This window comes from Macaca thibetana, chromosome 3 (assembly GCF_024542745.1).
Source record: "Macaca thibetana thibetana isolate TM-01 chromosome 3, ASM2454274v1, whole genome shotgun sequence".
Taxonomy (NCBI): Eukaryota; Metazoa; Chordata; class Mammalia; order Primates; family Cercopithecidae; genus Macaca; species Macaca thibetana.
In genome coordinates, this window is record NC_065580.1 from 108507870 (window position 1) to 108718447 (window position 210578).

The 210578-nt window shown below is 40.2% G+C and overlaps 2 protein-coding genes, 2 long non-coding RNA genes, 2 pseudogenes and 5 gene segments (V, D, J or C); 4 read left to right on the top strand and 7 right to left on the bottom strand.

The window, feature by feature from the left end:
* Positions 1–2164: 2164 nt before the first annotated feature.
* STARD3NL (STARD3 N-terminal like) lies at positions 2165–54903 on the top strand. The gene is made up of 9 exons (XM_050783335.1): positions 2165–2380; positions 31535–31817; positions 38444–38521; positions 39111–39188; positions 41082–41135; positions 41250–41367; positions 43640–43735; positions 53033–53105; positions 54150–54903. Exons 2-8 carry the CDS (start codon positions 31593–31595, stop codon positions 53086–53088), a joined length of 705 nt encoding a protein of 234 aa, XP_050639292.1. The 5' UTR covers positions 2165–2380; positions 31535–31592; the 3' UTR covers positions 53089–53105; positions 54150–54903.
* A 20342-nt stretch (positions 54904–75245) lies between these two features.
* On the bottom strand, positions 75246–111413 carry LOC126950144 (uncharacterized). Of its 4 annotated transcripts, none has more exons than XM_050783346.1 (2): positions 111351–111413; positions 75246–75508 (listed from the first exon to the last, which is right to left on the bottom strand). In XM_050783346.1, the coding sequence occupies exon 2, from the start codon at positions 75494–75496 to the stop codon at positions 75344–75346; it is 153 nt and encodes a 50-aa protein (XP_050639303.1). In that variant the 5' UTR covers positions 75497–75508; positions 111351–111413; the 3' UTR covers positions 75246–75343. The 4 variants fall into 4 exon arrangements, with proteins under 4 accessions (XP_050639303.1, XP_050639305.1, XP_050639302.1 ...); XM_050783348.1 differs by lacking the exon at positions 111351–111413 and adding an exon at positions 108669–108746; XM_050783345.1 differs by lacking the exon at positions 111351–111413 and adding an exon at positions 85723–86078.
* On the bottom strand, positions 98769–156393 carry LOC126950125 (T cell receptor gamma constant 1-like). The segment is given in 6 exon segments: positions 98769–99356; positions 101244–101291; positions 104476–104805; positions 108669–108734; positions 154988–155311; positions 155423–156393. Coding segments are annotated over 6 exon segments (957 nt in total).
* LOC126950141 (probable non-functional T cell receptor gamma variable 10) lies at positions 136675–138440 on the bottom strand. The segment is given in 2 exon segments: positions 136675–138165; positions 138277–138440. Coding segments are annotated over 2 exon segments (381 nt in total).
* On the top strand, positions 145818–149660 carry LOC126949768 (coiled-coil-helix-coiled-coil-helix domain-containing protein 10, mitochondrial-like; annotated as a pseudogene). Its single transcript, XR_007723963.1, has 2 exons — positions 145818–145911; positions 148981–149660. The product of XR_007723963.1 is annotated as a coiled-coil-helix-coiled-coil-helix domain-containing protein 10, mitochondrial-like (transcript).
* On the top strand, positions 149757–153581 carry LOC126950148 (uncharacterized). The gene is made up of 3 exons (XR_007724070.1): positions 149757–150031; positions 151543–151618; positions 153475–153581. It is a non-coding gene; the product is annotated as an uncharacterized LOC126950148 (long non-coding RNA).
* An 18729-nt stretch (positions 156394–175122) lies between the features above and the next one.
* LOC126950130 (T cell receptor gamma variable 4-like) lies at positions 175123–180571 on the bottom strand. The segment is given in 3 exon segments: positions 175123–176251; positions 176355–176493; positions 180499–180571. Coding segments are annotated over 2 exon segments (570 nt in total).
* LOC126950146 (uncharacterized) lies at positions 176746–189095 on the top strand. Of its 2 annotated transcripts, none has more exons than XR_007724068.1 (3): positions 176746–176841; positions 186497–186600; positions 188879–189095. It is a non-coding gene; the product is annotated as an uncharacterized LOC126950146 (long non-coding RNA). The 2 variants fall into 2 exon arrangements; XR_007724067.1 differs by lacking the exon at positions 176746–176841 and adding an exon at positions 181074–181166.
* Positions 185177–186399, bottom strand: LOC126950132 (T cell receptor gamma variable 5-like; annotated as a pseudogene). Its single transcript, XR_007724063.1, has 2 exons — positions 185932–186399; positions 185177–185816 (listed from the first exon to the last, which is right to left on the bottom strand). The product of XR_007724063.1 is annotated as a T cell receptor gamma variable 5-like (transcript).
* Positions 189096–189265: 170 nt separating the features above from the next.
* Positions 189266–190663, bottom strand: LOC126950133 (T cell receptor gamma variable 4-like). The segment is given in 2 exon segments: positions 189266–190185; positions 190289–190663. Coding segments are annotated over 2 exon segments (570 nt in total).
* A 3560-nt stretch (positions 190664–194223) lies between these two features.
* On the bottom strand, positions 194224–195422 carry LOC126950139 (probable non-functional T cell receptor gamma variable). The segment is given in 2 exon segments: positions 194224–194921; positions 195036–195422. Coding segments are annotated over 2 exon segments (486 nt in total).
* Positions 195423–210578: the final 15156 nt, after the last annotated feature.

Consider the following 210578-nt stretch of genomic DNA (forward strand, 5'->3'; position numbering starts at 1 on the left):
CAGAAGCCCAACTGGCTTCAACTCTCAGTTTCCTTTAGTTCTTTGAGCATATGTGAGACAGTTGACTTAAATCATTGTCTAGTAAGTCCAATATCTGAGCTTCCTCAGGAATGGTTTCCATCAATTTCTTTGAGACTTCAGAGGCTACACATGAGTAAATGCAATTAAATCCACAATGTGATGACCCTACCTATTCACCAGAATGTATAACATTTAAAAAGGAAAAGAAAAAGGAAGAACACAAAACACAAATGAGTACAGTAAGTGTTGGCAAAGATGCAGAGTAACTGAAATTTTCATTCAGGGCAAGGGCATGTATAAATTAGTAAAACCTAAAAACTATTGGGCAGTGTCTATTAATATTGAATATATTGAATATATACCCTCTGCATAGTAACACTACTTCTAGGGATCTTCCAAAATCAAATGTGTAACTATGTGCATCATAAGACAGGTACAAGAATATTCATAGCAGCGTCATTTGTAATTACCCCAAACTTTAAATGATCTACTGTCAGACAACAATAGAATAGACAAAAAATTTTGGAATTATATACAAAAATGAAAACGAAACTATTATATTCTTTAATATGGATTAATCTTACAAATATAGTATTAAGCAAAAAGAGCCACATAAGAGTACATATTATGTATGACTACTTATAAACATTCGAAAGCAGGCAAAACTAATTTGATGGTAGGATTCAGAATTGTGCCTGTGCATAGGGGTATAATGACTAAGACTGAGCATGAGGAAAGCTTCTATATTGCTGGTAAACATTTAAAATTTTGGTATGGGGTGGTAGTTACACAAGTTTGTTCACACTGTCACTAAGACAAGCACTTATGATTATTGTATTTTGTATATGTGTTATCCTTTAAAAGGTTTTCGCATCTACCAGTTTATAGAAGTTTTTAAAATTGTATTTTATCAATTTTGGCAAGGATACAGGGAAAAATTGCTCAAATACTAGGAGTGGGAATGTAAGTTAGAACAACTACTCAGGGGAGCAAATCAGTGAAATCTATTAAGGATTTACATCGTGCATACTCTATGATCCAGTACATTCTCATGTTGGTATCTGTACTCTAAAGAAATACCTGGACCTAAGTACAAAAAGACACCTACATAAATGTTTATGGAACCATTACTTCTCACAGTAATATTAATAAACAAATATAGGAGGGTGGGGGAATGGTACATTAATTATATATATGTGTATATATATACATATTGGTTCTGAGGACATGCAGCATTTTCAGAGAATGAGGTAGATTTATATACAGATATGGAAAGATTTCAATGCTGAGTGTAAAAAAACATCTACACCTGCAAATGCACAGGATCTAGGAGTCATCATCTACAGATTGGGTTTGTAATTAGGGCCTAAAAGGTATACAAACATAATTTGTAACGTTTAAGCTTTTTTTTTTTTGCATGGACATAGTCTTGTGTAATTTAAAATTAATATCGACACTTATAATGACTTTGGAAAAATATACAAATAATGAAACGGGGATCCAAAGAATGTTCACTGTATACCTCTGTACTTCTAAAAATGTGTATAACTGTAGCATCTATTGGGAGAAAAGTTTAATTAAATTTTAAATAAAACAATAAAAGGTGCCTAACTTCGTGTGAAAACAGACACAGAATCAAATGTGACTACCCCTTAGAGATGTTGGTTACGAACTAGGAGCGCAGAGAAAAGGTATCCTAAATAGGTCTGGGGGAGGTGAGAGTTAGAAGAGGTGACTCTTGAACTAAGTACCGGCATAGAAATGGTTTGCCCTGTTTTCATTCCTGGAGGGCTCAGCATGAGATGCCCAAGGGGCCCTGAAACCCATTTCCATGACATTTTCCCACGAGCTGGAGCATAAACCCCCATCGAATGACTGAAGGGAAGCGGAAGGCGCAGAAACGCGGACGAAAAGGAATCCGACGCTTGTTAAATCGTGTGATGCAAAATGCGGGAAAGTCCAACCAGCTCGGTGTTTCAAAGCTGGAGTCCAGATTTCCCACCCATTCCTACAGGCAGGCCGGCCCGCCCTCTCCCTCCTTTCCGCGTTGCTTACTGGTCAGTAGGAGATTGACAGGTCATTTGACCAATAGGTTGGCTCCTCTACGGAGGCGCTCGGGAGCCAGTCGGGTCTTTGGTCCCTCGAGCGAGATGCGAACTCTGTGCGTCGACGTCAGCGTGCTGACGTCACGGGCCGGAGGTCCCGGGGCTGCTGGGTGCGGGCGGTGGGCTGCACGTCGCCCGCCGGACTGTGTCCCGGGTCCCGCCCCGCCAAGCCCCGCCCCTCAGGCCGGGGCGCGACCGCTGAGCCGCAGTTCCCGGGCCAGCCTGGGGCGGCCGGCCAGGAACCACCCGTTGAGGTAGGCTGGGTTTCTCGTTCCCCTATTTGACAGGTTGGAAAACTGAGTCTCTTGGGTCAGATGACTTGCATGGGGGCGTACAGGGGACCCGCGGACGGAGGCCATAGCCCACTCCTGTTCTGTTTACTGAGTCCTGCGCGAGCCTCCGGGGGAGGAGGGGCGAGGCAGGCTGTGCTCATAATGGACACAAGAGTGAAGTTGCAGAATGCTGAGTCCCGCTGCTCCCACGGCTTGGGCAGGGATTCAGCGATGGATATAGGTAGCGGGAGTGTCCCCATTGCTGCAGCCTGCGGACCCTGAGGAATCCCCAATGGGGTCGTCCCCGTGCTGGCGCCATGGGCCCTCCAGAGGGACCAAGAATTTGTGACTGGGTGTAATGCGTGGGTTGTCCAGACACAGGCGGTTGTGAGTCTCTTCTATTCATTGAGAAAAGTCGTGTTCAAAAAAAAAAAAAAAATGAAAGCACGAATCATGAATGTTCTCGCTGTGGTTTCAGTTCACTGCTTCGCCTACTCATAGATATCTCGCCATTGTTTGAAATTTTAGTTGCTTGATTACTTTTTATTTAGGGTTAGGGATTTTTTCCCCCTCTCTTTTAGTTCAAACATGGGTCGACATTGTGGAACTTTTCTTTGTTCACTATGTCATTTGTCTTCTATTTCACAGATGGAATCACTGAATTCAACACTTGTACTAGTTTGGATAAGTTTAGCAAGGTAACAAAGTAACGGGTCTAACTAAATCTTTACTGGAATTAGTCCAGTTTGCTGCATTTCCTTGTTAGGTGGAGTTCTGAAAGGTAATTCCCATCTATATACCATCTACCCATACGCCTCTTTATAGAAGCAGGATCTCACAAAACAACTTATGGTATCCTTGTTTTATTTACGGATTCTGGTAATTAAAGTGGTGGATTATTCGTGTTCATAAAGTGAAAACGTGTACAATATGTTGTCATGCAGAAGTCACCCTCTTTAAAATCTAGCTGTCTCAAACATTGGTCTTTTAAAACAGCATTATTGCATTGCCTAAAACTGCATGAAAGAAATGAAATTAAACAGCCTCTGAGGGATATTACCTTACTTATGTTCACAGAAGGATGGTAATTAACATCATTTGGATTTATTCATTGGACAGTTTATCTGAGTGATTATCTATGCCATCCATTGTTTTAGGTGTTAGAGATTGAGTAGTGAGCAATTTAGATAAGGCCCCTACCCTCAAAGATTTTAACTTTTGATGGAGAATATAATACACATGTAAATCAAAAAGACAAGCTTAGATAGTAATTAATGTCAGAGAAGGTATTACTGGGTAGGGAGCTTGAGAGTGACTGGGTTGTGTGGAGAAATGGGGTGGTCAGGAAAGACCTCCATGAGGAGGTGACATTTTGGGTGATAGCTGAATGTTTAGCTGAGTCAGCCATGAGAAAATGGGCTGGAAGTTTCTAGGCAGATATAAACAGTGTAAAGGAGCTAAAGGAAGAGTGAACTTGGCATGTTGCAGGGACAAAGGGAACCTTTGAGTGAACCTAGGGAAGGGTGAGGTGAGGGGACAGTGGTCAGAGGTGGCACTGGAGAAGTGTACAGGGATTGGATCATCTTGTATCCCATGTGAGAATTACAGGCAAGCAAGGGAAAGATAATTTGTATATTGCAAAGTCTTGTTTTCTTTTAGTGATACTCATAAACTCTAACCAACTTTCTGCTTTGTTTTGGTTATGAAATCATTGCAGTAATTCATTGTGTATATATTTTTTCTCCAGAGGCCCTCTGAATGAAAAGATCTTGTTTCCTTCAGCACCTTATCTTATGTAGTTTGTGTCCTTTCCATTGTTATATGCAGAACTCAAAGTCTTTGCTTTTTCTTCAGCTCCCTTTTAATCCTTTCTACTTCCAAGCATGAATCCTCTTTCTTATTACCTGTACCTGCCTTCCACTTGGAAAGCAGTGGCAGTCTGTCTCTGCTCTTCTCCAAGCCAAATTCTAGGAAGCTGCATTGGCAAGTGGATTATTGTTCTTCATTAGAACTTGTATTACTGACCAGAAACGTAATGCTTGCCTTTATTTAGTACCTATGATATGCCAGGTATGTTATATACATTCTATTCCTTCCAACATGTTGCAAAGGAAAATATTAAGCTTTTTTGATAGTGAAGGAAACTTACACTTCAGCTACTGAGCTAGTACTGATGGAGCTTGGATTTGAACTCCCATTAGCTTTACTCCAAAGCCTAATTCATTCTACCCCACCTCCCATTAACCCCCAACCTCACAACCCTGAGCAGCAGCAAGTCTCTATTACTTAAAATTATGTTTTATGATGTGGCATTTTAGAGATCACGTGATTCACCCCCTTAATTTAGCGATCATGTGATTCACCCCTCTTAGTTTAGAGCTGGGGCTGTGGAGGCCCAGAGAAGGTCAGTGAGTTTTAAAATAATGCACCTAATGGCCAAACTGGTATCAAATTTTCGCCCTGCTCATTTTCAGGCTAGTGTTTTTTCTGCTATATTTCCTTCATGAAAGTCCCCTATCAATATATTTCTGTATATATAAAAATATAATATTTCAACAGCATGAATTTATTGTCCACAAACTTGTAAAAGTTAATTTTAAAAAGATGAGACGTTGCTTCTTCTTGGGCTACGATAATCCTTTGCCTTATTTTCCTTCCCTTTTCTGAAGAATGAACAGGTATAAACTTTCTGGATGAATCTGATTTCTGTTAATAGAAAGCTGTGGTTTAAAAATGACTTTTAACATTTTGTTTTAATTTTAGAAATGTTTGAAAAGGAGTTTAAAATGTGTTACTATTTTCCTAGCCTTAACTTTATGCTTAGAAGTATTGTCTAGAGTTTGCTGACTCATAGTTTCTCTTAGCAAGTAGAGTTTCTTCCTGTTATTGAGGAAGCCCTTAGGTCAGTGATATAACTTCTTTTTCTTAGTAATATGTTATGTTTAAAAATAAGTCAAAATCAGTTTATAAATTAATGTGATTGAGCATGCTGTTAACAGTGGTCTTAAAATTTAAAAATACGCATTATTTATTTCTAAGGTTTGCATATTTTAGTAATTATGAGTGGAATATGGTAGACAAATAACAACAGACTAATAAATAGCTTAATTTACTTTCTGTATGTCTTTTTGACTCTCCTGTAACTTAATAGAATTTATTTTTTTCTTTAGAATAATTTTAATGGAATTAGTATCTTCTTTTTTAAATATTGGAAGGTACTTAAGTTTAAGCAAAAGAGAGTTTTTGCTCTTTAGGCCAAAATATCAAAACTAGACATTCTGACTATCTCTGTTCTTTAAAATTGTTCATGCAATTGATGCCCATATTCTGAAGACCCAGGTCATCATGATTTGACCTCCATCTTTTGCCATGAGCCCAGTGCCCCAAATTGGACTCCTGGTCTTTGCCTCAGGCTTTCCAGCTTCAGTGCCATTACTTGTTCTGCTTGGAATGCCCTCTGGATAGACAAATCCAGCCAGCCAAAATTCTACCTGTCCCTCTAAGTCCACTCAAATGCTGCTTTATCAATAAAGCATTTCCTGTGTCTCTATAACAGAAGCCTTCTTTTCTCATAGCACTTTTGGGAGCATCTCTTTGACACCAGTTACCAGTCCTGATAGCATTGGTATTGCACTATTACATACACAGGTGTTAAAATATATGTTGACTTGAGCTTAAAAGACTTGACAATTTGTGTTATACATGCACAGTTTTTTGCAGATTGTAGAGCTCTGTTATTTTATTTACACTTTTATCATCTTATCTTTGAGAGACAAACTGTTAGGCTTTTCTCAGCTTTGATTCCACAGAACCTGTTTTCTGTTGTAGTTAAGGGTCTGCCTTCTGCAGTTATCAAGAGGTCCTTTGAGAGAACTCATGTCTTTGGGCTATAAATGCTGAAGGCACACGGTCACGAATAAAATCAGTGTTCGCTGTGTTTATGGTATTGGAAAATACTAACAATGATTTCCACTTTTTAATATTAGAGATGAGAAAACTGAGGCCCAGAGAGATTAGCCCTGTGTTACTTGCAGTGCTAGGCTAAGAAGCCTGGTCAGTACCCCTGGTTCATGGCTGCAAGGGCTTGTAGCAGGCCGTCATCAGTTCTGATGTCCTGTGTTGGAACTCCCGGCAGCCTCTTACACGATATATCAGTACAGCTCAGGCTTTTTCAGTTGTTTTGCTTGCTTTATTTGTGAGCTGACCTGGATCCGGAAGATACTTCTTGTGGTGAATCAAGATTAAAGCTTTAACTCTCACCAGGAATCCCTGACTCTGAGCTATTTAAGCCTGGAGGATCTTCCTGAACAAGCGGTATGGAATCAAGTTCAGTAGGCTCTTTAGTTTAAAACCCTTCTCTTCTTCCTCTCTAGTTACAGTTTTCAAAATAGTATTGTGAGACTAGCGAGCAGCCTCAGTGTATTCAGTCTGGAGTTTGGAGGAATTTGGCCCAGGACCTTCCAAGTTGCTGTAATCATAGGTTTCTATGTCCTATATTTTCCAGGACAGTATACTTTTCAAATACTGTGCATTATTGCTCACCAAAGTGTGTTCTTGTTTGCTGCTTGTTTCAGGAAAATATATTATCAGAATTATTTTTTAAAATTAAGCATTTATTAAATTAATGATGTGGAAACTGAATTTCAAGTACCTTTTGCTATTTTAATTGTATGTTAAATTCCTCAAAGGTAACACAGAGGGCATCAAACTTTTCTCTAGCTGAGGGGAGGAACACCAGCCAAGACTTGCCTTGGGCGTTGGTGGTAATAACTGATGCATACTGAGGACTTTCTTTGTGCCAGGAGTTGTTCTAAATGCTTTATGTCAGGGCTTCTGTGCCTCAGCGCTGTTGATATTTTGGGCTGGGTGATTCTTTGTTGGGGGCTGTTCTGTGCGTTGTAGGATATTTAGCAGCATCTCTGGCCCCTACCCACTAGATGCTAGTGGTACCTTCTCTAGTCATGACAACTAAGAATGCCTCCAGACATTGCCAAATGCTTCAGGTCTTGACGGGTGAGGGAGGGGGAGTACACAATCCTCCTCACCACACTGTTGAGAACCACTGTTTTTTATAAACTGATTGATTCCTTACAGCAACCCTCTAAGGTAAGTTGTAGTATAATTGTCCCTGGTTTACAGAAGAAGAAACGTAGGCATAGAGAGGTTAAGTAACTTGTCTAAGGTTATACAACTAGTAAGCAGCAGTACTGGAATGTGAAACGAGGAAATGCTCTTTCTGAGCGCTCACCCAACACAGCTGACTCAGACTGGCCACCAACTATTAGGGCTTCACAGACCCTGTAAGCCAGGAGGAATAATAAATGCTGGCAGGGACCAGGCAGAGCTGGGAGTGAGCAAGGTGGCTGGGTGGCAGACGGGTAAATGGGGGAGTATTGCCACGATTGCCTGTTTTTATAGAGGAACAAGAAATCTGGATTTTATTTATGTGAAAAGCTCACATCTTTAATATTGCAGTTAATTCAGTGTTTAAGAAACATTGTGTTCAAGATCAGCCTGGCCAATATGGTGAAACCTCGTCTCTACTAAAAATATAAAAATTAGCTGGGCATAGTGGCAGGCGCCTGTAATGCCAGCTACTTGGGAGGCTGAGGCAGGAGAATCACTTGAACCCAGGAGACGGAGGTTGCCATGAGCCAAGATTGTGCCACTGCACTCCAGCCTGGGTGACAGAGCAAGACTCTATCTCAAAAAAAAAAAAAAAAAAAAAAAAAAAAAAAGAGAAAGAAACATTGTGCAAGCCAACAAATACCATCACCTCTGTAGGGACAAGATTTGGTCCCAGGCTGTTAGCTTGTAGCCTTCTTTGTGTGGACTGCAGCAGTGTGACGCTAAAAGGAAGTGTGCATTCATTTGATTTAGGAAATGAGGTGGATTCTATGTGGAGGGCAAAAGATCCTCTTTGTTGAAGACTGGAAATGAAGGTGGGTGAGGTGGGGCTTCTGGACTAGAAGGGGCCATCCAGCCCACTCTGAAATTTGAATGCTCCGCAGACTCAGTTTGAAAGTTACGTACTCCTCCTAACTTTGAAAAGTGTTATTCATAACTATTTCTTTCATGACCTCCATTTGTCTGGGTGTTAAAATAGATATTTTATAGGACACTGAGAAAATGTCATTTCTGGAGTTGACCAGCTGTATCCTGGAGAAACCACAGCCACACCTTTTTGTTGACAGCCAGTAACCAGTGGAGTCCATGTTTGTTCTCTTTGAACGACGAGGCTCTCTGCCAGCTTTTTAGAAGCAATGGACTCTTGCTGGCCTTTGGAACATTTTCCTTGTCCTCAGGACCTAACCTCCTCAGTCAAGCCTGCATGCCCTTGGTGTAAAAGGCAGGCGCACACTCCCATGCTGACTTCCTGGCACTCTGTGCCATTCCAGCTTTCCATTCCGGCTGCACTTCCTATGACTCCCTCACATGGGGCCTCTCCAGATTGTCCAGCTCCTTGCTGTTCACAGACCTGCTTGTGCTTCTCTTTTTAATTTAGTCTACCCTTTCCTTGGAACATAAATTTTCGTTTCTTTGAAAGTCTCATTTTCTCTGAGGCCAGCCTTTTCATTAAGCCTTTCTGGTCATACACACCAGAAGTTCAGTCTTCTTTGTATTATAATTATCTTTGACTCTGATTTCTAATTATTTATGTAACTGTATTACCTCCTTTATCAGACTCATTCAAGCTTGATAAAGGAGGTAATACAGTTACATAAATAATTAGAAATCAGTTATTTAAGATTGAGGATCAGTACCATGTCTTCCATTTTATTTCCCGCATAGTATTTAGCATGGTGTTTTACTTATGGAAGATGCTCAATAAATATGTCCATTTGTTTGGGTTAGATGGGTTCCTACTCATGTAGTGATTTCTTTCTGTTTCTCTATAATTGTATTCATTTTTGTAGTGTGTTGTTAGAATGACTTCACTAAATAGCATTCAAAATATATTGGAAAGAAAGATTACCAATTTAGTTAATTTGGGAGAGTTGGGAACATTTTTATTAATTAAATAAAAATATTATTGGCTTATTTAATATACTGCTGACCCTTGAATAACACAGGTTTGAACTGCACAGGTCCAGTTGTATGTGAATTTTTTTCATAAATCAGGGACCTGACCTAAAATAGTTTTCACAGCATGCCCTGTATGCTGGTCGTCCTGGAACCAATTCCCTGTATATACCAAGGGAGGGCTGTACTATGTTGAAACTCCAACCATATATGTAAGTTTTTCTCACCTTAGTTAGCAAGTACGCAGATGACTTTGTACTTTCATACAGTGATAGTTGCAATTTTTAAACTAATTGAATGCCTAACACATGCCAAGCATATCTTTAGGTGCTTAGAATATAGAATGTTCTCTAGGAGTTTTCAGTATAGTGCTGAGAAGAAGATGTGAACAATATGTGAAACGTGAAAGACTGGAGGTGCTCTTAAAGAAAGGTATGTGGAATTTATATTATACATAGGTGGTCAGAGAAAGTTTCATTGAGGAAGTGATACCTAAGCTACCTTGAACAATGAATAGGCTTATTTTTGCTGTTAATATGATAGTTTGGTGTTCAAGGTAAAGGCATTCCAGGAGAGGGAGAACTGGGGCAAAGGCAGGATGGTGAAACTTCCTGTGTTAGTCCATATGTGTCGCTTCCGATAGGTACCTTAGGCTGGATAATTTTAATGAAGAAAAGAGGTTTAATTGGCTCACAGTTCTGCGGGCTATACAGGAAGCATGGCTCGGCTTTTGGTGAGTCCTCAGGAGGCTTACAATCATGGGAGAAGGAAAAGCTGGAGCAGCATACCACATGGCAAGAGCGGGAGCGAGAGAGAGAAGGGAGATGCCACACATTTTTAAACAAGCAGATCTCACACGAACTCAGAGTGAGAGCTCACTCATCACCAAGGGGATGGTGCTAAGCCATTCATGAGGGATCCACCCCCATGATCCGAACACCTCACCCCAGACTCCACCTCCAACACTTGGAATTACATTTCAACATGAAAATTGGAGGGGACAACCGTCCAAATTCTATAACGTCCTGTGCAGGGGAACTGAAAATGGTAAGCACTGGGTGAGGGAAATGGTATTTTGAGTAGAGGAATGAATGTTTTGGAGATGAATAAGACTGAATTGTTGGAGTAATGTGGGTGAGGGATGATTAGGAAATAGTGAAGGAAACTGATGAGAGATAGTAAAGGGATGGAGTTGGTCACCATTCTGACTCTTTGGAGGATAGAGTCAGCAGCAGAATCAAATTTAATACATTTTCATTAGACAAACTGTAAAGAACATTTTACTGATTATTATTGGTTATTCTTACCTTAAACATTTTAAAGTACTTATAGGCAGCATATCTACTATATATATGCATTATATCTACTATATATATGTATTATATATAGTATATATATGTATTATATATAGTAGATATGCTGCTTATATGTCTGTATCTCCATAGTCATAATTTATTGCTTGTTTTGTTGCATTATTTGAGAGCAAGTTTTTCAAGAATGGTGCTAGTTTCAAACCTTTGTTGAGAGCCTTATGAAATTAAAGAGATCCTACTACTTTTATTGTATTCTCTGCCTCTGTAATGTGCTCTGAGTCTGTTCTCATTATTAGACTGTAAGGCACACTTTATTTTCTGAGTATTTTAGCCTGTAGTTGAATTGAGTCTTGTGATTAGTTGCCTTTGTGTGATTCTATTTTCTGAAACATGAGTTAGGCTGATGGTAAAGGGGATCACGAGGTTACTTCTATTGCTGATCTTCTTGAGGGTCTGATTTTCTCTATGACTGCCTAAGAAGTCTTTTCTTTGTTTTTGTTTTGTTTTGTTTTGTTTTTTTGAGACAGGGTCTTGCTCTGTCGCCCAAGCTGGAGTGCAGTGGCACAGTCTTGGCTCACTGCAACCTCTGCCTCCCAGATTCAAGTGATTCTCTTGCCTCAGCCTCCTGAGTAGCTGGGATTATAGGTGCCCACCACCAAGCCCAGCTAATTTTTTTGTATTTTTAGTAGAGACAGGGTTACACTGAGTTGGCCAGATTGGTCTCGAACTCCTGACCTCATGATCTGCCCACCTTGGTCTCCCAAGGTGCTGGGATTACAAGTGAGCCACCACGCCGGGCCAGAAGTCTTTCAGAGAAAAGGATACTGGTGAATTTTAAAACTTAGGCATCAAGATTTTGAGATTGACTTTCCCTATCTGTCACATGTGCCAAGCTTTGGACTACAAACCTTTATCTGTGGTATGATTCATACTTTCTTTTTGGACTTATGTGCTGTTATTATATATCACATCGTGGGAGATAATGTGTGTAACTTCTGCCTGTTGGTGGATACCTCTGGCCATACATGTGAATGGCACACCTTTCATTAACCTGCTCTATTTTGTGACATAGGGTGTTGGTCTCAGCTGTCTCTGGGGGCAGTTGATGTTACATCTTCCCTAGCATTGCTGTTAGTGTGCCACTTCCACCAACTAAGAGCCACCAAAGGGACAGTGAGTAGAAGATGGCTCTGTCAACTGGAGTGACATTTTCAGGAACACTTATCTCCCACATTCTTGAGGAGTTTTATGTTGTTGAATGAAAAGAAACCTAGCTTGTCTATGAATAGCTGTGCTGGCTTTGCTGACTACTTACCAGCTGGCCCCTGGGAATTCAGCTTCTGTTTAGAAAGCTGAACAGAAAGATAGGTCTGGGGAGGCATTGAAGAATGTGTGATGAACACACATTCTTTGGGATGAAGGATAGTTACTAAAAGAAGAGTACACTTTTAGTCACTTGCCTATGATTCCTAGGAGAGCAGTGAGCTCACCGCCGTTGATACTATTGATTTTCAGATCTAGATTAATAAGATCTCAAGTCCTGTGCTGAAAGTTGACAGCATTTATTTGAAAATTGCTTGTAGTAAGTATTGAAGGAATGACATCATGTGATGCAGAGATGTCCTCATATGCATTGGAAAATATTTCAAGTTCCTTAATTGAGGGACCTTCACCTGTCTAGATAGTAATATGACTCTTGACTCCTTCATTGCCAAAGCTGGTGATACATCTCTAAGATGAAGTTTTAAATATTCATAGATAATATTTATATGTACACTGAGGAGCAACACAACTCCTCGGGTGCTGGTCTGCTGATGGTTGACAGAACTAATGAGTCAAAATTGGCAAAAATAGTGGTAACTTTGCACTAGCCATCAGGTATTTTATAACTGATGTATTGTGTGATTTTTTAGGAAAGCTAAAAGTAGATTTTGTTATGGGGGACCAAAGAAAAGTTCTGGAAAAAGACAGTCAACAATTAAAAAATCAGCAGTATTTTGTACTTGTGGAAGTGACCTTATTAGTCTCCTAAAGGAAAAATTGGGTTACAAATAGCTCTGTGACCTGGAAGATTAAAACAAAGGAGTTTCTAGGTGAGCTGTGGAGAAAATACAGCTATATACTGCATAACAACATTTAGGTCAACGACGGACTGCATATATGATGGTGGTCCCATAAAATTATAATACCATATTTTTACTGTATCATTTCTGTGTTTAGATATGCAAATACTACTTCTCGTTGTATTACAGTTGCTTACAGTATTCAGCACAGAAACATGCTGTACAGGTTTATAGCCTAGAAGCAATAGGCTGCACCATATAGCCTAGGTGTATAGTGGACTCTACCATCTAGGTTTGTGTCAGTTAACACTGTGATAATGAGGAAGCTACCTAATGACACATTTCTCAAAGTGTATCCCTGTCATTAAGTGACACATGGCTATATTTAAGTTTAGGAGTTAGAGCCAAAGCTGAGAAAGGCAGGGGGGAAAGGGCTGCAAAATCAATTTGAACACCAGGAGAAATCCACTATGAGGAGAATAAAAGGTTGGAGACAATAGAAGCTGGAGGAAGGTAGCTGTAGAGACCCCGTTTCAGTTACTTTGGGCTACCTTACAGCAGCTTCTAAAAAAAAAAGAGAGAAACAAATGAAAGAATATTCTTAATCCCCAGGGCCCATCTTGAGAGAGACTTGCACTAAACGAGTGATGAGATCCAGCTCCAACATGCCAGCTGGCTGACTCAGCCCATGCTAGTGAAATAACTGACTACCAAGTTGTTGACCCCTGCAGGGTTGATGAGCTAACAAGTGTTTCGTACCACCCAACATTACTGGGCAGCTGTATGGCATCTTCCCATTTTGCCAACCTGTAGTCTATGGAATGACCTATATACGTTGTCAAATGCCTTTCCTCTTTCTGGCTTGCTCTTCTTTCCCTGGACCAAGCAACAGTCCTAATGTCATGGTTATTGTCAATAATATATACTTGATTTTTTCCCCTCTCTTCAGTCATTCCCTTGTATTATTTATGTATCTTCCCTATTGGCTAGTTGTAGGTTCTGCTGAGAGCATGAGACCTTTTGTATTACCTTTGAACCATTTTAAATGCTTGTGTGGTGTTACATTTCTTTGGTTTTCAACGCTTACGGTTTGCTAAAATGGGAACTCTTAGTGAACTTACATAGGACCCACTTTATAATTGTTTTCTGTTCTATAAATAGATACCATTTATTAGTTTTTGTTTTTTTTTTTTTCATTTTTATGGCATAGAAGAATATTCTTATTTCTGCATATTTTATGTTTTAAAATTTCATCTCTATGCTCCCCTGAATTCCTGATTCATATCCAGCTGCTTACTTTATCTCGACTTGGATATTAATAAGCATCTCATGCTTTATGTCTAAACTGAACTGATATTCTTGCTCAAAACTGCCCCTTCTTTAGCTTACCACTTTCACTAAATAGCACATCCATCCTTCCAGTTCCTCAAGCTCTACATCTTGCGGTTCTGTTTTAGTCCTCGTTTTCTCCCATACCCCATGGCTAATCTGTCACCAAATGCTTTGGGCTCCTTATTTAGAACCAATCTATTCTCATCCCCTCTACTGCCCTCACCCTATTCTATGGAGTCAGTACATCATCTCTCTCCTGAATTATTGCCGCTGTCTCCTGCATAAACCTGCATAAACAGGTTTCCCCACGTCTATGCTTTTTTCAGCAGAGCAGCCAGAGAGCCTGTTAAAACTTAAGCTCATTATTTTTCTCTTCCACTGAAAATCTTCCAGTGTCTTCCCATCTCATTCAGAGTAAGACTTTACAGTGGCCCATACACAAGGCCCAGCCCTTTGTTAACTGATCTGTCATCATCTGATGTTCTTCCCCTCTCTCACTTGGCTCCAGCCTCGCTGGCCACCTGGCTGCACTCCTCTGTGACCATCTCCACCTCTCCTCAGAACTTTTGCCCCTGTTCTTCCCTCTATCTGAAGTGTCTTTCCTCATATCTACCTGGCATTTCTCCCTTATCTCCTGCTAGTTGTTGATCAGATGCCGCCTGCTCAATGAAATCATCTTGACCTCTCAGTTTAAAATGACAATATTTCCAGCCCTACTTTGTCTTCCATCCGCTTCCTCAAGAAGGTAAACTATGTGAGGATAGATGTTTTGTTAATCACCATGGGAGTGCTCAGAAGAAGACCTGACACAATTTTAGTGCTCAAACATATTTGTGGGTGAATGTAGTAGATGTGGTATATTCTTGGCAAACTTTGAATTTGCAAACATTATCAAGTGCAATTCTGAAACCATGTAGTTCACGTCCAGATTCAGCTTCTCAATGTCTATTTTAGGTTTGTCTCGTAAATTATGAAATCATTGATACGCGTTTACCCAGCCATCTTTAAATCTTAATATTTCTCTCTGCACTGTGTCAAATGAAAGTTTAGTAATATTTTTAATATTCCTATAGGAAATAGATCACACAGAAATTATGTTGCTTTAAAAGACAGTTGGAGTTCAGGAGATAGATTAATGTCTGCCAGAGGAGTGACTTAAAAGCACTATGACATGTGTTTTTCCCCTTTAAGTTTTCTAAGTCATTGATGTTAATTTCTAAATAAATCTGAGTCTTAAAGCAGATTGTTGAAAGGTTAAGTTCTGTTATGTGCACACAATTACTTTTATCTGCTGATGGTAACAGAAATCATTGAATGAGACAAGACTACAAAACAAAGACCAAACTTTAGCAGGCAGCCTTGGATGTGTGTGTGTGGGAAGAGGGCAGAACACAAAGCATTCACGAGTAAGCAGATTTATTAAGACGGAATGAAAGCATTAATTACATCCCAAAGGAAAGTAAATGACACTGGAAAATACGAGGCCTAGAAAATAAAGATTAAGAATAACACCATGGAGATAATATATAAAGATGTTACCATGGAGTTGGGCTGTCGAAATTCATATAGAAAAGTAAGGAGAGGAGCAGAAGGAAGTGCAGTTGAATTGTGCGTCCTAGTGTAATAAGTCAGCCATGTGAATTAAATAACACATGGTGTGTCCGAGCCTTGGTAGGTGGTGCTTTGTAAAAGATCTGTCTTTCCCCAGGGGTCCCTGAGTTCTAGTGCAGGGAACAAATGAAGTTTGTTCATTTGTTTGTTCATTTTGAAGCCAAGTTACAACAAACTTGGCTTGTAAAAGCTTGTGGTGTATGTTATACACATTTTTACTAAAGACCTGAGCAAACTTTAGACCCTGAACCATTGGATGATGTGACTCCACTCTCACATACATCTTATAACAGCAGCAATAATAAAAGACCATTTTCAGTTATATAAGTGACATTGGCTCAAAATGAAAATAGAATGACTTCTATCTATAGTCACGCACACTTTAGAAGCCTTTAAATATCTCCATTTGTGTTTCGGTAATTTGATGGTTGTATTAAGGGCAGAATGATTTGAGTGTCCGGAATTCTTATATGGGTTTTCCTTTAAGTCTATTAGTGCAACTCAAACTGTTGTGTAGGTAAGAATTGTTATACAAAGGTACGTGTACAAAATTCATATGCATTCTGTGTTATAGCATGATTTAAGAGGTTTTTGAGGATGTTTGGTTTCTCTTTGCCTGTAAGTGTAGCACATACTTAAGAGCAAAGTTGGTCTCATGATTTTTTTGCCATGAAAATTTGCCTTTGCTTTCTTTGCTATACAGTAGTTACCTCTTATCCATGTACAGTACATTTCAAGCCCCCCCAGGGGATGCCTGAAACCACACCCCTATAAACCAAAACCCTATAAACATTTTGATTTTACTTATGCAATAATGGGCGGATAACACATATGATGTGGCTATTCTGGACAAAGGGGTGATTCATGTTCTGGGTGGGATGGAGTGAAATAGTGGGAGATTTCATCACGCCACTCATAATGACACACAATTTAAAACTCATGAACGTTTATTTCTGGAATTTTCTATGTAGTATTTTTGTAGTTCAAGCAGTTGACCACAGGTAACTGAAACTGGAAAAGGAAACTGCAGATAAGGTTGGGGAGGGGGATTATGGCACATACATATGTTACATATGTATATGTATACTATATGCATCTTATGTTTAAATGTATTCATACTGTATGTATGTGTGTATATACTGTGTATAGATAGACAGGTACAGACACAGCAGTGCCATCTCAAAACAGCCTTATGTGTTTACGTTTTTCCAAATAAATCAGAAATAAGTTTTTTCCAAGTGAATCAGAAGTAAGTTGCATACATGATGACACTTATCCTTTAGTACTTCAGTGTGCATCTCCTAAGAATAAGGGCATTCTCCTAACTGTAATCAATTCTCCAATTGTCTTTTGTGGCTTTTGTTTTTTAATTCAAGATTCATTCTAGGCTTGTGCATTGCGTTCGATGCTCGTGTCTCTTTATGCTCTTTTCTATTTGAAGAGTATTCACACCACTATCCTTTTTATTTTTCTTTTTCACCACATTGACTTCTCTGAAGAGTCCAGGATAGTTGACTTGTAGAATGTCCCATATACTGTTTATTTATTTTTTTTAATGACTAAATTCAAGTAAAACTTCTGACAAGGATTTATCATAATTGATGTTATATAGTTCTTATTGCAACATATCAGAAGGCAGGTAATGCCAGCTTGCTTTAGTATCGATGCTGTTTGATTACTTGGTTCAGGTGGTGACTGCCAGATCTCTCCACTGTAAAAGCGTATCATCCCCAATGAAATTATTAAATAATCTGAGAGATGCTACTTTGAAACTATAATATCATATGCCCCAACAACCTTTTAATAATTGCTGGTGTCCATAATGGTCCTTGCCTGAATCTGTTACTACTCTGGGAGTTGCAAACCATTGATTTTTCTAATTTTATTATTCCTTTTACATTTTTATCTGACTTTTTTCTTTATAGAAGAACTCTTCCCATGCCATCTGTCTTTTATTTACAATATTACTGTGGACTCATGGAATTTTTAAATTCGTCCAATGTAAATTCCAACATTACTGTCATTATTCATTTTTATGTTCAAGTTGTCCCAAATGGACCAGGGGGAGTCCCTTCATGACAGCCTACACAATTTTTTTAAAGGTTATAACTTTTTGTGTCTTCTTTAAGAAATCTTTGCAAAAAAGATTGCAAAAAAATTGTCCTACACATTCTTCTAAAGCTTTGTGTTTTTAATTTTTATGTTTAGGTCTGTAAATCATCTTAAATTATTTTTTACCTGGTGTGAGTTAGGGTTTCAAGTTCCTTTCAGTTTTAATATCCGGTTGTTTTCTGCATTGTTTGCAGAAAACACACTTTATTTTCACCATTGGATTACTTTGACAGCTTTGTCAAAATTGAAGTGACCATATATGTCTGGACCTGTTTATATGTTATATGTTTATCTGTTTATATGTTATATGTTTATATGTTATATGTTTATATGTGTATCTGTTATGTTCTATTGACCTATTTGTTTATTCTTATGCTGGTACCATACTGTTTTGATTACTGAAGCTTTACGGAAAGTCTTTAAGCTAGGTAATGTGTCTTCTATTTTTGTTCTTCTTCCAGATTGCTTTGGACAGGCTTATTTCTTTGCATTTTATATACATTTTAGAATTAGCTTGTCAGTCAGTTTCTATTAAAAAAAAAAAGGCATGGTGGGATTATGATTGAAATTGAGTTGAATCTGTAGATCAGTTTGGGGAGAATTGATATCTTAACAATATGAATTCTTCCAATCCATGAACATGGTATATCTCACAATTTATTTTCAACTACTTCCATTTCTCTCAGCAGTATTATGTAGCTTTCAGTTTTACGATATTGCATATCTTTTATTAAATTTATTCCTTAGTGTTTTGTTTTTGATGCTATTTTAAATGGCTGCCCTTTCTTTTTTTTTCTTTCTCTCTCTCTTTCTGTGTCTAATTTCTTCTCCCACTCTCCCAGATTGAAGGAAGTGGTAAATATATGAATCACAAAGTCATAAAAGTGAGCTCTTGTTAACAAAGTTTTGTTGTTGTTGTTTGCTTGCTTGCTTTTTTAAATGGAAGAGCAAAAGTAATCTTGATGCAGCATGATAGATGTAATAATAGAGGTCTGTGTACACTTTTCTCTGATGGGGCAGAGAACTTTAGAAGAGTAAGAGGAAACAAAGGTTTCCCTGAGAAAATGGGCTTTGAATCAAGGCTTATCAAATGGGTCAGAACTTTAGAGATAAGGAGAGTGGCACTCGAGGTGCTTACTGGAGAGAAAAATGCAAGCAGAGGTTTGTGAGAACATAATGTCTTTAGGGAACTGCTTGTGATTTTTTTACCATGGTGAAGTGGTTGTGGAGACGTAGGCCAGTGTTAGGTTAGGCAAAATTAAAGAGTTTGAGCTCTACCTGAATGAAGGTCCCAAGAAACCATTTAATAAATGATCTCATAAATTTAATTGGCTTCTCTAAAAAATCTGCTGCTGTCGACTAAGTGCTTTTTTAAAAAATTGAACTAATGTTTAATATTCGGAAAATTTCATGTTACAATTCAGATTTCTGGCTTCCACTGATAAATAAAAGTCTGTGCTCTCTTTCCACACATATAGCCTCTGAAGATTGGGCACACACCCCTCTCCTGTTTGTTTCTCCTTGTCTCCTGAGGCCAACTGTTAGTTTCTACTTTTCTTTCAGCTTACATTGTTGTTGTTTTAATGTCAGGGATGTGTTTATCCATGGCTCTTCCCAAAATCCTTCTCTATGTGTTTCTCTATGTCTCTTTCAGAATAAGAGACTTAGCCACATTTTAAGAGAGTGAAACAGATATCTACTTGGAAATGAAGAGTTGTCCTACAAAGTTTGAAATTATGCAAGTTCCCCCCGCCACCTGCCTCCAATTTAAAACCAGTCAAAATGTACATAATTTCAAAGCTTTTGGCCCAAATGAATTGTAAGTTGTGTTGGTGCATGCTTTTGAAATGCAGTGAAATGTTTTAATGAGTAAACAGAAATGGTCTTTTCTCCTATTAGGATTAGTTTTGTTGTTGTTGTTTTTTTTTGTTTTGAGATGGAGTCTCGCTCTGTTGCCCAGGCTGGAGTGCGGTGGCACGATCTCAGCTCACTGCAAGCTCCACCGCCCGGGTTCACGCCATTCTCCTGCTTCAGCCTCCCAAGAAGCTGGGACTACAGGCGCCCGCCACCACGCCCGGCTAATTTTTTATATTTTTAGTAGAGACGGGATTTCACCGTGTTAGCCAGGATGGTCTTGATCTCCTGACCTCAGGATCCACCCTCCTCGGCCTCCCAAAGTACTGGGATTACAGGCGTGAGCCAGCATGCCCAGCCGGGATTAGTTTTTATCTATATGTGTTTTGAATTATGTGAGGTTTTAGGAATAAGCTGTGATATGTTTGTTCTACTTGTGGGAGCTGTTCTGAGGTTTAAATGACATAATGTATCTTAAGTACTCAGCATTGTGTCTAGACACAGTAAGTCCCGGTGTAAGGAAGCTCTATTCATTTTGTTATTATGTTAATATATGGTATATAATGTTATGTAATAGATAATTATGTTATATTAATATGTGGAGTTAGTTTATACTTTTGTCCTGTTGTATGTTACAGCCTTTCATATTCTTGTGTTGTTACATGTTCTTGTTCAGATAATGTCAGTATTATCCTAGCTTTATTTAATAATAGAATAACTTTCCTTTTTAACATTCTGAATCAATATGTAGGATTTTGTCTTTTATTTCAAATATTGAAATGCCTATAAAACTGTCTGACTCCAGTCCCTTTGCTAGATAATTATTTTTTGCTTTTTTCAATATTCTTTTTCTGGAATGGTTTATTCTATTCAGGTCATTTGCTTCTTCTTAGTGTAATTTATTTCCAGAGTATTGACTTTAGTTATGGTTTTCAATGGAATTAAAATATTACTTATACTTCGAAAGTGACCTCTTCTTTAGTGGTACTTGTATTCCTTTATGAGTACTCCCTGTATTAGTACTTTACATATGCCCTCTTAAAGGACTGATCACTGAGTTTATCTGTATATTTTAAATTTGTTTATGAAGTGTTCATCCAGTGCAAAAGTAGAGTTTTTGTTATAAAGAATCACGTTTTTCCCACTCCCCAGCTTGCAACAGTTATCATTCTCCTTTTGGATTTACTAATTGTATTCATTGTTTTTCTTTTTTATTTTCTATCCTTTTCCATATAGAATAGTTACAGCTTTCTAACTTTATTATTTACATGCCTAATTATTTTATTTTATTTTTTATTTTAAAAGTAATTAAATTACTTTAAGGTAATGATTTTGATAGTAAGCCCAAGTTTACAGCTTTCCACTGTTTTTACTGTCATTTTTTTTCCAATAGTTTGTTTTACTTTTTAAGTATTTTTACCCCAATGTTATTTTAGAAAATAGTACTATGTTATGGAAGTCTATTTTACGGCACTGCTCATTCTCTATAGAGTTCCTTATGGCAAGATTTATTACGTGTTTTTTGGTGGTCTAGTTTTGTTACCAATTTTATAAATATGGCTTACCTCCTCAACATAGTATATAGTCTATGACTGTGGAGTTAAAATAATTATCTGTTTTAAAAATTTAATTATAGTATTGAAATAATCTGTATTCATATCATTAAAATATCAAATAGGCTAAACAAGTAAATGTCAAAACCTTTCATTGTTATTATAATCTTCCATTTACATAGCATTTGCCTTTTTTTTTGTTTTAAGAACATTTTGTATCTCTGTTCTTTCACATAAAGCATACACTGATACTGAGTGGTGAATATTAAGCCTAATTTTATATATATATATTTGGAGTGAGCCTCACTTTGTCGACCAGGCTGGAGTGCAGTGGCGCAGTCTCGGCTCACTGCAACCTCCACCTCCCTGTTCAAGTGATTCTCCTGCCTCAGCCTCCTGAGTAACTGGGACTACAGGCGTGCATTAGGACGCCTGGCCAATTTTTATATTTTTAGTAGAAACGGGGTTTTACCATGTTGGCCAAGCTGGACTCACACTCCTGACCCCATGTGATCCACTTGCCTCGGCCTCTCAAAATGCTGGGATTACAGGTGTGAGCCACTGTGCCCGGTCACACTTCTCAGTTTTTAAAAATCCCAGTGTTAACGATACTTGCTGAGTTGAAAGAGTATATGTCAGAATTTTCAGAGCTTAATTATGCACCTTGAGTTATTGTGGACTTATTAAAAGCCTTTGTGTGAGCTGTGAACCTCCTCTGACTTTTACTGGGTATGAATTAGTAATCATACCCAAATACATGCAAGTCAGAATAAACAAGTGTAGTATTATTATTGTATAGTCAAGTTCAGTGATTCTAGCTTTGCTTTGAGCTTGCTAACTGTAGTCCACTTAATAATGCCAGTTATGGAAAATTATTGATAATTACCTGTAAGTTTATAAAGAGATACTGGGGGAATATCTGAGTGATGATACAACCTTTCTACAATTCTTTTTTGGAATTACTACTTGCATACCATGTACAGAATGTGTCAGTATTTTGTGATAGCTATCCATCATTTAGATTGTGTCTGAATAATCTCTCTAGAAGTTCCCAAAGAGCAGTTTGTAGCTGATGGTGCCAGTGTAGGTTATTAGAAACACATCTAGACTCCATCTCCCAAAAAACTACTCAGTGTTATCACACTGGTGACCTTATTCGTGTTTGAACCCAGACCTTCGCGTTGTTAACTGAGAAACTTGATTAGTCAGCAGCTTAAAGAACTCAGTTGCAAGTGGCTTTGCCTTGCATGAGTAGGCTCACGTCTCAGTGTCTGCAGTGAACACCTTAACTGCCATGTGGACTGAATGTTTGCTTCAACCTGACCAGCTTGTTGTTTCCTTACATAAAATATTACATCTTAATCAGAAACATGGAATTAGAAAAAGGATGTGGGAGGTATGCAGAAGATTATTAAATTAAATCGTTGTCAATTAATCATAGGAATTACTTGGCCAATGGATGGGAGATGCTTGATGGAGTGTCACATTGGATTGTGACACTCCTTTTCCTGTGTTTTCCTGGCTGACCTATCTTCTTTCTGATGGGCACATTGCCTCTTCTCCTCTTTAGACTTGAGCATGTGCCTGTCAGCTTGTTCTCATTGGTTGGCTTGTGAGCTATTTTGTTTCTTTAAGGATCCAGCACATCTATTTTGATTCATTATGTGTTGATTTAATAGGGTAACTCTCAGTATTACTTTGTTTCAAAATTTTTCCCCATTGTAGAACTGATCATGTGTATCTGTGGAATGCTTTGTAGAGTTTCATACATAAACCTCTTTTTTTCTATTTCTTTTTTAAACATTTCACTCATTTTCACTTGGCACATTAGGAATTTGATGACAAAATTTGATTATTTGACTCCAAAAATATTTTTTAATTTGAAGTAATACCAAATAATTGGCTGGGTGAGTTTATTTAAATGCTTTATAGAATTTTTCACATATTATTTTGGGATGACTGGTTTCTACCCATATTTCTCTATATAGTAGCTTTCTGTTGCCTCAGCTGTTAATTTGGATGTAATTTATGAGAATAAATTTTTAGAAAAAACATTTTTAAAATTGGGGCTACTAGATTTAATTTTTAAACACCTTTTTTTTTTTTTCTGGACATTGTATTTAATAGGGAGCATATATGGCACACAGGAAAACAAGGCTGCTTTGAAATGTCAATGTAAATGTAATGGGCAGTTTGCCAAAGAAAGATTTGTTTGCTTTTGGCTTTATGAAACTTTTCCTGTAGAGCTTCGTGGTGAAGGTTCTCAGATTCAGGAGGCTGGAGTGTCACACACATGCATCAACTCCCTAACCTTGCCCCCTGCCAGTCCCTTCCCTATGAATTTCTCATCCTGTGGGATAGCATTACGTTTTCTTTCTTCTCTTTCTCTCCTTCTCTCTCCCTTTCTCTCTCTCTTTCTCTCTTTCCATCTCTCTTTCTCTCTCTTTCTTTCTTTCTTTCTTTGCTTTCTTTCTTTCTTTCTTTCTTTCTTTCTTTCTTTCTTTCTTTCTTTCTTTCTTTCTTTCTTTCTTTCTTTCTTTCTTTCTTTCTTTCTTTCTTTCTTTTTTTTTTTTCTTTCAGCGTCTTGCTCTGTCTCCCAAGCTAGAGTACAGTGGCATAATCTTAAGCTCACTGCAGGCTAGAACTTCTGGGCTCGGGTGATCCTCTTGCCTCAGCCTCCCGAGTAGCTAAGATTACAAGTCTACACTGCCATGGCGAGCTAATTTTTAAATATTTTGAAGAGATGAGGACTCACTCTGTTGCCCAGGCTACTCTCAAACTACTCAGCCTCCCAAAGTGCCAGGATTATATTTGTGAGCCACTGTGCCCAGCCACTTGTTTCTTTTTTTAAGAATATCTTATCTACAAACCATTTTTGAAGTGTTTTCAAAATTTAGACAGGCTCATATAGGCAGACATTAAGCAGAACTTTTTATTTTACCAAATTTTGAATTACAGGTTAAATTTTACACATCAATTTTCCAGGTCTTGTTAGCATGCCATAATGTTCCTCATGTCACATGGGTGCCTTTAGAATATGAAGGTGACTCTGTCTTGCTATGTTTTTAGTATTCTGGATTAGCTTCTGCCCCACATCTCTCTCTTCTCTATGCATGCTTATTTTTAAAGCATCTGTGTTTTTTCAGGCCTCTTTCTCATACTAGCAAGGTAAGTATATAAATGTCAGGTTATTCACTCACTGTTCTCATATCCTACTTCTAGCTGCTTCACCTCGGAAGGGAAGGTGAGGACTCTAAACAGGACTTCTGTGTCATTAACCAGGTCTCATAACAGTGGGGGGCCTTGCAAGACAGCCAGCTCAGGCTGCTTCTTGCTTCCAGGGACACCCAGTCCCAGGATACAGTAGGCACAGCCATGGCAGTCTGTGCTTTGGGACTCTCAAATTGCATGACTGTATTTCGCACACCATGTGAACACTTCTTGATGTATCTCCCACTTCCTTCTATGAATCTGGGGTAAGGCAGGATGATGGAAAGGAAAGAACCAAGTTTGAATCATAACTATACACCACCTTGAAATATCTCTTAGATGGATCCATGTAGGCCCCACCGTTTTTGCCTGTAAGAAGAGTCAGAAAGATCAGGCTGGCAAAGTCAGTTGCCTCCATGCTAGGTGAAGATTGAGGCCAACTGGAGAGTGTGTGTCCCACTTAAAGTGGTCAGCAGCTTGGCTTTATCATCATGGTAAGAGAATGCAGGCCTGATGATTCTATACCTTTTGACTTTTCAAAGAAGCTAGAAGTGTGGGGAAAAAGTAATTAAAATGTTAGCAGTTAAGTCAGTATCTTAAGAAACACTGTACAAGACCAAGAAAACGTGTCTCTAAGCCAAATCATCTCCAAAGACTTTTGCTAAGATGATGACTAAAGCCTTTCTAAATTAAATATTTTTAATGTCTGTTATTCCAACATTCTTTGGAAGAAAACATACAGTGTCCTGGCTGCTGCCTTAAGTAGTGCTGAGAAGGCTGGGTGGTTGGGTTGAGAGACTTGGCTTCGGGCTGTCAACAGGAGGTGCACAGTCTCTCTCTTCTCCTAGGAAGGCTGAGAGATTGTGGGGCTCCTGTAAAATGCAAGCAGTGGTAGCTCGTTCTCCACGGCAGCTGCTGTCCACCGTCTGGGTAGTGTCACTTCTGTGTGGGAAGCAGATGGAGCTGATGTTTCGACCCGGCTCTGTACCCATCATGAGGTGCGGCCTAAATCAGGTGAAATTCAGGCAGCGTACAGACCTGTGAGCTTGAACATAAATGTGGGTTACTTTCAGCCATTGAGTTTTTAGTGATTTGTTAATGTAGCATAAATAGAAATAGCTGACTGATACTATAGTATAGAGGAGGATAATTACACATTGGTATAAAACAAGACATCAGTCTCTTTTTCAAAAAACAACCAAAGGGGATTCTCATCTTCTCACCCATATGTTTTTCTTTATTTTCTAATTCTTCACTCCCATACTTCCCACACAGTTGGGATAAATTCTGAATTGCAGATTTAGCTTCCTGTGTATACAGCTAATCAATACTTAGCACCCTCTTTAGAGAGGTATGGCTTTCCTTAAGCCAACCCCAGAGAGGATCTCAGTACTCCGGATTGAATATTTAATACTTCTGAAATGACATCTGGAAAAATACCCAAGCTCTTCCTCAGAAACAAAAACAAACAGTTGTAATCTCCTGAATTCAACAGAGATTGCTGATAGCCTACTCTCTGCTAATATCTGTGCTAGATGCTAGATAGAATTTATACAGTTGATATTTGTTCTGTTCCTGCTGTCTGTCATGTGCTGTGGTCATTTTCAGAGCCTTTAAGGAATATACTACTTAGTGGGAGAGGCAGCAAAGTGGATAATTAAGGCCTATTGTGGTAAGCAGTACCATTAAGTGTCACATCCACAGATTAGGGGAGCTTGGGGGAAATGTATCTGGTTGGAATATGGGGAGCATTCAGAAAAGTGTCTCTGAAGGAACTCACACTGTACTTCAGCTTTCTGAAGGGTATGGTTAGGATGAAATCCAATAATCAGACAGTGGAAAGCAGCTTTAAGGAATGATCATTCTCTTTACTCATTAAAAGGAAGCTCTCTTTCTCAATGAGTGTCAGAATCACATGGATCAGGTATTGAGGATTAACCAAGATCTACATGTGATATTGGTACATATGCACACCAAAAATTCAGAACTTTATTGCATGTGAAAATCCCATGACACGTTTTCTGCGCTTTCTCAGCCTCTTTTGGCATTGCCTCAAGAACCTGCAGCCACTGGCTTTGCTGGGCAAGCAGCTCTACTCTAGTCTGTGGGGTTCCAGCACCTAGGCTAGCCAGTCCCACACCCAGTTTTCGTGTCTTCCCTCAAGACTCGAATGAAATGTCATACCCAGGAATGTGTAATCTGGTTTTAAGAGAGACTGCTTTGGCCAGATGAAGCAACTAGAAGTGTAGTAGAGTTGGCTCACTGTCAGGAGGAGTTTGACAGGTGGAAATAGGCAACAAGAAGCAGCTGGGTAGATGTAGTCCTCCCCACTGTTCCCCTCAAAGCCCCCACCCGAGACTGCTCTGAGGCATGTTTTCTCCATTTCACCCATCTGGAAATGTATCACAGCCCTTAACCTGCTGTGTCGCTTCAAGGCTTGTGAAGAAGCTAGTGCAGTGCTTCTCGTTCTTCCCTGTTCCACTATTTGTTATACTCATTTAACCTATATATTTTTTAAGGAACTCAAGCTAAACATTCTATGTGTTAAGCCTGAGTTCCTTAAAAACATTTAGAAGTATATCTAGTATATTAACTCAAATACACTTGTATTTAGAATATCTTTAACTCAAGTTTATCCCAATGAAATGAGTCACAGAAAAAAAAAATTCAGTCTTATTATAAGGGCCAATAATGCAGAAACCAAGAGTTTCCTACAGAGCATAAATTAGCTGACATTTCCTTAGTATTTTTCACCAGTGCTTCCCAAATTTTCCAGTTTACAGTCTGCTTTGTAGGAGTAAGAAAGATTCTTGAGCTCTCTTTTCCCACCAGCCCACAGGCCCTTACCAATCCCCCAAATATATTATCAATCAGGAGTAATTGTTTTTTGGGGGCATGGGGAGAAGAAGCTGTCAAATTTGTTGACCTGCTGTTGTGTGCTGCAAGAGGCCATATGTGACTGTTAGTCAGTTTCACCAGCAGTAAGGGAGATAGAGGACAAAGATGGCCAAATGTTTCTGAGTTCGAATAGTATGTTTTTAACATGAGTCCCTCAAACTAAGCACCCTTCTTCTCTTATTTTTCTGTTTTTGAGTAAAAGCTTCACTCAAAAAATTAATTCTAGAAGTCTGAACTGTGTGTTTTCATAACCTAATGGAGATTAACCTTGTCATTGGTTTCATCTAGACCAGTTAATTCACTGGATTAAGTAGGTAAATCAGAAAGAAAAAGAAAAGCAAGCTCGCTTGCCTTTTTACAACTTCCCTCTTTCCCAGAGAAAGATCAGTTTGATTAGAGCCAGTCTGCTTAGAGATGTCTGTGCTTTGTGTAACTTTTTTTTTATTGAGGTGAAAGTATCTATAAATTCTTGCTAATTAGCAGTTACACATACACATATGAAAAATCGTGTAATGATTCTCATTTCCCAAGCCATATGTATTCCATTGTGTATTTAATATCATATTTTGTTTTGAAATGTATCTCAGATTTCTAGGGTTGTATGTTTCTTTATTAATCTTTTTTATCCACAAGAAGTGCGTTTGTGGAAGGAAAAAGGAGTGAAACTAAGAAAATGATTTAATTTCCTTGAAAATGCTCTTCCTCCTAAAATCGGTCCTCAGTTTGAATTTTGAATTTGTTCAATTTTCTGTTCACATATTAGTGAATTTAATAATTTAAATTGATTTTTAAATATAGCTGCTAATTATTAGACTGGCTTAGAATTATCTGAGTTGCTTTATCATAATGTAGGATATATTGTTGCAAAAATATGTCTGTATTCATTCATCCAGATTTCTTTTTTTTGTTTGTTTTGTTTTGAGACAGTCTCACTCTGTCGCCCAGGCTGGAGTGCAGTGGCACGATCTCAGCTCACTGCAGCCTCTGCCTCCAGGTTCAAGCAATTCTCCTGCCTCAGCCTCCCAAGTAGCTGGGACTACAGGTGTGCACCACCGCTCCCACTCCCTTTGATAGAGACGGGGTTTCGCCATGTTGACCAGGCTGGTCTTGAACTCCTGGCCTCAAGTGATCTGCCCGCCTCGGCCTCCCAAAGTGCTGGGATTATAGGTATGAGCCACTGCGCCCGGCCTCAGCTGTTTTCTTAAACTTAAAATGTGTGTTTCATCACAAAAGATGTATTAATTACATTCATATTTACTTATTGTTTCAGAATTAACTCCTAGAAGTCTGACAGGTGGTAGTGCCTTGCAAGCTTTGTGTTAAGAGCTGCTACTGGGGAATATGCCGTTGCTATGCCTTCCACTAGGGTGGCATTGATCTCATTAAGACAGAAATTATATAAGAATGCTTTCAATTTGGGAGCTTAATATTTTCTTTCCTTTTACTAAACACTTAAGTGGCTTCTTACTGAGTTTTTCAAAATGCTTTGCTGATTTGCTGACTCTGAGGAAACAAATTGAATGAGACACATTACCTAATGTTGCCTGGATCAGCAGAAAAGAAAGGGAAAGTCTGCTTAGGGTTCTGAGGACATCTGTCCAGAACCCCGACAGAGTGATGTTTGAATTTAGTGCCTCTCTTTGTAAACATATAACACGTGCAAAAAGTGTGAAAAAGGCCAAAGGAGGGGGAAAATATAATCTCATCAGTCAGAGAGAATCATTGGTAATATCTGATATATTTCATAGGTGCATTCCTATAAGAATTCGGTTTAGGTTTATTTTACAGAGTTCTGAACATACTATATGTGTGTGTATTCCATTTAGTATTCGATTTTTTTTTTTTTTTTTTTTTTGAGGCAGAGTCTTGCCCTGCCGCCCAGGCTGGAGTGCAGTGGCACGATCTCAGCTCACTGCAACCTCCACCTCCCGGGTTCATGCCATTCTCCTGCCTCAGACTCCCGAGTAGCTGGGACTATAGGTGCCTACCACCACGACTGGCTAATTTTTTGTATTTTTAGTAGAGACGGGGTTTCACCATATTAGCCAGGATGGTCTCGATCTCCTGACCTCGGGATCCGCCGCCTTGGCCTCCTAAAGTGCTGGGATTACGGGCATGAGCCACCCCACCGGGCCTAGTATTCGATTTTTAATTTAGTTATCATAACCCAGGCATTTTTAAGTCATTACAAATGCTTCATAAACATTTATTTTAGTGACTATACTGTGGCTATACTGTGATTTATCTAATTATTCTAATTAGTTATTTAGGTTGTTTTCTAATTGAGACTATTATAGATACCTTATGATAAAGTTTTTTAATAGGGATTTTTATTGAAAGATAATATACACTATTCAGTTGTGTGTACATGTATATACTATATAGCATTTTGAATTTTTCCTGAGCTAACACATGACTAAAACTACTGTGTACATCAATAAATTATCACTAAATGAACACAACCATGTTGTCACTACTCAAGTTAAGAAACAGAACTTTACCAAGTCCCCTAAATATGTCCTCTACCCTCTGCCTTCTAATCACTGCTTCTTCCCTCTTTCTTGAAGATAATCACTAACCTGACCTTTAAGGCCATAGATCAGTTTTTGCTTTGAATGTCTGTAGCTTGGTTAATCTCATTTAGATTTAGGGTTACAAGATCAAGAAGTATGGATGTTTTAAAGTAACTTATTTCATATAATCAAATTGCCTTCATAAATACTGTGCCATTTTACCACCACATTGTTAAAAAGTATGAGAAAGACTTTGATTCCTGAGTGTGGAATTAGGAATTAGAAAGGAAGAGAAATTAGGGTCAAGTGTAAAGAGAAAAAGTTCTGGACAGTGAATGATAGAACCAAATAGGATCATATTGCCTTAGGGAAATCTCAGCCATCTGTTTCTAAATTCTATTTTATGGCTTTGAAAGTCCTCTTCTTTACCTGGACATTGCCAGTCATTGTGGCAGAAAGAAACGAGAACGTAGTGAGCCACGTACTGGCTCTTCATGCACCAGCTCTGGACACAAGTGGCATATGAACTTCTGCCCACTTACATGTCACATTCATGACTAAAGAACAGATATGAGTTCAGTAGAGCCAGGAGTATATAATCCCACAGGGAGAGGTCCTACAGAAAAGGAAACTTGACTACTTGACAATCATACCATGCACCACACTTTGTTTAATATCCTTCTCCCATCTATAAGCAGATCAGATTATTTAGATTGCTCATCTTTTATTTTTATTATAAAAGTGCTCTCTGGTCTTGAGGGGCCTGCATCTCTGTATAGAACTATACCTTCTGTAATTATTGGTTGGGTGGTTTGCCTGGTGCTAAACTTTTTGAAGTGTGCACTTCTTTTCCAAGAAGAGGCCTGGAAACATCCTTGTTCATTGAGAGGATGGGGAAATGCTAACTTTAGGTTATAAGGTACTTTTGATGGAAAGAAATTCCTCCTTAGGAAGTAAGGATTTTTGTGTGATTTTTGTTTTGTTTTTGTTTTTTGTTTGAGGCAATGTCTTGCTCTGTTACCCACGTTGGAGTCCAGTGGTATGATCATAGCTCACTATAACCTCAACTCCTGGGCTCAAGCGATCCTCCCACGCCACTCCTGAGTAGTTAGGACTATAGGCTTGTGCTGCCATGCGCAGCTAATTTTTCTTTTTTGTACAAACAGGATCTTGCTGTATTGCCCAGCCTTGGAAATAAGCTTTTTTATAGCTAATTTACACATTCTGCTTACATGCTCCAGGAAAGCTTTCAGTAAATGATTTTCTAGCCTATGCATAATTATACTTACAGGACTGTGGAGGTTTTCTTCCTGGCACAGAAAGGTAACCGGCATGAGTTGTTCACCAAGAGGCTTGCTCCAGGTCATCAGGAACACTGCTTTCAATTGTAGCTAACATCCTGTTCTTCACCCTTTCCTAGTCAATTTGCTTCTTCTCTATTGCCATTCTTTGCTACAACAGCTGTTTTGTAGTATTGCTCTAAAACATTATGTTTTGCTCTCATTTCTCTTTCTTTTTATGTCTTCATGAAAGCATAAATCAGTCAAGGTACTCTGTTGTTCAGTTAGAGAAATAGTTGCACAGTGGAGAGGGTAACACAGTTATATTTGGTCAGCTTGGATTTAACATGGTGTCTCTATTTTATTTCCCAAAGGTGTCTTCTCTTTAGGGATGGTGAGGTTGGAAAAAGGCTCCTGTAACCCTCCTCCAGGATGAACCACCTGCCAGAAGACATGGAGAACGCTCTCACCGGGAGCCAGAGCTCCCATGCTTCTCTGCGCAACATCCATTCCATCAACCCCACACAACTCATGGCCAGGATTGAGTCCTATGAAGGAAGGGAAAAGAAAGGCATATCTGATGTCAGGAGGACTTTCTGTTTGTTTGTCACCTTTGACCTCTTATTTGTAACGTTACTGTGGATAATAGAGTTAAATGTAAGTTGGTGGTTCTTTCATGACTTTTTAAGAAGTGTTTCCAGAGACAACAGGGTTTTTTTTGTTCATTTTTCTTATCATTTGTCTCATTTAGTAATTTCCGTCTTTTTCCAAATGAAGCCATTGCTGTTCTTCTGCTGATTTGGACCTTTCTTGTTCTCTAGTATTATTGTTTAAGGCAAATGTGGTCAGTTTAAAACTCATGTTGTCTGGGATTTTGAAATTTGAATTGCTAGTATTTTGCTCTGTAACAGGAGTTGACAAACTATAGGCTGCAAGACAAATTCAGTAGACCTGTTTTAATAAAGTTTTATTGGAACACAGCCAGGCCTATCTGTTTACATATTGTTTATGGCTGGCCTTTGCACTGAGTAGTTGCAGTTGAATAGTTGTGACAGAGACCCTCTGACCCACAAAGGCAAAAATATTTATTCTCTAGTCTTTTTCAGAAAAAGTTTACCCATCCTTCCTCCAGAAAATGTAGGATGCTTTTGGAATATGTTTTAGATGTTTCGTGTACTTTTCTAGTTCCCAGATTTAAGATTTGGCATATGTTTGTTCTTTACTTTCTTGCAAAGAGATTACTTATTTATGTTTCACCAGAAAAGTTGTCCTGGAGACATTCGGAGGTTTATGCAGTTATTCTGTATTACCAACCAATTGTCTAGACCAGTACTGTCCAATAGAAATATAATGCAAACTATTAAATATGTAATTTTAAATTCTCTAGTTACCGCATTAATAAAAATCAGAATAAACAGATGAAACTCATTTAATATTTTTTATTTAACCCAGTATATGTGTTTTCGTCCCAAAGCCTTGGCTCTGATTGTTTACATTCCTTACCGACAAATAGGTGAGCTCCTCCAGAAGGTTTTCCTCACAGGCAGAAAGTCTCTGCTTTCCTGTTTTCAGCAGTTCATTTATTTCCAGGAAATGTTTGCTAAGACCTGGTTAGTACTAATTATTCCCTGTTGTTGTTTATTTTTAGGGGGTTACTCTTTGCTAGGCACAGTGCTAGATGCTTTATGAGAATTTGTTACAATACAGAAGTTGTGAAAAGATGCTGATTCCTGTTTGAAAATTATTTTAAATTTTGTCTTTTAACAGCAAGAAGGAACATCTTAACCTAATTTTTTATTAGTATTCTAATTCATAGCAGTAATTTCAATTCTAAACTCTAATTACTTAATAATTAGGGTCACTGAATCTCATTTAATTTCTTCATGAATCCTAACAGAGGACCTAAACTCATTATGAAAGCAGACAGTTACATGAGAAAATAATATTCATCCCATAATCACAGTGATGTGGAACATGAGTCCACTGTTAAGTTTCTGTTTACAGATTTTTCTTCTGTTAATTTTGCACTGTGGGAATGCCTAAGTTTTGTTTATAACCAGACAGGCCAGGGATATGACATAGTAATTTAGAGTTTCTTTTTACTATTTGTTCTATATATGCACATTAAAGAAAATATTTTAATGCATATTTTAAAGGAGTAATATGTTTTCAAAACTATAGCTATGTAATGAGAGATGAAAAGGAAATGCATCTCTTTTTTTTTTTTTTTTGAGATGGAGTCTTGCTGTGTCACCCAGGCTGGAGTGCAGTGGCATAATGTTGGCTCACTGCAACTGCTACCTCCCGGGTTCAAGCAGTTCTCTTGCCTCAGCCTCCAGAGTAGCTGGGACTGCAGGTGCACACCATCACGCTCTGCTAATTTTTTTGTATTTTCAGTAGAGACAGGGTTTCACTATGTTCTCCACACTGTTCTCTATCTCCTGACCTCATGATCCACCTGCCTCAGCCTCCCGAAGTGCTGAGATTATAGGCGTGAGCCACCGTGTCCGACCAGAAATGCACCAGGAAACACAGCAGTAATTTTAAGGGGGCACACTTAAAAATCATTTTAACGTCAACAGCAAGTCCAGGCATTCATTGCTTTGGCTGCTTATATCACTATGTGCCATTAAATGAGGAAAGTCATGGGGCAGAACTGTGGTGGGGTTCATGGGATCACACTTCTCATTTCCCTCCTTTCGGTTTTCTCCAGGGAAATAGAAATGAAGTAGGCTGCCCCCCATTCTTGTTCGCAGACAGGTTATCTATTTACATCTGTATGCAACATGTTCTAAATGAAAAATCACCAGGCCTAGCAATTTAGAAATGTGTTTTTATCCTCACTTTTTCACCAACTACTAGTTTCCCCAGTTGTAAAATTAAAAGATTGGAAAAGGGTATACGATCTTTAAGCAAGAACATCATGACTTTTTTTAGTATGATTGTTTTTCAGTGTCCACTTTCTAGTTCTACTGGTTTTGAATTGTCAATCTTGACCTGGCGTTTCGCTACACACAGTACCATTCATTTTGTTTTGTTGTCTCTCTGTAAAACTCTAATCATTCAAATCCATTATTATTATTTTTTGTGTCTTTACATTTACTGAGTGCCAGAGAACAGGTTTCTAAATCAGGTGTTGCAAGCTCTACCAAAAAAAACTACGTGAAATTTAGAGTTTAGCTGAATAAATATGGCACATAATCTTATGCTGCCTTGTGACGTAGTCTTAAAAGAAGAAAGAAAATGTCATAAAGAGTGCTTAGGCCTTTAGAATATGGGGAACCAGCTGTTCTCTGCAATTATAACAATAACCAAAGTACTTTGCCTCCATGTATGACTTCCACCTTAGCCACCTTCCCTCTGTGCTCCAGGGACCTGACTGGCACCATCCCAGCCTTGAGTGTAGGGCTCGGATGAGCCAGAGAAGCCTAACAGCACCTTAGTTCATTTTCCTTCTAGAAGATCTTAGGGTTCCTGATCTCTTTTCGGTCAGTTAAAAGGATGGTTTTGATTCTATCCAAGGCCTCTTGGTCCACCTTTGAGTAGACTGATTTCCCAAGTTGGATCTGGAATTAATTATGGCTTGGGTTCCCTGAGGACTCTGTTCCCTCTGCAGGCTCTCTCCTAGTCTCTGTAGACAGTATGAACAGGGATCAAAATAGTGACAGTCGAAAGGAATTTGGCTTTCTTTTTAGCTTTTGATGCTTGATTGAGATTATGGTTCAAAAAAAGCCTTTATCAGTGCTTAGTGACTTTTTTCTTGTTATTTTCTAACTGGTGTACTAGAAAATGTCATAACATTCCTAATTTGACTTAGAGCTTTCGTGACCAGGTCTTTGGCCTTAGGCAAGCTGTTTAATAAGTTCTCTGGGCCTTTTGATCAATTCAGCAAACTAATACTGGTCTTGCCTTCCTCATGGGTCCATGTGAAGATCAAATGGAAAGATGTATACAGCAGCCCCTTTGAAGATACAAAGGTCTGCACAATTACAGGTTGTGTAATTTATTAATAACTAAAACAGATTTGACCCAGAAAAAGGAAAAAAAAAATGCTGGTTACTGTTTTCTCACTATTGTTACATTTAAGTTTCAGGTACTTATTACCCTGCTAATTCTGATTCTATTACCTCATTCCTATTATGCTCTATAAACTGTGATGACCAAGTATAACAGAAATTCAGATGAGAGAGATCAGTGGCTTGGACTGTTTGAGGGAGTGAATGGAAGAGATGGACTGTGAATTGGATTTGGAAGGATAGGTGGCAGTTAAGATGGGAGGATGATCTGGGAAGGATGATCCTTCAGTGTGGAGCTTGGGGAGAGGGTTTGGAGATCAAGGTGCATGGAAGTACTGAAGCAGGAGTATGTGCTTATGTGTGGGGAGTGTGTGCTCAAGTGCTTGTATTTGGAGGGGACAGGGGCAGAGGCCGAGAAAATACTAACCTGACTAGAAAGTAAGGTGCCTATTGGAAATGAAATTGCATAGGTAGGCTGGTGCTAGATTATTCAAGTTATTAAAAGGTATATAGAAGGATTTATGTTTACTGCAATGAAGAGCTGTTACAGATTCTGGAGCAGAATGGACAACGTGATTTTGAGATTTTGCAGAAGTCAGTGACTCACAGTCTACATCACAGCCTCCTTGACCTGTCCAGTTGGATGTCTGACTTAACATGCTTCCCCCAACACGTACACACAGCTTCTTTCCCCCTTCTTCATCAGTAAGCAAACGCAGAGACTCAGACCAAAAGTGAAAACTCATTTTTGATTTGCTTGTTTGTTTTATATTTTTCATGCTTCATATCCAGTCTAAAAGTAAGTCCTGTCAAATCTGCCTCTAAAATACATTCAAAATGTGACCACTTCTCTTCTTTTCCACTGTTTCCAGCTTCAACCAAGCCACATTATCACTCATCCAAACTGCACTCCTGGCTGGTCACCTGCATCCGCTCACCATACAATCCATTCTTCTCACAGTAGCCAGGGTAACCTGGAAAAAACAAAAGTCACATCATGTCACTTTCTGTTACAACTCTTCACTGGCAGGCCAGGACATTTAGAGTAAAATCCAAATGTCGTACCTTGGCTTGCAGAGCCCCCAGAAGCCTCTCAGACTTCCTCCCCATCCTCTGTTCCTGGCTTATGGTAGATGAGCACACTTGCCTCCTCCTGTTCTCAGTCAGGAATAAGCTCCTTTCTATCTTGGGGCCCTTCTACTAGTCGTTTCTTCTATATGAAATGATTAATTTCTTTTATCTTTTTGTAGAATTCAACTTCTTATCTTGCTAGTATCAGTTTAAATGTCTTCATTGTTCTATCACACTGTCCTGCTTCTGTTGTCTGTGTAGCATTTATTTTCCTACTTGCCATCTCTCTCACCTTGCCTGAATATAATCTCCATGAAGACAGATATTATTTTGTTTACTGAAGTATTTCTTATATTTAGAACAGTGCCTGGTGCATAATAGATACTCAGCAACTATTTGGTGAATGGATAAAGATCATTGTGGCAGTGGTGTACAGGTGGGACAGATTGGCAGTAAGAACATGAATTCAGAAGCTGTTGCAGGAATGTCATTGAAGGTGGTGGGAACAGGAAGGAAAGAACTAACCTGAGAGTCACTAAAGGAAGGAGTGTGAGAAGACTTGTTGATAGGCTGATTTTATCATCCCCAGTATGCAAAGATGACTCTAAAGTTTCCAGTGATGAAACCTAGAAGAGTAGTACCAGAACTGACTGGGAAGGGATTTTGTGTGAAACTAATGATGGTTTATTTAAGACATCTTGAGCTAGAGATAAAAATTTTGAAAAGAGGATGTAGAGTGTAAGTTAGGGATAGAAATATAAATTTTAGATAATGTCTGTTTGAAGGCAACTCCAAATCAGAGTATTTTAAAGTATGCAGATACCAGTGAAAAGCTATGGGTTATTTATTGCAAAACTGTATTGGCAGCTTTGATTCCTGTTCTCCCAGGAATCAAGGGGAGGTCTCTAAGTGGTAGAGAACCCCTGTTTGCTATAGGCTGCTTGGAATATTCATTCTTTTAATATTCTGGATATTGGCAAGTTTCCTTAGTCTGGAGAGACACAGTATTGAGACTAAATGGTTGGGTGTTTTTCGATCATTATTCCTCCTTCCTCCCAGGTTTTCAATTCTATTCATTTGTAAAGGTCTATAGCCAAGCAGGTCTACAGAGGATCCAAGCTAATTACAAAGAAATGTAGACCTCCTTAAGGGATTTTAGGGCACAGGATAGTATTTATGGTATGCTTTCATTTGCATAACAAATACAAATATGTGAAATGACATCTAAGCTAAGAATACCCTTCCCTATGGCAACTTTCATTCGAATTTGAACCTGGCAAAGGTGTTCCTTATTGTTTTCCCTCTTATCCAGGTCTCTGGTTAACTGTCCTTCCTTTGGTCCTTTTTCAGGCTCTCTGCATTTGTTTGCCAGGCCCATGCTCTGCATTGGAAATTTGAATTTACTTTTGCATGTCCTGCTCCCTCTGATCAGGCTAATCCAGGGACTCTGACAGTTACCCTGCTTGGGTGCTGCATTAGCTGCCGACACATGTCCCCTTACTTGATTTTTAAAAAGTATTAAGCTCCATAGTTTAATTTGTCAAATTTTGAACTCGATGATATAAGATTTATTTTGACAGTAGAATTGGGAGAGGACAGAAAGTTGTATCAGGTTTGAGTCTAGTACTGTCCTTATTTTGTTATCCATGTTAAAAATATATTTAAATTGATAAAAGTGCAGAATGTTTAAATGCCAGGAGAAATAAAAATGAGAAACCGCCACAGAGAATGTTTACACTTCTATCCTGTGTCATGCTAATGGCCATTATTGACGTTTGCCAGGAGGTCAGGGGAGCCATGGCCTTCCAAGACCTAAGACTGTGGAGAGTGATCAGAAAGTGAGGGAGTCCTGGATAAAGGTGAATTGCCTTTAAAAGTATACTTTTGTATGATTGAAGACTTTATCTTAGAAGGGAAAAAATAATTTTCTTAACATTTTAATTTTCCCAAATATGAACTACAGAAGCTATTATTTTTCACTATACAGTTACATCTGTTGAATGAATGAATTCAGAATTGAGGAATCAGAAAGTGCTATCCAGCCCTTTTCTATTAAAATGAGAGTTCTTTTCTTCCGTACTTTAACATTTCTGGGTTCTAAGAAGATAGGCAGGAAAGTTGGATAGGAAATCTTACCCTTGTTTTAATTCCACACATAAACCTCTCCTTGTTTTTGCTTCTTACTCTCCTTGCTAGGTGAATGGAGGCATTGAGAACACATTAGAGAAGGAGGTGATGCAGTATGACTACTATTCTTCGTATTTTGATATATTTGTAAGTATTATGTTTCATTTCAGATGTGATAAAACTGACCCAAAAGGCAGATTTCCTCTAAATAAACTTCAAATTCCATGCCCTTTTTTCCTCTTTTGAACACTGACCATATTTTCCTTTTCTTTTAATTCCCCACCATTCAGTGCTCTCTCCCTCTAAATAAGGAATTGTCTGACCATCTCAAGGAAATAAAAGATTAATGACAGATAAGGGAGGGCAGCATAAGGAGCCGTTCCTATTTTCTTGTTGGAGAGCCTTTATTCTTTCAAATGACTGAAATAGAACCTATTGACATATCTAGTCACTGAAAGGAAAATTCACCTATTTATATAATAGGATGATAAAAATGCCATCTTTTTTTTTTTTCTTGCCTTGTTCTTTCTTTCATAAAGGGAGATTAATGTGAGACCTAATTTGCTATTACATTAAGTTCTAGAGCAGGGATTCCCAAATGCTGGTCTACAGACCAGTGCCAGTCCCTGGTAGTCTCCAGCTAAATCACAATAATGAAGACAGTCTGGTAAGTTCTTCATAAAGCTATGTCATTTTTGTGTATATTTTTTTAAAACATCTCTTTTCTTGCTTTCAGCTTTTGGCAGTTTTTCGATTTAAAGTGTTAATACTTGCATATGCTGTGTGCAGATTGCGCCACTGGTGGGCAATAGCGGTGAGTATGCCCTGCTTGAGTGGGTCATCGCCTCCAGTGCTGGTGGCCAGGTGCTGTTCTCTACAGGCCTGGGCTGGAGAAGATACAGTTCTAATGCAGGTGGAATCCCACTAGCTTTCCTGAGTCCCATTTCCTCCATACTTAAGTAGGTTTAATACTCCAGGGCTTCTTTCCAGTGTTAATGAGTAATGAGTAACTAGATTTGTCTCTTGGTGCTGAGCCAAATGAGGAATCTAGAAGCCCAACAGTGATTATTGGCCAAGCACCAAGCCACCCTCTACTTTATTTTGCAAATAAGAGATGGGAGTAATACATCTGTCACAGAGATATTTGGAAAATGTCTTATTTGGTTGAAACTGCTTAGTGATTGTTTTTCATGATATGGTCTGTACTTATTTAGATAATTGCCTTAGCCCCTTCTTTCTTCCCCACAACCCCCCATCTTGGAGGGAAAAGCTCTCAATCTTTCTGTTGTTGCCTTGGGCTTCTCAAGGACAAGGACTTTTTTACTCCTCTGTTTCCTTGCATCTAGCACAGAGAGCTTTGGTATTCTTAATAAATATTTAGAGATTGATAGAATTGCTAGCAATTCTGCCTGACAGTTGTCTGAATATTTGCCTTTTGTACAGCTTTAGTGAGTCAATTCTGTGGGAAGAAAATGTGGAGCTCCTCAGACTAGAGAGAACTGCTCAGAAATAACCTGCAGTTCTGCCATTAGAAGGCGAGACCTCAGGTCTGGGTGGCCCAGGCTGCCCTCCTGAGTCCACTAGGGGGCGATATCTGTCTGGGCCATCTGTTCTGAGCATTCTCAGAATCACGGGGCAGTGGTCAGACCATTTGTTAATCCAGAAGCTCTCATTTCATGGATATAGGCTGACAGTCTTGGCCAGACTTGACTCCCTTTCCTGAATACTCTTTTGCTGATATCGTCATAGCTTTTGATGATTGTACCCTCCCATTTTTCTGCATTTTCTACAACAGATCCCTTTGGGATGTTATATTCCTAAGTCCCCATATGTATGCTAGTATTTGTCAGACCATCCCTCTCAATGTTTGTTTTAGAAAAGTGTTTGACATGTATATTCAGTGAGAGCTGTAAGACGGTATCTTCAATATCTGCTTTCAGATTATCTGAAGAATAAGTCTAATTTAGCAAATCATTTTATTGCTTCTGATTCTTGCTTTAAAAAACATTTGCAGAGAAGGGTCCAGAAGCTGGAAGGAGGAGAAGTCAGCTGGTATCTAAAGAGCACTTAGTTTGAGCCTGTAAAGTTAATTAGTGTCAGAATATGAAATGCTAAACTGCCTCCTCTCCCAAGCAGCTTACAGTGTGTGTGTGTGTGTGTGTGTGTGTGTGTGTGTGTGTGTGTCTGCAACTTTGATAATACTTATTGAGCAAGATACTTGGTGTTCCCTGTCCTCCCTTCTGTTGATCAAGCTATTATTGGTATTCATTTTGGTCAGGTTTCACCATGCTAAAAATATTAGTTGACGGAGACAGTGACAAGGCTCAGGTATTACAGTATCTCTGGACTTCACAACCCCTGACGAAAGCCCTACCTATGCACTTTACCGGTCTGTTCATGTGCTTGAGAGGCTGTGGAATTGTACCTTCTGGTAGATAAATCTTAGTTACCTAGCACACCAGCCTGCTGACATGTGGGAGGAGAAACCACATGCAGTCATTTAGGGATCGTGTCACATATAGAAGCCCGTTTTGCTGCAGTGTGGGTCTAGGGGATAGAGACTGAGTGATATGGGAAGGAGCCAGGCTAGGCACAGGTTTTTCAGGCATTGCCTGCTCCTAGCTCAGATGGGTCTCTTGTGAAGAGGGAGGTACCTTCACAGTGTGAGATGCCTAATGTGAACAGTGCTGGATTATGTGTCTTGCAGTTGACAACGGCAGTGACCAGTGCCTTTTTACTAGCAAAAGTGATCCTTTCAAAGGTATGGCCTACCACTGTTTCTGTACAGTTACCATCTTCAGTGATGAAGCCTCGTTGTCCAGTGTGAGTTTGTGGTAACCGCATTTCCCTTTCCTGGTCCTATCTTTTCTTCCAGCTTTTCTCTCAAGGGGCTTTTGGCTATGTGCTGCCCATCATTTCATTCATCCTTGCCTGGATTGAGACATGGTTCCTGGATTTCAAAGTGTTACCTCAAGAAGCAGAAGAAGAAAACAGTAAGTTCCTCTCAGAGTCAGCCTCCTGAGACGGACTGGGTACCAAGCTGGGAGGAAGAGATATGGTGTCTTGGTGTGAATCGGGCTGCAAATGGGTAGAGTTAGGAAGTGGTGGGGTCTCCATTCTTTAGTGGCTACAGCAGAAATCGAGAGAAAGGTTGGGTGGATGAAAGGGTAAATAATAGAAAGCAGCTCCTCTCTCCAGCTATTGAGCCAGGCTTTCCCTGGAAGAAAATGTGAACACTGGTGTAAAGAGCATTCAAGCAATAACAAAAAATAGCCTGCACTTCTTTCTCCCCAGACAGCTTGTTCTTTTCTCCCTGTTAGCAATAGGCAGGACACAAAGCATTTTTTTTGCATACGAACAGAACTGTGCTGTTTAGGGGCAGAGAAAATAAAACCAATTTTAAGTGAGTAGAAGCAACTATTCTAAATACAAGCCAGTGATTCTCCAAAGTCTCCCATTGTGATCCATACAGCAGTTGGTGGCTTCAGATGGGCCACAGTTAGAACAGTTAAATGCCTAGGGCTGAGGACCATTGGTGGGTTTAGGATGAAGATTATTCACAGGAGGATGACAGCAATCCAGAACGAAGCTCAGCCTTTCAACGTCCTCTGAGTAGCTGAGTCATAGCTAACAGGGTGTACTCATGAGTCCTGCCAAAGCTGCTATAATCTCATCATGGCTTTGAGTATCCCAGAATATTCACTAGGAAGGCCAAATGATTGATTAAGCTTTATGGTCAATTACCAAGCTGGAATTCTTCTCCACATAATGTCCTTAATGGAAGCCCACCTGCCCCACCCACCCATCTTAAGGATGAAACAATCAAAGCTCGTTCCAGACACCCATGCAGTTTCAAGACATGCTGTTTTTACGCCTCTGCCAGTCATCTGGCTCAATTTGCCTTGCCTCATAGGAAAAAAAGTATCTTATAGAAAGGTAAGCATGATTATAACTTCAAAAAGCAGCAGGATGCAAAATAATCTTGCAAGTGATTTTACTTTGGAAAATCTCATTTACATAGAAGAAATATGTAAGAAAAGAATTACAATTCAAGAGTAGATTTTTAAAACCCATTAATCAGACTGAGGTGTACCTTCTATCCTGTGCCCTCTATTCCTTTGTGAAAGTGTATTGTGGAGAGGTTATGAGTAAAGCTAATTCAAGTCTTTTTTAATTGTATATAAATACGAAACTGAACTTTATTGAAAACCTATCAACTATAACTATGACTGAGGCTTGAATGGTTATGGGATTAAACCACACTCAAAGTGGCTAATAAAGCAGAACACACAATTAATGAAAATTTTTAAAATAGCACTTATTTTCATTGTCAGTAGCATGTATGACACACATACCTGGCATCTACTATTTGGCCTGGTGCTTCCTCCTACTCTATCCTAAGGTTAACTCAGCTTTCAGTCAAAAGAACTTAAGTGTTGATGGCCTTGCATGTGTTAGTGTTCCTCAGCTGTCCACGTCCTGCTTTCTTACCTTTTCTTTGTTTTTTTAAGACATCTTTTTTCTTTTGAAACCTTCTTGTTGCATAAATATTTCCTCGTTTGTCATCTTAATTGTTCTTTATATATTTATAAAAGGCCATCCCTGTATTGCACTTTACATCTGGCATCTCTCTAACGAGACATAGCCAGCAGACCATTTGTAGGAGCTGACTGTCTTTTTTATTTTACTTTGCGTTTTGGTTTTGAAATTGTGCTTTTTTTGTAGGAAGGCAGGTATTCACAAGGGAAAGATGTAAATACTCAGTTATTTATTCTGAGACAGGGTCTCACTTTGTGAAGTGCAGTGGCACAATCATGGCTCACTGCAGCCTCGACTTACGGGGCTCAAGCAATCCTCCCACCTCAGCCTCCCCAGTAGCTGGGACTACAGGCATGCGCTACCACACTCGGCTAATTTTTAAATGTTTTGTAGAGACAGGGTCTTGCTATGTTGCCCAGGCTGGTCTCAAACTCCTGGGCTCAAGCGATCCTCCATTCTTGGCCTCCCAGAATGCTGTAATGACAGGTGTGAGGCACCATGCTCAGCCCCATGAGGCACTTATTTAAACTGCTTAGTTATCTGTCCTTACAGTATTGTTTGTCGTTTGTTAATGAAACTTATTGTTTGGTTGAAAAATTTTTAAAGTACCTCTTTTTCTAAAGGTATTTCATTGTAATAATAATACCATTTTATTTTACTTAATCTTGCCAAAAAGCTACCAGAAAGGTGACCTCATTCCCAACATCTGAATTTCTTCTCTTCCAGGACTCCTGATAGTTCAGGATGCTTCAGAGAGGGCAGCACTTATACCTGGTGGTCTTTCTGATGGTCAGTTTTATTCCCCTCCTGAATCTGAAGCAGGTAAAAAACTTCATTATTATTTGTGCTTGTTTCTCTCATTCAAAAGCTCTGCTCTTCCTCCCTCTCCCTAACCCCTCTATTTCTCAATATACCTAGCTAACATTTAACATGCCAGGCATTAGGGATATGAAAATAGGTGAGACACAGTCTCACATGAGACCAGTGGTAAGACACAGAATTGTAAAAATAAATGTCATGGAGGAGTGATTAGACATCGTGGTTTGTGATATGTATCTTAGAAGACACACAGACAAGGGGAAGGGTCTCAGTGCTCTCATTATTCCAGTTCATCACCAAACCAACCTCCCTCTTGGACTCCCATGTCTGAGAATGGCAGCACTGTCCACCCAGTTGCCCAGATCAAACACCAGAGCCTCACTGTTGGCTCCACCCCGTTCTTATGGCTCACCTCTCATAATTCACAAAACTGTTTCCATCCTCTCTCCCTCATTTCTACCTCCATTTTCTCGTTCAAATCCTGCCACTTCTTATCAGCTCCAGCCTCATTTCAGCATTACTTTCTGCAGTTTCTGCAACAGCCTTTGTCTCCCTGCCTCTGGTTTTGTCTTTGCTAACCAGCAACCAGAGTGCTCTGTTAAAAATAATAATTACACTCAACAACAAAAATAAACAACCTGATTAAAAAAATATGCAAAGGTTTTGATAGACATTTCTCCAAAGAAGATATACAAATGGCCAATAAGCACATAAAAGATACTTAACATCACTAATCATTAGGAAAATGCAAATCAGAACCACAGCAAGATACCGCTTCATACACATTAGGATGACTATTACAGAAAGCAAAACCAAACAAAAAGGCAGAAAATAAATATTCGTGAGGATATGAAGAAATTGGACCCCTTGTGCATTATGGGTGAGAATGTAAAATGACATAGCCCCAGTAGAAAACAGTATGGTGTTTCCGTAAAAGATTAAACATAGAGTTACCATATGATTCAACAGTTCTACCCCTGGGTATGTACCCAAAGGAAATGAAAGCAGAGACTACAGCAGATATGTGTATACCCATGCTCATAGCAGCATTATTCACAGTAGCTAAATGGTGGAAACAACTCAGACAGCTGTCAGCAGATGAATGGATAAACAACATGTATGTATGTACAATGGAATATTATTCTGCATTAAAAAGTAATGGAAAGTTGGGCACAGTGGCTCATGCCTATAATCCCAGCACTTTGGGAGACCGAGCTAGGAGGATTGCTTGAGCCCAGGAGCTCAAGACCAACCTGGGCAACATAGTGAGACCTTGTCTCTACTAAAAAAGAAAAAAAAGAATAGAATTCTGACACATGCTATAACATGTATGAACTCTGAACACACTATGCTAAGTAAAATAAGCCAGACACAAAAGGGCTGTCATATGATTTCACTAGATGAGATACCTAGAGAAGTCAAATTCTCAGAATGGGATTGCCATTCTGAAGGTGGATGTTGGTGATGGCTGCACAACAGCGTAGATGAACTTAATGCACTGGACAGCACGCTTAAAAATGGTTAAAGTGGTAAATTTTATGTTAAATATATTTTTCTTTGGTAAACACTATTTTTAAAACTGCTAACACTTTTTTAAGTTGTCAGGTGCTGTTCTAAGCTTTATTAATATTCACTCATTTATTCCTCCCTTGTCTGCTTATCTTCTGAGATACAGATCACAAACCATAGTGTCTAATCCATTACATTCATTTTTACAACTCTGTGTCTTACCACTGTTCTCTTGTAAGATTGTGTCTAACCTATTTTCATATTTTTAATGCCTAGCATATTAGATGTTTGCTAAGTGGCTCCACTCTGTGATGTAAAACTCATATTATCCCTAATGTAGAGATGAGCAAATGAGGCACAGAGAATTGAAGAAATTTGCCCAACATCACACTAATAATAAGTGGTGTAGCTGGGATTTAATCTGGGGTCCAGTCCTAGAGTTCATGCTTATAACTGCTAGAGCATATTAGCCTCTTGGTGTTTATGAAAATATAGACTTGGTCATGCTAGTCCTCTGCTCAAAAGCCCTTCAGTAGCATAAAGGATCAAGAAATCAGTAGATCTTAGCCTGGCTGGAAGTGCCCCTGGGGGCACTGTCACCAGTTGTCTAGTTTCTCACCTTGCGACTGCCTTCTCGTGTGCTGTTCATAGCTCTTGTGAAAATGCTGTGCTCCAGAGCCCTCCAGCCATTGTCCACCTTGCTGTTTCCATTCTGAACATGATCTCCTCTGCAATCTTAGTGTCTGCTCACATGTTCCCAGGTTCTTCCCAGCCATGCCTACCCTTCCTGTCTCTCCCAGCAGTCTTAGAACATCCTCGGCATGTTCTTTGGAACCTCTTCCACAGCCCTGTCATCCTGTGTTGTCTGCACTGCCTTCAGCGCTGACCTGGTCTGTTTCTACTGCTGGGTTGTAAACTCAATTTAGGGACTACATTATTTTATCCCCTACATTAGGCCTAGTTAATATTTTCACACACACACACACACACACACACACACAGAGTGATAAAACAGATTCCAGACAGACAGAGCCGTGAATGATTGAAGGTGCAGCAGTGTGAAATATCAGTGTGCTGGAGGAACTCCAAGTAACTTGAGATTCCGGACTATTGGTGTTGGATCTGAAAGCAGCGTACCACACAGAAACATGGAGCCAGATGAGACACAGATATGGATTAGTAGAAAATCTGTTTCTATAACAGTAAGAACTAGAATTAAGTATTAAATTCTTTATTACCTCATAAGGATTATTTCATTGAGAAGTTTTGTGTCATAGGACTTTACTCTTTGAAAAAAGGAAATTCATATTAGAGTTCATGCATCTCTACTTCTTTTTCTAAGACTAATACAGGTTCCCAGTACTAATGTATTTTCTTAACTAGAGTTCAGAACATAGAACAGTAGTGACATGAGGAACACCACCTCAAGCAAGCCTCATCAAGCTTTCTAGTTCTGGGATCCATCCGCATTTCACCTTTATCATTTACCACCACCTAGTGGTATCCTGGAGCATTACCCTTTCCTTGAGTTAGGAAGGTAAACAGGAACAAAATATTTTCTTGGTGTTCCACTGTGTAGCTGCTTTGGTTGACAAAAGACAGGTTACTAATGGGCAGAGAAGGAGGGGTCAGAGTGGACTACCTTATTTTATTTGCATTGTCTGAATGTTCAATTTAGGAAAGAATTAAAAATGAAAACTCTTACTGGAATTAATATGCCTAGGAAAAAAAAAAGACTACTCTAGAGCAAAGCTTTTCCATTATGCCAATAGCTAAAAATTCAAGCCTTTCGGTAGCTGATGTTCTAAGCTGCTGTTGCCCTGCTACAGTGCTGACTTCCCTGGTACACATGAGGGCGTCTGAAAAAGGCCTGACGTGCCTTTTTGTTGTCTTTTTTTTTCTCCACCACCTAATACACTATCTGGCTTATATTAGACTTATAACTGTTGAAGAAAGGGATGAAAAGAAAAGGGAAAGAAATAGGAGGCACCATAAACAAAAATGTTAGCAGTTTTCCTTGTGAAGGAACAGCCTGAATTTTAGTGTCACAGTTTATTAGATACACTTGTAAAGGATATAAAAATAGTTTGTTTGCAGGCTTGCTTATTGATCAGACCACATCCTGCATCCCTGTGTATTAAGTGGAAAGACCGAGGAAGCATGATCCTCTATCAGATGACTGGGTTGAAATTATGTGTGGTCAGAGAGCTTAAATGAACCAGTTGTGAAGCTGAAGAAAGGGTAATTCTTCACCTCCTAGACCATGGAAAGACTAACTTAAAATGAGGAATTGCTCAATTGCATCATATAGCCTGTCCTGTGCAAGTCTAGATAAGGCATTCATTACAGTTCTAAGTTGCCACCTCCCCAGAGTAGCCATGCATCCTGGATTGCCTGCAGCAGCCCTGCCTTCTTCTGGTTGCCGCATGTAGTTATTATTAGAAACCCTGTATCTCTCAGCAGTGTTCTTGTTTAGATGATGATTTCTATGATCACCCTATGTGTAGTGAATAGATTTGAAACACAGTTTTTTCCACCTTTTAATTAAAATTTTGAAAATTACTGAAAAATCATTACCAGGGATACTGAATAATATTCACTTTTTTAAAAAGCTTGATTGAGGTGTAATTTGCATATAATAAAATTCATCCATTGTAAATGTATAATTGCATGATTTTTAGTAAAGTTATACATTTTTAACCAATATTACAATGTAATTTTGGAAAGGTTTCATCACTTGAAAAACTTCTTCCATACTTATTTGCAGTTAATCCCCACTTCTACCTCTGATCCTAAGTAACCACTCATCTTCTTTGTATCTTGACAAATTTACCTTTCCTGGGCATTTAATGTAAATGTAGTGATATGATACATGGTTTTGTTGCATCCAGCCTCTTTTGCTTAGCATAAGGTTTGAGGACTAACCATGTTGTAGCATATATCAGTGTTTTGCTCCTTTTTATGGCTGGATATTATTCCATTTTATGGATATACAACATTTTGTCTATATCCACAAGTTGATGGACATTTAGATTGTTTCCACCTTTTGGTTATCATAAGTAATCCAGCTATGAACATTCACATACATGTCTCTGTGTGGATGTTTGTTTTTATTATTCTTTTTTTTTTTTTTTTTTTTTTTTTTTTTTTGAGACGGAGTCTCTCGCTCTGTAGCCCGGGCTGGAGTGCAGTGGCCGGATCTCAGCTCACTGCAAGCTCCGCCTCCCGGGTTCACGCCATTCTCCGGCCTCAGCCTCCCGAGTAGCTGGGACTACAGGCGCCCGCCACCTCGCCCGGCTATTTTTTTTTGTATTTCTTAGTAGAGACGGGGTTTCACCGTTCTTGAACAGATTTCTAAGAGAAGATTTGCTGTGTCATATGGCAAGTTTAACTTTTTTTAAAATTGTGAAACTGTTCTTGATCTTGGCTGTTTTATTTTACATTCCCTCCAACAATGTACAGTAGTCCCTTCTTATCCACAGTTTCACTTACCTGAGGTCAACTGAGGTCTGAAAATATTAAATGGAAAATTCCAGAAATAAACAGTCCGTGAGTTTTTAATTGTGTGCCGTTCTGAGTAGCATGATGAAATCCCACACTCTCCTGCTTCGTCCTGCCTGGAATGTGAATCATCCCTCTGTCCAGATCCATACTGTGTGCACTGCCCACCTGGTAGTCACTTAGGAGCCATTCAGGTTATCAGATCGACCATCCCAGTATCACAGTGCTTGTGTTCAAGTAATCCTTATTTCACTTAACAATGGCAAAGTAGTACTTCTGGCAATTCATATATGCCAAAGAGAAACCATAAAGTGCTTCCTTTAAGTGAAAAAGTGACAGTTCTCACCTTAATAAGAAAAGAAAAAAAAAATCACATGCTGAACTTTGTCACGTTTGTCATACAGTAAACTTTTTCATAGTTATGTATGTATAAGAAAAAACAATATTGATAGGATACAGTACTGTCTGCGGTTTCCGGCATCCAGGGATAAGGGGGATTACTGTATATGCATTTCCGTTTCTCCATATATTCACCAATGCTTAGTATTGGGTCTTTTTCATTATAGCTAGGCTAGCAGGTTTAAGATGGTATCTCATTGTGGTTTTAATTTCTGTGTCTGTAGTGATACTATTTTTCATGTTTCTATTATATGTAATTCATAAGTCTTATTTAGAGAAAAATCTATCTCATGTCTTTTGCCATATCTTTAATTGTGTTGTCTTTTTATTATTGAGTTGTAAGAATTTTTTATACATTCTAGATAGAAGTGCTTTCATATATGATTTGCAAATCTTTTTCCTAGTCTATTGTTTGTCTTTTCATTGCTTCACAGAATCTTTTGAAGCACAAGTTTTAAATTTCGATTAAGTGTAGTTTATGAATTTGTTCTCTTATGGATAATGTATTTGTTGTGGTCATATCTAAAAAACTCTTTACCTTAACTCTATGACATGAAAATTTTCTCCTACATTTTCTTCTAAAAGGTTTTATAGTTTTACATCTTTCAATTAAGATTACAATACATTTGAATTAATTTTTAAATATGGAGGAGGTAAGGGATTATCATTCTCTTGCTTTTGGATATTCAGTTGAACAGCACCAGTTCTTGAAATGACAGCCTTTCCCCATTGAACTGATTTGACACATTTGCTAAAATCAGTTTACTATAAACTGATTTTGTGCCAAACCAATTTTTATTTTTTTAATTCTGCTTTCTTAAGGTGAATACTTATATGATTGATTTGATACTTTTTTTTCTTTTCTTATATAGCCATTTAAAGCCATAAATTTTCCTCTAGGAATTGCTTTAGTGACATCACATGAATTTTGATATGTTGTGTTTTCATTTGAATGCGTTCCCTGGCTTTCAGCAGGTTGACATGGATGTATCTGCATGTGGATCTCTTTGTATATATCCTAATCTGTGTTTATTCTCCTTATAAAATATGTGGATTAATATTTCTCAGCCAGTTTGAGAAATTTGCACCATTAAGTCTTCAAACTTTTTCTGACTTTTTCCTCCTTCTGGGATTCCCATTACATGGTTGATTGATATGCTTGATGTCTCTGAGCGCTTCAACCTTTCTTCAGTCTTTTTCTCTCACTCAGAGATAGTTTCTTTTGACTGTCATTTTTTCCTGGGAATGGTTACACTTTCTTGATTCTTTGCCTATCTTGTATTTTTTGATGAAAAGTATTTTGCTGAAAATAAAGTAACTCTAGGTTCTGACTTTTTTCCTAAAAGGTTACTGTTATTGCTCTTTATTAGTTTAGTAAATTGTCTGTGCTAAATCTGTGAAATCTGTACACCCTGGGATGTGTGGCTACTTCTTGTTTTATTGTCCATTAATTAATTCTTGCCTGTATTTTTAAGCCTAGCTTCCTAGGAGTTACCCGTGTCTAGAGCTTACTGATTAGGCAGAGCCTAGCTTGTGATTACACAGAGGATTGCACTGAAACACCTGGATTAAGGCTTCCATCCTCTGCCAGGTAGAAATGTACATGGGTTGGATAGCACCTTCAGAGTTCAGGCCATTTTCAAGTCCTCCCCAGCTTTTACTTTCTGCTAAGTCCTTTCCTGCTCTGTCTGCATATGCTTAGAGCTCAGGCTAATTGGCTGGCTTGGGCTCTCTTGGGTCTCCTCTGTGCAGGGAGACAACCCCAGCTGGGCATACGCTTGTCCCAGTGGTGACCATAACTCAGGCTCCCAGGGTAGTTGGCCCTTTCTGTTCACTTGCCTCTGAATTTGTCACTTCATTGTCAGTGCCACTGGGCATGAGCATGGCTCCCCACTCCAAATTAAGTGATCTCCCTTCAACTGAGTAGCTTTGCTGCCAGTCCCCATGGCCTGCCCCACCCTGGCAGAACCTCCATGGCCATTGAGCTGGGTATTGGGAGGTTGGAGAAGAACAGAAGCAGCTCCAGGCAAGACACGACTGCTATTCTCTGAATTCTGCAGTGTTTCAAACATAAACATTTCTCCAGTTGTCGTATGCTTTTGGTTATTTCTCCAGTGGTGAGATGGCTAGTTTTGCCCATTTTGCCACATTTTGGGGGTGCTTTTCAGGGAGAGGATTTATTGACTTCTTCACTTGGCTGTAGCCAGAAGTCCCTTTAAAAATATGTAAAGAAGACATATTGTTATGTTTTAATTAAGGGTTTAGCTTTATTTAGGACTCCCAAACAATTCCAAGACATGGCAACTCATTGTGGTTTCAGTGCCGCTGGCCTGGCAGGTTGAAGTGAGCCTGGGAACAGGAAGATCTGGTGTGACCATCTTCCTCAGCCTCCTTCCACAGTGAGGACAGGCAGTTCACCACCTCTTGTCTCTACGATGGACAGCATGTTAATAGGCTAGAAAGTAAAGCCTTCAACATTTAAGTCTTTACCTATTCATTTTACTACAAATTCAACCTAACCATGTGACATTTATGAGGTTAAAATGTTCTCTTTAGATTATCAGGCATTCTTTCCCTATACCAAATTTGTTATTGGCTATAATTCAGGTAGACATTCTTTTAAGGAAAAAAGAATGTCCTTTATAAAGTATGTTATCTAACAAGATTCAGGTGCAGTTGAGAGAGGCTGCGGCTTTTACATGTGAATTGGTGGCATCTCTCACCTACTACTTTGGTCTTCTCTCAGGGCCCCCTCCCCTTTTTTAAATTCCCCTTCCCTGAGTATGAAAGTCATGCATTTAAAAAAGTGGAAAGAACAAAAATTAGAAATCACGTATCCTTCAAACTATTTGGTAACATCAGTGTTGACAGTTTAATTTCCTTCTTGGTGGGTGGGGGTGTGTGTGTGTGTGTGTGTGTGTGTGTGTGTGTTTAATATCACATCATTGTGCCCATGCTGCCTATATTATTCATATTCTGCTTTTTAAAAATATAATTTAAAAGTAATAAAGACAATTCAGGTTTATTGTAGAAATGTTGAAATATCCAGAAAAATATATAAAAGTTACACGGTTATTTTCTTCTACTCTTTCTCATTTGCACACATATATTTGGTTTTTAATTTTATCAGATGTGATCTCATGGCATATAAAGTTTTATTTGCTATACATTTGCTTTTACCTTACAGCATATGCATTTTTCATGTTATAAATTCTATATAACCATAATTTTAAGTGGATGCAAGATATTTTATGGAACTATGGTATTAACCTTTCTTCTATTATCAGACACTTAGGTTTCTTTTCTAATTTTTAGAGAGAAAATCTACATAATGAATAATAAGCATTATTTCCTCAGGGATAGGTCTGTCCTAAGGAAAGAATTCCAGAGTGAAATGACCAGGTCAAATCTAGGAATATCCTGAAGCTTATGAGACATTGATCCAGAAGGTCCAGACGGTGGTCACTGCCACAGTGCTCTCTCACTGCTCTCTCACTCATCTGCCACAGCTATTGTTAGAAACACTTAGATTCGATTATTTGTACCAAGCTCAACATTTTTACATGTAAAAAATATATACAAGCTCATCAGCAAAGAGGTGGAGGAAGAATAGTGATTGATAATAATTATTGGTCTGCATGAATGTTCTTAGTACATAAGTGAAATCCATTTTGACAGATTAGTGTAAGTGGTAGATTATTGTTTAAAAGTTTTCATCTTACAAGAAATAAACTAAAACTTTCAAATAGCAGTTAACCTAAAATCTCTTGAGGATTAAACATGTTTAATGTTTTTGTGTGTATATGTTATAATTTTAAACATTTATTTAAAATAGTTTGTTAATATAATGGAATGAAATACTTTTTCTTCTTCCCTTTTTCCGCCATGTAGGATCTGAAGAAGCTGAAGAAAAACAGGACAGCGAGAAACCACTTTTAGAACTATGAGTACTACTTTTGTTAAAGTAAGTGTTTGAAATGAAACCGTAACAACAAAGTAGTTAAGTATGGAGATTTCCTTTGAGTAGAGTCCAAGTAGAATTCAAAGAATAAGAGTTTAAGTATAGCCAGATTTGGCTTACTTGCATGAATTTATCAGTCACATTTTATTAATATCAAGTGTCTTAACATTTTTTGTATAGGTATACATTTGTACGGTTTGAAAAATCCCTCAGATTTCTAAATTTCTAAAGAATACAGATGAATTTATGTTAGTTTACTTAGCCAGAATGTCTACATGCCAGTCGCATGTCATTGTTTTAATGATAAGTATGAACCTGTGTTAGAAGGGCAGCAGTCCTGTGAGATGTGAGTGCTGTTATCACCTCCATTTTACATTTGAAGCAGCAGAGACATAGAATGGGTCACTTATCCAAGGTTGCACAGCTAGACATGGCAGCACCGGGCTCAGGCCCACACTGTCTGGTACCAGGTCCACTGCTGCCCCTCACTGGGATATTTCTCAAGGATTTTGGAGCCTCTGAGATGAAAGCTGCTGTACATGCAAAGCAGTCATGCTTAATGGGCTCCAAAGTGGAACACATTGTTAAATCCCTTTAAGTCATCAAATCATTTCAACCTCATAAATACAAGGCAATTGAAGTACATTGTAGTAGCAGCAAATCTGCCTGACAGTTTAACAATAGAAGGAAAAAGCTCCCGGATTGTGAGTCATTGGGAAACCGGGACAGAGGGTGACTGGGTGGGAGAGGCAGCCAAGGTCATGTCGCGTGGAGCCCCTGTGCCTGCCTCCTCAGCCCCCAGCACACCTCAGCTGCATCTCTCCACCACAGTCATGTACACACGGAGCAAAAAGGTGGGCATGCTGGTAGTTGAGCCTTTTCTGAAATATTTTAACATGAATTCTAGTGTGACCACACCCATGGTCCTTCGTGTGTCTGTCACAGCCCCTCTTCAGCACACAGACTTTTATGTACATGTAAGCTGACCATGGCATTTTGCCTTTTAATGCTATTTCTCAAATACTTTGTCTTCTCTCTTTTTCGAAGTGTGAAAAACCCTCACAGAAAGTCATCGAGGCAAAAAGAGGCCGGCAATCGAGTCTCCCTGTTGACAGTAAAGTTGAAATGGTGACGTCCACTGCTGGCTTTATTGAACAGCTAATAAAGATTTATTTATTGTAATACCTCACAGACATTGTACCATATCCATGCACATTTAGTCACCTGCCTGTGGCCGGTAAGGTAATGTCATGATTCATCCTCTCTTCAGTGAGACTGAGTCTGATGTGTTAACGAATAGGTGAAGAAAGTCTTGTGCTGTATTCCTAATCAAAAGACTTAATATATTGAAATAACACTTTTTTAGTAAGCAAGATACCTTTTTATTTCAGTTCACAGAATGGAATTTTTTTGTTTCATGTCTCAGATTTATTTTGTATTTCTTTTTTAACACCCTACATTTCCCTTGTGTTTTTTAACTCATGCACATGTGCTCTTTGTACAGTTTTAAAAAGTGTAATAAAATCCAACGTGTCAATGTGGCTAGCTTTTTTCTTGTTTTGCATTATGTATGTGGCCTGAAGTGTTGGACCTGCAAAAGGGGAAGAAGGAGGGATTGGGAATACATGTAAAATGTCACCAGACATTTGTATTGTTTTTATCATGAAATCATGTTTTTCTCTGAGATATTGTTCTGAAATGTTCTAACTACTCTTATTTTGAATGCACAAAATGACTTGAACCATTCATATCATGTTTCCTTTGTGTTCAGCCAATTTCAATTAAAATGAACTAAATTATACTGTGCACTATTTTTTCAAACATGAATATTCCCCTTAATGATTCATGGGAAGTCAGGATGTCTGTTAGTTTTCTTTCATCATTCATTGTGTCATTCAAGAAGAACCTAATTGCCTGTAGTGGTGATGATGCTGGCTTGGGTAGAAACTGACATTTTGTGCATATCAAGTCACTTCTATCTGTGCTTGTTCTAAGAGTGGATCAGATCGCAACAGTGCAACAGGGAGGCTTGCTGGGAGGCTGGAGTCTAACCAGGATGAGTGTCTCATAGTGGAGAAGGGGTGAGGAAAATCTCTAATGTCTGGCCTTGAGACTAAAACCTTAGAACTCAATGGTGTTATGTGAGTGAGAATCTCCTGTTTCAGGATTGGAGTTGCATATACACCAACCCACAGATGATGCTTAAGCTGCCAATCAGGTTGTTCACTTAACCGGAGAAGGAGCTCTCACCCAGACATGTTGAGCGAACCAGTAGGATGTTGCCAGTCCTCAAAGGAAGCCAAGTCTGGCTCAGAAGTCACCTCTCTAAGCACAGACCAAGAAGAATGTGGTATAGTATTTGAATATGCTAGGAAGTCAGACTGTGGGAGCCTACAGTGATTATTTCAACGATTGAGTTACATACTCCCCTGGGACTGCATAGATTCAGCCCAGGATTGTGGGTACCCACTCTGCCATGTTTCGGTGGAGTAGGAGTGGAGCCGTTTGTCCTTTATGCTCACATTGCTGAGCAGTCCTCTTATGGACCCCTATCACTTATTTATCTGATGTTGATGTCCTCTAGTAATCCTTGCTCTGGTTGACGCCGAAGTCATTTTGTCTCTGTAGAGGGACTCGATATGATTCCATTTATGACATTGGTTACACAGTTGATCTCAGGGCTTCTATATCCCTGGTTTCCTGTGGAGAAAGAAGCACAGCATTGTTGCCCACATCTATGATCTACCTGTGCTAATACGTTCATGAGTCTTGTGTCACCCTGTTTACACTGAGGAAATGAAACCAAAGGTATTAGTGTCTCTGAATCAGGTGCCTCTGGAAGGTACAGATACTGGATGGAATGTTAGGATCATCTCCATGCCACAAGATGTCCTCTGCTCTTCAGAACAGTGTCATGGGAGTGGACCGAAGGTGCAGTGTCTGAACAGTCCTGAACAGACACTGATTCCCAACTCACCTAGTAGCTAATGAACCTTGAGTATCAAATGCAGGGAGCCCCACCTACCCACAGCGTGGAGAGTGTGTTTGATAGTAATCTTGTATGTGTGAAGATGGATATTCTATTTCCATTAGTTGTGGGCTCTTGAAAGTGAGCAAAGTTGGTTGTGGTTTAACTGTCCTCGTTTTGTCTTATAACACCCTAGCCACCTCATGCACAGGCCCAACCGGTAGGGGCCGGTTTGACTGAGCATTTTCCATGAATCAACCACATTTGACAGAGCACATAAACAAAAGAAGCCTGAGAAAATAAAACACCATCAGCCACATCAGCACCCTCCCACCACCCACTCTGCCTCCTCCACCACCACTGCGTTCTGTCTCTACATTGCTGAAGTTCAGGGCAGCCCAGCTTGCACTAGGGAAGGAAATCGCTAAGAAGTGTGAAACCACAGGAGACGTTGCCACATTGCCCAGTACCCCGACCAGTGATAGCCCCACAGAGCCCTTAGTGATCTGAAAGTTTCCTCTCCCAGTGCAGAAATCATTCCAGATTTCTCTATAGAGGCCAGGTATTTGCCCTAAAGAGATTCAATCGATTCATGAGAATCAAGGAGTAGATCTAAATTAAATTTGATCCTTCTTAAGTCTGGTTGTTCTTACTTTGTTTACAAATAGGATTCTCTACTTGGTTTCCAAAAGAACATGTTTCACAGAAACTGAAGCTGATTGTAGGCAAACCAGAAAACCTTCCCAATGTTCGGTAACACATTGTTTTAATTCTAATGTATAAAAATGTCTACTTTAAAAGGATTCACTGGAGAAAACAGAAAACACACAATCACTTATCATTTTTTCACCCACCTACTATACATGGAACATTTTGTTTTATCTTTGTCTGCAGAAATACACAGTCACACATATAAATGAGTGTCATGCCTATTTGTATTACTACTCAGAAAACACGGTCAAAGGACATGAACAACTACGGTACAGAATAATATAAAATAGACCTTAAACATAAAAAGATGTTTATCTTCACTCACAGTAAGAAAAAAACCAAAACCACAATGTGGTACTATTTTCACCTGTCAATTAGCAAAACCCCGACATTTAGCAGTACGCTCTCAGCTCTCACACACATTGTGGGAGAAGGGTTTAGGGCTATTTCTATGGAGGGCATGTGGGCGGTATCTATCAGAATTACCAGTGCACATGTCCAAATGACATAAAACACTATTATTCATTTCAGCATTTTTTATAATAGCAAAAGATTGGAACTAAACCAAGGCACTGATTAAAAGTATGTTCACCAGTGAAAAATACCGGTATTTAGCCGGGCACAGTGGCTCACGCTTGTAATTCCAGCACTTTGGAAGGCTGAGGTGGGTGAATCACTTGAGGTCAAAAATTTGGGACCAGCCTGACCAAACTGGTGAAACCCTATCTCTACTAAAAACACAAAAATTAGTTGGGCATGGTGGTCGGCGCCTGTAATCCCAGCTACTCGGGAGGCTGAGGCAGGAGAATTACTTAAACCCAGGAGGCGGAGGTTGCAGTGAGCCGAGATCAGCCACTGCACTCCAGCCTGGGCGACAGAGCAAGACTGTCTCAAAAACAAAAAAGAAAAATACCTGTAGTGAAGTGCCCCTGTATATAGACATAAAAAGAGCTTTAGGATTTATAAATGAAAAGAGATGTACAGAATAATATATGTTGTATACTCCCTGTGTAAGAAGGGGAAATGAGAATATATATACATGTACATGGATACTTATATATGTACATCCATATTTAAATAAAAATTGGAGTGTTTTTGAACCATGTAAGTGTTCAAATGTATTTATCTCACAATAGGATTAATAGGAATTTGCTATGAATATTATTTTTCAACACCACGTCTATTTATTTCCCAGTTTTTAACCCATTTCCTATTTGCCCCAAGAATACTCATCTCTAATCCTAACGCAACAGAAATGTATATGATGTTACATTAGGATTAGAGACAAGTTCTGTATAGAAACAACTCCAAGAACAGTTTTTGTTTTGTTCTGATTTTAAGAGAGTCTCGCTGGGTCGCCCAGGCTGGAGTGCAGTGGTGCTGTCTCGGCTCACTGCAACCTGCATCTCCCAAGTTCAAGTGATTCTCCTGCCTCAGCCTCCCAAGTAGCTGGGATTACAGGCGCACACCACCAAGCCCAGCTAATTTTTTGTATTTTAATAGAGATGGGGTTTCACTGTGTTGCCCAGGCTGGTCTCAAACTCCTAAGCTCAGGCAATCCACTCGCCTCAGCCTCCCAAAATGCTAGTATTACAGGTGTGAGCCACTGTGCCCGGACCAGGAACAGTTTTTATATTTTATTTTCACATGGAAAATCAGATTTGCTGCAGCCTCAAAACCATGTTTATGTAAAGACAGCAAGTTGCACTTTTTTCTAAATGAGAAATGGGTTAAAGAATCTATACTTTTTGGAAGATGCATATTGGTCTATTTATGAATTTCTGATTGTTCATCTGAGTTAATTTGGGGCTGTTTGAAATAGCACTATCGTGAATGAACATCCTTGCACATAAATCCTGGTACACACCTTTCGTTTCCTTGGGAAACAGATGGGTGCCATGATAAGAACACCTTCCAGGTGGTGTGTGTTGTTTCCTCACGGCTTGCGTGGAGCAGAGCTGGAGTTCAGGTGCTATTTCAGTCACTTGTTGACCTCCACCCTGGCTGCGCATTCGAATTACGAAAAGAGGATTTTCAAAGGCCTGATGGCTGGTCTGTGATAAAGGCTTCCAGAAGGAGAGCCCCTGGTAGGATGGATAAGGCAGCAGGTCTTAAGTCAGACAGTCCTGGAATCATGTGAACTCTGGGACTCACTCAATGGGTAATTGGGCGTATTTTTTAACCTCGAGACCTGGTTTTCTTATCAGTGAAAGGAGCATAATGGCTGTAAGGTGATGCAGTTGAGAGCATCGAGAGAGAGGACGCAAGCTGCCGAGCCAAATTTCTGGTGCTCAGTAAGTGGTTGGTACTCACTATTCCTCAAATACAACAGAAAAAGCCAACAAATGAAAAAGAACCTAACAAATCATGGTGCAAGCTACGCATCTACTCAAATAACTTTTCATGGCTAATGAAAATCTTGAGTTTCTAGCTGTTGGACTGAATTATATTGGTGTAATATCTCTGCTTATCTCTTATTACTCAGAATTCCTCACTGGCAGTTATATAAGACTTTGATTAGTATAATGGGGAAAACATTAATTGTGACCTTCTTGAAAGACCAAAAACCTTCAGAAATGAAATCTATGAGGAAAGGAATTCCAAAACAGTAGAAAGAATGCATAATTAGAAATATCTTGAGAACTGTTGAACTGAAGTTTTCCTTCTTTATAGTTGAGAAATATATGGAGTATATATATATATATTTTGTTTTGTTTTGTTTTGTTTTTCCTTTTTTGAGACAGAGTCTCGCTCTGTCGCCTAGGCTGGAATACAGTGGCACGATCTCGGCTCGCTGGAACCTCCGCCTCCTGGGTTCACGTGATTTTCCTGCCTCAGCCTCCCGGGTACCTGGGATTACAGGCACAAGCCACCACAAGTGGCTAATTTTTGTATTTTTAGTAAAGACAAGGTGTCACCATATTGGAGTTTTTTTCTTTTTTTATTTGACAAGCATATGGAGTATGCTAGCTCTGCAGTGATTATTGAGATATGTATTTTTATGTAGAACTGTATAAAACTTTGCCTAATTTTTCCATTGCATACCTGTGGGTGCTGCCTGTTCTGGTACTTATTTTGTCCAACCATGTGCTTCGGTCTTTAATCACAGAAGTCCTATTTGGTGGATGGGAACTCAGCATATAAAAGTCTTCCCAGCTTTGACAAATGGACAGGTTGGCTTATAACCCTCTAATGATCTGAACAGCATTGGAGCAAGGAGGAGAAATGTGAACAGCCAAAGAGGCAGATTCCTTCCTACTTCGTAGCCTAATAAGGAAGGACATTTTCCTGTTTTAATTGAAACTACAAGTAACCTGTTTTCATGTAAGATGAAATAACATAGAAGGTAAGAGCAGAGCTCCTGGAGCCAGGCTGCTTGAGTTCAAATTCCAGCCCTGTTTCTTAGTAGCTGTTTGGCTATGGGAAAGTTCTTTAGCCCCCCGCCTCAGTTTCCCCATCCGTAGAACAGAGATAATTGTACATATAGGATTTTTGTGAGAACTAAATGAGTGAACATGTCCTTAAGCTGGTACCGGGTACATGGTGAGCACTATATGAGTGATTGCTGTCATTACTTCTTCAAGGTGTTAATCACTGAATTTGCAACTTTAGGTAGAAATCTGAAATTATTTAATCTAAACACATTCTTCTGAAGACAGATGAACTTAGGCAATGTGGGATGGTTAAGAACAAATGGTGGCTGGGCGTGGTGGCTCAAACCTGTAATCCCAGCACTTTGGGAGGCTGAGTTGGGCAGATCACCTGAGGTCGGGACTAAGATTAGCTGAGTGTGGTGGCAGGCACTTGTAATCCCAACTACTTGGGAAGCTGAGGCAGGAGAATCGCTTGAACCTGGAGGAGGAGATTGCAGTGAGCCAAGATCGTGTCACTGCACTCCAGCCTAGGCAACTGAATGAGACTCCATCTCAAAAAAAAAAGGAAAAAGAAAAGAACAAATGGTACAGCTGTTTAGAGCCAGACCAAGTGGCCAGGGCTCTAACTAGCTATGAAGTGTGACTAGTATTCCTCCCACACTACGTGGCCTCCCTATATGTGGTAGCTGCGCCATGGTGGAAACGTACTGGACCAAGAACAATCCATAACCTTCTTCTACCTCCTATCTCAGAAACGCACCTGAGTGTTCCAGAATCTCCTCCAAGGTGATTCTGCAGAGCTCTGGGCCTCTTTAGTCTCTGGAAGGAGCTGGGGTGTCAGAATGCTATACATACCCAGAGAGCACCATGAACCGTCCTGCTGTGCCTGAAACTTACAGTCCATTAGCACCCCAAAAAAAGCAGCTGCAGATCTAAGACACACACTCGCAGAGGTAGAATTTCCATACTCTTTACAGCCAGGGAAGCAAGTATGGTAATTCCAGAGTATGTCAGTTTTACCCAAAGAGAAAAATCAAATGGGAAATTAGTGACAAACCAGTGGCCTGCAGTATAGATAAGGAGAAAACACAGGTGCGCCATTATTTCCTTAAGAAAATTCTCATTGACTCCGGGGAGGATAACTTTAGTAAAGAAACAATGCATGTTTTGTTTTTGTTTTCCCCAGTTGAAAGTCGGTGAAAGGAAAGACATGATGTTGGATAAATATGTGTATGTGTGTCTCTAAATATATGGGCTCTGGGTTCACAGAGACCTAGCTTTAAATTATGACTATTACTTTAAAAATAGTGACCTTGAGTAGGTAATTTAATCTTTCTAATCTATAAACTGTGAGCCTTAATTGTACTGACCTCAACGGGCTCATCAAGGATTTCTGGATGCCTAGTGCATAGTAGGCACTCACTGAGTCCCTATTCCCACCACCTAACCTCTATGCGGAGAGGTAAGACTAGAGATAACTGTTAGTGCTTTTGCATATGTATGGAATCTACTGTGTGAAAGGAAAATAAATACTCGGGACCCCAATTCACCATGCTATGTTTTAGAAAAAAATAAGCCAAAAGCTGGGTCATGCGAGAAGCTGCCTTTCCTTTTGTGCCTAAACAGAGTACTACAGATGAAAGGTCAAATAGCTCCAGAGGTAGCTACTCTATGTTCACCGTATCTTATGTAAAGTGCTGATTTACTGATCTCAACATGAACACATCAGTGGCAGTTCCCCTGCCTGCTCCCTTGCTCTTGCAACATGTGGATTGTTATACCCTCCCTCTTTTCCCTCCAGCCCACTTTCCTTTTTTAAATATTGAGGCCCTCAAATTCATCTTTGGAGAAAGGCGCAGACCATAGACAGTTTCTGTGACTCCGTGTTATTTTCTTCTGGGCGTGCCCTTCATCTAGGCAAAATAAACTTCTAAGTTGATTGATGCCTGCATCAGATACTTTTTGGCTTATTACTGTCTCTAGAGTAGAGTTACCAACGGTGCACGCTGATACTATGGAGGACTTGCATGTGCCAGGTGCTATTGACTCATCTAATCCACATAACTTCAGGAAACGGGGCATTATAACTTCATTTTACATGAGGAGATTATGGCACATAGAGTTCCTGGAACAGATCTGAGGTCACACAGATACTAAACACCATACCCAGGATTCCTGGGACCAGAGAGACTGTGCTGAGCTTCTCCATCACGCTGCCTCTTTGATGTTAGCTCTCCTGGGGGTATCGTGAGGATCAGGAAACACAGTGTCTGCGAAACACTCTAGAGCTGAGCTCGCATGGTACGCGTCACAGGAGATGGTGTCCTGTTGCCACTGGAATGTCCTAAACCAACTTAATCTGGTGACTCTGGTGACATTTAAAACAGAAGCCACATGGGCTCCTTCATTCGGTTATGATTCCTCTTAGAAGGTGTCATAGACACTAGCTCAGGGAAAGAAATAGAAATGGGATGTGGGACCATTCTTACAACCAACACAGAATTCCATAGCCCAATTGCCATGAGGTTTCTTACCTTGGATTTTCAATTCGATATCATCCAATTAAAATACACATGGACAAAAGTCAACTTTTCATTGTTTTAAGTTTATTTTGCCTATTAGGAAAAATACACCACGTAATTCAACTAGCAAAGAAGGCTGCTTCAGGACATGTAAAATGAAAGGCTTCCAGGCAGTTATCTGATTAAATAACACTAAGGGAGGGACAAGGCTAGAAGCTGCGGACTGTCTACACCATGGCAGTGGCTATTTGGGTTGGCTGGAGGAGCTGTGGAGACTATGGAGAGAGTGGTGCTGGGGACCGCCATGGCTGTTCCTCATTGTCATCACAGAGTGAGGTTTTCCGTGTGCCCACTGGTTTGAAAACCATTTTACAACAATGATAGAATAGTACACACATGAGAACTGAAATAGCCCAAACCCGGAAAGAAAGCCCAACTAGATCCTCAGAAGACACTTCTAGGCACAATAGCCGATGAGGAAAAGATGGCGTCCTTGTGCCACCGTCTGTTACGATCTCTCTCCATTGCAGCAGACAGCCGTTCTTCTAAGCAGACAGACGGCGATGATGGCAAAATAGACCTCACTCTTGACGAGCAGGAGGAGGTACATGTAATATGCAGAGGTGTTTGTGAGCTGCAGCAGTTGTGCATCTAAGAGAAATTTCACATGTTCTTTTTACAGAATAAGACATATTAATGGGAGAGGGGTTCACAAATACTTATTTCTGACGATTTACGTTGAAGTGATATTCTACCACCACCAAAACCTAAAAGTAAACATCTACTGCTATCACCACCACCAAGAGTCAGACAAGTCAGCATTCAGCTTTCAAGTTGATTAACAACCTCTGCTAAATTCACATAGAACATTCCAAGCTATTAAAAAGTAAGGTTGCTTTGTAGGAAAGCAAAGAAAGTGGTTAATCCAGATTCGCTGATGTGTTAGGTAGTTGTGGCACACCCACCTGTCTTTCCTAAATGTCTCTGATTATGGCTATGCTATTATTGGGTGATTGCATTTCATATCATTTGAAGCTTTGCAAGAGATATGTGCTGTCAAGGAATAAGTAAAGACAGTGATGGTGGACCACCAGTAGCTACTCAATGAGCTACAAGACTGAGTCTCTTCCTGCGGAAATTTCCATTTACATGTTTTGTCTTCATCAAGTGAGAACTCCAGAAACATCAGTCCTTGGTGTGGAAAAGGATCTCAAGAAGTGATGTGTTCGTAACTCCCTGCCCTTGGTCAAGTGAGATGTTACTGCCCCTCCTTGCCTGGTGTGGCAGCTTAAGTCAGAGCCCCTTGGTATTGGAAATAAAGGAAAGTTGAGCAGGGCTAGCGCCAATGCTTCTGGTCACATTCTTTGTGTATATGTAGAGAGAAAAGGCCAGAAACAAGTACTCATTCTGTGTCTGATAAATGAGATACCCTATGCCAGACATCTCACATTCATGTCCTTATCTCTTCAATAACTGTAAATCAGATGTAATTATTCGTAGTTAGGTGATGAGAAAAATGTTACTCACAAAATGTAGGTCACTTACATCTAATCATTAAAAGAGCTGGAGTGAAATTTCACTCTGCAAAGCCCATGTCCTTTTTGTTTCAGGTCCCTGGCTTTGTAATTTCTTGCTATCTGACTCTACTGTAGAAAAAGAATAGAAAACTTAGTAACTGCATGAACTCTTCGTTTGATGTCCTGATTTGAAATCCCAGGCCTAGCTGTGTGACATGTATAAGGGATTTTTATAATTATTTACTTTAAAGGGACTATAAAATGGGAGAAAAAAATATTGTACCACTTTATAGGAGTATTAAGAGGATTAAACTAGAAAATGCAGAACAAGCCCTTCTGTGTAAAAAGCACTTGATAAACACTAGTTTGTGTTATTAGCTACTAGCAAAGACAAAAGACTAAAACAAAACTACTGGAGAAGCAACATGGTATCATGTTTCCCCCAGTCATTAAAACAAAAGACACGAAGCCGGGCACAGTGGCTCACACCTGTAATCCCAGCACCTTGGGAGGGTCGAGGGGGCATATCACGAGGTCAGGAATTCGAGACCATCCTGGCCAACATGGTGAAAACCCGTCTCCATTAAAAATAAAAAATTAGCCAGGCATGGTGGTGTGCACCTGTAGTCCCATCTACTCGAGAAGCATGGCTGGAGAATTGCTTGAACCCAGAAGACAGAGGTTATGGTGAGCCGAGATCGTGCCACTGCACTCCAGCCTGGGCAACAGAGCAAGACCCCATCTCAATACAAACAAACAAACAAAAAGACACATGGATGAATAAAGTCTGTTTTTTTGAAATAACTTTTGAAATAACTGAAAGCGTATCACTCTAATTTATAGTCATCTCATACCTGAAGCAGTAGTTAGGTTTGTTAATACAACTCCTAGAAAAGGAGGGACTAATTTAAAATATCACTAGGTCCATTCTGCAGCATCCAACCTAGCAAAATCTATTCTCTGATTTTTGAAACTAGAGAAGTTCAAAGGTTAAAATGATCAGGAGGAAATAAAAAACACAAAAACTTACCATTTGCATCTTCTGAATAATTGTCTTTGGGATCCACTGTGGTGTCATCTAGAAGAATGAGAGCAAGTACTAGTCAATTGTTCATGCCCATTATTTGTCAAAGGGTGTGTGTGTATGTCTGTGTCCATGTGTAATTAAATGAATATTCATAAAATCTTTCAACAGAGAGGCAGGAAGACAGTTATTAAAAATATGAGCCCACAATCCCAGAAATAATTGGTCTGATTCTATGTAATTAGGTAGAGCTAATTCAAATATTATGTTTTTGCACATCAAGATGTTGAAGTTCATGAAGAATAGTGTTTTCTTTTTCCTTTTTTATCACAACTGGAGTGTAGTTTCCAAGAACATTTGGTCTTCCTTCTGTATTCATAGCTCCTAGCACAGTGCCTTTTTATTGATCAAAAAAGGTTTTTGATAAATACTTGTTCAATGGAAAAATAAACAGAACAAGTGGCTACTTTACAGCCTTCAGCACACACTGCTGACCTGAAATCAGCAAAAAAAAAATAGTTTTGGGTTTTTTGTTTGTTTGTTTTGAGGCAGGGTGTCACTGTTGCCCAGGCTGGAGTGGAATATAGTGTGGTGTCATCATGGCTCACTGAAGCCTCAAACTCCCCATGTTCAGGAGATCCTCCCATCCTAGCCTCCCGAGTATCTGGGAGTCCAGGCACACACCAACACACCCAGCTAATTTATGTACTTTTTGTAGAAACAGGGTTTTGCCATGTTGCCCAGGCTGGTTTCGAACTCCTGGGCTCAAGCAATCTTCCTGCCTTGTCCTCCCAAAATGCTGAGATTACAGGGATAAGACACCACACTGGGCCAAGAATTCTTTCAGTCCTAGAATCCACAACGGAATCTTATATGTTTGAAGGAGTCTGGCTTAGAAAAATTTCTCATCTAAGCAGGAAAAAGCAGTCATTCCTTTCCAAACCATGCATATCCCCCAAAGTCTCGAGCAAGTACCCACGATTTTCTGGAGGTATAGTGTTTCTAGACATAACAACAACAATGTTAACAAAAGCTAATATCTACTGAGTGCTCGTTATTGTCTCAAGCACTATGTTAAATGCTTCCCATGCATTTCTTTTTTTGTTTAATTTCCCCGTAACACTGAAGTGAGTTTTATTATGTATGGCCCCATGTTCTGAATGAGGAAATAAAGTTTTAAAAGTGCAGGCAACTTGCCAAGAGTTATATCAGTGAACAGCAGAGCCAGTATTCAGACAGTAGTCGTAGGGGAAGAAAAGAAATTGGACATTTGAAAAGTACTTAGTAGAAATAATCCACAGAAATAGATAGAAAGTAATTTATAAAGAGACAATATAATGTCACCATTGTGTACTCTAAGAAAATCTCTTTGAGTATGTTAATTACTCTCAGTAAAAGGTCTTTTTTATTATAGGAGCTCAGCATTTCAGTGCAATTCTTTCTGGGACTAGAAAGAGACAGGCCAAGCCACACTGATAGTTCTCTGAATAAAATCTGAGGTGAGACTTGAATTTATCTGTGATTTTTTTTTAAAAAAAGGAAGACGCAAACATGCATACAAAGATAACATATTTTAAAACAGAGGAAAACAGAGTCACATTGGTGTTTGGGTTTATTATTTTTCTAGTAGATGTGTTCTTGTCTATATGGATATGACTGGTGTGCAATTTTATGTACTCACTGAGATCTTTATTTCATGTATTCTAAAAAAATGGACTTGAGGTATGGGTTTTGGGTAAGTCTCGCAAAGGCAAATGTTAGTTATCATGTCTGCATGCCCAAATATCTTTAAGAACTGATTTTAATGGGTTTTCAAGGTCTTTTTATTTTCCTTAGGTGACTTTATTTATTAAAAGATAAATAAAAATGACTATCACTTATTTCCATGCATTGATTGAGGTAAAAAGAATAAAGCAACTATTCCCGGTAATAAAATCTCTAAGTGTATCCTGAGTTCTCTCTCTCTCAGTCAAGATTGGTTGCAAATGTGGACCAGATTAGTTTGATCTCCTTCAAAAGCAGTTCATTGATTATACAATATGATCACTTCCATGATATATTTTTAGCTTTTCTCAGAAAAACAAACTTCCAAGAAAGAGCATTAGAAATCTACTGTAGAATTTCATTAAGACAAGTGTCCTCCTTAATGTAGTTGCCTCAAGAAGTGCATGAAAGACAGTTTACTTTTAGACTGGGCGCAGTGACTCACGTCTGTAATCCCAGCACTTTCGGAGGCTGAGGGGGAAGATCACGAGGTCAGGAATTCTAGACCAGCCTGGCCAACGTGGTGAAACCCAGTCTCTGCTAAAACTACAAAGGTTACCCAGACAGGGTAGCATGTGCCTTTAGTCCCAGGTACTTGAGAAACTGAGGCAGGAGAATCGTTTGAACTCCAGAGGCAGAAGTTGTAGTGAGGTGAGATTGCGTCGCTACATTACAACCTGTTCAACAGAGTGAGACTCCGTCTCGAAAAAAAAGAAAGAAAGAAAAAAGACACATGGATGAATGGATGAATAAAGTCTGTTTTTTGAAATAACTAAAAGCATATCACTGTACCCTTCAATTTACAGTCATCTCATACCCAAAGCAGTAGTTAGATTTCTTAATACAACTCCTAGAAAAGGAGGGACTAATTTAAAATATCACGAGGTTCATTCTGCAGCATGCAACCTAGCAAAATCCTTTCCCTGATTTTTCAAGCCAGAGAAGTTCGGATCAGGAGGAAATAAAAAACACAAAAACTTACCATCTGCATCTTCTGAATAATTGCCTTTGGGATCCACTGTGGTGACATCTAGAAGAATTAGAGCAAGTACTAGTCAATTGTTCATGCCCATTATTTGTCAAGGGGTGTGTGTGTGTGTGTGTGTGTGTGTGTGTGTGTCTGTGTGTAATTAAATGAATATTTATAAAACCTGTCAAGTTTTTATAGGCAAGAGGCAAGAGGCCAGTTATTAAAAATATGAGCCCACAATCCTAGAAATAATCGGTCTGATGCTATGTAATTAGGTAGATCTAATTTATATATTATGTTTTGCACATCAAGGTGCTGAAGTTCGTGAAGAATACATTTTTCGTTTTTTATTCCAACTGGAGTGTAGTATCCAAGAACATTTGGTTTTCCTTCTGTATGCATAGCTCCTGGCACAGGGCCTGCCACAAAGTATGTTTTTGATCAATACTTGTTCAGTGGAAAAATAAACAGAACAAGTGGCTCCTTTACAGTCTTCAGCACACACTGCTTACCTGAAATCAGCAAAAAAAAAAAAAAAAAACAAAAAACAAAAAACAAACAAACAAACAAAAAAAACAAAAAAAAACCTAAATAATAATTTAATTTTTTTTTTTTTTTTTTTTTTTTTTGAGGCAGCATCTCACTGTCGCCCTGGCTGGAGTGGAGTATAGTGTGGTGTCATCATGGCTCACTGAAGCCTCAAACTGCCCAGGGTCAGGTGATCTTCCCATCTCAGCCTCCCGAGTATCTGGGAGTACAGGCACACACTGCCACGCCCAGCTAATTTATGTACTTTTTGTAGAGACAGGGTTTTGCCATGTTGCCCAGGCTGGTTTCGAACTCCTGGGCTCAAGCAATCTTCCTGCCTTGTCCTCCCAAAATGCTGGGATTACAGGGATAAGACACCACATCCGGCCAAGAATTCTTTCAGTCCTAGAATCCACCACGGAATCTTACAATGTTTGAAGGAGTTTAGTTTAGAAAAATTTCTCACCTAAGCAGAAAAAAGCAGTAATGCCTTTTGAAGTTATGCATATTCCCAATGTCCCCAGCAAGTACCCATGATTTTTCTGGAGGTACAGTGTTTCCGGACATAACGACAACAACATTAACAAAAGCTTATATCTACTGAGTGTTCATTATTGTCTCAGGCACTATGTTAAATGCTTCCCATGAATTTTTTGTTTAATTCCCCAATAACACTGAAACGAGTTGTATTATGTATGGCCCCATGTTCTGAATGAGGAAATAAAGTTTAAAAAGTGCAGGCAACTTGCCGAGAGTTGTATCAGTGAACAGCAGAGCCAGTATTCAGACAGTAGTCATAGGGGAAGAAAAGAAATTGGACATTTGAAAAGTACTTAGTAGAAACAATCCACAGAAATAGATAGAAAGTAATTTATAAAGAGACAATATAATGTCACTATTGTGTACTCTAAGAAAATCTCTTTGAGTATGTTAATTATTCTCAGCAAATGCTCGTTTTCATTATAGGAACTCAGTATTTCAGTGCAATTCTTTCTGGGACTAGAAAGAGATGGGCCAAGTCACATTGATAGTTCTCTGAATAAAACCTGAGGTGAGAGTTGAATTTATCTGTGATGTTAAAAAAAAAAAAAAAAAAAAGGAAGACGCAATCACGCAAACAAAGACAACATATTTTAAAACAGAAGAAAACAGAGTCACATTGGTGTTTGGGTTTATTATTTTTCTAGTAGATGTGTTCTTGTCTATACGGATATGACTCTGGTGTGCAATTTTATGCACTCACTGAGATCTTTATTTCATGTATTCTAAAATAATGGACTTGAGGTATGGGTTTTGGGTAAGTCTCACGAATGCAAATGTTAGTTATCATGTCCGCATGTCCAAATATCTTTAAGAGTTGACTTTAATGGGTTTTCAATGTCTTTTTATTTTCCTTAGGGTAACTTTATTTATTAAAAGATAAATGAAAATGACTATCACTTATTTCCATGCCTTGATTAATTGAGGTAAAAAGAATAAAGTAACTATTCCCGGTAATAAAATCTCTAAGTGTATCCTGAGTTCTCTCTCTTTTAATCAAGGTTGGTTGCAAATGTGAACCAGATTAGTTTTATGTCCTTCAAAAGCACTTCATTGATTATATAATATGATCACTTCCATGTTATATTTTTAGCTTTTCTCAGAAAAACAAACTTCCAAGAAAGAGCATTAGAAATCTACTGTAGAATGACATTAAGAGACGTGTCTTCCTTAACATAGTTGCCTTGAGAAGTGCATGAAAGACATTTTACTTTTAGACTGGGCGCAGTGACTCACATCTGTAATCCCAGCACTTCGGGAGGCTGAGGCGGGTGAATCACTTGAGGTCAGGAGTGCAAGACCAGCCTGGCCAACTTAGTGAAACCCAGTGTCTACTAAAAATACAAAGATGACCCAGACATGGTGGCGTGTGCCTGTAGTCCCAGCTACTTGAGAAACTGAGGCTGGAGAATGGCTAACTAGGGAATCGGAGGCTGTGGTGAGTGGAGATCACGCCACTGCACTCCTGCCTGGGCAACAGAGCGAGACTTCCTCTCAAAAAAAAAAAAAAAAAAAAAAAAAAAGGCACATGGATGAATAAAGTCTGTTCGCTGAAATAATTGAAAGCAAAACACTATACCCTTCAATTTACAGTCATCTCAAACTCAAAGCAGTAGTTAGGTTTGTTAATACAACTCCTGGAAAACGGGGGACTAATTTAAAGTATCACTAGGTTCATTCTGCAGCATCCAACCTAGCAAAATCTATCCCCTGATTTTTCAAACTAGAGAAGTTCAAAAGTTAAAATGATCAGGAGGAAATAAAAAAGCACAAAAACTTACCATTTGCGTCTTTTGAAAAACTGTCTTTGGGATCCACTGTGGTGACATCTAGAAGAATGAAAGCAAGTACTAGTCAATTTTTCATGCCCATTATTTGTCGAGCTGTGTGTATGTGTGTGTGTGTGTGTAATTAAGTGAATATTTATAAAACCTGTTACAGAGAGGCAGGAGGACAGTTACTAAAAATATAAGCCCACAATCCCAGAAATAATTCGTCTGATTCTATGTAATTAGGTAGATCTTATTCATATATTATGCTTCTGCACATCAAGATGTTGAAGTTCGTGAAGAATACTTTTTCCTTTTTTATCACAACTGGAGTGTAGTATCCAAGAACATTTGGTTTTCCTTCTGTATGCATAGCTCCTAGCACAGTGCCTGCCACAAAGTACGTTTCTGATAAATACTTGTTCAATGGAAAATAAAGAGAACAAGTGGCTACTTTACAGCCTTCAGCACACACTACTGACAGGAAATCAGCAAAAAGAATAATTTTGGATTTTTTTTTTTTTTTTTGAGGCATGGTCTCACTCTCACCCAGGCTGGAACGGAGTATAATATGGTGTCATCACGGCTCACTGAAGCCTCAACCTCCCCAGGGTCAGTCGATCCTCCCATGTCAGCCTCCTGAGTAGCTGCGAGTACAGGCACTCAGTACCATGAGCAGCTAATGTTTGTATTTTTTGTAGAGACAGGGTTTTGCCATGTTGCCCAGGTTGGTTTCAAACTCCTGGACTCCAGCAATCTTCCTGCCTTGTCCTCCCAAAATACTGGTATTACAGGAATAAGATACCACACCAAGAATTCTTTCAGTCCTAGAATCCACAACAGAATCTTACGTGTTTGAAGGTGTCTAGTTTAGAAAAATTTCTCATCTAAGCAGAAAAAAGCAGTCATTTCTTTTGAAATCATGCATATTCCCAACATCCCCAGCAAGTACCCATGATTTTCTGGAGGTACAGTGCTTCTGGACATAACAACAACAACATTAACAAAAGCTAATATCTACTGAGTGCTCGTTAGTGTCTCAGGCACTGTGTTAAATGCTTCCCATGCATTTTTTGTTTAATTTCCCAATAATACTGAAGTGAGTTGAATTATGTATGGCCCCATGTTCTGAATGAGGAAATAAAGTTTAAAAAGTGCAGGCAACTTGCCAAGAGTCATATCAGTGAATAGCAGAGCCAGTATTCAGACAGTAGTCGTAGGGGAAGAAAAGAAATTGGACATTTCAAAAGTACTTAGTAGAAATAATCCACAGAAATAGATAGGAAGTCTTTTATAAAGAGACAATATAATGTCACCATTGTGTACTCTAAGAAAATCTCTTTGAGTATGTTAATTATTCTCAGCAAATGCTCGTTTTTATTATAGGAACTCAGCATTTCAGTGCAATTCTTTCTGGGACTAGAAAGAGACAGGACAAGTCACATTGCTAGTTCTCTGAATAAAACCTGAGGTGAGAGCTGAATTTATCTGTGATGTTAAAAAAAAAAAAAAAAAAAAAAAAAAAAAAAAGGAAGAAGCAAACATGCAAATAAATACAACATATTTTAAAACAGAAGAAAACAGAGTCGCATTGGTGTTTGGGTTTATTATTTTTCTAGTAGATGTGTTATGGTCTATATGGATATGACTCTGGTGTACAATTTTATGCACTCACTGAGATCTTTATTTCGCATATTATAAAAAAATGGACTTGACATATAGGTTTTGGGTAAGTCTCATGAATGCAAATGTTAGTTATCATGTCTGCATGTCCAAATATCTTTAAGGGCTGACTTTAATGGGTTTTCAATGTCTTTTTATTTTCCTTAGGGTGACTTTATTTGTTAAAATATAAATGAAAGTGACTATCACTTATTTCCATGCCTTGATTGATTGAGGTAAAAAGAATAAAGTAACTATTCCCGGTAATAAAATCTCTAAGTGTATCCTGAGTTCTCTCTCTCTCAATCAAGGTTGATTGCAAATGTGGACCAGATTAGTTTTATCTTCTTCAAAAGCACTTCATTGATTATATAATATGATCACTTCCATGTTATATTTTTAGCTTTTCTCAGAAAAACAAACTTCCAAGAAAGAGCATTAGAAATCTACTGTAGAATGACATTAAGAGACGTGTCCTCCTTAACGTAGTTGCCTTGAGAAGTGCATGAAAGACAGTTTACTTTTAGACTGGGCGCAGTGACTCAACGTCTGTAATCCCAGCACTTTGGGAGGCCAAGGCAGGCGGATCACTTGAGGTCAGGAGTTCGAGACCAGCCTGGCCAACATGGTGAAACTCCATCTCTACTAAAAGTAGAAAAATTAGCCAGATGTGGTGCCAGGCACCTGTAATTTCAATTCTCGGGAGGCTGAGGCAGAAGAATCGCTTGAACCTGGGAGGTGGAGGTTGCCGTGAGCTGATATCACACCATAGCACTCCTACCTGAGCTACAAGAGAGAAACTGTCTCAGAAAAAAAAAAAAAAAAAAAAAAAAAAAGACATTTTACTTTTAGAATTTAGTGTGAAGTAAAACACATTGTGAAACTGTAACTTCTCTCCCATGTAGTATTCACTGCCCTGGAATTTACTATACTTTTTATTTTGCCGTGATCACTGGAAAAATCAGAACACTTATGCACAGTGGTAAGACTACCCTCAAGCTTTGCACTTTTGTCTTCTCTTGGTGTCTCAGCAAAGGAAATAGAAAATTGGGACTCTAGGGGCTGGGCACCCTGGCTCACGCCTGTAATCCCAGCACTTTGGGAGGCTAAGGCGGGCAGATCACCTGAAGTCGGGAGTTCGAGACCAGCCTGACCAACATGCAGAAACCCCGTCTCCACTAAAAATACAAAATTAGCCGGGCGTGGTGGTGCATGCCTGTAATCTCAGCTCCTTGGGAGGCTGAGGCAGGAGAATCACTTGAACCCGAGAGGCGGAGGTTGCAGTGAGCCGAGATTGTGCCATTCCACTCCAGCCTGGGCAACAAGAGCGAAACTCCGTCTCAAAAAAAAAAAAAAAAGAAAAGAAAAGAAAAGAAAATTGGGACTGTTTTTATAACTCCATTTCAGTTAGTTTTAGGAAAGGCTATACCTAATACAGTAAATACACGAATGAACATATCCATGCTACCGTGTTGAAAGCAAGCATTTTCCCTGCCATTGTTTCTTTTGCACTCCATCATAGTCCCAGGAGAAAGTCAAGGCAACTGTCCAAATCACATTTGATCATTGCAGAAACTCAGGATCTGAAAAGCTAAAGACTTACCCTAGAAATTTGGAATGGTACATGGCGAAGGTCTTCAAATATTTTGTTAATGCTTTTTCCCCCACTGGCTAAAAAGGACTTGTTAACTTGTCAAATGCACAAAATGAGTCCTTTTCATGACCACTCTGGAGCTGTTGGACTATTATGTTCATATTCAGGATGTTGACATACAGTGAGGGACTGGACAACTGGCCCAGGGCACGTTCAGCCCTCTGCCCAATGGTCTAGACGTGTACAGAGTCTGCATCAAAGGCACTGTTTGGGGACCTCATGCATGAATCATGAGTGACCCTGAGTGATCAGGAAGCGAGTATATTCGCTGCACTGTCATGCATCCTCCTTAGGACAGTAACTCATCCTTGTCTGCTCATCCACATTTCCACTAAGCCTGGCGTGTCATAATTGTACAATAAATGTTTATTGAGATGCATTCACCAATGGTAGGAAATGCATTTATTATGGAAAATGGAAAAATGTTTGTACATGTAAACCTTACCAACCTTTAATTATGAAATGTTACTTTATGGTGACATGTAAACTGAAAATCTGAAAAGCACAAGGCCCCCATAAAACTACAGTGGCCAAGACTATTTTATGTTTTGTAGAGCCTTGCTCTGGCTTCTTCAGATAAACATCATTTTGTCAACAATGAACCCATGGTTTGTAGGTTAAACTTTGTGGGTAGCAAGATTGAGGTGAGTTACTCTCCTGCTTGGGCAGAACATTCCTGAAAGACGTATACTTGTTTTTATTTCCCGATCAAGTAAAGTCATCAAAAGAAAGGAGAACTCTTTTTGAGCATTTACCACTTGCTACATTGCTAGATGCTTCCGTGTAGGTTGTTTCCTTTAATCCATCTAACAACCCTAAAAACCAGCATGTGACTTTCTTATTTTGGATAATGGAGCTGAGGCTGAGAAACCTTCAGTAACTTTTTCAATTTCGTTTTCTCCAAACCCATACCATTTTAATTCTATAGAAAAGTAGCAGGGCATTTACGCTACCATTAAATGTAACAACATCTAAGAAAGATTTATGTTTGTTTTTCATTAATTACTGAAATAAAAAATGCAGGATTCCCTTTCAAAGACGTGTTCGGAGAGATGATATGTGTAAACACATACCTGTCTTTATTGGAGGAAAGATAATTTCTTGATCAACTCCATTTCTATTATTCTCGTGTCTGACGATACATCTGTGCTCTTTATCCAGTGACTTTTCTGGCACCGTTAACCAGCTAAATTTCATGTATGTGTTGTTAGTCTTCATGGTGTTCCCCTCTTGGGATTTCAGAACCTTGTTGCTGTTCTTTTCTTGCCAATGTATCTCAATAACATCTGGGAAAAATTTCTCAAGAAGACAAAGGTATGTTCCAGCCTTATGGAGGTTTGTTTCAGCAATGGAAGGAAGAAAAATAGTGGGCTTGGGTGAAACATCTGCATCAAGGTGTTTATCTATGGGGAGAAATGGAATATGAATTTAAAAGAATCATGAGAGAAACACACACATTGCACGGTTTGGAATGGCCTAGTACATAACAATAAAAAGAGACAGTGCCATTGAGCTAGTGTCCACCGGGGCCTTTCATCCAGGATAGGCTGCACAGTACTTGTTACTGTGCTTATTTTACAGAGGTTGAAAAGAGGATCAAAATGTTAAATAACTTGCCAAAAGTCACAGCTCTCAAGTGTCACATGCTGGATGAACATCTGGCCTTTGTTTATTCTGCACATGCTGTGAGGGTGTGTGATTTTTAACTGCCTCCTACCAAGGCTTCCAATGTTCACGAACATATTTATTTTATTTTTATCTCTTTTGTTTCATCATATGAAGCATGTTTTCAAGGTGGATGGCAGGGGAAAGGGGAAGAGATCAGATAACTTCAATGATCTTTCTACAGATGAAACTCTGGTCCTTTTCCCACTTCCCTTTTCCATCCTTTGTAACTTATGTTCTTTAGCCAAATAACACACATTCTCACGTTTCACAATTTTGTGTCCTCCCACTCTTCATTTCACTGATTCTGCAATGCACCATATTTATCTGATTATTTATCTTATTTTCCATATGAATAAATGTCAGAATTTTAAAATATTATTATTTATCTTATTTCCCATATGAACAAATGTCAGAATTTTTTTTGTTTGTTTGTTTGTTTTTTTTTGAGACTGCAGCTTGCTCTGTCACCCGTGTTGGAATGCAGCAGCACAATCATGTCTCACTGTAGCCTCAACTCCCCAGGCTCAAGTGGTCCTCCCACCTCAGCCTCCCACGTAGCTGGGACTACAGGTGTGCACCACCATGCCTGGCTAATGTTTGTTTTTTGTAGAGACACATTTCACCATATTGACCAGGCTGGTTTCAAACTCCTGTACTCAAGTCATCTGCCTGCCTCAGCCTCCCAAAATGCAGGGATTATAGGTGTGAGCCACCATGCCTAGCCATTTTGTTCACTTTTATTTTTAACAATACATAGTCACTTGTTTTAATCAGAATCTACTTCCACGTGTACGTACTGTCTATCAAGTTAACCATGTAGCTTCAATGTATATACCATGAGCAGTCCTCCTAGTTAATATCTAACTTTATATAACATCTCAATTTCACATCTGCACCCTCCAAGTTTTGGGGTGGAGCAATATTTACAGCTGTACCTCCAGATTATTCACCATCTCTTGAATTTAGAAACAAAATGGCAACATTTCCAAAACTCTTATTTAAATGTTTTATTGATTATTTTCAGAAATCCTCTCGAGTTCATCTTATCCAGTAATACACTTATCAAAATTTTGTTTTCCTTTAGAAAACATACACCAAAAGCAGGTTTTATTTTGGAATTTCATTTGAATTTTAAGAATGACTAAGAATGCACCAGGGTGTATTTTTTTATATTGGTTTTTATATAAATTTACCCCATTAATGAGAAGATCTATGTAAATCAGTATATCTCTATTTTGACTCCTTATGTCTCTCTTAGAATTTGTGTCTGTTCTCTATATTACTTAACTGTTTTAAAGCTCCACTATTCTCTTTGTCTTAGCCTGCTGAATAAAATCTATATGTAATTGCTCCATTAAAATCATGGTTCCAGCGCTTCTTATATGCATAGGGTCAAGATATATAACAGAGCATTATACGTTTACAAAGGCATATCACTTGAATCTGGAATGTTAATGGGTTCTACATTTATTTTTAATCTAATAAGTGAAATTAGAAATGTTACAATTCTTTCTAATTTGATTTCGAATTGAAATTCCAATGCTTTGGCTGATGTGAAGTGAGTTTGATAATTGAACAATTTCTTAAGAAAATAAGAATTAAAATTCTCATTTGAGAAGAAAAGAAAACAATCTTGATAATTTCTGTTTCTGTAGCAAAGTTTCTGATTTTCATACAAAATTAATAAACATATACAGTAATATTAATTTTTGAGCATGCTATAAATTTAATTAGGCATAATGTGCTTACTTTAATTTCATACTCTTTGCTTTTAGTGCAAATAGTATTTTATTTGTTATACTTGTGAGACAGTGTATATTTTTCCACTATATAGTTTGTTTCTAATTTTAAAAGCATGTTATAAAATATAAGATTAATTTTTCAATTGTACATTATATTTCTATAATTTTAGTCTCTAGTCAATATATTTTCCAATCTAATTTTCATCCTAGGAACTAGTGTCTCTTCATGGAAATACTTCTAATTCATTGTACTAAAGAAATTAAAAATCAAATGATAAACTTGGACATTTTTTGTATGGTACCATGGCATTCATTGCCTCTTGTCCCCTTTCTTTAGCTAGATTCTTTAAGTTTCATTCTTTTCAGGACAAAATGAATCTGGAACTTCCATAACTTCCTCAACGTAATAGTTAACAAATCATTAAATAGCATACTTCATTATACATGGTAAGGGCCGATATTCTGAATCATCCTCTCACATGATTTTTAAAAATACTACTTTTAAAATGTACATATTAAGAGTGTTTTTTATGGTCAAGTATGATAAGTTTTTACTTCAGTCATAAATAGAATTTATATATTTTATTTATTTAAAATGATAAACCTGCTGGATTCATCTATGCACATTTATTTGCATAATTAAATAGTATATGTGAGTTAAATTGCCTAAGTTGTTTGTAGTTTATTAAAATACAGCATTGCAAATTTACCAAGTATCAACTACATTTTCTATAGACGGCATGATATATTAAATCTACATATGGGTATTTATTTCAGTGTTCTCTGTTTCTTATTTTTTCGTTAGATAAATAGTTATAGCCATTTTATATTTAAATATGTATTTCAGATTTATGATGTTTCCATCTGGATTTAATTGATTTGATATCTTGACTATTTTTGGTAAGATTTTAACCTTTTTTTTCCTGAGACATAGGAACAGAACCCTAAACTAATTGGCTACAAATCTTAGGACCAATATGTTGGTGTTAGAAATGGTATCAATTAAGATAAAGGATTAAGTAAAGCACATAGAACAACAAAAATAAAAAATAAACATCTTAATGCAATGTTTTTGCCAAGTGATTAAAAATCTTCTAACAAGAAACGAATCGATAAGTTCAATTTTTGTGTGTGTGAGCCGATGTTGAGATAACCTTCCATTTGAGCAGTTAGAAGTACAGCTGAATTCTCTGGAGAAATTTTATGGGCTGAGAGCAACTCTCCATAGTAGATCCCATTCTCTCTTTACACGTGAATCCAGAGAACATTTGTTGGGCACCTATTTTGGGTTGGACAATGTGCTGGGTACTAAATTCACACTATCTTGTGCAATTCTTATACAACCCTGCTGAATTCATACTGTTATCCCATTTTATGGATTAGAAAACTGAGGTCAGAGAATAATCACTCAATTTCACTAAGCAGTAAGTGGTGGAGGCAGAGTTCCAGGTGGACCTGACTCCAACACACAAGAGCCAACATCTCTTGTGACCATCAGAGATGAATATGTGTCCACTTTATGGAGTCTATCACAAACTTACCTGTCATAATACATTTTGTCTCAGGGTCAAACATTTTAATGGTATCATTTCATACAATATATATGAGCACTTTATAGAAGTCCATATATGCACAAAGGCAAATCCTATTATGATATTTGTGCAATGTTATCTGTGTTCTCTTTTAGTATGAGCATTTGTTTTAAAGTCTCTCCTGAGATTTCTACATCAAATCCCCATCTAATTCCTCTCTTTTCTAAACATTATTACATTATTCCATTGTAATCATTTCTTGCCTTCCCTCTATTACCTTGGAAATATTGTATTCTTCTGATACTTACCTGTGACAACAAGTGTTGTTCCACTGCTAAAGAGTTTCTTATAATAATTCCACAGTGATTCAGTCCATATCAAAAACTCTAATTCAGTTTCCCTGAGTTCTTCAAATTCTGGTGGTCTGGGATTCTCAAAAGACCAGGGTTCCAGTGCTGGTTAATTTTGCTCATAACAAGCTCTGTTGCTTCACAAATCAAATAACTTAAAGCTTTTGGTGTTTTATTTATCTAAAAACAGTGATGTTAGTGGAAATCAGTTCAACATCACTACCAGCACTGAAGTGAGACCAAAATGAAACAAGATATAAAAAAGCAATTTGATTAAAATGTTATAGATCCCAGTGCAGTGGCTCATGCCTATAATCCCAGCACTTTGGGAGGCTGAGGTGGGAGGATTGCTTGAGCTCAGAACTTCGAGGCCAGCCTGGGCAACATAGTACCTAGTGAGACTCCATCTTTACTAAAAATAAAAAAAGCATTAGCAGAGTATGATGTGCATGCCTGCAGGCCCAGCTACTCAAGAGGCTGAGGCAGGAGGGTTGCTTGAGCCTAGGAGTTTGAGGCTGCAGTGAGCCTTGATCACACCACTGCACACCCACCTAGGCAATAGGGGAAGACCCTGTCTCAAAAAAAAAGTGCTATGGAAATATAAGAGGCTATGATGATAATGTCATCATCATTGTTATGATTAGCAATCTGTTTGCTATGATTGTGTGCCTTGACATGACATTTTAACCCTATAGGACCAAGCATTGCCTTTACTAAAAAAAAAATTCAGTGTTTTGGAGTGTGGCAGTTAAATCTGTAGCAATTAAGCAGGAAGAATCACTTCTTTCTCAGTTCCTCTGTTTGCATTCCACTTTGCTCTGACATGCCTGGGATTCTGAAAGCCACCGTCCTCATCATCACAAGAAACATGCCTTCCACACGCCCAATCTTTAATAGGCTATCATTTGCCTTACCTGCCGTGTTAAGAAAATCAAAGGGAACATTGGCTAAAGTCTAATATACGCAGTCAGTGTATGGAAATTCTTCACTTTTGTTTTTCGAAACAAGTGAGGCTTTTTCTAATCAGCAGCACAATTTATTTGCCTTCCAAGTTTCACCAGAAACTTCAACCTCAAACTGACTTCTGTCTAGTTCATGCCAAAGTCCAGCTTAAAACACCTGGCTTGACCCTTCAAGGCAGAATGGCAGAGAAATGGCAGGAGGCCTGGTCCTCAAATCCATCTTTCTGTTGTCACTTTAGATCACTACATGTTATCTGCCTGACCGTGTCTGCTGAGCATCACCATCTGTGCATCTCATTAAATGTCAGGCTGCCCATAGCACTGATCCAGTGGTAATATGCAATGGGTTTGTTTCATGACCATTCCTTTCATTTTCCAAAATGGAATTTGAAGGCAATGGCCCACTCTTCCATTTCCTTCTAAAGGACTTATGCATTGAAGTCCTTTTCTAATTTAGTAATAGAAAAAAATACGATATTTGAAAAGTTGATGTGCTTCTTTTTATCAGTTAGTAAGAAGTATGTATTCCCCTACCTTTTTCTCCTTCCTTTGATCATAAAATTTTAACCTGTGCTCCTTGCTAGGTAATCACAGGCCTTTTTCCTTCTTTCCTTAGAGCTTTAGATCATCTGCATTAATTTAATGGTCTGACTGTGCTTGTGTGTTTTAACTTAGGTCTTCTCAAATAGATTTTGGAACAGGTAGCTTAAATAAATAACAAATAGTTTGTGCATTCAGCATGTTTCTCTTTTGTCCTCAGGAGTAGATTGTTTTGTAAGGTCAAGCTCAAATAAAACACAAGGAATGGAGAACACGTTTGGAAATCCTAGCTCTGTGATAGGGATACCTACATACTAAATTTAGATAGACGGGAAGTGCCAGACCATAAAATGAGGCTTTCTTTCCCAAAATTTTCTCTCACAACATGGGGAGGTGCCTTGCGTATGGTACAGTCTTTGTGTAACGTCTCATATTAAAAAATGTTCTTCTAATACTCTGCTTTGATCCAGAAGGATGAACTGGACGAAATACCACATGAAATGAACTCAGTGAATGCTAGCTTTGGCAATGGTAAAAGGAAATAAAAGCAAAGAAATTTATCATGAATTTGGTCATTATTACTTGGGGCGAAAGTCCTTGTAGTTTTTACTTACTTCATACAAATATAGAATAACAGAATAAATCGGAAAAAATAATTTCCTTTCCTTTTGTGAGTGGATAATTGTTTCTTAGAATAAAATATTCAGGGACACCATCGGAAGGGGATTCCACAGTGGAGACTGAGACCTGAGATGCCTTAGAAAGTTGCTCTAAAGTAGTTGCTTTAGATGCATGTGAAGCATCAAAACAAAATCTTTAATGAAATATAAGGGCCACAAAGCCAATATTTCTCAACTGTAGGCATAATCCAGTTAGGAAATTAAATGTTGTAAGTAGACATTTGACTGTTTTACCTGTATCCCTATAAATTTACACATTCAAGTTGGGGGAGGGGAAAATACATATTTTCTTAAACTTGTATAAATTTTCTCTGGAAAATGGAAAATCACCTTGTATTCAGGCACATCATATTTGAGATAATACGTAAAACATTCTAATTACTTTTAGAAGCAGGTACAATTAGTCTTTTAGAAATAGAAAGCATTTTACAAATAGTGATATTTGTTCTGAAGTGAGCTGTTGAATAGATGGGGGTTGATACATTTGTCTTATTCCTGAGTGTATAAAGACCTCTCATGGGTAGTAACTTGAATTCTGGAAGAGGAATTAATATTTCTATCACCTACCAAGTGCCAGGCATTCTGGTGGGTAATTTCCATATTTAATTTCATGTAATATATACAACATTTCCTTGAGATACATAATCTCCATTACCTTCATTGTACAGATCAACTTGAAATTGGAACTTTCAACTTTGCTCTGTTATTGCAAAATATTAAGGACATTTGAAAAGAATGTTTATGAAGTAGTGAGAAGTGAAAAAGCCAGATCTATTATTGTGTGTCTAGTATGATTCCAACTTTGTAAAGCAAACAAACAAAAGGCATGGGAAAAAGGTTGAAATAAAAGTATAACAAAATGATGATGTGATGAGGATCGATATCATACTTAAATGCTTTGTTTATTTTTGTGTGTTTTCGAATTTTTCTATAATGAACCAGCATTTTTATGATTTGAATACTTGGTGAATCAAAATACACTTCCTAAAGGGCAGTTACATAGAAAGCGGCAGCCCCAGGAGTCATCGAGAAACAAAGTCCATACACTTTCCTGCACCGCACTTTCCTGAAAAATCACTTCTCAGAAAACTACAAATTATGACTTTGATTGCTGCCATTCACATGAAATCAACCGGATGAAAGAGAATCAGAAGGTCACTTTTTAACTTATAAGTTAATTTCATCATACGATCTCAACCACTAAGGAAACAAAAATATATAATTGCTTTTACTTTTCTCAATGCTGTGTCAACTTTGTGAAAATTCTCTGAAAACTTTCATTTCAGTGGATGTAATAGACAGAGTATCTTTGTAAGATGTTTCTTCTCATCCAGGCAAAATTACATCTGAAGCTAACACATAATAAATGAACTTATTGGACTGATTTATAAAAAACAATAAATGCAGCTTATGTCACTTTTGAGTATGGTCACACTGTGAAATATTTTGACATTTGATATTAATCATGCTTCGGTCAAATTATCAAATATTTCACCTTCTGGTGACCAAATGAGGAAGGTAGCTGATTTTTTTTTTTTTAACTTTTTTCCATTGGTTATTTTTAGAATTGAAGAAACGAAATCTCTGAACTAAACTTGTTCACAAAACTTTCAACAGAGAGATACCAGTGGAACATAAGGCCTCCGTCCTTTAGAGATTTGCAGTTGGTCTAAGCTCCTTAGTAATGTCTCCCATGCTAGGGCTGGAAAAGTTCTGACTCCCATGGCATGAACCAAGTCACCTGACCTCTCTGTAGGTTTCACCATGATTAGTGACCAAACCAGGAGGGAATCCTAGAAATCTGAGCCAGCTCCTGCATGCCTGCGTCACATCTCTTCTCTACATTGCAAAATTTGAAGAAAACTTACCTGTAATGATGAGCTTTGTTCAGGGGCCAAACACCTTGATTTTTTTGCCAAACTGTTGCCTACCACCTGAGAAGCCTTTATAAGAATCTCCCCTTATGTTTGTTTTAAAATTGTGCCAACATTTTTCAATATTTACATAAACGCATAAAAATTGGCCCTGCTGACATTAAGCCAAGACAAAGGTCAAACAAAATCACAAAAAACCTGAATGTAATCAGGAATTTAAGGACAAAAAAAAAAAAAAAAAGAAAAAAAAAAAAAAAAAAAAAAAAAAAAAAAAAAAAAAAAAAAAAAAAAAAAGAAAAAAAAAAAAAAAAAAAAAAAAAATGACCTCACCTTGCCCTGGGCACTTTGGGTTATGTACATTCTCTCCTTGTATCACATACATTGAAATGTCTGATTTTACCTTTTCTCATGATTTTGCCTGAATCTTCTAAATCTTCCCTAAAGAGTTTTCATGTATACACTTTGTCTTAAGTGTAATTTAGAGTTAATATTTCCTTAATTTTCAAAGAGAAACAATAATAGGATTTGTATGTTTGACATTTAATAAATAGATATTGAATATGATTTATAGGTATTTTGCGATTCGTATTTATGGAGGGATGGGTATCTAGATTGATTCTAATGTAACTTCTTTTGGGTCGGGCAGGGTGGCTCACACCTGTAATCCTACCACTTTGGGAGGCTAAAGCCGGTGGATTACTTGAGCTCAGGAGTTCAAAACCAGCCTGGCCAACACAGTGAAACTTCATCTCTACTAAAAATATGAAAAAACAAAATTAGCCAGGCATGGTGGCAGGTGCCTGTAATCCTAGCTACTCAGGAGGCTGAAGCAGAAGAATCTCTTGAACCCCAGAAGTGGAGGTTGCAGTGAGTGGAGATCGTGCCACTGCATTCCAGCCTGGGCGACAGAGCTAGACCATTCATAGGATCAAGTTACAGAAGAGGAAATATTCAAAGTATAAAAATATTACTTAATATTGCTAAATATCACATAAGGGTCCAGACCAGGCACTTGGAAACAGATAGCCTTAGCTAGATCCCAGTCGTTGCCACAGTGACTAATCATGTGACTTTAAGAAAGTAACTGCTCTTCTCTAGGCCTCAGTTTCCTCATCTGTGAAATGGGACTAAGAGGATCTCCTGCATAGGTCTAATGAGGAAGGAGATAAAGCACTGAAACTATTTACCATGGTGTCTGGCTCTCAATAAACTGTACTAATATTAATTTTCTCCTTAAAGGAACAATATCGGGTCATTTTATCAAATCTTTCCGCCAAACACAATACATAGATCTTATAAGCAATAACTGCTACATAAATTAAGAAAGAAAACAAGCTCATGAACCCAAGACCTTCTGCTTCTTGGGCAGCCACAGGCCAAAGAACATGAGCAAGGCCCAACCAAGCCAGCATCTAGAATACTTATCTGCCAGACTGGCAGCTTTTGAGTGTTGAGACTGTGCTTCTTTGCCCTTTTATCTCCAGCATTCAGAACGAAAACTGTTTACAGTAACTATTTGCTGAGAGGATGAATGAAGAAATGAAGATGTAAAATCAGGAAGACTCTTTTCAATGACCTTGGAGCTGACATGGCTGGTTGAACCTTACAAATTCTATTAAACTGGGCCATTTCCAGGTGATATAACAAGAGTCCCAATAGCATAAGTTTTGACTGACTTCAGCCTCCCTCAAAGAAACTAGAGCACTAATAAGTAGGATGCATTGACGTTCTATAGTAATTTACTATAAGAAGCAATTTTTTCTGTACTGTTTCTCAGGATGAGATCAAAATCAATAATATGGATTTGGCAGGCTAGCAGAAGAAGGGAACACTATGTTATATCTGAAAATACAGAGAAGAAGTAATTTTCAAAATTCCATTTTTTATGTCTCTCACTTAAAAGACCTACAAAAAAGTAACTTGGATCAAGGACTTACAGCAATGGTTTACAGACATGGTCCTCGAAACATTTTAATTTCTCTCCAGAGTCTACCGTGTGTGTGTGTGTGTGTGTGTGTGTGTTAGGTGTGTGTGTGTGTTAGTGTTTGTGTATTCTAAAAGTAGAATTTCAATCCACTTACAGACAGGGAAGGGAAGATATCATGGACAAAATCGTTTTGTTTCCATATCCAGCTAGCCTGAAAAATTGCTGTTCATATACTGAGGCCAGGGATGTGACAAATTCAGATAAGGTTGATCATTTTTTTTCTAAAAAGTGTCTATCCATTTTTCATTACTGGGATAACAACAGAAAAATAAAGTTACTCACCAGGCGAAGTTACTATGAGCCTAGTCCCTTCAGCAAATATCTTGATCCAACCAGTGCTATCACACTGGTCTGAGCTTCTACAAAAATCTCAGCCTTCTGATCCTCATGACATGACCAGCAATCCAACAGCTTTGAACTAGCAATTTGATCTTCTGGCTTTTTTGGAAGTCCTTGAATATAGGTTTTGTGACATGTGATAGTTTGTAATTTTTCCCCATAAATTGCCTGCTTTCTTCGAAGGCAGTAATTCTTGAAAAGCACCAACAGAAAAAGGAAATGTTAAGAAAAAAATAAAAAGAAAAAGATAGGCCAGGTGTGGTGGCTCACGCCTGTAATCCTAGCACTTTTGGAGGCCAGGCGGGCGGATTGCCTGAGCTCAGGAGTTCAAGACCAGCTTGCGCAACACCGTGAAACCACATCTCTACTAAAATAAAATACAATAATAATAATAATAATAATAATAATAATAATAAAATTATCCAGGCGTGGTGGCATGTGGCTGTAGTTACAGCTACTAGGGAGGCTGAGGCAGCAGAATCGCTTGCACCCGGGAAGCAGAGGTTGCAGTGAGCCGAGATCGTGCCATTGCACTCCAGCCTGGGCAACAGAGCGATAAAACAGCAGGCTCAATGGGTCAACGTACTACTTTTCTAAATTGCCAGGAAAAGTATTCAGAGATTTGTCTTTAAAAAAAAAAAAATTTCCAGGTGTTCAATTGTGTTGAAACTGCTTTGAGATTACATCAAAGGAAAAGTGCTTCTGTCCGCACAAACACCAGGGCCTCTCTGTTGGCAATCTGGGAAGATACTTCTGAAAGGAGGAAGCTCTTCAGTAACTGAAAATGCAAATGTGTCAGTGCAGATATACTTGAGAAATTTGAACAAAGGTCTACACTTTCAAAAAGCCGCTTTTATCATTTGGCAACATGATGCTTTACCAAGGCAATGCCAAATGAGAAAATGTGTTGTACAATGACTTATTATCATTTTTCCTGGAATAGCAGAAGAATTTTGTAGAATTATCTCTCCCATGAAATAATAGATTCTTTATTTAAACTATAACATAACGAAAAAAAAAAATCCAGTTGTCTGATACATCGAAAGATCTGCCATCTTAAGCCGGGGTCTGCTGTGTGATCTCCTGAGTACAGAAGAGGTGTTCATTTGCAAGGACTGAGGAGAACAGGTCTAACGACCTCCATGTCCACTCCACCTCCACCCTGCTCCAGCCTAAGTCCCCTGAGTCCTCATTCAGGAAGGTATAAATGAGGTCACAGAGGGCACCTGTCCATACACGACGGCTCACAACCCCCAAACCAATGAAGAGGACAATGGGGCTGGGTGAAAATTATGTTTGGAAAGGGTTTCTTTTTAGTAGAAAATTCAAAATTATTACGTGGCGCTGTCGATGACCCTTTACACCTGTGATAGACGGAATGATGGCCACTCAGTCTCTTTTGTCCTCTGGCCTTCCGTATTCCAGGACCATGAGGGGAAGCATCAGGAGTCTTAGCAGCTGTCAATATTCAAGAACCATGGAGGATTTAAGTAATAAAATGTGAAAAACTAATGAATTATAAAATATTTTATTAAATTTACCAAAATATATAAGAACGATATGAAGAACGCAGTATTTAGTTTCCCTAAGGACATAAGATAAAACCTAAATACATGGAGAAACATACACTGTTGAATAAAAAGCTTCTGTCATAATGAGGCCAATACACCCTAAATTCATCTATAAATTTCCAGCAATTCCAGTCAGAATTACTATGAAATGTTGTTGTTGTTGTAGGGTGTGAGGTTTAATGTTGGGCCAGATAAGCTGCTTTCAAATTCTATACGGATAAATAAATATGAGTGATTGAAAAAGTATTTTCTGGAAAGTGGTACAGTGAATAGATATTTGGCATAGTAGATCTTAATAAGTATCACAAAGCTACTGAGATAATATGATAACGATACAAGAATAATGAAACCGACAGATAAAACAGTAATTCTCCAGAAAATGTGTCAAATATGTGTGCTCATTTAAAAAACTCTGCAGCATTTTTAAATTTTAAGGAAATGATGGATTGTTCAGAAACGGGCATTAGGAAAATAATTACCTGAGAAAATAAAAATATCACTCTACCTCATCCCAGATAACACAGGGTCCAAATAGATGAAAACTAAAATTACAAAGCTACACGTGGCCAGAAGGAACATGTAGGAGAATAATTGCATCCATTGAGTAAAAGGGCATGGGATGGAAATGGGGTAGGAGAAACTTAACACACTAATTTTTAAGAAGTAAGAATGTGGTCAATTTTCTATTTTATAGTATTTTCAAATAAATGTTTTTGAAAGAAGAATAGACAATGAGGACTTGCTAAAAAATTTAGAGAAGAAAGTGACATGATCACATTTGCGCTTTAGGAAGATATATGTATGAGCAGAAAGCAAGGGTGCTGCCCGAGACAGCAATTTGTGTGAAGCAGATGGTTTTATAGTTGGTCGCCATAAGCCAATAAGAGGCAACAAGGACCTGGGTTGTTGCAGTGATCGTGGAGATGGACAGAGTGGCTGGAACAGTAAACATCAACAAGTTTCTTCGAGTTTTCAAAATATTCTTATGAAATAAATTATTATCTCAGGAAGTTGGGAATGAAGAAAAAGACACTTTAAAATTGGAAAACCTAGGTTCAGATTCCAGTTCTTCCACTCCTGGTGATGTGCCCTTGGGCACAGACACATCTCAGAGCCTTGGCTTCCTCACCTTTTAAACGGAGAGGATTAGACCTAATTCCCAGGACTTCTGTATGATATTTATAATAGAGTTGGGGACTAGGAGGTGCTAAAAACTGACTAATTTTCTCTTATCATTTATGCAATAATTCAGACAGAGAGACTTCACTTTGTAAGGTAGAATGGAAACGTCTTATTTCTGTGTCTTTTTATCTGAAAATTATAAGTTATTGTTACTTCAGACTGTCAGTTACCCTTGCACCTGTCATAGATGGGATGATGTCCATTCAATCCCTTTTCGTCCTCTGCTTTTCCTTCTTCCAGGACCATGTGGGGAAGTATCGGAAGTCTTAGAAGCTGTCTACATTTCAAGAGCCTTGAAAGATTTAAGTAATAAAATGTAAACAAGTAAGTAATGAATTATAACATCTTTTATTAAATTTACCCCCCCAAAAAAGAACTATGTGAAGACCATAATGTTCAGTTCTACTAAAGGCATAAAATGAAACCTAATGAAGGTGTATAAAGATGAGCAATTTTGCTTCTAACCCTACGTTTTGGAACACACACAGCACCCCTCCCACATTTGCCATGTCTTGACATAATCAACTGAGGCAACTTAAATCCTGCTTCCAAGAAGATGGGTTATGAATGAATAAATATATAAATAACAAGTAAGTCAAGTGAGGTAAAGCACAGCTGGCACTGCGTTGCTTGAAGTTTTGCATCACTTTTTCAAGTTTGATGATAATAACTTTCATAGAGAACAGCTTCAACCACATTTGTTAGACCATCAAAAGATATGAAGACATACCTCACATTTCATCAGACTATCTAAGCTAGTCTTTCCCACAATTTAATTCTTATAGTAATACTCCAAAGGAGATATAATCAACCACATTTCACAGATGAGAGAATTGGAATCCTAAAAAGGTTACACTTTTCAAGGTCATTTGACAAGTAAATAATGGAACCTGGATTTCAACTGAAGTCTAACAAATTCCAAACTCCTGGTTAACACCCATTTTATATATATATATAAAAATATATACATGATGTATATAATATGTATACTTATATCATATGTATATATAATATATAATATATACATATACCACATATATGATATATTATATATCTTATGTATACATATAATACACATATCACATATCATATGTACACATATATAATATATAATATAATGTATAATTATATATTTAATAATAAATGTATAATATATAATTATAAATATTGTAATATATTATTAATATTATGATATTGTAGATACAATAAACATATCATATGTGTATATATATGTCAGATATATATATTATTTTATATATATATATATTTTTTATTATACTTTAAGTTCTAGGGTACAGGTGCACAACATGCAGGTTTGTTCCATATGTATACATGTGCCATGTTGGTGTGCTGCACCCATTAACTCATCATTTACATTAGGTATCTCACCCAATGCTATCTCTCCCCCTTCCCCCTTCCCCAAAATAGGCCCTGGTGTGTGATGTTCCCCTTCCTATGTCCAAGTGATCTCATTGTTCAATTCCCACCTATGAGTGAGAACATGCAGTGTTTGGTTTTCTGTTCTTGTGACAGTTCGCTGAGAATGATGGTTTCCAGCTGCATCCATGCCCCTACAAAGGACACGAACTCATCCTTTTTTATGGCTGCATAGTATTCCATGGTGTATATGTGCCACATTTTCTTAATCCAGTCTGTCACTGAGGGACATTTGGGTTGGTTCCAAGTCTTTGCTATTGTGAATAGTGCTGCAGTAAACATACAGTGCATGTGTCTTTATAGTAGCATGATTTATAATCCTTTAGGTATATGCCCAGAAATACCATTTGAACCAGCATTACTGGGCATGCTGGGACCCAGTAATGCTGGTTCAAATGGTATTTCTAGTTCTAGATCCTTGAGGAATTGCCACACTGTCTTCCACAATGGTTGAACTAGTTTACAGTCTCACCAACAGTGTAAAAGTATTCCTATTTCTCCACATGGTCTCCAGCACCTGTTGTTTCCTGACTTTTTACTGATTGCCATTCTAACTGCCGTGAGATGGTATCTCATTGTGGTTTTGATTTGCATTTCTCTGATGGCGAGTGATGATGAGCATTTTTTCATGTGACTGTTGGCTATATAAATGTTTTCTTTTGAGAAGTGTCTGTTCATATCCTTTGCCCACTTTTTGATGGGGTTGTTCACTTTTTTCTTGTAAATTTGTTTGAGTTCTTTGTAGGTTCTGGATATTAGCCTTTTGTCAGATGAGTAGATTGCAACAATTTTCTCCCATTTCTGTAGGTTGCTTGTTCACTCTGATGGTAGTTTCTTTTGCTGTGCAGAAGCTCTTTAGCTTAATTAGATTTCATTTGTCAAGTTTGCCTTTTTTTGCCATTGCTTTTGGTGCTTTACACATGAAGTCCTTGCCCATGCCTATGTCCTGAATGGTATTGCATAGGTTTTCTTCTAGGGCTTTTATGGTTTTACGTCTAACATTTAAGTCTCTAATCCATCTTGAATTAATTTTCATATAAGGAGTAAGGAAAGGATCCAGTTTCAGCTTTCTACATATGGCTAGCCAATTTTCCCAGCACCATTTATTAAATAGGGAATCCTTTCCCCATTTCTTGTTTTTGTCAGGTTTGTTAAAGATCAGATGGCTGAGGTGTGTGGTATTATTTCTGAGGGCTCTGTTCTGTTCCATTGGTCTATATCTCTGTTTGGGTGCCAATACCATGTTGTTTTGGTTACTGTCGCCTTGTAGTATAGTTTGAAGTCAGGTAGCATGATGCCTCCAGTTTTGTTCTTTTGGCTTAGGATTGTCTTGGCAATGTGGGCTCTTTTTTGGTTCCATATGTACTTTAAAGCAGTTTTTTTTCCCAATTCTGTGAAAAAGGTCATTGGTAGCTTAATGGGGATGGCTGAATCTATAAATTACCGTGGGCAGTATGGCCATTTTCATGATATTTATTCTCCCTATCCATGAGCATGGTATGTTCCTCCATTTGTTTGTGTCCTCTTTTATTTCACTGAGCAGTGGTTTGTAGTTCTCCTTGAAGAGGTCCTTTACATCCCTTGTAAGTTGGATTCCTAGGTATTCTATTCTCTTTGAAGCAATTGTAAATGGGAGTTCATTCATGATTTGGCTCTCTGTCTGTTATTGGTGTATAGGGATGCTTGTGATTTTTGCACATTGATTTTGTATCCTGAGACTTTGCTGAAGTTGCTTAAAGTATAAGCTATAAAGTATAAGAGACCATGAAGATAATTTCAGAAAGATTTCAGAAACTCAAGGGTCACTCTCAGATACCAGAAAGCAAACAGCCTGTTGAATTGTATTATTTCAGTTAATTATGGTGGACCTCAAAAAGCAGTAGAAATTTCCTCTATCACTCATAATAGTTGGTGGCCTTTTATTAAAAGACTAAATTTTAAGGTCATAAGAGATATTATTGATCCACTAAATGATAGCAAATACCTTTTGAGTATCAAATATTATACGTATTTATTCTTTTCTTGCTAGCAGGAAGTAGGTGTTACTTTTCCCCATTTTTCAGACGAAATTGAAGCTTACAGAGGTTAAATAACTCCTCAAGATCACCTAGCTAATAAAGAGCACACCAAGAATTTGAATCAAACAGACCAGTCCCCAGAGCCTGTGCCATAAGGGAACTGCTTGGCTGTTTATAATTCAGGGATTAATTTATGTCTTCATGAAGCGGCTGCATTTTAATACAAAATATGATGTTCTATTTCCTAATGGTTTTCAACTCTCAGCTTCATGCTTTAAAAGTAGTGTTTTGAATGCATTTAGTTATTTGTACTAACATATAGCACCCCTTCCTCGCCATTTGAGGTATATGATACGTGTTATATTCCCCAATATTAGACTCCAATAACTGGCGTATATTAACAGTAAAGTCTTAGTATAACGAATGGAAAGGGCCCCAAACGCAAGGCAGGTTCCAATTGCATGCCTTCTGTGCTTGACAGTTTTAGGCAAGAGACTTCTACTTGCAGGGTTGTCATTTCCCCCGCCTCAAAATCAGAGGAGTGGGTGATCTTTTTGATCTCTTCCAGTTCCAACTGTGATTGTGAATTCAAATGATAAACTGGTTATTGAAACAATAGGTGTGGTGAAATGAAAAATGGAAGCTTCCTGTTTTTATTTTGATCCAATAATAAGGCATGTTGTTTGCTTCCTCTTGACTCAACACTGTTCTAGGAAAAATCTATTCTACATAGATTCCTTAACAAAAACACGTTGATTCCTAAAGGTCTTCTGAATGTTTGGATAGCCAATGGCTTTGCAGCCCAGCCTGGCCACTACATGAGGCCCATGACTCCAACAAACTTATTTCAGGCCAGTGTAAATGCAATGTTCAAAAATCCCACCTAAGAAGGATGGGAACACTGAGGTTTGAGTAGGTAACATGCAGGTGTGTGCACACGTCCCCAAGAATGCACACACACATACATGGACACAACTGCAATCAATACAAAACACTGAACTGTGCTGATTCTTACAGGTACTTGGTTCTAGCCCAGTCTGGAAAAGCAAAAAGACCGTAAGTCAATCTACACATGCATACAAAATAGAATTCCCACCATGCTTCGATGTTATCTATTTATAATTTTCAATGTTTTAATGTTTTGTGGTCTTAAAAAATACAGGAATTATTATCAGTGTACCTAATGTGCCTTGACTCTGAAGGACATGGTAATTGCCTGTGGTTTGGAAAATGTTTGGGCTAAAAGACAAGTTCTCCTCTTCTCATTTTTATATCACAGAACTGTGCAGGGGCTTGGATCAGTGCCTGAATCCAGTGTTCCTGAGTGCAGAGCATCTTTGCTCTGGGTGAGCTTTGACCATCCTGGAGAAGAAGGCTGCTGCAGGGGTGGGACAAAGCCAAGACCAATGGCCAGCGGCCAAGGCCAGCCAGATGGCTGTGTGCTGGCAGCCAGCATACATGGATTTTACCTGAAGGAAAATGTCACGTTTTCCACAGACAACTGAAGAAAAAGAGCTCTTTGGATTACCCTAATCGTGATTTACTCGTTGGAACCACTGTTTGTGATGGATGGGTTATTCATTGTCCAAAATTAAGTCTCAAAGCATAAACATGAGGCTTCAATGAGTTATCCTGAAATTGGTGCTTGATATTCTGTCATATTTCTCAGTGCCTCGTACATTATCACAATTAATCCTTGTCAGTTATGTGTAGTTTTACACATTTGTTTTTTTATTTTACTCTTTTCTCTCCTTCATTCCCTACTGCTGTTCCCCCATAGGTGCCCAATCTAATGTATTTGGTATCTGTCCTTAGATCCTCCATGTCTGTGAAGACTAGAGTCAGGTACTTCCTCACATTTCAGTAACGATGGACCACATGGACCACAGTCCTGTGAGATGATAGTGGTGCAGAAACATTCCTGTCACCTAGTGACATCGTAGCCATCATAATGTCACAACACATGACTCTCATTTGTGGATGCTGGTGTAAATAAACCTACCGTACTGCCAGTTGCATAAAAGTCTAGCACATCCAGTTATGCACAGTATATAATACTTGATAATAAATGACCATGTAACTGGTTTATGTAATTACTACATTATACTTTTTATCATTATTTTAGAGTGTACAACGTCTACTTGTAAAAAAAAAAAAAGTTAACTGTGAAACGGCCTCAGGCAGGCCCTTCAGGAGGAATTCCAGAAGAAGGCATTGTTGTCCTAGGGGATGACAGCTCCATGTGTGTTATGCCCCTGATGACCCTCCATGGGGACAAGATGTGGAGCTGGACTACAGTGATATTGAAGATCTGGACCCTGTAGGCCTAGGCTAATGTGTGGCTGTGTCTTAGTTTTTAGCAAAAATGTTTTAAAAGTGTTAAAAATAGAAAACAGTTTATAGAATAAGGATATAAAGATAATATTTTGTGCAACTGTACAGTGTGTTTGTGTTTTAAGCTAAGTGTTATTACAAGTCAAAAAGTTAAAAAATAAAAGTCACAAAGGTAAAAAAGTTACAGTAAGGCAAAGTTAATTTATTAGTGAAGAAAGAAATGCATGTTTTGATGAATTTAGTGTAGCCTAAGTGTGCAGTGTTTATAGTCTACAGGAGTGGACAGCAACGTCCTAGGTCTTCACATCCTCTCACCACTCACTCGTTCATTTGCTCACCTGCAAGCTCCATTCACGGTAAGTTCCCTATACAGGTGTTTTTGTACTTACACTTGTATATCCTATTTTTTACTGTAGGTTGTCTAGATATATTTGGATACACAAATACTTACCAATGTGTTACAGTTGCCTAAGCACTCAGTACAGTAATATACTACACAGCTTTGTAACCTAGAAGCAACAGGCTACACCATATAGCCTCTGTATGTAGTAGGCTGTGCCATCTGGGTTTATGGAAGTGCATTCCACAATGTTCACCCAAGGATGAAATCGCCTAAGGACGCATTTCTCAGAATGCTTCCTCGTTGTCAAGCAACGCATGACTGTGTATAGAATTGTTCATGAATACTGTGTTTTTCGTTGTGTACTGGCATGCCATTTCTACCTGTCCACGTCTGCACACCAGCTCATGCCCCTCGTTCATGCTCCTCTCTGCTGCTCATTGCTCCACGGCTGGCAGCCCCTGCATTCCATCCATCCATTCCCCCAAACACAGGCATGTTGCTATCAGCAGGGAGCTCTGACGGACCCCTCACAGGGTCCTCTTTTTCCCTGGTAAGCCTTTCCCTGGGAATGTCCTCCCAGCATTGCTGGTCAGGGGGAACACACACTCATATCTTCACTAAATGCTACTAGGGCCATGGTGTTATCAGAAACGCTCATTTTATTTATTTATTTATTTATTTATTTATTTATTTATTGCCAATCTGATAGCTATCAAGCTGTCCTGTCTCTACTGCAAATACAAAATTAGGGATTTAGTAGAAACCCCATCTCTAGTAAAAGTACAAAAATTAGCTGGGCATGGTGGGGCACACCTGTAATCCCAGCTACTTGGTGTCTGAGGCAGGAGAATCGCTTGAACCCAGGAGGCAGAAGCTGCCGTGAGCGAAGATCGCACCGCTGCACTCCAGCCTGGCCAACAGAGTGAGAACCTGTCTCAGAAAAAAAAGAAAAAAGAAGGCACAGATCTGATTATTAGGAAGCTGAGGTCCTTTTTTATAGTTAGTATTCACTGAAGTATGAATTACCTTTCACGTCCTCTAAGCATACCAACAAGGAAGCTGGAGTTAGAACTTATGTTAGAGCCCGTCTGCCTGGGGCACAGCCTGGCCCTGCCATTTATTGACTGTGTGACCATGAACAAGCTTCCTCATGAAACTCTGTCTTAGCTTCCCCGCCTTAATAAGTAAAAAGATCAACTACCTCATAGATTTGTAAAGATTAAATAAAATAATACACACAGTGTGTAGCAAGTGACAGTCAACGAATGTTATTATTGTATTATAATATATTATATTGCCATATTATAAATAAATATAAATGATATAAACAAATTATAATAATAGTAATTATTATTCATTTCTTGACTTGAATAAGTTCATTGTGGTTTTTAGACATTTATCCTTTGTGAATTTGGGGTGGAACAAATATTTTAGGCAAATCTGTCTGCCGACTAACTATCTCAAATATCTTTTCATTAAATATAAATTCTTAATTTTGGAGTCAAACTCTTTTTTTTCTTGCCATATACTTTGGGTGTTTTGCAGTGCTGTTTAAGAAAACTTTCCCCTCTCCAACATCACGGAAGTAGTTAGCATTTTCTTCTCATAGTCATTTTCAAATTTTATTCCATGCTGATCCTGAGGTTAGGGTTTCTGGACTTCCCTGAACTAATTTTTCAATCAGCCTCTTGTTCATTGACTCAGTACACGAGTGTACAAGATCAGGAGTGAATACAGCATGCAGAGAAGGTTGGAGACAGTGTGCCACTTGGTGGGGAAAATGAAGGGCTAGGGAGTATCGTATTTACTCTAAATGTGGAAAGGATGTAGAAGGGTGAGAGGACAATAACACATTGTTTTAAATCTAATGTATTAAAATGTTTACTTTAAAAGGAGTCACTGGAGAAAACAGAAAACACACAATCAGTTGTCATTTTTTCACCCACCTACCATACATGGAACATTTTATCTTTGTCTGCAGAAATACACAGACACACATATAAATGAGTGTCATGCCTATTTGTATTATTACTCAGTAGAAAAAAATGGTCAAAGGACATGAACAAATATGGCACAGAATAATATAAAATAGACCTTAAACAGAAAAAGATGTTTATCTTCACTCACAGGAAGAAAAAAGCAAATTAAAAACACAATGTGATACTATTTTCACCTGTCAAATTAGCAAAGCCCCAAGATTAAGCAGTACGCTCTCAGCTTTCACACACATTGTGGGAGAAGGGGTTAGGGCTATTTCTATGGAGGGCAAGTTGGCAGAACCTATCAGAATTACCAGTGTACATGTTCAAATGACATAAAACACTATTACTCATTTCAGCATTCTTTATAATAGCAAAAGATTGGAACTAAACCAAGACACTGATTAAAAGTATGTTCACCAGTGAAAAATACCTATATTTAGCTGGGTACGGTGGCTCACGCTTGTAAATCCAGGCCTTTGGGAAGCTGAGGTGGGCAGATCGCTTAAAGTTAGAAGTTCAAGACCAGCCTGGCCAATCTGGTGAAACCCTGTGCCTACTAAAAACACAAAAATTAGCTGGGCATGTTGATGGTAGCTTGTAATCTCAGCTAATGGGGAGACTGAGTCAGGGGAATCTCTTGAACCCGAGAGGCAGAGGTTGCAGTGAGCCAAGATGGTACCACTGCACTGCAGCTTGGGAGACTGAGCGAGACTGCATCCAGAAAAAAAAAAAAAGAGAAAAATACCTGCAGTGAAGTGTCCCTGTATACAGACATCAAAAGAGCTTTAGGATTTATAAATGAAAAGAGATGTGCAGAATAATATATGTTGTACACTCCCTGTGTAAGAAGGGTAAATCAGAACATATATATATATGTACATGGATACTTATATATGTACATCCATATTTATCTAAATAAAAATTTGAGTGTTTTAGAACCATGTAAATGTTCAAATGTATTTATCTCACAATAGGATTAATAGGGTTATGTTATGAATATTATTTTTCAACACCACACCTATTTATTTTCCAGTGGAATCTACTGTGTGAAAGGAAAAGGAAAACTCGGGACCCCAATTCACTATGCTATGTTTTAGAAAAAAATAAGCCAAAAGCTGGCTCATGGGAGAACCTGCCTTTCCTTTTGTGCCTAAACAGAGTACTACAGATGAAAGGTCAAATAGCTCCAGAAGTAGCTACTCTATGTTCACTGTATCTTATGTAAAGTGCTGATCTACTGAGTGCAACATGAATACATAATTTGGCAGTTCCCCTGCCTGCTCCCTTGCTCTTGCAACATGTGGATTGTTATACCCTTCTTCTTTCCCCTCCAGCCCACTTTCCTTTTTTAAATATTGAGGCCCTCAAATTCATCTTTGGAGAAAGGCACAGACCATAGACTGCTTCGGTGATTCCGTGTTATTTTCTTCTGGGCATGCCCCTCATCTAGGCAAAATAAACTTCTAAGTTGATTGAGGCCTGCATCAGATACTTTTTGATTTATTACTGTCTCTAGAGTAGAGTTACCAACAGTGCACGCTGATACTGTGGAGGGCTTGTGTGTGCCAGGTGCTATTAACTCATCTAATCCACATAACTTCAGAAAATGGAGCATTATAACTTCATTTTACATGAGGAGATTATGGCACATAGAGTTCCTAGAACTCATCTGAGGCCACACAGATACTAAACACCATACCCAGGATTCCTGGGACCAGAGAGCATGTGCTGAGCCTCTCCATTACGCTGCCTCTCTGGTGTTGGGGCAGCTCTCCTGGGGGTATTGTGAGGATCAGGAAACACGGTGTCTGCGAAACACTCTAGAGCTGAGCTCGCATGGTACGCGTCACAGGAGATGGTGTCCTGTTGCCACTGCAATGTCCTAAACCAACTTAATCTGGTGACTCTGGTGACATTTAAAACAGAAGCCACATGGGCTCCTTCATTCGGTTATGATTCCTCTTAGAAGGTGTCATAGACACTAGCTCAGGGAAAGAAATAGAAATGGGATGTGGGACCATTCTTACAACCAACACAGAATTCCATAGCCCAATTGCCATGAGGTTTCTTACCTTGGATTTTCAATTCGATATCATCCAATTAAAATACACATGGACAAAAGTCAACTTTTCATTGTTTTAAGTTTATTTTGCCTATTAGGAAAAATACACCACGTAATTCAACTAGCAAAGAAGGCTGTTTCAGGACATGTAAAATGAAAGGCTTCCAGGCAGTTATCTGATTAAAGAACACTAAGGGAGGGACAAGGCTAGAAGCTGCGGACTGTCTACACCATGGCAGTGGCTATTTGGGTTGGCTGGAGGAGCTGTGGAGAATATGGAGAGAGTGGTGCTGGAGACCGCCATGGCTATTCCTCATTGTCATCACAGAGTGAGGTTTTCCGTGTGCCCACTGGTTTGAAAACCATTATACAACAATGATAGAATAGTACACACATGAAAACTGAAATACCCAAACCCGGAAAGAAAGCCCAACTAGATCCTCAGAAGACACTTCTAGGGACAATAGCCGATGAGAAAAAGATGGCGTCCTTGTGCCACCGTCTGTTACGATCTCTCTCCATTGCAGCAGACAGCCGTTCTTCTAAGCAGACAGACGGCGATGATGGCAAAATAGACCTCACTCTTGACGAGCAGGAGGAGGTACATGTAATATGCAGAGGTGTTTGTGAGCTGCAGCAGTAGTGCATCTAAGAGAAATTTCACACGTTCTTTTTACAGAATAACGTATTAACGGGAGAGGGGTTCACAAATACTTATTTCTGACGATTTACATTGAAGTGATATTCTACCACCACCAAAACCTAAAAGTAAACATCTACTGCTACCACCACCACCACCAAGAGTCAGACAAGTCAGAATTCAGCTTTCAAGTTGATTAACAACCTCTGCTAAATTCACATAGAACATTCCAAGCTATTAAAAAGTAAGGTTGCTTTGTAGGAAAGCAAAGAAAGTGGTTAATCCAGATTCGCTGATGTGTTAGGTAGTTGTGGCACACCCACCTGTCTTTCCTAAATGTCTCTGATTATGGCTATGCTATTATTGGGTGATTGCATTTCATATTATTTGAGGTTTTGCAAGATATATGTGCTGTCAAGGAATAAGTAAAGACAGTGGGGGTGGACCACCAGTAACTACTCAATGAGCTACAAGGCTGAGTCTCTGCTTGCAGAAATTTCCATTTTACATGTTTTGTCTTCATGATGTCAGAACTCCAGAAACATCAGTCCTTGGTGTGGAAAAGTGATGTGTTCCTAACTCCCCGCCCTTCATCAAGTGAGATGTTACTGCCCCTCCTTGCCTGGTGTGGCAGCTTAAGTCAGAGCCCCTTGGTATTGGAAATAGAAGAAAGTTGAGCAGGGCTAGAGCCAATGCTTCTAGTCACATTCTTTGTGCATATGTAGAGAGAAAAGGCCAGAAACAAGTACTCATTCTGTGTCTGCTAAATGAGATACCCTATGCCAGACATCTCACATTCATGCCTTATCTCTTCAATAACTGTAAATCTGGTGTAATTATTCGTGGTTGGCTGATTAAAAAAGATGTTACTCACAAAATATAGGTCACTTACACCTAATCATTAAAAGAGCTGGAGTGAAAGTTCACTCTGCAAAGTCCATGCACCCACCCATCCCCACATTATGTCCTTTTTTTTTCGGGTTCCTGGCTTTGTAATTTCTTGCTATCTGACTCTATTGCAGAAAAATAATAGGAAACTTACTAAGTACATAAACTCTTTGTTTGATGGCCTGATTTGAAATCCCAGATCTAGCTGTGTGACATGTATAGGGATTTTTATAATTATTTGCTTTAAAGGGACTGTAAATTGGGAGAAAAAAATAATGTACCATTTTATAGGGGTGTTAAGAGGGTTAAACAAGAAAATGCAGAACACAACCCTTCTGTGTAAAAAGCACTTGATAAACACTGGTTCGTGTTATTAGCTACTAGCAAAGACCAAAGACTAAAACAAAACAACTCGAGAAGCAACATGGTATCATGTTTTCCCCAGTCATTAAAACAAAAGACATGAGGCCGGGCACAGTGGCCCACATCTGTAATCCCAACACTTTGGGAGGGCGAGGGGACAGATCACGAGGTCAGGAATTTGAGACCAGCCTGTGAAACCCCGACTCTACTAAAAATACAAAAATTAGCCAGGCATGGTGGCATGTGCCTGTAGTCCCAGCGACTTGAGAAGCTGAGGCAGGAGAATCACTTGAAGCTGGGAGTCGGAGGTTGTGGTGAGCTGAGATCGTGACTGCCTGGGTGACAGAGCAAGACTCTGTCTCAAAAAAAAAAAAAAAAAAAAAAAAAAGACACATGGATGAATAAAATGTTTTTTGAAATAGTTAAAAGCATATCACTTTACCCTCTAATTTACAGCCATCTCATACCCCAAAGCAATAGTTTGCTTTGTTAATACAACTCCTAGAAAATGAGGGACTAATTTAAAATATCACAAGGTCCATTCTGCAGCATCCAACCTAACAAAATCCATTCCCTGATTTTTCAAGCCAGAGAAGTTCGAAAGTTAAAATGATCAAGAGGAAGTAAAAAACACAAAAACTTACCATTTGCATCTTTTGAACAATTGTCTTTGGGATCCATTTTGGTGACATCTAGAAGAATGAGAGCAAGTACTAGTCAATTATTCATGCCCATTATTTGTCAAGATGTGTGTGTATGTTTGTGTGTGTGTGTGTGTGTGTGTCATTAAATGAATATTGATAAAACCTGTCAACAGAGAAGCAGGAGGACAGTTATTAAAAATATGAGCCCACAATTCCAAAAATAATTGGTCTAATTCTATGTGATTAGATATATCTAATTCATATATTATGGTTTTGCACATCAATATATTGAAGTTCATGGAGAATATTTTTTTTCTTTTTTATTCCAACTGGAGTGTAGTATCCAAGATCATTTGGTTTCCCTTCTGTATTCATAGCTCTTAGCACAGTGTTTGCCACAAAGTATGTTTTTGATAAATACTTGTTCAGTGGAAAAATAAACAGAACAAGTGGCTACTTTAAAGCCTTTAACACACACTGCTGACATGAGACCAGCAAAAAGGTTAATTTGGGTTTTTTTGGTTTTTTTTTTTTTTTTTTTTTGAGGCAGTGTCTCACTGTTGCCTAGGCTGGAGTGGAGTATAGTGTGGTGTCATCATGGCTCACTGAAGCCTCAAACTGCCCAGGGTCAGTTGATCCTCCCATCTCAGCCTCTTGAGTAGCTGGGAGTACAGGCACATCAGCACGCCCAGCTAATGTTTGTAATGTTTTGTAGAGACAGAGTTTTGCCATGTTGCCCAGGCTGGTTCTGAATTCCTGCGCTCAAGCAATCTTCCTGCCTTGTCCTCCCAAAGTGCTGGGATTACAGGGGTAAGACACCACACCCGGCCAAGAATTCTTTCAGTCCTAGAATCCACAACAGAATCTTACATGTTTGAAGGAGTCTGACTTAGAAAAATTTCTCACCTAAGCAGAAAAAAGCAGTCATTCCTTTCCAAACCATGCATGTCTCCAATGTCCCTAGCAAGTACCCATGATTTTCTGGAGGTACAGTGCTTCTGGACATAACAACAACAACATTAACAAAAGCTAATATCTACTGAGTGTTCATTATTGTGTCAGGAACTATGTTAAATGCTTCCCATGCATTTTTTGTTTAATTCCCCAATAACACTGAAGTGAGTTGTATTATGTATGGCCCCATGTTCTGAATGAGGAAATAAAGTTTAAAAAGCGCAGGCAACTTGCCGAGAGTCATATCAGTGAACAGCAGAGCCAGTATTCAGGCAGTAGTCATAGGGGAAGAAAAGAAATTGGACATGTGAAAAGTGCTCTGTAGAAATAATTCACAGAAATAGATAGAAAGTAATTTATAAAGAGACAATATAATGTCACCATTGTGTACTCTAAGAAAATGTCTTTCAGTATGTTAATTATTCTCAGCAAATGCTCGTTTTTATTACAGGAGCTCAGCATTTCAGTGCAATTCTTTCTGGGACTAGAAAGAGACGGGCCAAGTCACATTGATAGTTCTCTGAATAAAACCTGAGGTGAGAGTTGAATGTATCTGTGATGTTTAAAAAAAAAAGGAAGACGCAAACATGCAAACAAAGACAACATATTTTAAAGCAGAAGAAAACAGAGTCACATTGGTGTTTGGGTTTATTATTTTTCTAGTAGATGTGTTCTTATCTATACGGATATGATTCTGGTGTGCAGTTTTATGCACTCACTGAGATCTTTATTTCATGTATTCTCAAAAATGGACTTGAGGCATAGGTTTTGGGTAAGTCTCACGAATGCAAATGTTAGTTATCATGTCTGCATGCCCAAATATCTTTAAGGGCTGACTTTAATGGGTTTTCAATGTTTTCTTCTTTTCCTTAGGTTAATTTTATCTATTAAAAGATAAATGAAAATGACTATTACTTATTTCCATGCATTGATTGAGATAAAAAGAATAAAGTAACTATTCCCCATAATAAAATCTGTAAGAGTATCCTGAGTTCTCTCTCTCTCTCTCTCAATCAACGTTGGTTGCAAATGTGGACCAGATTAGTTTTATCTCCTTTAAAAGCACTTCATTGATTATATAATATGATCACTTCTATGTTATATTTTTAGCTTTTCTCAGAAAAAAACAAATTTCCAAAAAAGAGCATTAGAAATCTACTGTAGAATGACATTAAGAGCAGTGTCCTCCTTAACGTAGTTGCCTTGAGAAGCGCATGAAAGACATTGTACTTTTAGGCCAGGCCCAGTGACTGATGCCTATAATCCCAGCACTTGGCAGGCCAAGGCAGATGGATCACTTGAGGTCAGGAGTTCGAGACCAGCCTGGCCAACATGGTGAAACCCCATCTCTACTAGAAATACGAAAATTAGCCAGGTGTGGTGGCGGACGCCTGTAATCCCAGCCAGTCGGGAGGCTGAGGTAAGAGAATCGCTTGAACCCGGGAGGTAGAAGTTGCGGTGAGCCGAGATGGTGCCACAGCACTCCTGCCTAGGCAACAACAGCGAAACTCTGTCTCAAAAAAAAAAAAAAAAAAAAAAAAAAAAGCAGGTAGAAAGACATTTTACTTTTAGAATTTAGTGTAAAGGAAAACACATTATAAAACTGTAACTTGTCGCCTGTGTAATATTCACTGTCCTGGAACTTACTATATGTTTTATTTTGCCCTAATCACTGGAAAAATCAGATCACGTAAGCACAGTGGTAAGACTACCCTCAGGCTTTGCACATTTGCCTCCCCTTTGTGTCTCGGCAAAGGAAATAGGAAATTGGAACTGTTTTTAGATAAATATCATTTTGTCAACAATGAACCCGTCGTTTTTAAGTTAAACTTTTTGGGTAGCAAGAATGAGGTGACTCTGCCTGCTTCAGTAGAACATTCTTGAAAGGCGTATATTTGTTCTTATTTCCAGATCAAGTAAAGTCATCAAGAGAAGGGAGAACTCTTTTTGAGCATTTACCACTTGCTTCATTGCTAGATGCTTCCATGTATATTGTTTCCTTTAATCCATCTAACAACCCTAAAAACCAGCATGTGACTTTCTTATTTTGGATAATGGAGCTGAGGCTGAGAAACCTTCAGTAACCTTTTCAATTTTGTTTTCTCCAAAACCCACACAATTTTAATTCTATAGAAAAGTAGCAGGGCATTTATGCTACCATTAAATGTGACACCAATTAAGAAAGATTTGTGCTTGTTTTTCATTAATAATGAAAGGAAAAAATGCAGGATTCCCTTTCAAAGACGTGTTCGGAGAGATGATATGTGTAAACACATACCTGTCTTTATTGGAGGAAAGATAATTTCTTGATCAACTCCATTTTTATTATTCTCATGTCTGACGATACATCTGTGCTCTTTATCCAGTGACTTTTCTGGCACCGTTAACCAGCTAAATTTCATGTATGTGTCGTTAGTCTTCACGGTGTTCCCCTCCTGGGATCCCAGAATCGTGTTGCTCTTCTTTTCTTGCCAATGTATCTTAATAACATCTGGGAAAAAATTCTCAAGAAGACAAAGGTATGTTCCAGCCTTGTGGAGGTTTGTTTCAGCAATGGAAGGAAGAAAAATAGTGGGCTTGGGTGAAACATCTGCATCAAGGTGTTTATCTATGGGGAGAAATGGAATATGAATTTAAAAGAATCATGAGAGAAACACACACATTGCACGGTTTAGAATGGCCTAGTACATAACAATAAAAAGAGACGGTGCCATTGAGCTAGTGTCCACCGGGGCCTTTCATCCAGGATAGGCTGCACAGTACTTATTACTGTGCTTATTTTACAGAGGTTGAAAAGAGGATCAAAATGTTAAATAACTTGCCAAAAGTCACAGCTCTCAAGTGTCAGATGCTGGATGAAAACCTGGCCTTTGTTTATTCTGCACATGCTGTGAGGGTGTGTGATTTTTAACTGCCTCCTACCAAGGCTTCCAATGTTCACGAACATATTTATTTTATTTTTTATCTCTTTAGTTTCATTATAGTGAACGGTGTTTTCAAGGTGGATGGCAGGGGAAAGGGGAAAAAGGTCAGATAACTTCAATGATCTCTCTACAGATGAGACTCTTTGGTCCTTTTCCCACTTCCGTTTCCCATCCTTTGTAACTTACGTTCTTTGACCAAATAACACACATTCTCACGTTCCACAATTTTGTGTCCTCCCACTCTTCATTTCACTGATTCTGTGATGCACCATATTTATCTGATTATTTATCTTATTTCCCATATGAATAAATGTCACATTCTAAAAATCTTACTATTTATCTTATTTCCCATATGAATAAATGTCAGCTTTTTGTTTTTTTTGTTTTTTTTGTTTTTTGTTTTTTTTTTTTTTTTTTTTTTTGAGACTGGGCTTTTTCTGTCGCCCACGCTGGAATGCAGCAGCACAATCATGTCTCACTGCAGCCTCAACTTCCCAGGCTCAAGTAGTCCTCCTACCTCAGCCTCCCAAGTAGCTGGGACTACAGGCATGCACCACTATGTCTGGCTAATATTTGTATTTTGTAAAGACAAATTTCACCATGTTGACCAGGCTGGTGTCAAACTCCTGCACTCAAGTCATCTGCCTGCCTCAGCCTCCCAAAGTGCGGGGATTAGAGGTATGAGCCACCATGCCTAGCTATTTTGTTCACTTTTATTTTTAACAATACATAGTCACTTGTTTTAATGAGAATCTACTTCCATGTGTACGTACTGTCTATCAAGTTGACCATGTAGTTTCAATGTATATACCATGAGCAGTCCTCCTAGTTAATATCTATCTTTATATAACATCTCAATTTCACATCTGCACCCTCCAAGTTTTGGGGTGGAGCAGTATTTACAGCTGTACCTCCAGATTATTCACCATCTCTTGAATTTAGAAACAAAATGGCAACATTTCCAAAACTCTTATTAAACATTTTTATTGATTATTTTCAGAGATACTCTTGCGTTAATCTTATCCAGTAATACACTTATCAGAATTTTATGTATTCCCCTACCTTTTTCTCCTACATTTGGGGATAAAATTTTAACCTGTGCTCCTTGCCAGGTAATCACAGGCCTTTTTCCTTCTCCTTTCCTTGAAGCTTTTGATCATCTGTATTTATTTAATGGTCAAGCTCAAATAAGACACTAGGAATGGAGAACACGTTTGTAAAACCTAGCTCTGTGATAGGGACACCTACATACTAAATTTATATAGACAGAAAGAAAGTGCCAGAACATAAAATGAGGCTTTCTTTCCCAAAATTTTCTCTCACAACATAGGCAGGGTGTGGGGGGGAGGGTGCCTTATGGATGGTACAGTCTTTGTGTAACCTCTCATATTAAAAAATGTTCTTCAGATACTCTGCTTTGATCGAGAAGGTCTAACTGGACGAGATGTCAACATGAAATGAACTCAATGAATGCTAGTTTGGGGCGATAGCACTGGTAAAAGGAAAGAAAAAGCAAAGAAATGTATCATGAATTTGGTCATTATTACTTGGGGCTAAGGTCCCTGTAGTTTTTACTTACTTCATACAAATGTAGAATAACGGAATAAATCGGAAAAAATAATTTCCTTTTATTTTGTGGGTGGATAATTGTTTCTCAGAATAAAATATTCAGGGACACCATCATATGAGGAATCCAAAATGGACAATGAGAACTGAGATGCCTTAGAAAGTTGCTCTAAGGTAGTTGCTTTAGATGCATGTGAAGCATCAAAACAAAATCTTTAATGAAATATAAGGGCACCAAAGCCAATATTTCTCAACTGATATTGGTATTGACATAATCTTTAACTTTGTAGGTATGATCCAGTTAAGAAATTAAATGTTATAAGTAGACATTTGACTATTTTACCTGTATCCCTATGAATTTACATATTCAAGTTGGGAGAGGGGAAATACATATTTTCTTAAACTTGTATAAATTTTCTCTGGAAAATGAAAAATCACCTTGCATTCAAGCAGATCATATATGAGATAATACATAAAACATTCTAATTACTTTTAGAAGCAGGTAAAATTAGTCTTTTAGAAATAGAAAGCATTTTACAAATAGTGATATTTGTTCTGAAGTGAGCTGTTGAATAGATGGGAGTTGATACATTTGTCTTATTCCTGAGTGTATAAAGACCTCTCATGGGTAGTAACTTGAATTCTGGAAGAGGAATTAATATTTCTATCACCTACCAAGTGCCAGGCATTCTGGTGGGTAATTTCCATATTTAATTTCATGTAATATATACAACATTCCTTCGAGATACATATTCTCCATTACTTTCATTGTACAGATCAACTTGAAATCGGAACTTTCAACTTTGCTCTGTTATTGCAAAATATTAAGGACATTTGAAAAGAATGTTTATGAAGTAGTGTGAAGTGAAAAAACCAGATCTATTATTGTGTGTCTAGTCTATGATTCCAACTTTGTAAAGCAAACAAACAAAAAGCATAGAAAAAATGTTTAAATAAAAGTTAACAGATAATGTGATGAGGGTCAATATCAAATTATATTTTTTTGTTTATTTTTGTGTTTTCCAATTTTTCTATAATGAACCAGCATTTTTATAATTTGAATACTTGGTGAATCAAAATACACTTCCTAAAGGGCAGTTACATAGAAAGTGGCAGCCCCAGGAGTGATCGAGAAACAAAGTCCATACCTTTTCCTGCACCGCACTTTCCTGAAAAATCACTTCTCAGAAAACTACAAATTATGACTTTGATTGCTACCATTCACATTAAGTCAACTGGATAAAAGAGAATCAGAAGGTCACTTTTTAACTTATAAGTTAATTTTATCATATGATCTCAAGCATTAAAGAAATAAAACTATAAAACTGCTTTCATTTTTTTCAATGCTTTATCAACTTTGTGAATATTCTCTGAAAACTTTCATTTCAGTGGAACTAATAGACCAAGAGTATCTTTATGAGATGTTTTCTCTCATCCAGGCAAAATTACATCTTTAAGCTTAAGCTAACAAATAATAAACAAACTCATTGGACCAATTTAAATAACAACAAATGCAGCTTATGTCACTTTTAAATATAGTCACACCGTGAAATATTTTGACATTTGATAGTAATCATTCTTTGGTCAAATTATCAAATATTTCATCTTTCAGTGACCAAATGAGGAGGGTAGCTGAATTTTTTTTTTTCCTTTTTTTACTTTTTTCCATTGGTTATTTTTAGAATTGAAGAAACAAAATCTCTAAACTAAACTTGTTCACAAAACTTTTAACAGAGAGATACCAGTGGAACATAAGGCCTCCATCCTTTAGAGATTTGCAGTTGGTCTAAGCTCCTTAGTAATGTCTCCCATGCTAGGTCTGGAAAAGTTCTGACTCCCATGGCATGAACCAAGTCACCTGACCTCTCTGGAGATTTCACCATGATTAGTGACCAAACCAGGAGGGAATCCTAGAATTCTGAGCCAGCTCCTGCCTGTCTCCCATCCCTTCTCTACATTGCAAAATTTAAAGAAAACTTACCTGTAATGATGAGCTTTGTTCCGGGACCAAATAGCTTGACTTTTCTGCCAAACTGTTGCCCACCACCTGAGAAGCCTTTACAAGAATTTACCTTTGTGTTTGTCTTAAAATTTTGCCAGCATTTTTTTCAATATTTACATAAAGACATAAAAATTGGCTGACATTAAGTCAAGACAAAGGTCAAACAAAATCATAATAGTTCTGAATGCAATCAGGAATTTAAGAACTGACCTCACCCTGCCCTGGGTACTTTGGGTTATGTACATTCTCTCCTTGTATCACATACATTAGAGAGTCTGATTTTAACTTTTCTCGTGATTTTACCTGAATCTTCTAAATATTCCCTAAAGAGTTTTCATGTATACAATTTGTCTTAAGTGTAATTTAGAGTTAATATTTCCTTAATTTTCAAAGACAGACAGTAATAGGATTCTTATGTTTGACATTCAGTAAATAGATATTCAATATGATTTATAGGTATTTTGTGATTCATATGTATGGAGGGATGGGTATCTAGATTGATTCTAAAGTAACTTCCTTTTGGCCAGGCACGGTGGTTCACGCCTGTAATCCTAGCACTTTGGGAGGCTGAGGCAGGTGGATCACTTGCGCTCAGGAGTTCAAAACCAGCCTGGCCAACATGGTAAAACCCCATCTCTACTAAAAATACAAAAAAAAAAAAAAAAATTAGTTGGGCTTGGTGGCAGGTGCCTGTAATCCTAGCTACTCAGGAGACGGAAGCAGAAGAATCTCTTGAACCTGGGAAGCAGAGGCTGCAGTGAACAGAAATGGTGCCACTGCACTCTAGCTGGGTGACAGAGCGAGACTCCATCTCAAAAAATAAAAATAAAAATATATAGAGTAACTTCGTTTTAGAATCCAGTTTTCATTGATAGAATACCAGATAAGTTGTTACAAAATATGAATTCTTAATGATGATTCATTGCTGAAAGACTGCTCCTTTTGACTTGAAAATACCCTTACAGTTTCATTGAATTAAATCGTGTGCTACTCCACAGAGAATCTGAGGCAGCTTGAGTTACGCAACTTAGCACTGCAATACAGCATAGCTGCAATAGCTCCTTCATCAGTTTCAACATATCTAGCAAATTTGATGCCAATACAGAAAGACAACTGAGCGGAATGATGTCAAAACGACTCATTCTATAGAAATACGGTAAAAATTATATTTTGAATATTTTATGCATGCGTATTCCATATGACTTTTTGGAGGAGAGAGAGGTCATTTCAGTGCCATAATTAGAAGTAGAATAATTATATTAATACACAAATAGTAATACAAATTGGAAGTTGGTACAAGAAAAATAGTCAACTAAAAAGTCCATTCATAGGGTCAAGCTACAGAAGAGGAAATATTCAAAGTATAAAACTATGACTTAATAATGCTAAATATCACATAAGGGTCCAGACCAGGCACTTGGAAACAGATAGCCTTAGCTAGATCCCAGTCGTTGCCACAGTGACTAATCATGTGACTTTAAGAAAGTAACTACTCTTCTCTAGGCCTCAGTTTCCTCATCTGTGAAATGGGACTAAGAGGATCTCCTGCATAGGTCTGATGAGGAAGGAGATAAAGCACTGAAACTATTTACCATGGTGTCTGGCTCTCAATAAACTGTACTAATATTAATTTTCTCCTTAAAGGAACAATATCGGGTCATTTTATCAAATCCACCCACCAAACACAATACATAGATCTTATAAGCAATAACTGCTACATAAATTAAGAAAGAAAACAAGCTCATGAACCCAAGACCTTCTGCTTCTCCGGCAGCCACAGGTCAAAGAACATGGGCAGGGCCCAACCAAGCCAGAATCTAGAATACTTATCTGCCAGACTGGCAGCTTCTGAGTGTTGAGACTGTGCTTCTTTGCCCTTTTATCTCCAGCATTCAGAACAAAAACTGTTTTCAGTAACTATTTGCTGAGAGGATAAATGAAGAAATGAAGATGTAAAATCAGGAAGACTCTTTTCATTGACCTTGGAGCTGACATGGCTGGTTGAACCTTACAAATTCTATTAAACTGGGCCATTTCCAGGTGATATAACAAGAGTCCCAATAGCATAAATTTTGACTGACTTCAGCCTCCCTCAAAGAAACTAGAGCACTAATAAGTGGGATATATCGACGTTCTATAGTAATTTACTATACTAAGTAATTTTTTCTGTACTGTGTCTCAGGATGAGATCAAAATCAGTAACATGGATTTGGCAGGCTAGCAGAAAAAGGAAGAACTATGTTGTATCTCAAAATACAGAGAAGAAGTAATTAATAAAATTCCATTTTTATGTCTCTCGCTTAAAAGACCTACAAAAAATTATCTTGGACGAAGGACTTGCAGCAATGGTTTACAGACATGATCCTCGAAACATTTTAATTTCTCTCCAGAGTCTACCGTGTGTGTGTGTGTGTGTTAGGTGTGTGTGTGTGTTAGTGTGTGTGTATTCTAAAAGTAGAATTTTAATCCACTTACAGACAGGGAAGGGAAGATATTATGTACAAAATCGTTTTGTTTCCATGTTCAGCTAACCTGAAAAATTGCTGTTCGTATACTGAGGCCAGGGATGTGACAGATTCAGATAAGGTTGATCATTTTTTTCTAAAACGTATCTATCTGTTTTTCATTACTGGGATAACAACAGAAAAAAAAATTACTTACCAGGCGAAGTTACTATGAGCTTAGTCCCTTCAGCAAATATCTTGATCCAACCAGTGCTATCACACTGGTCTGAGCTTCTACAAAAATCTCAGCCTTCTGATCCTCATGACGTGACTAGCAATCTAACAACTTTGAACTAGCAATTTGATCTTCTGGCTTTTTTGGAAGTCCTTGAATATAGGTTTTGTGACATCTGATAGTTTGTACTTTTTCCTCATAAATTACCTGTTTTCTTCTAAGGCAGTAATTCTTGAAAAGCACCAACAGAAAAGGGAAATGGAAAAAAAAGCAGGAAGAGAAAACAGCAGGCTCAGTGGGTCAACCCACTGCTTTTCTAAATTACCAGGAAAAGTATTCAGAGAACTGTATATTTTTTTTTAATTTCCAGGTGTTCAATTGTGTTGAAACTGCTTTGAGATTACATCAAAGGAAAAGCCCTTCTGTTTCCACAAACACCAGGGCCTCTCTGTTGGCAATTTGGGAAGATACTTCTGAAAGGAGGAAACTCTTCAGTAACTGAAAATGCAAATGTGTCAGTGCAGATATACTTGAGAAATTTGAACCAAGGTCTCCACTTTCAAAAAGCCACTTTTATCATTCGGCAACACGATGCTTTACTAAAGCAATGCCAAATGAGAAAATGTGTTCTGCAATGACTTATTATTTCTCCTGGAATAACAGAAGAAATTTGTAGAATTCTGTCTCCCATGAAATAATAGATTATTTAATTATACTGAGGCATGATAAAAAAAAAAAAAAAATCGAGCTATCTGATATGTTGAAAAATCTGCCATCTTAAGCCGGGGTCTGCTGTGTGATTTTCTGAGCACAGAAGAGGTGTTCAGTTGCAAGGACTAAGGAGGACAGGTCTGATGACCTCCATGTCCACTCCAGCTTCACCCTGAGTCCTCATTCAGGAAGGTATAAATGAGGTCACAGAGGGCACCTGTCCATACACGGCGGCTCACAGCCCCCAAGCCAATGGAGAGGACAATGGGGCTGGGTGAAAATTATGTTTGGAAAGGGTTTCTTTTTAATAGAAAATTCAAAATTATTACGTGCCGCTGTTGATGACACTTTATACCTTTGATAGACGGAATGATGGCCACTCAGTCTCTTTTGTCCTCTGGCCTTCCGTATTCCAGGACCATGAGGGGGAGCATCAGAAGTCTTAGCAGCTGTCAATATTCAAGAGCCGTGGAGGATTTAAGTAATAAAATGTGAAAAAGTAATGAATTATAAAATCTTTTATTAAATTTACCAAGAAAATACAAGAACAATATGAAGAATACAGTATTTAGTTTCCCTAAGGGCACAAAATAAAACCTAAATACATGGAGAAACATGCACTGATGAATAAAAAGCTTCTATCAGAAAGAAGCCAATGCATCCTAAATTCATCTATAAATTTCCAGCAATTCCAGTCAGAATTACTACGACATGATGTTGTTGTTCTAGGATGTGAGGTTTAATGTTGGACTAGATAAGTTGATTTTAAATTCTATAGGAATGAATAAATATGAGATGATTGAAAAAGTATTTTCTGGAAAGTGGTACAGTGAATAGATATTTGGCATTGTAGATCTTAATTCTTATCATAAAGCAACTGAGATAATATGATAATGATATAAGAATAATGAAATAGACAAAATAAATTCTCCAGAAAATATGTCAAATATGTGTACCTATTTAAAACAAGCTGCAGCATTTTTAAATTGAAAGGAAAGGATGGGTTGTTTAGAAACGGGCATTAGGAAAATAATTACCTGAGAAAATAAAAATATCACTGTACCTCATCCCAGATAACAAAGGGTCAAAATAGATGAAAACTAAAATTACAAAGCTACACATGGCCAGAAGGAACATGTAGGAGAATAATTGTATCCATTGAGTAAAGGGGTATAGGATGGAAATGAGGTAGGAGAAACTTAACACATTAATTTTGAAGAAGTAAGAACGTGGACAATTTTCTATTTTATAGTATTTTCAAATAAACGTTTTTGAAAGAAGAATAGACAATGAAGACTTGCTAAAAAAATTTAGAGAAGAAAGTGACATGATCACATTTGCACTTTAGGAAGATATATGCGTGAGCAGAAAGGAAGGGGTGCTGCCTGGGACAGCAATTTGTCTGAAGTAGATGGTTTTATAGCTGGTCGTCATAAGCCAATAAGAGGCTTATGCGTTGTTGCAGAGATGGTGGAGATGTACAGAGTGGCTGGAGCAATAAACATTAACAAGTTTACTCGAGTTTTTAAAAGATTCTTATGAAATAAATTATTATCTCAGGAAGTTGGGAATGAAGAAAAAGACACTTTAAAATTGGAAAACCCAGGTTCAGATTCCAGTTCTTCCACTCCTGGTGTTGTGCCCTTGGGCGCAGACACATCTCAGAGTCTTGGTTTCCTCACCTTTTAAATGGAGAGGATTAGACCTAATTCCCAGGACTTTTGTGAGATATTTACAATAGAGCCAGGGACACAGGAGGTGCTAAAAACTGACTAATTTTCTCTTATCGTTTATGCAATAATTCAGAGAGACTTCACTTCGTAAGGTAGAATGGAAACATCTTATTTCTGTGTCTTTTTATCTGAAAATTAAAAGTTATTGTTACTTCGGACTGTCAGTTGCCCGTTGCACCTGTCATAGATGGGATGATGTCCACTCAATCCCTTTTTGTCCTCTGCTTTTCCTTATTCCAAGACCATGTGGGGAAGTATCAGAAGTCTTAGAAGCTGTCTACACTTCAACAGCCATGAAAGATTTAAGTAATAAAACGTAAAAATGTAAGTAATGAATTATAACATTTTTTATTAAGTTTACAAAAAACCAAAAACTATGTGAAGACCATAATGTTCAGTTCTATTAAAGGCATAAAATGAAACCTGAATGAATGTGTATAAAGATGAGCAATTTTGCCTCTAACCTTATGTTTTGGAACACACACATCCCCCCTGCCACATTTGTCATGTCTTGAGTTAAACAAACTGAGGCAACTTAAATCCTGCTTCCAAGAAGATGGGTTATGAATGAACAAATACATAAATAAGAAGTAAGTCAAGTGAGGTAAAGCACAAGTTGGCACTGCATTGCTTGAAGTTTTGCATCACTTTTTCAAATTTGATGATAATAACTTTCATAGAGAACAGCTTCAACCAAATTTGTTTGGCCATCAAAACATATGAAGACATATCTCACATTTCATTTCAGGGTTTGGTGGCCAACATGAACCAAAATAATAATTTGCACTATTTTTCACATTGATTTGTCTTTTAGAAATTTTAATGGATCTTAATTAAATCAGGTACAGAAGTAAGTTAAGACACTTCCAAGAGAGACCACTGTCTGAAGCAAAATAAACACATTATCTGACATGTACAAGAGATTAAAAAATCACATACTGACCATCTGTGGACCACTAACTTTCAAAAATTAGCATAATTTGATTTCACATATGTCATCACTTAGATGATATCAGATACGTTACGATATAGTCCAGTGGATCTTTACTTGTTTCTGAAAACACCGGGGCAGTGTTTGGGAGAGGCCAGGTCACTGCGCTTTCAATCAGTCTCCCTTTTAGCAATTGTGCCACCTGCCTTCATTCTTAACCTGATGATTTAGTCTTTTAGGGTTTCTTTTGCACTTGGGGTATTTAACATGCCACTATGCATATTATAGACACTTTTCAACTGATACTACTCCCACAGGCAACATGCCTGGTGAAACACTTGTTTCTTTTTGACAAACAAGAAATGTTTGCATAAAAAGACTCGTGTCTGGAAGAATGTCTTGGGAAATTAATATTCTACTCTAAGCCCCAAATCTCCTTTTGGCTTCCCTTCCCCCTGCTCCAGGATGACAATCCATGGCCCTGTGCTTTTTGATATTGAAAGAGAAGAAAACTCATAAATATAGTGTCTACCGTGAGTCAGGCACCAATTATGCATTTCTCTCTTTCTGCCTTACCCTATAAATGGTTATTACTATTAAAAGTCATGTGAGGAAACAGAATTAGGGAGGTGAAACTGAGCCAGGATTTCAGTGCAAATTTTCTGGATCCCAAACCCTGTTCATCAATTACTTGGAAAGATATGTGTAAGGAACGCAGTTCCCAGGTATAGTCTAGGTCTGTATAATACAGAGAATCTGTATCTCAAATGGCCATATAAAGGATGCTGGGTATTGCTTTCTAGGAAGCACAGAGCATATCAAATGAAATAAAAAGCAGATGAAATGGCTGATTTGCATATTCTAAAAAGCAATGAGTAGGCAGTGCCAGCACCTAGCAAAATAATCTGTGAGGAGTGGGACTAGTTGAATCTGAATATCAAATTATATCTCACAATTTATTTTCTTTGTATTTGTCTTTCAGTGACACCAGGAGATTATAACATCCATGAGGCCATTTGAGCCATGCACTTCAGAATGACAATCATTGCTGTCATGGCTGGCCTGTTGCCCTGCACATGTCAGGGGGAACACAAAGAGTTTCTAAACCTGCAGTAAGTTAGAAGACTAGGTGTTCTCTACATTGGGTCCGTAGTGTTTCGGTCGGGGGCTCTGTTGAGACAGCCTACTCCAGTCTCAGATTGGGCCACACAAGGTTGGGCCTGGTGTGTGGGTGTCTTTCTGGCAGGTGAAACCAGTTTCCAGAGGTCCTATAACCTCCCTTCAGATCTCATATCACAGGAAACTCAATAATAGTTGGGTCTCCTCACTCTTCTCTCATTACCAGGAGAAACAAAAAAACATGGAAGTCAACAAAACACTATCTGCTTGAGAAAAAACCCTTGCCATTGCATCAGATGATACAATATACTGTTGCCATTTACTGCAATAGGAAAGTCTGGTGAGGAAAATAATACATGCTTGGAGATTGGGGGAAGGGAGTGGAATTGGAATCAATAATTTTTTGGCTACTTGTCAGACATCCAAAAAGAGAGGTACGGAGCTATAATGTAATGATATAGATATGGTTGCTACTATTGTTCTTGCTATTTTCTAGGTGTGGCTGGTAAGGCCTTGGACATGAACAAGGCCTAGGTCACTCTAAGAGAGCAGAAATCAAGCCAGGGCTACCCAATTTGAAACAAGTGTGTGGCCAGCCAATTAGGATTGGTTCCAGGTTTCAGAGTGAAGAGTAGGAAATTCCAGCCTTGGTTCAGCAGGCACTTCTATTATAAGAATTTACTAATGTAGTCAGAAGAAAAGTTAATCTCTACTTCCCACTTGCCCATATGTGTGATGGGCATACCAGGGAAACTGCTCTGATTAGTAGGGATTTCAGAACAGATAGGAAGCTATAGAAACAAAGGGCAGTAAATAGCTATGGGAAGACAACATGGGTAGATGGAGTGTGGAGTCCATCCCTGCTGACCTTTGTCCCCTTCTCAGCAGTGTGGTAGTTACATGTTTGGCCGATATCAGAGTTAATTGGGGCCTAGGGGTACCACTGAGGAAGACGACGCATAGGGAAGTTGTCACAGTTCCCTTTTGAAAGAAATGTGATTCTGCTGAAAGAAGTTCAACACAGACCACAAGAGAGGCAGGAAGAGGCACTGGACTGAGAATCTGAAATGCAAGAGTGTGGCCCTACCTCTGTGGTTAACTAGCTTGAGACAAGTCACTTGCTGTCTCTGTGCCCCCAGTTTCCTCATTTGAAGTGGGGACATTGGGCTAAATATGTTCCAAGGTCCCTCCCTGTTCAAACAGCCTATGAACCAATGAACAAGAGCATTTAGGAGTCTGTTGTGGTTGCAGGAGTATGAAAGCAGTCAGGCGGTGGTCATAGGAAGGTTTTCTTTCAGGTCCCTTCTGACTCTGTGACATTGTGAGATCCCAGCAGGCACAGTAGTAAGTGGCTTCATCCAACTTGGCAACATTGTTAATGATCAGGTAAAAAATACCATCATGTTTATCATCTGCCTCCAAGCGGGGATTGGGCCTGTCTTGCTTGTAACTTTTGGCTGAGCCATAAAGGATTCGTCTCAGGGGCTTCCCTTCTTTTTGTTGATACCAGTGCACAACGGTCTTCTCGAGAAGAACCCCAGATAGCTTGCACCTTATGTGCACTGTTCTGTCTTGTCTGCGTGTGGAGGAGAGTTGATCCTGAGATATTCTCATTTTGGTGTCTCCACCTGAAAAACAAGGAAGAGAAATGAGAGGCACTGAAAACAGATGACTGTGGACACAAAAATTATGAAAAGACAAGCAAGGAGTAAAGTCAACCTACAAACCCAAGCCAAAGACACAAGAAAAACCCATGAGGTTGACATTGCCAGTGGCTAGTCAGAGTAGACGCTACAAGGGAGCACAGATCAGGACTGAAGATGCAGTGGCAGCTGTTGCTCTGTGACAGGGAGGGAAAGGTTTGTTTGAAAACCAATGAAAGTCCTTCACAGGGAGATCTCTGTTGAAGTGGTATTTGTCATGTTCTGGTGTAAAGAAACTATCAAATCCAAGAAGATCTCGTGAAAACACTTCTGTAATAATAAGTCAATGTTAACTTCCCCTTTGGAGTAATTCCCTCCTATTGTTTTTTTAAGTGTTACTTTAAATAGGTCTATCTTTGACCTCTTTCTCCACTCCCGTTTTGGCCATATTTTGTCAGAGTTGTGGGTAGCTATGCGGTATCATGAGTATTGGAGGAAAAGTATAATCACTGTGTATGGTAACAAACGATATTATAATTTCACAACCTCTTGCAGTACTATGTACATTTTATAGATTGGAAATGTCCCCAAACTTCACAGTGTGATAAATATTAACAATTCATGTGGTTATTGCTTTAGACACTGGGCTGTTATACTCTATTGTGACTGAAGCAAAATTTTGGAGGAAAAAAAATATTTTTGGTTTATTACCCTCCACTCTTTTCCCATGCATAATTTTTAGTTTTTCAGAATTAAAGTTATAATTTACTGTTGTTTAGGGGACAATATAAGATTTTATATTTATTTATTTAGAGACAAGGTCTAGCTCTGTCACCCGGGCTGGAATGCAGTGGCACCATCATAGCACACTGCAGCCTCGAATTCTTGGGCTCAAGTGACCCTCCCACCTTCGCCTTCCAAATAGCTAGGGCTACAAGTGACTACTTCCACATCCAGCTAATTTTTGTATGTTTTTTAGAGACAGGGTCTCACTATGTTGCCCAAACTGGTCTCAAACTCCGGCCTCAAGCAATCCTTCCACCTTGACCTCCAATACTCACACCTGAGATTACAGGTGCGAGCCACCATGCCTGGCCTGTTTTTAAGCTTCTACACATGGCTATTTTAGCTGAGATAGCTCAGTGATTTAGTCATAAGGGAAAGGACACAAAAGAAGTGATTTGTTGAGCGCTATGTCAGAAGCTTTCGTATATACGAGGCTCATTTAGACCTCAGCGACTCTATGAGGTGACTAATGTTAGCCCCACCTGAAGCTGAATAAACAGAATGAAAAGGCATTAAGAATTTTCCTAGATCACACTGTCAGTAAGTGGCCCGGCAGGAATTTGAAATCCATGTCTATGTTACTCAAAAGGCCTTGTATTTTCCAGCACTCTTTCATTCATTCAAAGTCAATAAACCAGCCAAAAAGCCAGCCCAGGCTCCCAAGGGGTGAAGTTGGATGATAAAGTTTCTCACTGAAAGGAGCATCAGAGGTTGGGCCCTTGGGCTCGTGCTCAGACTTTGCTCAGGACACATGCACCAGAGAAAAGTGCTCTGTGGTCAGCAGCCAGGTGCCTCTAGGAGGCAGAAAAGAGGAGGTGTGTGTTTGCACAGGTGCAGCGGGCGTGGGAGGCGTTTTTGTTCAGTTACAGTGGAGCATTTTGATAGAGTGTATCCCAACAGGCACAGTAATATATCCCTGCGTCCTCCTCGGCAACTCGGTGTATTCTCAGGCTGGAGGACAAGTCACTTTGCCATTTTCTTGCTTCGTATCTTTCCTCACTAACACCTTGTTCATGGACTACATTTTCATTTGAGGAGATATACAGAATTCGCTTTAGGGGCTGGTCTGGCTTCTGGTGGTACCAGTGTATATATACATTCTTCTTGAAGGTACTGGATTTTATCTGGCATTCAAGAAATGCTGTATTTCCTTTTTTCTTGGTGACGGATGTTACAAGTTGTGTTATGAGATTGTCTCCGCTTGTATCTGAAAGAAAAACCAAAAATTTTGAAATTTTTCAATATGAAATGTTGATGTTGACTAAGATAGTATGTTTGTTTTCTATTAAGGGAAAGCTTGGGTGTGAAGCTTACATTTTCTTCCTGGAGAACTCAAGGTAATGGTGGAATTTGTCAGCTTAGCTTGAATTACCATGTGGCTTTGTTCCGCCTGAAAATAGTGTGATTTAAGTGTCCACACTTAGGTTGATTCATGTCTTTGCTATTGTGAACAGTGCTGCAATAAACATACATATGCAATGTGTCTTTAAAACAGAATGATTTCTATTACTTTGGGTATATACCCAGTAAAGGGATTGATAGGGATACCATGGAATACTACACAGCCATTAAAAGAACAAAATCATGTCCTGTACAGGGACATGGATGGAACTGGAGGCCATTATCCTTAGCAAACTAACACATGAGCAGGAAACCAAATACCATATGTTCTCACTTATAAATGGGAACTGAATGATGAGAACACATGGGCACATAGAGGGGAACAACACAAACTGGGGCCTATCAGAGGGTGGAGGGTGGGAAGAGGGAGAGGATCAGGAAAAATAATGAATGGGTACCAGGTTTAGTATCTGGGTGATGAAATAATCTGTACAAAAAAACCCCATGACACAATTTAACCTATATAACACACCTGCACATGTACCGCTGAACTGAAAATAAAAGTAAACATTAAAAATAAATAAATGGGCCGGGCGCGGTGGCTCAAGCCTGTAATCCCAGCACTTTGGAAAGCCGAGGCGGGCGGATCACAGGGTCAGGAGATCGAGACCATCCTGGCTAACACCGTGAAACCCCGTCTCTACTAAAAAAATACAAAAAACTAGCCGGGTGTGGTGGCCGGCGTCTGTAGTCCCAGCTACTTGGGAGTCTGAGGCAGGAGAATGGCGTGAACCCGGGAGGCAGAGCTTGCAGTGAGCCGAGATTGTGCCACTGCACTCCAGCCTGGGGCACAGAGCAAGACTCCGTCTCAAAAAAATAAATAAATAAATAAAATAAAATAAATAAATAAAATAAATAAAAATAAAAATAAATAAATGTCCACACTTTCTGTGCCTCCCTTCCAATGAGCGAGATGTCCCTTGGGTAAAGCAACTCACACGTCCACAGGGAGGCCACCAGGATGCCTGGTAGCAGGAGCAGCATTCTGCAAGCTCTTGTCCAGAGAGGTGGCTGAACACGGGGTATTCTAATCACAGAGAAAATCTGAGGTCTGAGATGGCAGGAGGAAGTGCGCTCTGAACACACAGCTAAGACCCGCAGACTGCAGGGGAAGGGACCCATGCTATTTTACTCAAACATCCTGTGAAACTGGTTTTCTAACTCAGTGTTTCAACGGATTTCTCATTGCTGTGTGATTTTTACTATCTGAAGATGTTTGTGTAAAGAGCCATTTTCTTGCTAAAATATAAACATTTTTTATTGGTCTAAAACAGAGAGGGAGAGAGAAAAAGAGAAACCCTAAAGTCTGCCTTTGAGGTGCCTCGGGGGCAAGTGTTCTAACACAGTTGCTCTCACTGCACATCAACACCTAGATCCACTTAGCTGTGGATCTAGGCTAAGGCAAGAGCTAACTTACGTATGACCCAGGTTTCTCCTGTAGACAGCCAAGCCAGAGCAAACTTTTTTCAGATTCTCTTTCTTTTGAATGTTACCATTAAATGGGAACCTTACAGAGGTTGTGTCCTTGAAGTATACTTTTAAAGCAAAACATTTTTATACATTCTAAAAACAAGGGCCATTGTTATTTCCTATCATAAAACAAGTGTAGATTCAGTAGGGGTCATAAAGAAACATAGAGGAGAAAATAGTCACTTTTTGTCCCCACCAACCAGAGGCAACTACTATTAACAGTTTGGTGTATTCCCTTACAGGCTAATATCTGCTCATCTTTTTCATTTGCTTCACATAGATATAAGGTGTGTGCTCGATTTTAAGCTCTGTCTTTGTAACTTAAGATAACACCATGAACGTTTTTCTGTTCTGTGGTTACTTTCTTATCGTGTTCTGACACTTAGGGAGATTCCCGGTTCATCACCATACTGACCATCAGATCACATAGGGGTCTGCAGATTTTATTTATTTTACATGGCCAGTCCCACAAATTACAGGAACAGAAGAACAAGAAATTATTATTTAATTGATCACTTAGGTTTTGAACTTCTATGAGGTTCCTGTTGCTCCTTTAGTATCTAGTTAATGAAAGTAACTTAATTCTCTGCCTTCCTTTTCTAACATCACTTCCTTATTCTCCTACTAGTCTTCCTGTATCTCCCAAACAAACTAGTTGTCCTTAAAGCCTGAGGCTCACTTCCCAGGGGAACTCAAACTAAGACCGGTTGACTGGGTCCTTTTCAATAAAGATGCCCTCCCGGTTGTTATAACAGCTCCATGTCCCTCCAGACCTAAGAGTAGCAAGGACTTTTGTGTTGCAATAGCCCATTTGAGTAGTTAGGACAGAGACAATGTTGTCCCCCGACATGGAATATATTTACTATTGGGCCCTTTACAAAAATAGTTTGCCAACTCTGTTTTAGAGCAATTAAAAAATAATATTTAAAGAACAATGTTTTACCTTCATTTATTCTATTTCCAGTGCTTATCATTTCTTTGTGTGAATTCAAGTTTTTGACCCATATCATTTTTTTTGCCTGAATGACTTCTTCTAACATTTCTTGTGAAGTGCATCTGCTGGCAATGAATTCTCTCAGTTTTTGTTTTGTCTGAAGCTGTCTTTATGCCAAGTGACAGTTTTTTAATTCAACACTTTGAAGATTTCACTCCAATGTCTTCTTGCTTGCACAGTTTCAGATGGAAAATCTGCTTTTTTTCCTCTAGCTACCTTCAAGTGTTTCTCTTTATTTTTGGCTTTCAACAGTTTAAATCTAATATGTCTAGGTATTTTGTTTTGTTTTTAATATTTATCCTGGTTGGTGTTTTCTTAGCTTTTTTGTTCTGTGGTTTGGTGTCTATCACTACATTTGGAATACTCTCAGCCATTAGTTTTCCAAATATTTCTTCTGCTCCTTTGTCTCTTTTGTTTCTGGGATTCTAATTACAAACATGTTTGAAAATACAATATTGTCCACAGTTCTGTCCTTCCATGAAGATATGCTTTCTCTCCTATTCTTTCTTTCTCATCTCCTTCCATTGCAGTTTGGGTCATATCTAGTGGCCTATTTTTATGTTAACCAAGTCTTTCCTTATCTCCATAGGGTCTACTGGTGAGCCCTTCAAAGGCATTCTTGATTTCTGTTACTGTGGGTTTTTTTTCTTTTTTTATGTCTTGCATTTTCATTAGATTTTTTAAATGTAATTGCTGTCTTTTTGCTGAAATTCTCTGTCTGATTTTGCATGTTGTCTACCTTTTCCATTAGAGCCTTTAACATACTCAGCAGTTATTTTCAATTCCCTGCCTGACAGCTCAGACATCTGAGTCATATCAGAGTCTCATGCGTATGATTGCTTTGTGTCTTCAGACTGTGTTCCTTCTTGTTTTGGGGTAAGGTACTTAGATTTTTTTTAAATGAAAGGGGACTGTGTTGTATAACACGGTAGATAATGAGATAATTATATTTGATGCTTAAAAATGCCTACATTGGACAGGCATGCTGGCTCACACCTGTAATCCCAGCACTTTGGGAGGCCAACGTGGGCAGATCATGAGGTCAAGAGATCGAGGCCATCCTAGCCAACATGGTGAAACCCCGTCTCTACTAAAAATATATAAATTAGCCAGGCATGGTGACGCATGCCTATAGTCCCAGCTACTCAGGAGGCTGAGGCAGGAGAATTGCTTGAACCCAGGAGGTGGACGTTGCAATGAGCCAAGATCAGCCACTGCACTCTAGCCTGGGAGACAGAACAAGACTCTGTCTCAAAAAAAAAAAAAAAAAAAAAAAAGAAAGAAAAGAAAAGAAAAATGCCTACATCTTTCTTTCTGCCACACCTTTAGTGTGGGAGTTTGTGTTAATCTAATTAGGAGCAAGACTGGGTTAGAAATTTATTGTTTCTACTAAGTTATCTGGACTGGAGTTTGTTCTTCGTAGGACATCAGAGACTTTAGATTTCTCTAATCATCCCTTGTTCTTGGCTTTGAGCCTTCCCTTTGTTCTGCTCCTCAGAGACAGTCTTGTCTTTTGAAGCTCTCTTCACTGCATTCTACTGTTGCTTTTACTCAGGATAGTATGGTGGTGAGAGGTGAAGAAAGGAGACATTCTCTATTTTCATTCAGCTTCTGTCTTAAACAGGCATGGTCAAACCGGGACTTAAGAATGTACCTTCGCAACCATTGCTGCTCCTATTCCAGAGGTGGCACATTTCCAGTCATAGGAGGCAACCACCAGTGCCTTGGGCTATGCTTTTCATACCCACCCTCCTGCAAATTAAAACTTGTTACTCTGTGGAGATAGGGATGAAGTATTGGGCACAGTCGGTGGTGGCCTCCTTTTCCCTCCCTCAACTAAAATGAAATTCCATGGAAACCTTCTCTTGCAGACTAAGTCCTTCTTCTACAGTGGAGAGGAGGTGGGGTAGGTCTGGGTGAATTTCAGCAGTGGCTACTGTTCCCCTCCTGCAGCCAGTACCAAAAGGGGAGCTTTCTGTGGATTCTCCATGCTCTTCCCTGCAAGAGCCTGGTAGGATTCCTGGAGAAAAAATATAAAAGATGGTGGGAAATTCCTTAAATTTGTGGCCCCCAAGAGCTCACACTCTCCCACTAGTCTGCACTCAGCCTTTATAATTTCACTAAAATGTCTAGTTTAATCTCCTATCAGTTTGCTTTCTAGCTGTAGAGACCAAATATTAGATGCCATTTTTACTTCCTCTCTCAGAGTCAGGACACAGCATGGTTACGAGGACAGACACTGAAGCCAGAACCCCAGCCCCTCCCCACCCCAGTTAGAACTCTGTGACCACAAAGTAAATCACATCACTCTGCCTCTGTTTCCTCCCCTGTAAGACGAGAATCGCAACAGACCAATGTGAAAAGATATCCCAAGGATGAGATGAGTTACACCTAAAGGATTTAGAGCAATGCCCAAGAGGGAGCAGAGTACCCTAAATAAACGGTTGTTGTGATCACAGGCAGAAGCCGGGAAGAGGATCCATCCTGGTGGGTATCTGCCTTGTCAGTGGATCATCTAATGCCCCCTCCCTTCCTTAGGAGGATCTGAGACCTGTGCAAAGGAAGTGTGCTGGCTGGGCTATAGCAGGATCCCTCAGAGTGGAATAAGCCTGAGGAGAGGGCAGGAGCTTCATTCCACACTCACTCCCAGCATGAGTGGAGCAAATGAATGCTAACTTCTTCAGGTCACAGGACACTGCTGAGGAAACGTGGGCATTTGGGGTTTAAGAAGGTATTTTATCTTTCAAATTATTTCATATTAAAGTGGAAAAAAATGAAGATGACGTTGCAAAAGTATTGCAATGGTTATATAAGATGTGTGAGATACCCAGCATGTTTCCTGCCACTCAGTGATTCCCTCTTTGAGTCTGGATCGTATAAACTTACAGGTAATTCCTGGACTGTGAGCACAGAGTACACTGATTTCTGTATGTCCTAATGTGTGAACATAATCAAGTTTCCAGAGGTTGAGGGGGAAGTCCTGGGAGGTGCAGTCCAACCCTCACAACCTGCTGAGCCTGTGCTCCTGTTACAAGGGGGCCGGTACACACAGACCTAAAGAGGGATTATGTGTGGGTGTCCTGACATCTCTCATCTGTGATTCCAGCAAGCACATAACTATCCCCATTTCCTTTTCCTGAGATTTTATCTTACAGGTCAAAACAGATCTAGGAACATCATTTTCAGCTACAGCCCCTAAGTGAACTGAGCAGGTCATGTGTTGAGGAAAATGCATTAAGTTATGCTTCAGCCAGTATAAGCGGCTAGATATCACCCCGGATAGTATTTGGACTTTTAACAGTTTTCCCTGGAAATTAATATTTCAGGTTGCTCCAATTTATTCTATTCAAAACAAGCTGTAAGCAAAGAAGAGAAATCTGTATGAAAACCTAAGGTATAACGATGCACCATTAAAGAATTTCTTTGTTCTCTCCTCAAGAGTCAAAATGATGGGGAACACGTATGAGGCCAGAGAGCGGAGAAAATGATGTTTCCAGCAACGACATCCTGCTGTGTCCCAAGGAGAAGGCAGGGAAGTGTGTGCTTGATGGCCAGTGGCTCAATAATCACAGCAGTAAGTGATCTCACCTTCCTTTTTGTGAAATTTACTTTCAAGGTTGAAGTGGAAGGATGAGCATCATTGTAACCACAACACCTAATGGACCCCAAGCAGGTGCGATTGTCAACCCACATCCGATGCTGACTTTGGTTTTAGTTGACACCAGTTTTTGACTTCATTTTCAGTCTTGGCTGGATATTTTACGAGGTATAAAAGCATCACTATCTTTTGCCTTGGGCATTTTAAATTTGTGCCAACTTTAACTCCCCGAGAATAACTGTAAGCAAAGAAAATTAATTCTTGTGAACACCTGATATGTAAAGATGAAGTGATAAAGAATTTCTTCACCTGACATACAAAGTGAAATGACTGAGGAGCAATCCCCAAGGTGAATCTCTACATGCTCCTAGTGCTGACATGCTCTGGTCTGCCAGGCTGTGTTCCCAAGGAGAAGCAGGAAAGTGAGGATGCCTGTGCCTAGAATGTTTAGCGTGTGGCAGGGGTAGCTTGGTCTGAGCAGGTGTCAAAGAAAGAAGTAGTGGGTCACAGTGACTCCCTGACAGTCCTCTCTGTAGAGTGCAGCGTTGTCAGGTCTGAAATGGCTGGCCCTCTAAATACTCCAGTGCCCAGGAGATCTGGCAATATGGTGATGGTTAGAGGAGAGCTCTTCCTATGAAGGGTGAGGTGTGGGTGAGTGGTGACAGTGGCAATTAACTTCATTTTCTCTCCCCTTTCCTGTTCGCTCCTATTTCATTTTTCAGTAGCCTTAGTGATATGAGGATATGTGATATGTGGATATGAGGATATAGTGATATGTTTTTTGTGCGTGAAGCAAAAGTTACTCTTCTTGTGGGTTGACTGTGGATCTAAAACTCAAGGTTATAAAAGACCTGTATTTCTCACTATATAAAATACTGAAAATTTGTGCTGATTTTATAACAAATTTTATAAATGAAAATAAAAGTACATATACGTGGACTGTTGAGTACATTTTTTTTTAATTAATTGGGATGTTGTCAGCTATTTCAGCCCCAGAGAGGCCAAACATCAGCTCAATATTGCTCTCCAGAAATTAGAGAGGACACTAGATAAAACCATCCTATGGAAATGGGATTGTCTTGCACTTGTCCCAGACTATGGAGCTTATATCTTGAACACTTTGGTCCTTAGACCCCCACTCCCCACACCATAGTATGTAGGAGGGACCTTCTGAAAAGAGCTTCTGACTCAGTAGGCCTGGGCTGAGGCTTGACTGACTAGATGTAAAAGAAGCTCCTAAGTGAAGCCAATGCTGCTGGTTCACAAATCAAACTTTGAGTACCAAGGACTTAGAGTATTAGCCTAAATAATTTTATTTTCTAATATGCAATAATAACTCATAGAATCAATGTAGTGCTTCAATTTGTTGAGCATTAGGCATGCCCCAAGCACTTGCAAGAACTTTATTTGTATTATTTAAGTTACTTTTCTCAATAGTTTATTCGAGTAATTATTATTACGTTCTCCATTTTACAATCAGGAAAATGAATCAAACATAGGCTAACTAATTTATCTAAAGTCACACAGCTAATATGGGGAGGGTGGATGTGTAACAAATGGTCATTAAAGAAACATCGAGAAATTGGGAAACACTAAATATGAATAAATGTCACTCATGAGTATTGTCACTCTAGGGCAGTGACTGAAAATCATTTTCTGTAAAGACCCAAATAGTAAATATTTTGGGCTTTGAGGGTATCTGCTGTAGCTATAGTCATCTCTCAGAATCTGTAGGGGATTGGTTCCAGGACTCCCAGCAGATACCAAACTCCATGTATGCTCAAGTCCCTGATATAAAATGGCATAGTACCTGCATGTAACAAATGTACATCCTCCTCTATACTTCAGATCATCTCTACATTACGTATAATACCTAATACAATGTAAATACTATGTATGTAGTTGCTATATTATATTGTTTTTATTTATATTATTTTTATTGCTGTATTATTTTTTATTTTTTTCAAATATTTTTGATCCACAGTTCGTTGAATTCACAGATGTTTAATGCATAGATAGTGAAGACTGACTGTACTCTACCATTCGAGTGCAAAAGCAGCTAGCAAAAACAGCCATAAACAATATATAAATAAATAGGCATGGCTGTATTTCAATAAAACTTTATTTACAAAACTGGAGCCTGCTGGTCATAGACATAGTTTGCTGAACTTCTGCTCAATAATAACCAGTATTATCATGAAGGTTGGTATTTTTGTTTGTTGTTTTTTTTTTTTTTTTTTTTGAGAGCTATAGAGTAGTTATGTGATTAAGTGGAAGAACGTAAAAATAATTTTAAGTGTGCCATATATAGTTGTATTTTACATTGTTGTATAAACAATTTCATTATCAAGTACATAAATCAATAAAATATTGAAGCCATTATGGCATACAGCTTTAAACGTAGTAGCAGCTTTTAGTTACAATGTGTAAAATCTGTGCAAGTATCAAGAAGATGTTAAAATCACCCATGCTTTCAGAGACACCCACTCTTTAAACTTTGGAGAAATTTTTTCCTTTTGCTCTTTCTTCAATATATACATGTATGTACATGAGAGCTTACTATTTAAATCAGTTCTGTGTTCAATATCCTCCTTGATAATATATGGTGAATATTTTCAATTTTACTTATAATTCTTGAAAAACACTGTGCTTAATTGCTACATAGTATTTCACTACTTTAAATTCACACAGATGAGGTGTCTTTCCTTCCTGTTCCTCATTCTAGTGTGTCTCTAAGTTTTCTTCCCCATAAATCTCCCAGGAGTCTCTTGAAAAGTCAAAGTGGCTTCATCTTCTAAGACCTGACCTTGTATGGCCACTATGGTCACTTTACACTGCTCCTTTGAGGATTAAATAAAATAATCCATGTAAAATACTTAACACTGGGATTGTGAAAAGCTGAATTCCATCTTTTCACTCACCTATTTCTGGAAAGGTTCATGTTCTCAGGCTCTGTATTTCCTTAACAGTCTTCTTACCTTTGCTTCTACGTATGCATCAGGTGAGAGGTGAGGTCTCTTGAGACTCACTCAGGCATCGGGTCATTCTCCCTGTAGACCACCATGGTCAGGAATCATGGTGGACAGGATGTGGGACTCCAGATTCTGAGTCTGCCCCTGGAAAGGGGCTGATCTGCCAGGGAGGCTCCTGGTATTCCCTCACTCGGCTTTCAATAGCATCTCTCCTCTTACCCTATCAGGATGGTACAAGCTGATCCTCAGAAGGGAGAATGGGGAAAAAATACATTGCAATTACTTCAAGGACTGTAAGTAGATTGCATGCATGGCAATATGCTGTCAGATATCCATAGTACTAAAGGTACCAATAGGAGAAAATTTTAAAAACTAAGGATTTTTCATCATTAATTTCTTTGTTGTTTGAAAGTGAGTTTCAAAGAAGTGAGAGAGGACTTTTACAGTTTTACAGTTTACACTTTGTTTCATTATTTTTTGAAAGCTCCCAACTACCCAATGATTAATCATGGAATACACATAAAATAATTGCTAATCATTATTTCTTATTTATTAATTTATGAGGGGTATCATGGTTATTTCCTTTATCGATGCAGAGAGCATGTATTATCTTTCTGCTTAACTATCTAATCTTATTTTACTCAGGAGTTTTAGTTTTCTTTGCAGAACCCTGAAAGACAAGATCTCCAAAGCATAGCCCCCACCCTGAGATCCCCCACTGTGCCTAGGAGCTGGGTTGCAATGCACAGTGCTTGTTTTGTTACAGCACTAAGCCCTGAGTGTGAAGTGAGCTGCATGCTCTTCCTCTAGGACACAGGATTTATACTTTCATCTGTCATATAACCCAAACAGCTGATTGTTTACTTATAGATCTACTTACTTGTCCCTAGATTTCTTCAGGAAGGCCTCAGGGTGCTAATAAAAAGCATACAATTACTATGTTTGACAGATCATTCTAACTTTGAAAACCTCCAATGCAATTGAACCAAATGGGAAAATAGTGATAAGAACAGGGAATATCTGTGTAAAATATATACCGCTTCCTGCCTTCTTTCTGAACCATTTAGTTACTAGAAATCTCTACGTAGTGAATTACTAGACAGATGAATTTTGCTCTAAGCCACCCACCCTGTATTTTCAGAGTTCCCAGATATCCTAATGTTGTGGGAAATAGTGTCAAACTGTTCCTAAATCGGATCCTAATTGCTGACACCGATATGGGATTGGGGGAGGGAAGTGCTGGGAAGGGAAGGGTGTGGTCCCTGTCGAGGGCTCCACCCCCGGGCCTGTGTCCACGGACCTCGGTGAGGACAGGCACTCCTGCCTCGGCGCCCAAATGTTGCATTTCCCAAGACCACCCTGGCCCACCACGCCCCCATTCTGTGCCTATAAAACCTCCGAGACCCTGGCGGGCACACACAGAAGTGGTTGGACATCGAGAGGAACACCCCTGTGGAGGAGCACACCTACGGGGACTGGCAGGCTGCAGACCATCGACTGGAGGAACAAAGTGGAGTTTGGCCGGGGTGGCTGGAGGAAAGCCCGGCCGCTGAGCTGTCAACTCCAGGGGAAAACCACCTTCCCACTCCATCCTTCTGGTTCCTCCATTTGCTAAGAGCTGCTTCCACTCAATAAAACTTTGCACTCAGCCTGGCGCGGTGGCTCACGCCTATAATCCCAGCACTTTAGGAGACCAAGGCGGGCATATCACGAGGTCAGGAGTTCAAGACCATCCTGGCTAACACGGTGAAACCCCGTCTCTAGTAAAAATACAAAAAGTTAGCCAACCGTGGCGGAGGGCACCTGTAGTCCCAGCTACTCGGGAGGCTGAGGCGGGAAAAAGGTGTGAAGCCGGGAGGCGCAGCTTGCAGTGAAGGAGATTGCGCCACTGCACTCCAGCCCAGCCACAGGGCGGACTCCGTCTCAAAAAAAAAAAAAAAAAAGAAAAAATTTGCACTCATTCTCCAAGCCCACATGTTATCCAATTCTTTCAGTACACCAAGGCAAGAAACTCCGGGATACAGAAAGCTCTCCGTCCTTGTGATAAGATAGGGGGTCTTATTGAGCTGACTAAAACAAGCCGCTTATGGACAGCCAAACTAAAAGAGCACCCTGCAACACAGGCCTACTGGGGCCTCAGGAGTTATAAGCATGCACCCCTAGACACTGCTGTGGAGTCAGAGTCCCACAACCTGCACGTGTGCATGCTCCCCCTAGAGGTTTGAGGAGTGGGGCACCAAAAAGTGAGCCACATCCTCATCGCACGCCCTGAGAAGGGACAAGAGAACTTTTCCCGTTTCGACACCATGAGTCACTGATGTGATTCTGCACACCAAGGGAGCGGAATCTAAGATGTCTTCTTGCAACTTTCCAGAAGAGCTGCAGGGAGGGCAGGCTCTGGCTGGGCACTCAGCTGAGCAACCCTCTGTGGTTGCCCATACGGAGAAGGATGTGGATGGGCACAGACCTGGAGATAGTTTCAGTGTAGGTTATCTTGAGAACTCTAACCCTGTGGCGCCTAATCCAGCAGGCACAGTGGTATACCACCTCATCTTTCTCTAAGAAATTTATTTTCAAAGTGGAAGCGGAAGTGTGAACATTTTTACTTACCTCAAGTTTCTTAGTCTTAAGAAACTTAGTCTTAGTCTTCCCACCTGAGCCATCTTGAGCAGAGATTGCCAAGAAGACATGTAATAAATATTCTAAGCTTTGGTTTGGTTTCTGCCAGTACGAGTGTATGATTTTACTGCTAAAGCCTTGGATGGATGCCTTTCAAGATATGTGGGCACTCTTATTTGTTGGTCTGGAAATATATATTTCAGGTTGCTTCAAATGCCCAAGTCCAATTGCAAGTGAGGAAGAGAAATTCCCATGAGCCAATGATATGTGAAGAGGTAACAATACAGAATGACTTCAGTCTCTTCTGTAGACTGAAATGATTAGGGGGTAACTCATAAGCCCAGAGGGAGAAGAAGATAATGGCTACTACCAGTGGCATGCTTTCTGCCAGTCTGGTTCCCCAGGGAGAAGGTAACCCTATTAGCTGGCGGTCTCAAGTCAGTGGCTGGAGGGCAGGGCTGTTGAGGTCTCTCAGAAGTACTAGATCAGGTGGTTTCTTGAGGTTCTTCATGAGCTGCTACAGTTATGAGCAGTTCCAGGGTTTCTTGTACCCCATGAGTGCTGGGCAGATCGGGTAAGTGGGTTAAGTGGTACACATACATAATGACGCTATCGTCTTAGTATTACTACCAAACAAGAGAAAATTACTTTGTTAAGTATATCTTACAACAAAACCTTAGTTTTTCCCTTAAGAAAATATATAAAAATTAGTAAAAGTACATAGAATAATTTAAATGATTATTCCCTTGGGAATAATTATTCTAAAATTTTGGATAATTCCTTTCTGGCTTTTTAAAAATTATTCCATCAACACAGACATTTATATTTTAAGAGGTTTTGTACACTTCAAGAACTTTTCTTTACATTGTATTGTGAAGATGTTTGAATTTTATTAATAAATGCATAAAATGTCATTTTCACAGGCTACATAGTATTCTATCATTTGAATGCACTATGAATCCAGTGTCTCTTTCTTTGTTTATTACCATTTAGTCTGATCCTAAAAGGCTGTGGGAGAGCTCTGCTCTATGATCTTGACACAGGTATCTGGCTGTGGGTACCTCATTGCTGCTCTCTGAGGCTGTTTTGAATAGTAGATGAGACAACCACAAGAAGAGGGTGACACAAGTATTTCCACAAGGCCGTCTATGCATCCCTGTCTGAAAACAGCTTATGGTCTCAGATTCGCTGTGTTTTTCCTCAGATCTTACTGTCTACTTTAGCTAATATTAAAGTTAATAAGTAAAGGCCCATATAGATTCGAGAAACCAAGTGTGGCCTACCCTGAGGGAACATGATGGTCAGGAATTACACAGACAAGATGTGGATCACAAAAGGCTGAGGTGCATCGGGATGGGAGGATAAAGACTGACCGATTGTCTGATTCCAGCCCCAGGTCAGCCTTTCCTGGTACCCCCTTTATTTCCTTCAGTAACCTTCCTGGGATGATGAGGGTGAATATGTTATCCTGACCTTGGAAATTATCGAATAAATAAGACAACACATGGCACAAATGCAAGGTGGTATCTATATTTTTCCATGGGGTGCCTAGTATGTACTGCTATAGGAAAAGTACATGGATTAAAGGTATTCTTCATTTTTCTTAATTATTTTAGATATGGCATCATAAAATAATCTAATTTGTATCACTTTATATTTTGAAAAAATTGATAATTTATTGTTATTTCACTTATTCAACCAGGATTCCTAATTGCTCAAATGCTAGTTACCTGATTCGGTTCAAAATAATAATTATGCCAGTAAATGTTTTACAAAAGTTGTCAGTATTGTCTTCTCCATGGGAGTAGGAACAATGTACTTCTCTTCACCCTTCTGTGATTAAGGAGTACAGACTCTGGAGCCAGATTAGCTGGGTCCAATCCTACACTGCCACGAACCAGCTGTGGGACCTGGATGAGTGGCTAGGACACATAGATCTCACTTACCTGAGTAAAATGCACTTCTGTTCATAACAGAACAGACCTCAGAGGTTGCCAGAGGTTAAAGGACTTAATAAATGCAAAATATGGCTCATTTAACAGTCTGATGCCTGGGGCTCTTTTCTGATGACATCACACTGCCACACCCCTTAGTGTGAAGTGAGGAACCATCTTCTTCTCTACAGAAAAAAGACACTTGCTCCACCCCAAAGTCACCTCAAAGAGTCTGTTTGTTGTACAACTGTGATTTTTAGATATTCAGGGTGGCCTCATGATCCTGTTTCAAAAAACAAAAATCATGCACTTCTTGTCTTCGACCAGTCACTTTAACCTTGTAAGCTTTAATTTCTTTATTAAATGGGCAAATAATAGTTCTGTTGCAGGGGTGTTGTAATAATGATATATGGGATTCCTGATACACAACGATTCTCTTCCTTGGCCTAAGCCATTTGCAGTTAATAGAAGTCTCCGGATGCTGACAGGAATGGGGCCTTAGCCTGTGTCCACTCATTCCCTTAATTCATTAGGAAGTAGTGTTCAATGAATATCGGGGAACGTCATGATCAGGCATGCTTCCTGCTTAAAACATTAACCCAAGGTGGCTTCCTACAAAGATCCAGAAGTGCTGCAGAGAAGGCAAGGTTGAGGCTGGGAGCCCAGCTAGGAGTCCATAGCGTTTGCTCCCATGGGAAGAATGTGGGGTTGGGCAGAGACCCAAGAGAGGATGTGGTGTGGGACAGTGTGGCACTGATGCTGTGGGTCCTAAGCAGTGCAGTATATATGGCCTCCGCTTCCTTTTCTATGAAGTTTATAGTAAAGACTTAAGTAGGCATTTGAAAATTTGTTCTTACCTCAAGTTTGTTGTTTTTCTCACCTAACCAAACCTGAACTGGGACTTTCTATTGAAGTGATATATGTCAGATGGTTCATAATTTAGATTCAGTTTCTGCTGGTACCAGTGTATAACTATATTTACATAGTCTTCAGTGGACACCACACAAGATACCTAGACACTTTTATCTGTTGCTCTGTTGACAAAAATGCAGTTGACATTTTTTATTGCTTTAAATTTAACTTACCAAGTGCAACTGCAAACAGAAAAGAGAAGTCCCTGTGAACCTGGGGACATAGAAAGAGGAAGTGATAATGAAACACTTTCATCTGGCCGGGTGTGGTGGCTCATGCCTGTCATCACAGTACTTTGGGAGACCAAGGAGGGCAGATCACTTGAGGCCAGGAGTTCAAGACCAGCCTTGCCAACATGGCAAAACCCTGCCTCTAAATAAATAAATAAATAAATAATCTAGGTGCAGTGGTGCATGCCTGTAATCTTAGCTACTCTGGAGGCTGAGGCACAACAGAGAAATGCTTGAACCCGGGAGGCAGAGGCTGCAGTGAGCTGAGATCACGCCATGGCATTCCAGCCTGGATGACAGATCGAGACTGTCTCAACATAAAAGAAAAAAAGGAATTACTTTCATCTCTCATCTATGTTGAAATATTGAGGAGCAACTCACAGCTGCAGAGGGAGAAAAAGATGAATATTCCCAGCAGGGACATGCTGCTGTCTGCTGAACCGTATCCCCAGGAGAAGGGCCCTGGTTGCTGGCTGGCCCCGGTCAGTGGGGAGAGAGCGTGGCATGACTTGGTGAGAGAGAAAAATGTGGCGGGTCAGGTGACCTCTGGGGACTTGATGGCCTACTGCAGAGCTGAGCAGTTCCCAGGAGCACTGCCCTGACCACTGACGCGGTGCAGAGTGCATTACCTGACAAGAATGTGTCTGTGGAACCGGATGGGGACAGCTCTAGAGTTGAACTAATTCTGCTTCAAACTTAGCTGTGGAACCGGATGGGGGCAGCTCTAGAGTTGAACTACTTCTACTTCAAACTTAGCTGTTCCCTCCTTGATTTTCAGACTGTACAATATTGTTCCAGATATATGAGCGTGTAGCTTTCTTTACCTCACATAAAAATTGATCCCTCTGTTAATGTTTTGGGGATTCAGGACTCAGGAGTATAAAACATGGACAGTATTTTACAATTTTAAAAAAGGTAAACTGAAATTTTACACTAGCATTATTCATGCCTCATTTTAAAAACTCTAGTCATTTCTATTTGAAATCCAGTAAAGTATTTGGTTTATAATTAATTGGGATGTCACAATGCAGATTATAACTCAGAGAAATCCAATTTCACTTATAATGAGGGTGTGCCTCAAGAGGAAACTTGATTGAAATTGCTGGAGGGACCGACAGGGTGGTCTGTGGGGACTCACCTTGGAATTTGGAACTATCTCATGAACACTATGTCACAGAGAGGGGTGTTTTTAAATAAAGTTCATTTTTACATGTGATAATAAACCTTTAAAATTAACGTTATATCAAACATCTATTGTAGACTTGCTAACATTGTTCTAAACATTTTCTTCCATTACTTCCTTCACACTTCTCACCAGCGTTGAGAGGCAGTGGTATTATTATCTCCCTCTGATAGACGACAACAACGTGGCACACATGACGTCCCAAATCACAAAGTTGTGGAGCTTGGAAAAGTACCCAATCCTCACTGAAGAAAACCTCACCAAATGTTGCAAAATGATGAAAATATTTTGAGAAGATTCTAGTAGAACATTAATTAATTAATTAATTAATTAATTAAAATAAAGAAAATAAGAGCAACCAGAATTTATTTTTAAGCATGTTCTCTACACATTTGTAGATAGTAATATATTTGTTTGGATCATTAACACAGAATCACAGGGTTAAATTTTTTTTTTTTTTTTTTTTTTTAGACAGAGTCTCACTCTGTCACCCAGGCTGGAATACAGTGGTGCGATCTCGGTTCACTGCAACCTCCACCTCCCAGATTCAAGCGATTCTCCTGCCTCAGCCTCCTGAGTAGCTGGGACCACAGGCGTGCACCACCACGCCCGGCTAATTTTTGTATTTTTGGTAGAGACCGGGTTTTACTATATTGGCCAGGCTAGTCTCAAACTCCTTACCTCATGATCCGCCCGCCGTGGCCTCCCAAAGTGCTGGGTTTACAGGCATGAACCACTGCACCCAGCCATGATTAAACATTTTTTAATGGGTTTTACATTTACAGTTTTATATTCTGTTCTTTTAATTTTATATTTAAAAATATATCAGGTCCTTCAAAAGCTCATCTGAATATCACTATTAATGACCTGTGACAATATGCACTCTTCTAGACCACTTACCCTATCCAACATTGGCTGAGTTATTTGAAATCTTTGTGTCTCAGTTCTACATCTACAAGGGCCTAAATGGCTTCCAGAGACTTAAGAAATTTACACGATCACATAATAATGATAATGAACATGAAGTATAGATAACAGTACCTGTCACATACCTAGATATGGAAAACCCAAATTTCTTATGTTTTTATATTGAAAAGTCAATTGGTACTTTATCTGCATTTTATTCTCTGAATACACCTAATCACTGGAACCCTGGGCACGTGCTTCAGCACACAGTAGTAATTTGTGTCAGTTAATGTTTCATGATGGTCAGTTCTGTCTCCTCCATAGGGATAGAAACAACGTGTCTTTTCTTTTATACCCCTGTGATTAAGAAGCAGTTAATGTCATATTCAAGAGGAACCAGATTACCTGGGTCCCTCCCTGGGCTGTCTTGCCACTTATCAGCTCTGTGATTTGGACAAGTGCATGAACTAATACTCCACTTATTTCAGGAGTTAGATATGTTTGATAAGAACAACAGAGCAGACGTTATAGGTAGTGTGGGTTAAAGGAGCTAATACATACAAAGAATTGAGAACACTGTAGAGAACTTACACACACACACACACACACACACACACACGATACAATTCTCTCTTCCTTTACAGGTAAGATGAAGGGTTATTCCAACATGGAGGGTCTCATCCAACGATACTCGGGGTGACTTGGAGCTCTAGTCTGACGATCTCATGCTGGCAAATTCTCCTCTCTACCCCTCGCAGAAAAAAAGGCACTTACTCCCTCCGGAATTTATCTCAGATATCCTAGCATTTACTTAGAGAATTACAACCCTTAAACTGTTCGGTGTGGTCTCACAGACCAGCTCAAAGACATGACTCGTCTGGCAGATCATGCAACCCCAATTCTGTAAGCTTTCATTTCTTTCATTGTAAATGGCACCAGTGATAGTTATATTGCAGGGGGGTTGTCTTGACTGTACATAATAAGGATCCCTCTCTCAACTGCACCTTGCTACTTACTAGAAGTCTCTAGGTGGTGATATGATGGACAGTGGCCCGACCTATGTTCTCTCAGTCCCCAGACAAGCCTTTAACTCATTAAGAAACAGTGTCAAATAAAGATTCTGGAGCACGAGTCCTGGGATCAGGTGGGAATGAAAGTGTAAGCACAACCCATAACAGCTTCCTGGAAAGCCCTGGAAGAGCCTCAGAGAAGGCGAGCCTGAGTCTGGGAGCCCAGCTGGGGACTGGCTGTGGTTGCCCCTGTTGGGAAGGATGTGGTGGGCACAGACCCTGGGAGGGGATTTTGTGCATGTTGTCTCTACAGTTCTAGTACAGTGTAATCCCATCCTGCACAGTAGTAAATGGCCATGTCTTCTTTCTCTATGGACTTGATGGTAAGGATTGAAGTGAGAGTTTGAGAATTCTTTCTCGCTTCCACTTTGTTACTCCTCTTACCCATGCTGCCATGAGCTGCGGATTTTGTTGAGATAATATAGATCAGATGCTCCAAAGCCTGATTCGGTTTCTGCCGGTACCAGTGAATGACATCGTTTTCAAAGTTTGTGCTCCTTATCTTGCAAGATATGTCAATACTTTTCTTGACTTCCGTGGAAATGGATAGCTGGAACTGCTCCACTTTCGATAATCCAAGTCCAACTGTAAGTAAAAGAGGATAATTTCCAATGAACATCTGAGAGTGGAAGAGGGAAACATTGAAGAATTATTTTGGTCATGCAGCTAGACTGAAATGTTCAGACAGCAACTCACGTGCCCAGAAGGACGAGAAGGCGAATGCTTCCAGCAGTGACATCCTGTCTTCAGGGTGGTGTCCCCAAGGAGAAGGCAGGAAAGTGCGGACCTGGTGGCTAGACACCTTGGGTCAGGGGCTGGAGGGTGTGGCCTGAATTGGGGAGAGAAAAGAAAGTGGTTTTTTGGGCCCTTCAGTGCCGCCTGCAGGCTCAGCACTGCGCCCCCACCCTGCTCACCCTGCTTATCTCAGTTCAGGCTAGCAGTCTCGACGGGGTTCTCTGCCCGAATTTGAGGGGGCCATGGGGATTGCCTAATTTCTATGGAAATGAGAAGGATTTCTAATTGCTTAGGAGTTGTTCATAAACACTTTTCCTCAGCATAATATTTTAAATTGTTGCATATTTAATAAACATTAACTTTTATAATAGCAAATACTTACTGAGCATTTTCTATTTGCTAGCCTTTTTTTTCTAAATGATTTTCACCTTCTAATCTTCACAATGATCACGTAATATGGGTACTTGGAATTTTCATTTTATGGATGAGGTAATGAGGCACAGAGTCATCAAGTAACGGCACAGAAGTCACACAGCGGATAGGTAGAACGTGCTGGTAACGGTGCTGGTCGAAGAAACTCAGAGCAATGGGGAAAGATAACAATAAAAACATCTATGGTCATATCACGAAGGCCCACTACTATTCGCATTATCATATGCTCGACTGTAGATTTTTTCATTGTAGATACATGAATATTAATATGATTTTATGGACTATAGATATATTTACATGTATAGTGTTCTGTATTCTTTCAGTTCAGCTTATATTCTGGGCAACTTCCCATGTCATTGGAGAATTTTTTATTTATATGTATTTTTTGAGACAAGATCTTGCTCTGTCGCCCACCCTGGAGTGCAGTAGCACACTCATGGCTCACTGCAGCCTCATCCTCTCAGGCTCAAGCAATCCTTTCATCCCCAGCCTCTTGAGTAACTGGGACTACAGGCGCACACCACCATGCCTGGCTAATTTTGTATTTTTTATAGAGATGGGGTTTCACCGTGTTGCCCAGGCTGGCCTCCAACTTCTGAGCTCAAGCAGTCCACCCACCTCAGCCTCCCAAAGTGCTGGGATTACAGGCGTGAGCAACGGCACCCAACCAAAACATTTTAAAATGTCTAACTGTTCATCTTTATCACACAGGGGCTGCCTCACCCTGTGCAGACTTCTTAATCTCTTTGCGTCTCAAATCTCTCATCTGAAAATGGATACAATAATAACACAGACTAAATAGCCAAGTACACCTAGTATAGCTCCTGACATACAGTAAATTTTCAGTAATTAGTAGATTTTATTGTTACTACTACATTTTTATCTCCCCCCTATTTTTTATTTTTATTTTGCAGAGATAGGGTCTTGCTACGTTGGCCAGGATGAAGTGCAGTGGTATAATCATGGTTCACTGCAGCCTTGAATTCCTGGGCTCAAGCCATCCTCCTGCCTCAGCCTCTTGAGTAGCTAGGACTACAGGCATGCACCACCATGCAGTTTCCCTCCATTTCCAGCCGTTTAATTTCCCCAACAGTTTTCATTGTTAAAATGCTTTGCTGACTGTTTTGAAGTGGTAACCCAGCTAAATCAAGGGGAACCAGTCAAATATTGTTAGTACTTCATTTTCCCACATTATGGAACTTTTCTTCCCCTCCATTCGGTTCCATTTTATGACTTCCATGTGGCCTTCTTGGAGATCTTCTGGTGCCTCAGGGCTCCTTTAACCTTGGACAGTGATTGTCCCTGTCACTTTTGTCCAGCTCTGACTCGTGTGGTGTGGGACAGGTGTGAACTCTAACAGCTTAGGTTCTCCCTAGGAGACAGGAGAGAAAGCAGCTGGCTCGGAGGGCTCCTCCTAAAGCAGTTGCCCTGTTCACCCTCTTTTCTGATAAATACCATTTATGAGATACTCAATGCTGGGAAGTTGAATGTTGAGGAGGTGGAGGTCAGCAGACCAACGGACCTGTGGCTACAACTAGAAGGACTCGTTCTTCCCCTGCACAGGATGTGTCCTGGGAATGGGAAGGAGGAGAGGGCGCCCATGCTGCAGGGTGAGCCAGTCTGCAGGACCCGGCTTAGAGCCCTGGTGCTGCCACAGCTAGGGCAGCCACAGTCACCCTGGAACTCACTAGGCACCCTGCACACTCCATCCCTGCCAGACAGTTCCTTCCAGATCCTGCAACTCCAGCAGCCGTGTGTGTGTGTGTGTGTGTGTGTGATGGGGAGGTTGTGAGGAGTGTGTCTAATTGCTGGAGTCCACAGTCTACCTGACTACCTGGAATAAAGGCTGAGAAAATGCATCAGGCATTTTCTTTTCTGTAGAGGCAGATGAATTCATTCATTCACCAAAACCCATGAGGTAAAAATTCCCTAAACACAGGAAAGGATTACTAGTAGTCTAGAAGAAAGACAAATGGACACTTTAAAGACACTTTTTTGTTTGTTTTTTTATTGTTTTTTTTTTCAAACAAATAAAGGGAACAAAGGCATAATTTATATTATTGAAAACATTGTCAGAAAACAGATATTCACTTTTCATAATATTAATAGTTTGCATTAATTGAGGACATTGTCTGTGGCAGGCTCTGTGCTGTAAGCACCTTTGTCCATTATCTGTTAAGTGAGGGTTCTTATTATTGTTCCCATTCTCCAGATGGGAAAATAGAAGCTTTGACATAGCAGGCATTTTATTCAAGACCAAGGCATTTTTACAGAGCAGGCATTTTGTCCAAGTATGCACTTTGTTCTGTCAGGAGTTAAGTGACAGGACAGTAATTTGCAACAGAGGGTCTAACTCTAGAACCTGTGTGCTTAATGAAACCTTTTATTTCTCCCAAATATATCAATTATATAGATACATGTATACACAAACATATATACATGTATAATATACTTGTGCATGAATACATTTATTCTTCTTTTCTGTTGCAGATATAAATATTTCTGGTTGTGCCATTTTGATTACCCAACTAGGAAAAGAGAGAGAGAGAGAGATGGAGAATAACATAGGCTTTTGACTGAACACCTGAAATATCAAAAGAGCACATTAAATTCTTTTAAAAAATATTCTCACATAATTTGAGCAAAGAGAAAAGTAATCTCATTAGCTCAGAGGAAATTGCAGACGATTGCTGGTAACCAGGCATCTTGTCTACTCAGTCTTTGCCTCCGAGGACAGGTCAGAGGCTTCAGGTCAGTGTCAGGTGTGTGTGATTTCTGGTGTCAGGAAAGCAGGTAAGTGGTTCAAGCAGGGACTACCGTTCCATGTCACTCCTGGGGTTTCGATACATCTGGATAACATTAGCCAGGCTGCAACAACAACAAACCCACCAGTTCATTTACAAATAATTAGATAGTTAAACAGCAGCGAGACACAGCTAGAGACAGAGAAGAGATAGAGGTGGAGGTGGAGGTGGAGATAAGTGTATCTAGTGAAGATTGCAATATCAGCAATGTCCCTGAGGGAAGGTTTTCCTTGATTAGTTGTCCAAACCATTTCATACAAGGGGATGTAGACAAAAGTGAAATTAAATAACATACTGGTAATTAGTACTTACTGAGTCCTTTCTCTGCTCCAGGCTTGATGCTCAGCATTTTGTATTTATTATCTCAACTAATCCTCACAACAGTCGCTGGAGCCTGTCACACAGAAGACAAAGCTGAAGACGCTCAGGTTGACTCAAGCCCTCTGACTCCAGAGTCTGCACTCCTTGACTTCACACCATGGTGTCACTTATGTGAATGACTTTTTTCATGACCATCAGTTTTTCTCAAGGCTCTGGAATGTACTGTCTGGTGGCTGAATTCAAACATTATTTTCATTAGTTCTTTAATGATTATTTTTGTGTAAACTAATTTTGTCTTTCCATGGGGTTAGGAAGCTTCATAGATTCAATTTATTTAAAGCCTTGTATCTTGTCTGTGTGGCTTTATCATGAATTACCTCCTAAACAGACACCCACTCCCTAGAGCACAAATAAGGGTTCTTTTTACTAATTAACAAAAGGCATGCCCTTAGGCAGAATAATTAGACAAAGACACCTTTCTCCAGCATGTGGCAGCCCAGCTCCAGAGTGCGCAGGGGGTGGGTGTGAGATGGGATTTTGGTTCCCACTGGCTCCCCTCACCCAAGTGACTTTGAGCAGGGCACAGCCACCCAGCTAACTTTGAGCAGGGCACAGCGGTGGAACATGCACACTCTATGATTCAATGCAGAGGGGAAATGTACACAACCTATACCTGTCATCTCTTGCTCATTCTGATATTGCGGGGAGACACTAAACTTACCAACTTAAAATAGTTTCCACCAGGTTAGAGCAGCCTTTTTCAGATGGGCTCGGTCTCTTTGTGGTGCCTGCTTAGGCTTTTCTGTGTTTCTCTGTCTTCCTCCTTGTCATCCCCAGGATGACATTGCTACCCAGGGGCAGGGTGTGTGAATGAGTTCTTAGCGTTGTCTTCCTGCTACTCTCTGCATCCTCAACAACTTCCAGCACTTTGCCCTGCTGATCTCAGGGATTTCACTCTTCCTCTGAACTGGCTGGTGTAATAACCAGACTGAACTTACCACTATTGACTCCACACCATGCCCTTGGGATGTAAAGTTCCCTTCCTGCAGCTTCTCATCAAAATCCCAGGTGCTGTGCTCACCGGCCCCCTCAGTACCTTTGTATCCTCTCAGAGACCCTGAGAAGCATCTGGGACTCCTACATGCACAGCCTGTGTGGAAAGTGGTGCTGGTTTGGGCTCACCTTTGCAAATGCCTTCCACTTTTGATGAAGTTCTACGAGGGCCATATTAGAGAAGCTTGACAGGAGCCAGACACTCACAGATTCTCCTTATGCCTATCTTGGGTTTCCATTGGGCTTTCTATCCCCTTCTGGCATAAGGCCCTCAGAGGCAAGGGAACCAGAAAGTTCCTCCATGTAATGCTCTACCCCTCTCACTCTCCTCACCGGCTCGCACTTCCCAGCCAGAAGGAACAGCGCTTCTCCCTGAGGAGGGTGTTAACGTCACCGATATCATATGCTGAGTCTTCATATCCAGCAGCTGTAATAAAATTCTGTGTTCTTAGTTTGCCAGGGTGGCCTTTTGACCTACAAATGAGAGAATCACAACTTTAGAAAACTCTTTAAAAAAAAATTAAACCTGATTTTCAAGCCCAGCATCTCACAATTAATTCAAAAAGTGAGTTTGTTCTAGGCAACTATCATCTCTTTCCATGGGTAGTAAATATGGATTAGCTATAATAAAGATAGATCGAAAGGTGACATGATTTATTTTGGAGAATAAAAATATGTTGGCCACATGTTTCCAAAACATGATCCTCATTACACATTTTGATCATTTCCTTAAGTCTGGGCCATGGGGTTTTGATCCCTCTCCAGGTATCCCACCCATGATATTATCTGCTAAAGCAAGTTCACAATAACAGAGACGATTTTCTGTTTTCTTAGCCTTTTCCCCTCCATTAAGAAGAAGGGTCCTAGGGCAGAATGCTGGTGGGGAGCGGGGTGGGGAGCGAGGTGGGGGTGGGGTGGGAGGTGGAAACTCTTCCAGATGTGTGTCCAACATGACCCTTTAGCCATGGCTTCTTGAGTCACTGCCCATTCTGTCTTGACCTGGCTCTGCAGGGCTAGGCAGTAGGTCCGGGTCAGCGCATAATTACCCACAAAGGCCATAGTTTATTCTATAAAGTTTTGTTTGTTTTTGAGACAGGGTCTTGCTCTGTAGCCCAGGCTGGAGTGCAGTGGTGCAGTGGTGCAATTTTGGCTCTCTGCAACTTCTGCCTCCTGGGCTCAAGCCATCCTCCCACCTCAGCTTCCGGAATAGCTGAGACTACAGGCACACCCCACCACACCTGGCTAATTTTTGTGTTTTTATAGAGATGGGGTTTCACCATATTGCCCAGGCTGGTCTCAAATTCCTGAGGTCAAGTGATCTACCCACCTCAGCCTCTGAAAACATTGAGATTATAGGCCTGAGCCACTGCACCTGGCCCTATTTCTATAAAGTTAATAAACACTAAGGGTATTGAAGGTGGTCCAATAGTGCAATTGAAAGAGCATGAACTATTTGTTTGGACAGATAACTGCCCCTGTCTAAGCATCAGTTATTTCTTTCATGAATAAGTTTACTTACCAGGTTCTTATGATAATCACCTGAGATTCTGAACATGTAGGACATCTATCCCATTTTCTGGCAGTCAATGGGAACTGAATGGATATTAATTCCATTTTGTTCCTTGCCAGCATCTTCACTCTGAGCATTTCACTATGACTAGAATTCTCTAAAAAATGAAATAATGGACCTTGCCTTCTCTCTGAAATAATCATGTAGTTTCAACAAATGTAGTCTCTAAATAGGAACCCAAGTCAATAGGAAATGATGTCAAATCAGAAACTTGGGGGTATAGTTACTGGCATTTGTGGGGTGCAATTGATAGTCATCAGGTTCCCTTTCTGGTTTCCTGTGATCACAGAGGCATCATCTGAGGAACACAGGAAGTGCTGCAAGCTGAGGCTGAGGCCTAGCCAGGGCGGAGGGCTGAAGGAGGCTCTTCCACATTGGGAAGGATGTGGTCGCCTACATGATAATGGGGCAAGTGCTCATTACCTCGGCTCCAATGTCATGCTAGGTTCCTGGGGGCCGTTGTATTGGGTCATCATGTCTTTCTACTTTTCTGGGAATTTTATATTAAGAACTAAAGGGGAGTAGCAGAATTTTATATATAGAATTTATATACAGAATTTTATATATGGTTGCAACTCTTTGCCTATCATGGACCTTGAACAGGGTTTTTTCCAAGTAAATATCAAAGCCTCAAATGCCTGATTTGGTGTTTGTCAGTACCTGAGTGTGTATGAAAAGTTCTATCTGGATAACCTATGGTGAAAATACATGCTTTGTTTCTGCTAATGAAATAAAGATTTTCACTTGCTTCAATTGTTTTTACCCAGTTTCAACTAGAAACAAACTAGCATTTTCAACAAAACCAAAGTTATCAAGAAATGAGACATTCATTTTCAAAAAAATCCCTCAGCCAATCTGAGAAGTAGGGGAACAAGTTCACATTCCCAGAGTGAAGAATAGGTGCATGTCTGTAGCTGTGATGTCTCTTCTGCTCAGACTGAGTGCCCGAGAGAGGCTGAGGAGAGAGGAAACCTGGAGCAGGAGAAGCCATGCCAGGATGAGGAAGGGGAACCTCATAGAGTGTTCACAGAGAAAATGGGTGTCCCCAGGCCCTGCACCCAGATCAGTCATTTCTGAGGGTGCTGATTGGTCAGGATCACATGGGAACTCTACCCATAGCTATATGACACCATGATAATCAGTCCATTTGCCAGGGTAAAAGTTATTCACATCTTGTTGACTCTTAGAAATTTTAGAAATATTCTTTCTCATTATTATTATTTCATCATGATTATCTAACTGGTTTCAGGGAAGAGTTGGTCCAAGTTACCACGTGTGCTATGACCTGAGTCCTCACTGGTTTATCTGGCCACCCAACGCTCATGGCACAGACCCAACACTTCCATGACCCACACGAAGGGCTCTGCTCTGGACCCACGGTGGATGTACGACCTGAGAGTCCTATTTGGTGTGGAAGTAGGAGAGCTATCTCATCATCTCCTCACTGGGAGAGAAGGGAGTTTCCAGGGAACTCCCAACAGTGCTTTTCAGAGAAAGTCTTTGCAAAATTAGAGTCTCTAAGCTCTACTGTATTTAGCCTGGATATAGCTCATGAGTCAAAGATTGGAGTCATCAATTTTGTCTACCTCTTAGCAAGTCTTTGAGAAATATAGCCAACTAGCCCAGGGTTTCTCAGCCTCTGCATTATCGACATTTTGGGCTGGATAATTCTTTCTTGTGGAGCCGTCCTGTGCATTGTAGGATGTTTAGTATCATCTCTGGCCTCTACTCACTAGATACCAGTAGCATTCTCACTCCATTTGTGACAACAAAAAATGTCTTCAGATGTTACCAATGTCCGCTGGAGAGGGGATTGCCCTCCATCCAGAATCTCTGGTTTTGTCCTCTTCTTTTGGATTACTACCATTCTCCTGAGCTTAGAGTGTCAGCGGAGATTGGGACAAAATGAAACTCCCACTGAACATCCAGTATGTAAAAATTCTCATCACTCAATGAGCAGTATCACTTAATCTTCTTTGCCACCATCTATTTTCCTAAGGAATTGGAGTGGATATTACAACAAATACCTCTATCGCTCAGCATATAGCACTGCAGCTTTGCTAGACCACTTGTTACCGGCTACTTTCATAGAACACATGCTAGATTTCATTTTTGCTACATCAAAGTCATATGTTGTAGGGATTGTTAAAGCCCCTCATTTCATCAAGAAGGATGCCTTCCCTATACTGGGAGCTCCATAAATATTGACTATCCTTAGGAGGTAATTCATATGAGAAATCATATTGCAATGAATGAAATGTGTTAAAATAAAACTATAACTCTTTGTTATGGTGTTTACAATTTCCAAAACACTTTTACAAACATTGGCTCATTTAATCCAAACAATATTTTGAGGCAGGAAGGGATTCCCCATGGGGAAGAGGGGATAATGTAAGGCCTCTCAGCTAGTAAATGGTACGGCTGGAACTAAAACCTATTTCTTCAATACCAAGAAAATCCACATATTGTGCTATACAGGTGAGCATGCAATCATTCAGTTCTGCTTTTAATTCCAGTTCAACCTGCTGTTAGCTTGACTTGTTGCTCTCTGACACCCAGTGCCCTCAACTATGAAAATGAAATTGAAATGCCTATCTACCAGCATTGGCTTAGATAGATGCATAATATGCCTGGCATACAGTGGGAGCTCAGTGGATTCCATATCCTTCACCTCCTTCCTCTCTACTCTGCCTCCTTGTTGAAGCAGGATCAGCACAGAGCTACTGTTAGAAGGCCTAGTTTTGGTTTTGGGATACGCTCTTTATCTTAGGATTTTAGTTCTTTAACTTGAATGACAATAAATAACATCTCTAGACAGAAGAAATCCCCATCATGAGGTGTGGTGGGGCTCTCAGCCTTGCCCTCCAAGTGGAGGCTCTGTGACGTGGGGCCTCATGACCAGTCGTGGGGCTGCCACACCCCTCCTCTTCCCCCAGAGAGGTTCCCCACGTCTACACCTCACCTCACAGCAAACATGGGCAAGGAAGGAACTGTCTGCAAATGTCCCATTTATCCTGTACCCGAGGAGGTGGTAAAAATTAATTCACTGAAGAGTTTGATTCAAAAAATAATGAAGTTCTATAAATAAAAACATATCTGTAAATTTGGGATGCTTTTTTCCTAAAATACGTCCTTTCAGTATTAGAAAATGTAATGATGACAAAAGCTAGGTTTTACTGTTGCAACCAGACTGTGCGTGACAAAAATGAACTTTCTCCTTTTCTTGTTTGGCAAGACTTTTACTTGAATATTCTGGCTCTGTGAACCCTTCCCAGTGATCCATTAACTTCTTCCTGCTCAGAACATTTATCTATGTCATGGAATCAAGGACTTTCCTTTTTTTTTCCTTTGAAGAACAGTGAATAGTATGCTGGTATTCTTATTGATATTCACTCAAAAGAGTCAGGCTGTTTGATTGCTGCATTACGTTTCATCCAGTAAACTGGAAGTCTTCCTGCTTCAACCTTTTTCATTAAAGGGCCAAATTCCCTACTTGGGTACACTTACAGGAACACATTCTGCATCCTTGTAAATATACAGAGAAGTCTGAGCCCCTCTTCCCTCCCTTGTCATTTATTCCAGTTCTTGCTGGGTGAGTGTGGTGTGGTGGGAAGAGAGTAAGTCTTATGGACCGTCGCAATGGCTCTATATCCCTTCTCTGCTACTAGTGATGTTTGCGTGATCTTGGAGGCTACAGAGTTTCTCTGAATCTCCAGTTCCTCCTCTGAGAAAGGGGATGATAGTATCTAAGAGAGAAAAGCATGTAAAGTTCCAGGCCTGACATTGACTTGGCCCTCCGCCCATCCAAGACCTCCCTGGGCAGCCACGCAGGAAGCAGAACATGATGTGGCCATCTCAGGCCAGGCTGCAGTTGGGTCTTGGCCTTTCCTCCCTTTCCCGTCCACCTTTGGATAACATTTCTGTGCTCCTCAGCGGACTGAGGGTAAGGGAATGCAGCAGAAAGGTGATAATTAGGGTGAATATCTTTGTGTTCCATCTCGCTGCTTTTCGGTTACTCAATAAGCACAGTTTTGGTTATGCTTTTTTTCTTGTTTAAAAAAAAAAATCTTAGAACCCAGAAGTCAGAAAAACTTGATTGCATAAGAAAATTCTCTGTAGAGAATTCTCTGTAGATTGTATCTAAGTAAACACCGTTAGCATCAATTTAACTAACTTCATGTGACCCTGAGGAATGGAGCTTAAGGCTGCAAGTGAAAAAAAATTACAAAACGAAAAATAAAATTTTTTATTTTCCCCCGAAATGTTTCCATTTAAAAGGTCGTGTTTGGTTTTGTTTTTCTCATCACTGTAGGAGATCAAGGCAATAGATTTTGTAGTCGGACAGACCTGGATTCAGATCCCAGCCTCGCTGCTTACTATCAAGTATCTTAATTTATCAAAGCCTCAAATCTGTACCTAGAAAATATCTATAAAGGGCATTTGTTCCTGCAACAGAGCCGCTGCCGCCATCTCTGTCTTTTTAAGATCGCCCAGGTCCCTCCACCGCCACCACGCCTCTGGGATGCGGCAGCGCGACCCTCTGGCCAGCCAGCCCCCTCCCGCCGCGCCCTCTGCCCACCTGCCCGCGCACCCCGCCCACCCCCCCGCCCGCGCACCCCGCCCACCCCCCCGCCCGCGCACCCCCCCCCCCCCCCCCCCGCGCACCCCGCCCACCCCCCCGCCCCATCTCCGCCCCTTCGGGCCAGCGGAGCCTCATGGCTCATATGGCGTCCACGCCACAGGGGTGACCGTGGACTCGGCTGTGGGACACGTCATGGGCAGTGCCTTCAGCTGGGGGAGCTCGGAGCCTGCCCAGCCTGCTGCCCAACAGACCTCCACCTACGCTGCCCCTCAGCCCTTGCAGATGGGGCCCTGCGCCTACGACAGCAGGCAGTTCCTGGACTGTTCGACCACTCAGAGTGACCTGTCCCTGCGTGAGGGCTCCAGCGAGGCCCTAAAGCAATGCAAGTACAACCATGGTCTGAGGTGCCTGCTCTGAAGAGTTGGTACAGACTCGGGGGCCAGCTCTGCACCCACCTCTACCCTTTGCTGACAGCTGGACCACAACACTAGATTGTACCAGATAGCTGGGATTGGAAGTGAAGAGGTTTCTCACCCCACGAATAACCCAAGACACAAATGTGGAAATAAAATAGTTTATTAAAAAAAGAAAATATCTATAAAAATGAGATAATAATAATGATAGTATTTTGTTAGGCTCAGATGTCATAAAGCATGCAGTATAAAGTGTCATGCACATAAAAAGTACTCAATAAACAATAGCTACTATTATTACAGTCATAAGAACATTTACTACATTATTTATTTTCACATAGAACTGAGCTCTTTCAGAGAACAGTTTGTACATTTAACTCTGTACACGTAAACTCACTGATTTTTCTGTTTTTCTGTGGCTAAACAAAGAAAATAAGGAAAGTCAGAGACACCTGCTGACCCACGGACTGCAAATCCAAATTCTGCCAATTTCAGAATACAAATATGGAGTTTTGATAATTACTCTAACTTTAACTTATAAGTAAGTAAAATATAAAGAGAATGGGACTACAGTAAAGTACAGCACATGATGCAATCTCTCTGAATCCATTAGTACTTTGCTAATTTGCTAGTTAAAAGTTGACTTAAAAGTGACAAGAAATTAAATTAGGGATCTACAGAAGAGACACATCAATTATAGCAACAGGGGTAAGGGAATAAATTCTACTTGATACGAACGTGACAGGCATTTCTCTATTCTCAATCATCTAATGAGAGTTGAGATTGTTTCCCTATTTTAAACTTAGTTATTGTTGTAAAGAACACTATGAGCACAACTGGATTAATCATACTATTGATTCATGAAGCACTATAAACATAAAGCACTATAATCATTTATCTAAATGTATGTCACTTTTATGTTTCTTATTTGAGTCTACTACATGTTGGTTATTTATTTAATGAGTCAACAAATACCTAAGACTCCTTCACTTAACTCAAGAACAAAAGCATTATAAATAATCTACATGCTCCTCTATATTAAGAAATCAACTAAAGAAGTACTAATGAATGATGATCTCTCAAGATTTGTCCAGTTTCCTGTTTTTTTACTCAAGGAACAGTCACACATCCTGTTCTGTTGGAGATGGGACCTTGGTGGCTTTGTGGAAAGTGAAATGAAACTAGATAAAACCTTCTTGCTCCCTAGCTTGTCTTACTTATTTGAGGTCAAACATAATCCACTTATTGGGCCATCTGCAGGATTTCCTCCTTTGCTCATCCAAGTTCATTTTCCACCTAACTCTGCCTTAAAAGTCTGACCGCCCTGGGCTGCGTGGATGGTCTTCCCTATCCTGCAGGTGTTGTTTGGGGGTCGAAAATGGAAACACCAGCAGGCAGCCGGGAAATAGGAGAGTGGGGTCAGCGTTCCCTCCCTGAAAAGGGGCCTTAAGTTGGCTGCATCCTCCCCCATTGGCCAATATACAGTGCCATTTGCCCAACAGCCAGAGCTGATGTCCAGGATTCAAGAGGTGTGGGTAGGAGTGGCCATTCTCTTCTATATCGGTTAGCTCACTGAAAAAAGTTGTTTCTTTTTTCCCAAGACCTTTGAGCTACAGGCTTGAAAATCCTAGTGCTCAAGGAAGACATACAAGCCGAATAAGCTTCCTTGAGCACTCAAATCACTAACATTTTCTTTAGCTCAGCATAGTAGTCAGTAGGAAACAGAAGAAAAGATAAGATTTTGTGTTTTAAAAGAAGCAAAAGTTATTAAAGAAGAGGAAAGAAAAAATAGTCAAGCAGAACCCCTTCCAGGCCTTTCTAACCAACAAATTTTACATATTGTCTCTAGGTGCTCAATAATATGCAAGGATATGTTTAATATTATAAAACATGAATTCTTTTTTTAAGTAAATTTTAAAGTAAAATTCAAAAGTAATGTGTTTTCTATTAGACCATTTCAAAAGTACAGAAATGACACATACAAAAATACTCATGAGCGCAACGTCTGGAGATAAGCATTTCAAAGTCTGTGCCCTTTTTTCTCTACCCCAGGCTGCCTCTTGTGAACCCCTTCACAGGACTGAAAGCAAAAAGCACCCGAGACAAAACAGTCGACATGGATTTCCAGGTGGGTACAGCAACTTCTAGAATTGTGGCTTCTATAAGATGACTCCTGGGCAGTAGACATTACTTTTTCCATAGTATTTGTATGTGTGGGGAGTTCGGCAACAGATGCTATGGTGTATGAAAATATTCCTTTCCAAGATTTCCTTAGATTTTATTCAGATTTTATGTTAACTAGATAATATAATGTTGATTCTATTATTCAGAGTCATTGTTTTTCACCCACCTCAGGTAGAAAAGCAAATGAGTTGAACCCAAATCATCAGAATATTCAGGGCATCCATCCATACAACCCCCTGACCCATTAGGTAAAATGAACCCCTCAATAATAATGAAAGTATCAATCTCAATTCAATAGATATTCATTGAGGCCCTACTATATGCAGTGCAGTATATTCTAATAAGATGCTGTCAGCGTTTCTGTGAATCCAAAATGTAAACCATTTAATTGGCAAATATTAACTTAGAGCTGGTTTGCCTCTGGCTAGTTTTCCTTTGGTGTGGCCAAAATGTTCCTGGTGAAGCTCACCTTAGCCAAAAGGAGAAGGGCAGGAGGAGTAAAGGACTATAAATTTCGACTTGTTTTTCCCCCATAATGGTCGTCTGCACTACACACAAGGTCACTGTCCTCTCCCGCTGTGTGTGAGTCAAAGGTCTTAGGGAACCATGACCAAAAGCTTAGAATTAAATTAATCTGGGATGACCTCTTTTTTTTTTTTTTGAAACAGAGTCTTGCTCTGTCACCCAAGCTGGAGTGCAGTGGTGCAATCTCAGCTCACTGCAAGCTCCGCCTCCCCAGTTCACGCCATTCTCCTGCCTCGGCCTCCCAAGTAGCTGGGACTACAGGTGCCCACCACCATGCCTGGCTAATTTTTTTTTTGTAGTTTTAGAGAGACTGGGTTTCACCATATTAGCCAGGATGGTCTCGATCTCATGACCTCGTGATCCGCCCACCTCGGCCTCCCAAAGTGCTGCGATTACAGGCGTGAGCCACCATGGGATGACCTCTTATAAGAGTTTCTTCATACGTAGCTATTCTCTCTATAAAATGTAATAGCCACACTATCATAGATGTAGGCTAAGCCCTAGATATATAAAGATGTGTGTATTGGCCAGGCATGGTGGCTCACGCCTGTAATCTCAGCACTTCGTGAGGCCGAGGCGGGCGGATCACAAGGTCAGGAGTTCGAGACCAGCCTGGCCAACATGGTGAAACCCCATCTCTACTAAAGATACAAAAAATTAGCCGGGCGTGGTAGCGCGTGCCTGTAATCCCAGCTACTTGAGAGGCTGAGGCAAGAGAATCGCTTGAACCTGGCAGGCGGAGGTTGCAGTGAGCCGAGATCACACCATTGCATTCCAGCTTGGGCAACAAGAGCGGAACTCCATCTCAAAAAAACAAAACAAAGCAAAACAAAAGATGTGTGTGTGTTTTCTTGTATACACAGTCATGTGCTGAATAATGATGTTTCAGTCAAAGATGGACAAATTATAATGAAACTGCCCTATACTCGTGTAGCATTTTTCTTTTATACTGTATTTTTACTATACCTTTTCTATGCTGTGTTTAAATACACAAATACTTATCAGTGTTACAATCGTGTATAGCATTCAGTACAGCAACATGCTGTGCAGGTTTGCAGCCTAGGAGCAATAAACTCTACCATATATCCTAGGTGTGTAGTAGGCTGTATCATGTAAGTGTGTGTTAAGGGCACTCTACAATATCTGCACAACAAGGACATCGCCAAAGGATGCATTTCTTAGGATGTATTCCTGTCGTTAAGGGACACATGACTATATATGTGTGCTTGCTGTTTTTTTTTTGTTGTTGTTGTATCTAGTTTTTTTTCTTGTCAGATAACACTGGGCTGTCACAATATGCCAAGCACTGGGCCAAATCCTTTATATGCATCATGTCAGGAGTTCTCGCAGCCACCCATATGGTAACCACAGGACCTTTGCCTCACAGGTAAGGAAATGGGGCTAGAGAAACCCAAGGTCTTGCCACACAGCTTATCTGTGGTAAGCAGAGGCCCATTTGGACCTATGTACTTCTGATATGACAGGCCCAGGTCTTGACCACTTTGTACATTATATGTATACTCAGATAATTATTGAGCTGTTGAAAAATCAAAGTATCAGAGAAATTTGAGAAGATGAGACTAAGAATCATTCATCTCTCAACTCTTTCCCAGTGGAAATCTACTTTTCTCTATTTTATATTTGTAAGATCACATTTCAAGAAAGGGTTTCATGGCAAAAACATAAATTAAACAACACCATCAACCATAATAAATTACAAAGCCTGAGTTGAACTAGAAGTAACGAAAATTCATGAGAGATTTACAGTCATGAGTTATATTCAAGTTGAGGACTGTCATTTTAGTGGTGAATGGCAGCCCAGTAGCAGAAAGTGGTTAAACAGAAGCAACCTCGGGCCTTTGCAGAGCATATGGGCCTTGTAATTTCTGCTGTGCATAATGCCTGGCTCAGAGTAGTCTATCAAAAACTCATGGTTGGATGACCAGGCACGGTGGCTCACGCCTGTAATCCCAGCACTTTGGAAGGCTGAGGCGGGCAGATCACGAGGTCAGGAGGAGATTGAGACCATCCTGGCCAACATGGTGAAACCCTGTCTCTATTAAAAATACAAAAAAATTAGCTGGGTGTGGTGGCATGCACCTGTAGTCCCAGCTACTCAGGAAGCTGAGGCAGGAGAATCCCTTGAACCCAGGAGGTGGAGGTTGCAGAAAATGAATTTTTCCTCAAACCCCAATCCAAAGTGGACTTTGATTTAGACTTGATTAGTGGAAGTGTTTACGAATTTTGTACAAAATCCAACATCACCACTCAAGGCATGCATGTGATAGACTTGTCATTGCAGTCTGCCCTGCTCACGGTTAGATCATGCTGCATTTGTTACATGTTAACCTCCAGAAAAATGAATACCATTTAAGGTCATATCCATTTTTTAATCAAGAGAGATAGGAAGATCAGAGAAAACTTATGTAATGCATATTGACTAGTACAAAAGAATCACACTAAAAATGTGTATATATTATGCCAGAAAAACAATGTAGTGAGTAGGAGAGGTTAAACCAGATAAACAAACATGGGTGACCTAGAAAAGCTGTTGGTGAGAGAGTAGAACCCTGAAAAAGATGAGGCTGGTCACTTGTATAGACTTCTGCAAAGCTTCTGCTTTGAGAAAATAGAGAATTTGGCAACTCCACATAGAGTCACCACATGAATGTTTAGCTAGAAGACTGTTTACAAGCACACTGGTGGTAACTATGGCTTCCCAATTCATAATTATAAACAAAGACTTAATAAACATTTATTGAATGGGATGGCTCTAACTGTCTGCTACTGTGCACCTCCCACAAGGCACAATAGTAGGTAGCTATGTCCTGTTTCTCTACATTGTGAATGGTGAGGGTGGATGTAGACGTTTTGGGTATCCTATCCACCTCAAATTTGCCCGATGGAATGCTGGATTCCTTTTTGACAGTGCCGTCATAAAAAATGCACACCAGGAACTGTATGACTTCACCAGGTCTTTCTCGATACCAATATATAGATGTTTCAGAAATTGTTACTCCAGACACCACACATTCCAGGCGGGCTGTTTTTGACAGCATTTTAGTACTGGAAATTTGAGGTTGCTCTAGGTGACCTGCACCATATACACACACTGGGGGGAAAAAGTGGGAGGGAGTAAATAAACCAAGAATTTGGAATTTGTAAAAATATATAACAATAGAGAATATCAGTCCAAAGTGATTGGGGGAGCAAAACTACTTACGAGCCCCAAGGACTGCCAGTGTTGACGCGTGGAGCAGTGACAGCATGTCTGCAGGCACTGTGCTCTCTGCCAGGGCAGCCTGGAATCACCGCAAAGAAGCGTTAGACCCCTGTGGCTTGGCTGAGTCCACCAAGTCAAACTTCCCATGGGTGAGGGTGACATGGGGCCTCCTGCATCATTGTAAAGTGGTGTCCTCACCACCTGTTAGCACTTCCAGTCTGTGTGAAGATAGTCCTACGAGGTCTGAGGCCTGAAATCAGACCACATAGTTCAGACAACCACCTCAGACCACACGGCGGCCACCGCAGCAAGTTGTCAGGCTGGTGTCGTTGGTTGTCGGGGCTGTGACATGCAGCCTTGTCTTCTGAGAGCTTGTCTTCAACCAGCTGGAGAGATGTTGATCCGTCAAGCTGCTTAGCTCTGCTCCGCTACCCACACAGCCTGCAGCACGGGGCCCTTCTGGTCACCTTCATGGAGCTGGGCCCTCCATGCCAGTTTGTTTGCTTCTGTTGAAGATTCAGGTTCCTGTCCCCTCCCTCAGCTACCTGAATAATGTACGTCTCCTGAATCCCTGCTTCTCCTCGATGACAGTTTCCTACTGTCTGTTGTTCTTTCTCTAACCCAAGACATTTAATCTGTCCCAAGGTATTTTTACAAACTGCTGTCCCCCAATGCACCCCTTAAAAGCTGCTGTGCTCCAGATTTCCATTCTTAATTTACACACTGGGAGCTGCGGCTCACTGCCACTGCCCAGCATCGCAAGAGAGTATCAAAACCTTATATCACTGTCCTGGGGAAAGAGCAAAGGTCAAATTATGTTTTCTACCAAATGCATGTCACTTTTGCACCATCATAAAGTAAAAAAAAATCTTAAGTTGGACCTTAGTTAAATCAAAAACTGTCTGTACCCATATCCAGCTAACTCTGGGACATTTTCAAGTACGTCTGACACGGGATCTCAAACCAAGTCTGCTCATAGCTAGAGTGAACTCATTCCCTTCTCCCAACCCTTATCTTCTTCCGAGTTCCCTGTATGACATGACTACCCCTAGGACATAATGTGACCTTGCCCCAGCTCACCAGCAGCAATGCACCCACATTGCCCAGGCCGGGAACCTGAGTATCAGCCTCAATTCTCCCCTCTAACTAATTCACCACACTCCAATTCCTGAGGATTCTACGTCCTAAACATTTCCTGGCTCACCACTGCCTCCACCTCACGCACTTCCGTGTGTCCCATCTTGGCCCCTCCCACCCACCTTCCCCATGGCCACTAGACTGACCTGGTCATTTTCCTGCTCTAAATTCCTCCCTCGCTCTACCTTGCCTCTGAAGATGAAGCCCAGAGTTCTTAGGATAAGAGGCTCTCTGTGATGTGGCCAGTGCCTCCCTGTCCTTCCATCTTCATTCAGTCACTCTCTGCCTAGAATTCCACGACCCACTTCTGTGGATTGACTTGCAGTTTTTTGTGTTTGGACTGCTTTCTAATCCACTTTCCCTGGCTAATTCCTATTCATCCTTTTGGGCTCAGCCCCAGGCAGTCTTCCCCAGGAAGCTTCCCTTACCCAGTAAGTCCCGGATGGAGATGCTTCAAATTGCTTTCTCTTAGCGCCGCCTAGTGTCTTCCTCTCTCCTAGCACCTCCTGCCCAAGCCTTGGCCTGTTTACCCATTTCTCTCTCATTCTGAACTCCAGTTAGAGTTCCCAAGGGAGTAAGATCATGTGCTGTTTATCTCTCTATTCGCAGGTGTTTGTTGAATAGATGAAAGGGTAGAATGAGGGAATGGACGGCCATTGTAGTATTTTTTGTCATTCTGATGTTAATGAAACATTACCATTTAAAATACAGTTTTTAAAGAGTTACCAAGCAATGGACACTTAGTGAATGCCTTTCATGTGTCAAGCACTTTGTAGCCATTATGATATTTAATCCCACAAATTTAGTCTAATCTTCACAAGGCCCTACTCAAAGCAGGTCAGGTAATAGGTCAAGGTTTAACAGCTTGTTGGTGACAGATTTAAGATTAATTCTGTCGGGCTGCAAAGCCTGAGCTCTTTGAATAGTTCTCTCTGCCTCTCTTTTCTCATCTATCGAATGAGAATAAAATCACAGCCTACCTTACCGGATGTTGCAAAGAATAAACGTTAGCCCAGGTAGAGTGTTTAGGGCAGTGCCTGACACGGAGCAAGCCCTTGGAAACTGATGGTGATTCCTGTTATACTCTCCCACTCTGTCTTCTGTGACCTTGCCCCAGCTCACCCGCAGCAATGCACCAGTCACGCTCTTGTCTTGATCAGACAGACTAGCTGGGAGGCTCCCCAAAGCAAGTGACGATGAGAGGGAAATAACTTGGGACCATTTCTAAGAAATAAAAGTTGAAAAGTCTGGTGATGATGCCTCTGAAGGTGAGATCACTTAAGAAAGATATAATCGAAGATGGCCAAATAGGAGCAGCTCCAGTCTCCAACTCCCAGCGCGAGCGACACAGAAGACCGGTGATTTCTGCATTTTCAACTGAGGTACTGGGTTCATCTCACTGGGGAGTGCCGGACGATCGGTGCTCGTCAGCTGCTGCAGCCCGACCAGTGAGAGCTGAAGCAGGGCGAGGCATTGCCTCACCTGGGAAGCGCAAGGGGGAAGGGAGTCCCTTTTCCTAGCCAGGGGAACTGAGACACACAACACCTGGAAAATCGGGTAACTCCCACCCCAATACTGCGCTTTAAGCAAACAGGCACACCAGGAGATCATATCCCACACCTGGCCGGGAGGGTCCCACACCCACGGAGCCTCCCTCATTGCTAGCACAGCAGTCTGTGATCTACCGGCAAGGCAGCAGCGAGGCTGGGGGAGGGGCGCCCGCCATTGCTGAGGCTTAAGTAGGTAAACAAAGCTGCTGGGAAGCTCGAACTGGGTGGAGCTCACAGCAGCTCAAGGAAACCTGCCTGTCTCTGTAGACTCCACCTCTGGGGACAGGGCACAGTAAACTAAACAAACGCAGCAGACACCTCTGCAGACGCAAACGACTCTGTCTGACAGCTTTGAAGAGAGCAGTGGATCTCCCAACCCGGAGGTTGAGATCTGAGAAGGGACAGACTCCCTGCTCAAGTGGGTCCCTGACCCCTGAGTAGCCTAACTGGGAGACATCCCCCACTAGGGGCAGTCTGACACCCCACACCTCACAGAGAGGAGTACACCCCTGAGAGGAAGCTTCCAAAGCAAGAATCAGACAGGTACACTCACTGTTCAGAAATATTCTATCTTCTGCAGCCTCTGCTGCTGATACCCAGGCAAACAGGGTCTGGAGTGGACCTCAAGCAATCTCCAACAGACCTACAGCTGAGGGTCCTGACTGTTAGAAGGAAAACTATCAAACAGGAAGGACACCTACACCAAAACCCCATCAGTACATCACCATCATCAAAGACCAGAGGCAGATAAAACCACAAAGATGGGGAAAAAGCAGGGCAGAAAAGCTGGAAATTCAAAAAATAAGAGCGCATCTCCCCCGGCAAAGGAGCGCAGCTCATCGCCAGCAACGGATCAAAGCTTGAAGGAGAATGACTTTGACGAGATGAGAGAAGAAGGCTTCAGTCCATCAAACTTCTCAGAGCTAAAGGAGGAATTGCGTACCCAGCGCAAAGAAACTAAAAATCTTGAAAAAAAAGTGGAAGAATTGATGGCTAGAGTAATTAATGCAGAGAAGGTCCTAAACGAAATGAAAGAGATGAAAACCATGACACGAGAAATACGTGACAAATGCACAAGCTTCAGTAACCGACTCGATCAACTGGAAGAAAGAGTGTCAGCGATTGAGGATCAAATGAATGAAATGAAGCGAGAAGAGAAACCAAAAGAAAAAAGAAGAAAAAGAAATGAACAAAGCCTGCAAGAAGTATGGGATTATGTAAAAAGACCAAATCTACGTCTGATTGGGGTGCCTGAAAGTGAGGGGGAAAATGGAACCAAGTTGGAAAACACTCTTCAGGATATCATCCAGGAGAACTTCCCCAACCTAGTAGGGCAGGCCAACATTCAAATCCAGGAAATACAGAGAACGCCACAAAGATACTCCTCGAGAAGAGCAACTCCAAGAAACATAATTGCCAGATTCACCAAAGTTGAAATGAAGGAAAAAATCTTAAGGGCAGCCAGAGAGAAAGGTCGGGTTACCCACAAAGGGAAGCCCATCAGACTAACAGCAGATCTCTCGGCAGAAACTCTACAAGCCAGAAGAGAGTGGGGGCCAATATTCAACATTCTTAAAGAAAAGAATTTTAAACCCAGAATTTCATATCCAGCCAAACTAAGTTTCATAAGTGAAGGAGAAATAAAATCCTTTACAGATAAGCAAATGCTTAGAGATTTTGTCACCACTAGGCCTGCCTTACAAGAGACCCTGAAAGAAGCACTAAACATGGAAAGCAACAACCGGTACCAGCCATTGCAAAAACATGCCAAAATGTAAAGACCATCGAGGCTAGGAAGAAACTGCATCAACTAATGAGCAAAATAACCAGTTAATATCATAATGGCAGGATCAAGTTCACACATAACAATATTAACCTTAAATGTAAATGGACTAAATGCTCCAATTAAAAGACACAGACTGGCAAACTGGATAAAGAGTCAAGACCCATCAGTCTGCTGTATTCAGGAGACCCATCTCACACGCAGAGACATACATAGGCTCAAAATAAAGGGATGGAGGAAGATTTACCAAGCAAATGGAGAACAAAAAAAAGCAGGGGTTGCAATACTAGTCTCTGATAAAACAGACTTTAAACCATCAAAGTTCAAAAGAGACAAAGAAGGCCATTACATAATGGTAAAGGGATCAATTCAACAGGAAGAGCTAACTATCCTAAATATATATGCACCCAATACAGGAGCACCCAGATTCATCAAGCAAGTCCTTAGAGACTTACAAAGAGACTTAGACTCCCATACAATAATAATGGGAGACTTCAACACTCCACTGTCAACATTAGACAGATCAACGAGACAGAAAGTTAACAAGGATATCCAGGAATTGAACTCATCTCTGCAGCAAGCAGACCTAATAGACATCTATAGAACTCTCCACCCCAAATCAACAGAATATACATTCTTCTCAGCACCACATCATACTTACTCCAAAATTGACCACGTAATTGGAAGTAAAGCACTCCTCAGCAAATGTACAAGAACAGAAATTATAACAAACTGTCTCTCAGACCACAGTGCAATCAAACTAGAACTCAGGACTAAGAAACTCAATCAAAACCACTCAACTACATGGAAACTGAACAACCTGCTCCTGAATGACTACTGGGTACATAACGAAATGAAGGCAGAAATAAAGATGTTCTTTGAAACCAATGAGAACAAAGATACAACATACCAGAATCTCTGGGACACATTTAAAGCAGTGTGTAGAGGGAAATTTATAGCACTAAATGCCCACAAGAGAAAGCAGGAAAGATCTAAAATTGACACTCTAACATTGCAATTAAAAGAACTAGAGAAGCAAGAGCAAACACATTCGAAAGCTAGCAGAAGGCAAGAAATAACTAAGATCAGAGCAGAACTGAAGGAGATAGAGACACAAAAAAACCCTCCAAAAAAATCAATGAATCCAGGAGTTGGTTTTTTGAAAAGATCAACAAAATTGACAGACCACTAGCCAGACTAATAAAGAAGAAAAGAGAGAAGAATCAAATCGACGCAATTAAAATAAAGGGAATATCACCACCGACCCCACAGAAATACAAACTACCATCAGAGAATACTATAAACACCTCTACACAAATAAACTGGAAAATCTAGAAGAAATGGATAATTTCCTGGACACTTACACTCTTCCAAGACTAAACCAGGAAGAAGTTGAATCCCTGAATAGACCAATAGCAGGCTCTGAAATTGAGGCAACAATTAATAGCCTACCAACCAAAAAATGTCCAGGACCAGATGGATTCACAGCTGAATTCTACCAGAGGTACAAGGAGGAGTTGGTACCATTCCTTCTGAAACTATTCCAATCAATAGAAAAAGAGGGAATCCTCCCTAACTCATTGTATGAGGCCAACATCATCCTGATACCAAAGCCTGGCAGAGACACAACAAAAAAAGAGAATTTTAGACCAATATCCCTGATGAACATCGATGCAAAAATCCTCAATAAAATACTGGCAAACCAGATTCAGCAACACATCAAAAAGCTTATCCACCATGATCAAGTGGGCTTCATCCCTGGGATGCAAGGCTGGTTCAACATTCGCAAATCAATAAACATAATCCAGCATATAAACAGAACCAAAGACAAGAACCACATAATTATCTCAATTGATGCAGAAAAGGCTTTTGACAAAATTCAACAGCCCTTCATGCTAAAAACGCTCAATAAATTCGGTATTGATGGAACGTACCTCAAAATAATAAGAGCTATTTATGACAAACCCACAGCCAATATCATACTGAATGGGCAAAAACTGGAAAAATTCCCTTTGAAAACTGGCACAAGACAGGGATGCCCTCTCTCACCACTCCTATTCAACATAGTGTTGGAAGTTCTGGCTAGGGCAATCAGGCAAGAGAAAGAAATCAAGGGTATTCAGTTAGGAAAAGAAGAAGTCAAATTGTCCCTGTTTGCAGATGACATGATTGTATATTTAGAAAATCCCATTGTCTCAGCCCAAAATCTCCTTAAGCTGATAAGCAACTTCAGCAAAGTCTCAGGATACAAAATTAATGGCAAAAATCACAAGCATTCTTATACACCAGTAACAGACAAACAGAGAGCCAAATCAGGAATGAACTTCCATTCACAATTGCTTCAAAGAGAAGCAAATACCTAGGAATTCAACTTACAAAGGATGTAAAGGACCTCTTCAAGGAGAACTACAAACCACTGCTCAGTGAAATAAAAGAGGACACAAACAAATGGAAGAACATACCATGCTCATGGATAGGAAGAATCAATATCGTGAAAATGGCCATACTGCCCAAGGTAATTTATAGATTCAATGCCATCCCCATCAAGCTACCAATGAGTTTCTTCACAGAATTGGAAAAAACTGCTTTAAAGTTCATATGGAACCAAAAAAGAGCCCGCATCTCCAAGACAATCCTAAGTCAAAAGAACAAAGCTGGAGGCATCACGCTACCTGACTTCAAACTATACTACAAGGCTACAGTAACCAAAACAGCATGGTACTGGTACCAAAACAGAGATATAGACCAATGGAACAGAACAGAGTCCTCAGAAATAATACCACACATCTACAGCCATCTGATCTTTGACAAACCTGAGAGAAACAAGAAATGGGGAAAGGATTCCCTATTTAATAAATGGTGCTGGGAAAATTGGCTAGCCATAAGTAGAAAGCAGAAACTGGATCCTTTCCTTACTCCTTATACGAAAATTAATTCAAGATGGATTAGAGACTTAAATGTTAGACCTAATACCATAAAAATCCTAGAGGAAAACCTAGGTAGTACCATTCAGGACATAGGCATGGGCAAAGACTTCATGTCTAAAACACCAAAAGCAACGGCAGCAAAAGCCAAAATTGACAAATGGGATCTCATTAAACTAAAGAGCTTCTGCACAGCAAAAGAAACTACCATCAGAGTGAACAGGCAACCTACAGAATGGGAGAAAATTTTTGCAATCTACTCATCTGACAAAGGGCTAATATCCAGAACCTACAAAGAACTCAAACAAATTTACAAGAAAAAAACAAACAACCCCATCAAAAAGTGGGCAAAGGATATGAACAGACATTTCTCAAAAGAAGACATTCATACAGCCAACAGACACATGAAAAAATGCTCATCATCACTGGCCATCAGAGAAATGCAAATCAAAACCACAATGAGATACCATCTCACACCAGTCAGAATGGCAATCATTAAAAAGTCAGGAAACAACAGGTGCTGGAGAGGATGTGGAGAAATAGGAACACTTTTACACTGTTGGTGGGATTGTAAACTAGTTCAACCATTATGGAAAACAGTATGGCGATTCCTCAAGGATCTAGAACTAGATGTACCATATGACCCAGCCATCCCATTACTGGGTATATACCCAAAGGATTATAAATTATGTTGCTATAAAGACACATGCACACGTATGTTTATTGCAGCACTATTCACAATAGCAAAGACTTGGAATCAACCCAAATGTCCATCAGTGACAGATTGGATTAAGAAAATGTGGCACATATACACCATGGAATACTATGCAGCCATAAAAAAGGATGAGTTTGAGTCCTTTGTAGGGACTTGGATGCAGCTGGAATCCATCATTCTTAGCAAACTATCACAGAACAGAAAACCAAACACCGCATGTTCTCACTCATAGGTGGGAACTGAACAATGAGATCACTCGGACTCAGGAAGGGGAACATCACACACCGGGGCCTATCATGGGGAGGGGAGAGGGGGGAGGGATTGCATTGGGAGTTATACCTGATGTAAATGACGAGTTGATGGGTGCAGCACAGCAACATGGCACAAGTATACATATGTAACAAACCTGCACGTTATGCACATGTACCCTACAACTTAAAGTATAATAATAATAAATAAATTAAAAAAAAAAAAAAGAAAGATATAATCTTGGTCTCTAAGCTAGTCTATCACCCTGGAGGTTGAGGCTGAAACCAAGTGGTATAATTCAGAGGGAGATCAATTTTGGACATTGCTGTTTTCTCTGTTTTGGAGATGAGGAAACTGATGGCTAGGAAATTTAAGACCTTGCTCAAGGTCACAACGTTCATGAAGAGTAGAAGAGTAGAGCAGGTGTTGGTGAGGAGTGAGGGTGGAGGTTTCTGGTGGTGAAGGTTCACTGTAGCGGCAGAGTCTCCTCTTGAGGAAATGAAAGATGTTGTTCTGTAAGGAGGTGACTGGGGAGCTTGCTCCTCCATTTGGCCACTCCCTGATAATCACTATTTCACCAAATTTGCTATTGTTTGGAGTCAAGCACTGAGAGAGGGGGCAGGTAGCAGAGGGGGCATCTCTCTGTGCCCATTCAGTTTTATCAGCACAATTAGAAAAATGAAATGAAGGAGCAACCCCAAAACAGAATGAAAGTTTACTGCTGTACAGCCTCTGTCCTTCTCACACAAGTTGGAAGGCCTTAGCCGTGACCTGAGCCTTCACTGAGGTTGGAGACACTGGGCTGTTTCAGAACCAAGGCGTGGCTTTTTTTCTTTTGCTTTTTTTTTTTTTTTGTTTTGTTTTTGAGACAGAGTTTCACTCTTGTTGCCCAGGCTGCAGTGCAAATGGCACGATCTCGGCTCACCCCAACCTCTACCTCCCGGGTTCAAGCGATTCTCCTGCCTCAGCCTTCCAAGTAGCTGGGACTACAGGCGTGAGTCTCCACGTCTGGCTAATGTTGTATTTTTAGTAGAGACGGAGTTTCTCCATATTGGTCAGGCTGCTGCCAAACTCCCGACCTCAGGTGATCTTCCTGCCTCGGCTCCCAAAACGCTGGGATTACAGGAGCCACAGTGCCCAGCCTGCAAGGCGTGTCTTAATTATCAATCTCTAGCACAAAAACAGAAGTTGAGAGAGGTGGACAATGAGTGAAGGAATGCGATGGACTGAGTTCCTTCAAAATTGTTTGGACTTTACATTCATTCATCTTTTTTACTAATGTCATCAAGTCACACATAAACTTTCAATCTTCCATTGAAAAGGTGTTTGTTTTTGGTTTTTATTTGTATAACTTTAAGGGGTACAAGTGCAATTTTGTTACACACATATAATGCATAGTGGTAAAGTCTTGGCTTTTAGTATACCCCACACCTGGATAATACGCATTGTGATGTGAAATTACTTAATTTCCATCTGTACTCCTTCTGCCCCCCACCACCTTTACAAGCCTCCAATGTCTCATTCCATACCCTATGTCCATGTGTACACATTATTTAGCTACCACTTACAAGTGAGAATATCTAGTATTTGTCTTTCTATTGCTGAGTTGTTTCACTTTTGATAGTGGCCTCCAGTTTCCTCCATGTTTCTGCAAAAAACAGGATTTCATTCTTTTGTATGGATGAGTAGTATTCCATTATGTGTATATACCACATTTATTATGGATGAATAGTACTCCACTGTGTATATGTACCACATTTTCTTTATCTAGTCATCCACTGATGGACATTTAGGTTGATTCCATATTCTTGCTATTATGAACAGTGCCATAATAAATGTATGAATGTGGTCTAATATAATAATTTCTTTTCCTTTGGATGGATATCCAGTCATGGGATTGCTGGATTGAATGGTAGTTCTGTTTTTAGTTCTTTGAGAAATGTCCATACTGCTTTCCAGAGAAGTTGTACTAATTTACATTCTCATCAACAGTATATTAAGCGTTCCTTTGAAAAGGCATTTAAATTCAGCTTAGACTTCAAAGAATTTCTTTTTCTTCTGCACATAGAGTGGCAGAGGGGTTTCCTGTTTAGTGCTGGAGGATCAGTAACACAGGTTTTCTTTCATTTATTTTCTGTTAAAGAAGACTGCTTTATACGAAGGTAGTTGGCAGAGTGATCTTATGTGTATGGCTTTGCTTTAATATAAAAATCACAGTCACATGACCTAGCAGACATTTGGCTAAACCCCCTCATTTGTCAGATGGGAGAACAAAAGTCTAGAGAAGCTTGGGATACACACATGCTCCACAGTGGGGTCCTGTTCAAGGAGAAGTGGAAGGCAAAGTCCCAGTGTCTCATCCAGGGAGTATTGCTCACCCTGCCATGGCAACCGTCTATGCACATGAGTTCCTGTGCAGCCTGCCCACCGATGAACGTACTGAGGAGTGCGCAATCTTGTTTCCTATGCTTCTAATTGCTGACTCTATTGCAAAATGGTAACAGTCCCAGGGCCCAGAGCCTGGAAGCTGGAAACAGGGGTAGGCTTCCAGTCTCAGCTTTTCAACCATTTTGGGGTAAATCTCAGCCAGCCCTCCACCCTTGAAATCTCTTCCAAAATATTTGATTTGTGCATTCTTCAGGGGAGATGGTCAGACTCTTAAATGATCAGTCTCTAACAGTACTGTCCAATAGAAATAAACGTGAGTCACCAAGGTGAGTCACACACTTAAATTTTTCTAGTTGCTGCATTAAACAAAGTAAAGAGAAACAGGTAAAATTTGTTTTAATGCTATTGGTTTTAGTCCAAGATACCTAAATATAATCATTTCAACGTTTGATCATTATAAAATTTATTTCATTTTTTAACACTAGATCTTCAAAATGTGATTTTGGACATACAGCCCATCTCAGCTTGGACTATTGTACTTGGTATGTTTCCCATGCTCAATAGCCACATGTGGCTAGTGGCACCCAGATTCAGGTGCACAGATCATCCTGCAAAGGCTTCAGAGACAATGAACGGGAACATCTTTAAACAGGCCCCTTTCAATGAGATAGATCACTGAATCTGCACAGGCTGAGAGCCTCGTCCATAGTGGGACTGCGGAAGGGACCTCCAGGATAGATGGGGAGGTGAGGGACAGGGGACAGGACTTTTTTGCTTCTATGCCCCAGAGAAAGCCAAGGGACCAAGAGTTAGTGAAAATGCCCAAGGCCTTGTTGGATTTGGAGGAAGAGTCCTTTTTGTGCAGGCCTGGGGTGGCGTGCAGGGCTGCTCAGGTCCCAGGCAGTGCAGTAGTTCATGCCCTCGATGCCTGTCTCCAGCTTCAGCGCTGCCAGGGTACAGCTGCTGCCATCCTTGGCTGTGATTTTATCTACTTTCAAGATGGAATCCCACTGCACATCCAACGTGGACATGGCCAGCTGGTGGAGCCCCTCAGGGACCTGGCCCTTCTGCTGCCGGTACCAGTGGATGTAGCTGATCCTGGTGCAGACCAAGCACTGCAGGATGACCGAGTTTCCCTAGCGCCCCAGGACATAGGCCAGCTGCTTCGGCCTGATGAGCCACCAGCCAGCTGTCAGGGAGACAGCAGTGAGGTAGGGATGACCCAAAGCCTCGCCACCTCTCCACAGGTCCTTAGGTAAGAGACTGACCTGGAAACAGGATGGACCAAAGGAAGGCAAGGCGGCCCAGCACATCTCTGATCCTGACCAGGGGAGAGGAGCCCAGAGTGACCTGTTTCAAACTGTGGACCTAAGCCACACTTTTCTGAGTTATGGTAACAGCCAGCTTAGGGCCTGAACTGCTGTTTCCCTTGTGGTGCAAGGAGGTAACCAATGAGAGAAATGGGGGAGGAAGAAAGAAGTCCCAGAGGAGAGACAGAAATCTGACCACAAGATGAAGGGTGAGATGACCAATAGCTAGAGTTCTAAAAAAGGCTTAAAGAGTGTTGATGGTATAATTAGCGAAACTCTTGGACTGCACTAATTGGTTTATGGTCATTGCTTTATTAAATCCTTAAATAACTCTATAGGATAAATATTATCTCCAATTTAGAAATGAAGGAGTAAGGCTGTTTTTTAAAGTAGCTTTTCCAAGGCTGTAACACCTAAGGAGAATCAGAGTTGGGACAGAAGCCAGGCCTGACTGGTGACAAACCTCCTGCTTCATGTAACCATCCTATACTCAGAGAACAATGCGTGTGCTGCTTGCTCCAGAGGAAGGGACAAACAAAAAACAGCAATCCCTGACAAAAACCCATGCCCACGTCTGAGCCAGCTTCAGAGCATGGCACCCAGAGGTCCTAGTAGAAGGAGTTTTTCAGTGCCCTAAAATAACATGATAGCTGTGTAGTCTTGGGCAAGTTATTTCACCTGTTTTCCCTCATCTGTAAAGAGGGGTGTCATGGGGCCACGTGGAGAGTAAACAGGAGAATGTGAGCAGAGCACACAGCACAGTCCCAGCTGCATAGACCATGCTCAGGAAATGTGGGGTGTTGTTATTGCACCTGGAAACTGGATGGGTTCCAGTAAATGATCTCTGGGGTTTGCACAAAGTAAAAATTATAGGGACTAATGCAGTTTTCAAGAACCAGGTGTGGGTGTGTGTGCGTGCGTGTGTGTGTGTGTGTGTGTGTGTGTGTGTGTGTGTCCAAAAGAAGAAGGCTAAGTCAAACCAGCAGACAGAGAGGGCCTGGAGGCAGGACTAGCTCATTCTCTGCCAGTGGCATGTCCTTGGAAATGGTGAAGACAGGGCGTTGGGAAGGACACATCTGCCAGAGGCTTGGAGAAATAGACCCAGCCTTGACTTCCTACTGAAATGAAGGTCAATTTTCAGCTTTGCTAATGATACCCAGGACCTCCTGAGTAGTCAAAGAGATGGCCATGAGGGGAAGGCTGTGGGCATGGCAAGAAAAGGGATCTGACTTGGGAAGGGAAGTTGTGAGTCCCTGGGCTCCCACCACCAAACCCAGTTCCTGAGTTTCCCTCCTGTGGCAAAAACTGAAAGTCATGATTCCAGTTTTCAGCATTCTCACATGCAGGGCTTAGGGTTGTGCAGAGTTGGTGAGAAGGTGGTCAAATACAAAGCAAGCAGAACATTTTGACAGAGGGATATTCTGGAGCTATCATTTATACCCTCTGTAGACCTCTAGCCCAGTGGTGGGCTAGACTAATGGAAAAGAAAGTGACAACTATGGTCAGAACATGTCAACACAGGGAAACGACAGGTAGAAAGTGCAAAATACAGACAGTGAGCTATGAAAATGGGCAAATTGTTTGTCTTTAATATTTCTCTATTTTTTAGATATTTTTAGCAGTAAGAAAAATATTATTTTGGAGGAGAAAAAATTTATAACCACTACCTTTGTTTTCCATATTCAAATTGGCTATTTATTGTACCTTGTGCTTATAAGGTGCAATATGCACATGAAAACAGTGATATGTTTCACTTTAGTCTCGTCATAACAAATCAAACCATGTTAGAGTCACATCTGAGGTAATATACCAAGTCAACATGGCATTGCATAATGAAGTGCAGTGTAAAGCCTCATCCTGAAGGCTTATCTTGAAGGTAAATTTAATAGGAAAAAAAAAAAAACTTCAGTAATGCTTACAGGATACTTACGGCATCACTGATTTATGCACAAGCTTGGTTATTACTATTCTATAATAAATTTGGTTGACTTTTGGACAACCTCATTAGTGAGAATAATTTTTGTAAAGTTTCCATTTTCTAATTTTTTTGTTTGTTTATTTCAATAGTTTGGGGGCAATAGGTAGCTTTTGGTTACATGGATAAGTTATTTTGTGTTGTCAGTGTTCAAAACTATGTTTCTCTTCATTGCTGTTTTAACCGTTTTAATTCAATTGCGATCATTAAAGACTCAAAAGTTGTTAGCAACAGCCAACCATATATTTTGTTTGTTTGTTTGTTTCTTTGAGACAGGGTCTCATTCTTTAGCTCAGGCTGGAGTACAGTGGTGTGATCTCCGCTCATTGTAACTTCCACCTCCTGGGTTCAAGCGATTCTCCTGCCTCAGCCTCCCGACTAGCTGGGATTACAGGTGCGTGCCACCACACCTTGCTAACTTTTGTATTTTTGGTAGAGATGGGGTTTCGCCATGTTGGCCAGACTGGTCTTGAACTCCTGACCTCAGGTGATCTGCCCACCTTGGCCTCCCAAAGTGCTAGGATTACAGGTGTGAACCACTGCACCCAGCCCAACCATAGATTCTAATAGCATCTGCAGTAAACCTGCAGCCACACATTCTGTCTGGTGGCATTTGCTTTCCTTTCCTCTACTTGTCTTCCCAATTAGGTGTGCCTGTGCTCTTCTCCATGTAGCACTTGCAGGTTCTATTTGTCTAAATTAGACACATGTTTAAAATAATAACGGGAAAAATCTTGGGCAAAACGCAGTCAAGATGTAGGAGGGCTTGCCCTCTCAAGCCCTTGGGTGGCTTTTTAAGGATGCTGACCAAGATCCCAGATCTCCAGGGAAAGAGAAATGCGATGCTGAGCGAGGGAGAGGTGTGTCCCCTCATCCCATGTCATCCAGTCACTGCCCAGGTGGAAGCAGACCTCAGCCAGCCTGGGGTATGGCTGCAGTGGTGGGGAAGAGCAAATCCAGGCTGAGGCGGCCCCTGCATGAAGATCCAGCGACTGAGGGCTGGACCTTTAAAGTCACGCATCCTCTGCATCTTCCACGTGATTTATCTGACCCAGGACAGCGCTCTTCTGGCCATCCTAGAATCTGAGAACTCATGTAATAGGACTTTGTCACTTTGTCATGTAGGATAAATTGGGTGTTCACAGGATGACAGTTATTAGTGAAATTGACAAGACTGGGACACCAGAAAGAGGAATGCCACTGAAGGGTTTTGATAAGAAGACTGTGGATTAAATTGAATTTTGTTTCCAATTTACAACTTCATAGCACTGTTTGTTGAATAAAACTTTTTGTTAAATCTATTTTGTGGGAATTAGTAATCCTCTATTTCAGCTTTATCGAGGTATAATTGATAAATAAAATTACATATTCCAGGTATACAACATAATGTTTTGGCAAATGTATACATTGTGAAATGGTTACCACAATCAAGCTAATTAATACAGTCATCATCTCACATCATTACCTTTGGGTTTGTATGGTGAGAACACTTAAGACTGACTCTCAGTAAGCTTCAAGTGTACAATATAGTATTACTAAGTATAGTCACCATGCTGTATTCCAGATGTCCAGAACTTATTCATCATAGAACTGCAGGTTTATATCCTTTGACCAACATCTGCACCTCCCTACCCCTATTTATTTTTGCTATGTTTTGTAATATACATGATGCATTTCTATTCTGGTTCATGGTTCATAGTTATAAATAAGTGTACCTATATATTAGGGGTTTATTCTTCAATAAAATTATGCCTTAATTTGATTATGAAAAACTCTTAATTTTTTTTTAAAAGCTATAGTAATTAACATATTGTGCTCTTGGCACAAGAATACACTACATAGGGACTCAGCCCCATATGTAAAGTTGAAGTTGTGCACACACAGCCACCCCACCTCTGGCTGTGTCTTTAGAGAAACTGGCAAAAGTACAAGCCAACATGCACAGTGGAGAAGAAGAGAGAGCAGAAGGGGCTGAGTGAGCATATGGAAACTTCACCATCACAAAGGTGGCCTTGAACTGAGAGTTAAAGATGGGTTAGGTCAGTAATTTGGGGAGAAACTGGCTCTCCACTTTAAGATTCCTAACTCCCACCCCACGCACAAAAGGTAGATCAAACAAATACATGTGCAGAAGAAAACCTTCAAGGTATTGAGAGAATAAAAACGAGAATATGTTTATGCTTCAAAGTAAGGGACAGGCTTTCTTAAAAAGGTGTGATCCCCGAGGAAGGAGAGCAAGTTAAAGCAGATTCATTTAGCACACAACCTTTTCTTGCCTGAGGTCACAGGAAGCCAGAAGGAGCTGCGGTTGTGGGATTATCATGCAAAAGTGTGAGAATCTGTCAAAGCAGCAGTTTGAGGGGTTGGGAGAGATTAGAGTGAGGTGGATTTGGTGAGCTGCGAGGGAGCCCGTGAGCAGCTTTCCAGAACACCTTCATGTGTCAGGCTCAGGACAGTCCCTTGATTTCTTGCCACCAGCGCAGCAGTTTTCAAAAGTCAGTTTGAATAAGAATCAGCTCTGGAGGTTATTTTAAAATGCACCTTTTCACCCTTCATTCCAAGATTCTGTCTTATTGTGTTGGGTGCTTCCCAGAACCTGTACTTTATTATTATTATTATTAAAAGCCTCACGTGCTTCTGATTCAGGTGGTCCATGGAGTTCACTTTGAGAAACACTCTTCTAGGAGCCAGGCTGATTCAAGGTTTAGGGTTCTGGAAGAAAGAGGATCCAATAGACGAGAAACCAGATACACATGAACCCAGTACTGCTCCCCTTCAGTATTCTGGACTCTGGATTTCTCAAGCTTCTCTGTCATTATTCAGAAACCTCTTCCTCATGACCACATTTGTTTCATCTCATTCCTGCATACTAGGGCCTTTGACACATCAGCTGTGATATTTTCTAAACAGAAATTAATTATTCACAGTAAGTGTTGCTTACCTGCTTTCTTCTCCTGCTGTTTCCTAATTACTTTCTTATTCTTTACACTAGCCATGTGCTTCCAATTCACCAATTAGAATGAAGGACTGCATTTTGAGACAGGAAGAGTCATTTTCTAAGACCTGCCTCAAAGTCAAGACATTTTCAAGAGAAAAAGATTTAAGACAGGTTACAATAGCCAGAGTGTGAGCTCCAGTCAGTGAAAGAGAATAAGCCATACGGGTTCCAAATGGAATAAAGGAATGTAGCCTGCCTGGACTATCCAGGAGTGGAGGGCAGCCTCCTTGTTTTATGTCCATTCATCACATCCACTCTGATATTCTCAGACACAGGGTAGACACCACAGTCAGTCCATCCACCTATGGGATTGCACTTTTAGATAGACTTGGGCCTTTAAAACTAACATTAGAGTGGGAGCTTCTATGTGTCCTCACTCTAATGGGGGACCACGTTGACAATATGGGTTTCTTGGTATCAAAGTTAGCTCAGATGCTGTCTCCAACAGCCTTGAAAGACCTGGTTATTCTCCTTCCCTAGATGTATAAATTTCTCAGGTAATTGGTCTTCCATCTTTTGCGGGAAAAGGCTCAGAGAATCACTACCATATATACTTGCTAGAACATTACAAGGTTCTCCCTCAAGACAATCTGCCTTCCCCTTCATTCAAAGGACTCTGAGTTGGAGAATGGGAGGAGCTGACATCATTCTTTCATTCATCTTCTCTTAATATGTTCCAATTACATATATAGATGAGATATGTATATACATGTATATATGGAAAATATATGTGGAATACCATTGTGGTAGCCCAATTTCCTTACCCTTAGGAACACTGTGGTTTATTAGTTGTCACCCCAGATTTCTGTTGAACAGAGCTCCTTGGCTGCTTTTCTGGCTTTACGTCTTCTCACACTAATTCTGCCCATTTGGACTCTTATTTTGAAATCACATCATTTCCATTGACTCTAGGGAGCTAATTCCTTAACAGCATCTCCTATAGTCATCCCCACAGGGCACAGCGTCCACCGAGACTCTCAAGAATGCTGATGCCTCCTATTTCAGAACATGCCTTGTCTTCCTAATTCAGAGGGTTCTCTGGGTTCTCGCAGGGAATACAGTTATCCAGTGAGTTCTCAGGTTTAGTGGGAAAGTCCACTCTAGCATGCCTACCTCTCGAAGTCTTTTCATGCCTTCCTCCATAACTCCGTCCAGGCAACTCTGACATCTCCGTATCATGTCACGTGACCAAGGTTTCCTGCATGTTTCCATGGAGCCATCCCAGGAGTGTCTAAGGACCAACACCAGGAGCCCTGTCAGGGTAATAGATTATGAAAATACCTCTGTAGGATTAAACTCTGCTTCTTCAGGCTTACATTCCACAATCCACCAGCGAGCACCCTCCAAATCTAGTTCTAGTCATGTTCTCCATGTCGGCCAGGATGTGTGAACTCCTTGAGTGGATAATCCTTCCATCGCTCAGCAGGGCTGTAGTCTTCCCCAATGGCCCATGCTGAGACCTGATCCAAATTATCAGTCTAATATCCAGAGGGGAGATGGAGTGAATTCTGCTGCAAGGCAAGCGTCAGATCCTTCAGATGCTCACATTACAGCAGGGATGCTTGCGATGGTGCAAAACCTGTGATATGATTTGTAGGTTGGCATATCTATGACAATCACTTTTTTACCCATTCTCATGCAAACCAATAATACTATGATTTGATATGTCAACAAAAATATCAGTTTGTTCAAAAGATAGCAGATCTGATACATGTTAGGTGTCTTATTGAAGTGCAAAGTTGTTATTCCAACATTTATCCTGAGCAGTGAATAAGCACTATTTCAGCCATGATCTATAGACAATAATTGGATAAATGCTTGAGAGCAGCTGGTCTTCCTATAGAGTTTCCTAAATGTATCCCTCTACAGATCAGTCCATGAGGAACTTGTCTGTCTTAGGAAGCAGAAGGAATGGGTCTCCATCAGCCCCTAGAAGAGCTGAAAGAACTTCGCTGTCAGCCAGGCTGCATGGCTGACACAGCTGGGAGATTGTAGTTTAGACTTTAGGTAACTCATGAGGGTGGGGTAGAGAACAGGGTGCAGCTGGTGCCAGCACCATGTTGGCTAAACTGGTCGCAATCTCCTGGCCTCAAGTGATCCTAACAACCGGACTACCCAAATGCCGGGATTACAGGATGAGCCACTGGGCCTGGCCAGTATTATTATTACTAACACAGTAATTATTGCATAAAAATTCCTGATAGATCAATGATGCCATCATTAAATAATCAATGCATAAAAACATTCAAATACATTATATAGATTTATTTATGCACACTTATGAAGTATGTGCACCTTTAGAAGTCAGACACAAAATCCAGACACGCGAAAATAAAAGATTGATTAAAATGTATAAAAACCCAAATCGAATATCAGAACGAAAACATAAATATGGCATTGAAATAGAAACAATACATACTCCGCTATGAAAAACAGAATGAAAAGGCTCAAATGAACTGATAAAAATATTGTTACCTATAGGGTGAGGGAGAAAAGAGGAACGAGGAATCTACAACGGAAGTTAAAATCTTCAAATGAATCTTCTTTTATAATTTTAACTTCAGCTCCATGTAAATGTTTTATATATACAAAACAAAGACGAAACAAAACAAAGTAATACAACAAACTTCCAAAATATAAAAATGAAAACTGAACAATTAAAGTAGCTGTATCAATGTTGGCATGAACAAATAGAGAAAAATTATTTCAAATGATTTTGTGGAAAAAGTAGTTTGATTATGTACCCAAAAAGGAAAGAAGGAGAGATAAAAGCAAAGAAGAAAGGAAGGAAAAAAAGGAAGGAGAATGGATGGAAGGAAAAAGGGAGGAAGGGAGGGAAGGAAGGAATGAAGGAGGGAGGGAGGGATGGAGGGATGGAAGGAGGAAGGGAGAGTGAGAAAAATAATAAAAGCAACCAAAGAAGAAAGAAAGAAGAGAGAGAGAATAAAAGGGAAGGCAGAGGGAGAGAATGTTCAACTGTATATCTAGGCCTGGTGTTTTAGTGGTAATTATGGCATTGCTTATATTGTTATAGACATAAGGAATAAGCACCACTCTCAGCTGTGATCTCTGGATCATGGGATACACGATTCAGTATAAATACCCTTCCCATTTGCTGTCCAAAATATCTTGCTTCACAGCTGGACCCTAGGTGTACCTGTCTGTCCTAGGCAGCAGAGTGAGTGGGCCTCCCCCACGTCCTAGGAGAACTAAAGAACCTTGCTCTCAGCCAGGCTGCTTCGCTGAGGCTTAGCTGAGATGGCAGCTTGGTCTTCAGGGAAGTCCTGGGGGAGGGTGGGGAACAGGAGGCAGCTGCTGCCAGGGGAGTGTAATCCTGTAGGGGAGATCAGGAGTTAAGCTGTGTTTCTCTTGTTCAGCATACAGTAAATTTGGTTGCAGGAAATGAGAGGGGGTGGTTCTGTCTTGTGTACTAGAAGCAGCCACACGGCAGATTTTCAGTGTGGTGTTCAGCAGGTCTGAATCACTGTGCCTGTCCCAGTTGGCACAGTAATAGACCCCAGAATCATTTTCAATTAGATTTCGCAGTCTCAATCTCAAGTTGCTCCTTGTGCTTCCATAACTATCATACTTTCCTGGACTGATTCCTGATTCCAACACAACCCTGGAGTTGGAGGCGTCATAGTACAGAAGACGCTGTGGGGCCTTCCCCACCTGGTGTAGGTACCAGTGGATGTAGAAGCTACTGACTTCAGGAAGATCACAGGTGATTTCAGCAGATGACCCAGTTGGCCTGGTGACTGACTTTGTTCTCCCTTCCAAATTGGAAGATTTCTGACTGGCTGTAATGGAGGCAACACAAAATATAATAAGGCATTCCTTAGTATGGCACCCCTTGCAAAAGAAGAAAACAAAACAAAACCTCTCTATAGGCAGCACACTCACCAGGAGACAGGAGAGCTAGAAGCAGGACTGGGGCCCACCACATGCCTTCCTCTCTTGGGCCTTGGAAGGAAAGGGATCAGATGAAGAGGAGCAGAAGATCCTCTCAAAACTCAGGTCCCACTCAACAAGGAAGTGATCCCTAGCACAGAAGACAGTAGGAGGAGCTGATCTTCCTGAGACACAGGCAGAGAGAAGTGACTGAGGATCTGTCTTAGGGGACTCCCAAGCCTTCTTCCCAGCAAGGGTGGTGCCTGGGAGGACCCCGCAGAGGAGCGCCTGCCTCTCTGCTCAGGTCCGTTCTCCTGCGCCCTCTTGTGGCAGCTGAGAGCAGGCCCTCTGCAGGAGAGAGCCCGGAGCGTGGAGAGCTCAGGCCTGCTGCAGAGAGAGTGCAGATGTGGCGGAAGCTGACCCTGGAGGTAACAGTCTCAGGCCTTGAAGCGGGCAGTCTCACAGCAGGCTCACACCCAGCACTTCAGAGTTACAGCAGGTAAGTCCACTGCCCGGCCCTCATTCTGCGGGGAAGCTTCTGATTAGGCCCTAAACCACCATCCTTTTCACGTCTGCAAGGACACTGGAGGCAACACTGAGGGGCACTCTGAGAAGGTCTGAACCTGCTTTATTAACAGGACTGAGGGTCAGGCATGTTGGTGGGTCTTGGACTCTCCTCTAAGGTAAATGGATGTGTGGGGGTGGGACGGGTGTATGTGTGATCCTGTGTGAGTTTGTGTGTGTGTGTATGTGTGTGTGTGTGTGTTGGGAATGTGTGCCCGTGTGTGTGATCTCTTTATTAGAGGATTTCCATTCATTCAAGTAGAAGTGTGAGTTGTTTCTTTTTTTAAAGTAATACAGGGTGCCATGTCATGCAATATTTGGTACATACTTAAGCTAAAAACTTGTTATTGAACTGAACTTCCAAATTTCCTGAGTATTGCATATTTTACCTAGCAACCGTACCCTCAGAAAGCTGACCGATGTCTGCAGTGCACCTGGATTCATAGATGGAGATATAGGTGATAAAACAAGTATAGTAAAATAATTGTGAAAATTCAGTAGTGCATACACAGATTTTCTCCTCTTCTGTAAAAAAAAAAAAAAATTTAGACACATGTTTAAGATATTCATAAAATGTAGAACAACGTCCCTTTTGGTTGCTGTTTTGACCCAGCTCAGAGAGTTCAGTTTCTGCTGACATCACAGCTGGGAATGAGAAAGGCAGAGGACTCTGGTTGGTCTCACTCTGCCTCTCGACCGCATGTACAGGACTTGAGGCTGCCACAGGAGCAGCTCTGAAAGCTGAGTCATCGGGGTCCTTGTGAAGGAGGGAAGCTCACCTGCCTTGGAGCCAGGAAAATCCTGCCTGGGATAGAACTCTCATGGTTTAAAAATGAGAAGGGAGAGAACTGCCATCACATTAGAATGCACAGAAAATCCTTAAAACAAAAAAGTAATGAGAGAAACAATCTCCACTGGAATATAAAATGAACTATAAAACTACAGTGCTGAAGAGAGGCACTAAACTGAAAAGATTCATGGAACACAGTGGAAAGTCCAGAAAGAGAGTCACATGTATGTAATATTTTATCATGTCCTAAAGTTGTATGTTAATATCCACAAGGAAATACTTGATTATTTACTATGTTCTCCTTTGGGAATTGACTTACCATATGGAAACAAATATTCTTGGGTGGCTAACTTAAAAAGTTAGAGATTTACTTGTAATAAAACTGAAAACAGGAAATCAGACTTAAACGATGATGAATTGCACACTAATTGTAGGTGACATTGGTCTCTCTGAGCCTGACATCATAATACAGACCCTAGAAAAGTTGATAGATTTTATTAAAAGTAATATAGAAAGTTCAGTTCACCAAAAGGTGCTGAAAATAAATGAAAGCAAATGACGAGAAATATTTTCAACACATTTGATAAAGGATCAATATCTAGGAAATGGTGTATATTAATTCTTACAAACAAATAAGAAAAAATTAATACCCCAACAGAAGAATAGGCAAAGAGTATGAAAAGGCAATTCACAAAAGAAGAAGTATAAATGGCCTATAAAGTTGTAAAATAATGCTAGTATTCATAAAGATAAGACAAGTCAAATTGGATGAACAAATCTCATTTTCTGAACCCCAGAGCTTGGATTGAAATCACTATCAAATTAAAGTATATGACTTAGGTAATGTTAGGTAACCCCTCAATTTCTCATATGCTATATTCAATGGTACTTAAACCCGTCAATAAGGTTTCTGTGAAGATTAAATAAAATATACATGTAATGTGCTTAGTACAGTAACTACCAGAAAGTCAGTACCCATATTTATCATCAATATTATTATTACTATAGTAATCATTGTATAAAAATTCCAGATAGATCATGATATCAATATCAAGTAATAAATGAATAAAATATTAATGAAATGATACAGATTTCTTTATGCATACTTCTGAATTATGTTCACCCTTCCAAGTAAGACACAAAATGCAGACATCAGAAACTAAAAGATTGATTGAGATGTATAAAAGCAGAATATCAGAACAAAAACATAAATATGCCATTCAAATAGAAACAATGCATACTGCACATATGACAAGCAAAAGATGAATTTCTGTAATAGTGATAGACTTCTGAATAAATGAGAAAAAGTGAAAAAGTTCAACTGAACTAATAAAGATATTGTTACCCACAGGGTGAGATACAGAAAAGAGAATTCTAGAATAGAAGCTAAAATCTCGAAATTGATCTTGTTTTATAATTTTGACTTCAGTTCCCTGTAAAGGCTTTACATACACAAATCAAAATAATACAACAGATTTCCAAAATATAAAAATGAAAACTGAACGAATAAACTAGCTATATCAAAGTTGGCATGAACATATAGAGAATTATTCTGTATTCTGATTGTGTGCCCAAAAAAGAAAGAGAGAGAAAAGGAAGAAAGGAAAAAAGGAAGGAAGGAAGGAAGGGAGGGAGGAAGAGAAGGAAGGGAGGGAGGAAGAGAAGGAAGGAAGGAAGGAAGGAAGGAAGGAAGGAAGGAAGGAAGGAAGGAAGGAAGGAAGGAAGGAAGGAAGGAAGGAAGGGAGGAAGGCAGGCAGGCAAGCAAGCTAGGAAGGGAACTAGGGAGGGAGGGAGAGGAGGGCAGAAAAAGGGACGTGTAGAAAAACAGCAAGTAACCAGGAAAGTAGAGAGAGGAAAAATAAAAGGAAGTTAGAGGGAGAGAATGTTCAACTGCATATCTAGGCCTAGTGTTTTAGTGGTAATTACAGTATTGCTTATATTGTTATATGCATAAGGAATAAGCAACACTCTGGGCTGTGATCTCTGGATATATGATTCAGTATAAATACCCTTTCCGTTTGCTGTCCAAAGTATCTCACTTCACAACTGGACCCTAGGTGTACCTGTCTGTCCTAGGAAGCAGAATGAGCAGGCCTCCCCCATGTCCTAGGAGAGCTGAAAGAACCAGGATGCTTGGCTGAGGCCTGGAGATGGCAGCTTGGTCTTCAGGAAAGTCCTGGGGGAGGGAGGAGAACAGGGTGCAGCTGCCAGGGGAGTGTGATATCAGTGGGGAGATCAGGAGTTAAGCTGTGTTTCTCTTTGTACAGAATACAGTAAATTTGGTGGCAAGAAATGAGATGGGTCATTTCTACCTTGTGTACCAGAAGCAGCCACAAGGCAGATTTTCAGTGTGGTGTAGGGCAAGTATGAATCACTGTGCCTGTCCCAGTTGGCACAGTAATAGACCCCAGAGTCACTTTCATTTAGTTTTAGAGGTATAAATTTCTGACTTATCCTTGTACTTCCATAATTATCATGCTTTCCTAGACTGACTCCTGATTCCAACACATCCCTGGAGTGAAGGGGTCATAGCACAGAAGATGCTGTGGGGCCTTCTCCTCCTGGTGTTGGTACCAGTGGATGCAGAAGGTATTTTCTACAGGAAGATCACAGGTGATAACAACAGATGACCCTGACCCCCTGGTGCCTGACTTTCTTCTTGCTTCCAAGTTAGTAGATATGTGACTGGCAGAATATAATGAGGCATTTCTTAGTAGGGCATCCTTTGCAAAAGAAGAAAAAAACCAAACCAAACCAAACCAAAACAAAACCCGTGAGCCTCTCTGTAGGCAGCACACTTACCAGGAGACAGGAAAGCTAGAAGCACGGCTAGGGTCCACCGCATGCCTTCCTCTCTGGGGTTGTGGAAGGAAAGGGACCAGATGAAGAGGAGCAGAAGACCCTCTCAAAACTCAGGTTCTACTCAACAAGGAAGTGATCTCTGGCACAGACGGCAGTGGGGGGAGCTGGTCTTCTTGAGTCACAGGCAGAGAGAAGTGACTGAGGATCTACCTTGCGGGACTCCCAAACCTTCCTCTCAGAGGGGTGGTGCTGGGAGGACCTGCAGAGGAGCTCCTGCTTCTCTGCTCAGGCCCGTTCTCCAGCGCCCTCTGTGGCAGCTGAGAGCAGGCCGTCTGCAGAAGACAGCCAGGGGCATGGAGAGCTCAAGCCTGCAGCAGAGGCACTGCAAATGTCCAGGAAGCTGACCCTGGAGTCAGCCGGCTCAGCCCTCGGAGGGGGCAGTCCCACAGTAGGCTCGCACCCTGCACTTCAGAGTTGCAGCAGCAAATGCTGATGCCAGGACCTTGTCCTGCCAGGAAGCCTCTGATTAGGGCCCTGAACTGCCTTCCTTTTTGCCTCTGCACGGCACTTGGAGGCAACCACCCAAGGCCACTCTGAGAAGGGTTGAACGTGCTTTATTAAAAGGACTGAGGATCATGTATGTTGGTGGGTTTGGACTCTCCTGTAAGGTAAATGGGTGTGTCGGGGGGTGGAGGTGGGGAAGGGGTGTCTGTGATCCTGTGGGTGTGATCTCTTTATTAGAGGATTTTTGTTCATTGAAGTAGGTGTATGAGTTGTTGTTGTTGTTGTTTAAGTAGTTCAGGGTGCCATGTTATGCAATATTTGGAACATACATAAACCAAAAACTTGTTATTTGCCTGAACTTCCAAATTCCCTGGGTATTGTCTGTTTTGTTGGGCAGCCCTACCCTCAGAAAGTGAACTGAGATCTGCAGTGCACCTGGATTCACAGATGGAAATATAGGGGACAAAACAAGTACAGTAATATAATTGTGAAAATTCAGTAGGGCATACACAGATTTTCACCTCCTCTCTAAGAAGTATATAGAGACACACATTTAAAATATGCATAATGAGATGTAGAACAATGTCCCTCTTTGTTGTTGTGTTGGCCTAGCTCAGAGAGTTCAGTTTCTGCTGTCATCACAGCTGTGAATGAGAAAGGGAGGGGGCTCTGGTTGGTCTCCCTCTGCCTCTGGACCACATGTGCAGGACATGAAGCTGCCGTAGGAGCAGCTCTGAAAGCTGAGTTCTCAGGGTTTGTTGCGGGAAGTCAGGGACCCTGAATGGAGGGACCAGCTGAAGCTGCAGCAGAAGAACATAAATTGTGAAGATTTCATGGACATTTATCAGTTCCCCAAATTAATACTTTTATAATTTCTTACGCCTGTCTTTACTGCAGTCTTTGAACACAAATTGTGAAGATTTCATGGAGATTTATCACTTCCCCAATCAATACTCTTATAACTTCCTATGCCTGTCTATACTTTAATCTCTTAATCCCATCATCTTCATAAGCTGAGGATGTATGTCACCTCAGGACCCTGTGATGATTGCATTATCTGTACAAATCATTTGTAAAACATGTGTGTTTGAACAATATCAAATCTAGGCAACCTGTTCTTACAGGATAACAGCAATTTTCAGGGAACAAGGGATATAACCATAAGGTCTGACTGACTGTGGTGTCAGGCAGAACAGAGTCATATTTTTCTTCTTGCAGAAAGCAAATAGGAGAAATATCGCGAAATCTTTTCCCAGCAAGGAATAACCCTGGGGAAGGAACGTATTCCCAGGGGCAGGCCTATTGACAACCGCTCTAGGAGTGTCTGTCTTATGTGGTTGAAGATAAGGGATGAAATACGCCCTGTCTCCTGTAGTGCCCTCAGGCTTACTAGGTTGGAGAAATTCCAGCCTGGTGAATTCTAGTCAGACCAGTTTTCTGCTCTCAACTCCTGTTTCCTGGTAAGGAAGATAGTATCAAGATAGTATCAAGACAGAATGTACCCAGTGGGACATGGAAACTCATCAGTAATTCTAATTTTGCCCTGGCCTTGTGATCTTGCTCTGCCCTTCTGCCCTTGTGATCTTTTATTGCCCTTTGAAACGTGTGATCTTTGTGACTTACTCCCTATTCACACACCCCTCCCCTTTTGAAATCCCTAATAAAAATTTACTGGCTTTGCGGCTCAGGTGGGCATCATGGAACCTGCCGATATGTGATGTCACTCCCGGTGGCCCAGCTGTAGAATTTCTCTCTTTGTACTTTTTCTCTTTATTTCTCAGACTGGCTGACACTTAGGGAAAACAGAAAATAACCTACATTGAAATATTGGGGGCTGATTTCCCTGATATCTGGTGCCCAACGAAATCAGCACCCAGTAGGGCTCCTTGTGAAGCCGGGGAGTTTGCCTACCTTGGAGCATGAAAAACTCTTTCTGCACAGAAGTCTCACAGTCTAAAAATGGGAAGGGAGAGGATTGAGATCACACTAGAATGCACAGAAAATTCTTAAAACAAAAAAATAATGAGAGAAACTTCATCAGAATGTGAAAAGAACTATAAAGCTACTGTGCTGAAGAGAGGACAATACTGGCACTAGAATGACAAGATTCATGGAACACAGCGGAAAATCCAGAAGGAGAACCACATGTATGTAATATTTTCTCATGTGATAAAGTTATATGTTAATATCCACAAGGAAATAGTCAATTATTTAATAAGTTCTCTTTTGGGTATTGGCTTACCATATGTAAACAAATATTGTTGCATTTCTACCTTACCAGTTACAAATAGTGATTTAGTAGTAATACAAAGAAAATCTTTAGACTTAAACGATGATGAATTGCATACAAATTCTAGGTAAGATTGGCCTCTCTAAGCCTAACATCAAACTAGACACCCTAGAAAAATTGATAGATTTTATTGTGTTTTTATCAAAGTTCAGTTCACCAAAAGTTGCCAAATGTAAATAATAACAAATGAGGAGAAATATCTTCAACACATTTGATAAAGGGTCAGTATCTCTAAAATGGTGTATATTAATTCTTATGACCAATAAGAAAATATTAATAATCCAAAAGAAGAATAGGCAAAGAGTATGACAAGGCGATTCTCAAAAGAAGAAGTATAAACGACCTATAAAGTTGTAAAACAATGCTAGTACTCCTAAAGATGGGGGAATGCAAACCAAATTAACAAATCTCATTTTTGGAACCACAGAGCTTGGAATGCAATCATTATCAAATTAAAGTCCATGATTTAGGGAATGTTAATTAAACCCCCAATTTCTTATGTTACATTCAATGGTACTTTAAATCCTTAATAAAGTTTCTGTATAGATTAAATAAAATATGCATGTAATGTGCTTAGTAAATTAACTACCAGAATGTCAGTACCCATATTTACCATCATATTATTATTATTAGTTTTTTTGAGACAGAGTCTCACTCTGTTCCCCAAACTGGAGAGCAGTAGTGTGATCTTAGCTAACTGAAAACTCCACCTTCCAGGCTCAAGAGATTCTCCCGCCTCAGCATCCAAAGTAGCTGGGATTACATGTGTGCACCACTACAGCCAACTAATTTTTTGTACTTTACTGTAGAGACAAGGTTTCACCATGTTGGCTAAGCTGGTCACAGTCTCCTGACCTAAGTGTTCCTATTGACTGGAATACTCAAATGCTGGGATTACAGGCACAAGCCACCGGGCCTGGTCAGGATTATTATTACTAATACAGCAATTATTGTGTAAAAATTCCTGACAGAACAATGATGCCATCATTAAATAATGCATAAAAACATTCAAATACATAATATGGATTTCTTTATGCATACTTATGAAGTATGTGCACCTTTAGAAGTAAGACACACAATCCAGACACAGGAAAATAAAAGATTGATTACAATGTACAAAAACGGAATATCAGAATGAAAATATAAATATGGTATTGAAATAGAAGCAATACATTCTCCGCTATGAAAAACAGAGTGAAAAAGCTCAAGTGAACTGATAAAAATATTGTTACCTATAGGGTGAGGGAGAAAAGAGGAACAAGAAATCTACAATGGAAGTTAAAATCTTCAAATCCATCTTCTTTTATAATTTTGACTTCAGTTCCATGTAAATGTTTTATATATACAAAACAAATATGAAACAAAACAAAGTAACACAAGTTTCCAAAATATAAAAATGAAAACTGAACAATTAAAGTAGCTGTATCAATGTTGGCATGAACAAATACAGAAAAATCATTTCAAATGATTTTGTGGAAAAAGTATTTTGATTATGTACCAGAAAAAGGAAAGAAAGAGAGAGAAAAGTAAAGCAGGAAGGAAGGAAAGAAAAGAAGGAGAATGGATGGAAGGAAACAAGGGAAGAAGGGATAGAAGGATGGAGTGAGGGAGGGAGGGAGGAAGGAAGGGAGAAAAAAATAAAAGCAAGCAAAGAAGAAAAAAAGAGAATAAAAGGGAGGGCAGAGGGAGAGAATGTTCAACTGCATATCTAGGCCAGGTATTTTGGTGGTAATTTTAGTATTGCTTGTATTGTTACAGACATAAGGAAAAAGCACCACTCTCAGCTGCGATATCTGGACCATGATTGGATACACGATTCAGTAAAAATACCCTTCCCATTTGCTGTCCAAAATATCTTGCTTCATAGCTGGACCCTAGGTGTACCTGTCTGTCCTAGGTAGCAGATTGAGTGGGCCTTGCCCATGTCCTAGGAGAGCTAAGAGAACCTTGCTCTCAGCCAGGCTGCTTAGCTGAGGCGTGGAGATGGCAGCTTGGTCTTCAGGAAAGTTCTGGGGGAGGGTGGCGAACAGGGGGCAGCTGCTGCCAGGGGAATGTGATATTAGGGGGAGGTCAGGAGTTAAGCTGTGTTTCTCTTTTTCAGCATACAGTAAATTTGGTGGCAGGAAATGAGAGGGGGCGGCTCTATCTTGTGTACCAGAAGCAGCCACAAGGCAGATTTTAAGTATGGTGTTTAGCAGGTCTGAATCACTGTGCCTGTCCCAGTTGGCACAGTAATAGACCCCAGAATCATTTTCAATTAGATTTCGCAGTATCAATATCCAACTCCACCTTGTGCGTGTATGAGTATAATACTTTCCTGGACTGAGTCCTGATTCCAACACATCCCTTGAGTTGGAGACGTCATAGTACAGAAGACGCTGTGGGACCTTCCCCTCCTGGTGTAGGTACCAGTGGATATAAAAGTTACTGTCTCCAGAAAAATCACAAGTTATTTCAGCAGATGACCCAGTTGGCCTGGTGACTGACTTTGTTATCCCTTCCAAGTTGGAAGATTTCTGACCGGCTGCAATGGGAAATGACAGCATATAATGAGGCATTCCTTAGTATGGCACCCCTTGCAAAAGAAGAAAACAAAACAAAACAGAACCTATGAGCCTCTCTGTAGGCAGCACACTCACCAGGAAACAAGAAAGCTAGAAGCAGGGCTAGGGCCCACCGCATGCCTTCCTCTCTGGGACCTTGAAAGAAAAGGGATAAGATGAAGAGGAGCAGAAGACCCTCTCAAAACTCAGGTGCCACTCAACAAGAAAGTGATCCCTAGCACAGAAGACAGCAGGAGGAGCTGGTCTTCCTGAGACACAGGCAGAGAGAAGTGACTGAGGATCTGTCTCAGGGGACTCCCAAGCCTTCCTTCCAGAAGAGGTGGTGCCTGGGAAGACCTGCAGAGGAGCTCCTGCCTCTCTGCTCAGGTCCGTTCTCCAGCGCCCTCCTGTGGCCGCTGAGAGCAGGCCGTCTGCAGAAGAGAGCCCAGGGCATGGAGAGCTCAGGCCTGCAGCAGAGGGACTGCAGATGTAGGGGAAGCTGACCCCTGAGTTAACAGGCTCAGACCTTGGAGGGGCAGTCCCACAACAGGCTCACATCCTGCCTTTCAGTCTTGCAGCAGCTAATGCTGAAGCCAGGGCCTTGTCCTGACAGGAAGCCTCTGATTAGGGCCCTGAACTGCCTTCCTTTTTGCATCTGCAGACACATGGAGGCAACCACTCAAGGCCACTCTGAGAAGGGTTGAAGCTGCTTTATTAAAAGGACTGAGGATCAGTACGTTGATGGGTGTTGGACAGTGCTCTAAGGTAAATGGGTGTATGTGTGTCTGTGGGGGCGGGGGGCAGGGGGTGCCTGTGATCCTGTGGGTGTGATCTCTTTTTTAGAGGATTTTTGTTCGTTAAAGTAGGAGTATGAGTTTTTTTGTTTTTTTTGGTTTTTGTTTTTTTTTTTAAGTAGTACTGGGTGCCATATAATGTAATATTTGGAAATACTTAAATTAAAAACTTGTTATTTATCTGAACTTCCAAATTGTCTGGTATTGAACATTTTATTTCTCAGCCCTACCCTCAGAAAGCAGACTGAGATCTGCAGTGCACCTGGATTCACAGATGGAAATATAGGGGACAAAACAAGTAGAGTAATATAATTGTGAAAATTCACTAGGGCATACACAGATTTTCACCTCCTCTATAAGTAGCATATAGAGACACACGTTTGAAATATGCATAATGTGATATAGAACAATGTCCTTCTCGGTTGTGGTGTTGGCCCAGCTCAGAGTGTTAAGTTTCTGCTGTCATCTCAGCTGGGAATAAGAAAGGGAGGAGGCTCCGGTTGGTCTCCCTCTGCCTCTGGACCACAGGGAGAGGTCATGACATGACATGAGGCTGCCACAGGAGCAGGACATGAGGCTGCCACAGGAGCAGCTCTGAAAGCTGAGTTCTCGGGGTCCTTGTGAAGCCGGGGAGCTTGCCTGCCTTGGAGCGTGAAAAAGTCTTGCTGGACAGAAGTCTCATGGTCCAAAAATGGGAAGGGAGAGAATTGAGATCACACTAGAATGCACAGAAAATTCTTAAAAGAAAAAAATGATGAGAGAAACCTCATCAGAATGTGAAAAGAACTATAAAGCTACAGTGCTGAAGAGAGGGCAATACCGGCACTAGAATGACAAGATTCAAGGAACACAGTGGAAAATCCAGAAAGAGAACCACATGTATGTAATATTTTCTCATGTGATAAAGTTATATGTTAATATCCACAAGGAAATAGTCAATTATTTAATAAGTTCTCTTTTGGGTATTGACTTACCATATGGAAACAAATATTGTTGCATTTCTACTTTACCAGTCACAAATACTGACTTACATGTAATAAAAAGAAAATCATTAGACTTAAACGATGATGAATTGCATACAAATTCTAGGTGAGATTGGCCTCTCTAAGCCTGACATCAAACGAGACATCCTAGAAAAATTGATAGAATTGTTTTTTTTTTAAAGACAAATTCACCAAAAGGTGCCAAATGTAAATAATAACAAATGAGGAGAAATACCTTCAACACATTTGATAAAGGGTCAGTATCTCTAAAATGGTGTATATTAATTCTTACGACCAAGGAGAAAAAATTAATCCTCCAAAAGAAGAATAGGCAAAGAGTATGACAAGGCGATTCTCAAAAGAAGAAGTATAAATGACCCATAAAGTTGTAAAATAATGCTAGTACTCTTAAAGATGGGGGAATGCAAACTGAATTAACAAATCTCATTTTCGGAACCACAGAGCTTGGATTACAGCATATGACTTTAGGGAATGTTAATTAACCCCCGAATTTCTAATGTTAAATTCAACAGTACTTTAAACCTTTAATGAAGTTTCTGTATAGATTAAATAAAATAGAAAGTAATGTACTTAGTAAATTAACTACCAGAATGTCAGTACCCATATTTACCATCAATATTATTATTATTATTATTAACTTTTTTGAGACAGTGTCTCGCTCTGTTGCCCAAACTTGATAGCAGTAGTGTGATCTTAGCTCACTGAAATCTTCACCTTCCAGGCTCAAGTGATTCTCCTGCCTCAGCATCCAAAGTAGCTGGGGTCGCATGTGTGCACCACTACAGCCAGTTAATTTTTTGTATTTTTAGTAGAGACAGGGTTTCACCATGTTGGCTAAGCTGGTTGCAATCTCCTGGCCTCAAGTGATCCTAACAACTGGACTACCCAAATGCTGGGATTACAGGATGAACCACCAGGCCTGGCCAGTATTATTATTACTAATACAGTAATTATTGTATAAAAATTCCTGATAGACCAATGATGCCATCATTAAATAATCAATGCATAAAAACATTCAAATACATGATATGGATTTCCATATGCATACTTATGAAGTATGTGCACCTTTAGAAGTCAGACACAAAATCCAGACATGGGAAAATAAGAGATTGATTAAAATGTATAAAAACCAAATATAAGAACAAAAATATAAATATGTCATTTAAATAGAATTGATACATACTGTGCTATGACAAACAATGTTAAAAAGTTCAAGAAAACTGATAAAAATATTTTTACCTATAGGGTGAGGGAGAAAAGAGGAACGAGAACTCTACAATGGATGCTAAAATCTTCAAATGGATCTTCTATAATTTTGACTTCAGTTCCATGTAAATGTTTTATATATACAAAACAAATATGAAACAAAACAAAGTAACACAACAAATTTCCAAAATATAAAAATGAAGATTGAACATTCAAAGTAACTGCATCAATGTTGGCACGAACAAATAGAGAAAAATTATTTCAAATGATTTTGTGGAAAAAGTATTCTGATTATGTACCCAAAAAGGAAAGAAAGAGAGATAAAAGCAAAGAAGGAAGGAAGGAAAAAAGGAAGGAGAATGGATGGAAGGAAAAAGGGAAGAAGGGAGGGAAGGAAGGAATGAGGGAGGGATGGAGGGATGGAACGAGGAAGGGAGAGAGAGCAAAATAATAAAAGCAAGCAAAGAAGTAAGTAAGAAGAGAGAGAGAATAAAAGGGAGGGCAGAGGGAGAGAATGTTCAACTGCATATCTAGGCCTGGTGTTTTAGTGGTAATTATGGCATTGCTTATATTGTTACAGACATAAGGAATAAGCACCACTCTCGGCTGTGATCTCTGGATCATGGGATACACGATTCAGTATAAATACCCTTCCCATTTGCTGTCCAAAATATCTTGCTTCACAGCTGGACCCTAGATGTACCTGTCTGTCCTAGGTAGCAGAGTGAGTGGGCCTCCCCCACGTCCTAGGAGAACTAAAGAACCTTGCTCTCAGCCAGGCTGCTTCGCTGAGGCTTAGCTGAGATGGCAGCTTGGTCTTCAGGGAAGTCCTGGGGGAGGGTGGGGAACAGGAGGCAGCTGCTGCCAGGGGAGTGTAATCCTGTAGGGGAGATCAGGAGTTAAGCTGTGTTTCTCTTGTTCAGCATACAGTAAATTTGGTGGCAGGAAGTGAGAGGGGGTGGTTCTGTCTTGTGTATCAGAAGCAGCCACACGGCAGATTTTCAGTGTGGTGTTCAGCAGGTCTGAATCACTGTGCCTGTCCCAGTTGGCACAGTAATAGACCCCAGAATCATTTTCAATTAGATTTCGCAGTATTAATCTCAAGTTGCTCCTTGTGCTTCCATAAGTATCATACTTTCCTGGACTGATTCCTGATTCCAACACAACCCTGGAGTTGGAGGAGTCATAGTACAGAAGACGCTGTGGGGCCTTCCCCTCCTGGTGTAGGTACCAGTGGATGTAGAAGCTACTGACTTCAGGAAGATCACAGGTGATTTCAACGGATGACCCAGTTGGCCTGGTGACTGACTTTGTTCTCCCTTCCAAATTGGAAGATTTCTGACTGGCTGCAATGGAACCAACACAAAATATAATGAGACATTCCTTAGTATGGCACCCCTTGCAAAAGAAGAAAACAAAACAAAACCTCTCTATAGGCAGCACACTCACCAGGAGACAGGAGAGCTAGAAGCAGGGCTGGGGCCCACCACATGCCTTCCTCTCTTGGGCCTTGGAAGGAAAGGGATCAGATGAAGAGGAGCAGAAGATCCTCTCAAAACTCAGGTCCCACTCAACAAGGAAGTGATCCCTAGCACAGAAGACAGTAGGAGGAGCTGGTCTTCCTGAGACACAGGCAGAGAGAAGTGACTGAGGATCTGTCTCAGGGGACTCCCAAGCCTTCCTCCCAGAAGGAGTGGTGCCTGGGAGGACCCGGCAGTGGAGCTCCTGCTTCTCTGCTCAGGTCTGTTCTCCTGCGCCCTCTTGTGGCAGCTGAGAGCAGGCCCTCTGCAGGAGAGAGCCCGGGGCATGGAGAGCTCAGGCCTGCAGCAGAGGGAGCGCAGATGTGGGGAAAGCCGACCCTTGCACCAGCTAGCCATGGCCCTTGGGAGAGGGCAGTCCTACAGCAGGCTCACAACCTGCTCTTCAGAGTTGCAGCAGCTAATGCTAATGCCAGGACCTTCTCCTGCCAGGAAGTCTCTGATTAGGGAACTGAACCACCTTGCCGAAATTTCGCATCTGCAAGGGCACTTGGAGGCATCACCCAAGGCGTATGTTTATTGCGGCACTATTCACAATAGCGAAGACTTGGAACCGACCCAAATGTCCATCAATGATAGACTGGATTAAGAAAATATGGGACATATACACCATGGAATACTATGCAGCCATAAAAAAGGATGAGTTCATGTCCTTTGTAGGGACATGGATGAAGCTGGAAACCATCATTCTGAGCAAGCTATTGCAAGGAAAGAAAACCAAACACTGCATGTTCTCACTCATAGGTGGGAAATGAACGATGAGAACACATGGGTTCAGGGTAGGGAACATCACACAGTGGGTCCTGTAATGAGGTGGGGGAAGGGAGGAGGGATAGACTGGCAGAAATACCTAATGTAGATGACGAGTTGATGGGTGCAGCACACCAACGTGGCACGTGTATACCTAAGTAACAAACCTGCACGTTGTGCACATGTATCCTAGAACTTAAAGTGTGATAAAAAATAAAAATAAATAAATAAAATAAAATAAAATAAAAAAGGACTGAGGATCATGTGTGTTGGTGGGTCTTGGACTCTGCTCTAAGATGAATGGGTGTATGTGTGTGGGGTGTGTGTGTATGTGATCCTGTGGGTGTGATCTCTTTTTGAGAGGATTTGTGTTCATCGAAGTAGGAGTTTGTTTGTTTTTTAAAGTAGTTCAGGGTGCCATGTCATGCAATATTTGGAACATACTTAAACTAAAAACTTGTTATTTACCTGAATTTCCAAATTGTCTGTCATTGTATATTTTATTTGTCAGCCCTATACTCAGAAAGCAGACTGAGTCTGCAGCGCACCTGGATTCACAGATGGAAATATAGGGGAAAAAACAAGTAGAGTAATATAATTGTGAAAATTCACTAGGGCATACACAGATTTTCACCTCCTCTATAAGAAGACACAAGTTTGAAATATGTGTAATGAGATGTAGAACAATGTCCCTCTCAGTTGTGGTGTTGGCCCAGCTCAGAGAGTTTAGTTTCTGCTGTCATCACAGCTGGGAATGAGAAAGGGAGGGGGCTCTGGTTGGTCTCCCTCTGCCTCTGGACCACACGAACAGGACATGAGGCTGCCATAGGAGCAGCTCTGAAAGCTGAGTTCTCAGGGTTCTTGTGAAGCCGGGGAGCTTGCCTGCCTTGGAGCGTGAAAAAGTCTTGCTGGACAGAAGTCCCACGGTTTAAAAATGGGAAGGGAGAGGATTGAGATCACACTAGAATGCACAGAAAATTCTTAAAACAAAAAAATGAGAGAAACCTCATCAGAATGTGAAAAGAACTACAAAGCTACAGCGCTGAAGAAAGGACAATACCGGCACTAGAATGACAAGATTCATGGAACACAGTGGAAAATCCAGAAAGAGAACCACATGTATGTAATATTTTCTCATGTGATAAAGTTATATGTTAATATCCACAAGGAAATAGTCAATTATTTAATAAGTTCTCTTTTGGGTATTGACCTACCATATGGAAACAAATATTGTTGCATTTCTACCTTAGCAGTCACAAGTAGTAATTAAGTTGTAATAAAAAGAAAATCATTAGATTTAAACGATGATGAATTGCATACAAATTCTAGGTGAGATCGGCCTCTCTAAGCCTGACGTCAAAATAGAGACCCTAGAAAAATTGATAGATTTGATTTTTCAAAGTGCAATTCGCCAAAAGTTGTCAAATAAAATAATAACATAGGAGAAGATATATTTCAACACATTTGATAAAGGGTCAGTTTCTCTAAAATGGTGTATATTAAGTCTTTCATACCAACGAGAAAAAATTAATCTTCCAAAAGGAAAATAGGTCAAGAGTGTGACAAGGCAATTCAGAAAAGAAGAACTGTAAATGACCCATAATGTAAAAAATGCAAGTACTCCTAAAGATGGGGGAATGCAAACTGAATTAACAAATCTCATTTTCAGAATCGCAGAGCTTGGATTCCAATCATTATCAAGTTAAAGTATATGACTTAGGAAATGTTAATTAACCCCCGAATTTCTAATGTTAAATTCAACAGTACTTTAAACCTTTAATGAAGTTTCTGTATAGATTAAATAAAATAGAAAGTAATGTACTTAGTAAATTAACTACCAGAATGTCAGTACCCATATTTACCATCAATATTATTATTATTATTATTATTATTATTAACTTTTTTGAGACAGTGTCTCACTCTGTTGCCCAAACTTGATAGCAGTAGTGTGATCTTAGCTCACTGAAATCTTTACCTTCCAGGCTCAAGAGATTCTCCTGCCTCAGCATCCAAAGTAGCTGGGGTCGCATGTGTGCACCACTACAGCCAGTTACTTTTTTGTATTTTTAGTAGAGACAGGGTTTCACCATGTTGGCTAAGCTGGTTGCAATCTCCTGGCCTCAAGTGATCCTAACAACCGGACTACCCAAATGCTGGGATTACAGGATGAACCACCAGGCCTGGCCAGTATTATTATTACTAATACAGTAATTATTGTATAAAAATTCCTGATAGATCAATGATGCCATCATTAAATAATCAATGCATAAAAACATTCAAATGCATGATATGGATTTCTTTGTGCATACTTATGAAGTATGTGCACCTTTAGAAGTCAGACACAAAATCCGGACACAGGAAAATAAGAGATTGATTAAAATGTATAAAAAACAAATATATGAACAAAAAATATAAATATGTCATTTAAATAGAATTGATACATACTGTGCTATGACAAACAAAGTTAAAAAGTTCAAGAAAACTCATAAAAATATTTTTACCTATGGGGTGAGGGAGAAAAGAGGAACGAGAACTCTACAATGGATGCTAAAATCTTCAAATGCATCTTCTATAATTTTGACTTCAGTTCCATGTAAATGTTTTGTATATACAAAACAAATATGAAACAAAACAAAGTAACACAACAAATTTCCAAAATATAAAAATGAAGACTGAACATTTAAAGTACCTGTACCAATGTTGGCACGAACAAATAGAGGAAAATTATTTCAAATGATTTTGTGGAAAAAGTATTCTGATTATGTACCCAAAAAGGAAAGAAAGAGAGAGAAAAGCCAGGAAGGAAGGAAGGAAAGAAACGGAGAATGGATGGAAGGAAGGAAGAGCGGGGGAGGGAGGGAAGATGGAAGGAAAGGAAGAAGGGAGGGAGGGAGAGAAAAATAATAAAAGCATGCATGGAAGTAAGAAAGGAGGGTGAGAATAAAAGGGAGGGCAGAGGGCGAGAATGTTCAACTGCATATCTAGGCCTAGTGTTTTGGTGGTCATTATAGTATTGCGTATATTGTTTGGACATAAGGAATAAGCGCCACTCTCAGCTGTGATCTCTGGACCATGATTGGATACATGATTCAGTATAAATACCCTTCCCATTTGCTGTCCAAAATATCTTGCTTCACAGTTGGACTCTAGGTGTACCTGTCTGTCCTAGGAAGCAGAGTGAGTGGGCCTCCCCCATGTCCTAGGAGAGCTGAGAGAACCTTGCTCTCAGCCAGGCTGCTGAGCTGAGGCCTGGAGATGGCAACTTGGTCTTCGGGAAAGTCCTGGGGGAGAGTGGGGAACAGGATGCAACTGCTGCCCAGGGGAGTGTGATATTAGCGGGGAGAGCAGGAGTTAAGCTGTGTTTCTCTTTGTACAGAATACAGTAAATTCAGGGCAGGAAATAAGAGTTGGCTGGTCTATCTTGTGTACCAGAAGCAACCACAGGCCGATTTTTAGTGTGGTGTAGGGCAGGTCTGAATCATGGTGCCTGTCCCAGGTGGCACAGTAATAGACCCCAGAATCATTTTCAATTAGATTTTGCAGTCTCAAATTCCAGCTCTTCCTTGTGCTTGCAGTGTCATACTTTCCTGGACTGATTCCTGATTCCAACACAACCGTGAAGTAGTAGGGTTCATAGTACAGAAGACGCTGTGGGGCCTTCCCCTCCTGGTGTAGGTACCAGTGGATGTATAAGGTACTGACTCCAGGAAGATCACAGGTGATTTCAGCAGGTGACCCAGTAGGCCCGGTGATTGACTTCGTTTTCCCTTCCAAGTTGGAAGATTTCTGACTGGCTGCAATGGAAACAACACAAAATATAATGAGGCATTTCTTAGTATGGCACCCCTTGCAAAAGAAGAAAAGAACAAAACAAAACCCATGAGCCTCTCTGTAGGCAGCACACTCACCAGGAGACAGGAGAGCTAGAACCAGGGCTAGGGCCCACCGCATGCCTTCCTCTGCGGGGCCTTGGAAGGAAAGGGACAAGATGAAGAGGAGCAGAGGAACCTCTCAAAATTCAGGTGCCACTCAACAAGGAAGTAATCCCTAGCACAGAAGACAGTAGGAGGAGCTGGTCTTTCTGAGACACAGGCAGAGAGAAGTGACTGAGGATCTGTCTTAGGGGACTCCCAAGCCTTCCTTCCAGAAGGGGTGGTGCCTGAGAGGACCTGCAGAGGAGCTCCTGCCTGTCTGCTCAGGTCCGTTCTCCAGCGCCCTCCTTTGGCCACTGAGGGCAGGCCCTCTGCAGGAGAGAGCCAGGGGCATGGAGAGCTCAGGCCTGCAGCAGGGGGAGTGCAGATGTGGGGAAAGCCGACCCTGGTGCCAGCTGGCCACGGCCCTTGGGAGAGGGCAGTTCCACAGCAGGCTCACAACCTGCTCTTCAGAGTTGCAGCAGCCAACACTGCTTCCAGGACCTGGTCCTGCCAGGAAGCTTCTGATTAGGGCCCTGAATCACCTTCCTTTTCACATTTGCAAGTCCACTTGGAGGCAACCACCCAGGGCCGCTCTGAGAAGATTTGAACCTGCTTTATTAACAGGACTGAGGGTGAGGCATGTTGGTTTGCCTTGGACTCTACTCAAAGAAAAACAATGGCCGTGGCTCTCACTAACCATCGGTAGGACATTGTAAGCACCAAAAGAATAACACCTACACAAAATCTTGAAAACCATAGCATAGCGATTCCTCAAGAATCTAGAACTAGAAATACCATTTGTCCCGGCCATCTCATTACTGGGTTTATACCCAAAGGATTATAAATCATGCTGCTATAAAGACACATGCACACGTATGTTCATTGCGGCACTATTCACAATAGCAAAGACTTGGAACCAACCCACATGTCCATCAATGATAGACTGGATTAAGAAAATGTGGCACATATACACCACGGAAAACTATGCAGCCATAAAAAAGGATGGATTCATGTCCTTTGTAGGGACATGGATGAAGCTGGAAACCATCATTCTCAGCAAACTATCGCAAGGCCAAAAAACCAAACACCACATTTTCTTACTCATAGGTGGGAATTGAACAATGAGAACACTTGGACACAGGAAGGGGAACATCACACACTGGACCCGTCATGGGATGGGGGGAGGGGGGAGGGATAGAATTAGGAGATATACAAATGACGAGTTAATGGGTACAGCACACCAACATGGCACATGTATACATATGTAACAAACCTGCGCATTGTGCACATGTACCCTAGAACTTAAAGTATAATATATAAAAAAAAGAAAAAAGAAAAACATGGTATAGCAAAATAAAGTCTCCTCTGGAGGTTTCTAAGACACTACCTCATTCTGAAAACAGAAAAGGAAAAAATCAAACATTTACATTGCCAGTTCTGTACAAACTACTTTTCAGAATACCACAGAACTTAAGAATGAAAATTCTTTTTTTTTTTTTTTTTGGAGTCTTACTCTGTGGCCCAGAGTGGAGTGCAGTGGCACGATCTCAGCTCACTGCAATCTCTGCCCCCCGGGTTCAAGCTATTCTCCTGCCTCAGCCTCCCAAGTAGCTGGGACTACAGGCACATGCCATCGCGCCCAGTTAATTTTTATATTTTTAATAGAGACAGGGTTTCACCATGTCGGCCAGGCTGGTCTTGAACTCCTGACTTCAAGTACCCACCCACCTTGGCCTTCCAAAGTGCTGGGATTACAGGCGTGAGCCACTGTGCCCGGCCAAATGAAAGTTCTTTTGTGGAAGTATTACGACCAATAAATTTAGGAGAAATGTTAAAAGGAGAATATTAGCATTATGCAACCCTAATGATATATTGAATTTAGACAACGACCATGAATTGCTTTATAGCTTTCATGTGCACTGGCTATATTTCTGTCTCTACTATTCTATTTCTCTATCTCCTGCATTGCTTTCTATCACTATGTTCTTCCATCTCTGTCTTTATGTCCATATTTATTTTTTCTCTGTCCCGTTGCTGTTCATCCCTTTACATTTTTCTTCTATAGCTCCCTCTTACAGCTCAGTCTCCTCTATTTTGCTTTGGTGCCCCTGTTTCTTAGTCTCTCTCTTCATATCTCTATATTTCTGTCTCTCTATCTGCCTATCTCTATTCATCTCTTTTTCTGTTTCTCTATTTGTATCTCTCCTATCTATTTACTTTCTCTCCTCCTCTCTTTCCATTTCTTCCTATGGTCACAATAGCGCCTTTAAAGTCTTTGTTATTCCAACACCTGTGTCATGTCAGGATTCGCATCTGTTGTTTGGCTTTTCCGTTTGGAGACGCTAAGATTTTCCTCGTTCTCCACATGCGGAGTAATTTCGGATTAAATCCCGTACACTTTGAATATCATGTTATAGAGCTCTGGGCATTGTTTAAATATTACACAGAATGTGGAGGGTTTTTTTTTTTTTTTTTTTTTTTTTGGTTAGCAGGCTACTGACCCAGTTAGGGATTACAAGTTCCTACTTGTGTTTGGTGGGCAGTTCCCCTTGGTTCCGTTTTCCAGGCTTTGCAGTGCTTGTCAGACCCGTCCTGTGTGTGCGCCACCCAGTGGCCATTCTGGGACCTGGGCAGTGCCTACTCCTGCTTTGGTTTGCAAGGCCTTTGGATTTGGAGCTGTTTGGGGTTGTGTTTATGCATGCACAGGTAATGGGTGAGCCCAGGAGTCCAGATATCATTGCATGATGTTTCTTTCTTAATCTTCCTCCCTCTGCACGCTCTGCAATACTTTCTAGTTCTTTCTAGTCCCCTCCAGTCCTCTGGCCGGACAGGTGTGGCTTTAGTACACTGCATTTCCCACCATTGTGTCTGACTCCAGGGCCAAGCAGTGAGAGGATATAGAGAGAACAAAAGCCACCAGGATTCTCTCTCAGGGCCACAGCTTCCCTGGTCAGAGAGAAGGATCCCTTTCCTAAGAGTTTTAGGCTCCTGGCTCACCATAGCTGCTGCCACTGCCACTCAGATTGCCTGGGGGCTGCAGGAGAATGGAAAAAGGACGAAAAAGAGAAAACCAGGGCTCTCTGACCACAGAGAGTCCCCCTTTCTCTCTGTCCTCACCTGGTGTACAGTTGTGCATTTCTGATTATTTGTGAGTACAGGCCAGGGGATAATTGAGGAAAAATAAATAAGAAACTTACTGTGAATTCACAGTGCTTCACTTTCCGATTTCCTCCTCCAATTGACTTGCTATTGCTTATTTTTCAAAGTCCTCAGATTCAGGGTTCATAGTTGCATTTGTGAGTCAGACAAGGCAGAGTGGGCTCACTGCAAATTTCCCAGAGGTGAAACTCATTCGTGATAATTCAAAGCTCCTTCGATTAAGAGGCGCCGTTTATTACCCCAGCCTTTTTTTTTTTTTTTTTTTTTTTTAAATACAAAAAGAACTCACAGGGCTCCAGTTCTGAATTGAGGCCTCAAGTGGCCTGATATGCTCTTCGCTTTCTGTCATTGTCATTAGAACAAATCCAGGCTAGCCTGCAGGAGGATGAAACCCTGTGTGTAGTGGAGCTGATTTATTCGGACCCAGGCACTTTGACCAGGCAGTCCCCCTCCCAGCTAACCCAGCAGCTGCCTGACATGTGGCCAAGCCCAACCAAGATGAGATGAGCTTGGTTTAGATCAGCAGAACAGCCTAGCAAACCTATGCACTTGTAAGAATTCGTCGATGATTATTGTGCTAAGCCACTGAGTTTGGCATATTTGCTACATGGCGTTATTGTGGCAATGGTATGGATAGACAGACAGATAGAATATATAAAGAGAAAAGGAAAGCTAGAAATACACATTTTTTTTTTTTTTTTTTTTTTTTTTTTTTTTTGAGACGGAGTCTCGCTCTGTCGCCCAGGCTGGAGTGCAATGGCCAGATCTTGGCTCACTGCAAGCTCCGCCTCCCGGGTTCACGCCATTCTCCTGCCTCAGCCTCCCAAGTAGCTGGGACTACAGGTGCCCACCACCACCTCTGGCTAGTTTTTTTGTATGTAAATACATATAATATTTTATATAACATATTATACATGTATACATACATTTATATATTATTTTTAACAATATATAAATCTGCATATTTCTTTATTTTTCTCTTTATATATATTTTTCTATCTCAATGTTTACCACTATTTCTGTATATTTACCTCTATCTTCCTAACACTGCCACACTCTGTGTGTCTATGTGTAAGCTTCTGTCCCTCCAGATCTATCGTTCTCTCTCTCCCTATCTCTCCCCCTAACTCCAGTTCTCTCTTCTTGTATCTTTCCCTATTTCTCTGTCTCTCTCAGTCCCTGTCCCTCTCCCTGTCCCTATATTTTTATCACAGTCTCTCTCTCTTCTCTGTTGTTTTCTCTCTCCATCTTCTCTCCCTCTCTCTATCTCTCTCTGTCTCTCTATCCCTCTGTCTCTCACCCTCTCTCTGTGTGTTTTGTCTTTCTGTCTCTGTTCTCTCTCTTTCTCCCGGTCATGATAGAGACCTACTCCTCTCTATGTGTCTCTGTCTCTTGCTCTTTTTGCTTGTATGGCCACTGTCCCAATCATTTTCTTTCCTTCTCACTTCCACTCTGCTCTCCATCCCTCTTCATCTTTCTAGTTTCTGTTGCCATCACTGTCTCTATATCACGCCCTCTCCCTCTTCATATTAACCTCTGTCCCCTCTTGTGTCTCTCCTTTTGTCTCTATCAAGTCCTCCTTGCCAGTCTTCTGGGCGCCTGAGGGTGTGATCGGCTCACTATGGTGGGAGACAGGTGCAAACTCACAGATGTAAAAGTTCTTCTGCTTCTCCTCATAATTGTACCTTTACCTATCAAGAGGTCAGAATTATGATGATGATGATAGAAGAATTGTTAAAAAAAAAATAGCACTGCCTTGGGGAGAAAGTTCTAGTATGCAGATAGTTGCTTATATTTCTGTTTCAGTCTGCTGTGAGATGTTCCCTAGCAACATTTTGGGAAATAATCTTCTTACTAAGAATTGTTAGAATTTCCTCATCTCTAAATGGTTGTCCGGGCTCTCCGTATCACTTTGTGACCACAGTGACACAGGACAGTAGTGTTTTCAACAAGCTTAAGGGGGCACACACCTCAGTATCAACAGCACACAGCACAAGGCCTGGAACATAGTAGGCATTTAATGTGTATCAGTGAGGCTGGGCACGGTGGCTCATGCCTGTAATCCCAGCACTGTGGGAGGCTGAGGCAGGCAGATAAGGCAGTTAAGCCCAGGAGTTCCAGACCAACCTGAGAAACATGGTGAAACCCAGTCTCTACAAAAAATACAAAATTTAGCTGGGTGTGATGGCACACGCCTGTAGTCTGAACTACTTGGGAGGCTGAGGTGGGAGGATCACTTGAGTCTGGGAGGTCAAGGCTGCAGTGAGCTGTGATCGTGCCACTGCACTCCAGCCTACGCAACAGATATATGCAACAAATATATGCATATTTGAACGGGATAAATTATCAGGTATGTAGTTTAGAAGGCTTTTATAAGGGTGCCAATAAAACTGAATTATATAACGTGTGTTCTTTCCATAGAAAATTAAAAGGAAAAATGACAAATTCTGCAAAGAACAGGATTTTAATATGGTCAGTCTGGGCTGGGGCATAGATGGGAATGAGTAACTCATGCACATCGTCACTGATCATCCTGGACTAAAATAGGAGTGAACAATGGAGAAGATATGAAGCCAGAGTGGGTGGAGGACGGTCCCCAGTTTATGTTCCTGTGTCCTGTGCTGCTCACAGGGTCCTGCATGTTCCCAGAAAACAGCAGCATCTCCTGCCAGTGTTGTGGCCAGGCTGTGTCAGGCACCGTTTCCAGGGAAGTTAAGTGTGTCGCAGAAACCTCAGCCAAAGCTTCACTTCCTGCCTGCTCTGTCCTCCGACCCTGTGGCTGCCTGGTGCCCTGGGAGTGGTCTCGTCATGGGCCTCAGCCCAGGATGAGCAGCCAAGAATGCAATCCTACGGAGAGTGTGCGGAAGGGAGAGGTTACTTCTCAAGATGGAGCTGCCAAATAGGGACACTTTGGAGAGTTTGACATGAGAACTTTTAGCTCCGAGAACATATTGCTTTGGAAAAGGCAGAATAAAAATCCAAGCGCTGCCACTTAGGGGTAGTATGTCCTTGGGAAAGTCACTGTATGTGAATAATAACCTTTACCCTGGATACATCATTCATCTCCTGGGGCCAGGGATTGTGCCACCTCATTCATTTCTAAACTAAATGGTATCTAAGCTAGTCTTTACCACAATTTAATTCTTACAATAATACTCCAAAGGAGATATAATCAACCACATTTCACAGATGAGAGAATTGGAATCTTAAAAAAAGGTTAAACTCTTCAAGGTCATTTGACAAGTAAATAATGGAGCCCGAATTTCAACTGAAGTCTAACAAATTCCAAACTCCTGGCTACCAGCCATTTTATATTCATATATATGCATAAATATTTTAATATAAATTATATAACATATAATATGTCTATGTATGTCATATGTATATAATATTATATATATTTCTTTTTAAGCTTTAAAGTATAAGAGATCATGAAGAAAATTTCAGAAAGATTTTAGAAACTCAAGGGTCACTCTCCTATGCCAGTAAGCAAACAGCCTAAGATACTGTTGAATAGTATTCATTCAGTTAATTATGGTGAACCTCAAAAAGTCATAGAAATTTCCTCTAGCACTGTTAAGTAAATAGCTAATGGCCTTTTATTAAAAGACTAATTTTTAACATGATAACAGAAATTCTTGGTCCATTAAATGATAGCAAATACCCTTTGAGTGTCAAACATTGTATATATGTATTCTTTTCTCGCAAACATAAAGTAGGTGTTACTTATCCTCATTTTTCAGATGAAATTGAAGCTTACAGAGGTTAAATAATGCCTCGAGGTCACCTAGCTAATAAAGAGCACACCAAGAATTTGAACCAAACTGATCAGTCTCCAGAGCCTGTGCCATAAGGGAACCGCTTGGATGTTTATGATTCAGGGATTAATTTCTGTCTTCATGAAGCTGCTGCATTTTAATACAAAATATGTTATATTTCCTATTTGTTTTCAACTCCCAGCTTCATGCTTTAAAAGTAGAGTGTTTTGAATGTATTTAGTTATTTGTACTAACATCTAGCACCCCCTCCTGGCCATTCAAGGCATAGCATATGTGTTATATTCCCCAATATCAGAGCCCAATAAGTGGTGTTTGTTAACAGCAAAGACTTAGTATAATGAATGGAAAGGACCCCAAATGCAAGGCAGGCTCCAACTGCACACCTTATGTGCTGGATAGTTTTAGGCAAGAGACTCCTTGCAGGGTTGTCATTTCCCCCGCCTCAAAATCAGAGGAGTGGGTGATGGTTTTGGTTTCCTCCAGCTCTAATTGTGATTCTGAATTGAATTGATAAACTGGTTATTGAAACAATAGGTGTGGTAAAATGAACAATGGAAGTTTCCTATTTTTATTTTGATCCAATAATAAGGCATGTTTTTTGCTTCCTCTTGACTCAACACTGTTCTAGGAAAAATCTATTCTACATAGATTCCTGAACAAAAACACATTGATTCCTAAAGGTCTTCTGAATGTTTGGATAGCCAATGGCTTTGCAGCCCAGCCTGGCCACTACATGAGGCCCATGACTCCAACAAACTTATTTTAGGCCAGTGTAAATGCAATGTTCAAAAATCCCACCTAAGAAGGATCGGAACACTGAGGTTTGAGTAGGTAACATGCAGGTGTGTGCATGCATATCCAAGAATGCACACACACATACATGGATACAACTGCAATTGATACAAAAGGCTGAACTGTGCTGATTCTTACAGGTACTAGGTTCTGGCCCAGTCTGAAAAAAAAGAAAAGACCCTTAGTCAATCTACACATGCATACAAAATAGAATTCCCACCATACTTCGATGTTATCTATTTATAATTTTCAATGTTGTAATGTTTTGTGGTCTTAAAAATTACAGGAATTATTATCAATGTACCTAATGTGCCTTGACTCTGAAGGACATGGTAATTGCCTGTGGTTTGGAAAATGTTTGGGCTAAAAGACAAGTTCTCCTCTTCTCATTTTTATATCACAGAGCTGTGCAGGGGCTTGGATCAGTGCCTGAATCCAGTGTTCCTGAGTGCAGAGCATCTTTGCTCTGGGTGAGCTTTGACCATCCTGGAGAAGAAGGCTGCTGCAGGGGTGGGACAAAGCCAAGACCAATGGCCAGCAGCCAAGGCCAGCCAGATGGCTGTGTGCTGGCAGCCAGCATACACGGATTTTACCTGAAGGAAAATGTCACGTTTTCCACAGACAACTGAAGAAAAGGAGCTCTTTGGATTACCCTAATCGTGATTTACTCACTGGAACCTCTGTCTGTGGATTGTCCAAAATTAAGTCTCAAAGCTAAAATATGAGGCTTCAATGAGTTATCCTGAAATCAGTGCTTGATATCTTCTTGCTTTTTGCTTGTTTTTTTAAAATCTTAATTATCATATTTTTCTGTCGTATTTCTCAGTGCCACGTGCATTATCACCATTATCCGTGCCAGTTATGTATAGTTTTGCATGTTTGTTTTTTATTTTACTCTTTTCTCTCCTCCATTCCCTACTCCTGTTCCCCCATTGGTGCCCAATCTAATGCATTTGGTATCTGTCCTTAGAGCCTCCATATCTGTGAGGACTAGAGTCGGGCACTTCCTCACATTTCAGTAATGATGGACCACATGTGCCACAGTCCCGTGAGATGATAGTGGTGCAGAAACATTCCTGTCACCTAGTGACATCGTAGCCATCATAATGTCACAACACATGACTCACATTTCTGGTGACCCTGGTGTAAACAAACCTACTGTACTGCCAGTTGCATAGAAGTCTAGCACATCCAGTTATGCACAGTATATAATACTTGAAATTGATAATAAATGACCATGTTACTGGTTTACTGGTTTATGTAATTACTATATTATACTTTTTATCATTATTTTAGAGTGTACAACGTCTACTTGTTTAAAAAAAAAAAAGGTTAACTGTAAAACATCCTCAGGAAGGCCCTTCAGGAGGAATTCCAGAAGAAGGCATTGTTGTCCTAGGAGATGACAGCTCCATGTGTGTTATGCCCCTGATGACCCTCCATGGGGACAAGATGTGGAGCTGGATTACAGAAAACATTTGGGTACAGCTGTACGGCTGTATAATGTGCGTGTGTGTGTGTGTGTGTGTGTGTGTTTTCGAGATGGAGTCTCGCTCTGTCACCCAGACTGGAGTGCAGTGGCGTGATCTCAGCTCACTGCAACCTCTGCCTCCTGGGTTCAAGCGATTCTTCCGCCTCAGCCTCCTGAGTGGCCAAGACTACAGGCACGCACCACCACACCTGGCTAATTTTTGTATTTTTCGTAGAGATGGGGTTTCACCATCTTGGCCAGGCTGGTCTTGAACTCTTGATCTCGTGATCTGCCTGCTTCAGCCTCCCAAAGTGGTGGGATTACCAGCACGAACCACAGCTCCTGGCCTGTTTGTGTTTTAAGCTAAGTGTTATTAGGAGTCAAAAAGATAAAAAATAAAAGTTACTAAAGTAAAAAAGTTACAGTAAGGCAAAGTTAATTTATTAGTGAAGAAAGAAACACATGTTTTGATGAATTTAGTGTAGCCTAAGTGTGCAGTGTTTATAGTCTACAGGAGTGGACAGCAACGTCCTAGGTCTTCACATCCTCTCACCACTCACTCATTCACTCACTCACCTGCAAGCTCCATTCACGGTAAGTTCCCTATACAGGTGATACCATACTTAAGCTTATATATCCTATTTTTTACTGTAGGTTGTCTATGTCTAGATATATTTGGATACACAAATACTTACCAATGTGTTAAGTTGCCTACAGCACTCAGTAGAGTAACATGCTACACAGCTTTGTAACCTAGAAGCAACAGGCTACACCATATAGCCTCTGTATGTAGTAGGCTGTGCCATCTGGGTTTATGGAAGTGCATTCTACAATGTTCGCACAAGGATGAAATTGCCTAAGGACGCATTTCTCAGAATGCTTCCTCGTTGTCAAGCAACACATGACTGTGTATAGAATTGTTCATGAATACTGTGTTTTTCGTTGTGTACTGGCATGCCATTTCTACCTGTCCACGTCTGCACACCAGCTCATGCCCCTCGTTCATGCTCCTCTCTGCTGCTCATCGCTCCACGGCTGGCAGCCCCTGCATTCCATCCATCCATTCCCCCAAATACAGGCATGTTGCTATCAGCAGGGAGCTCTGACGGACCCCTCACAGGGTCCTCTGATTCCCCAGTAAGCCTTTCCCTGGGAATGTCCTCCCAGCATTGCTGGTCAGGGGGAACACACACTCATATCTTCACTAAATGCTACCAGGGCCATGGTGTTATCAGAAACGCGATTTTTTTTTTTTTTTTTTGCCAATATGATAGCTATCAAGCTACCCCATCTCTACTAAAAATACAAAATTAGGATTTTAGTAGAAACCCCGTCTCTTGTAAAAAAAAAATACAAAAATTAGCTGGGCATGGTGGTGCACACCTGTAATCTCAGCTACTTGGTGGCTGAGGCAGGAGAATTGCTTGAACCTAGGAGGCAGGCGCTGCCATGAGCCGAGATTGCACCACTGCATTCCAGCCCAGGCAACAGAATGAGAACCTGTCTCAAAAACAAAAACAAAAACAAAAAATGGCACAGGTCTGATTATTAGGAAGCTGAGGTCCTTTTTTATACTTAGTATTCACTGAAGTGTGAATTACTTTTCACGTCCTCTAAGCATACCAACAAGGAAGCTGGAGTTAGAACTTATGTTAGAGCCCGTCTGCCTGGGACACAGCCTGGCCCTGCCATTTATTGACTGTGTGACTATGAACAAGCTTCCTCATGTAACTCTATCTTAGCTTCCTTGCCTGTAATAAGGAAAAACAGCAACACCTCATAGATTTGTAAAGATTAAATAAAATAATACATACAGTGCCTGGCAAATGACAGACAGTAGATGAATGTTGTTATTATATTAACTATTGCCATAACTATAAATAAATATGATATAAACAAATTATAATAATAATAATAATTCATTTCTTCTTGAATGAGTTCCTTGTATATTTTAGACATTTATCCTTTGTGAATTTGGGATGGTGCAAATATCTTAGGCAAGTCTATCATCTGTCTACCAAGTAACTAACTATCTCAAATATCTTTTCATTAAATATAAATTCGGAATTTTGGAGTCAAACTCTTTTTTTTGCCATACACTTTGGGTGTTTTGGAGTGCTGTTTAAGAAAACTTTCCCCTCTCCAATATCACAGAAGTAGTTTGCATTTTCTTCTCATAGTCAGTTTCAAATTTTATTCCATGCTGATCCTGGGATGAGGGTTTCTAGACTTCCCTGAACTAATTGTTCAATCAGCCTCTTGTTCATTGACTCAGCAAATGAGTGTACAAGATCCAGGAGTGAATACAGCATGCAGAGAAGGTTGGAGACACTGTGCCAGTTGGTGTGGAAAATGAAGGGCTAGGGAATATCGTATTTACTCTAAATGTGGAAAGAATGTAGAATGGTGAGAGGACAGGGGGATTTTGAAGATACAGGACTTGAACTATGCCTGGGGAATGGGATTAGAAGCCAACAGGAGCTGGGAAGGCATCCCAGGAGGGGGATTGCAACATGGCAAGAAAGGTGTATAGCTGAGGGGGAGAAGGTGGGTGGGGTGCTGAGGGGACACCTCTGAAGCAGGCAGTGGATGAATACTGGGGAAGAGATGAAGTTCAGTTCTGAAGACCAAGCAGAGGCTCCTGGATCTGGTATGACATGCAATAGATATTCATCGTTTGTGTGTGTGTTTCTGAGAGGGAGAGGTGAGGAGGGAGTGGGGACCTGTTAGGTACTTAAAATGGGTGGGCAGTAGGGTACGAGGAAGACAGGAATTCAAGTGACAAGGGAAACAACAAGGATCCAATTTGTCTTCTCTGGCAGTATGAAGAATAGAACCCCAAATAGATTAAAGTGCAAGGTTGTATGTTTTGAGAGGAAATCATAGCAGGTGCCCAAAATCTGGAAAATGATGCACAAAGGAAGCTCCCAAGTCTTCAGGCCCAAGATTCTGAAGAATGGAGAAGCCCCTTGGTGATGCACCATACAGCAGTTTGGAAGGAAGTCCCTTGAGCGCAATGTCTAAGTCTTATGAATGCGGTCCCCATGTACGGTAACTGACACTTAGCTGGTGCTTGATATATTTTAATGAACAAATGAACATGTGTACTTGGAAGCAATAATTGGACACTCCAAAGGCAACATTCCTTGGACAACTAGAACACAAATTGAAGGACAGATCGCTATTGCCCCACCCCACTTCCAGCACCCACAGGAAGAAGGAAAAAAAATTAGGAACATAACAGAGAAGGAACAACCAGAGAGGTAAGAAAACAAGGAAAGTTCTTATCTTGGAATCTTGGGGGAGAACTGGAAGTCTGGTGGCATCTCCAAATGCCACAGACAGAACTTTGTGATCACTGGTAAGTTTTTGGAGAGCAGAGCATAATGACACAGAGTTTAATATTTACTGGTGGGAGAGGGTATAGGATATCAGCCATGTGGCAGGGTGCTTATGGACAAGGTGCTCCTGGGCTGGGCTGGTCTTACAGGGCATCAGAATGCAGCAGGAAGAGTTTCTGGAGTGTTAACTACAGATGCACCCTATGTAGGGTGCGGCAGGGAGGGAAATGAGCATGTAATTCTGACCCAACCCTCAATCAGACAACCTGAGTGTTTGACTTGAGATCAGGGGGGACTGGGAATTAACTGGATTTTAGGAAACAGAGATAAAATTTAGATTCCTTTGGATAGAGCTTCAAGGTACCTACCTGGCCTTCCTCTCAATTTGCATAGATGTAAGGGTTGTGTCTCAAATACCTTTTAAGTGAAAAAAGTCACTATTTGCTGCTGTTTGTTAAGTGGTCCTTAAAAGGTATTACCAATGAGTCACAAAATATTTGGATGGAATATTACGCTTATTTGAGCATAGTTTATTTGGCTTTATGAACAATTTATCAACCCCCTGCTGTGTGCCTTGAAGAACACTGCCCGTGAACAGCCAGGTGGTCTCCTGTTGGTGATTCAGGACAGGATCATCATCAAACAGGGATGCACCTGCGGGGCTCACAAATGAACAGAACCACCTGGATCTCCATTTTCTAAGTCTTCCAAGAGAATTTTGATCATTGTCTTCTCTGTGCGGTTGCCAAATGTCTGATTCCACTTACTGAAGTCCTAGGAAGAAGTCACCCCAGGAAGACAGTAGCTACAGCACTGTATAGACAAGCTGTGCGATCTGCTCATCTCCAAGTTCTGACACGTTTATAAGGTTTTTAGTTGAGTTCCAAGTAAAAATCCGAAGGCAGCTGTTAGTTGGGCTCCTTTGAAAAGAGGAGTAGAGTCCTTGCAAGGCCAATCCATTGGCCGATCTATTTCTAAGGCTTCAAGGTGTTCAGCCGTGCAATTTGGCAATTTGTGTGGAATAAAGCACTGAGCTTCCGCCATCTTTAAACTCATTGATTTCTCATAACTTTTGTAGTTTCCCGAAGGCATTTTCTTTAATGGGCCATCTGAATGGGCCATGAGGTCATGCCGGGATTGTTCCAATGGCCTGATTAGAGGCTTATGTGAGAAAAGAGGGCTCAGAATTCTAAATGTGCACACGTCACTGGGTAGCCTAAGATGTGATGGATATGGTTTTCTGGCTGACTCCAAAGCTGCCCCAGCTTTGTCAGGAAGAGCAGGCATGGTGGAAGCAGTGTGACAGCATGGTACAGGAACCTTTACCTGTCCCAGGCGCCCTGGCTACTCTGCGATAGTGTTAAAAATTCAAATTGCCGGCAGGGCGCGGTGGCTCACACCTGTAATCCCAGCACTTTGGGAGGGTGATCACAAGGTCAAGAGACTGAGACCATCCTGGCCAACATGGTGAAGCCCCGTCTCTACTAAAAATACAAAAATTAGCTGGGCATGGTGGCACGTGCCTGTAGTCCCAGCTATTTGGGAGGCTGAGGCAGGAGAATTGCTTGAACCCAGAAGGCAGAGGTTGCAGTAAGCCAAAATCATTCTACTGCACTCCAGTCTGGTGACAGAGCGAGACTCTATCTCAAAAAGAAAAAAAAAATTCAAATTGCCAGGCAACTTTACTTTGCAATTATATACATCACACAGGTTTAAATGAGTGACTGTCATATTGGTAGGAATGCCAGGTAGGTGTATGTGTGATAAGAACTACTGGCTTTCTTTCCAAACAGTTCTGACTCATAACTATTTGAAGGTCTACGTGCCATTGGGTTTCTAAGAGGAATCTTAAATCCTGGAGAGGAAGCTCAGAAAGGACCAAGGCCTGGTTCAACGCCATTTGGGATCAATGAGCTACAAACTCACCATTATATGACTGGGTGATGTGCCTAGGATGGGTTGGTGGCGTGAGAACTTGAACAGAATAACTAAGAAAGGGAAGTGGGAAGAACTTCACAATAGTAACCCCAGAAAGTCCTTGAAACTAACATTCCTTAGAAAATGCACTGAAATGGAAAACAATGTTCACTCCACATTCAAGGACATTTCTGGGGAATGCCACCACCCCACACCCATCCCCTCCATCTCCTTTGTTTTCAATGCATTAGGAATTCTTGGATTTTGGCAATTCCTGAAACAAACAAACAAACAAACAAACAAACAAACAAAAATCTGATGACTCTTATTTAGTGTAAAAAAATCCAAAGGCATTTTAAAAAACAGGACTAAATAGCTAATTAAAACCACGTCATTTCAGAAGAACTTGTTACATTCATCCAGGAACATTCATCTAGGGCTACCGTTATCTGGGCCATGTCCTGGCCAACAGTACACTGTGAGCAGCCACTGTGGGCAGGAAGGTGAAAGGAATTTAAGAACAATTCATCACATCTTCTGCTCCAGGAGATGTGGCAAGGCAATTATCTTTGCAGAACATTAGGTGCATTTTATTATTAGAGCTAATTTTTCAGTCTTGGCTTTTAACATCCTGTGTGCACTCTAATGTCAGGAGTGGCTTTCTATTATGAATCTTACATTGCTGTCTTCCACTTGCTGAATTATCAGTCATGCTCCTGGGCAGTGACATTTGCTTTTCTTGCACTAGAATAGCATTCATGATGACCCAGCCTCTCTGTAAATTAGCCCCTGGAAAAATCTTGGCTCAATAACAGTTATTTCCCTATTCACACTTAACACAACAAAGTCAGTAATACGCCAGGAAGATTCAAACCGTGAATCAGGAATACACACCAAATCTAAAAGTCTAATAATATACATTCTTGATCAGCCTATGTTGTATAAAGAATTACATTAGCAGAAAAGAGTCCAAATTAACTAAAAGGCTTCTGGGTTAAGAATTCTCTTCTGGAAATAATGGCCAAGTGAATTCACTTTCCTATTCCATCTGATATAATTTTTATGTACCTACGAACAT

Bases quoted from the DNA above. Each gene is read 5' to 3' on its own strand.
- LOC126950144 (XM_050783346.1), bottom strand. From the start codon at position 75,496: ATGCAGATGTTTCACCCAAGCCCACTATTTTTCTTCCTTCCATTGCTG.
- STARD3NL (XM_050783335.1), top strand. From the start codon at position 31,593: ATGAACCACCTGCCAGAAGACATGGAGAACGCTCTCACCGGGAGCCAG. The intron at 41,368-43,639 runs GTAAGTTCCTCT...CTTCTCTTCCAG, and splicing joins AGAAGCAGAAGAAGAAAACA to GACTCCTGATAGTTCAGGAT. The intron at 43,736-53,032 runs GTAAAAAACTTC...TCCGCCATGTAG, and splicing joins CCCTCCTGAATCTGAAGCAG to GATCTGAAGAAGCTGAAGAA.